The sequence below is a fragment of the Cottoperca gobio genome, chromosome 5 (assembly GCF_900634415.1).
Source record: "Cottoperca gobio chromosome 5, fCotGob3.1, whole genome shotgun sequence".
Taxonomy (NCBI): Eukaryota; Metazoa; Chordata; class Actinopteri; order Perciformes; family Bovichtidae; genus Cottoperca; species Cottoperca gobio.
In genome coordinates this window covers 2,218,110-2,506,467 of record NC_041359.1, presented here as the reverse complement: position 1 = coordinate 2,506,467, position 288,358 = coordinate 2,218,110, and the positions used below count along the sequence as shown (strand labels likewise).

At 39.6% G+C, this 288,358-nt stretch overlaps 6 protein-coding genes across 11 annotated transcripts in view; 2 read left to right on the top strand and 4 right to left on the bottom strand.

Annotated features, from left to right (window-relative positions):
- Window positions 1–16,729: 16,729 nt before the first annotated feature.
- Window positions 16,730–30,788, bottom strand: apobec2a (apolipoprotein B mRNA editing enzyme, catalytic polypeptide-like 2a). Its single transcript, XM_029432674.1, has 4 exons — window positions 30,388–30,788; window positions 22,553–22,777; window positions 20,530–20,838; window positions 16,730–19,016 (listed from the first exon to the last, which is right to left on the bottom strand). Exons 1-3 carry the CDS (start codon window positions 30,615–30,617, stop codon window positions 20,535–20,537), a joined length of 759 nt encoding a protein of 252 aa, XP_029288534.1. The 5' UTR covers window positions 30,618–30,788; the 3' UTR covers window positions 16,730–19,016; window positions 20,530–20,534.
- An 11,500-nt stretch (window positions 30,789–42,288) lies between these two features.
- LOC115007829 (dihydropyridine-sensitive L-type skeletal muscle calcium channel subunit alpha-1-like) lies at window positions 42,289–90,080 on the top strand. Its single transcript, XM_029430828.1, has 40 exons — window positions 42,289–42,476; window positions 42,754–42,859; window positions 44,560–44,699; window positions 45,803–45,942; window positions 46,257–46,409; window positions 47,653–47,858; window positions 48,543–48,646; window positions 48,798–48,943; window positions 50,884–50,965; window positions 53,673–53,833; window positions 54,537–54,762; window positions 55,070–55,277; window positions 55,376–55,496; window positions 55,639–55,753; window positions 57,694–57,796; window positions 57,896–57,965; window positions 58,075–58,207; window positions 61,368–61,497; window positions 61,638–61,697; window positions 62,529–62,635; window positions 63,131–63,218; window positions 63,306–63,413; window positions 63,520–63,572; window positions 65,486–65,632; window positions 65,869–66,070; window positions 66,330–66,488; window positions 67,328–67,438; window positions 67,568–67,651; window positions 69,065–69,112; window positions 70,619–70,645; window positions 70,745–70,870; window positions 70,950–71,015; window positions 71,739–71,830; window positions 72,850–73,009; window positions 75,482–75,609; window positions 80,472–80,568; window positions 81,573–81,675; window positions 87,001–87,102; window positions 88,557–88,687; window positions 89,774–90,080. Exons 1-40 carry the CDS (start codon window positions 42,289–42,291, stop codon window positions 89,930–89,932), a joined length of 4,890 nt encoding a protein of 1,629 aa, XP_029286688.1. The 3' UTR covers window positions 89,933–90,080.
- A 10,208-nt stretch (window positions 90,081–100,288) lies between these two features.
- On the bottom strand, window positions 100,289–109,720 carry optc (opticin). Of its 2 annotated transcripts, none has more exons than XM_029432096.1 (7): window positions 109,584–109,720; window positions 104,151–104,381; window positions 103,320–103,467; window positions 103,005–103,163; window positions 102,714–102,916; window positions 102,052–102,147; window positions 100,289–101,197 (listed from the first exon to the last, which is right to left on the bottom strand). In XM_029432096.1, exons 1-7 carry the CDS (start codon window positions 109,659–109,661, stop codon window positions 101,030–101,032), a joined length of 1,083 nt encoding a protein of 360 aa, XP_029287956.1. In that variant the 5' UTR covers window positions 109,662–109,720; the 3' UTR covers window positions 100,289–101,029. The 2 variants fall into 2 exon arrangements, with proteins under 2 accessions (XP_029287956.1, XP_029287957.1); XM_029432097.1 differs by having other exon boundaries at window positions 104,151–104,378.
- Window positions 109,721–153,428: 43,708 nt separating this feature from the next.
- On the bottom strand, window positions 153,429–169,776 carry golt1a (golgi transport 1A). The gene is made up of 7 exons (XM_029432685.1): window positions 169,771–169,776; window positions 168,903–169,056; window positions 168,757–168,786; window positions 157,688–157,779; window positions 154,232–154,410; window positions 153,764–153,827; window positions 153,429–153,675 (listed from the first exon to the last, which is right to left on the bottom strand). Exons 1-7 carry the CDS (start codon window positions 169,774–169,776, stop codon window positions 153,646–153,648), a joined length of 555 nt encoding a protein of 184 aa, XP_029288545.1. The 3' UTR covers window positions 153,429–153,645.
- Window positions 165,184–277,448, bottom strand: plekha6 (pleckstrin homology domain containing, family A member 6). Its single transcript, XM_029430690.1, is given in 26 exon segments — window positions 165,184–169,056; window positions 170,264–170,371; window positions 171,538–171,686; window positions 172,455–172,588; window positions 173,376–173,528; window positions 174,352–174,510; window positions 174,990–175,084; window positions 175,434–175,509; window positions 178,379–178,518; window positions 178,638–178,647; window positions 178,649–178,750; window positions 181,460–181,555; window positions 181,804–181,953; window positions 182,344–182,424; window positions 183,978–184,049; window positions 189,906–189,992; window positions 190,413–190,899; window positions 191,993–192,517; window positions 193,610–193,791; window positions 208,498–208,598; window positions 216,723–216,795; window positions 218,294–218,410; window positions 219,242–219,356; window positions 221,502–221,585; window positions 250,314–250,460; window positions 277,154–277,448. Coding segments are annotated over 22 exon segments (3,186 nt in total). The 5' UTR covers window positions 219,341–219,356; window positions 221,502–221,585; window positions 250,314–250,460; window positions 277,154–277,448; the 3' UTR covers window positions 165,184–169,056; window positions 170,264–170,273.
- A 3,578-nt stretch (window positions 277,449–281,026) lies between these two features.
- Window positions 281,027–288,358, top strand: part of LOC115008703 (zinc finger protein 239-like) — a 9,565-nt gene continuing 2,233 nt past the window's right edge. The window contains exons 1-4 of one of the 5 annotated variants that reach the window (XM_029432448.1): window positions 281,027–281,070; window positions 282,087–282,118; window positions 282,939–283,330; window positions 284,334–288,358. The exon at window positions 284,334–288,358 is cut by the window's right edge and continues 2,233 nt beyond it. In XM_029432448.1, the coding sequence (XP_029288308.1) occupies window positions 283,030–283,330; window positions 284,334–285,376 (1,344 nt within the window). In that variant the 5' untranslated portion in view covers window positions 281,027–281,070; window positions 282,087–282,118; window positions 282,939–283,029 and the 3' untranslated portion in view covers window positions 285,377–288,358. Of the gene's footprint in view, window positions 281,071–281,968; window positions 282,119–282,651; window positions 282,854–282,938; window positions 283,331–284,333 lie in introns of those variants that run through there. The other 4 variants (XM_029432446.1, XM_029432447.1, XM_029432450.1 and 1 more) reach the window with 4 other exon arrangements.

Here is a 288,358-nt window from a genome sequence, read left to right as displayed (position 1 = left end):
GTAACAAGTTGCGTGACTTGCTGTCAGTCACTGGAATTTGATTTCTCACTTGGGTCCCGATGATTCAGGCTGAAAGCCAAAACTGTTCAATCCATACGTTGTTGTCATTCCATGTAGTTCCAGTTTACACCTCTTTGTTTAATGGTAACAACACAGTTTGGCCTTTATTTCACGGCACTGAGAACAACAACAGCTGTGGGCAGTGAAGGGTTAGTGAATCATTTTGTGTCTCTTTGTTGCATTAGATTGATGATCCAAACATTCATTCATCTTTCACTCATTTCTAATCCAACTTAATTGACAGCCCTCTCAACAACAACACATCTAATGTATCCTCTCTCACTGACATTATAAAACCAGTTAATTAACTATCTGCGCAAAGCACTCCCAAAACAAATACACTCAGGACTCATGCACACACACACACACACACACACACACACACACACACACACACACACACACACACACACACACACACACACACACACACACACACACACACAAACACACACACAACTCTCCTCCTACTAGGTCAACATACCTGCCTGGCAGGTAAATTTGGCCACAATCCAGAATGTGTGTGTAGCACGTAGCTTACTGGAAATGCCATGATCGGTGCCAAAAAAATACAAGAGGGGGAGGGAGAGGTGGATTTTTTACTGCTATGATCTCAGTGCATTGTCATTGGATAAACACAGAGAGTCATTATGCCTTTCTCGAGAGTTACTTATTAAACTAACCTCTTACACTTTGATTATGTGCACCACACACGCACATACACACACACCCACACATAGGTTCCACCACATGATTTAAAAATCCACCCTGAAATAGATTCAATACTTTTACAGTATTTAGGTCATTCACTGTTCATTCTACTCAGAGCTATCACCATAATGCTTACTAAATACATAATATAACTGCCAGTTATATTATGACTGCAGGTAGCAAACCTACTAATACTAATACTACCCTGCGTTACATATTTATTATTGTAATAATTAACTTCTGGGATGGATTTCTTGCATTCTGAGGGAAATTCCTGTAGTCTTGCTGCCAATCACTAAGCAGGGGTAAACATTACTGTGAAGGTGCTCTCTGACAGCATGTGGTTGCTGCCGCAGAGGGAAATAGGTTTTTCTGATTTACCTAGCAGGGATTAGTAAATCCACAATGTTGCTGTAACTTCTACAGTAATTTACCTGAGGCACATTTGCTAGTATAATGTTTTATTTTGTACAGTAACTGTACTGTGTAATATACAGAATATCAGGCCTGGATTCTTATCAAGCCAAGTTTTTCAAGCAGATCAGACAATGTACAGTGAACTTCCTGTTTCATGGAGAGGAACGGCATGCCATTGCAAAGGGGTTTATCGAAAACTAGAAAGCTTCGCAAAGTATTATCACACATGTGGTTAGGTCAAGCTGTCCAAATTTCTACAGGTTGTCGAAATCTGTTGGAGATGTTTCGAAACTTTGAACTCTGGCATGGACTATTCCTTTTGAATACCACAAGGTCACTAAGCACCTGTGGAGCTTGGTTAAGTAGTCATTTAGAGAAGAGTTAAAGATTAGCTAATTGAATAAAATGATCAAAACATAACATTGTTCATTTCTTAGAAACATGGCAATGGTGTGATCTTATCGGCTTACTGTCAAAATATGTAATTGCTTGATCGCATATTCTCTTAAGAAGCTTGTTTATTGTAGATGCTGCTTGTGACCAAGAGATAACACAATACATTAAATGTGAAAAGATTACAGAGTGCATGAAACTATTTGCAGCATGAAATGGTAGGCAGTCTCTAATAAGTGTACATTTATGTAATATTGCTTTTGCAACCTTGCTCACCATCTTAACATGCTTCTAAAGTTTAGGAATCTAATATACGGCCAATATATTTTATGTCTGAGACCTGTACAATATGTCACCCCTTTATTTTAACATTTAAGTCATTAGCTTCTATTGAAGACCCAGCTCCGGAAGGAAAGCAAACTGATACAGTTTTCTTAATATGAGTTTTTTTAAACATGCTGCTATGGCATGATATGAGAGCTGGGTGGAAACTGACAAAGTAGTTTTACCAGATACATATATAACTGTATCATCTGCATACATCTGAATACCAACCCTAAGACATGAATGTGGTAAGTCATATAGAAGGTAAAATGCAGGACCCACTTGATACTGAGCCTCTGAGTTGACATTATGTTTTATGGGTTTTCCCTTTTCCTAGTTTTCAATCAATCAGACTGCAACCTGCAAACCTGGGCCGCCATTGCACATGTGATAATACGGATATGTCAAAGTCAGCTCTAACTATTGCGTGAAGGTAATCTCTAACAGCTTCCAGTTTACATGGATGATCAAGGACTCATAAAGCCAGCAGCAATGTTTACTGTTGGCAGTAAGGGTTATAAAAACCAAGCCATAAACAGTTCCAGGCAGGAGCCTGAGATAGTAGGGTCATAGCTAAGGAGTAGTGTCTGTCATAACACACATGAAACTGTAGGCTAGTATCAGTTGTTATCAGTACAGCAATGACTTTCTGTCTGGAAACAACAGACCACCCTTTAAGGAGAGATGGATGATCACACAGTTGGTTGACCTAAAGGTGCGATTAAACCTAAAATTTGTATTAATTGTTGCTGTGGCGATGCATCATTCACCATGAAACAGAAAGTTGTTTTTTAGGGTCTAGAGATGCCTGAAAACAAAAAAAAATTGGCACACGCATTAACAGTCATATTATGTGTTAATTGATCAGGGTATTGGGCTTGGGTGTGGCAAGGGGACTCATTAGCGCTCCCTACAAAGTAGCCCTCACAGTATGTTTCATCTAGATGTACATGCATACATGTCTGCAGTCTGTAAAGCACACTGAGACAAATGTATAATTTGTGATATTGGGCTATACAAATACATTTGATTTGATTTGATTTGATGTGATCTTTTATGTTGTTGTTCTGAAACTTACCATTATTGCTTATGGCCAGAACACTCTTGAAACCAAATTTTTAATCTCATTGAGGCTTTCCTTGTCAAATAAAGGTGAGAAACGCAAAACAATATCCATAAAAATTTTTGAGTCCGCTGTGAAATATCAATCAAGAGGTAGAAGGAGAAAATACAGATGTCTTAGTTATGTACTGTAATCCAGATATTTCAGGTGATCCACGCTTATTATTTCTAATTCTACAAAAAATGATGAAACATAAATGACTGCTGTTATTTTGGTAGTTTTAAATGTGCATGTACATTTTGGCATACTTGTACTTAATATTTAGTGCATGTAACATGACAGATGTATCGTCTCAAAAACACAAAACTGAGAGGGAATGAGCTGACTTTAAACTTGAATCATATGAACAAAGGCATTTTTAATTGAATGCCACTAGTACTCAAATTGTCACTGGCACTCAGGTTAAATCTGTCTTTGTCTCTGTCTGTATTTACGTCATGTTGTGACGTAAATAGTTATTTTTTTATGTTTGGTCTACCCAAACAACCCAACCCAGTTATATAAAGAGTGACAAAGTCCATGTAGGGAGGAGGTCGGTTTGAATGGACAGGTAAGAAAACACACACAATTAACCATTGAGACAGCTGTTGGAATCCTGTGTGAAACCAAACTTCAATGTTGACTTATTTTAACCTGGGGAGACAGTGCCTTCTAGAACTGCTTTATTGTGTGATTAATGTTGTGTGAGTGTGTATGTATGTATGTGTATATATATATATATATATATATATATGTGTGTATATGTGTGTATGTGATGTGTGTATGTGGGTGTCTGTGTGTGTGTGTATATATCTATGTATATATTATACATATATATGTATATATGTATATGTGTATATATATATATATATATATATATATGTATACAAATATATATATATATACATATACATATATATATATATACATACATACACATATTAATACATACATATACATAAATACATATATCCATATATCCCTGAACGGAAGTATTGTGGACCCTGGACTGTTACCTGGAGAGATGCCAGTTCACCCCATCCGCACTGCCAAGATGCCCCTTGAGCAAGGTGTCGGACCGCCTCACTTCTCCCCAGACTCTGTTTAATAGCTGCCTACTCGTCTGCTCAATGAAGCTCAGTGCAGATTATGTGCTGTGCTGTGCATGCAAAAAATGTCTGAAATATTGATACCACTGGCACCAATTGAAACTCAGTGAAAAGTATTGATGTCAGATTTATTGAAATCTTCATCAAAGATGCATAAAAGTGTCAACATGATACAACATGCCAATACCTTTTTAGATAAGATAGGCATATACCAGTGCTCTGCAAGACAAAATGTTTATTTTATAGAAATGAAAACGCCTTATCATTAAATCATTATGTTGTTAACAAACTTCTAAATATCTACTGAACCAGTCACCTAAACACAATGGAAGCTATTATGAGAAGATAAAAGTAATTGAAGTCTGAGTTTACTGGAAGTGAACAATAGTGGGACGTGCCCAGTTCACCACTGATTGACATCTCAACAGACGTCACTTTCATTTATGACCTGCTCACACAACTCAGTAAAGGACTTGCAAAGCCACCTGATAATATATTTAAGGATGCACTATATTAGCATGCAGGTGTAACTAAACAAATATTTGATTAATTATGTTGTAGAAAAACTGAAAATACTGTCTAAGGAATGTAACCCCTCAGGCAAGAGCTGGCACACAAACACACACACACACACACACACACACACACACACACACACACACACACACACACACACACACACACACACACACACACACACACACACACACACTATTCCTTACTTGGTTTCCTCATAGCTGAGTGTATTATATAACAAATTCCCAGAACTGGAAACCATGTCTGCCTTCTCGTTTGTGGAAAGCACCAGACAATTGGTGGTGCAACACTATTGTATTTGGTTTGCTTTCAGTGGCAGCAGGTTTACATTTTGGCCCAGCATTTTGGAAAAAGGTCTCGTCTTTTCTCTCCTTAGTTCCCACTAGTCTTTCCGATGGAGGTAAGATTACGAAAATTACAGTGTTTGGGAGGAGAATGATCTTAATGCCTGAGAAAACTAAAAAGGAACCGCTGTCCCCACAGACCCAGGTGTGAAAACTGAGAGTATACTCTTGGCATGCATGGTTTCATGTTAGAGAGTATCTATTAATAAAAGGCACTCTTCTAAGCTTTATTAGGTCTTTTCTAAAGTTAATGATCCTATTTTACAGGCAGCTGTGTCTCAGGAGGTAGAGTGGTCGTCTGGAGCAGGGTTGGGGAACCTTTTTCCTATTAAGGGCTCATAACCTCTGCAAACATTTTCATGCAGCCCATTCATTTCACCTTTCTTTTATGCTGTACAAAAAAGCTACTTTTTTATCCATGTATCTTTCGGTTTTATTAGAAATCAACAATCCTTTATTAGTCCCACAACGGGGAAATGTATCTTGTCACAGCAACAAAGAAAATATGAAGTAAAAAGGCAGTAAACAATAATTAAATAGAATAATCTAAAAATAAATATAAGTACCAAGTGGTTGATAGAAAATAAAGTGAGTGTTGCACATGGCAGTGATAATTGCACAGCAGTGGTGGAACAGTCTGTTCTTGGTGTGGTGGTCTACCTGTCTATCTTTCTATGTTTGTATGTTACGCTCTGCAGAGAGCTGCTTGTTGGGCCAAACTCCGCCGAAGAGCGTTGACTTCATCCAAACGCACTCGTCCTTTCAGCTCGTGCAGTTTGGCATGTCTCGTGGTGTAATGACGCTCAAGATTATTTTTCATCACCTCAAGCGCGTCCACACAAACTAGACACACTGGCCTTTTACTTCCACAAAGAAATAATCGTTCGTCCATTTATCCTGGAAAGTGAAACATTCCGCATCCACCTTTTTCTTTTTTACACTCGCCATGCTGCGTTCACTGATGTCACTGACCGTCTTGTTTAATATTGAAGTTTTTTGACATGACGTGACCACGTGATGACACGTTCCGCTCGTGTTGTGTTCAAGGACCCTGACCATGGCCAGGAAAAACTGCCGCCCGTTATATTCTATTGCTGACTAGATAATTTTTTCTTGTTTGTGTGTGTTTATGAATTACCTCAAGGGTCGGATCAAATGGTCTAGCGGGCCGTATACAGCCCAGAGGCCGGAGGTTCCCTGCCTAGAGAGTCGGAGGTTCGATACCCAGCCCCTGCACTTAGCATGTCGAAGTGGCAAGATACTGAACCCCAAATTGCTTCTGATGTGTGAATGCTTATCTATTGACGAGCTGATGTACACCTTGTATGGAGCCTCTGACTCTGTATGAATGTGTGTGAATGGGTGAATGACATGTGTTGTAAAGCGCTTTACATACTTTGAGTGATTGCAAAGATTGGAAAAAGAGTTATATAAATGCAGTTCATTTATTTTAGTGGAGACAGGAACCTTGAGCTGCTGCTCACTAAAGCTGACAAGTGGTGCACATGCATGAAAAAAGAATAAATAAGATGTGGTTCTGATTTACACTTATGTATGTTCTTTCACCCTCACTAGGCTGGGTGTGAGCGCTGGTAGCGCTCAGTTTGTTACGTTCAGAGGTACAGCTCTTGTTCTTTTAGAGGCTGGATTGTTCCTGTACTTAAATTGGCATATTGACCAAAGCTTCACAATCTTACTTATTTTGTTAACTAAGCATATTATTATATTGTACAATTTTGTATTATGTTGTCAGTTCCTTTGTTCCATTATGTTCCATTATTCTCTGTGCAATACAGTATACTAGTTCATATAAACACCCTCCACTGTCCTGGATTATTATACAACCTGGTTGTGGGTCACATATCTCGCCTCTTCATCCATAGATCCACACTGCCTCTTCCTCTCCTTGCAGTTCACACGCATTAGTTCTTGTTGACTGTGTAGTGGCTGTGGCTGCGTTGACATACAGTAGGCTTGGTTGGTGTTCAAGCGGAAGGAGGGAAATTATTTTAATCATGCTAAAACTTAATGCATTATTGATCATTACAACAGGCAGGAACTAACATCGCCACCTTGGATGCAGTCAAAGCATTTAAACTAGAAATTTCACTTTACATTCATCTAGCTATTGATTTCATCCAAAGCGACATACAATAAGTGCATTCAACCATGTGGATACAACCCAAAGACTCATGCAAGTACATCAACTTCAGCATACTGAACTACCCCGCCTTGACAATCTAACAGAAACCGAGCCTGTGCAGCAAGTTTTGGTTACTGCACTAAATGGGCTCAAAGCCACAGCTGTGTCCTAATTCCTCGCAGCTGCCAAGTGTTACAGTACAACCATTTGTATTGTTTTCAACAAGAATACATTCTTTAGAAAAGGAATGTTGAAACAGTGCTCTCTGTTGTGTTAGGTTCATACAGATGGCTTATAATGTCTTATTGGCTCAGACAGCATTTTCACCTGTGGAAATAAACAATAGCTAGTTTGTATTGTCTTTGTGTGCTTCTGTCTTATACTCACAATAAGCCATGGGAAGAAAAAAAACACTTAACATTTTAAAGAATGTCGAGTGTTTTGTTCTCTTTTCTGCCACCAGGAGTGACAGCGTGGCACCCTCACTACTCTACAGCCAGAATCTGTTCTTCACAGGGTTGCAGATATGTATTAAAATATCAATTAGAACATAGTTAACACCGTGCCATGAGTCACAGAAATATTCATCACTATGTAAAGTTAAAAAGACAAGTTAATAAGACGACATTTAATTGATCACTCATTTTAAATGTCGATATATACAACACAGCTGCTGTCATGAACCTATATTTATGTTGACTTTGTCAGACAAAGTCATGGTTAAAAAATCTAGATTGTAATCAGCAGCTTGCAAAGAGTGTTGGTTAATAGGTAGTATTTATGATCCATGACCAAATCTACTTCTTACTGACTCTATTGAGTGACCGATACAATTAAAATAGGTGACCACAAATAGCTGCAAGGCAAAGCTGATGCTTGTTAGAGTACTTTACAATCTCTGCAGCTTCTCCATATTTTCTTTGTGAGTTTTAAGTTGCAATCACTGAGAATTTAGTCCTGGTTGATTTGGCAACACCCTATTTACTGGTGGTAACAGGAGATGTGGTTTAATACTAAACGTTCCAGAATACTAGTGCAGCAAAACAAACTTTATGTGTTGTATTTTGCACTGTAATGTGTAATTTCAAGTTCAGCTCGCTACTCAGTGTTGTCATTGGGCTCCCACACAAAGTGGTGTCTTATTTAAAGGGTTCAGCGTGTAATCTGCACTTGTTCTGCGCTGTGGCTCAGCACACTCATTCTTTGACAGACTGATCTCACAAGATACTTTCGTCTAATGTGAGTGCGTGTTACCATTAAATCTTGACACTAAAATAATTAAACATATTTATGTCCATAAGAAGTTAGTTAGTAATTATATTTGGTCTCTTTTTAGTACTTAAATGTGAAAGATATGCCAGAATTTAAATGTAAAATATTAAAACAATGAACTAACATTATCAACAGAGGGTGAAGAGGTAACAGTGTTGATGTTGTGTTAAACACGTCTGAAGCTAGCATGCTAACAGATAGCTGTGCTCCGCCTGATCTGTAATAGCACTTGTTCCTCTTGAGGTGATAGTGAGTCACTGTAGCGGCTGGGAGAGGGGCGGATCTTCCGTTAGTAGATGCAGTGCAAATTTAGCAGAATCCCCATCGGATCGGCAAACTTTCTGTTGCTGCTGTTACACAGGTTAGACCAGAGCCGCTGCACGCTCGCCTCCCTGAGAAGCAGTCATGGGTTGTTACTTCGTCTCTGCCACCCTGGACCCCAAGCCAATATACAAACTATCAAATTACACATTACACAGTGCCACACCCTCCACTTCCAACTAGCCTGCATTCTCTCTCGCTCTCTCTCTTGGGTGTCTGTGATTGTGTCTTATTGCGGGAGTGGAGTCAGGTGTGCAGGAGTCCGGCAACAAGCTGCCATCCATCATGATATCATAAAGACCCGGTTCACACTGCCAGATCGTAGAGTCTGTTCTAGCAGTAACAGAAACAGTAGTCATGTTTCCCGCCATTTAATTCTACTGTTCTGTCAGTATCTGTACCAAATACCTCTTTCCTGTGCCTGTGTAACATAGTTAAAGAGGTTCAGGTTAAATCTCATTAAATGGGACAACTACCCCGCCTGCTGTTGGAAATGTGTACCTGCATTGAGTAGTATTAGTAAAGGATTATGGCTAATCCTTAAAGCAACAGAGGATTTTGTAATAGACAGAGCATGAGCTGTTTGTAGCAGATGTGGAATAAACCTCCAGCCTGACCAGCTCTGTGTGATTCTTTTAGACAGCAGACATCTTACAGAGGTCACATTTTTGCCAAGACTCGTCTTTGACCAGGTAGATGTTTTCACACCACTGCATCGTTTTGGAGGTTCAATTCTTTCTTCAGCGTATTTGACTGCTAATTTAGTTAATAGCGGCCATATTCCCTTGAGATTGTCCTTTTATCTGAATGTGGATTTAACTATCAAGTATGAGTTTCAGCAAATGTAGTCCCTCTGATATGACTCCTGTCAATTTTGGCAGGGGTAGAGGGTTCTGCAGCCCTGTGCTAGGTGTGTTCTGTTGATGTTCTGTTCTTTCTAAATAAGCAAGTAATAAATAGCTGGTCAATTCTTTAATACATTGATAGAAAAATAATGCAAAGTTAATTGATAGGCATGATTACAAAATCTTGTACAAAGTACAAAGATGACCTCAAAATGTATTGAAAATTACCCAAACATTATTTAAGAATGATATTTCCTCTTAAGTAGTTACGATACAGTTTTTCACAATCCCTTACATACTGAAACTGTATGATTGAACCAAACACCCCAAACTATTACATTAGCTACCAACACATAGTGGACTAAAGAACACATGCATATTACACCAAAGGACTATGCAGATTACATTAAACACATTTATTTTTGTTTAGGCACAATGGGAAGATCATTTAAATAATTGCATTTTTTAAGCAACATGTAGAATACATTTTTTAGTACATTAGTAGTAATACACTACTAGCAAAAGATTGCTACAAAACCCAGAAGTAACAAGTCAAAGAAGGCATCCAATGATGCGAAAAACAGTAAAGTTAGGGAAGAGGGACAAACAGTAAGAAGGCAGGGACAGACGGACGAGAGTCTTAATGAGGAAGAGTGGTTGTCGGACAGCAGTGATATCCCTGGTTTTAATTTAAGTAACAGTCAGAAGAAAAAAATGTATACCGCTGAAAATAAAAAAGAATTCCGCCAACAAACTAAAATCCAACATGGTGTAAAGGTGGAGGAATACTTTCCAGATTTGGTAGTCAAAGAGAGGAGTCTGGCCTCACTGACCAAGAGTATTTTAGATTATAGAAACTTGCGGTAAAAGTAAAAAAAGTAATAAACTTTGATGTTGCGTGTTTTAATTAATATATTTGTTTGTTTTTTTTGCTTTTAACATCTCAGTAGTGATGGATACTTTCAGTGTTTTAAATGTGAATGGAGCCAGAGTTTTTAAAAGAAGAGTACAAATGAAACTTCTAAAATGAAACGTGTTGATGTACTTTTTTTTTTTACAAGAAATGCAACAGTTTTAATGAGATGGAGGAGAGAGTGGGAAGGGAAAGTCATTTTAAGCCACAACACTTCTCTTAGTGGAGGTGTGGGCTTTCTCTTCTCCAAGTCTTTTACTCCAGTCTCACTGGAGGTTGAGCATTTTATCGAGGGGAGGTTGTTTTTAGTTAAAGCAAGGTTTTACCTTTTTACAGCTGTTTTTATAAATGTGTACGCTCCAGCAATCGGTGCAGAGAGGAAGCTGTTTATACAAATAGTTAATGATGTTTTAAATGGCTGTGCCTCAGAGGATTTTGTATTCTTGGGAGGGATATTTTAGATCGCAACCACGCAGAGCGTCCCAGAATGCTCTGAGGCAGTTGGTCCACTCCCATGGTCTGGTGGATTTGTGGAGGAGGATGCACGCAGATGCTAGAGACTACACATGGTCCCACATGGGAGGAAATATTATTTTCTCAGCCAGGTTATGTAACAGTCTGCTTGTTCTTTGGTGTCCTGTTTTATGTTGAAGTGTTCACTCCCCCTTATTATATGTCTGGTGGTACTTCCTGTCTGTGTCTTTACCCTCCCCTTCTGATTGTTAATGTGTTCCTCCTGTGTCCATTTACTCTGCCCTTGTGTTTCTGCCTTTCTCCCCAGCTGTGTCTTGTTCCCTCGTTTAGTGCCTGTGTATTTATCCCTGTCTGCCCCAGTGTGTTTTGTGGGATTGTCATTCATGTTACGTCGTGTCCTGCTCGTGTCCTGCTCGGTTTGTTATTTTATATTTTTGTACTTTGTCAGCGTCGGCTTTGTTTTCAACAAAGCTCAATTTATTTATTTTATTTTTTTTGTTAACATTGTCGTCCAGTGAACTGCATTTGGGTCCTCACCTTCACCACACCGTGAAAGGTTAGTCATTTTAATATATTTTTTAAATGTATAGCATTATCCCGGCTGGTTTTACAGATCATTCTTTGCTATTATGTAATGTTTTTGTTAGAAATGTTAAGCCAAAAAGTGCATAGTCAACAGTACACCCTCAATATCACAAAAGCCATCACCAGATCTATGAAAGACCTGGAGGGTGATATAGTGGAACTAGAAGAAATCAGTGCATCCACAAGAGATCGAGGATATATTGAAATCCTCAAAGTCAAGAAAATGGCTTTAGCCAACCTACTAGATGTTAAAGTACAGGGTGCACTGGTCCGGTCCTGGTTTCAAAACGCCACCGAGATGGATGCTCCCTCCAGTTTCTTCTTAGGTCTGGAGAAAAAGAACAGACAGAGGGGGGTAAGCCACTCACTTCTCTCAGACACTGGGCAGGAAATAAAGTAACCAAGCCAGATCAGAAGGCGAGCTGTGAGTTTTTACTCATCCCTATACTCCAGTGAGTATGAGGGAGAGGAAACACTCCTCGGCGGGTTCTGTGGCGGATTACCTCAGGTCTCCGAGGAGACCAACTCGCAGCTCGAGGGGCTGTTGGATGCAGGTAGCTTTACAGGCCATGCCCGGACATCGAGCTCACGGCATTGACGGCTTCACAGTCAAGTTTTTTTTTTTTTTTTTTTTTTTTTTAAAGCCTTTTGGGACATTTTTGCAAATGATCTTTAAGATGTTTTTAATGAAAGCCTGGCGTCTGGTTCCATGCTGAAGTCCTGCCGCAGAACGGTGATAACACTTCTGCCTAAGAAGGGAAACCTTCAGGACATTGGTAACTGGCGCCCTGTGTCTTTGCTGTGTGTGGATTTCAAGCTTCTGTCCAAGGCCCTGGCCACCAGGTGTGCCTGGCAGGTCCATGGTAGACAATGTCTACCTAATTTGGGATGTTTTGGAGGTCGCCAGCTCATTGGGCATTAATATTGGTCTGTGTGGCAGTGGGATGTGGTTAGGGCGCCAGCTGCTGGGGAGAGACGGGAGTGTCCCAGCTGGAGGTCACAGAACTGTACAGGATCAGGTAATCAGTCACATAATAAATGCATGGTGATGGCCTGGTTCTGTTCTCTTGCAGTAGGCTGGGTTCCAGAGGATACGGAGACCCTCCTTCAGCCAGAACACGGAGCAGCAGAGCAGCAGAGCCGCGGACAGGGGAGCTACCTGTCAGCTGTGACCTTAAAGAACATTACCAGTGGTGAATAAAGCTGTCTGTGACCCTGTACCTCCTCTCTGTCTGTGCTTTGTTAACTGACTATGGATAGGAATCATCCACAGTCTAATTTCTCTATATTTAGAAGTTGGGGTACAGCCCTGGATTCATAAATAAGATCAAGGTGTTGTACAGTGAAGTTGAGAGTGTGCTGAAGTTCAATAATGGTCTGTGTGCTCCTTTTAGAGTGTGTAGAGGCGTCCGGCGGGGTTGTGCTCTGTCAGGGATGCTCTATGCGCTCTCCCTTGAACCTCTCCTCACAAAAATATGCTCCAACCTACAAGGTCTGCTTTTACCTGGTTCTGTAGCAGCATTGTTTTATCAGCTTATGCGGACGATTACAATGTTGTCATTGGAAGCAGATATTTTAACCAATATTGTAAAAGATTTTAGAAAAGATTGAGGGAAGGATTTCCAAATGGAAATGGCTGCTCCCTCAGATGTCTTTTAAAGGCAGGGTTTTGGTTTTAAACAACCTTTTGGAATCCCAACTGTGGCACCGCCTGACCTGTGTAGACCATAAGGCCTTTTTGCTAAAATACAGAAACAAATGGTAGATTTATTTTGGGATGCTCTACACTGGGTGCCACAAGGGGTGCTGTTTTTATCCAGAGAGGAGGGGGGACAGGGCCTAGTCCACCGAACAGAAACTTTTAGACTCCAGTTTTTACAGAAATATCTTACCGGTCTGGCTGATTTGGTGTGGAGAGACGTGGCCAGCTGTATCCTCAGATGCGTGAGTAACCTGGGGCTGGATACTGCTCTGTTTTTAAGTGATTCAAAATGTTTAAAGGTAAGTGAGTTGCCTGTTAAGTGTTGGGCCCTTTTTAACCATAAAAGGTGTCCAAATTATGACTCTCTGCACTGGTTGTTAATGGACCCTCTAATTCTGCTGTGCAGGTCCAGGACCCTATGCTTACAACAAATGGTGGATGCAGTGGGGCCGGCGCTGAATGATGCCGGGGGCCCTGGGCTCTCTGCTGGATCTAACCTCTAGCCGGGTTGTTCAGAGAATCCTCCAGCTCTGAAGCCAGAGACTCACTGGAGAGGAGAGGAGCTTCCTCATCAAATACAGCCAGGGAAAGACTGATCCAGACTCAGCGGACCCGTTTCCAGAAGTTTACCTGAGCCCAGGGCTGGGAGAACTGACCTGCCCCCTGGTCAAGGTCACTAACCTGGCATGACTGTCGCTGCACAGAGCAGACAAAACAACTTTCTATGCGAACTGTGTAAAAATAATTAACAGAAAAGGCCTGTTCAGCAGACCCTCCAATGTGTGGAGCAACAGACTGGGTGGAGGAAGCGGACCATGTCCACAGTGGAGGATTTAATACAAACCTCAAAAAGCGGACTGCCGACCTTCAGTGGAGGATTTTACATGGTGCTGTCGCTTCCAACGCTTTTATCTCTGTTATCAATCCTGCTGTTTTTAACCAGTGTCCATTTTGTAATCTACGTGAGACTGTTTTCCACATTTGTACTGAGTGTAAGAGACTCACAAGTTGCTTCTCTCTTTTAACATTGGTCTTTAGTCTGTTTAATGTCGTTTTTACTGAGAGTGTCTTATCATGGGAGCGGCCTACAAAAGAAGATAACAAAGAAAAGTGCAGCTCCTAAACTTCCTCTCAGGAGAAGCCGAAATGGCGATTGTTCATTGAATGTCTTGTTTTTGGTTGCTGTGGGTCGTTGTTTTTCCTTTTCTTGATTTATGAACTGTGATGTTTTTTTTGTGTTGCCAATGTTGATTTCCCTTTTAAACAAAGAAGTTTAACATCATAGTTACATCATTTATTGTTTACACAACTCAAATGTCCTCCTGTCATATATGAGCCAAGAGGGCTCAAACAAAGTGATAAGATAAAAATCTCAGATGGAATCAAGTGTTCACATCTAGTTCTGGAATCCAGGCTGGTCAGCAAGTGAGTGTTTGTTCAAGGATGAACTGGAGACTGAAAGTGTCTGTCAACATGATGTGAGGATAAACACAGCCGGTGGGGGGCGGGGGGCTCAGTGCATTTGGTTGACAAGGAAATCTGGTTTTACTAGGAGTCAAAAATAGCTTGGGTATACAGAGATAACGCTGTTTGTAGATTTCATTGCTCTGATACCGTCATGGAAGAACATGATCCCTTACACAATCCTCTGCATAAAAAGAAACACGTGGGTGGGCCAAACAATGAGAGAAACCTGCCTGATGGTATAATGAAAGTTTTCTCAGTATTATATACTGCACTAATTTTTTTTTTTTCCAATGTAAAAAATCCAAGCAAAAGTTCCATTATATTTTATTATCAGAATTAACTCAAAGTATTGGGGCCTGAAATTGTTGAAGACTCTTCTGGTACTAATTAAGTTTGTATTAACATTTGTTTGGCTGTCGTCCCTTCATGTTTATTAGTGTTCGTCTGACTTATCTTGTTAAAGATCCATTCCAATGTTAGTATGTATAATACATCCCTAGTATACAACTTATTGATTAGTATTGTTTGTGCTTCTTTGCAAGTTTTAAATCAAACTTTTTATTTAACCCGTGTTTACCCAGGGCTTGTTCACTGAGGACAAATGCACTTTTATAAGAACAAACTTCACAAATAGAAGCTGCCCAGGACAACCACAGATTTGCTGGTCACTGGACATCTCTCCAGGAACAGTTAGGGATCAAGTACAGGGGATTATTATTAATTCAATTTAAAATTAAATGAATTTTAAACAAGATTTTTGCTGAAGGCCCTGTCACACCTCTCCGTATGATAGAAACATATGAAAATTTGTCAGAGTCCAAATAGATAAGTAAATACCTACGTGACTACGTTAGAGGTATGTTAGATATAGGCTACGTCGGCTGACGGTGAACCCTACAGCCAATTTATTGATAACGAGTGGATAACCTATTCATAACCTATGTCAAGATTATGCCTGACGACGGAATAACTTATTAAACGTGTTTCTACAGTACAGCTAGCGTTCAGCATTCTAGCCGTTCTCCAGTATCAGCATGACGTGAACCAAATGGCACTTTTCCAGCTCTGTTGGCCAGACGCTCTGATACTTTTTAAATAGGTAAGTGATACGCTATCAATGTTTGACATATGTATAATAATTAGTTATGTATACGTCTGCTACAACACCGTTGTGAAAAGGTTGGACGTATTTGGGCTCTGACAAATTTTGAGTTACTTTTCATATACGCCGGCATACGTTTCTGCCATACGGAACTGTGTGACAGGGCCATATGTCTGGCGTGTTCGGCGTATCGTCTCCGTCCTTCGAACGATCACAATTTACCCTTAATTTATATCAACGTATTGCCGATATTTCGTATGTGACGGCATACGTTTCTGTCATACGGATATGTGTGACAGGGCCTTAAGGACATAAAGTCATATACCTCTCCTAAAACATTGTTGGGGTTGTTGTTCTGGCATTAGCTTAGTTAGCTCTTGGACAACATTTTAGACGAGTTTATACCTCTGCTGTCAGGAACAAAATCATGTCTAAAAACTTATAACAGCATTTGATGGCCAGACCTGAAGGCCTGGATGCAGAATAATGAGTGTAAAGATTACAAATGATAACAGACATTGAGACTTTGAAAGAAACAAAGTTAATTGGAAAGTATGGGTGAGACACAATATGCTTCAGTTACCATCAATGTTCTGAAGAGGTTCATAATCTTCCTGTAACTGTGTGTGGCTATAAGAGCCGATCTTTATGAATTGAGGCTCATTTAGAGAAATGGAACAGATGACGGCCAAACTAAAATATTTCAGCATATTGATGTCTGCAACTGGGAACAGGAGACAGGATAAAATGCACATCACAATATGTCTGTGTTATTATTATTTTATATCTAAAAAGGATTGCGTGAATCAACTAAAAAAAGTTTAGTTTGCAAAATGATGCCTTTAGGTCCACATATAGAAAAATATCTGCTGCTATGTTGTGTAATGTGAACAGAAGAAACAATGATAGACTATTGAAATCTGTTTATTACTGAAAGAACAGAGCAGATAGGAGGAAGAAGGCAAATACAGATATATTATTTGGCTCTGAACAAAAAAGGCTGGCTCAGCCTCAAAACCTAAGAGCCCTGAGTTGACTGTGTCTTAGTTGGTTTCTGATCCAAATTATATGTGAAGCAATACTACAATCAATTAAAATTAACAGCTTTTTGTTGTTGATCAGCTTTTAGTCAAGTCTTCCCAAAAAGATCAATATGGCCATGTAAACAGATATGTGTCAGTTTTATAATTAACTGTCACAATGTACAGAGAGTAGTGAGCGGAAGACGAAAGGTATAATGCAGCTGTTTTAATGCCATCACTTTCTTACAGCGCTAATGTCAACATATTGTACATCAAACCCAGTTGTCTCTCCCACACACAGAAGATACATCTAGCAGAGTGCTGTCAATCAAACATGACAGGCAGCCACAAACTAAAGTGGGTGTATTTTCAACTGTCAGAGGTGACAGAAACTCAGATGCTGAATGTGGAGGAATCATACAATCATGTATAGAGGAGCTATCTTCTACATAAATGATATATCCTGAATATGAACACATTCCGTCTTTCCCTTTTTGTCATTTACTTCTTAAAGCTGTAAACAAAAAAAACTGTGTGCAAAAAATGTGCAAAAAAAAACATACCTAACGAGTTGTGTAAAGCACTCATGTCTGAGATCAGAAACCTGTACTACGAAGCAGGATTTGGGATAAGCAAAGCAATTTCAGGTTTAAACCTGGGTTTCCAGGGTTACAGTGGAGGTTCACTGACTACCGGGGTACATCGCCATGGTAATTTATGCTGTACCCCAAACCTGTTTTGGAGCAGGTAATCTTAAAAGTGTTTCTTAAAATGGCAGGAGTGTTAGGGACTGACTTGTCTGTGTTAGCTTCTTGAGCAGTATGCTTGAGCGCTTAGAGTCCCGCAGACTGCATTGCCTTGCATTACTTTTCTACAAGTATAAGATATGAAAGTAAGCCTGCTTACCACTTTGAATTATGTTATTTGTTTTTCTTCTAAGTTGTTTTACCATGGTTGCAGCTAGTAACTAAGTATTTTTACTAGTATTGTACGATTTAGAGGTAATTCCACTTGCTACTTTTTACTCCACTGCATTTATCTGATAACTTTGAAGATTCAGATTCAGATTAATGATACAAATAATATATATATATTCAACAAATTATTTGTCATGTATTATTATATTTTAGATAAAACTTTATTGATATCTTGATGAATCAGAGTGTGAGCAGGTAGACAGGCAGAGTGCGAGCAGGAAGACAGGCAGAGTGCGAGCAGGAATACAGGCAGAGTGTGAGCAGGTAGACAGGCAGAGTGCGAGCAGGAAGACAGGTGGAGTGCGAGCAGGATGACAGGCAGAGTGTGAGCAGGTAGACAGGTGGAGTGCGAGCAGGACGACAGGTGGAGTGCGAGCAGGACGACAGGTGGAGTGCGAGCAGGACGACAGGCAGAGTGTGAGCAGGTAGACAGGTGGAGTGCGACCCTAACCCTAACCCACCCTAGCTTTAATCCATCAATAATTATAATTCAATAATATAATAAATATTATTCTGAACTGGGCCGTTGTACAAAATGAATATTAATCTCTGTACTTAGTAGCAGCTGCAAGAACAAGAAGAATATATTAAATACACAAATGAGATTATAGTCAGATCTACGATCGTGCCCCTAGATTTGGCAGTGATATTAAAAGTCTGCATTCACTCAGAAACAGCTGCAACTGTGGTGCTTTGAGCATGGATTATGTATTTAACTTATTTTTATGGACAGTGGACTTGTACATGTTTGGGATTGGATCAATGTTTGGGATTGGTCGGATGCGGCAAACCCTTTTATATGAACGCAATCATGGCTTGATTGGTAAACCCTTGACGGATTTACCGAGTTGATAACCACAGCTATGTGATCGCTTAACTTGATGGGATTGTTCGGCTTAGTGAAGCCAGAAAAGGAAAAATTATAATTGGTATGTTGAACTTGCTTTGTAATACAGGCCTCAGGACAATCCCAGAGTTGAAGCCAGATGTTGGGATTACTGTCATATGTTGTGGAGAATAAACATACTAAAGCAAAGGCAACGCACTCGTGCACATACAGCTACTCTTCTCTCACATATTCATATGCACTATGAATATGTATCACTATCAATCAACAGCAATAATAATATCAACATGATTCAGCTGTAAAGAAGTAATGACAATGATCGAGGGTGCGCAATTTCCCGACTGGAGGCCTGTGGAGCGGTATGAGAGAGAGAGAGAGAGAGAGAGAGAGAGAGAGAGAGAGAGAGAGAGTTGTTAAAAACACTTCACAAATTCTTCATCTTTAATGTAGGCTCTATTGGTTAAATGCTTCATTAATCATGTTATTTTATCCAAAATACAAAATACATTGTTATCATAAAATAAATATAGCTCCTTCAATAAACCAAATGTGACCATGCCTTTCATTTGTTAACCATACTTACACTTAGTTCTTGAATATGAATAAATAATCCCTTACATCGTTTCATTCCTATTTTTCTGCCAAGTGATTGCCAAATGAAGACTTACAGTATAAACCACTTTCTATATTTTTTGAGCCCACTAAATAGCGCTCTATGTTCAAAAAAAGGGTTGAAAGCTCACTGACTTGTTATTCCTTGAGCCTTTTTCTTTAAACCAAGAGCTTCATCTAGTGGAGATCACTAATGGCCAGTTTTGCCTATCCAGAAAGGAAGTTAATTTAACTCATAGAGATAGCAAGAAGGTAAGTACAGCCCTCCCACAGCTTAGATGTAAAACTCCTCTTTTTACACTGTTATTAAGAACGTCAACTACATCTGGCCCCGATGTGGACCCAGAGCTTAATATAAGTCCACCGTGGGAAACATCAATGCCAGGAGTTTTTTCATTCTTCATACTTAGCGCCACCTAGAATTGTTGGACAACATTTATTAAGACTGACACGTACATTTTTCAGGAATTCTTGTGATACAGCAGAGTGGTCTTTGCGCTCACAATTGTAGAGCTCTGAGAAAATCCAGGTGTCCGAATACTGTGTATGAAGAGAGTCTGATCAGTCTTCTATAAATTAAAGAAGAATTTGGAAGGTGCTAACCCTTTACTCTAATCTCAAGGAGATCTGCCTCTACATCTAGTTCCACAATCTCAGGCTCTAGGGTATCTATTCTAATCACATGAGAACAACAACCAGCGTAAAGTGCTAGGTCTTAGACACACAGTCTGTGGGGGCGTCTCCGAGCGTCTCCAAGCTCAACGGTTATTTTGGTTCATGTTTGTGCCACAGCACAAAGTGCAAATGGTCTGGGGTGAGGTGGAATATAAATCAGAGGGTGTGGCAATTAATAAATACACTCTCAGCCGATCACATCACTGGTCCTATCTCTCTGAAACAGCTGTTTATATGAACGCATCAATCGGTTTTTATTTCAAATGTATTTCACGTCGCTCATGGCTATATCTATTTTTATATTTTAATAATAGAAACATGAACCCGGGGGAAAGTGGGGGGAGGCAGTGAAACAAGAGGAATGAATTCTGGTATTACACTTTTTATTACAAACATTAAGCCTGGTGGTAAAAAATGGTAGTAATTCTTTATTTTAAACAACCTGGTTCCTAAATATTTATGCACCACAATGACATTCAATCAGAAACTAAAGTACATGACATACAATATCAAATTCACTCATGCCTCACTAAACTAGGAATGTAAATAAAATAAGATGTTTTTTGAACACTTACTGTGGTCACTGTAGAATGTCAGCCAGCTTCTCCTGGTAATACTCATAGTTTTCTGTGCAGTCCTCCCACAAGTTCAGAGGTTGTTCCTCGTTCTCCACAAATGTTTCCCAGGTGTAGGAGAAGTCCAGAGGCTTCATCACCCGCAGTTTACATCCAGCAGCGTGCATGGCCTTCAGTCCGTCCTGGATATCTGTTTCCTCCCACTCAAACAGCCGAGCAGCGAAGAGGCTCAGCTTGATGTTTTTCCTGACCCTCAACACTTCAGCTATCTTTGCTGCACAATCTGAGCATGGACTGGAAGACACATACCTGAAAGAAAAGTAGCAGAATGAAGAGGAATGCTTGGAATTTGCCAAAATAATTTCACATATCTCTGACATTGTATCAGTGCATTTTAAGGATAAACAGATTAAGATGCATTTAATGTAAGTACATATAACTTTTACATTTTTGTGTATAGGTGTGTTGCTAAATTACTCATCATGAAGAGTACTACACAGCCTGTGAAAATGTTTTCTGTGGCTCTACAGGAGAATGGCATAAGTGAAATCACATAAATCAGCTCAGTTTGGGCATAGAGACAATAGATTTTCAAACAAAAGAGAGGGTTTTAACACAAGCATCTCTCATAAGTCCCCCAACTTTATGGAAGCACTATACTAAATCACTAGAGTACCTTTGATATTTAGTTAAAGATCAGAGATTGGGTTGTTACGATTAAATAAGATATTCTGTGGGGCCCTAGAAGCTCACCTGGTAGGGTAAGATGGTAGTAATTAAGTAATATCATTTAATTATGTAATTAAGTAATAACCAGGTAATAGCTTGGTATTAACAATGAGTATATCCAAAAACAAAGGGAAATAATGCATTAAAACACATTTTTAAAATGCAGCTGTGATTCATGGTTATTACACAGAAACTACCAAAAGTATTTCCAGGTAACAAGTCATAGCATTAAACATTTAATTCTTACCCTATTGGTGAATTTCAGCATTAAAATACGGTAATTACCCATTTTAACTTCCAAGAATTTTCATGTGATTTTGAAGGTATTACCCTGATAGTAGCCTATAAGATTGTGAAAACACAAACCCATTATTATCAGGTTATTACACTATTAATGTCCCCATAGTAAAACATTTGAATCCAAACAATGCACTGATATAACCATTGTATTACCACCAGGATTCCATATTGTTACCAAAGTATTTCTATACTATTGCTAAAAGGTTTTGCCTCATTACAACTGTGTCTTTAAATGTTTCCCCTCATTATTACCCTTTGTTTTTGGCCCCTTATTACCTTGTTACATGATTTTTAGTCTTGAATATTACTGACATATACCCATTAGCAGACTAATACCTGGTTATTGCTTTGGTGATTACACAGCATTACTAAATGGCCAGCAGAGGGCCTCAGCAATATCCAATAGTTTGAACCCAAAACTGATCAATGTTTAAACTAAAATATTTAGCTTGCAGCCCATCACATCAAATCAGAATAATAAGACAATATTCCCTTGCTTTGGCATTTGATTGATTACTGAGTTTCTAGCATGCCAACATAAAACCATTAATCATTTTAAATAGCTTTTTCACATGTAGTTTCCACAGTTTGTTTCTTAATTGGAAATGATCGTACAACAACAGACCCATAATATATTATGGATATATTATACGTATGTATATGTATGTATATATGTATGTATGTATGTATGTATGTATGTATGTATGTATGTATGTATGTATGTATGTATGTATGCAACTATAAATAGATACATTTACAGTTTAAATGAGGATTTGACACAGGAGGTCTGTTGTTGTTACTGACCAGAGCTCCAAAATGCATTCTTGGTTTATTTGTGCATTTAAGAGAATAAGAGCATCTATTCGAAAACAAGTCACAAAAACAGTCATGGAAACAACACGAAAAATATTGCCCAGACTGAAAAAACGTTATATTTTAATTTGGCACATTCTTAATGCCACATACCATCTGACAGTTAAAGACAGGTATGTACCAGGTGACTGTGTATTTGAGTGCAGGGTCATAGTCCTTCAGGCACTGTAAGAAGAAAGCCTCTTCAGCATGAGACCCAGTATGCTCATCCTCCAGATAGCCCTTCAGTAGCCCATCATCAGCGCTCCCTTTATCCACCAGGTAACATAGGAAGGTCTTGTTGCGGCCCGAGGAGTATTCCACGTTCTTGAACTGGAACTTAAAGGCAAAAGGATCAATCCGGTCCCTGTGTATAACAGAATAAATGAAAGAAACATTGGTATATATTAGTTTTCATATTCTGACAAGATTCAAAACCAATATGGGACTGTTTCATTTATATCTGATATTATCAATGAGTTTTTACTATCTCTGTGCATCTTCAGTCGGGCCAGTGCCCCTGTGACAACCAGCCCCAAAAACAATGGTGTGAAACACCAAGTAAAGACAGATAGCTTTCTATTGCTCCAACTAGCTATAATTGTCATTTAAAAATCTATGTCACTGCAGTCATAGTGTATTATCGTGGTATCTCTTTCCTAGTTTTTACTGAATATCTCCAAATGAGTAAAACAGTGCCCCTCTACATTTAGCTGAGAAAGAGCTAAATCAGTCACTTGGTGTGATGAAAGAGGAAATTGTGCTTTGACCGAGGAAGACATCCTTTTAATGGACCTTGTTCTGGCATATGGTGTTGAAATTAAACGTCTGTCCACATAATCCTTTACTTTTGAAGTCCTGTTGGATACTGGATTAAAAGCCAGTAGGCAAAATATTCTGCGCTCGATGTCTATCTGTTAGTGCTGTAGCTAAATTTAAGGAAGTGATTCCATCGGCACTTAATTCAATACCAGGACTCAATATCAATATAACGGAGGACTCTTATGCTAACTTTAGTCCCTCCCAAGCCTCACTGCAGCAAACACTCAACTATGTCTCTGTTTTATTAAAAAATATAATAAACAGAGATAACAAGCTCCGTTGCTTAACATCGTGACAAATGACGAGAAAACCTGAAAAGAAATGGCGTTCCACCAAACTGGAAGAATCTTGTTTAGTCTGGCTAGATAATCTTAAAACGTATAAGAAGGCTCTCCGTAATGCCAGAGCAGCTTATTACTCTTCATGAACTAAATAATATAATTATTAGAGACAAAATTAATCACATCCTGCCCCTCAATTAGTAATGACTCAACTTTACCTACTGAAATCTTAAAAACAGCTGTAACACCTGAAATAAATCCAGACTGCTTTACTCTAATCAACCGTAACCAACAATATTACAAGGTCATTGTTATGCGGATGATACCCAAATATATCTAGCAATCAAGATGAAACTAATCAATTAGCTAAACTTCAAGCATGCCTTAAGGACATTAAAACTTGGATGTCCAGCAACATTTTGATATAAAACACAGACACAACTGAAGTTATTATACTCTGGATGCCATTGATTTGGCCTCCAGAATCAATCTGGAATCTCGGCGTTATCTTTGATGAGGATATGTCCTTCAACTCCCACATAAAACAAATGTTAAGGACTGCCTTCTTTCATCTACGTAACTCAGGCACAAAAATCAGGCACATCCTGTCTCAAAAAAATGCAGAAAAACTAGTCCATGCATCTGTTACTTTAAGGCTGGATTACTGCAACTCCTTGTTATCAGGTTGTCCCAAAAAATCCATTAAGACTCCATCAGGATCATATTACTCCTCTATAAACTGCTCTGCACTGGCTCCTGGTAAAATACAGAATATCATTTAAAATCCTTCTCCTGACCTACAAAGCAATGAATGGTCAGGCACCAGCTTATTTTAAAGATCTCATAGTACCTTATAAACCACTTAGAGTATTGCACTCCCAGAATAATAATAATAATAATAATAATAAGCTTTATTTGTATAGCACCTTTCATACAAGAATTGCAGCCCAAAGTGCTTCACAGCAAAAACATAACAAGATTAGACAGAATAAGAGCATTTACAGTACAATAATCCCAGTGTTGATGTAAATGAGTCTGAAGTACCATTATAGAAATAGCAGAATTAAAATAGTATAATAGAATGCAGGGTTAATTGTAGTTCCTAAAGTCTCTAAAATTACAATGGGAGCCAGAGCCTTCAGCTATCAAGCTCCTCTCCTGTAGAATCAGCTGCCAGTTTGTGTTCGGGAGGCAGACACCCTCTCCACATTTAAGAGCAGGTTAAAGACTTTCCTCTTTGATAAAGCTTATAGTTAGGGCTGGCTCAGGCTTTCCTTGAGCCAACCCCTTAGTTATGCTGCTATAGGCTTAGACTGCCGGGGGACTTACACCTCTCTGCTCCTCTCTATATGTTTCTCTCCTCATCTCCCTCTCAATCTGTATGCATTCATGTCCCTTAAATGCATGTTACTAACTCAGCATCGAGGGCAAAATCCCCACAGTATCTGTGTCTCTCATCTGGCAGGTTGCCACTATTAAAGGTTACATCTGGCTCATGAATGGTGGATGCGCCTCTTGCCCTGATCCTGCCTGACACCCACGTTATTATATATTGCACGTCTGTCCGTCCTGGGAGAGGGATCCCTCCTCAGTTGCTCTTCCTGAGGTTTCTTCCATTTTCTTCCCCCTTTAATTGTGGGGTTTCTTTTAGGGAGTTTTTCCTTGTGCGGTGCGAGGGTCTAAGGACAGAGGGTGTTGTATGCTGTACAGTCTATAAAGCACACTGAGACAAATGGGCAATTTGTGCAATTGGGCTATATAAATACATTTGATTTGATTTTTTTGAACACTTTCATTGAATAGGCTATTATTTTTCAAAATATATTTAATTTAGACCCGGAGTTGATGTAGTTTTATGTTTTAGATTTTATGTTCAGGCGCTACGGTTGACTGCTATACAAGGAAAAATACAGAAGAGGATGACAGCAGACTGAAACGGACTTTAGTCATAATTAAATACAAACTGGCCTATTTTATATATTTACTCTTTTGAAGTCATTAGGCTGCAGCTATGTTATATTTATTTAAAAGTGGGCTACTTTTTATTTGATTAATTTTCCACAAATATGGGGAGGACTCAAACAGGTCTGCATAGTTCAGTGTGTAATTTATTTCAAAGTAGGCCTACACATGTCAGTGTATTTTTTTCTCCTCTTTATACGAGTTTGGTGTTTTCATTTGTTATAACAGGTATAACTGACCCCTGATCTAGTGGGAGTCAGGGAGTCAGAGACAGGGGGAGAAACTCTATTCTCTGCTCTGGAGCTCCCTTTCCTAATTTTGTCTTTGTTTTTGTAGTTCTATAAAATAAATGTATCATTATTGCTTTAAGTTGTTGTGTCACCTCCTTTTATTTGTTATGGTTTTGACCATATACCCTGGTAAGAAGTGAACCACGGTCGAACGACTGAAAACCCAGGGTTAAACCTGAAATGTTCTCACTAACCACAAATCCTGCTTCGTAGGACAGGCCTCCTTTAAATAGACAGCAGGATAAGATCTAACCACAGCACCTGTTTTTGTTGTGCAAGTCAAGCGAATTTGAAGGATGGTAAGATGGGTGTCAGGTTGAAACTGTCGGGGCAGCTTGACAGCAGCAGGATGAGCTAATTTTACACCATCTCCATGGCTGGTAATTCCACTGCATTATTATTAGGCTGGTTTTTACTGTGACCCGGTTCTTATTAACCAGTACAGGCTTCATCTCTATTACTCTCAGGAAATACATTTTCAAATATTATTATATGAATGAGCGTCAGCTAAGTGAACTGTAATGTAATGTAATGAATGGAATGCTGTGACGGGATGTGGCACTTTAAAGCAGAAGCCTACAGCTGTCTTTTGGCTCCCACCCAGCACCAATTATCCAGAACCAGGTGCATCCTTTGGGGCAGGTCTGCTGCTGGTCTTGCTCTCCTGCTGCTCCCTACTGTAAAACCAGCTTGCTTGCTTCAACGAAAAAATAAGAACGTGCTGGGGTATCAGAAAGAGATGCATGATCATTTGCATGCAATCAAAGCGCAATGATGTCCAAGTTTTTATTTTCCCATTTTAACTGCCGAAGTAAACGGTCCAAAATCAAAATGTTTTTTCTCTACTTTATCATCTATGAAGGTTAGCTATAGTACCATGTTAAAAACATATAAATAAATAAATCATAAAATGCTCAAGGAAATAAATAATCATATTAAATGTTGAGGAATTAAATAATTATTAGGATTTATTTTAATCCAGATTACATCTACTTTTAGTTCATGTAAACCACTTTTTAATCAAGAGGCACAAAAGGTTAAGTAATAGCTGGCTAAGTTTTCTACTCAAAAGGAAATAAAAAGTGCGTTTGTTGGAGACTCATTTCAGCGGTTGATTTGGTAAACCAGTGAGTTTATGACAGCAGGAAGGTGTGTGGGATTGACTCAAAATTGTTTTGGTCTATACATTTGATTTGTAGATAAAGAGAAAAATATAGGATTAAAGTATCATTTAATTAGACAGAGTTCAATATTGTGACATTTGTCCCCTCACTCTAACCTCGTTTCCCCTCGTTTGCCATCAAATCAAGGGCAGAATCCCAGGTGTTAGCACACTTCTCTTCTATTCTATTTTAAAAACCGTATTAAGATTTATTTCATGATTTACAGAAATTTCAAAATGATTCTAAAAAAGAGAGATCACTAGTTGCACTAGATGAAGTATGTGTCTGGTGGAAATCACGACAAGGAAGGAAATACTATGAACTTTGATAGTAGTGGCTAAATCATTAAAAAGTCAACAAGTTTCAAACAAACTGTAGATCAGGCTTTTTTTAGCCCTGCTGAAGACCGACTGGGTTCGAAACATAACTGCATGAAGAACATTGGAGTGCCTGGATCACCTTCCCGTTTATCTTTTTTGCAAAATGAAACGGTTGACTGTTATTCAGTAAACTTGCATTAAAACCGGATAGTGCTAGTCAGGCAGAAAAACAGATCACACTTGCCCTTGGTACAGATACCTTCAGATTCATGCCTGGATTTTATGAACATAAACTTGCTTTCCTCTGAGAGGGGACTGCACCTACTTCATTAAATATCAGAAGCCTTCTTCCTGAAATCAACAAGATAAGACTCATCTACAAATCTGGCTTTGGAAAATGTCATTACTCTTTGTATGCTGATGACTTTTCTGTACTGGTTTCCGATAATGAATGAGTGCTGAACTTCTTAAAGTCAGCAGGTGGGTGACTGATAACAAGCTGTCACTCCAATTAGGAAAACTGAATCCATACTGTTTGGGTCAAAAATGTAATTGAAAAGGTCCCCTGGTTTTTGGTTTTGGCTTGCAGCTAAGGTGTCAGTCAATGATCTTGGCTGTGTGCTGCATGACCATATATCAGGAGTAAGTCAGGCTGAAAAGGTGCTATCTGTTATGATGATGTTATTAATTACTTTGCCACCAGAAAGACAAGCGGGAAAAGGTTGTAAGAAGAAAAAGCCCGGGCTCCTAACTAACTAACTAACTAACTAACTAAGTTGTCGGTTCCTTTTAAAATGTTTGCAATGTACTTGTTACTAGAAAATGTTCCCTATTCTTTGCACAATATTATTAATTATTTATAATACATCTATTTACTTTACTATATGGTTACCTTGTGCATCATATCGTTTTTGGTATGTCATATTCGTTCTACAATCAGAAATCTTACACCTGAAAACCAATGCCCATTGTTCCAAAGTCACATTGCTCTGAAAATACACACTCTCCCTGCAACAAACAGAAGAACATATGGCAAATTATTATGCAGAAGTAGAAGAGCACTTGGAGAGCTCAGACGCCACCATGCCCCAGAGCCCAGCAAGGGATTGTTTTCTTAATCTCCCACCTGCAGTGTGTTTGTCTGCTCCCATACGCACCCGTCTGACACGCCCGGCCCGCAAACAGAGTCCATCATTAAGATATGACTTTTATATTTTCTCCTCATTGATTTAACTAATATTTGTGTTTTGGTAAAACAGCGCCCCCGCCAACACCAGTAACAGTTCAGACGGAGAGTGGTACTGCTGCACGGGAGACAGCGAGAGACTTTCAAAACAAAAAACAACAAAATGATAATTTGATTAGATGAAGTTCTCCAAAAGTTGAGAGAAAAGCTGCAAAAATCAGAAAGACACCACAGTAAAGTTAGAAAGCGCTTTGTTGTGTCGAAGAGGTGTTTGTGAATAATGTCACTCTCTCTTTTCCTTTATGTCCATTTTATGTTAATAAGAAACATGATGGTGTCTGGTAAGAAGAGGGATGAAAACCTGGACAGAATAACAATAGCAGTTTGTCAAATGACAGGCTATGCTTTGTGAATCTAAATGTATCGGTACATTTGGTTAATAAGTAGAGCTGCGGTTATTTTCCATGTGTTTTTTAATGGGGTTTCACTCCTGTTATGAGAGCCAATTGGCACTAACTATGATAATTTGCGTTAAACAACTTCTCAGTCCGTAGGGACTTGGCTTGGTAACCGGAGGGTCAGGACTGAGACAAGGAGAGAGACAAGGACTTTGCGTGCATGTGCCCTCTCCAATGGAGCATAGCATCAATTTCTCTCTCTCTCTCTCACACACACACATACCCCTCCCGCCCCCCAAAAATAATGGATTAAGAAACGACCAATGAGAATTGGGTTGGAAAAAGAGCAATTTGACCAAAGAATCGACCAACTGACCAGAAGGTGTTGGCCCTACGGGGCCCCCAAAACGAATCCTGTATAAACTCACTACAGGGACATCATATCATTTAACTGTATTATTATTTTATTGTAAATATACAAAGACAATAGTTTACTATTTTCGTATACTAATAACCAGACATGTGAATCAAGTCTTTCAAATTCAAGTGGACATAGAAATAGAATAGGAGTAGAAAGGACATTTAACTGTTTTCTGTGGTCATTTGATTAGTACAACAGAAAAGGGCTATTGTGGTTAAGTGTTATGGTGACAACACATGTCAGTGGTTGTAGCTTTCCAGGAGGAGTGTCGACGCAGCTCCAGAGATGGTAGCTATGTAGCTTGTCCTTCTCCGCGCAATGTAACAAAAGCATCAACATAAAATGAACAAATAAAAATCATTCGAGTCATGCCTCAAGTCAATTCCCGCTTCATTAACGTTGAGTCTCAACTCATTTATTTCTTTATCTTTAGCTTAAGTCAAGTTGCAAGTCATCAAAACAGTCATCAGTCGTCACAATTACTCAATTCCACATCGTTGCCAGTATAATTCTGTGTGTCGATCTCAACATGCCACAACTCTGCCTCAAAATTCACAATAACAAAATATACATTTTACGAGAATTTACATTTTTTGAAGTGATATAGATTTGTTCCCAGATTACTTAAAACTGCAAAAATAACACACACAAATGATGCTTGTTAATACAATCACTGCTGAACCAGAAGTACCTTTTCCAGATGATGAGTGATAGTCAATAGCAGTAGTTATCTGGAGGTTAGTTATGTTATTTATCTAATTCTAATAAAAGTCTAAATCTGCATTTGGAAATTCATAGTAACCGCAATAAAACAAACTACACAATGCACTAACCAAATAGGTTAAGTTACAGGTTATTGTTATAGATATTACATTGGGTAAGTTAATCACATTATCAGTATCTGCAAGGTATTTTACATCATGTTCAGTATGTCACACATCTCAAGTGTTTCCACTTTTGCCATGAAAAGTTTAAAATTCAGACAGTTCACTCAAGTAAAGTTCCTCTTGTGATCAAAGAATAAGAATCAGACAGAGTAAAGGCATCCTCAGCAAAAGAGAAACGTAGTAAATAAAGCATGTTAATATTATTATTAAACAGTTTCATAAATCACACTTTGGGATGTGTACCTACCCTTCGATGATTTCAAATGGAGGTAGCTCCAGTGCCTCAACCTGAAATTCTCCATTCTGATCGTCACCTACTGCACCATTGGCGGCTGCTGCTTCAGCTGACGGGACCTCTCCGTTATCCACTGCCTGCTCTCCTTCATTCTTCACATCCTTTACATCCTTGGACATTTCAGTGGACTCTTTTTCTTTTCTCTCTTTTTTTCTCATTGGCGTGCGGCTTTTGTCTGCCATTGTGAAAGAATTTGTGGATTCAGATAGTCTGCATGGAAAGAATTAACGTGAAAAATACAGGACGTATATAAAGACAGAAGGTACGGACAGAAGACCTGAAACAAAAAAATACTGAGCAGCAGACAAGCAGAAAGGAAGGGATACCAAGAGAGGGGGAGGAGTGGAATGATAGAGAGGGCAGGGGAGAGCAGAGGAAGAAAGTAGTGCGAGGAGCTAACCAGAGAGAGAGAGAGAGATGCCAGGATTAGACCATACAGTTCATAGGTTTGTCCATGAACCAGACAGAATTGAAGCGCAATTTACACTTAGTCATTTATCTATTAGATGTCCCACGGGGTAAAATTATCCTACTGTGGTGAGAGAAAACTTTATCTGATCAAAGGTTAGTTTTAGCTTCAAGTGATAGTCCAAATAGGGGATTCGAGAGGCTTTCGGAAGGGAACACTGAGTACTTGATATTGTTTTTTGCCACAAGAAATTTAAGATTTAAGGATACTGTATTAAAACTCAGCATGTAATATTCAATGTGCAATATTCATATGCAGCTTCAATCTAAAAATATCTGTATTGGCACTGGCCTTTAAAGGCTCATATGGGTCAAACCATGGTAGATACACACAGGCAGCTGCAGCTCAAAGACCAAGCAAGTCTATTTAAAGACCCTGAGGGTGGGGAGGCAGGGCCCGAGCTCTTTAGAGTGGATAGTTGTGTCTGTGCTTATCTGTATTTTGACAGACTAAGATTGCAGCTAATGTTGTCTACTGATACATAGGACACATGCAATATTTGTATTTGAAAATGTTGAATATGGTTTATTAGGAATTGTCTGATAGCTTGCATGATGGCAGAATAGTTCTTAGTCAGTATGTTAGTATCCTATACATTTGTAACAGGGCACAAACTGATTGTAAATTATAATAATAATGTGGTCAACATCCGGTATTCTCATTAGAAGGCTCTTTATTAGATAGCACTAGATGATTATCTATTTCCAAACAACATTCTGTTATCAGTTTTAGATGTAGAGACAGCCGATTAGCCAGCAGTATTTAGCTCAGTCTGCATGTCTGTCAGAGAAATCTGGTTATAAGGGAATGTTGGAAGGAAGAAAGAAAGCAAGCAAGTATGTTCATTGTTTAACAATAGGGAACAACATTTTGTAACAGACCAAAATAAAACTTGCTTAAGAATGTTATCTTTCCAGACCCCTCAAGTTGTGGAAGAATTTATTTTCAATTGTTGTAGCCTATCCTTGTAATAATAAAAATAATTACCATTAAAAATGCAAAAAATAAACCTATGGTTCTCTGATATATATATAATGCCAATCCCATTGTGATTGTTTTGTTTTTAAAGTTTCCGGCTTGTTTTTGGTCACTATTTGTAATCTTCTTGTCTTTGTTTCTACAGACACTAAATAAATATTTGTAACTGCTTTTAAACAACATATTGTTTTGTTTTTGTAATCTTCACTTAATTTGTAAGGCATGGTTGACAAAGACTTGTCTTGGAGGTAGTATTGCCCTTTAGGACTATTTTAAGAATCAAGCCTGTAGACATGAACCAAAAGTTACGGATGTAACTATGATTATATGAATCTTGGATAACCCCAAGAGGCAGGGCTTAAGACTGAATATCTTGCGCATGCAAGTATTTATATCTGTGACCTTGGATGAACCCGGTCATGTATAGGTTTTGGTGTCATCAACGAGATCGGTCCTATAGAATCTTCATGCAGGATCACAATATTCCGAGTGAATAAGAACTCTGGCTGTCATCCAGGATTTATAGAACTTTCGTTCTATTTTATCCTTACTGACCGCCAGAGGCAGTGCTTAACACTGGAGAACTTATAACAACAGAGTTGCGAGTACCCACATCATTAAGGTGGAGCAGTGGGACTCTGCAGAAGAACCATGTCTAATGGATAAGGGGTGGTAATAATAATAATAATAATAATAATAATAATAATAATAATAATAATAATAATAATAATTAATTTAATTTGTAAAGCGCCTTTCAAAGCTAAAAGCAACCTCAAGGCGCTAAAATGCAGGACAACAACAACAACAAAAAAAACAGACATAAGAGGTTTGCGGAAAGGTTTTTTTGAAAAGAAAGGTTTTTAGTTCCTTCTTGAAGGAGTCGGTGGCCTGTGGAGCACACAGGTGTTCTGGGTGGGAATTCCACAGGTAAGGAGTGGCTGAGCAGAAGGCCCGATCGCCCATGGTGCGGAGCTTGGTCCTTGGGGGGTGGAGAATGGTGACATTCACCCTGTAAAACCTGGGTGTATATATGGGAATATATATATATATTAATTTTTTTTAACGGTGCACGATCTACCCGCACTACCCTCTTGGGCACCCCTGGACTAGAGTGTAGCATAGATGTAGCGTAGCTATGTAGGTTCTTTTTATGATCTTACGTCATAAATTATCTGCACGGTCAATTTGAGCCGCGGTCAACTGGTAAGATGGATCGATGGCTCAAGACGGGGTCAGTTAAAAGAAAATTTAAAAAAAAATCTGACGTGAAGGTGCATCGTCCTGATGCAGGTGATTCAGCAGCGACAACAAGTGGTTTTGTTTGCGTTACTGAGTCCCAGGAGAGCAATTCACCATCCAACCACCACCTGGCTGAAAGCTGTGAAACTTGGCTTGAACACGAAAAGTCCAGCGCTAAAGTGAAGAGAAAATATCACAACGCGACGACATCAAATTTGGATAGACACCGTGTTTTGTGCTACGAGTCGTTGGCGAACGAGGCTATGAAACTCGCCAAGCTCAAGCGACATTTTGAGAAGTGAACACAAAGATTACATTGGGAAACCTTTAGGATTTTTTGAGAGAAGACTGAATTAAATGAATTTAAGAAACACATGACGAAGGTGCCATCACAGTTTGCATTTTGTGTATCTCTCAGTAGCAAACGATCTTGCTGTGGGTAAGTTGCGGCTCTGTTCGCTCAGACCTGAACTCAGTAATAAATGTAGTCTACGTTTTATATGATGTGTAAAATCTATCAGTATTCACTGTTTTTGGATATTTGGGGAGTTAGGTGGTCCGTCAGTGTTTTTTTATTGGTTAAGTGGTCCTTGGTCGGAAAAGGTTTGAGAAACACTGCTCTAAGGGCTTGCACCAGGCACAAGAGTTTTGACCTTTCCTCCCCATCTCCCAAGGGGCGGTCAAACTGTGCCAAATGGATAGGCCGATTCAAATGTGAGCGTGCCAGCACCTTTGGGAGAAACGCTGTATTCAGCCACAAAGTGACACCTGAGCCATCCGAGTTCCACCTCAAACACAAATTGTTCACAGACAATGATCAAGGTCAAAGGGAAGCAACCAGAGGACCAACACCAGGGGCAGGTCCCATGTAGGAGCCTTTGCGGCGCTCAGGGGCGCAACCTCAGAGCTCTCTTTAAGAAGAGGGATACCAGGCTGTGGCAACCCTAGTATGTTGCGATGAAATAGCAGCTACGTACACCCTGATGGTAAAAGGAGACCGGCCACCTTCTAGGAGGGACTGCCAAAACTCAAGGATAGTAGGCATAGAGCAATGTACTAGGTCCTTGTCGATCTGTGCACCAGCCAGAAAACAACAGACAGACTTTTGCTTTCCTGGTAGATATATTGCCCATAGGCTGGTCAGGCAAGCGGCTGCCCATGTCAGAAGGGCCTGGGACACTTCTAGCAACCGTACAGATTTGGTGCCCCCCTGATGGTTTATATAAAAAACAGCTTGTCCGACCGGACAAGCTGGAAGTGCTTTAGTGGTATGTGCACAACCCGTAGCTATAGTACATTGATGTGGTGTGTACGGTCCTGAGCAGACCACTGCCCCCGAATACCTTCCTGCCACACCGCACCCCATGCAGAGAAGCTGGCATTCCATGGTAACAATCTCTCGGCTCAAAGGAACAGAGCCCATGGGCACGCTTCTTGAAAGATACGTCCTCTCCCTCCATGGGGATAGACCAAAGAGGCACTGATATGACACCCTGTGGCACTTGATGTCTAAGTGGAAAATTGAGGCAGCTGTCAATTTGCCCAAGAGGCGGAGAAACAGAATGTAGGGCAAAGATCTGCCTCCTCGAAAGAGGGGAAGACATTGCCCAAGAATGTTGCCCATGCGTTGAGCTGACGGACAGGCTCTCATAGTGACTGTGTCCAGAGGTACACCAATGAAGGTTAGACTCTGAGATGAGGTCAGAAAACTCCAAGTTCACTGAGCGAAGACCCGAGAACTGCTGTCTGGTCTGACCAGCTTGGACAGTCCGCTCTATTACCTGTAGGGCCGTACAGCTCACCTTGTTCCACAGGGACAGTATGGAGGGTCTCTGACAAGGGTGACCGCGCCTGCTAAACCTGGCAAAGAGTCTTTACCAAAGTGGACATCACACGCCCAAGTTCCCTTGGCATCAGGGTGAATGTCTGTAATGAAGCATCACTGACGATGGTGGAGAAAGCCATCGGCCATCAGATGTAAGATGTGAGAGAATCCAGCATGCATGCTTAAATATTCATCAAAGGGAGGAACAGAAAAGGTGGTGAGTGCTGGACTGCCGTTCATCTAGCTGCAAGCAAGCCAGGGTCATGCAAATAACAGCCCCCATGGAGCTGTCTTCTGCCCCCTCTGAGGAGCAACGAGCTCAGGGACAGGAACCAGGCCCCGTTGTACTCATTAAATTGAGTGCCTGAAGCTGCCATCGAGACAATATCTTCCTCTGTAACCAAATCGGCCATGGGTGGATTGGGTGTAGCAGCATTCTCTGAACCACCCCCTGAATGGAGAGCCAGAAGGAGTGATTTCTTCTAGGCCAGCTCAGCAGTTAGCAGGTCCATCCTAAAAGACGGCTTATCAGACTTAGTGTTCTTCTTGGGCAGAGCAGTCTCTGTGACACGAAACGGGACGCATCCGAGAAGCCCTCCCCAATTGACTCTCATAACAGGAGTGAAACCCCATTAAAAAATACATGGAAAATAATAGAGAGAGAGAGAGAGAGAGATTTAGATTTTTCAAAAAACACTTTATTTACAAAAATAAATGTAAACTCACAAACAGTTTATACAGAAAGTGCAAAGAAAATCCATTTCTGTTTTAAAATACATATATATACACACATAAACACACACACATAATATTATTTTTTATCCAACAAAAAACTGTGCAAAGTGCAATTCATCTTTATCAATAAAACAAACAATATTCTTGAAACACCAACGCTGTTTAAAAGTCTCTAAATCGTCACTATGTTTAAAAAATCTGAATTCGAGCCAGAGTGCCCTGATGTTAGAGAACCACACTGCTTTGGCCTCCTGCCCTTCTGTTTTCTACTGTGTTCCTCCTGCTTATGTATATCGCCATTTTTGCTTCTCCTAAGAGGAACTTTAGGAGCTGCCACTTTTCTTTGTTTGCCTTTTTGTAGGCAGCTCCCATGATAAAAACACTCTCAGTAAAAACTACATCAAAGAGACTAAAAAACAATGTTAAAAGAGATAGGAAACTTGTGAGTCTCTTACACTCGCTAAAAACATGGAAAACAGTCTCACGAAGATTACAAAATGGACACTTGTTAAAAACAACAGGATTAATAACGGAAATAAAAGCATTTGAGGCACCATGTAAAATCCTCCACTGAAGGTCGGCAGTCCGCTTTTAGAGGGGAGGTTTATATAAAATCCTCCACTGTGGGCCTGGTCCGCTTTCTCCACCAAGTCTGTTGCTCCATACAGTGGAGTGTCTGCTGCACAGGCCTTTTATGTTGATGCTTTTGACACAGTTAGTATAGAATTTTTTTTGTCGGCTCTGTGCAGCGACAGTTTTTCTGGATTAAAGACTTTGAGCAGGGGGCCGGTTCTTCCAGCCCTGGGCTCAGGTAGACTTGGGAAAGGGGTCCGTTGGGTCTGAATTAGCCTCTCCCTGGCTGTATTTGGTGAGGAGGCTCCTCTCTTCTCCAGTGAGCCGCTGACTCCAGAGCTGCAGGAACCTCTGAGCCACCCGGACAGAGTTTAGACCCAGCCGAGCGCTCCGGGCGCGGGCATCATTCAGTGCCGGCCCCACTGCATCCACCAGCTGCTGATATTTTTGTAAAAACTGGAGTCTAAAAGTGGATGTTCGGCTGGCCAGGTGGACTAGGCCCTGTCCCCCCTCCTCTCTGGACAAAAACAGCACCCCTTGTGGCACCCAGTGTAGACCATCCCAAAATAAATACACCATTGGTCTCTGTATTTTGGCTAACAAGCCTGAGGGAGGGTCTACACATGTCAGACGGTGCCACAATTGGGATGCCACAAGGTTGTTTAAAACCAAAACCCTACCTTTAAAAGACTTTTCACCACGATACCTGTCTCGATGGCGCGGTTCACCTTCTCCAGCTAGTCCAGGAAAATGACAATACCGCTGTTTATCCTCGCCAGTGATTTTATACTGCCATGTCCAACCTTTTCCCCCACAGCTAAACCTACATCTTCTACACTACACGGGAAGCCGGCTGAGATCTTTATATCGTGCTTCCTCGTCAGCTCGGAGAATTCCATATTTAACATGGCGTCAGACGCTGACCGGCGAGACACCGGCAAGAGAAAACCCCACAAACACCCCAAACACCACACCAAAACTTACCAAAAGTAAAACTAAATTAAAATATCACCAGTAAATTGCATTAAATTAAATCCCATTACAACACAAAAATAACCAAAAAAGAATGAAATCGAAAACCCACGCTCAGCTTCTCACTCACACACAAACTCCCAGCATGCACTTTCAGAGAGAGAGAGAGAGAGAGAGAGAACCTCAGGTCACTGTGTCTCCTCTGTCCCTCTCACAACCTGAGGTGGATGTGTTGTAAAGTCTTATAGCAACAGAGAGAAAGGACTTCCTGTGGTGTTCTGTAGTGCATTTTGGTAGTATAAGTCTGTTGCTGAAGGTGCTCCTGTATGAGGACAGCACATGGTGGAGAGGGCGATAGTCATTGTCCATGATGCTCCGCAGCTTGCACAGCATCATCCTCTCTGACACCACCACCAACGAATCAAGCTCCACCCCCAGGACAGAGCCTGCCTACCTGATGATCTTATTGATTCTGTTGGTGTCGACTGTCCTCAAACTGTTGCCCCAGCACACAACCGCAAAGAAAATGACACTTGCTACTGCAGACATTGAAAGACCGGAGCCTCCGCAGGAAGTACAGTCGGCTCTGGCCCATCTTGTACACAGCCTTGGTGTTCTTGGCCCAGTCCAGTTTATTATCTAGGTGAACTCCAAGGTATTTGTAGTCCTGCACAATGTCCACAGCCATCCCCTGGAAATCGGTGTGGGGGGGTGTTTTCCGCCTGCTGAAGTCCACCACCAGCTCCTTCATCTTGCTGGTGTTAAGCTGCAGGTGGTTAAGCTCACACCGCTCAACGAAGGAGTCCACGATGCACCTGTACTCACAGTCCCTTCCTACGCTGATGCAGCCAACAATTTAATTGAAGTCTGAGGTGTACAGATATGGCAACAGAACTATTCCCTGTGGGGCCCCTGTGTTGCTCACCACAGTGTCAGACACACAGCCGTGCAGTCTAACGTACTGTGGCCTACCAGTCAAATAATCCACAATACAGGACACCAGGGGAGCGTTCACCTCTATCGCCGTCAACTTACTCCCAGCAGGGCAGGCCGGATGGTGTTGAATGCACTGGAGAAGTCAAATAACATGACTCTCACAGTACTCCCCGGTCTGACCAAGTGAGCGTAGGCACGGTGAAGCAGGAAGGAAGATGATGGCATCTTCTAACCCTAGATTTGGCTGGTAGGCAAACTGAAGGGGGTCCAGTGATGTTTTGACTAGGGGCCGAACGTGACAGTACTAGTCTTCCACTGCACAGGGACCCTCTCCAGACTCAGGCTTAGGTTAAAGATGTAAAGGGGGACTCAGCTGGGCAGCAAATGTTTTGAGCACCCTAGGGCAGACGCCATCGGGACCTGTTGCTTTGCCAGGGCGTAGTCTGCACAGTTCATCTTTCACCTGCTCCACTGTGAAGTTCGGAGCGACATGTCCTGAAGTGTATGGAGCGCTGATGTAGTGTTGTTGTTGCTATTGTTGTTGTTGCAGGGGTGAGCTGGTGGAGGGGGAGGGAGAGCAGGTATGGTGTTGCTGGAGAGGGTCGGTGGGGGAGGGGTGACAGCAGGCCTGGAAGGTTGAAGGGGGAAGATGGTAGAAGAGCTGGGAGAGGGGTAGACTGGAGCCCTCTCATCAAATCTGTTGAAGAACAGATTCAACTTGTTGGCCTGGTGACGGTAAACCTACCATTGTCTGTCTAACTGTAGCCAGTTATGCTCGGCATTCCACTCCACACTTCCTTCAAGTTGTTCTTCTCGAGTTTATGTTCCAGCTTCCTCCTGTAGCTGTCTTTACCCTGCTATATAAATACTCGACCTGCGCATGTGTGTGGCGGGAGATATTCAGTGTTAAGCACGGCCTCTGGCGGTCAGTAAGTATGAAATAAAAAATTTGAATCAATGTGCAATCGTGACTAAAAAAGCTATTAATTCTGTGGAAGAAGACAAAGATGGAGCTCTGCTAGCTAACATGTATGTTACGCAGATGCAAAATAGCTTAGACTTAGATGGTTAGATAATGATAATTTAAATTGACATTTTTCATTATGAGGGAAAAGTGTGTGCATCACCTTGAGAGAAATTATGACCACAATTGGCCGCTTTGGGTCTCCTACACCAAAAGGTTAACATACACTTTTGGAAGGCTGTAAATCTTATACAGTCAATCCAATTCACACAACGTTTGATCGGCCTATCCAGATCTCATTCATTTACAAATATGCCTCTCTCATATCACCCAAGAAGGAATCATTGGTATCACTTTTCTTACCTTGTAAACACTAGTTTATTTTCCATACTTGTTGTGCAATTGATCTACACATCATTGAAATGGCTATCAGAAGGAATTTTCAATGTTCAAATATAGTTATTAGTTATATTAATAAGTATGATTTAATTTACTTTAAATCACCTCAAGTGGGCACCACCTTTGTGACAAAAAAGAAAATGATAGCCAATTATTGTAGCCTTATCAAATAGTCTCATAAAATATACTAGATTATTAGTTAGGAACTCAGATTAATAATTAAATTAATAACTATAAATCAAATTCCAATATCAATAGCTAGTAAAGGTTGAAGGATTTCAAAACGTTCTCTTGTGCAACATTAAACAAACCAACATGTAGGCTATATTCCAAAAAGCATAATTTAACGAGATAATACATGTAAAATATTGTAATTCAACTAAATGTATAGATATATAAGCCAAATAAAGAGTGTTCGTGTGTATGTAAAAGAAATAGCGTGTAAGCGCATGTGAGAGACAAAGATAAAATGGCTACTTAGGCTGCATGGCCTACAGAACAATATGGAGGACAAAGGAACACTATAATACCAGTAGGTCTACCTTTGCCACATGCTGGGGCCTTGTTCAGCCTGAACACGTATTGAGATCAGAACAAAATAACTATGTTTAAAGCTAATATCTGTGCAGGATATATATATATATATATATATATATATATATATATATATATATATATATATATATATATATATATATATATATATATATATATATATATATATATATATATATATATATATATATATATATATATATATATATATATATATACACACATATATATATATATATATATTATATACACACATGTATATATATATATATATTATATACACACATGTATATATATTATATACACACATGTATATATATATTATATACACACATGTATATATATATTATATACACACATGTATATATATATATATATTATATACACACATGTATATATATATATATTATATACACACATGTATATATATATATTATATACACACATGTATATATATATATATTATATACACACACATGTATATATATATATATTATATACACACACATGTATATATATATATATTATATACACACACATGTATATATATATATATTATATACACACACATGTATATATATATATTATATACACACATGTATATATATATATTATATACACACATGTATATATTATATACACACATGTATATATTATATGCACACACATGTATATATTATATGCACACATGTATATATTATATGCACACATGTATATATTATATGCACACATGTATATATTATATGCACACATGTATATATTATATGCACACATTAATATATTATATGCACACATGTATATATTATATGCACACATGTATATATTATATGCACACATGTATATATTATATGCACACATGTATATATTATATGCACACATGTATATATTATATGCACACATACACACACACACACACACACACACACACACACACCTCAGTGGAGGGATTATATCTCCTCACTGGCCTGGGAACGCCTCAGGATCCCCCAGTCGGAGCTGGAGAATGTGGCCCGGAGAAGAGAAGATTGGGGTTCCTTACTGGAGCTGCTGCCCCCCGTGACCCGATCCCGGATAAGCGGTAGACGATGGATAGATGGATGGATGGATTTTTCAAAAAGGTTATGAAATTGTGTCATTACAATGGATCAAAATAATAAAATCGGAAAGATAAACACTGTAGTGGAAATGTTTGTTTTTGAGCCATAGTGGATTTATTTGTTGTAGTACCGTGTTATCTTGTTTATATTTCTCTCTTTTTTCATGCCCTGTATTTTTACCCCTCTCTATTCTATAGCTATGCATGTGATGTCACAAATTGCTGCAATTCCCAGAAACAACTGGAATCCAGGCAGTGGAACGTGGATTTTGTGGTTGCCATTTTGCGTCAGGTATGTTAGATTTGTTTTAAAAGAAAACAAGAGCATTTAATTCATATACAAAGAAAAAGCTCCCCAACCAATACACAAAGGGAAAACTGAAAACAACTTTCCTAACGGAAAGCGACACACCAGATATGGTAAAACAAAGTATCTCCACAAATTCACAATTAGGCTACACAGCACCTTAACAACTCCAACACAGTCGCAGACCACACCAAGCTCAGCAACCTAGCAGGAAGAGAAGAGAGAGAGATTGGCCCTTTCTCAGCCTTTTGTGCAGGCACTGATTTCGGATTGCCGGCACCTGAGGGAGCGGCACCTGGGGAGAGTGTAAGCAGAGGGAGAGAGAGAGACACACCCACACACCACAGCACGCAAAACACACAACAGCACGTAACAATCTTTAATTCATATGCTGTGTAACTGTAATGTTTTTGTCAGCAGTTATTGAAAAATAACCTGTGGGACAGTGACGTCTTCCATACCCAGACTATATCTGTGCAAATGTTCTCTTTTGTCACCCCATGCTACAACAGCCATGCTCATTGTCTATATTTATTCTCTTGACCAAACAGCTGCTCAGTAAACCAATCCCTTACAAGTAGAGGGGACAGCTGCCATTCCACAGAGAGAGACAGTGAAATAGAGAGAGCTCAGGCGAGCCATCAGAGAGCGACAGTGTGACAGAGATGATTGAGACAAGTTGATAACAGTTACAGATGAGTGAACAGACTTAGCCAGCAGGACTACTGCCTTTTGAACAAATATTCGACAGACCTTTTGGAATATCAGCTCCAATTCAAGTAAACTCGGTTCTCTTGAAGCTACAATGACAGACAACAACAGTACCCCTCTGTCATCCTACATCATGGATGAGGAAACTCTGAAGAGAAAACAAAAAGAAAAGCTAAAGAAGCTGATGGCTACAGGAGGCAACCCGAGGCCTGCCCGTTCTCTCCTCTTCTTGACACTGAAGAATCCCATCCGCAAGGCATGCATCAGCATTGTGGAGTGGAAGTATCCTCCTGTAGTAAAGGGTCCCAAGGCATAGGGACAGCTGGATTAAAAACACTCTATAAGATAACCTTTTATGTGATTGTTGCTACTACAGACCATAGTTACTTCCAGTAATATGTAATATCCAGTAATATCACAAGTTATATGTTTTGTGTTCTATTTGTAGCATAGCTTTAGGTGTATGTATGTGTGTCAAGATGTTTGCTATTTAATTTGTGTGATGTCTATACATGAACTATTATGGTTGGCATGGAAGTTTCCTATAAAACACTTTCAGACCTTTTGAAATCATAATCCTTCTGGCCATCTTTGCTAACTGTGTGGCCCTGGCTGTGTACCTGCCCATGCCTGAGGAAGACAGCAACAACACCAACAGCAACTTGGTACGTCAGCATGCTTCTTTTTGTTATTGTAATATACTGATAGTGGTTTAGGTAACATGAAGTTCAACCCTTTGTTCCCTTATGAACTTTTTGTGCATCCCCAGGGTAGTCCCTCTTCTCCCCTCAGCATCAACCTTGGCCCATGTTAAAATCAGTCAATAATCTTTGGCACATGGCTAATTATTATGCAGAATGACATCGGACACTTTCCTACTATGGTGAAGGCATGACCCACCCTGCTCTGCCTCTCATTGGCTAGTACTTGATGCCTCTGTTGGCTGGGTTGGTTAGGCATGAGGAGTACGATGGTTAAGATAGGGGTAAGCCAACCAGAGCCGGACTAAGTCGGGTCATGCCTTTACCATAGTAGGGGGGGAAGCCAGGGGCTTCTATTCCTTGCATGCAGTGTGTATTTTAAGAGCAACGGGTTTTTGGAAAAATTGGCGTTTTGTTTTAGGATAACGGGCTGGGACTATTGGGCTTTCGGAAAATGGCCTGTCGCAACAATGACATGGCACCAGCGGAGGTACTGATCTGAGGGAACATAGGGCTGAAGGAACATAGGACTAAGGGAACATAGACAAACTTCCATTATCTTTATCTACATTTTATGTTGCGCTTTCAAACATACTATCAAACCACAAGAAATAGCATCAAGATACAAGAAGGAAAGAGCAATAAATATAAAAATGGTCGTATTAATAACTGTTTAATATGCAGTTATGCCGCAGCTAATGAAATGACAAATCACGGTTGTTGGTTGTCATAGAAACACAACACACTTTCCAGCAGGAGTTTTTCAGGAGCTCAGCAGTCAGAAAAATACTGACGATCAGAGCAACAGTGGAAAGATTTGGCACGTCAAACAGAGCTCAAAGAAATGCTTAAAAATCTCAGTGCTCAACACTTTTCCCAATTCTGAGCCCACCAACAAAACTAAAATCAGACTCAACACCACTGGGCCAACAGCTTATTGGACAGGTTATGTCTGCTTGTGATAGATGGATATCCATGTAGTTTGGTACTGCGTGTTGCCAACATCTTATAGTGTGGGTTGTGCTCTTTCTCCACAAACAAAAACACCTTAAAAACAAGCTACAAGCAGGACAGTGATTCTCATAGAATTTGGTTTTCAGTCGGGGGACAAAAGCATGCGAGTAAGACCTATGTTTTGCAATGTAGTGACTAATTTGTTAAATTTTATTAATTGAATTACTTCTTTTGATTATATCCAAGGACAAGGATGCAAGGACAATATTAGGCTCATATATCATTTTAACACTGTCTGTGTGTTGTGCACTGTAAATAGACCTTCACTGCATGCGTGTGCTGAAATGGGAGAGGCTTTAAAACATTCCAGTTGTGTGTGAGTTTGTAAGTGACATGAATAGAAAAAGTAGATTAGTGTGACGTGCAACATTAAACTATCATGATGATAGTGATTTCCCTTCTCCAACAGCAGCGTAAGCCTCCCAGTTAAAAACAAAAAGACTAATTTTGATACATACATTTGTGTAAAACACAGATACAACAATGGAAATAACCTGAGAGCTGTATTGCTCTATCCCTGACAAAGTCTGATACGTTGTATTTTTATAAATATATCAACAAATTATCACTAAAGCCTATGCATGAAATAACACAATCCTAAGTTTTTTGAAGGAACACAGATTCAATCAACAGCCATTGTTGTTTTGCAGGAAAGCCTCGAGTACATCTTCCTCATCATCTTCTCTATAGAGTGTTTCCTGAAGATTGTTGCCTATGGATTTCTTTTTCATGCAGATGCATACTTAAGAAACTGCTGGAACATTTTGGACTTTGTTTGTGTATCAGTTGGGTAAGTTGATACGTGTGTGTTGAACCCACTTAGTTAGTTATTGAATGTTCTAAATGGCCATATTACTATACATGCTGTTTATTAAGTTGTCTCATTACTTTGTGTAGCAGGAGCGGGGGTTAGCTTGTAGTAGTGTGGACAACAGCACCTCGAGGAATTTCACCCAGAGGAAATTCTTGGAGGCAAGGAGCAGGGCTGTGGGATTAAAGTGGCAAAAAAAGACTAGCTGAGGGGGGAGGGTCCTGATGTTACACATCACACATGACACCCTGAGTGTTCACCGGAGGATCAGTCTGGGCCAGGCCCAACAGCTCCTTAGAAAATTCAAGCAGTTTGGGGCACACAACGGATAAACTGATGCTTAATTATTACAGAAGCCAGTGATATGTTCCGGCCGCGATCCCATCTATAGAGATGGGCTACATCCAAATCTGAGTGGGATCATGAAGGATGTTCCAATGCTTTCATTTCTGCTCTGAGGAGTGCGCAGCGATCTCTGTGGAGACATTAGCGAGTATACATGAGACCAGCCTTCATGAATGTCCCACACACTACTTTATTTTAAAACTGTTTGTAATTGGATGCTACAATGAAAACACTGCAGTTTAATGTGGGAACAATTTGCAGAACCAACTCAGTGTAATATTACTCCCAAGCTTCAGATTCTATTTGGTTATAGTTATTGAATCTGTGTTGACTGTCGGATTAACAAAGGATTTCTTCATTTATCATAACAATATTTTCTTTCATGATTCATCAGTTCCTATTTGAAGCTGTATCATGAACAATAAAGTAATATAGTTAGGAAGAGGAGGAGAGTCAGATGTGTTTCACCAATGAACACATTTTAATTATCCCTCTGAATCATTTCCATATGAGACGCTAAAAATTCCTGTCAAACAGAAACTATTTTGATGATATATTTACATAATTTCCTTTTTTCTAAGAGAAAACATTAAGCTTCTAAATTATGTTGTACACATTGAACATAGTCAGGAAATATTCTCATTGTTTCTCACGGTGTATTCTGGGACCTCTGAATGTTGTAAACAACCATGTTAGCAATCATCTGATTTTCATCATTTCTGTTTGTAACTCTCTAGCTTGTTTACTGTGGTTGTGGATGCCATTAACCACCTCAGTGGAGTGGAGGCTCCGGTAGGAGAAAAAGGTGGCTTTGACATGAAAGCTCTGCGGGCCTTCAGAGTTCTCCGACCTCTGAGATTGGTCTCTGGAGTCCCGAGTGAGTAAATACTGTTGAATCATATACTTTGTACAATGAAATTATATAATTTCATCATGCTGTAACAAATAAAGACATTTTTTCCATCCTTGTTATTATATTCTAACTGGTAATATTAATTACATACTATAGTAATATTGGTTTATGTCAGTGTTCTACAGTGATGTGGCAGCCAGAGGAAATAGCATATTTCACAAACAGTTATTAATCATAGGGCAATGATTGTTTGCTTGGAGTGAAAACACATTATGGCACATGGAATATACATGGAGTATTAGGAATACTGATTTGATTTATTTCTGTTATCCTCTCAGGCCTCCAAGTGGTGATGAATTCCATCCTGAAGTCAATGTTGCCTCTTTTTCACATAACCCTACTGGTCCTTTTCATGGTCACCATTTACTCCATTATGGGATTGGAGCTCTTCAAGTGCAAAATGCACAAGACCTGCTACTACACAGGCACAAGTAAAGTATACAGTACAACTATGACGGTGATCCCAGAGATGCACCAACCTAATTGGTGGATTGTGGCAAATTCTGACTTTATTTATCAGGTATTGGCACAAAATAATATTTATAATTCTAAAATTTACGCGCACGGCTGCAGTTCACACCATCTGTTTGAGCATTACAGAGAGCAGTCTCAGGGGTTAACTCTATCGGCACAACCCCTGTCACACTGTATGTGTGAGGCTGTTTTACAGACATATCTCTCTTTTGATGTGGACAATTTCATCCTCCACGGCTTAGCACAGAAGAATGACAGTGAGAGAACTTTGCACTGCAGTGTCTTGGTCTTCCCCCTTGCATTCGCTTCTATCTGCTGGATATCTCCCATTTCTACATGACTCGCTGTACTTAGTGTTTTGTCAGAGTGAGTGGCAGAGAATGATTTGATTGTGCGCTCTCAATCCATTTTTCATTTTTTTGTTGATTCATTTTTAGCACAGCACAAGGACTGTGGAGCTCATCCCCCATCACTTACATTAAAATATATTTTAAAGGGATTCCTTTAGTAAGGGCAGGAGGAACAATCAAAGCCACCAAAAGTACCTTGACTTAACTTAATACATTTCATTACATGTCTGACACAACACGGAAAATTATTATCTTTATTTGATCTAAAATTACTTAATCTTATTTACGATGGATGGAAAAAAAAACACAATGGCGAGTTATGTACTGTCCTTTAGAAAGTCCGTTTCAGTTTGTGAGAAAAAAGATACCACACAGGTGACTTGGTTAAATGAAGAGATGCAAAAGCTTTTTAGTCACCATAAATTAAACTGATGGTGTGTCTGCCCTCAGGTCAGGATATGGTCAAATAAAGGTTGATGGATTGTATGAATGCAATTTCATTAATATAATAGAACATGTGCACAAGTCTAAAAAGGATGTTTATGAACATGGTCAATAAGTAAGATTCATGTTATCTTACACAGAAAAGTTATCCCGTTCAGTTCAGTTTATAAAATAAGGTAATCCTGTATTAGTCCCACAAAGGGGACATTTGCAACACATTTGAATTTGAGAACTAAAGAGCACAGGTATGGGATTTGTACTCCGTATTGACAAATACTGAATTTGGGGGGAGTTAGCATTGGGAGGGAAAAAGTCAGATGGGTGCTACCATGTGTACAATAGATGCACATGCGCATACAGATCAACCTAATCATTACCATTACCATTACCCTCTTCTGGCCTATAGATATCATTGCTACAGTGGAGAATGAGAAGCCGGCTCCATGTGCCCAAGCAGGAAATGGCCGGCGTTGTACCATCAATGGCACAGAGTGTCGAGCTGGATGGCCAGGCCCAAACAATGGAATCACCCACTTTGACAACCTTGGCTTTTCCATGCTGACTGTCTACCAGTGTATCACCACACAAGGATGGACTGATGTCCTCTACTGGGTAAGGTATTAGTGTAGTCTAAAGGCAAACTGTCTTTTTAAGTTCTTATTTCAAGGATTCAAGGATAATACAATATAATATAAATAAACAATATAAAATGCAGTTGTAGTCCATCAATGCTACACAAGCTGGCAATACAAAACCAAATAAAAAGAGTAGGCCATGTGCATTCCTGTAGAGCATTTTTTTTATTTGCATCAGGAGGAATGTAAACTGCAGATACAGAAACATCAGTAAATTCTCCGGGCAGCTTAACATTAAAAATCAGGGAAACATTGTCCATCAACTTTGACTATGTTTTAAGAAAAATAAGAATCAAAATGAATTCAGCAGATGCAGAGATATCCTGACTTTTAGTCGCTAGTAGTGTCAAGCTTCAAAAACGTTGGCTTCTACTACACAAAATGCCCTTGTTTTACCAAATCTTACTCAAATCCAAACTGAGAATACCCTGATGACATCATAATGACAAGCAGTTTTGGGTATGCTTAGCAAACATGTCCCACACCTACTTGCATATTCTTGCATAAGAGGGCAACAAATCAGTATTTAAGAACACTTTTTGTGGGATTTCTTACATGGCAAATATGACACTGTTCTTTTAATCGTTGAATATTACAACATTTAGGTTACACTTACCTATTTGTTTGATACGGACAAAAAAAAGATTACTTTGTCATACAGGTAAATGATGCTATAGGAATGGAATGGCCATGGATCTTTTTCACCACACTCATCCTGGTTGGCTCCTTCTTCGTGCTCAACCTGGTTCTTGGCGTGCTCAGTGGGTAGGAATATCCTAAACCTAACTACTACCCTTCCATTAATTTATTTTTCATGCTATTTGCTCTGTCCATTTTATGTTTTTGCGTTTGCTCTTCACATTACTTATCAGTGTGTTCTTTTTCAGTTAAGAATTGTATTTTCGTTTCTTACTAGTGAGTTCACAAAAGAGCGAGAGAAGGCCAAGTCCCGAGGAGAGTTTCAGAAGCTGAGGGAAACCCAGCAGCTGGATGAGGACCTCAAGGGCTATATGGAATGGATAACTCAGGCTGAGGTCATGGACAATGACCAGGAGGGACAGGGTAAGACATAAGACACAGAGTATAATACCTGTTGAATAGAACACAATACAATAGAATAGAGTGCCTTGGAAATGCCTGAAATGTTTTTTGCAGCTGTCAGAAACGTATAATTACTTGGATTCAAGATATGCATGGACTCAGTAAATTGATATAAATGTCAATATATTTTTTTGTAGTGCTGCAATGGTTCACTACACTTAAAATGTCCCTTTTCATTTCCATTTGCAATAATATTATTCAGTGTAGTTCTGATCTCCAAATATATTTTTGTACTAACTGAAAATACTACCTGTCACTTTTTTCCAAAGTATCTGGATGTGCCCTGCCAGTAAAGCATAGTACTCAAGCATCTTAATCACAATCAGATTCAGGTTTATTGCCAAGTAGGTTTTCATATAGATGGAATTTGCCTTGGTGTTGTGGTGCACAACAGTCAAACTTTACAAAGTAGGAAAAAATACTGCAGAAAATACAATTTGAAAAGAAGGGGCGGGTGGGGCTGGGCTCTTTCTGAAATCCACAACCATCTCCACTGTCTTCAGAGTGCTGAGCTCCAAACTGTTGTTTTCCACACCAAGTCACCAGATAGTCAATCTCCTACCTGGACTCATCACCAGCGATTAGCCGAATGAAGTGGGTGTCATCCGCAAACTTCAGAAAGTCGATTGACTGGAGATGCAACTGTTCGTGTACAGAAAGAAAAGTAGAGGGGAAAGGATGCAGCCTTGGGGTGATAATGGTCGAATACACCATTCAAATTACTTAATAACCGCAGATGTAACTGGTATTAAGTCTCGTGGACCTTCTTTTTCGGGAAGCAGGCTGACACATGGCATTTTTCCATTGAAGTCTTAAATATGTCCAATGTACCAGGGACAGCTGGTCAGCACTGTGCTGCAGGGTGGAAGGACAGACATATGATGACATATGTTGCTTGAAGAGCTTGTTAACTTCCCTCTCCATAATGGAAGGAGTCATCATTGTGGTAGGAGAGGAAGTGGCCTCTGAAGTTAACAGTTGAGCAGAGGCTAAGGGGGGCTATGTCAGGGCTAGTTTCAAGGTGCTAATGACCCACCAAATGCCCATGCAATTTACTTTTAGGCTACACTAATACCTTACCCATTAGAGGACATCAGTCCATGCTTGTGTGGTGATACACTGGTAGACAGTCAGCATGGAAAAGCCAAGGTTGTCAAAGTGGATGATTCCATGGTTTGGGCCTGGCCATCGAGCTCGGTAATCTGGTACAACGCCAGCCATTCCCTACTTGGGCACATGGATCCACTGCAGCTATGATATCTATAGGCTCTGTTAAATTTAGTTTTCTCTCCAACAGTATCAAACAGTTTAAGACTTTGTTTGCCTCATCAGTCATTTAAAATGTAAACTAACAGACTTTTCACAATTCACTCAGTTCTTCTGATAAATTTGCTATATGTATACTTTGGTAATAATTCATGGTATGAGGGCCGCTAAACGTGTGTAGTTGACACACACAGTGAGCCCCCGGCTGCAATGATGCATATGTGGAAGACTGGAAACACTGACCAATCAGAGCAGATTGGGCTTTTTCGAGAGGGGGGCTTGAAGAATCGGGCGCTAAAACTGAGTTTTTCAGACAGACGGTAATTACTCAGGAATATAAATAAAGTGTTTTAAAACATTAAAGCATTTCAACATGTTTTACTAGAAACCCAAAATACAACTATAAAACCTGAACATTTACATAATATGTCTGTTATAATATTAACTGATCTAAATCTCATCCAGATCTGATTTGCTTAGCTGTTGACACATCTCATGACAGAGAATAACACAGCATATGTACAGTGACATCCAACATCAAATATAGCATTATACCGATTGTGTGTGTGTGTGTGTGTGTGTGTGTGTGTGTGTGTGTGTGTGTGTGTGTGTGTGTGTGTGTTACTTTTCATCAGGCCTGCTCACAAACGAAAATGGAGGATCAGACACCGGAAGTCTTAGCAAAATGGACACAATGCAGCTGATTATCTATTACTAGTAAGTAGTGTGCCTGTCTTCTTCACAGTATGGCTTTCTCTTTTTGAAGATTGAAGTTTAGATGTAATGTATTTATTCACATTTAAAAAGGGTGTTCAAACTAAATATGTATAGCATTGTGTAATTAAGGCTCAGTTGTGTCAGTGGCAATATTTAAAATGTCTTCTTTGAGCTTATAATTAAAGTTGTAGTTTCTTTTTTAAATAACATAAAAAAATGTCATTAACATAAACATTTTCTCAATTCTGCTTTTGTATACAGTAAAAACTGGAGACAGTTTTAAATGTATTTTTTTAATAAAGTTAAGGAGTTCAGAAAACATGATAGTGATGCATCAGTTGCTACCGCAGTATTAGGAACAATTGCAAGTGAAGTAAAATCTCGGGGTGAACCCCCCCCACCTTATAAATGTGCTTCAGTTACTACCAACTGTGAATACATTAATAATTTCACTGTAACTGCTGCTATAACACTGATCTTTGTGAATTTGACAGTTTTTTCAGTAAGGCTCATTTACAAAGAAAGGGGCCAATTTTGCATCAAATACATTCATATTAATCAATTTTAATATATGCAAATAGCACAGGAGCATCAAGACGCTATTTGCTTGGCAGCGCTGTTCGGGGTGCATTTCATCCTTTGCGGGTTCTTTGAGAATTACATTGTTTCTTATAGTGTAATTTTTGCAGGTTTAGCAGCTACAAAAGCCTTGTAATCCTTTTGTGAATTTTTGTGTATACATGGAAATGAGTAGCCTGCTTAGATCATATCCCATTCCTGTGTTTGAGCCTGTATACAACATCAAATCAAATCAAATCAAATTGTATTTCTTTAAATATATCAAATTACAAATTTAGCTCAAGGGGCTTTACAATCAGTACAGCATACAACACCCTCTGTCCTTAGACCCTTGCAATAGATGTTGCGTGCACAAAATAAACAACAATTACAACATAGACAATCCATATGTGTATGATAATGTGAATATATATGAAATGGGTGGATCTAGGAGGATGTCAAACAGCTTCCAGGTGTTGCCAAAAATAACAATATTAATAATACTAAACAAAAAAAATATGACTATTAAAGGAACAATACAAATTTAAAAATGATGATATATTAATAATTGTATTAACATTAAAAACAATTCTAACAATATGACTTATAATAATAGTAGTAGCAGTACACATCAAGCATAACCACGGCAAAAGGCCCAGCCACGATCCACGATCCAGACGCAACCATTAAATGTTGCAAGACGAGAGAGCACAAAAACTGTGGGGATGATGGCGAGTTCGTAACATGCATTTATGGGACAGATAGAGAGGGAGAGGAGGAGAAAATTAGTCTGGTGTAAGTTCCCCTGCAGTTAAAGCGTATAGCAGCATAAATAGGGGCTTGGTCCAAGGCAACCCTGAGCCAGCCCTAACTTTAAGCTTTATCAAAGAGGAAAGTCGTAAGCCTACTCTTAAATTTGGAGGGAGTATCTGCCTCCCGAACACAAACCGGTTCCACAGAAGAGGAACTTGATAGCTGAAGGCTCTGGCTCTGGTTCTACTTTTGGAGACTCTATGAACCACAATGAACCCTGCATTCTGGGAGTGCAGTGTTCTAGTGGGATAATAGGGTAACATTAGCTCTTTAAAGATAAGTAGTAAGCTTTGTAAGTGAGGAGAAGGTGTTTGAATGATATTCTGGATACAGGGAGCCAGTGCAGAACAGCTAATATGGGTGAAATATGATCTTGTTTCCTAGTTATTTTAACATTACAGCATCTAAAAGTGTTGTAGTATATCCCAAAATACAAAATAATAATCTGAAAAGTTGCATAATATCTGACCTTATGTCACTGCTCCCTTGTCCTATGCGGTTGCAGTGATGAGGCTGACAAAAGTGTACAACAGTGTTATAAGAATAGTGTGGCTCCGAGAGAATAGCTCAGTTCATAGTGTGCGCTTAGTGGGTGTGAAGTCCAGACAGAGGCTGACGGTGGATGTGCTGACTGACAGATGTTGGCAATCAGAGTAGAGAAGAAATAAGCAGTAAAGTTGTCAAGGGGTAGTAAATGTAAAGTGTAGGTTAAAGTGGGTCCATGAATAAACACGGCTAATGCTTATGCAGCTCATCAAGACCCACGTAAAGTCCCCATGTCTCCCAAACTGCTTGGTAAATTGATGTAGGTTGGCCCCAAAGTGAGCATAAACTTCAGCACTGGAGGCAAAACATAGAGTCCCCTGTGTCATATTTTGCATCCTGCTGCCTCATAACCGGAATACTCATTTCCATGTAAACACTCACTAATGCAGAATGAAAGGTTTATCCTTTCAGATATATCACATGACAGACTGTGTTGAAAGTTCACTAGTAAATGTGAGTTTACATAATTATTCCTGCACTATCCTTCTTGCTGTGATCTTCTGGACCCCTTTTGTCCTTGAATCTTTTGTTTTTTCAGGTGACTGGAATAACCAACACCATTTGATGTCAAGAGATGTATTCTATACAGTAAAACTCATACTTAAAAGTTATCTGTAGTAGTGTTAGGAATATAGTATGATTCATATTTCAGAGCTTCTGACAAGAAGCTTTGGGTGAAAAAGAGGTCATTGAAAGCAAAGTCATTGAAAAGTCATGATATCTTACTTTAGGGCCCTTTGAGTACTCACAATTTCTCTTAACTAAACTTGTTTTTCCCCCTTTTGTGCAGTAAACTGGCTCGTAAGTGGAATCGTTGGTTACGCCGTAAATGCAGAGTATATGTGAAGTCCAAACTGTTCTACTGGTGGGTGATCATGCTCGTCTTCTTTAATACGCTGGCCATCGCAACAGAACACCACAAACAGTCTCAGAGACTCACAAACTGGCAAGGTCAGAGCACACACCTCAACACACTCAACTTGCTTTGCATTATGACAGGATGCCAAGGGAATTAACATTCTAGGCTTATCCCCGACATCTGTTGGGGGGTCAAGGGGATCCTCCTCTTGCACTTTTTTTAATAAACAAGGTAACACGAAAACTCTTTAAGACACCACGTGAGGAGACGGTGCTGCCCAATCTGTGACAACATTCTGCAAGACTGACCCATGGAAAGCAAGGAAAGGCTGTGTTGCATGTTGCATTACCGTTATTTTACATTTCAAAACATAAAATAACATTAGATAACGGCACTTTTACTGTTTCTCCACAATCCCTTTCACATTGTCCAGACGTATGGGCGGAGTAAGTAATGTCGACTTTCAGAGATCCCTCAGAGCAGAAATAAGAGCTTTGAGATGGCCTCCAAGATGGTGGACCAGAACCACTTCCAGTTCAAGCGAAGAAATATCAAATAAGAGATGCACCCACAGACACAGACAGCATGAAACACACAAGGAGTATCGGAGGGGGGAAACACAAGGAGAATTGCAAAGTCACAGCCATGACCAAAACAAATTACAAATGATTATTTATGCATTATGCTCCAAACTCTTTCCATGCTGTTGACTATTGATACAATCTGTGAATAACTGTTTCTCTTTCTATTTCTCCCTCTGTCCCTCTTCATACTGTTGGCCTCAACAATCAACAGACACTACCAATAAGCTACTGCTGTCTATGTTTGCCCTTGAGATGTTCATGAAGATGTATGCTCTGGGATTGCCCTCTTACTTCATGTCTCTCTTCAATCGCTTTGACTGCTTTGTGGTGTCCACTGGCATTATGGAGCTCATCCTTGTCCATATGGACATCATGTCAGTCATGGGCATTTCTGTGCTGCGCTGCATACGCCTGCTCCGCCTTCTCAAAGTCACCAAGTGAGATAGCTTTTATCATTATTTCCAATGGGTATGTTGTTGCATATGAAGTCTTGTTTAAAAAGTCCTCATCTTATTAGTTTTTACTGTTTGATTGTTAATCCATCAGTCCTCTTGAAGCACAGAGCACACACCATATGAATTAGGCTATTAAATGATTGAAATGATTGAGACCAAGATATGTTTGTTAGAGTCCAAAAACTTTAAACTGTTATTTCCAAACAAAAGTAGATTCAAATATAAGCCCAATTTTATGATTGGTGGTGGAATAACTGATGCCTTATTCATTTGATGTTGTGTGCCCTAGATACTGGACATCTATCAGTAATCTGGTGGCTTCCCTCTTGAACTCGGTTCGTTCCATTGCCTGCTTGCTGCTGCTCCTCTTCCTCTTCATTGTCATCTTCTCCCTGCTGGGTATGCAGGTGTTTGGAGGGAAGTTTAACTTTCCCAGCCAACCCAAACCCCGCAGCACTTTTGACAGCTTCCCTCAGGCCCTCATCACTGTGTTCCAGGTACAATCAGAACCACAAAATGAGGATTTCTGCAATATTTCTCACTTATTTGCAGTCACATAACTGTTTACTATTGTTCAATGACATGTGTGTTTTAGATCCTGACAGGAGAGGACTGGAATACTGTCATGTACGACGGCATCATGGCTCATGGAGGACCCAGCATGCCCGGGATCCTCGTCAGCATCTACTTCATCATCCTCTTTGTCTGTGGAAATTGTATCCTTATAGAGTGTGTGTGTGTGTGCGTGTGTGTGTGTGTGTGTGTGTGTGTGTGTGTGTGTGTGTGTGTGTGTGTGACCATGACCACCTCAGTTCAATTCAAATCACTGTCAAAATCTTTGACTCCCCTGTCATTCAGTCATTCTTCTAAATGTCTTCTTGGCCATTGCTGTTGATAATTTGGCAGAGGCTGAGTCTCTGACATTGGCACAGAAAGAGAAAGCAGAGGAGAAAGAACGCAAGAAAGCACTCAGGTAAATCTTCCTGAATGTTAAAAATTACACATATTTATCAAAGCCCATCTTTTCATGTTTTATTCTGACTTGCAATCTCGCTCACATGACTGACCTATAACCTTTGAATAGTAACACATGTTCATCAGGCAGGTAGTGTACTCCTAGCATCTGCCTTAAAGTAAAGCCTGATTATTCGACCCAGACACCATATTTCCACTGTGGTGCACTTGCTTTACAACCCCTCCAGCTTCTCTTTCTTCTTTTTCTTCTTTTTAAAAGATTTGTTTTTGGCATTTTAGGACAGAGTAGAAATTGGGGAGAAAGATAGCACCATCTGACACACAATAAAGGCCCAACATGCGCTGTAACGACTCGGCTATTAAGGCACTTCCAGCTTTTCATTGGAGAACATATGATTTTGCTTTTATTGGATAGTGACAGTAAAGATAAAAACAGCAAACATAGAGAATGACAGTGGGATGATATTCAAAATCTCTTCATTTTGTATTATTAAAAAATTGTGACCAAGATATGTTGTGTAACATTTTACATTTGGAAAATGTTCCACTTAAATGTAATCTCCGTTCTAGTGCAATTGTCAGATTTGGACACACAGTTTATCCCAGTTCCCCTCAATTATAGTCCCTTCCCATGAAGACATGAGTAAGAGATGCAGGAAAAATGCAGGGAGAGACAAAACATGTTTTTAGAGAAACTACAACTCCTTACCTGTCAGGCATCAACTGAAATAAATTTGTTTCTGGTGACGGTGGAACAGATACATCAACAGGCTTCAACAGTTCTGTAGCAACTTATGATGGTTTAGAGTTCGTACTTTGCACATATATGTACTCTCCTAATACTAATAATGGCATGCGGTTAGCACCGCTTCTTTAGCTGGAGTTTTTTAAGTCTCACTCTATATTTCCTCTCAAATACTGATTGACAAACTCTTTATTAAAAACCTGCATCCTGTATTTATACTCTGTATTTATACTCTGTATAGATCAGTCCAAACAGTTGCCCAACTTCAATGCTTAGAAACTAAAGGACATGGACATTTCTACTGGCAGCAATGTTTTTTTCTTTTATTTATTAATGATCTACGTCAGCAACAATAATTTGTTTATAAATCAACTATTTATGAATATATAATAATTTGTATTAATTATTTATTAGCCTTAGAATTTAGCAATATTGTACAGTAATAACAAGGAATGGAGATAATATTGTTTACTATGATATTTAGTTTCGACACTCTTGTCCACATGAACTCTCACTATATCTGACTTCCACTCCACGGGGAGTATAGTACATTTAAAAAATATTAATTTAATACTCTGCCAAACTTCCTTAATTTGGAGCAAGCTCTGGTTGCCAGATCTGTTTTATAATCAAAAGCTATAACCAAATCACACATCCTATTCTACAAATTGCCCACATGTACTATATATCTGATTGGATTCAACTATCTCCAGTGGTCTGTGTGACCATTAAATGCTTGAGGTTGAACAAGGTAGAATTAGTACATTAATAAAAAAGTATTTTATGTCTACCTTCTACTAAAAATCTTTTGACTCACAGTATGATCACAGTTTAGGATCATTCATAAGACCAAATCTAAGTTGTACTCATATAAGACTAACTAAAACTAAATTGACTGAATTTGAGAGAAAATGTATCCTTTGTGTGCAATAGTATAGTTTGAGGAGCCAGTTCCTGTCCCTAGGGGAGGAAAGTTGATATGACTCATGGTACACCAAACCCTGCTGTAAAACCATTAAGCACGCTTGTCTCCATACTTCCTACAATAGTAGTGCACAGTATGATGATAATTACAATATGTTACATACAGTTGTTTTAATGACAAAATGATGATTGAAGTTGTAAAATACTGAAATTGTATTTTACGCCACAAGCCAACAACCAGTTGAATCAACCACTCTGTTACTTTATAGGGCCAATATGCCTGACAAGGCATCAGAGGAGAAAGCAAATCTGGCAAAGAAGTTGGCAGAGCAAAGGGCCAAGGGTGTAGAGGGCATCCCTACTACTGCAAAGGTGAATCATCCAAGAGCGTTCATCAACGATGAAAATGAACCAATATGATATTTTTTTTCTCTTTCTTACCTTTCTACTATTTCATTTTCAAATCTGTAGCTCAGAATCGACGAGTTTGAGTCTAATGTCAATGAGATTAAAGACCCTTTCCCTCCAGCAGACTTTCCTGGTAAATCACAACGCCTCCATACTGTGTTGTTAATCATTCTATTCCAAACTCAGAGGTAGAAAAGGCCTCGCTTCGTCTATTCTAATCCCTCGCTTTGTCTATTCGCTAGGTGATGATGAGGAGGAGGACCCTAATATCCCAGAAAGCCCTAGACCTCGTCCAATGGCAGATCTGCAGCTGAAAGAAGAAGCCGTGCCAATGCCAGAAGCCAGCTCATTTTTTATCTTCGGACCTCGGAACAAGTATGTCACTGGTGATTGTTAGGGTTGAATGTAGTGATAATATATACAATGAAAGTGGTGTGGCTCTCATGTGAGGCCTAATTCCTGTAACATCAGCACTTAAAATTAAAAGGGTGTAACGATTATTGTTCAGATGGAGCCTGGTGTTGCAGCTGTATATAATGGGGGAGACTTATTTCCTTAAAGAAAACTAGTAGGTGATACCATAACTAGGGACTGAGAGAACTCCAGGTTAATGTTGATGAAAAAGACTGTTGAACTGATTAAGTGGGAACTGGAACACTGCAGGGTGTCTGGTAAAAACTTAACCAGAGATGTTTAATTTCAAGGAGGATTATTTGATTATTTATTATTTAATGTTCTATCAAAGTTCAAATGTATCCATGAGAGAGAGAGAGTTATAATTTGTAGTGCACATTTAGATATATCGAGGGAAGAACACTGTAGTCCATAGTGAAAAGTGAGACTTAGCCTAGGTCGGACTAATAAAGATTATGGGTGCTGATTGGTCAGTCCTTAAATCCTATGAAAAAGCTTTCCCACAGCAACCCTTTTTTTTAGTAACCCTAATTGTGAAGATGTCTTTGTGTGACTTTCATGACAGAATAGGAATAGTGTTTTTTAGATTTTATGTTTAAGAAAAGGTAAAGAAAAATAAATAGTCTGTCCAGTGTTTTTGGTTTGATTTTTTGTTCATGAGGGAGGTGGGTCTAGATATCAATGCATGAGAGTGACATATCGTAATTTCCGGAATATTAAGCGCATCTGAATATAAGCCGCATCCACTAAATAAAAAATAAAAAAAGTATTTTGTACATCAATAAGCCGCAAATGTCTATAAGCCGCAGGTGCCTACCGGTACATTGAAACAAATGAACTTTACACAGGCTTTAACGAAACACGGCTTGTAACAAAAATAAATAGGCTTTAACGAAACACGGCTTGTAACAAAAATAAAAAGAATAGCAGTAAACAGTAGCCTACCAAGAAAGTCATTGGTCACTATCTTCCTCCTCCTGTGCACTGAAACCACTGAAGTCATCTCCTTCGGTGTTGGAGTTGAATAGCCTCAGAATTGCTTCATCCGATGTTGGATCGTTTTCATTGTTGCTCTTGTCACTTTCATCCGGAGGCAAATTCCCTGCTGAGCTCATGCTGCCCTCTTCAACACGCAGCAGTCCAGCCTTTCGAAACCCGTTGATGATAGTGGCTTTTTTGACAATGCTCCACGCTGTCAGGACCCACTGGCAGACTTGACCATAAGTTGCTCTTCACATGCGGCCCGGTTTAGTGTAGGATTTCTCCCCACTTGTCATCCAAGCCTCTGAACACAGAGCGCCACCTTAAATGCATGATTTATACTGATGTCGAATGGCTGCAAATACTTTGTTATGCCCCCAGGAATCACAGCTGGAATTGCGTTTGTCCTCTTGATGGCTTCTTTCACAGAATCTGTTATGTGGGCTGTCATCGGGAAAAATCCATAAATTAGCCGCGTCATAGTGTGTGTTCCCCAATCAATCAATTGTGTTTTCCAGTTATAGGTTGGATAGGCAAGCCAAATATTGGCATCTGTCATTGTGTCCATGTGAATGGAAGTGTCCAATATTAAGATTGCCTTGCTTTTTAAAATGTTTGTTCAAATGATACAAATATTCCCAATCATCAGGTGTACTAATTGAATGTTAAAGGAAAACAATGGCGTTCTTATACATGCTGTGGATATGCTACAGTCAGTTAAAGCATTAATCTTAAAACTGAGTTTGGGACAGTCAGTATTATCTAATTAACCAGAACAGATTAAATCAAATAATTAATATCGTCAACTGAGGGTGAACAAGGTCTATCTGACAAATTGGACACATTTGAGGTCTATGTCTCAAACGGCTTTAAAGTTAACAGGGTCTATCTGCATCACTAATTTATGCAGATTTTGTATATATTTGCTGAGTCAGTGAGATCTACAAAGGTCTATCTCCACATGTTCAAGCATAGTTTTAGTATCACAAAGGTCTATCTGCTGACCAATAGCAGGGCGGGAAATGAATCACGTGATCATTTTAAGCACAGGAATAACTTATTCAAAACGTTTTGCTGCCAACTGTTTTATATGTAATCTAGTAGATAGTAGTTCAAGTTAAGATTATTAGTAGTTTAATAAAAAGTCTTAAAAATTATAATTTAAATATAAATTTCAAATATAATTTTCACTTTTAAGTTTCCTGCCACGTGGAACTTGTGTAAACATTTTTGGAGCTTAAAATGAAGCTAAGTTGCATAAAATACAGTTGAGTGTTACATTTTCAATTTTCGGGTGGGGAAATGTTAGATAGACTTGGGACTCACAAAGGTCTATCTGCAAAATTAGTTTAGTTTCTACCCATAATACATTGAATTGGCCCAAATAGTCTTCATTTCACTACCTAGTGTGTAGCATGTGATATGCCAAAATTGGTTGGAATTGGTTTTATAGTGTCCACGTGATGAACTGTTGAATTGTCAAATGCGTTTTTCTCAAAACTCGTCAAAGTGCAGATAGACCTTGTTCACCCTCAGTTGACGATATGTTGAAGGTTAAAATGGATTGCTTTTCTTAAGCGCTTTTCTAGTCTTTGCAACCACTATTAGCACTTTGCAACACTTGCCAGCATTCACCCCTTCATACACTGGTGGCATAGGCTACTGTACAAGGTGCCACATACTCATTAGGAGCGATAAACGTTCACACACACACTAACACGCAGATAGGGGCTCAGTATTTTGCCAATGCACACTGTAGTCTGCCGGGGCGAGGGATCAAGTGGAGACTTGTCATCTCTCCACTCGCAAGTGTGTTGTGTGTGTGTATATGCAGTCTCTTCCAATTGTGGTTTGATTTATTGATTTTTATTTTGGGTGTTGGAAAAACATCCTTGGACGCTTAGTCTTACCCAGAGTTTGGCACATGAAAGACTAATGGACATGGAGAATACAAATCAAATAAACTTTTAACCGGCACACATGTAGTAAGCATCGCAGGCCATCGGAAAGCAGAGCAGAGTCACAATTTACTACGGTCACCTAAACTATGGTTCAAGATTCACTTTTTGAAATGTATCCATGCCTGAGATTTCACAAGTTCTTTCAAAATTGTCATGAACATGTCTTTTTACCATTTCAGGTTCCGGAAGCTCTGCCACCGTATTATCAATGCAACTACTTTCACCAACATCATCCTCCTCTTCATCCTACTCTCATCTATTTCTTTAGCTGCTGAGGATCCTATTGACCCCATGTCCTTCAGGAACCAGGTGACAAGTGCACGCCTGTCCCATTGTAATTGAAATGTTTACGTTACATTGACATTGAAAGATTACAGATTTTATTCTCACTGTCAAGATTAAGTACAGATATTCTATTATTGATCTTACAACTAATGTGTCATTTTTAGGTGTTGGCCTATGCTGATATAGTCTTCACTTCGGTGTTCACAGCGGAAATTGTGCTCAAGGTAATAACAGGTACCACAGGTAATATTGTTGATTCAGGTCATGAAGGCTCACTGAATTGTTTGAAACCAAAAAGACCAAAAAAAACCCACTGACTTCAAGATGACGGAACCGGAAGTGCACACATGCTAAATCTTTTCCGGGTTTTGGGACTAATTCCAGCACTCTATAATGAGGGTAATTGTATTTAAAATACTTTAACTCCTGGCCCTGTGGTTGATGCTGGAGGAGGGATCACGAGGCATAGCTCTTGATGAACAGGTGTAGAGCTGTCCAATAAACAAAGACATGAAAACAAAATGAAGGCTTTTCTTATCTGCAAAAAAAGCAGAATTGTCACCATGTCAGCTACCAGAGTAATTCGAGACCATCTTGCAATGGTTTCATACCAGCCACGGCGCCAAATCGGGCCCTTCCCCACTTCCTCTACCCCAACTTCCAGCGCCCTTCGCTCTGGCCACACCCATCTTGAGTTTCTATAATAACATAATATAGCAGTCTAATGATAAGAAAAATAATATAAGAATTTAAATACAAAATTAATATGATAAATATGTAATATAAATAATAAATACAAAAAATAATAATCCTAATAATACAAACAGAATAATAATCAACATTAAAATTCAGGGGAGACAATTAGGTTGTGAACCACTGACGTAGACAAACCCCAGCAACATTTAGAATGTTTAAAACTTTATTTCATACTTTAGTCAAGACATAATATATTTGTACAATTATTTGTGTTTGTAAACTTTATGTTACACTTACAACAAGAACTTTATCTTTGTACAGTTGTGGTGTTCATAATGGATAACGAGTATTCTTTTCAGATGACAACATATGGTGCCATTCTTCACGAAGGGTCTTTCTGTCGGAACTCTTTCAACATCTTGGATCTTCTGGTGGTCAGTGTATCTCTCCTCTCAATGGGCATGGAGTAAGTGGAGTCTAGAAATGTACCTCATTACTTCTTAATCCCCTTTCCCACTCGACACAAAACCCATTTACAGCCACCAACATTTGGCTTTTGCCTTCAGTGAGAAAGTTTACAAATGGCATTCATTCCCTAAATCAAAGATGGCTGGTAACCAGTGCTACTACCGTGGCTTGTAAAAAAAAGCAACAGAGATTTGGACAATTATTATAATTTATGAATGTACAAAATACAAATAATATGCTCTACTCCAGTCTCGCTGATCATCGTAAAAAAACACACTTCATTCAAACGGAAAATAATAAAATATGACTCAGCAAAATTTTGTTAGTCTTTCCACTTTTCCAACAATGGCCAACTCTGGTTTGAGATTCTGAAAGAGAGACTAAATAGGTAACAGATATGTTTACTAACCTGTTCGTTCGTGAAAATTGAATGTGAAACACCAGAAAAAAAACAGAAAGGCATAATGGTCTGCTGGTTGTTTGTATCATCTAGATCCAGTGCCATCTCAGTGGTGAAGATTCTCAGGGTGCTAAGGGTACTCCGGCCCCTGAGGGCCATCAACAGAGCCAAGGGACTTAAGGTATGAGATGTGGATTAATAGACTTGCAGTTTTAAATGGCCCTGATAGTGACCTGATTTATAATCTGTAATATCTCTGTCTTTGTAGCATGTTGTCCAGTCTGTGTTCGTTGCTATCAAGACCATTGGAAATATTGTACTGGTCACCATGCTACTGGACTTCATGTTTGCCTGCATTGGAGTCCAACTTTTCAAAGTGAGAAGACACAGACATAAAATGGCAAACTGTTGCTTACACTGTATTTGGTAATGTACACTTTTGTCTGTTTGTTCTCATAAAGACACTGTTGTTGTCTTCCCAGGGCAAGTTCTATGACTGCACAGATCCTGACAAAATGACTGAGGAAACATGCAAGTAAGGACTTTGTTGTGTTTATTAGAGCAGTGATGTTTCATTATGACGCTCTAGGCCTCTGTTTTTTATATCGGGAAAGCTCTGGACAAAATTATTCTACTGAAAAGGTAATAATAGTACTGGTCTATATCTGCCTATGGAGTTTTCACAGTTGACATCACATGACTTGAGAGCCCCTTTCACAATTCCCATCTTTAAATTCAGTCTTCATTTTGGTCTTAACTACATACCAGTAAAGTTTCATACACCGTTGTAATGATATCACAGTGGCAAAACCTGACCACAGACATATAAACCCCCAGCAAAGTAATCAAAAATGCTTCTGGTCGTTTGCAATACAGAAGGTGTCTCCAGGACCACATTTTGCCTTGATGACACACACACACACACACACACACACACACACACACACACACACACACAGACTCACAAAGGTAAAAACAATACCAGTATCGCTGTCACGGCTGGTAATTACGTAGTATTTCAAGTAAATTGTTTGATAAAATTATTTATTTCCCATGCCTAATACAGTATGTTGCTCCCATTTAGATAATTAGACCACCTTGCTAACTGTATTAAAAGTGGAAAAAAATTGTCTAGTCTGTCATCTGGTGGTCAAATTCAAGTATGTGTATTTTTAAATGAACAGTACAGTGCGTGTGAAACCAAATTATTAATATCACATTTCCTAATTCCCAGGATGGGAAAAAGGTTAATTAAAAAAACTAATACTTTATTAGGTTTATGATATCCAACCTAGCATTATACTGTCAAGGGTATTCCTAGCCTTTGAATTAACGTTTAGAACCTCTTCTTTCCTAAATCCTTACAGCATAAAAAGTACACTTAAGCCAATTACTTTTAGCTATGCATCATGAGTCCTGTGGGCTGGCAGTTACAAAGCGTTAGCTAACATTGTAAAGCTAATATTAATGTGTTTAAGCTTAACATTTGCTTAGCAAGATATTTTCATTGAAAGTGGATACAGCACAATAACTAATTTCATCTTTAGGTATCTATTCTATACAACTAAATCGTATTCTAAACATTACAGGAATAGTGCAGATAGTTTGAAGTGTGGTTGTATGAGGTACTTATCTTTAGTCAGTGTATCATCTACAGTAAATAGCGGTCAGCACACCCCCAGTTTGGAGAAACAGACACCACCCCACAATCTGAACTATCTCTTTAATCCACCTTCCCATGGAAGACTGAATTGGTTGTAGCCTGCTTCTGCTGCACACATGATGCTACCACACATTGATTGGTTTGTAGAGCAACGTTATGTCCAATCAGGTTTCTTGTGGGTGGAACGTTTAGTGCTAAACTAGGCGTGCTGAATACAGGAATTTGATATATATTCATCATATATGATATGACTTGATAGGAATGAGTATACCTTGTCCAACAGTCCAATATTGTATAAGGCAAAGTCAAAGCCTGAAGCTGGAACTGCGAAAGTATTGTCATTTTTGCTTAAAAATTTATTCTGTCAATTCATTGACGTATGAACAACTGTATTAACACCATTCAATATAGCCAAAATTCACATTTATATTAATAGTATACTGTATTATACTGCAAACATACTTATGGATGTTGCTGCATGTGGTACCAGACACCCATGACTACATAAGTGGCCTGTACCACTGTACCATGGAAACTGCTGCATTGCTGTACCATGGTATAATTGTGTACCTTTTTTTAATTGGCTCAGTTCAGTTCAGATCATAGTCATTTATGTCATTATAAAATATGTTGGCTAGAATGACTATGAAACTGCTATTACATTACATTACATGCTATGTGGTATTAAAATGTCCTAACAATCCAAAATGTAACTTTGAGAACTCTGCAGAAAAGCTGACTATAGCACTGCCTGTCTTTTCTTTCCCTTCCACTTTGTGTCTCAGAGGATCGTATATAAAGTTCCAGGAAGGAGCACTTCATCCAGTGGAGGTTCATAAGAGGCAATGGACCAACTCAGAACTAAACTTTGACAGCATCTTCAGTGGAATGCTAGTTCTCTTCACCATTTCTACCTTTGAAGGATGGCCAAAGTGAGTCATGAAATGTTCTGTGCCAATACTTTGATAGTTTCTATTAATTTCTATTAAGTATTGACAGCTTAAAATGCTGTACTCTGCTGTGAGCAGCATCTACCCACTGTATATAAAGTCTAGTCAACAGCACATCCGCTATTCACGTTCATTGATTTGGGGTATATTCTATGTTCTGTCTGTGAAATAAATGCATGTGTGGATTTGTGACTGACTTGTTTTTGTTATTTACTTAGGATACTATATAAAGCCATTGATTCAAACTTAGAAGATAAAGGCCCAGTGTACAACAACAGAGTGGCCATCTCCATCTTCTTCATCTTCTACCTCATCCTTATCGCCTTCTTTATGATGAATATATTTGTGGGCTTCGTCATCGTCACCTTCCAGGAGCAAGGGGAGCAGGAGTATAAGGACTGTGAGCTGGACAAAAACCAGGTATGTTATAAAATACTGGAAATGATATTGCCATTGCACGAGGTCTGGATTGAGCTAATGATGACGAACGCTCGGGGATTGCATCATTTAAAACTCAAGCAGAATATTGCTATAATAATATATGGTTGTCACACCGTTATGGAACCACTTTTCTAATATATACTGTCTGTTGCCATCGCCTCAAAATCATCGTGATTCATGACATGTTAACTTTGTCTAAACCCTGCATCTCCCTCCACCTTCTTTTGAATCCCTCCAGCGCCAGTGTGTGCAGTATGCTCTTAAGGCCCGACCACTGCGATGTTATATTCCCAAGAACCCCTACCAGTATCAGGTGTGGTACATCGTCACCTCCTGCTACTTTGAGTACCTGATGTTCCTCCTTATTATGCTCAACACCATGTGTCTGGGAATGCAGGTATGAATGCAACACACATCACATACATATGACACATTATCTGTCAGTCTGTCTGATGGTGATAAAGTCACACAAATTATATAAATAAATATGTTGCTAATAGTCTGAGAGAAAAAAGAGAAGTTTAGTACAAGGTTCGTGCTATCTTGTCTTTTTTTTCATTAGTTATAACATGTCATTTCTTAGGGCACAGTCTGAGACCAGGGTCTGGTTTAAGCCCAGGTGTGCAGACTTCTTATATCATTAGCAACTTTAGCATTATAGCATCTTTAAAATGATTATGCTTGGATGAGTTTTTGTGTGTAGAAAACTGAAGAAGTCAAAACTGGTGCGCTATATCTCTGCTTTCAGCCCTTGATTTCTACAGCAGTTTTTACACTAAACGGGCAAGAGCATTTACGCGAATGAAACCAAATGAACCAAGCCGGTGATACATATATTGTACTGACCTGTATATGTTCATGTCAGTATGGGCATGTTGTACTTTGTATATGATAGAACTAAACAACAACTTAAATGAGAAAATAAACAATAAAATGTTTTAAAGGATAAAAAAAATGTGTCGTAAAAAAATTAAAATACCTTCAACAATTAAAAGAGAAGATATAAAAGTGAGGGTAGTAATACTGCTACAGACTCCAACAATAGAGGCTGACACAGTGAATAGAACCTCTAAATAGCAGCCTGAGAACTCCCTCCATGTTAGTCAGTCGTATGGTGCTGCTGAACCTTTTGCCAGAGGTGAGGTTAGCACTTGTTATTGTTATAATGACGAGTACAATCACTCTGTCTCACTTTATATTCAAGCAGCTGTTTATCTCTTCCTCTTTAACCCACAGCACTGTAACCAGTCGACCCATGTTACTGACCTGTCTGACATGTTGAACGTGATTTTCACTGTGCTCTTCACAGTGGAGATGATCCTTAAACTCATGGCCTTCAAAGCCAAGGTTAGTCAAAGTCAACGTAATATTCTCCAGATAAATCACGCACAAGAGCCGACTCTATGATTCCATTATGGTAAATTTACCGAGTGATATTGGAAGATACACATTCACAGTCATCTTGTTTTCTCAAAGGGTTATTTTGGAGACCCCTGGAACGTCTTTGACTTTGTCATCGTCATCGGAAGTGTTGTGGACGTCACGCTGAGCGAAGTTGATGTGAGTACTATCGCCTTGTTCTTTCTCTTTCCTTCTTTTGTGTCTCACAAGTATAACAAAATATAACAAAAATTATTAAATGTTATGCCAATAAAATGTGTCAAAATTAGTAAATAACGTCCCTTTAGTTCGTATAATCGGTGATCTCCCCCTCATTCTAAACTGTATGGATGCTACTTACTTGGAAACACATATTTCTCTGTGTACGCAGGTGAACAAAACAAAGTACAATTACATTTACAGAAGATGTTTGTGCCTCTAAAAGTCACATATGCTATTGTGTAATGGTTCAGGGACTTCCTGTGACATATGTTTTCTATCAACTGATTTACACGTTCCTAAAGTTTTACTGGCTAAGACTTTTCTTAGGTTTTATTAGTGTAACCCGATTTAGTAAATCACCAATTTAACAACAGCTAGTAGTTACCGAGAATTTAGGAAAAAGATTACGTTCAAACTTAATGGGTGGTAGGGGTTGTATTGGTGTGTGTGTGCGAGTGTGTGTGTTCTGGGGGGAGTGCTCAGTATACTTCTTTGTCTTACTTCATATCATCCATGTATCAAATATTGAAAAGGGCATTTGATTATTTATCATTTGGCTTGTTTGAACATATGTGCACAATTCTAAATGATAAAATTACACTTACCCCGTGGAATGTTAGGGGACTTGGAAATAACATTAAATGCAGGAAGGTATTTTCTCATTTGAGTTCATTAAAGGTCGATATTTTATTTCAACAAGAGACTCACACGATTGAAGTTACTGAATGCAAACTAAAACCACACAGGATCTCACAGGTGTACCAAACACCTTTAAATTTCCAGCAAGGGGCGAAGCAATCCTGTTCTGTAATACTATTCCTTTTCTACTTAAGTCCATGTTTACAGATCCACATGGCAGATTTATTTTAATATTTGGTTATAGTAAAACATTCCCCATCATTTTGTTGAATAAATATGATCTGAATTCCGATGATCTTCAGTGGTGGCACATTTAAATGCTAATTGGACTCATCCTTAGACTCCGGATATCAATCATATCCTTGACATATTAAGAAATTCTGAGTAATAATAATAATAATGAATTGAATTTATATTGCGCTTTTCAAGACCTCAAAGCCGCTTAATGCAATGTTTGTGTTTACGTAGTGTATCCTGAACAATTCAGTTAAATGAAATTGACGTGAAATGAAAATGTAATAATGTGATTTTAGAATGCATCCAGTAAATGTTCAGATTACATGCTGTATATGGTGCATACGTGTCCATCTTTAGTTTTATTAATGGCGACATTAATTTTTTTGATCTACTTTCCATGTTCATGCCTTCCTCTCTCATTGTCACCTTTACAGCTGGAAACTCTCCTTCTTTCCCCTCTGACATCACTTCCTGAATTTGTTCCCCCTCCCACAGGCAGCTCTGGCCTCCTCTGGAGGACTTTACTGTCTCCATGGCTGTGCTGTAACTATTCACTTGCTTCAGTTTTGTATGAAATTGACATGTTGCATGAAATTTGTCTGAACAATGATAAAACTGAAAAAAGTGTCTCAAAGCCAGGGGCCCTTTTTCCAAAAGCACAATAAGCCTAAGATGATTGCAAAACCCATCTTACAAACCTTGGAATATGGTGTGTGTGTGTGTGTGTGTGTGTGTGTGTGTGTGTGTGTGTGTGTGTGTGTGTGTGTGTGTGTGTGTGTGTGTGTGTGTGTGTGTGTGTTTGTGTGTGTATCCTTTGTCCTCCAACAAGGTTTGTAAAAAACCAACAGAAAAGCATACTTTGTGATCTTTAGGCTCATCAGATATTGGGGGTCAGCACCTCCAGGGCAAAATTCTAACGGGATTCCAATCTCTTCAATATTCAGACAGCTTCTTAATTTGGATAAAACTGGGGCAGGATGGAATAACCTTTACAAGGGAAGCTGAGCAGTGAGATCCCCGATGGTAGCGATGCTGTGTTAGCAACTTGTCAACTATTTTACTCAAAATGGGACAAGCTTTCTTGAGAAACCGTACGTTTTATACCAGGGGTAAGCACGCCTAGCTGCTGCTAACCTTTACTTGTTGCCCAGCTCGCCATGCACCCTACTTCAGTCTTTGACTACAAAAATATTCTCGATTTAAATAGGGTCAGTGTCTCGCTCTTGTTCCCTATCCTGGCACCACTTTGCCTTGGGAGACCCTATCAGGAGCTATTGCCGAGAACACAGCTCCCAGGCTCACGCAGATGTTAAGGTGGAGATTCTCGGAGGGTCGTTGCTAGTTAAGAACTTTGCCAAACTATAAAAAATGTAACATTGACCGGAGGTTAGTACAAAAGCTCCATTTGTCATTCTTTGTTCTTCCATATTACTTTGAGTTCTGATATTAATCTAAAAGTATGGGTTAAAAGGCACATTTCTACAAGGAAAAAAGTAAAAATTGTAATGTTCATCTTGCTTTTGATACATTTCCCAGGATTCTAAAGTGTCAACAATAAAAAAAATAATTAAAAAAGGTTGACCTTTGGCTTTTCTTGTAGAAGATAATTAATTTTGACTTCATTCTGAGATGACCTCAGAAACGAGGCACTAAATCTTCCTTTGGAGAGACCTTGATATAATTGTGAATGATGTTGAGCATGTGTTGATTATGGTAACAGTAAATATTAGCCCCATATATTTGGAAATTGCTACAAGCTAGCCATTGTTATCATTCAATTGATTAGACCTAAGATTTTTGTATCTACTGATAACATCTGCATTATGAAAAATCTTCTTTTTGTTTGAAAAAGCTAACATGAAAGTATTGTTCTGCTTCTCAGGCAACAGTTTCCTTGAACAGAAATGACCAGATGTGGTTGTGTTCACACTAACAAAGTTTGCGACGTGAGCATTATAACACTTTAAAACTACGTACCACAAAGTGTGTTTGTTAACCCCTATTCGTCATAAGAGAAGCAGTAGAAAAAACATATTTTTGTTTCTGCAGGCAGTGGATCCCATGCAGGCAATTGCGGTGAGTTGCTATTGCTTTTTATTTAATAAAGGCTTTTTTAAGAATTTGGAAGTTGGCACTAATTATGTAATGTACAATATGTCGTCTCTCCCTGAAAAGTCTTCCGAGAACATGAGCGTATCAGTCACATTCTTCAGACTGTTTCGTGTCATGCGTCTAGTGAAACTTTTGAATCGCTCTGAGGGGATACGGAATCTTCTGTGGACCTTCATCAAATCCCTTCAGGTCAGTAACAACTCTGATAATAATTCAGCCTGTAGTTTAGAATCACTATGTGTCTGACAATGTGATCGTTGTGTTGCAGGCTCTTCCCTATGTGGGCCTGCTTATCCTCATGCTGTTCTTTATATATGCTGTGGTTGGAATGCAGGTACACACACACACACACACACACACACACACACACACACACACACACACACACACACACACACACACACACACACACACACACACACACACCACCCATTATTCATATTTATATAATGGCCATTTTCAGTATTTTCAATTTGGATAGGCTGGAAGTTGTGGATCAGTAAAGGGACAATACTAAACAATTGGTAAAAACAGCAACAGTGAGGCTGAGCTAAATACCACCATGCCAAGGATAAATAGCTCTTCATTGAAAACAATTCAAATGTAAGGAACTATATTTATATATTATATCTTTTTTTATTATTTATTCAAACTAATTTAAAAAAATGTTTTAATTAGTTTGAATATTATATGTAGTTGCCAAAAGTCCATGGTATAAGCAAGATAATACAAATAAATGTTTACAAAAGCACGCACATCCAGAAAATAAATACTAGGCACTGAACGGAAGAAAGCAAAAAACAGAAGAACTTGAGTCGGCTCTCTAACTAACCATAAACATATATTTAATTACCACCTGTGACGCTCTGAATGTCACTGTGTGCGGACATATTTATTTTTGTCATAAGTAAGATAATACCCTCCAAGTTGATACAATCTTTGATTGTAATGGATCACCCGAGGGCTAAGAACAATCCGCAGGAGCTAACCGAGTTACCCGATGTGTATTATTGCTAACATCATTTTTTCCTTTATTTTAATATTCTATTTTCTGCAGATATTTGGTAAAATTGCATTGGTTGACGGCACATACATCAACAGGAACAACAACTTTCAGACATTCCCACAGGCTGTGCTGCTGTTATTCAGGTTGGTGGTCCATCTTCTTCTGTTAAGCCTACTCACAAATCCATGAAAAAACTCTGTAACACCACAGCTGCTACTTCTCCATTCAGAGAACATCTGCTGACATGTTGGGGCTATTGTTGTTGGGTTATTATTATGAAAAGTCATAACTCCCCTGCCGTCTGATTTACACGAAAATTGGTCTTGGTCATTGTTTTTTTCCTTGTAAAATATGTGAGTGAACAAATCTTCTTGAAGGTCGAGCTTTGTTGGTACAGCAACAACCAGAAGTGTTGAGGAATTGGATCAAATTATTGCATATGTTGTCTTTAAAAGTCAGACATGTTTTCATTTTCCCATTCATTTTGAAACTCCAACTAGACCAACCAATGGTGTAACTTCATCCCTCAGTTACAGACCTTCACGTTCATGCCGCTGATCCCCGCTTTGCTGTAGTCCAGCCAAAAAAGCAGAAAAGGAGAACGTTATGGGTCGGGCCCACCTGGAGAAAATGCCCCAAATTGAAGAGAAGAAAGTTATATTTCTTCTTGTGGTTTTCTACAAAGCATCGCTGACTTTCAATCAAAACCAAAAAAAAACGTAATATTTAAACAAACTAAAGTAGCAACACCACAAGTGATGTGGTCAATGTCCACAACTGTCATTGTGCTGAAATATGTCCTTGTTGAATCATTATTACAATACAATGTTAAAAATATACAATTTAATATATGTTTATTACATGCAATGTGTCATGATTAGTGAATAACAACAGGGATTTACACAAGTAAAACAATACTTGCAGGAAAAAACTCACTTGAAATCTTGAAATCATGCCAGATATCTCTCTGTAGCTGTGATAATGCTGGCTCAGTTTTACTGAAAATAAAATATCAGTTGATAAGCGTTGGGTAGCTTGAAATAAAATCCATTACCTAAAGCAAACAGTTCACAAGAAAACAATGTCAGACTGTGTGATGAAGTGATACATTGGTTTCAGACTAGAGGTGTGATTGAGACGTGTTGATACCTCTGTTGTGTAGATGTGCTACAGGGGAGGCGTGGCATGAAGTGATGTTAGCGTGTATGTACGAGAAGAGGTGTGACCCCAAGTCAGACTACCTGCCCGGAGAAGAGTACACCTGCGGATCCAACTTTGCCATCATCTACTTCATGAGTTTCTACATGCTCTGTGCTTTTCTGGTAAAACAACACACACATTCACACTCTCTACACACAGTAAAGAGCCTCTTAACACTCCGCCTTTACATGTTCAAAAATACGGCTCGTATTTCAGTCATGTGTTAGTGTTACCCAAAGTGCTATTTTTGCCTGACATGGAAGCCATTACCGTCACTGTAGTGACCGAACATTATAAAGAAGGTCCTCTGAAGTGGAAGAATACCATTTCTTATTGGAAAAAGGAAAAATACTGCCATTACAATGAACACTATATCCGTTGTTACTATAATAAAGTGACTGTAGGCCGACTGTATGTGTAATGTACAAACTGATAAAAGTGTTAATTTACTTTTTAATAACAAACACTTGAGTCAGTTAGCTACAACTCTCCTTCAGAAGAACCAGCAGTGAATGAGCAGCTCAGGAATTGCTATCAAATATTAACCAAGCTGTTAGTACCCAACATCAGATCCAAGTTTGAAATGCTCATTACAATAGCACAATGGCATAAACTAAACCAAATACACATTTGGAAATGGAAATGGTGCATTAACAAATCTTGGTGTTATCATAGACTCAGATCTAAGCTTTAAATCCCACATAAACAAGGTGACAAAAACATCATTATTCCACCTTAGAAATATAGCTAAAATCAGACAATTTATAAATCAAAAGGATGCTGAAAAACTAATCTATGCTTTCATCTCAAGCCGACTCGATTACTGTAATGCACTCTTTACCGGCCTTCCAAAAAAACAACGGAGAGACTTCAGCTCCAAGAGGAGAGGCCACATCAGTCCAGTGTTAGCCACTCTACACTGGCTTCCAGTAACTTTTAGAATGGACTTTAAGGTCCTCCTTCTTATATACAAAGCCCTAAACGGAACCACACCAAGTTACACTGCCAACTCTCTAATAAACTATGTGCCCCCAAGAACATTACGATCATCCACTACTGGTTTATTAAATGTTCCTGGAAACATCCAAAAGAAAATTGGGGATGCAGCCTTTATCAATTATGCACCAAAGCTATGGAACACTTTACCTGCAGACATTAGGGAGGCAAGCTCGCTCAAAATCTTCAAAATTAAGCTAAAAACATATCTCTTTACTTTAGCCTTTTAATAGTGATATTTTATATCTCTTTACTTTAGCCTTTTAATGGTGATATGTTATATCTCCTTACTTTAGCCTTTTAATAGTGATATTTTATATCTCTTTACTTTAGCCTTTTAATGGTGATATTTTATATCTCCTTACTTTAGCCTTTTAACAGTGATATTTTATATCTCTTTATCTTAGCCTTTTAATAGTGCCACTTTAAACTAATTTAAATGATTTCATACATTTTTAAACTTGGTTTTCCTGAAGGAGGATCATTTAGTGTTGAGGAAGTAAGAAAGTTAAAAGTAAGGTTGAGAGAGCAAGAGGAAAAAGTAATGTCAAAGAGAAAGATTAAATCTGAAGCGTTGAAAACAATGGAAGAACATAAAAGACAGTTTATGTTATGGGAGAAGGAAGCAGAGAACAGGGATAGGAAGAAAGTATGTGGATTATTTGCAAAGAGAAATATAGATGAAAGTACAGACAAAGGGATTATGAAAATGTCAAAGAATGTGTAAAGGCTGCTATTTTATCTGCTATTTTAATTCAGCTATTTTTATACAATTTTAATTCTGCTATATTATATTATTTTAATTCTACAATTGTATCTGCTATTTTATACTATTTTAATTGGGCTATTTTTATAATGGTACTTCAGACTCATTTACATCTACACTGTGATTATTGTACTGTAAATGCTCTTATTCTGTCCTTGTACTAATTGTTATGTTTTTGATGTGAAGCACTTTGGGCTGCAATTCTTGTATGAAAGGTGCTATACAAATAAATCTTATTATTATTATTATTATTATTATTATTATTATTATTATTATTATTATTATTATTATTATTATTATTATTAAACATCCACTTGAAAAGGGTTTAAATGTGAGTTAACTGGTGAGTCTGGAACATTGCAGTGTTTCTATACTGTATTCTATACTGTAGGTTATCTTTTTCATTTGAAGAGAGATAAAAGGAATCATTTACACAGGACATTCATGTTGTCTTGTCGTCCGGCAGTGGCTCAGTCAGTAGGGGCTTGGACTGTGAGCCGTAGGGTTGCTGGTTCAAGTCACTGACCAGACCTAAAATATTGAGTGTGACTGCTACTTGGAGAGGTCCCACTTCATCTCCTGCCTTGCTGCCCTTGAGCAAGGCACTGCACATCCCCCCTCACTCCCAGTGCTGCCCACTGCTTCTAGTTGTAGACTCCTGCTACTAGGATGGGTTAAAAGCAGAGAATACATTTCACTGTGTGTGCTCTTCATGTGTGACCATTAAAAAGAGGGTTTCATCCCTCTGATTCTATCTTGAACCACTTTGGTGTTGTGTCACAACCCTACACGAACGTACAATACAAACATTTATTGCCCCTTTCCTTCACAGATCATCAACCTGTTCGTGGCTGTCATCATGGATAACTTTGACTACTTGACACGTGATTGGTCCATCCTCGGCCCCCAGCACTTGGATGAGTTCAAGAAAATATGGGCAGAATACGATCCTGAGGCCACGTAAGTGTTTGTGTGTATGTACCCTGTTCTACCTGGAGTGTTAACCTCTGAGACCTGTGGCTGGAACCATCACTGTGCTTCATACAAGTTTCTGAATGGGCACCTGCCAATGCGTATGTAGATGGCCAAGGCTATTATTTCATTACATGGCATGTTGTACCAAGCAGTCGCAGCTTTTGTAAGACAGGGGATGGAGTTCAAGGCAGGACCAAACTCTCTGTAGAGACAAATATAGAGAGGGAGTATAATGTTCATGTAGCCAGTGTGAGCAATACGATATCAGTGTGAGTACAAGTATCACAAGAACCGGACATCGGAGGTGAGATTCAACGTGGTACATTCTAGGACTAAAACAAAATGTCAGATAATCTAACACCTACACTTACATCTATTACTATAGGCGAAACAGAATGGATTTAAACACTTTCATTTAACCACAATTATTACCTGCAATGAAATAACAAGTGGTGTAATCGAACTGATGATAAATAATAACAAAATAAGAGCACATCAATTCAAATGATTGAACATATGTTCCATAAAAAACATTGGCTTCACTTTAAATACTACTACTCGTAACATATCTCAAAACACACACTCTCTTTATTCTAATACCTAACTGGATTACTAACTCTAATAGTAACTGACACAATAACACAGTCCTGCTCACATCATACACAAAACCACAAAAAAGAGGATCCACGATAGCACTTTGCTCCGACCTCCCTGATGGATCCACAGCAGCACCAGAGCGCCATCTACTGATTTTAAAGTGCATTACCTTGATATAAATAGTTTTAGAATAATTTAATTCAAAAGGTCTGTTTAAATAAAAACCAAACATATAGCACTACATATAGTCACCTTCTTAAACTAATGGCCTTTGTCACATTTAAAAAATGTTCAGGAAACAGAAAAAACTGAACCAAATATAGACTATATGATATTTATTAATCATTTTACACAAACAGGTTATGACAATATATGACTATTGACATACAAATAACACTGTCTGTCAATCATGTAACAAAAGAGGATTAAATTACTTAGGCCAATTTAAGAACATGGCAGTTGTGATTTAGGCAATATTAAACCGTCGGATTACTTGTGGAGAAAGTGACTTAGGCAAAACAGTGCTCTCCTTTTATTCCCACTACTGTGACAGACCATGGGGAAGGGTCCGCCACAGACAGTTTAAAATGCTAGCGGAGCACACAGAGACCGTAGATGGCCCTTTAATTCAACAAATCAAACTAAAAAGTTACAACTTAAATCACTCTTAGCTAAATCCAACAAAGGGCAGGTAAGTCAAACACTGAGGAGGTTTGTGCCTCTCCTCACGTCTCCCTCCAGCTCTTCTTTGCTGGGTTTTTAAATTGTAACTAACCTATTCTCATTTTTAAATTCTCAGTCATCTTGATTGATGCCTAATTAAGTTGCAAATTGGCGAAGAACTGATGACACTCGACGGGCCTGACATGTTTCATGGACTGAAGGTCCTGGAACCTCCTCTCCTTAATTGACAGAGCGTGTGGAAACATTCTGATCCATGCCAGCAGCTTATTTGGCACCTGTAACCTCTGTGGCAGTGCTTCTCACGCAGAGTTCTCCGAGAAGGATACAACTGAAGATCTTACAAATTATGTCAATCAATCAATCAAATCAATCAAAAAACTTTATTGTCATTACGAGATTTATACATTGTACAATTCAAATGAAATTTCGTTGTCCTGGCTTACTGTAAAAGTGACTGAGTAATTGGTCATAAATATTTAAAAGTGTCATGGTGCTGGTGCGTTAATATAAAATAAAATGTGTACTTTATATAAATAACATATATACACACTAAAAAATATATACATTTAAGAGTTCTTAGACTGGAGTTCACATCACATTGCTCAGGAGAAAAATTGGTTATTTCTGGTTCAACAGTCTGACTGTTTGGGGAAAGAAACTGTTGCAGAATCTGGTTGTTCTGCTCCTTATGCTGAGGAACCTCTTGCCAGAGGGCAGCAGGGAGAACAGGCCGTGGTGGGGGTGAGTGGGGTCTTTTATAATGTTCTGAGCTCTGGTGACGCAGCGTTTATTAGCAGTGTCTCTGATGGAAGGAAGAGACGTCCCGATGATCCTCTCCGCTGTCCTCACCACTCTCTGCAGAGACTATCAGTCTGAGATGTTGCAGTTTCCAGACCAGGTAGAGATGCAACTGGTCAGTATGCTCTCTATTGTGCCTCTGTAGAATGTGGTGAGGATGGGAGGGGGGAGATGTGCTCTTTTCAACCTGCGCAGAAAGTGCAGGCGCTGCTGTGAGGAGGTGTGAAGGGACCAGGTCAGACTATTTGTGAGTTGCACCCCCAAGAACTTTGTGCTGTCTGTAGTCTTCACTGCTGAGCCGTTGAGGAGGAGTGTGTGACAGTGCAGCTTTTTCCTGAAGTCAACAATGATCTCTTTACAGTACAGTCAGATCTCCAGCTTTTTTGCCTGGTCTGATGCTCAAGAAGTAAGAGCCATTCCACTTCAGGAATTCATCATGCTTGACCACCTTGGTAGTGTGATGGTCTGATTCTTGCAGTCTGGATTATGATCATGTCTCGGGCTGATGATATCCGTTATCATTGTTGCATTCAATGGTACTTTGCATGCTGTCACCCTCAATTTGTGTGTGACCTGCAACAAGATACTTCTGTGTTATTAGTACCCCATATTTCTTCGCAAGCTCAGAAAATGAATTTGCCACATTTGCATTGCGGTTCTGATAACTGCAACCATCGCTCCACAATACTACCTCCTTGATTTCTGGATGGTCTTTGATCACACCTTCAAAATGGTGATATTGAAGGTGTGCTAATACCTCGCTACTGAGGTCGCCCTCCGACCAAATATAGCACTACCCTTCCTTTGATTTCAAGTCAAAGAGGGTTAAGTTATGGACCTGCAGTTTGTAATACAGGCAGCTGGCTTTGGTTTTTGGACACATCAGCACGGCTTGCAAGTCCTTTGTCCAAACGGACTTCTCATTGTTTGCAGAATCCTTGTTGCTGGATTTCTCTTGCTTTGCTTCATCTTTCTGGATCACATGTGCATCATATTCGCCCTTACTGATATTCCCATGCTTGAATGAAACACAAACGTCACACTGATCTTTTCGTGGAATGAATACAGAATAATTTCCTTCATGGAACATGTGTGTGAAACGTTGTATCCCAACGGCCCTCACTCCAGCAGTTGCAGCTGCCTGTTGATATTCCCAATGTCGAAGAAAGATGACAATAAGTGTCGATGAAATATTGTTTGAAGAGACAAAATATTAAGAATTGAAGCCGACAAACGCAAAAATTACTTTTCCTAGTAGCTAATTACTTTTTATAATTATGCAGTAATTGTAAAGTATTGTTACTTTTTGAAAGATTAGATTAGTTTGTATTGTCCCAGATGGAAATGTGTTCGTGCTTCATGGAGCTACAGCAGCTGTTTAGTAGTCTGTAACCCACTGGGAGGCTTCATAATTAAACTATGACTTGTGAAAGTAAAACACTAAATAACTACACAACATTTATAGCCTATATTACAGTAAACATCATCACTTACCAATAGGGGACGAGCCCTGAACCATGGAAATAACTTCATTTATCTCGTTTAGTTTTTCTTTCTTCTTGAAGCAGCTGCCATCTTGTAAAGCTGGTAACATGGCCTAAGTCACAGAAAATGTGACGTAGGCCATTTTTTTATGGCCTAAGTCACACTCTTGAGATAGGCCGTTATACTAACAGGGTAGGAACAGCATTATCTTTTCAGTTAGGATCTAGGCAATTTTACCAGAGGTGGCCACATCATGAAGAGATGATTTAGGCAAAAAAAACATTTTCCTCAAAATATGACTTAGGTCATTAGTTTAAGAAGGTGACAATATATAAAAGTGAAGATGTGGTGATGCCATGCTATCAACCTAACATTTGAACAGATTTGAACTCGATAAGGTAGAGCTGCTTCCCACAATAAGCTCACGCAGACATGAAAACTTGAGGAAAAATATGAAAAGAAGAAAGTCTCCATGTCTGGCTAATTATGCTAATGCTTCTATCTAAACAGAGGATTCTGAAGTATTATACAATTCTGTATTAATCTGGACCAAGCGTCTTCCAAGTCTGCATGGAACCTATTGTGTTAATACTTCATGTGTTATAAGGACATTAAGAATAGTTTGGTCTTCTGTGTTCATCTTTGCTAATTCTAGGTCGTCTAGGAATGTTAGGACTTCAGCAGCATTTGTGATTTCTCAACACATTATGTTAATAATTGTAAACAGGAATACAGATACAGATAAATCTTTTCTGAGTCAGATGAGGCCATCTCTACCGAAGATGTTGGGTCAGAAGGACCCTGTCCCACATGCGAATAGTAGATGAAGAAAACCACATGTGCTTCTTCCAGCTCAGTTGTTTATAGTAAATTGTTCATTCAATATTTACTCAAAGTATTCTGAGGGCCGAATGAGATCACAGAGGAGGCGGGCCTTCGTCTTTCAAATCAGAGGAGATTATGCTTCATGTTAACAAAGGCAATGTCTAGTAGACTTTTCTTTTTCAAATATAATTCTTTAAAGACTTTATAACTTTTCTTTTTTAAATTGTTTTACTTTAATGAAATAAAAGAGTGACATGTATACATAGAAGAGACATTGCAATCAATTCATATTTAGATAAGTTTCTCAATTTGTGAAACACGCTATGTCTGTGTGTGTGTGTGTGTGTGTGTGTGTGTGTGTGTGTGTGTGTGTGTGTGTGTGTGTGTGTGTGTGTGTGTGTGTGTGTGTGTGTGTGTGTGTGTTAGTATAAAATAATCGTATTCGTATTGTTTTCCAGTGGGCGTATTAAGCACCTTGATGTGGTGACACTCCTACGAAGAATACCTCCTCCTCTGGGTTTTGGCAAGTTTTGTCCTCATCGTATCGCCTGCAAGGTGAGAAAGATGGCTGCATGGAAATTGTGAAACGACTGTTACAGCAGCATGTTGTCAAGGCATTGCAAAAGACTTAAAAATAAGCAGTAAATCTATACATAAACACTATAAAAATATATATCTATAGAATACTGTATATATAGAATAAAAAATATTAAAATATAAATAATACATTAGAATACACTATAATATACCTGATTGTGGGATTTATCAATTTCCATTGGTCTCTGCTTCTTGATATCGGCACACATGTGCTCAGGGAGAGCTTCTACCCTCAGGCCACTTGGATCTATATGAGGTCGCTGTGTAAAACAGCTTTGGATGGGAAGTATCCAAATTAAAAGATGGACGAAATGGTTCATAATTGTTTAAATGCGTCTTTAAACAATAGTCAGGTGCCAATATGAACATTGGAACATGTTTTCTTTGCTGTATTCCTTCTTCCTGTTCATACTGGCACAATGAAGAGAATCTTTAGCAGCTTAAGGACAAAGATCCTTGTACTGTACAGAAACAAACTGCAAAGTTAACCTGACTAAATACAAGGCTTCAACAGTCTGAGGGAGACACATCAAGTGGGGTTTCCAAGTTCAAGGTTTGTACTTCCCTCTGTCTGTAAATATCCCTCCACTGCAGTTCAGCATGGAAACACTGTCTGGGGAAAGACGATGAAGTAATTTGGTACTAAAAAGATTTGAACTCTTTTTAGATACTGAAGACTGAAACCTTCAAGTACATTTTGAAATGTATTTTTGAACCAGATGAGGACTGTGTGTGACAGAATGAATGAATGAAAAAGTGTGAACCTATCTTTTACCGATTTTATCGAATATGGATATAAAACATTTAATAAAAACTAAAAAGGGATAATGACTTAAAACTGAATAAAACTGAAAATGCATATATCAAAATAGTCGTTTTTAGCTCTTTTTTTGTCTGTAAGTGTTTTGTTGAACCAGATTTGATGAACATTTCTACATTGAGTTGCATGTGTTTGTTTTCAGAGGCTGGTCTCCATGAACATGCCTCTCAACAGTGATGGAACAGTCACCTTCAACGCCACACTGTTTGCTCTGGTTAGAACTGCACTGAAAATAAAGACAGAAGGTTGGTGTTATCAACAATGTATGTTATAGTATATTTATGTTATTCTAGTGAATACAGGTTTGAAATGGAGCACACAAGGCCTATAGTTTCAAACCTGGTTAACCTGCACAGTGGCCATCTTGGGGCCTCAATATGAATAATAATAAAGGCAGGACCCATCACCCATCACCCATCACAAATTATACATTTGTCTCAGTGTGCTTTACAGACTGTACAGGTTACGACATCCTCTGTCCTTAGACCCTTGCATCGCACAAGGAAAAACTTCCTAAAAGAAACCCCATAATTAAAGGGGGAAAAATGGAAGAAACCTCAGGGAGAGCAACTGAGGAGGGATCCCTCTCCCAGGACGGACAGACGTGCAATAGATGTCGTGTGTACAGGATAAACAACATAGCACTTTGCATGTTCACATTCCCTCTTCCCCTCTGTTTCGCTCCCTCACGTGCAGAGCGGAGGAAAGGAGAGGACTACGCACCAGAACAATAAGAACAATATAAATTCCATGTTGAGTAGCTATATAAAAAAAGTACAGAGAATGAAAAAGACAAGACGAAGTTAAAATAAAAATGTAATCAGGATGTATTAATACAATACTGATAAAAAGGACATATCATTTTACTGAAGAGGATATTTTAAATAACTTTGACAAATGAAATATTAAGTTCACCCTAAAGTTACAGCAAAGTCACTCAACCCTATGAGATATTATCTATGTTTTTATATGAATATTATAAAAAGGGTTGAAAATGATAAACTAAGACACGCAGACTTTTAGCCAATGTTGGTCCAGCAGTCGGTAAACACTTGGGTGATGCAATGTTTTGGTACAGAGTGAAACATCTCAAAAACACTGGATTCATTTGCAAACGACACACAGGAGGAATTGTAATACTTTAGTGTTACTCTTCACTTTTCATCTCGTGCGGGCTTATCAGAGTCTGACACTGATGGTCCCCTGATTAATTGTCTTACAACATTGTGTAACACTAGTACAGAGTACTGAGCACAGAATTATATCAACAAATCAGTGGAGACATTTCAACTATGGGCCAGTGCATGAGAAGATCTGGGTCGCTCAGGAGAAAATGAATATTGTGCAGAAATGATGAACACAGCAGGTATGTTTAAATGTACACACAAATATGTATTCTCTTTAGAAAACAATTAGAAAATCACAGAATTATGCTATTTATTTGATTAATGGGACCATTTTGGTCTGGAACTTTTTAGAAAAAATGAAATGTATTTAGAGAAATGTTTCAATGTTTATATTTCTACATCCTGTGTATTCACACTGCCTGACAGTGGCTATGCTGAATTTTTTAAAATAATATACAATTTTTGTGATTTTATTAAAACAGTCAGAGGAAATCATCATTTCCATCACACCACAAAAAGATGTTTTAAAAGAAAAATATTTAATATACCTTGTTTTCAAAAAAAATTAATTAATAGTACTTATAACTGCACAATTTTCCAAACTACAAAACATTTTTAAAGTGATTATGTCAATTTGTATGCATTTCTAGTTTAAATATGTGTTGAGATGGGGATGACATTGTGTGACGGAAATGACAGGTCACAATAACGTTTTTAAACAATGTTCAGTTTTATTGTCCCAGACACAAAAAAACACAGATTTTTAAGGGAAGCACTTCATCATCTAAACTTTAACCTTTTAAGCGGATAAAAATATATAGGAGAAAATTGCTGGAAACTACTGAAACTTACAAGCAAGTTGCAAATGTTGCACTTACTATTTAGCGCAAAAACAAAAAAGTCCCTGATTCATTCTCTTTGGTGGTTCCTTGTCGGTGAATAGTAATTGCAGATATATTTTTGAACAGATACCCCACTGACATTTAATTTAACATACATTATTTTCAATGATATAAGCCATAACACTCAAAATGTTGTCATTTGACATTGACATTTTGTCACATTTTAAAGAAATTCTCGATATGTTAGCAGGTTAACATCTTCTTTAGAGCTAGCATTAAATAAACACAAAACAGACAATACCAATTGTTGTTTTTCTTATAATTTCTAAATGTAAAGGATATATGAGCTATTTGGAAATGACAGCCAATAAACATATTTTCGATTTACCAAATATTGACTTTGATTTTATCTTATATCACTTCCCTTCATGTATCTGTCTTTGTGCTGCAGCCATGTGCTCTCCTGTCACATGACTATGACTGTGATCACCAAGTTTAAAAACTTTATAAAAAAACTCACCAAATTCACATTTTGCATGGTGTGACGGAAATGACAGGGAACCCAAGGGACAGGTGTTCTTCTTATAAAACAAGACATGAAATACTAATATATCTTACAACACATGATACATTTCATTAAAATGGCCATTTATGTATAATTTGCACATACAATTAATATTAGGTCAACATTAAATTCAAAACTTAGCAGGTTTGAATATCCAAAATCAGGCCCAGGGACAAGAGATATACAACAAGAACACATAAAAGGCCACTGTTATGTAATAAAAATAATGACTGGTCTATGATTTATGTCTATGTATATCCTTTTGGTGTTAAGTGAGTGTCACAAAAATAAGAATAGGAAATGTGTTTTAGTTTCTTATTTCTGCCAGGGACACAAAATTGACTATATTTTAGTGTTATTATTTATGTCTAATAGTCCCTAATAATGTTAACATAGTTGGGGTCTAATTTTAGAAACCAGGACTCGTTTCTTCTCTATGTCTTATTTCAGAAAATTGCATAAAAATACTTCTATAACAATTAGAACTCTTCAACATCAAACTCAGTATAAATACAATCAAATAATCTCTGTCATTTAGAACTAATGGTATTCAGTCAAATCTGTTCAATCAGTTCAGTCCTTGGTGTTCTCCAGAAGCCCACTCAGTTTGTGAAGAACACAAACTCAACGGTCCTACCACGTCGTAGATAGGTGTAATAAAAGTCTCTCTTTCTCTCGCTCTCTCTCTCTTCTGGTCACTCAAATGGTGGCTCGCCAGACCAGCACCACAGCAAGGACGAGCAGCCGCGTTGCAGACAATCCAGAATCTTTCAAAAACTCAACAAAAAGACCCGACTTTGACAATAAAGCCAAGGGTCGTATTAAGTTATATATTAATTAGTGATGGCGAGATGAAGCTTCATGAAGCATTGAAGCTTTCCATCCAATTGGTTCGCTCATGGGCCGAAGCTTCATGGTGCTTCATTTGCTCTACTGCGCCATCAAGTGGACAATAAATGTAAAACTGGCGAAGTGCAAGGCTGTAGTGGATTTAAAGTATCTTTGCCCTGAAGATTCTTTGACGCACACATAAGACTGAATATAATGTTCTATTTCAAAATAAAGATTGATGTTATTATGTGTTATTGAGAAGAGAGTGCCTTAAATGATAGTGCAGTTTAAGATTGGACAGAGAGAAGGGGAATGACATGCAGCAAATAGTAGCAGGTCTGTTTCGAACCCCGGGCCGCTGAAGCAAACATTTGAATGTGGGTCACCTGCTCCACGAGCTGCACCACCAGGGCTGTGTAATGTACACGTTGGATGTACATTATCTTTTCAACAGATTTAGATTTGGTATCTTTACTTGCTCACAAGGAAGATGATGCTGCCGTGCATAACAATTGTTTCGCTAGTTGGCTGGCTCCATAATGATCCAATACAAACGCAATACCAACAACTCAACAGCAACAACTCAACAGCAACAATGCATACTACGACAACAACAACCCACACATTCGCGGTTATATAAAGTGTTGATTATGAGGAGGCTCAATTGCGGTTCGCACCCCCTTATATTTCGAATAGCACGCCAAACCCGCACGTCGAACGTCATCACATACCTCATCAACACAAGCCTCGATATGCGCTTCACAAAAATCTTCTGCGATTACTCGACACACTGCTTCGAAGCCTCGACACGGAAGGACACATCACTAATATTAATGCAATTAAATTAAATGCCAACTAATACATTTCTTCATCTTATTTCACAAATGTCCAGCTACAGTTGGCTGGCTTTACTTTTATATTTATAAAACAATAAATGAAACAACAAAATTAGCTGTGGGCACTTCAATATGCCCCAACAGGCTACAAACAAAGTGAAAACCACACACAAAACTATGCTAACACGTTAGCAACGGTTAGCCGCGGCTAATATAGCATCAATCTTTTTATTAAAACAAATACTTAAATCTAATTTTCTGACAAAACTCACCAAGGGTGTCTTTTAAGAGGTGATGTTCTTGGAAACTTGTGGCAAAGGAAATCACATCAATTATTATTTTTCCCAAATAATTCACATGAAGCTACCTCTTCTAATGTCTCTTGTCCAAAAGAAAGAACTGAACTGTCACTTCCCACTAGACGCAGATTAAATAATTACTGTCTTATCACATTTCCTTGTTGGGATCAGGTGATCACCTACTTCCATGGTGCATGGTGAAGGGAAATACCAGGAAGAGGTCAAAACTACAAAGTGTGTTGGAATTTTGACTTTGACCTCTAAATGAACCACAAGACCACAAGACATACTCTCCTACATGCATGACATATTACCTACATTCTACTTAATATCTATATAAAGTGTCAATGGACAACACTGTTGGTTTCACTATCATTATGAAGTATATGATGATTGCATAATGGCATGGATGTAGAATATTGACACCATTGGTCTCACCTCTTTACAATGCAATTCATCCTGTGGGTGTGTTGGGTTTCCCTTTCACAATAAAAGCCCTTTATATATACACTGCATCATTGCCTACCAGATAGCATTTTGTGAAGAGGCAACTCAGCAAAATAGTTACAGTTGCTATCCTTAGGTAACGGAACAACCGGAGTAACATTAACTGTGGAAACTCTACCCAGCATAAGAACCCTGTTGACAGAGGAGGCAAAGAGGGATAATGATAAAAATATTATTTCTGCTAAACTAGATTAGTAAGTAACAACACCTGTCTATTTATTAATACTTCCAGGTGTTTTACTCTGGTTTAATCATAGCTGTGAGGTCGGGGTTCTTCCCTCAGGGGGAACCCCCTTTGTATCAAAGGAAAACGATAGCCAGTTAATGTAGTCTATATACTAGACAATGAATTAGGAACTGTGATTAATAATTTAATGAATAAGTATAAACAAAATGACCATATCAAAAGCTAGTGAAATTTGAAGGATTTCGGATTTCTTTGATAGTATTAATTATCATTCATTTGTGTTAATATCCAGACCTGCTCATACAAAAATCCCAACATTTTGATTGTCTTGAATTTTAATTTCCTTTGTCTCATTATTTTTCTTTTTCCTTGACAGGTAACTTTGAACATGCAAACGAGGAACTGAGGGCAATTATCAAGAAGATCTGGAAGCGCACCAGTATGAAACTTCTGGATCAAGTCATCCCACCTATAGGAGGTCAGTTTTTATGAGGACTAATAAAAAAAAAAAAGTCAGTCATCTTGTTGCAGCTAAAAAAAAACCCACCTTAGATCTTGTCTCAAGGTGGCAGGTTCAGTAAGTTACAGTCTTACATACTGTACATGTAAATAGCGTTTGTATCAAGTATTGCTAGTTAATATCATTGTTTCCCCTAGGTTTACTGCTTTGGAAGGGAGCTCACCGTGCGACGGGGGGGGGGGGGGGGAGATTGCGTGCGCGTGCGTGGCGCTGGGAGATTGCATGCGCGTGCGTGGTGCGGTTTCTATTTAGTTCTCCCCTCTCTTTTCTTCCGCTCTGTAGGTTTGTGCGCACTTGTAGATATGTGCGCACGTGTGTGTGTCAGCTGCGAAGCCCCGCCCTTCGCAAAACGGAGCGAAGGGCGTACAAACAGTACAAAGACAAGACAGTACAAACTGAAACGTGCACATAAATTAGTTCAATAGCATAAGCGTCTAGTTTATTTGATAAAAGAGCACCTGTCAATTTGAAAAGTGAGTTGTAGTTGTAGTTTTTTTTTTTTTTTCGAGAAAAACAAACCTTGCATTTCAGACAGGGCGCGGGGCTCCGTTGACGGCGCGCAGCGCCCCTCCAAGACAATGGTAAAGTCTGCTGGGACGACAGATTCCTTTCCAACATTTCTGGCAAAAGTGCTGAATGATATGATCTGATCTCCACTAACATAAACACAGTTGTGATGAAGACTGGAGGTGAATGTGATGGAGGAGGAACACATATCGATCGGACACTGACATGTCAGCTGACAATAGCAGGGAGAGGAACAGTTTTTCAGTTTGGCATCAGCAAGATATTTAGCTCACAGAGGTTGTGGCAAAAAGGGTTGATTAGACTGAAAGAGTGAAAGCCATCAGTCAGCGAAGTGAGTTAGAAGCAGGGACAAACAGATAGAGAGGGAGACAATAAATAAACAGAGTAACCATGAAGGTCAGTCTTCCTGATGGAATTTTAAGCTTCTTGGGTTATTGCACAACTCCAACCAGTCAGTGTGTATTTAACCCACACAGCTGTGTTCCTGTATGGAAACTAAATTCTAAATGTATTTGTTATTCATTTCAGGTATTTCTTTTTTTTCCACTTCATATTGAACTATCTTATGTACTCAGTTTCAGATCCTATTTTTCTTTAACTGGTATTCATGTAGTACATTTATAACATGTTGAGATAAGTGCAAATCTTTCAGTCAAGTTGAAATATTTCATGTAGAAATATTTTCATGTAGAAATATTTTCATGTAGAAATATTTTCATGTAGAAATATTTTCATGTAGAAATATTTTCAACGCCTCATTGAATTTGCAAATTTCTATTTTCTTCTTACCATTGATGAGTCTGGGCTGTTCTAAAATAGTCACTGTTCTGGGGATAAACACATTGAAATTATTACCTTTGATGGCTTTCTCTGTGTTTGAACAGATGATGAGGTGACAGTGGGAAAGTTCTACGCCACCTTCCTAATCCAGGATTATTTCAGGAAAATGAAGAAGAGACAGGAAGAGTACTATGGCTGCCAGTCCACCAAGAAAAGTGCTACCCCTGGGATACAGGTGAGTAGTTAATGCTATGTGATGTGTGCTGAAGTTTTTGATTATTCTTTCATCAATTCATCCCACTATTAACTTCATGTGGATGAAATTAAAAATAGTGAGTAAGGATAATAGTACCAGCATGTGTCTTTTTTCTCTTAGTGTGTAAAACATGATAGCACTGTAGAATACTCAATTCACTCTTCTTTAAATGTGCATACAAGTAATTTTTTAGTGTAAAAGTTTAACTAAACTAAAAGTTCCTTAAAATTAAGTAAACATGATTTTTATGAACTTTATTTACTCTCAGCAGTCACACTATAGAAAGTTCACATCCTAGTAGTATGCACATTTCCTGATACACTGAATATATTTGTAAAATTTCAAGTTCGTCTAGAATTTACAATAACTTTGTGATGTTCTGAACAAACTGAGTCGTGCAACACTTTTTTGTCATGGTTTTAAAAATAATGTATTGTAATGAAAAGGCTTCAGGATTCCTCTTTTATCACTTACCTCCTCATACTCAACTGATACTCGATAAACACTCTGGGCCTCTGCACCAGAGTGCAAGCTCAGCGGAAGAGCATTCTGCACAAGCTAGAGTGCACACAGTGTGTCAAGCTGCGCACCTTCTTACTATGTTGCCATTTGCTCACTGCACTGCTTATGGTTTTACTGCAAAAGTAAAAAAAACATCAGGCAGGCCTTCTGCGCATCTTCCTGAAACTATGTCACCTACACTGGAAGGTGAGGGCCATCTTTACATGGTAAACAATGGTAGAGAGCGAAAATAGTAAAATTATTAGTAAAAGTAAAATCCACATGATGCCAAACAACTAAACTACAGATACAAGTCCTTCACTTGTATTCCTTTTTCCTCCCTTTTCCTTGTAAACTTCTGACAAACATCTCAAGTCCAACAACTCCTTTAATAAACACAAAATATTTTATACACATATTTCTATATACATGTTTCTATTCCATACCCCACTCCAATATGTCATGATTGACCTGCAGATGATGGTCTCACACATGCACACAAGGGCCTGAATGAGTTTGGTTCTTGTGTTCTTCACTAACCATATCTCTCTTTACGTCCATCAGGCAGGGTTGAGGAACATCGAGGAGGAAGCAGCTCCTGAGCTTCATCGGGCGATCTCTGGAGACCTCGTGACTGAAGAAGAGATGGAGCGAGCTAATGACGAAGCTGCTGTGGAGGGTATCTTCACGGTAACAGGACTTGATGGAAAGATGATAGGATAAGTGGAGGGAGTGAGGGAAGCAAGTATGTAAGGAATTATACAGTATGTGGTTTTACAAACCTTCCCTGTCTTCACTCAAACAGTAATGTAGGAGAGCCTACAACAATAAAGTGCTCTTGGACTTTGAAAGTATGCTCCCTCACAGAATTAAACATCTCTAACAAAATAATGGAGTGTATTTTTCTTGTCCTGATGTGGAAAGATGGATTCAAACACCATGGTAGGAGTTAAGGTAACCCCTTTTCACAGGCTGTACTTGTTAAACTTCAGGCCAACCACTCAAGTTAGACCGATCTTTTCAACAACTACTTTACAATCATTGCCTGTTTGTCCTGAATACGCAGAATTATTGTTGTCGACTATTATTCAGTCACATTTTTGCAGCTTTAGTTGAGTGAACAAAAGCAAATAAACACCCAGGAGCATGAAGAAAGAAATAAGCGTGATGCAGATATATATATGACTGATGTGTAATGTTTTTGTATCAACTTGTATTGACATTTTGTGACATGGTTGTCTACTATGAATATAGCCCACAATAACTGTGCTATCTTCTCTAAAACAGAGACAAGGTAATCTATTTGGAAACCACTCGGACCCATTTTCTGTGGACAGTGATGTAGCCAATGCCAACCAGGCCACTAGCCAGCGCCCTCTGCAGATGGCAGAAGGGATCACCAACAGCAATATAAATAACACCAACAGCAACACAAGTCACAGGTCTGTGTGCTCATGCTCATGTTTGGGTATATTAACAGTCTGTATGGTGCATCATTACCACATTGTTTTTACTGTTTGTTCCGTAGAGGCATGAACTATATTGTTAAATAAATGTGATAATACAGTACACTGAGTACAGTATAGGTCAGGGGTGGCCAACCCACGGCTCTCGAGCCGCATGCGGCTCTTTTCCCAGTTTCATGCGGCTCTTCAGTTCATATCGAATTTTATTTGTGAGTGTGTGTATGTGTGCTGTCAGTATGAGAGCATGACAGTGCGTCTAATTTTGATGTGGCCCAAGAGCCAATCACAAAAATGCCTGCGATATAGTGAACCAATCACCTTCGAGGGGGCAAAAACCTATCGTAGAGTAAACACTATCTGACCATCTGAGTTCGATCCTAAAATGGCAGGGAAAAATGCACAGCTAAGCGAAAATATGAAGACCAACATAGGACGTTTTTAGTAGAGTGGGTGAGTTCATATTCAAAATGCTGCCTGACCTAGTGCAAAGTGTATTTGCGTGTGTTAACAAACTGAAACAGTTTAAAACACTTCTTCAAAAGGGAGAATTAGCACATTTTCCCTCTCTGCTAAAAGCAAGCGGACAAGCCAAAATGCAACATTGGTTGAAACCCTGCACGAAAACTTTGCGACCCGGTTCCATGATCTACAACTGAAAAGGTCACAGATTACGTTCCTCGTCGACCCTTTTAATGCTGAGACGGACTGTTTAAAAGCCCCGCTAGTCCATACCTGTCAACATTGGAATTTCAAAATAAGGGAATTTCTTTTGCCGGACTCCGCCCATATCTTAACAGCTCTCAGCCACCAATGTAAACGTAAACATATAAGGGATATTCAGGAAATGCATGTTTATTTAATGTATGTATTACTTGTACAGACATGTTTATAAGATTTATGTATTTTATTTGATGAGTTATTATCATCAATTTATTTGATGAGTGATGAGTTGTGTGGCTTTTGTTTCCCCCGACGAGGACTTCCTTGCGATGTCAGAATCAGGAAACATGTCCGCTATATTGCGACAGGTATGCGCTAGTCACGGACGAGGCGGTGGCCCAGTTGGAGATGATTGAACTTTCTGAGGAAGACCGACTGAAACCTGTTCTGAGGGAAGGGACCCTTGAGTTCTGGAAAACTGTGCCAATGGAAAAATATCCCAATGTCAAACGGGCTGCGCTCAAGCTACTATCAATGTTTGGGTCAACATACGTCTAAGTCGGTGTTATCTACCCTGAAACACGTGAAATCAAAGTATCCATCTGTTCTGACTGACCCACATGTGAAATAATTGCTTTGAGTGACCACAACGGAATACAAGTCAGATTTGAGGAGGATTGTTCGTGGCAAGGAATGTTAGAAGTCCCACTAATTTAAAGAAGCAACATGCAGAGGAAGATAAAAAAACGTTTTAACATTTTTTTTACTGAGAGTTTGTGTGTGAGAGTGCACACAATGTTCATTGTTGATAATAACTGGCCTCTGAATACTGGTAGGAGAGGTTTAATTCAATTTCTCTCAATATGTGTGTGACATTTACAATAAATATGTCTGAGCAGAGCTGTGTGTGTGTGTCTGTGTGAGGGTGTGTGTGTCTTTGGCAGGGAGGGTCTTTGAGTGTGTGTGTGTAAAGTTTTAGATTTTAATTTAGTCTTTGTGAGAGAGAGAGGGGAGGAAGAGAGCGAGGGAGCACAGAGAAAGGCTGAGAACAAAAGAGAGAAGGGTGGGGTTGTGCATCTGTCAGTATGATGTGGCTCTTTTTCTCAGTAACATAGTAACATTTTTGGCTCTTAACCTCTGACTGGTAGGTCATACCTGTCAATCCTCCCGTTTTTCCCGGGATTATCCCGTATTTTTACTTCTATCCCGTATTTCTCCCATTTAAATATTTTCCCGTGATTATCCCGTATTTTAACCTTTAAAAAAAAAAATAGGCCTAATTAAAATAAAGTGTAAAGTGGCCTCCGATAGAGCAGGTGGCAGTATTATGTTTAACTTTAGCTGAAAAACGTTATCCGCCAGTAAACACACAGAAGAAGAAAACAGGAACAATAACACAGAAGAAGAAAACAGGAACAATAACACAGAAGAAGAAAACAGGAACAATAACACAGAAGAAGAAAACAGGAACAATAACACAGAAGGAGACGAAAACATATGGATGAGAGTTACAGTGAACGGGAGATAGATGGAGACACAGTTGTACCTGTCAAACAAGTTAAAACTTTATGTAAGTACCAATGAGAGGAGACCTTACCTTATTTAATTTAAAGCAGAGTCGGGCAAACTCGTGCTTTTTGTAAAGTGTGCCATTCAGATGTTAGCATCGCACACGATGGAATAAGCGATGTTCGCCAGCATGAACAATCGTCCAAGCACAAGCACGCCAAGAGGCACAAACACATACACTGTCAATGACTTCATGTGTGAAAAGAACTCTTTCTCTTTTTTTTATTTGTACTATGTTGTTTATCCTGTACACATGACATCTATTGCACGTCTGTCCGTCCTGGGAGAGGGATCCCTCCTCAGTCTCTCCCTGAGGTTTCTTCCATTTTTCCCCCTTTAATTATGGGGTTTCTTTTAGGAAGTTTTTCCTTGTGCGATGCGAGGGTCTAAGGACAGAGGGTGTCGTAACCTGTACAGTCTGTAAAGCACACTGAGACAAATGTATAATTTGTGATATTGAGCTATACAAATACATTTGAATTTGAATTTGAACTGTTTCAGAGGCAGACCAAGTGACCAAAGCTGAGGGAAAGATGTCGATGCTTTGCGCAAAAAATAATGTAGCCTTCAGCTTCTGCGTTGATTTCAGTCGCAGTGTAGCGGACATGTTTCCCAACTCTGCCATCGCAAGGAAGTACTCGTCGGGGGGGGGGAAAGCCACACAACTCATTCATCATCAAATAAAATACATAAAACTTATAAACATGTCTGTACATGTAATACATACTTTAAATACACATGTATTTCCTGAATGTATATACCCGTCCCTTATGTGTTTACGTTTACATTGGTGGCTGATATGAAATATGGGCGGAGTCCGGCAAAATATAAACAAACCCTCTTCTTGCTGTAACAAGACCGACGGGATATTTACTTACTCTGTTCTAATTGACCGTCAGGGGCTCAACACTTTCATAATGAAGCGAACATACTTTTACACTTCTCACCGGGCGGGTGGACGGCCCTCGTGTGTGCATTTACTCCACGGCAGTGCTGCGATTATTAATGGTTTGATGAGCTTCTGTTAACAAACCATCACATGATCTAATCTGTGAGATAACGTGAGATGCTGCTTTTTGTCGATTTGCTAATAATTTGTAAGGTAAGGAACCCATCCTCGATACTTCTACGATAAATCTTTCCTAATGTATGCTTTGCGAGTGAAAACCTGTCCTCTGGCTTTAAGTGTTTACCAAAGAGTTGAGGCTGAGATAACATCCGTCATATTTATATCTAAAAACAATATCTGTTTGTCCTGAATAAACTGCACAAAGTCAGAGTGAGCGGGCAAGAATGGATCACGCCGCCATGTCTGTTTTGTCCTTTGAGTTAGGGGTGTTATATTGATATCTACAGGTCTACCTCTACATGCTCAGAGGTCACAATTAAATTTTATTTACAGTCTGTGATTGCACTTGAATAAATAAGAGTCCAGCTGATGAACTCACTTTCTATTCTATCCAAAAAATGACTTCCTTTCCAAAGGATGATCTCACGTTCCAAAAATATCTTAATTTTCCCAAAACAAATACATTTTCCAAATATGACCTAATTCCCCAATTTGTTTTTTCATTGTCAAAGATGTCTACACATTCCAAAAATGACATCTTTTTTTAAAGGTGACCTCACGCTTCAAATTTTTATTTTATTTTTTTTAAACATTTTCTAAAAGTGGATTCCCTTTCCAGAATGTACTTTACTCTCCAAAAATGACTTCACTTTTGAAAAAAGATGAAGCTAGCGTTTCCAAGTTTGACTTAATTTCCTAAAGATGACCTCACCTTCCAAAAATGTCTTAATTTCCCAAAAACATTTCCATTTTTTTTAAAAGGCTTCAATTTCCAAAGATTTCTCTTTCCTAAAACAGACCTGATGACTTCACGTTTGCAAAGTTCCTTTATAAAAAAAAATGACTTCACTCTCCAAAGATTACTGCATTTTCCTAAAATGACTTCACTTTCAAAAATGTACTTTACTTTACAAAAATGACTGAAATAAAAACACAAATTTATTTATATTGCACATCTCAACAAAAAGGCAATTCAAAGTGCTTTACAAAAACATTAACAGCATTAACCCTTTGACACACAAGCTATGCAAACCCCTTCTAATGCGCAACATGGGTCCAAACGGACCCGTATTGGTTTCCTATGTGATTTCATGCATGGCTGAGTGTTTCTTTACTATATTTTTGGAAATCAATTTATTTAATCATTTAATATTCCAATTATTAATTAAATATCTTGTTTTTGATTACCACAAATCATTATTTTCATTTTTTCTTTCTTCACTTATGAACTAAAACAGTTTTTGTATCACTACACACATAGTTTTACACACATGGGTCTGAAATGACCTGTGTGTGTAAAGTGTGATAACAATGAAAAAAAGACATACTATAATAATAATGTTGTTAAAAATAATTATTATAGCAGTGATTTGGACCAAACAACACATTTTATATTTGAAATCTTTAGTTGTCTCTTTATCACAGTCTGTATCTGTAGTGTAACTGTGGTGTATGTATAACATGAATGAAGAAAATAAAAGAAAACTGATTAAATAAAAACATATGGGAACAGCACAAACTGCCATCTCAGTGCATACATGCCTCACAGATGACAGTCACATGTTTGTGCTCCTTCACGGGGCTATTGCACCTTTTCGGTCTTTGGCAGCTGAGCAGATCTTCCTCTTCACTTGGCCCTCCGGTCAGGTGTCCTCCTGTCAGGTGTCCTCCTGTAGCTGGGTGGTGGTTGCGTTTGTTCTTTTTAGCCCACATCTTTCCTTTGCCCGTGTAATGTGCTTTTGGAGGTAGGGTGTGCCCTCTATGCCCTCTCTTTGCCCAGCTCCTTTATGAATTGCCGCCGTGCAATGGTCACACCACCCATGTGATCAGGGTGTTGTGCAGTGAAGTTGGTGTAGGCATTGAGGGTGGCAACATCCAGCACAATTTGCCAGAGCACCTCCTTGTTCTCCATTACATTACAGTTAAGTTAGCTGACGCTTTTGTCCAAAGCGACGTACAAAAAGTGCAAACACTCCACTTACATGTGTAGGTGCAAACCATCTGATCAATTGTGTCCACTCCTGATTTTGTTTTGTTATGGTACTGGATCACTTCTGGTTTCTTCTTCACAATGTTGTTATCCACTGCTGTGTCATCATGCATGGTGCTCAGGAGGACAACAGCCTTCCCTTTCTTCGGCACATAGCTCACCATGGTCATGTTGCCACTGAATCCAAATGCTGATCTATACTTCTCCCTCACTTTGTATGGATTCGTGGTGGTGATGGCCTAGTGGTCTAGGGTTACGCCTTCCAAACAGGCTGAGAAGGCTGAGAGTTGAATACCAGAGCTGCCACCATTGTGCCCCTGAGCAAGGTACTTCACCCTGAGCTGCTCCAGGGAAACTGTCCCTGTAGTTAGTTCACTGTAAGTCACTCTGGATAAGAGCGTCTGCTAAATTACCTGTAATAATAATAATAATAATAATAATAATAATGTAATAATAACGACAGACTGTATGTCAGGCTTGTTCTGGCGAAGAGTCCCCACAATGATCAGGTTCTTCTCCAGGAGCTTCTCAGCCAGAGGGATACTGGTGAAGAAGTTCTCCATTGTGTCATGTATGTGCATGGAGGGCACGCCCCACCTCCAAAAGCACATTAAAGGGACAAAGGAAAGATGTGGGTTAAAAATTACAAACACAGCCACCACCCAGCTACAGGAGGACACCTGACAGGAGGACACCTGACTGGAGGGCCAAGTGAAGAGGAAGATCTGCTCAGCTGCCAAAGACTGAAAAGGTGCAACAGCCCCGTGAAGGAGCACAAACATGTGACAGTTTTCTTTTATTTTCTTCATTCATGTTATACATTCACCACAGTTACACTACAGTTACACTACAGTTACACTACAGATACAGACTGTGACAAAGTGACTAAAGATTTCAAATATTAAATGTGTTGTTTGGTCCAAATCACTGCTATAATAATTATTTTTAACAACATTATTATTATAGTATGTCTATTTTTCATTGTTATGCACACAATACTCTTCATTTCATAGATTAAAAGTCCAGATCTAAGGTAATTTAACAGAAAGCGTCATCATGTGTCTTTATATTTATTAATGAGAAAACAAATGCAAGAACAACCAGAACAATACAACAACAAAATGTGCAGATACAGTTCATATAGACATACATGAAATACAGATTACCTTTACTCTCTTCATGCAGTGAATATGTCACTCAGACAGCTGAGCCAATTACTAAACCCGAGGTAATCACATGATTGATGAATTACATGACCGTTTCATTCTTTTCCCTTTGTTTTCTCAGCCTTTATTAACAGTAGATTGGAAGAATTGGCCTTTGACCATTGATGTCAGAGTACTTCAAAGTCCTGGCCTTTGACTTTGTCAGAATGAAGATGGCTGGAGCTTCTCAAAACATGCAAAGAAGTACTGTGATGGGGCCACCAACTCCATTTGCAACCAGTGTAGAGCAAAAGGCTTAGAACCAGAAAGAATTCTGTGACACCACAAAACCCCACCTTACAGAAACACTTTCCTAAACTTCAGAAATTATTAAACACCAGTCTGGTGTGAACTTTTTGCACTGGCTCAAACACAATGTTGTAATATTATCACCCTATATATATATATATATATATATATATATATATATATATATATATATATATATATATATATATAGAGCAACATTAGCATTGATTTGGAGCTGTGCTTATGTCCAATATTCACTCTCCTTTTAGCTTTGTTTTGGCTCCCAGCAACACCAGCAGGAAATATCTGGATATTAAGCTGCTAATAGTAACTTCTTTGTGTGCAAATTAGCAATAAACATCAAACAATACATAACCTTATACATTATTTCACTGTCTGTTCTTCGGTGTGGAGTAGAGTGTTCTACTTGTTATTAACATTATTCATCACTAGGCTCACTTTTGGCTGTTTAAGTTTGAATATTTTTGATTATTTTGGTCGTGTTAATGCATAAAGCACTTGTTCAGGCACGCTGCGAGTCCAGACGAGTTTGAAGTCTATTAAATCGTAAGGTTTTAGCATTTGTTTGGGAAGTAGTGAGCATACGACTGGATCAATGAGACTTGGATTATACTGAACACAAACTGTGTGAGAGTTTGTAATGTAATGTTTTGATATAGTTTAGCTGTTGTTAAACACAGCCATCATATCATTTTCTGTTTTTTTTATTCCTCAATCATGTGGGCATGCGAGAAAAAGCTTTTTTTCAATAATCCATGTTAGATAAGGGAGAGTAATTGATATACAAATGGTAATTTTGACGGTATGGTATTCCTTTAACAGAATCACACGCACTGCCTCTAAAATCATCTGCCTTCCCACATGCAGTCTATCAGACATGATCCTGAGATCTATCACACACCTGGCACTCACACTATCAAAGGACTCTGATCACCCCCTAAACCAACACATTACTTCCACGTGATAGGAGATACAGGACATGGAGGAAGCTCTTCAGCAGGAGTTTAGTTTGAACAATCTGTCTCACTGACACTGCTGTGAGTTGGGAAAATTGATTGAATGTGTATATGAAGATTTTGTGAACTGTCTATATCTGTAAGTTACTATCTGAATATTGCTGTGTTTATCTGTATGTTGCTGTGTTTATCTGTATGTTTCTGTGTTTATCTGTATGTTGCTGTGTCTATCTGTATGTTTCTGTGTTTATCTGTATGTTGCTGTGTTTATCTGTATGTTTCTGTGTTTATCTGTGTGTTGCTGTGTTTATCTGTATGTTTCTGTGTTTATCTGTATGTTTCTGTGTTTATCTGTATGTTACTGTGTTTATCTGTATGTTGCTGTGTTTATCTGTATGTTTCTGTGTTTATCTGTATGTTGCTGTGTCTATCTGTATGTTTCAGGTGTTTATCTGTATGTTGCTGTGTTTACCTGTATGTTGCTGTGTTTATCTGTATGTTTCTGTATTTATCTGTATGTTTCTGTGTATATCTGTATGTTGCTGTATTTATCTGTATGTTCGCTGTATGTTGCTGTGTTTATCTGTATGTTGCTGTGTTTATCTGTATGTTGCTGTGTTTATCTGTATGTTTCTGTGTATATCTGTATGTTGCTGTATTTATCTGTATGTTCGCTGTATGTTGCTGTGTTTATCTGTATGTTGCTGTGTTTATCTGTATGTTGCTGTGTTTATCTGTATGTTTCTGTGTTTATCTGTACGTTGCTGTGTTTATCTGTATGTGTCTGTGTTTATCTGTATGTTGCTGTGTTTATCTGTATGTTTCTGTGTATATCTGTATGTTGCTGTATTTATCTGTATGTTCGCTGTATGTTGCTGTGTTTATCTGTATGTTGCTGTGTTTATCTGTATGTTGCTGTGTTTATCTGTATGTTTCTGTGTTTATCTGTACGTTGCTGTGTTTATCTGTATGTGTCTATGTTTATCTGTATGTTTCTGTGTTTATCTGTATGTTGCTGTGTTTATCTGCTTGGACATGTATTTGTTGCATGTCCAAGCAGGACAGGCAGACAAACAAATTACTTCAAAGTAAAAAAAAAAAGAAGCAATGATATAGAAAAGTTTTTAACATCTTTTCCAAAAACAAATTCATATTCTGTCCAGAGTCCTGAACTTTTCCAGTTTTGCAATGCTGCACCAGAACTGACCCATTACAAGCTATTATCTGTAAATCAATTGCAGACCCAACCCAGTTACCTAACATGTTAATATAAGAATCTCCAAACCCTGTTGTTTTATATATTGTTTAGAGATATCAGAAACATTTAAGTATACATTTATTATTATTATTATTATTATTATTATTATTATTATTATTATTATTATTATTATTATTATTATTATTATTATTATTATTATTCTAAGGTAAATAAGGAGAAGCGGAAATGTAGAGTTGAGATTATTTCGCATATATTAACTGTAAAGTTTACAGAATAGCGACGACTGTATTGAATCCAGCAGGTGCGCCAACATATATACGTTACGTCAGCCGTTTGTTTATTGTCAGTTGTGCTGTCAGTGTTGCTCCTCACCTTTCAACATTCAAACAATGAAATACATTTTACAATATAGATAAATACTAAATAATTTTGATTTTAATGTCTTCAGGGATCCTAGGTGTTAATTAGCGGTATGAAACTAGACGTATTTTGCACAGTGCCTTTCAGTGTACATCCTATAAATACCTGTTGAATGAGGATTCCATTTGATTGATTGATTTATCAGATGTTAAACAGTTAACTGAACCTGCTATGGTAAGCCAGTTTCATGAAAACTGAAACCCGTAGTTAAGCCCAAGGAAATGTTCAAATACTTTGTTTTTATGTATTGTTATTTTATGTTGAAGGGTTTTACATTTTAACCAGAACCACAAAAGACAGTTGTTCAGTGAAATTAAACCAACATGTAATGGATATGGTGTTATAATGTCAATGCAGAGTATTCTAATCCCTACATAGCCAACTAATCATACAACCCTCTAAAAATGTTCACAAGTCATGAGCATTAGAATCTTTTCTCATCTCTAACATCCATACCATGTGGAAAGCTCAAATCAGAGTGCATGCAGGCAGCTCTGAGCCCGTGTGGAATAAACAGGAATAAACATAGAAGTGTTTGACGGTGCCACATTACAACTGGGCCAAACACTCTAAGACTATACAGCACTTTCTGTTTGCATCACCCAAAACATATCCATCCCAAATGGAAATAAAAAGGGAAACACAAGAGTAAATAAATCCATCAAAATCGGCTTTATGTAATTTTACACTATCAAATCATTTTGACAGAAGCACAGTGTCCCATTAACATGGGTCTTATATTCCTGGAACACTAACACTCATATCTATCCATTTAAAAACAGATGTTAGTTATTGTGTGTACATCCAGAAAACAATATGTCATAAACCATTTATTTACCAATGACATGCCAATTAATGGTATTTCTGACAGAACATATTCCAACTCTGAAAAAATAACTATGACATAAGCTCCCCTCAGTTCTAAAGAGCCTTTTGGCCTCTTGCAGCTGTTTGTTTTGGTTTTCAGGCCCACAAAATCATGGTGTCTGGCAGCTATCAGTGACTCCCTACAGGCAGACGTGGCAGGCAGACGTAGGCCTGGGCAAACAGGTCGATGTTCAGGGGGTTTCCATCCAGACGGATATCCTCCAGTTTGCGGCGGATGAAGTTACGATCATGGCGGTTACAAAAGGTGTCCTTATGAAGAGACTGGATGTTGTTGTTCTGGGGTAGAAGAAAGTTTCTGTTGGTGTTTTAGCACTGAACGTGTTAGCATCAACATGTGTGAAGGGGCAGTGTTGACTCTACAAAGCATTCCCTCACAACAAAAAGAAATTACAGTTTGAGTCAACGGAATTAAAGGATGAAGTGATAACAGCCTCCTCAATCAGAGGCAAAATCAAGGAATTCTATAGTATCTTGTTTAATTGTTGTACTTTTTTGCCTCTTTCTTTTTAAGAAGGAGGCAAACAAATCCAACAATAGCATGAAAATACATGGTCATGTATATGCAACAAAACACATTCTGATTTAATTGCAGCAAAATCAGAAACGCTTGGTAAATGTGTTCATGCATTTGATCTTACTCCATTGAGGATGTATAAGATCTCGAAAGGTAATTCAAAACAAAAGAAAAGACATTTAAAAAATAAGACATTTTGGACATCTGTTCGTGCTTTCAACAAATCAATGTTAGATGTCACAACTTCAGCCAGCTCCTAGTATTCACTCTGCTGCCTGCTCTGTTTACTCTGCCATATTCTAACTCTCTTGTCATTTCCACCTGACCATCCCTGCTCACATATTCTCCTTCTTGCCATGTTCCTAATCAGCCTTGCAGTATACTGTATATACCGGCCCCTCTCCACTCATTCCCAGCCAGATTGTGTAGTTTTTATCTGCACCTTTCCATCCTTTGATGCCTGCCACTGTCTGGATAAGTTAGTCTGCTTTGTCTTCTGCTTTTGCTGATAAATTATTATTAGTTGTCTTGTGACTAATCTGGTTACCTGGCAGCAAACTAAATGTCCCTTTCAAGGCACCAAAGAAGAAGAGGCATTGAATGAATGTGCTTCTACCTGCAGGTGTAACACTCTCAGGCTCAGTGGTAGAGGTGTAGGAATGTAATCCAGGTTATTATTGGACAGATAGAGGAATTCCAGCTGGCTCATATCCTGCATGGATGAAAAAGAAACACATAACAGAGTAATAAATGCAACTATCTACAAGGGGGAGCCCCAATACCACATAATATGAACTATCTAGTAAGATCTATCTATATTGTAAGATATTTACATTTTCCATTTTTCCCATCATGTAATCATTGTTTTATGAAACTGCATGGCTGCAGGCCTATGGGGAAAGCAACTGGATCTCACCATAATTCATCTGGAGGCTGCTTCAACACAGCTACCTAGATGTATTATGCTCTCTGATACTGCAGCAGCACAGTTATTGCCTGCTTCAGATATACTGTAGGTGTAAATGTTACCACACACACACAGCTGTGGCTCAAGAGGTAGAGTGGTCGTCCACCAGTTGGAGGGTCTGGGGTTTGATCCCCAGCTCCTGCAGTCAGGTGAAGGTGTATTAGGTCATTTAGTCTCACTTGTAGAAACTACTGTTACTGGACATTGTGAGCATTGCCTTAAAGAGATTATTTTGATCCTAAGAACTTGCTTTTGCATAAATGTAGAATTAAAAATAAATGCTGTACTGTTGAAATGTGCAGGATATTTACCTTGAATCCCTCAGAATGTACACCACGACTGGTCAGCCTGTTGTCACGTAGATCAATGTGTTTCATGGTGATTGGCAGCTCAGGCATGACCTGCAGGTTGTTATCAGCCAACAGTAAATCCTGAAGCTGTGGCAGAGTGCGAAACACATCCTCATCCATCCCTGAAATATGGTTCCCTGTTAGGTCAATGGACAGGAGTTTATCTGAAACAAACAACAAATAAATACTTTTGTAAATTGTATGTAATTCATCTAAGAGTGTATTATCGGTGTGTCCAAAGTGATTCCTCACTGAGATAGATAAAGTCTGTGTTCTTGACATGTCGAATCTTGTTGAAGCGGCCATAAAAACGGGTGGTGTCTTTGGGCAGGAGTGGGATCTGATCCAGGCCCATGTCATCGCAGTACACACTCCCACCAATGCACACACATAGTAGGCAGGAAGGCATACCTGCACACAGAGAGGGCAAAGTTTTAATACCTATGCACACATATGCAGACACACAATTAGGCGCCCAAATTTATACAATTACTGATATATTTGTTTTACTTTTTTGACAGTAGATGCATTATACTATAGTCCTGTATAGTGGATGCTTTGACCTACCCATGCCAGTGTCGGGGCCAAAGAGACCTGGTCCCTTGAAGTCCAGGGTGATGGGTGCTGGAGGCAGGGTCAACTCCTCCTCATAGTGTTCAGCTGTGGGCTGGCTGTCTGCAGAGGGGTTGTGTGGTGCTACGGTGCCCACCTCAATCTGTTCGCCCAGGGCAGCCACAAAGAGAGTGACAGCTCAAATCAGAGTTTTTTCATTTGAATGGTATACATGTTTTTTTTTTATCACATTGTAGATTTAAAAGGACCAGTGACAGATCTTTTTATCGGGGTTTCATATTTGCAGTGAGGGAATGAGAAGACAGTGAAAGAGAAGAACATGTTGTATTATTTATTTTTTGAGGCTAATATTTGTGGAATAGCTCAAATATGGCATTGACCCGCCCTCCTTTGCTGCTGATTACTTGTTGCCTCGTTGTTTGGGTTGATTAGGTTTAAGCATGAGGAGTGTGATTGGTTAGATATGTCTATAGTCTACTAATCTATGTTGAGTACCCCAAATATTTATTTTAGAAATTATCCTTAGCATTTAGAAACTGCCAGATGATCACCTACATATGTTGGGCAATGTGTATAATTAGCTCACTGTCACTACCTTCCGTTTTGTCCAAAAAGAAAGACTACATCAGGTAGCAAGGGGTGGTAGGAGGTGTTGTGTGTCAGGGTTTGAATACATTAGTTTTAATTTGTGAAGTTTCTTTCTTTAACTGTAAATAAATAAAGAGATATAAATCTAATTGTGGCATTACTTTCTTTCAGCCCTGAGTACTGTCTTTAGATCTTCCGCTCTGGCTGCATAGTGTTCCATCCCTTCCATCACCTCACCTTTTGATCCAAGTCATCATAATCATAACTGTCTCCATAAATGTTGGCGTCCAGGTTTTCCCAATCCATCTCACTGTTCAGGTTGTAGGTCTCAAGGTCAAAAGCTTCATCATCTGGCACACCCGGGGGGAAGCCCATGTTAGGATAGGGGCCCATGAAGACCAGGACCAAGGCAAGTGCCATCCTCAGTGACTGCAGAGACATCCTCAGCTCAAACAAGGGAGCTACCTGCTTAAGTCAGGAGAGAAGCGTGAAGGGTTTACCAATGTCAATGTGTTCAGTTACGGTTTCTCAACAATAGCAATACCTATCGTTGAGAACACTAACAATATGTTCTTGGTATTTTACCAGTCTTTTGAGGATTGAAAATTTGGCTTACACCAATGACAGAAAATATTAACTAACTAGTTGATTAAATAACATATGGAAAAACAAAATCATTTAAAAGTCTTTCCTTTTGATGTCTGGTCAGAATTGTCTAAGAGGGATTGTTACGGCCACGGCCTTATTTATCTGCGAGGATTACTTTGTGGATGCATGCACCTTGTTTTCCCTATTTAAGTATGCAGATTTGGATGTGTGACCGCCGCCCCTTGATTGGCTGCGGCGACACCTCCTCCTCCCACCTTGATGACGACCGAGTTGTGATTGGCGTGTACCTGTTCCGGTCCACCAATCCAAGGGACGCTGGAGAGACCAGAAGTTACAATTGCCCAGCCAGCTCTACAGTCGGGGCTGCTGGTGTTGACAGCCATATTTATTTCTGTTTGGGTCTGTGATTGTCGTGGTATCACAGGTATCAATATAGGGTATTGAACGTAATATTTTGTACATGCCATTTCGTGTTCGGTGCAAACTGTCCGTTTTGTTTAGTTGGGACAGTTTGATCGTCAGCCTGTTGAACAAGCTGTTTGTAGAGCTTTGTTAAGCACACTAGGTGCTCCGGTGCTATTTATGCTTTGTTTGTATGAATAAAGTTTTCACCCCGAGTTTGTTTTGTTAGTTTGGCTTTGATGCCTTATTTGCTCTTGTGTTAAGAGCCCTCCTTTTGTTCTTTGTGGTGTCGTTAAAAGCAATTGTTTGTCAAATTGTCCACCATATTTAATAAATATATCTTATTTTACCATCAACATCTGGTTATATGTTACTCCCTTTTCCCTCGCCGAGCCGGGTCGTAACAGGGCTCATGGGGCAAACAATAAAATGCTCCATACTCAGCCTAGAATATTGCAAATGTTGAGTTACAGTACCTTTTTCAAATAAAAATAACTTCTTCTTTTTGTTCAAAACTAATGAACATTTTATGGCTGCTCCTCAAATTGCTCTTGCACTTTCACTTTCTGATAGAGTTGACTATATAAGTGCAATTGATCAGGAATTATGATTTAAATTCAGATTCAAGTTTGAGTTTTAGGTTTCGGCATCACACAGAGACGGCTTTGCTTAGCAGGTCAAATGACCTCCACTTAGCAACAGTTGTTGTTGGTCTTAACTCCATGTTAGTCCTACTTGACCTTACGGCTGCATTCAACACTGTTTATTATGATATCTTATTCAATGGACTCCCTTATCACATTGGAATGAGAAGTTAACTCTGCTCTTTGCTCTAACATTTCTAACATTTCCTCATGTATGAAACTTTCTTGTGGTGTATCTCAATGGTCTATTCTGGGTGCTACTCTTTTTACATTTTACATGCTTCCCCTTGATCACAATATATCCTTTAATTTCTATGCAGATGAAACGCAATTCTATCCTATTATCAACCGTTTTTTGTAGTTTGGATGCCCTAAAAGACTGCTTTGATGATAGTATGTGTTGGATGTCTTGTAACTTTCTCCAGCCTCCAGATTGATCACATTAAGACTAAATTCATGATATGTTCCCTGCCTGAGAGTCAACATTAATAATAATAATATAATAATAAGCTTTATTTGTATAGCACCTTTCATACAAGAATTGCAGCCCAAAGTGCTTCACAGCAAAAAAATAACAATTAGTACAAGATTAGACAGAATAAGAGCATTTACAGTACAATAATCACAGTGTTGATGTAAATGAGTCTGAAGTACCATTATAAAAATAGCAGAATTAAAATAGTATAAAATAGCAGATAAAATAGCAGAATTAAAATAGTATAAAATAACATTGGAAACATGCCTAGTTTCCCTAGCTGTGCCGTACTTAACGACCCTACTGCCGGGAAATCACATTCATTACACCATTCTTGTAAATGGAAAAGTTGACTTCATGCCAACCCAGTCTTGTTTTTATCAGTAGAGAATCATCTCTAAAATCAAATCATTTCTGTCTAGTGTAGTGACCGGGAGAAAGTTATTCATGCCTTTTTTTTTTATCTCATCTGGATTACTAATCCTCTATATTCTGCACCAAAATGGTATTTAATATTCTGCAATTATTCCAAAATGCAGCTGCTCAACTTTTAACTGGATCCACAAGAGGAGTGTACATTAACCCAATTTTAGCCCTTCAATGGCTTCCATTGCTTCCCGTATAAAGTTCAAAAATAATATAAATGACTTACAATGGATTTAAATTGATTAACTCCAAGCTATATCGCAGACCTGCTCAACCTATACATACAACAGTCCACTGTAGAGCAACAGAAACAAGTCTTCTCACTGTTCAGCTTCAACTTTACATTCTGACCTGAACTCTGATCTCTGAGTCAGAATACGGCCCTATGTCGGCTCAAGGAGAACACTAATGGTAAAGTGAGCAAGGACCTGAGAACTACCCCACCCCCATATTCCAGAATGTTCAGCCACACACACAATGGGAACAACGTACAAAAGGAACTGATTGTTCAAAGGAAAACTGAAATACTTATAGTCAAAGTATTCTTCAGGAACTTTTGCGAAATTGATTTTATGTTGGCAAACTGTAAGAAAGTGTGTGTTCAAGCTATAACTCCTTAAAAGATAACAGCTCCCAATTCTCTTTGATTTGTCAAATTTCATATTGCTTCCATACATACTGTAGTTTGACGGCAGACTCTGTGCAGCAAAGACTTTATTGTGCCTTATTGGACGGGATGCTAAAGCAGTTCTTGTGATGTCCATTTTCTCATCTCCAGCACTTAAGCTCTGCCCCGAAAGGACAAAGGCAGGGGAGACCACCTTCTAAGGTTGTCCTTTTACAGAATGTGATAAAGATGTTTATTCAAATCAAATATTTTAATAACAGGTATCCTAATCATTACACCCCCTGGGGGGCTCCGATGTTTAACCCTAGAAAGTGTGGTACAAATGCCAAGGCTGTTAAGTTTGCCAATCAGTTTCATTGGGGAGATTGTGTTGAATGCGGAACTGAAATCAACAAACAGTGAGGGTTGAGTGGAGGTTAGTGGAGACGGCATCCTCTGTGGATCTGTTGGCTCTGTATGCAAACTGGTGAGGGTCCAGTCTAGCTGCAATGTTGTTTCTGTTGTGCTGGAGAACCAGTTTCTCAAAGCACTTCATCAGAATGGGGGTGAGTTCCACAGGTAGTTGTTTGGACTAGATACTGCAGACTCTTTAGGTACAGGGACGATGGTGGCTGTCTTGCAAACATTCAGGTGGTAGACTCATGTGACAGTGATATGTTGGAAATGTCAGTTAGCTGTTGGCACATTTCCAGGGATGTATTCGGGCCCAGTAGCTTTACTTATATTCACTTACAGAAGGGTTCTTCTCACATCCACTGTGGATGCTGGGCAGACTTGACAGCTTGCTCTTTATTAAGGAGATCAAATCGAGCATAAAAGGTGTTAAGTTCATCTGGCAAATACATAAAAAGCACTTCTGCTTTTGCAGTATGTAATATTCTGGATCGCCCGCCAAACATCTTTAGTGTTGTTGGTGTTGAGGTCTCTCTTCAGTCCCTCCTGATGCCTCAACTTTGCCTCCTTGATGCCAGCTTTCACTCTTGTCATCCAGGCTTTCTGGTTGGGGAATTATTTGATTTTATCATCAATACACTTGCTGATGTCACTGATGATGTATTCCTCAGGATTGATGTGGTTCTCCTGGGTGACGGCATCTCTGAACCAGTCTGTGCATTCAAAACCGTCCTGAAGAGCTTCTGTAGCTGCACTACATATTGTTAGTTAGGTATGCCATATATTAATATTTACAGAATAAGTTGGGCTACTCAGAAATGCCATTATTGTGCATGCCAGTGGTACTACAGATGTTTTCGGAGGTTTTTTAAGGAAAACATTTTATTTTTGCCTATATTTCCACATCTTCAACACACTTTAAATATCTGTTTAACAATGGATAAAAGGCTTGTCAGTGTTCCTGTGATGTGAGAAGTAGATGGAACATTCTGAGCATTAGTATGCTCAAAATATACTGATTTAAAGCAAAAATAAAAAATTTTAATTGATGTTTTTTACTTATTTCCATTTGGAATGAAAACATTTGGAGTTTTTGCCATTAGGTGAATCTGCACCACGGACAGTCCTTTAAAAATGTCACTGTAACCATGAATACAGACAACCATCACCTCCTGAGATTCAGAGTATATATTTTACCTCAGAAACAGAAGTTAAGGAACAACAAATCTTTCTTTTGCAGCATGATCTTAAGTTAGGTGGAGCATCTTTTCACATTGGTGACATCATGAGATCATGAACTCTTGCATTGGGAGGTCCTCAACTCATTTTGTTAGTGTTGACAATGTTATGTGTTATCCGTTCAGGGCTTTTGCCATGCCTGTTAACCTTCTAAAATTGTTTAACAGTTTGAATAACAGTCCGGCCCGGGTCCCTTCCCTGATTAGTGAGCCAAAAGAAGCATTGTTGGCCATTTGGTCAGAATGCCAAAGGAATGTTTGCTTTGAAAGCTGACAGGACTGTGTGAATGTTGGCCTGTTGGGACAGTTCTACAGTTAGTCCTGGGTTTTAAAAGACAGTCGTGGCTATATTGTTGCTTATATCCTGGCATAAATTGCAAAATGTTTACACACTGGTTTATGTCAGGCTGCTGATTAGAGCGCACAGTTCCACAACAACTGTAGTACAGTATATCTGAATGCAAGCAATCAGGACCATTGACTTTCACCCTGCAGACTAGAACAACAGATAACATGTTACATATAACAAAGTTATATTACTGAACTAGAGCCTGCAATACATAGTTCTACTGTGGAATTAGAGCAATTCTTAATCTTACACTGTTTTCACTGTATTGTAAGCAGTCTGTACACAGAAATAATTAAGCATTCCAACAGTGATTATACCAGCCACTGCAACAGAGACAAATGTCTGAAATAAAGCAGAATAAATCTCTTCTTGTTTTCATCCAGTCACAATGTATTAAACATCAGAGCAAATTATCATCTCTTGACTCAGCACTTAAATGAAACATGAACATTACCTGCCTGAATAACATGAATAAACAGGATATGCAATAGTTGCAGATAACTTACTGCTCTGTTTCCGCTGTATGTTGAAGACTCCACAATATTCAGTTCTTCTAATCCGGTTTCTATTCTTTGCTGTTTCATCCCCTGGGTGCTCTCAGACTGGTCCCAGAGTTTCCTGCGGCCCCTGTTGTTCACTTGGCTTCAGAGTGGCCTGTGGACAATGCATCATTATACGGTTAGAGAAGGGGGATGACGTGGCAGAAAAACAGGGGGGGGCTATGCAGGTCATTTCAGTCAATGTATACTCAGCTGTCACTAGTGCCCCCTTCAAGATACACACACCACACACACGCACACGACAGTCGGTAGAATTTCTGCTGGAATCACAGTTGTTGTCACTGTCACAGCAGCAGGCAAAAACCTCCAAGAACAATGTTCCAAAAAAGAAACAAATACACCCTCAAATACCAACGTGTCCTCCAGGCTCATTGTATACCTTTTTATCCCTTTCTTTTAAGGTTATGGTTTGTACCATAGATTATAATGGACGTAATGTCCGTGACGTCACCCATTGCTTACTGGAGAGCTGCTGTAAATTTGACGTTAACGTACCATATTGCTTCAATAATAAAAATAAAATATTACAATATTTAGGTTAACGTTATTTCTGGAACCATACTGTAATGTATAAACACACTTTATTGTAACACATCGTTAACGTTACCTGGTCTAGCATGGTAAGTTAAACGTTACTATTGCACAACGTTACTTAACTGACCTTTATTTTCCAACCTTTATGACATGTTGTTGCCCTCAGGCAACAAACTACCTTGTTAGACCCCACAACACCCCTTTAATTAAAATAAATAAATATAATATCAGCAAACATGTCTGTGTCCAATGAAATGAGGGGCTGAAGTGGGTGTAACCTTTTGTCTGGGAGTGTAGCGGTCCTTTCTGGAAGCAAAGCTGCATGGGACACAGTGCTACCAATTGATAAGATAAATCTCACTTTTTAACATGTTTAAATTGAAATAACTTCACATGGAAAAATATATGCATGAGTATATAAAAAACATATTTGATTGTGTAAAGACTTATTTTGTTTTTATTTATATGCTGAAACTGTGTATCATGCGTGTGGAAATGTGCTCAGATGCAAAATTATGACCCTAGTCAAAATTGTTACATTACTATTAACTGATATTTACAGGAAATGGACACCAGAACCTTTTATGGGCAGAATGAATATTATCAGGCAGTGAAGTTGAAGAGAGTAAGCAAGAGTGGATCCCAAAACAGGTAACATGTGTGTGTGTGTGTGTGTTTATTTTGCATGCATATCAGTGGATTAAGAAAGGTATAGGAACCATCTGCCTGCGTTCTTTTAAGAGAATACTATATATACTATAATGACACTGGCACTGACAGCTTTAAGCTCTCTCTTAAGAGAGAGCTTAAAGCTCTAGTGGTGAGTGAGTTGGTTGAACGGGGGATGATTGTGTTGCCAGTACGGCCAGAGCTTGCTGTGCTTGAGGGCACACCGAGTCAAAAGCTTGAGGGGGAACCCCAAGGTGCTGACGCAGTGGCAGAAGTTGATGGCGAGGTAGACGGGCGGATGAAAACTCTGTTCACGTTGCCTCGCTATGAGCCCCTGTCTTCTATCATTTCTGGGTCCAGAGACGGGGCGCGACTTAAAGGTCGCCTTGCCCGTCTCCAAATGGAAACTCATGAAAAAGCACAAGACAGACAGCATGAGATCAGGAAACTAGAAATAGAAGCTGACAAAGCTGTTCGGCTGCGTCAGCTGGATCTCGAGGCATAGATGCACGCGTCGAGGGCGTTTATGGGTACCACAGGTACGTCCCCTACCTCCACCTCCTCACTACCCCGCAGTGCCTTCGATATTAATAAAAACATTGTTTTGGTGCCTGTATTTCGTGAAACTGAAGTAGATTCATATTTTGGTGCGTTTGAGCGCATTGCCTCAGCTTTACAGTGGCCGCCTGAGGTATGGCCTCTTTTAGTACAGTGCAAGATTTATGGCAAAGCTCAAGAAGCTATTGCTGCACTTTCGTTAGAGAATAGCCTGAAATATGATATGGTTAAAGCTGCTATCCTACGTGCTTATGAATTGGTCCCTGAGGCGTATAGACAGAAATTTCGCAATCACCGAAAAGCTCCATCCCAGACCTATGCTGAGTTCGCCAGGGAAAAGGGAACTTTATTTGATAAATGGAGCACCTCTTGTAAAGTGGACAACTATAGTTCTCTGCGAGAACTGTTGTTAATGGAGGAATTCAAGAAATGTGTGTCTGACCGAGTTGTTGTGTATTTAAATGAACAGAAAGTAACGTCTCTTTCCTCTGCTGCAGTACTAGCCGATGAGTATGTGTTAACTCACAAGGTTGTTTTCCCGTCAGCCTCTGCTGAGAAACCTCGTTATGGTCCGGCTCTGCAGCCTAATCTGTCTAGATCAGTGCAGAGTAGAAGAGAGGAAAGGTAGTGTTACTACTGCTATAAACAGGACTCAGAGAATGTGTTGGCAGATGCTTTGTCCAGGTTGTAGGTAACCTTTGAAGTGATGTATGTGGTATGTTTCATTAGGAATTAATAGGTTGTGTTTTAAGGGGGGGAGTGTTACGGCCACGGCCTTATTTATCTGCGGGGGATTACTTTGTGGATGCATGCACCGTTGTGTCCCAATTTATGTATGCAGATTTGGATGTGTAACCGCCGCCCGCTTGATTGGGTGCGGTGACACCTCCTCCTCCCACCTTGATGAAGACCGGCTGTGATTGGTGTGCACCTGTTCCGGCTCGCCAATCCGAGGCGCACTGGAGAGACCGGTGACTACAAATGCCAAGCCAGCTCGACAGTCGGGGCTGCTGGTGTTGTCAGCCACATGCCTCGTACTTGGGTGTGTGTGGATACTAGAGTATTGTGTATATTGTTGGTTGAAATTGTGTGTTCTGTATCCTAGGTGTTGGAACTAGATTTACCTTTGGCGTCAATTGATTAGAAGTTTGCAGCACTTTCTGTTAGGCACGTTAGGATGTCCCGGCGTTGTTTTATGTGTTCTTTTGTTGTCAAGTTTTCTCCGAGTTTGTTGCGTTAGTTTGGCTTTTATGCCTTATTTGCGCTTATGTTAAGAGCCCTCCTTTTGTTCTTTGTGGTGTCATTAAAAGCAATTGTTCATCAAATTGCCCACCATATTTAATAAATATATCTTATTTTGCCATCAACATCTGGTGTATGTTACTCCCTTTTCCCTCGCCATGCCGGGGTCGTAACATAACCCGAGGAAGATGATGTCACAGAGGTTGATGTTTTACGCCTACCCCGGTGGAGAACACTCCACAAGGCAACCTACAATGCTTATCCAGAATAGCAGGGCCTTTCCAGATCTGATATCAGGTCCCCCTTCCAGTATTTTAAGCAGTTTTTAAGTGGTGTACATGTCATTGTTTGGTTTACCAGGCACCCGCATGTTTTGGAACAAAGTCTGCCGAGTGTCCCAGGTAGCTGACACCATGACACTGAATAGATGGGAGGGCATCAAAAAAGCAACAATAAAGATAGACAGGAGAAAAGTGATGATCCACTCTACAAGATCTGACCACTCATCTAATCTCAAAATTGACATCAATCCCAATGGGTGAGAAGCTGGCTATTAATGAGCAGTTGGTGTCATTCAAGGGAAGAAATTGCCTGAAGCTGTAAGGGTTCCTTCTGTTCGTTAAATGTTTGTTGTTTGTATTTCCTGTTTTATTTTGTGTTACTTATCCCTCCTCTCGTTTCACTGTCTCCACTTCCTGCCCCATGTGTTTTCCATTAGTTCGTTAGTGTCACAGCCACGCCTCCTGTCATTCCTTGTGTTTTCCCTGGGTCGCCTGCTTGTGTCTCTCTCTCTGTGTATGTGTCTGTGTTGTGGGCGTGTCGCCCCCATCACTCTCCCTTGATTGCAGTTCAGTCAACTCACCTGCTCCAAGCCTCACTCCTGCCATCCATTAACTCATCAACCCAGCAGTATATCAACCCCAGTCTTCAGCCACTAGTCGCTAGATCGTCTACTACAGTGGTAGTTTGCGGCTCTGGCTGTGTAAATTGTGGATTCAAGTACATTTGCTTGTGTTTTTTCGTATTAACTCTTACTGGTTTTTGTGCTACAGGATCCCTGGCTTCCTGTCCACCCGCCTGCTTGCTACCCACTTCACCTTCTGCCTCCACGAGCCGGATGTTCTCCGTCCTCTGTCCCCTTTCCCTGGAAACCCCTTCAATAAACCTCCTACCTATTGCTCCATGTTTGGGTCCTTCAAATCAAATCAAATCAAATTTATTTGTATAGCCCAATATCACAAATTATACATTTGTCTCAGTGTGCTTTACAGACTGTACAGGTTACGACACCCTCTGTCCTTAGACCCTCGCATCGCACAAGGAAAAACTTCCTAAAAGAAACCCCATAATTAAAGGGGGAAAAATGGAAGAAACCTCAGGGAGAGCAACTGAGGAGGGATCCCTCTCCCAGGACGGACAGACGTGCAATAGATGTCGTGTGTACAGGATAAACAACATAGTACAAATACAACATTTGACAGAAATTATGTTGTGTTGAAAAAAAAAAGAAATAGAAAGTATGGATGAATCCAGGAAAATGTCAAAAAGGCTTCCCTGTGTCCAGCAGGACCAGGGCAGCAGGCGCTGTCACGATTCATGATCCTGATGTAAACTTTATCAGTGGCAACTTGCCACATGAGAGACAGACACTCCGGGGATGATACCCCGGATGGTGAGTTAGTAACATACATTTACATAAATGCATACAGATAGAGAGGGAGAAGAAGAGAGGGGAGGGGAGGAGAGAGGAAGAGAAGGAAGAGAGCAGGGAGGTGTCCCCCGGCAGTCTAAGCCTATAGCAGCATAACTAGGGGCTGATCCAGGGAAAACCTGAGCCAGCCCTAACTATAAGCTTTATCAAAAAGGAAAGTCTTTAGCCTACTCTTAAATGTGGAGAGTGTGTCTGCCTCCCGAACATAAACTGGAAGCTGGTTCCACTGGAGAGGAGCTTGATAGCTGAAGGCTCTGGCTCCCATTGTACTCTTAGAGACTCTAGGAACCACAAGTAACCCTGCAGTCTGGGAGCGTAATGCTCTAGTTGGTTTATAAGGTACTATGAGAGCTTTAAGATATGCTGGAGCCTGACCATTAATTGATTTGTAAGTCAGGAGAAGGATTTTGAATTCTATTCTGTATTTTACCGGGAGCCAGTGCAGTGCAGCTAATACAGGAGTAATATGATCCCGTTTCCTTGTTCTAGTCAATACACGTGCCGCTGCATTTTGGATCAACTGAAGAGTCTTAAGCGACTTTTTGGGACAACCTGATAACAATGAGTTGCAGTAATCCAGCCTTGAAGTAACAAATGCATGGACTAGTTTTTCTGCATCATTTTGAGACAGGATGTGTCTTATTTTTGCAATGTTACGTAGATGAAAGAAGGCAGTCCTTGAGATTTGTTTTATGTGGGAGTTAAACGACAGATCTTGATCAAAGATGACGCCAAGATTCCTTACAGTGGTGCTGGAGGCCAAATTAATGCCATCCAGAGCTTCTATGTCATTAGAAAATGCGTTTCAGAGGCGTTTAGGACCAAGTATAATAACTTCAGTTTTGTCTGTGTTTAACATCAAAAAGTTGCTAGACATCCAAGTTTTTATGTCCTTAAGGCATGCTTGAAGTTTAGCCAATTGATTGGTTTTGTCTGGTTTAATTGATAGATATAATTGGGTATCATCCGCATAACAATGAAAGTTTATAGAGTGGTTCCTTATAATATTGCCCAAAGGAAGCATATATAAGGTGAATAGAATCGGTCCAAGTACAGAACCCTGCGGAACACCAAGACTGACTTTGGCTGTCATGGAGGATTTATCGTTAACAAGTACAAATTGAGATCGCTCAGATAAATAGGACTTGAACCAGCTTAGTGCGGTTCCTTTTATGCCAACACAATGTTCCAGTCTCTGTAGTAGAATGTCATGATCAACAGTGTCGAAAGCAGCACTGAGGTCTAACAAGACAAGAACAGAGACAAGTCCTTTGTCTGATGCCAATAGAAGGTCATTGGTAACTTTCACCAGTGCCGTCTCTGTGCCATGATGAACTCTAAATCCAGATTGAAAAACCTCAAATAAACTATTTTTATGTAAAAAGTCACACAACTGTTTTGCGACTGCTTTCTCAAGGATCTTAGCAATAAAGGGAAGGTTAGATATTGGCCTATAGTTAGCTAAAACCTCTGGATCAAGACTAGGCTTTTTAAGAAGTGGTTTTATTACAGCTACTTTAAAGGATTTTGGTATGTAGCCAGATAATAGAGACAGGTTGATCATATTTAATAACGAAGTGTTAATTAAGGGTAAAACTTCTTTAAACAGTTTAGTTGGAATCGGGTCTAAAAGACAGGTTGATGGTTTAGACGATGAGATTGTTGAAGTTAGTTGGTTAAGGTTGATTGGAGTAAAACAGTCTAGATATATTTCAGGAGTTACAGATGTTTTTAAAATTCCAACAGTTGAAGTTAAGTCATTACCAATTGAGGTCAGGAGGAGATTAATTTTGTCTCTAATAATTATAATTTTATCGTTAAAGAAACTCATAAAGTCGTCACTACTGAGAGATGTAGGAACAGAAGGCTCTGTAGAGCTGTGGCTCTCTGTCAGCCTGGCTACAGTGCTGAAAAGAAACCTGGGGTTGTTCTTATTTTCTTCTATTAAGGAAGAGTAATAAGCTGCTCTGGCATTACGGAGAGCCTTCTTATACGTTTTAAGATGATCTAACCAGACTAAACGAGATTCTTCCAATTTAGTGGAACGCCATTTACTTTCAAGATTTCTCGACTTTTGTTTTAGTTTGCGGATTTGTAAATTAAGCCATGGAGCTTTCTTTTTCTGTTTTATGATCTTCTTCTTTAGAGGAGCGACAGAGTCGAGTGTTATTCGCAGTGAGGCTGCAGCGCTATCAACAAGATGATTAATTTGGGAGGGACTAAAGTTAGCATTGGAGTCCTCTGTTATATTGATATTGAGTCCTGGTATTGAATTAAGTGCTGATGGAATCACTTCCTTAAATTTAGTCACAGCACTTTCAGATAAACATCGAGCGTAGGATATTTTGCCTACTGGCTTGTAGTCCAGTAACAGGACTTCAAAAGTTATTAAAAAATGGTCTGATAAAAGAGGATTATGTGGACACACTAATAAACTTTCAATTTCAACACCATATCCCAGAACAAGGTCCAGAGTGTGGTTTAAACAGTGAGTTGGTTCATGTACATTTTGACTGAACCCAATTGAATCTAATATTGAGATAAATGCATTATTAAGGGTGTCACTATCAACATCCACATGAATATTAAAGTCACCTACAATAATTACTTTATCTGTTTTAAGGACTAAATTTGATAAAAATTCTGAGAATTCAGATAGAAATTCAGAATACGGAGCAGGAGGGCGGTACACAGTAACAAATAAAACTGGCTTTATTGTTTTCCATGTTGGGTTTGAGAGCGTAAGAACAAGGCTTTCAAAAGAGTTATAGTTTAGTTTAGGCTTAGGATTGATCAAGAGGTTTGAGTCAAATATGGCCGCAACTCCACCTCCTCGGCCAGTACCTCGAGGAATGTGAGTATTAATATGACCAGGTGGAGTAGATTCATTTAGACTGACATATTCTTCATGTCTCAGCCAGGTTTCAGTGAGACAAAATAAATCAATCTTAATATCTGATATTAAATCATTTACCAATCCAGCTTTCGTTGATAAAGATCTGATGTTTAAGAGCCCACATTTAATTTTTCGATTTAGTTGTACTTTTGCAGCGGTGGTGTTTATTTTAATTAGGTTTTCATGTATAACTCCTCTTCTGTTAACCATAGACTTGATTCGTTTCAGTGGTCGTGGGGCAGACACAGTCACTATGGGGATTTGAGTGGGTGACTGCCCGGAAAGAAGCACAGAGAAGTGTGTAAGACTGCAACTCTTTGTCCTGGTCTCAACTCTGGGTTGTCATGGATTAGGTCCACTAATAGACTGTGTAATATTATTGGATATGAGATCTGCTCCAGCCAAAGTAGGATGGATGCCGTCACTCCTAATCAGACCAGGTCTTCCCCAGAAAGTCCGCCAATTGTCTACGAAGCCCACATCATTATCTGGACACCACCGTGAGAGCCAGCGACGGAATGATGACATGCGGCTAAACATGTCATCATTCAAAAGATTTGGCAGAGGACCAGAGAAAACTACGGAGTCCGACATTGTTTTGGCAAATGTACACACCGACTCCACATTAACTTTAGTACACTCCGATTGACGCAATCGCGTGTCATTACCGCCGACGTGAATAACAATCTTACTGTATTTACGTTTAGCCTTAGCCAGCAGTTTCAAATGTGCTTCTATGTCGCCCGCTCTGGCACCAGGAATGCACGTGACTGTCGTCGCTGGTGTCTCAAAATGAACGTATCTCAAAATTGAGCTACCAATAACCAGAGTTGGCTTCTCAGCTGGTGTGTCACTGAGTGGGGAGAATCTGTTAGAAACAGCAAGCGGTTGGTGGTGAACCGTGGGCTTCTGCTAACACTTCTTTCGGACAGTCACCCAGTCTACCGGCTGCTCGGGTCCCGCCGGGGGACGGCTAACAGGAGATACCACTGGTCGACCCGCACCGACTATAGGGGGCTTGCTAACAGCTACACTTGCTAACCGCTGACTAGCCATGGTGCGGAGCCGCTCATCTATCCCTCTAAAACTCGCCTCCAACCCTGCGTATAAACTACATTTAATACACGTACCATTATCACTAAAGGAGGCCCAGCAATAGCTAAACATGAAACACACCGAGCAGGAGAGAGCAGAAGAGGGAGATGCCATCGCTAGCTGCCGAGCTGCAGCAGCTAACGTTAGCAGAGCCGAACGGAGCGTAAAGAATTGAGAATTTAGCAAGAGTCGCTAAGAGAAGGAGGATAAGGACAGAGTTGTAAGTGCTTAGGAAGTACAAGTATAAGTTTAGATAGATGACAGATAATTAGCCGATGTGATCAAGAATATAACAACATTAACTGGGTCAAGCTGGAGCTGCCGAAGTATGCTACCAGCAACACAGAAACATTAACAACCGGAAATGACGCGCTTACCGTAACCACGTAACCAATACGTCTATACTACTGTCTTTCCCTTGTTGCACACGTGACAGTTAGTGCTTTCACCTGTGCCTCTTTACCTCGCCCACTTCCTGGTGTGTGTGTATATAGTCTGTGTGTTTTTGTTCCCTTTGTTGCCAGTTCGTCTTTGTACCTCCGTGTTATAGAATTCCAGCGTTGTTCCTTTGTCCTTCTTGATCCTGTTTCCTGTCGTCGACTTCCCGGTAATACCTGACCCTGCTGTGACCTGTTTCTCCCTTTGCCTATGCCCTGTCGCATTTGTTTGCCACACTGACTGTCGACTCGTGTACCGAACCTGCTTTTGCTTCAAGTAAAGACTTTCAGAATCAGAATTTGGTTTATTGCCAAGCAGGTTTTCACAGACAAGGAATTTGCTTTCGTATTTAATGGTGCATACATAAACAAAATGTAAGAACAAATACAGAAGAATATAAAAAATAATGTACAGAATGTAATGAAAAATATGTACAGTATGTCGTAATTAAAAGTGGAGGAGTTGTAGTGCAAAATAATTTGCAAAGGTTCCCACATACAGAGTATGAGGTAGAGTTTGTAGGGTAGAGTTAGTCCAGTTTGTTACACAGTGAACGCACGTTGGAGAGAAATATGCCTGGTAGTAGGGTACAGTGCCTGCGGAGACGCACAAGCACTCCAGCGCGTTTTCCCCTCCTCCGGCGTGAGTTTTGCATGAGCAAAGGTGAACGAACCTTTGACCAGAATGTCCAATAATTCCAGTGAACAGAGAAATGTGGGAAATCCACTGGAGTTGTTCCTTTGATCTTCATGAGCTCTTCTTGAGTGAACAAGCTCAGGGCACCACAAAAAACGGATTTTACGAACAAAACAAGACAAAACAATGTGCACCAACACACCAAGGCAGCCGTCCATGGCGCCATGTTATATTTGTTTCACCCACAGTGTGAGCTGCCTCTGTATTGTGCATTTGTGTCCTACTTCTCGTTTTCAGATTATAGTGTTACAGAAGCAATGCCTGCCATTGAAACCAAAGAAATGGGGCTACAAGATACTTCTCTTGGCAACCCTCTGAGCTAGCAGCTGTGGGAGCAAGTGGCAACGTTGTCCTCCACCTGACCCAGCCTATACCCAAGCAGGAGAACTAAAAGCTCTTCTTCGACTACTGGTTTACAAGTGTCCCTCTTGTGCTCACACTGGCTCAGCAGGGAATTCACTGTACTGGTACTATTCGTTGCAACAGACTACCAGGTGTCAAATTAATGTGCGATGCTGAGCTGAAGATGGCCATTGTTGGAGAAACCACCTTGCATGTGGTGAAGTTGTATGATAACCACTCGGTTATCCTTCTGAGTGATTACACTGGAGCCCACCCTGTCACTGAGGTTGACAGATGGGATCGCGAGCAAAGGTTTATTACCAAAGTTCCATGCCCTGCTGTGGTGGAAGCATCCAACAATAATATGGGTGGGGTGGATCTGCTTAACTCACTGATTGCACTGTACCCGAACAAGATCAGATCAAAGAAGTGGTACCACCGGCTGGTGTTCCAGGTGAAAGATGAAAGGGCGTCCCAGTTTAACAATTGCTGGTGAGTTTGAGGAGAAGAGACGCAAAGGACCCGCTGCTTCAATTCCAGTCCCTGATGTTCGCCTAGATGCCACGGCCCACTGGCTAAAAAGAAGGGGATATGCAAGGTACCAGGGTGCACAGGTACAACAAAAGCCAAGTGCCGAAAAATATAGTGTCCACCTGCAATTGCTTCTTGAGGTTCCACACAGAATAAGAAATGTATGCTTTGTCAAAATGAGCAACACTGGTTTCAACAATCCACACAAACAAACATTTGGAAACACTCGCACACATACCCGCACACACAGAGATTAGCCACCATTAAAACTGCTCTATTTAGATTGATATGTATGTGCAGTTCTTTCTAAATGTATCCGTATATACTTTTTAACAGGACGAGTTGGATGACACTGCACTAGTTTGGAATCAAAACACCATCAGGCTAACGAAAAACATGAGCGTACATAGCGGTCCGCCCAATGTGATGTAAGCATTACATGAAGTCTACTGTGCAACAATGATTGTGTTTTTGGCCTGACCCTGATGCAATATCTTTATGGCCATGTCCCATCCGACTCCACCAACAGACACATATCAGACTGTGAACTGAATAAGCAACTACAGATGTTTCTCGATTTGAACAGATTACTGCGGTGATACAGATAATCGTCTACCTGCTAATCGCAGCATCCCCCGATTTGGTGTGAATGCAGCCAGAAATCAGAAGTATTTAGTTGTGTCCTGTAGGAGCCAATGATTTGAGCTGCAGGGTGGGAGGTGCTGATGGTTCCACAAGTATTTTTTCTAGCTGTCATTTTCATTTTTTAAGTTTTCTTTTAATGATATTCTCAGTGTCAACACAGAAACACAGGGGTGTCCTGTAAAATGTAACCATGCTATATGTTTATGTTCTATTAGTTTAAATAATTGTTTTACTTTTTTTTTAAGAAACATATCAGTTTAGCTTGGTGTATGGATCAATATACAAAACCAATGATCCTCAGCTGGTGTTGCTTTAGAGATAAAGCCTATCAAAAGTGGAATCAAACCTGTGTAAAATTCAGAAATGGAAGATCTGAATCAAATCTATTTTTATTTTTTTTATCGTCACACATCACAGCACAGCACACAGTGAAATGTAGACTCTGCATTAAACCTGTCCTAGTATTAGGGGCAGTGGGGAGCAGTGTGGGGCCTCTCCCAAGTCATATCCAAGTCCCTACGGACTGAGCTACCAAAAGTGACCATAAAAGCCGAAAACGCCATCGCTCTTTGGATTTATTTGAAAACGGCTGATGGCATCTTGATGGGACTAGGTTGGCTGTGTTCAGAGCTTCTCTGAGCACAGGATAGAGGTGTCTTTCTTTCTTAAACAACGTTCCCCAGAAAAAGTCCTAAAAATGGATAAATATAGGTCAAAATAGTTTTAATAGATGAGGAACAAGGGCTTGGAGCTGCACAAGAAAGTTGATTAAAATCGATCACTGCGTCAGGGAGTTATTCAATTCAATATTTCAATATTCAATGTACGTTCAGCACCACATCATCATCATGTACAATGGCAATATGTTACCTTGTGAAAAGAAAAAGATGACACATGAAACCATGGGAAATATGCCCACAATGAGGCACAACCCAATGGATCTGTTGAGGCCCAGTCAGAGAACCAGGACATCGGATACAATTACTGTCAAACAGCACCTCTGATGACACATCATCATCATCATGTACAATGGCAATACTCCATCGTAATAGTGCTGATGAGAAAAACAGTCAGTCACTGTTGTGTGTGGTTCCTATCCTTTTCTATACTGGGTTGACCTTTGTGAGTTCAATTCCGGAAGCAGTGATGAGGGCTCAGAGAACAGTGTGACACGAAGCAGGGTTCAGTCAAAATGTTCCAAAGTTTTAATGAGAAACAGTATCTATATATAACAAACTGGTTACATGAAGCTCAAGTGGGTGTATGACGTCAACGATGAGAGAAGGGGCACCGGAGAAAGGAGTAGTTCAGCTTTCATTCATTAAGATAAGTGGCGCCAGGGAGTGAAACCGGTGCTACAAATCATGAGACATTGTCAGATGAAGAAGGTTTTGTTCAGAGTTTCTTAGAGTAGGAATAAAACAGATGCACAAGTACTAAAACAAATTCAAGCAATAAGAGAGGCCATGATTTACAGTTATTTGAACAGTTAAGGGGTGTTGTTAGGCACAGCACGATTACTACATACCTGTCAAAGTTTCATAGCATAATTTTTCAAATATTTTTTATAACAAATATCATTCTTCCTCTACGTCAGCGGTTCTCAACCTTTTTTGGGCCAGCGCCCCCCTATTCATTATCCAGGTCCCTTACCGCCCCCCATCAAATACAATGTAGGCTAATTGTCTATGCTGAATTTTAATGTTGTTTATTATTCTGTTTGTATTATTATGATGATTCTTCTTAGTATTTATATTACATATTGATTATATTAATTTACTTATAACTTATAATATTATAAAAACTAAAATTGTCTGAGATTGAAGTTACATAATAAAATTTCTAAATAATAATAAGTGTTATTTTATTAAACTATTCTGCTTGTTGTTGTTTTTACCTTCAATTGCCCTCATACAGCATGTAGCCCAGGGAGCAAACAAAGACATTTTATTCAGGAGTGTTAAACAAATGCAACGGTAAGAAGTTTGAGATTCAGGTGTCATAGACTGCAGCCAATCAGGGTCAGACATTCAAACTGTAACCGCCTCAGAACTGTGAAACAATTTGCACTCTTAAGTGTTCCAACGGAAAATGAGCAGCCAACAAAGGATCAAGTCTGAGGCGCTGACCCCCCCAACGGAACCCCCTAAAATACAGGGTGTTTTTTAATTTATTTTTTATAAATATATGGTGCTAAATCACAACTCACTTTTCACATTGAACAGGTGCTCTTTTATTAAATAAACTAAACGCTTATGCTATTGATCTAATTTATGTGCACGTTTCCGTGTTTACTATGTTGCTGCTTTGCACATTCAATCACATTCAGTGTTTCGCGAACACCTCCAGTCAGAGACAGAGCGGAGTAAAGGAGAGGAGAGAACTACAAAGTGCAAAAAAATAAAAAGCCTCAGTTAGTGCTGTATTATAACACTGGACATGTATTACTCCAGTGTTCAGTTTGGTTGCTCAGATGTAACTCACAGTATTTACAGCAGAGACATGTTGTGCTCATGGAGGCACATCTTATTCACCACTATCCACATACTTATTTATATAGCCTATCTATATATAAGTAAAACTAATGAAAGCACTTGTTATTGCATCATTAGTGGTACAGACCTGTTGTTGTCGTCACACATATGGCTGATCATTCCATTAGAGTTTCGTGAAACATATATCTAACTTCTTTAAAAAAGAAAAGTAGACTATCATCTACCACTGACTGCATATTTGGGTTTTTATTAAGATTTTTTAAGATCGCTTTGGAGTTGGACGGTCCGCCCGCGGGCCCACCAGGAGTTTTATTTTGCCGTGTGTTGTGTACAGTCCACCATGCTGGATGTGGTACATACATACATTACATACATACATACATACATACATACATACATACATACATACATACATACATACATACATACATACATACATACATATTCATCGTTAGAAAGCTTAGAATCTCGTCTATTTAGATTTTGAGATCACAATCACAACAGCAGGTACAATCAGCTCCTCAAACTCAGTGACGTGCGATGAGGTTCATGGCTGGGGAGGCACTAACTCTTTCAGTCAGATTTACAAATATATGAACTCAACTGAGTAGCTTTTTCACCATTTTCTTGGCACCATTGACTACTGGTTATTTTTCATATTTCATACCAGCCTTCTTTATACACACACAGGTAAGGTACATATTTGGCCAAAAAAGAACGTTACATTTATAGCGGCTATGTATTGGGCTTACGTGCAGTGTTGCCAACTTGCCGACTTTCTCGCTAAATCTAGCAACTTTCCAAACCCTCTTGGCGACTTTTTTTTTCAAAAGCTACTAGTGACAAATCTAGCGACTTTTTCTGGTGTTATTGAAGACTCTGACGTGAAGCACGTATCGTCCTGCAGTGACTGTCCTCAACGAGCAGTGGGTGCTGCCGTGAACCCTTCGCCGTCCCAAAGCTCTCACAGGCGGTCAGTGTCACAGTAGCCTCGCGCAGCAGCTGTAGTCAGAGCAGAGAGGAGACCCTCACTCTCATGACTGCAAATTAATTGCGCAAAGCCGCCACTGATTCAGCCCTTACAGAACGGGATGTAAATGTAAATGTTTCTTTACTGTCTTACTAAAATAAATAACTGCATTTGACTCACTCAGCCTCAGTCACTTACTCACCTCGTCCACTGTGTGTGTGTGCCTCTCTGTGACATAAGCTAAACATCTAGCTAGCTCACCATGTCTAAACAGTATACCCAAAAATACATAAAGAAGTGGGTATTACACCCTCAATTCAAAGGCTGGTTGAAGCCGTTTATTGGAGATGATACACGGGCATACTGCCTGTATTGTAAGGTTGATTTCTACTGCAAACTCTGTGATATAAAAAAACACAGGACAAGTCAAAAACATACTCAAAAGGCAAAACCTTATAACAGTTCCACCCAAAGCAAGCTGCCATTAATGAGTAAAACAATTGACTCGAGAGGCAAAATAAAAAAACATTTAGGGTGCTTTTTAGTCACTTTTTGTCTCTCCCATGACGTTATTCCTCTCTCCTACAGCGTCCATTACGATTACATGCAAATGGTAGATTATGCAAATTAGGTGATGACGTCATTTAGCGACTTCTAGCGACTTTTTAGACAACCAATAGCGACTTTCCTTATCAAGGAGTTGGCAACACTGCTCACGTGCGCCCTCTTCAGTGGTGTCGTTTCACTGTGGTTTTATGTCACATCAGCAAGACTAAATATGTTACACACATACATTACATACATTAACTGGACTATGGAAAGTCAGGACGCATAAAAGTGTCTGTAAACATTATATTGGCGACATACAGAGAGATAGCAACAGGCATGCGCCAAATGCATGCGCTCAACCTAGTTTGCAATATACTTGATAAAAACTTAATTTCTCGTGCCTGCAGTGCTGATACCATGCTTCCAAAATGGAGACCAGACTCTAAGCTATCGATTGACACCTCATTTGAGCCAATCGGAGCTTCCATGCTTTATCAACAGCCTTCAATATCCAATGAGTGTCAACTTGATAAGGAAGTGCCAGCCCCTCTACTTTTGTTTACAGACCAAGCCAATAGCAACCAAGTCTCCCGATGACTGGCATATTGTGTAGCCAATGACATTCTGAACAAGGCAATATGCTACTTCAATCTTTTCTTTTTTACAAATGCTTTTCTTTTTTCAAAATTATATTTATTATATTCACGTTCAGAAAAAAACAAAAAAACACAAAAATAACATTACAAAAAATGTGTTTATACTTCACTTACTCTGTGTCATTACTACTGACAGGTAATATGGGTATATAATAGTAGTAATAGTATAATTTATGAGCAATACAAATAATATTTTATCAAAAAATAATATCTCCAAATTGCTCAGCTTGGAAACGCCTGGCTAACCTGTCTAATATGTTAAGTTTTGGTGTTTTTGTTCTGAAATTTGAACCTGAACTTGGTAATACTTGGTGCTATGTTCCTATTGTGTTTTCCAGCTCTTACCTACCAGCTATAAACATCTTCTGGCATCTTTTTCAACAAAACAATTCATTTCGTTTATTTTCTTCAAATTCAGCAAATTCAGACCACTATTACTCAGTGCCAGAAGCACTTGGAGTAATTCTGTTTGCGAGAACAATAAGAGAGTTATCTTTTGAATGAGACCAAAACCATGCATATGGTGCAAATGGTTGAAGAGCAGCTTTTAATTTACTTTGGGTGTCGTTTGTAGGTATTTTATTTATTATTTTCAGGTAAATTCCCCCACACTGTGAGAGGTTAAAATCTTCTTCCTCTCTTATAAGAGCCTGTACCAATGAAATTTGTATCAGCGGTAAATTACATAATAAGATTTTCATCTTTATTCCTTAATAAAATATTTTGAAAAATCTAGATAAAGATAACTGTGCCGATTTTTTTATGGGAACTTGGGGGCTGCAGGTTTATCAACATGCACAGAGGGTGGCACGTGTGTGTGATCAATATGGGCCCAGCATAAAACTTTTTCTCTGGGTCCCTCAACAGGTTAATGTGATCATGACTGCATGTGCTTTACACAGATCTTATGGAAAAGATCAAACATGTATCTCCCGGAAAAAAAAGATAAAGAAAAAAAAAAGACCTCTGGCATTTCACCTTTCTTTCATGCTGTGCAGAAAAAGCAATTTTTTCATCCATGTATCTTTCCGTTTTATCTTTCCATGTTTGTATGTTACGCTCTGGCGAGAGCTGCTTGTTGGTCCAAACTCCACCGAAGAGTGTTAACTTTATCCAAATGCACTCGTACTGTCAGCTCCTGCAGTTTGGCATATTTCGTGTTGTAATGACGCTCGAGAGTCTTTTTCATCACCGCAAGCGCGTCCGCACAAATTGGCACACAGGCCTTTTACTTCCACAAAGAAATAATCGCGACGTGACCACGTGATGACACGTTCCGCTCGTGGACCCTGACCTTGGCCAGGAAAAACAGTCGCCCGTTTTATTCTATTGCTGACTAGATTCATTTTTTTGGAGTTGATTTTTTGCGTGTGTTTATGAATTACCTCGAGGGCCAGATCAAATGGTCCGGAGGTTCCCCACCCCTGCTATAAAACAAATGCCCCCCAAAAACACTTGAACGCCCCCCTTTCTAAAATATTGCTTCCAGCCCCGTTGAGAACCCCTGCTCTAATGTGTCTTTGTGTCTCAGGTCATCAGTGAGGAGCTGTCACTACACCACATCGCCTTTGACATGTTTTTCCATCACCGTTGTAATCACTTGGCAAAAAGTGGTACTTGGTTGTATACTCTCTTTGCACTTATAGATAGCCAAACTGTACATTATTAATTGAATACATCAAAGTAAAAGTGTTTATGTCACTATCTTGTAAATTTAATTAAAAAAACTTTTTTTCCAACCCTAATGTGTTAAATTCTGAAATTAAAAAGATGTGACTTGTGGGATTCAGGGGGAATAATTCTTTCAATAAGACTTTTTTTAGGGTCAAATTCACTTTGTCCACTTATTGAATTTGTTCCTAAATATCTCTTGAGGAATTCCTAAATATTTTTTTTTTTTTAGTGCAGCATGAAAGGGAAAGATATAGGAGATGACCTACCCCCTAAATATTATTTCAATTACCAATGTCCGAAGCTAAAAGACTATTACCCATCGTGATTTAAAATAAGTAAATATTAAACATTTCATAGAATTTCTATTTAGGATTATTATTATTATTTAGGATTAATGAGGAAATTCATAAAATATAGCGTACTAGAACATGATGTGAATTTATTTGTGGTTGGTGATGACGTTCCCAATGATAAGTGTACTTGCTCATGGTGACTATAATACTGTCTGATTCTGAAATGACAAATTGTATCTGAGGCCGAAGAAGATCCCTTATTATTTCTTCATGTTTATACTGTATTTCATGAGGCTGTTTTACATATACAATTTATGAATATGCTAAATATCTCAGTGCTTTCTCAAGTCACAATAAATTGAGGATACTCAGTAAAAGACAAAACAATATTTTTCTTCAGTTACAGGAAATGCACATGTCCCTACAATATATTTTTAGTTTCTATTATACAACCCACTTCACTTTCACATTGTGCTTATTGTCATGACCTCCAGGCATTTTTTCTTGACCACAAACCTCATTTCCGGTCTATTATGGAAAGACTAAAGTAGTAACCAAACAATAGCTGTAAGACCAAATCTCAAAAGAAAAGGTCGATGACAAGGAAGTAAATGACCAGTAATGGTATAGTGTTGGTGCATGGCCCCACTCACACAACCAACCAGTGATCAGATCATGACGCAGGAGGTGTCACCCTATAAAAGAGACCTCTGGCCCAGGAGGGCAGGGGGTCTCAGTCAGTGCTCGCCTTCATCACACAGGTAAGTTCTTAGCATCATATTTGATTTCCACTCATGTTCTGATTGTATCTCCAGGAAGTCTTCGTTTGATTATATGAGGATGTGGTCACTGTAGTTTAGGTTCTCACACCAACATCAGTGTGTGAAAAATGTATATTAGTATTCTCATGCATGTGAAGTCAACAGTAAGAGTTAGTGGTTAAACCAGACCATAGTCAAGGTTTGGTGGGTTTGGAAGGATCAACGATCATAATGGAAAGTGTTTCATTTGCAAGCTGCTGGAACCTTTTTCAACAGCATAACATGTGTCGAGCATGAGGAAGTGGCTGTAGGAACATTCTAGGAGGAGATTCTAGGGGAACAAGGCAGTGAAGGACACAAAGATAACAGGGAAATATGACTAAAAGTCTACAGATGAAACTCTTTGTAGCTGAAATGTAAAGGAAACAAAATAGTTGAGTTGGGAAAACAAAAACGAAAAGTTCCCTTGGCAATGGTGTTGAAGTAAATGCAATAATTGTCCAGAGGATTGAGTCAGAATAAAGGTATTTTGCAACCTATGTCAGACAGCTTTTACATGTAAGGATGGCGTAAACAGAAAGGTCAACATGTCATATTTATGATATTATATTGGGTTGTGTGAGATGGGTGTGGAAAGATGTTAAACGATCTTGAAAGGTGTAAGACGTACAGGCTTTATGTTTTCTGAACAATTAAGTATTTATTGTATGTAGAGTACTGGGTCTTGATTCAAAGCATGAGTATGTGAATGTGAAGCGGCAGAAGAGGAACCCCAAACAACATGATTTATTTGAGGTTCCATTATTTCTACATTTCTATCATGAAAACTGATGTTTTTTCACAAGTGACATTTGATATAAAATGAGAAATAGTGTTTAAAAAAAATAAATATAAAATTTAGCTAACACACGCACAAATTAATTCAACAACTGATGATGCAATTTATCTTCCAGTTTGTGCTGTCATTGTCCTCTCTCCCTGCTCTCGCCTAACGTGTTCATCTCTCCTGGCTGAAACCTTTGGTGTTCATGTTGTTTGCCACATGCTCAAATACAACAGGTCTAATACAGAAATGACAGAATGACATTTACAATATATAAGCTGCATATTCATTTTAGGTTTCATGTGAGTTCAAGAGTATGATGTGTACATGGCAAACCATCAAATAGTTGTTAACACTTTTCAGTGTGGATCAAAGTGGCAAATGTGGTGTGGCTAAAAATAGACAAAAGGTTACAGGTTATCAAACAGTGTTGGGGAAGCTACATGAAACTGTAGCTGTGGTGAAGTTACAACTATTCTTAATTGAAAGTACCTAAGCTACAGCAACATATGCTTTTGGTGAAAGCAGCGATCGACACTACCATCAGGACACTGAGATCACATTCTCTGTATTTCTGCTTTTCTTATTTTTTTTCATCAACCTGGGAATCACCTACTGGAACAGTATGACTATACAGTACACTAGTTGGTATTAGTCACCCAAAAGTACTTTTCAGATTACATAAAATAGGATTTGTGGTAAGCATTTCCACACAAGTATAATAAAGACATAAAAACATGGAATACAACTGGGAAAAAAACTACATGACCTTGGTTTGATATGTAATAATAAAAAAAGAAATTGCAACAAACTCTTAATAATAAAACTAACAATAATTAACAAGCCTCATAGGTACACACAGGCACAGACACACACATTCCAAACATGACCATAGACGTAAACAAAAGACACTGATGAATTATTGATCAAAAAATGTAATGTTTTTCATCTCTGCGGGTTGTGTTGGTGCTGAGGTCAGAATGACGTGTTTGCCAGCAGCCCTTGGTCAGCCTGTGTGTGAGCTCTCTGCTGCTCCATGTTACAGAAAAGGGTGCACGGATACATATCAGTGCACAGATACTCATGTCAATGAGCTCCATTTACTTCCTTATTAGTTGATTGTGACAAATAAAGGTCTGCTAAGTATTTGTAATTGCAATAGTCATCAACAGAAAGAAGAACGTTGTTTGTTTAAATTATTTAAAACAAACTTATGTTTGCATGTTGTGGTTGTGCTACGAGCTGCAAGGCGAGGACCATGTGAGCAAAGGAGATAGCCAAATGCATCTGCAGGCTAACTTTAGGTAGCCTTGCTAGGTTGTCTACTGGTACTGTTAATCTATTGTACTGTAGAAGAAGGCGACAACTGAAGAAACGCATTATTACACGTTATACTGACGTTTTTCATCAAACATCATACAACACTATGTGATAACACCGCTTGATGGCATACATAGTGTCTGATGTCTGACAGCAGCAGGTGTTCTCATGTGACCTGTCATCATGATGTCAATGTGTCATATGACCAAGAAGTAGTCAGCAGGGTGAATTCATATCATATGATGTCATCCAAAGTCATCTTTTTTTGGTTTTAAGTTTTAAATTCTTTATTCTTTATTCAAGCAAGCAACAGCAACATAAAACATCGGAAAATGCGCTTTTTACAATTGGCTTCCTCTTTACCCACTTACACACCAAGGCACTGGCCTGTCCATCTGGAGCGATTTGGGGTTCGGTATCTTGTCCAAAGACACTTTGACATGTGAACAGGAGGAGCGAGGGAACCACCTGTGATTAGTGGAGCTGCTGTACCATCTGAGCCTCAGCCGCCCAATATCATGTCATCTTGTCATGTCCAACAACGCTGGAATTAACTGGCATCATGTGTGCCGCTGCTCACGTCCTTACAGATACCCTCATACATTTAATTAAAGCACTTGCCAAAATGTACGTTACTTTCTTGCCACCCGTCTTTTTCTTTTATTGAAACAAACAAATTGTAGCTACCATGTCATCTTTAGAAAGTGTTTGTCGGTTTTGGTCTCTGTAGCTAATTTCCCTGTTCATGACAAATGTACAGGAGGTGTTATACAACTCACCAGTTTTGATTACATTAAGGCTTAAAGTTATGCATAATTAAGGGAGTGGCTGCTTTGAGTGACAGGTGGTTACGGTCACAGCACAGGTCGCTAACAGCTAGCTGTCTGCTCTGCTGCCCACCTCAGCTCCACTGACCATCCACCTCTTTGCCCATTTTTGGATTAGCCGGGAATTAGGTGCCGTCCACATTAAGTTTCACAACCACTCTTCAGAAACCCTTGTGTGATGTCACGAAGACTACGTCCATATTTTATACAGTTTATGGTTTGTCTACACTGCAGTTACAGTCTGTTGCATGCACCATTTACAGCTCTCTGTGGATGTTTCTCTTATCATTAATTGCTGCAAAATTAAAACTGATCTGCTCCCCTAATCTTTATTAAGGCCTATTTTTACACACGAGGAGTTTGCAATTGCTGACATCCCCGACTAAGCTCACAGAAAGCTTTAGCTGCTCTAGAATAAAAGCTTACAATGCTTGGCTTGTGAAAGCTCTATTGTGAAAGAGTGTTACGAAGAATTATGGGTATTTTGGTTTAGGAACATAAGGTTAAACCATTTTTGTCTGTTTATGGCAAAATCATTCCATATAAAGGTGATATTTGTTTTTTTTTAATGTATATTGGTTTATTTTCTGATTCAAATAACCTGCCAAGAATTGACACAATCGAAATCAGTACAATTTAAAATGAACATCTAACTCTGTACTCGTGAAAGTTGTAGGAAAGCATTACAGCTGATGTTTTTTTGACAATTAATAAATAATAAATTTAGGTAAATACATAACAGACTGTTATACTTTCCACTTTCAATCTTCAGCAAATGCTTATAGGACCCAAAATGTTAAAATGTTTGCTGCACCCTACAACCTAACCTCCACTGGGATTAATTACGTTTGAATCCTTTCTTTCTGCTTGCAGAGGAATTTCAGCAGCTCCAACGTACTGACTGTCATGATGTCACCACTCATTGTTGCTCTGATGATGGCTGCTTTATCAACAGAGGTCTGCACCAACAGCAGTTTGAAATCCACCTACTACAATGAAGGTACAGTCAGAGTTCAGGAGGCTCTAAACAACATTCTGCAAATACTGATCAATGCATAAAATTGGATGACACATCTTCTACCTGTCAGCACAACAACAGCAGTCGTCAGTGTCTACACTGAACGTGTTTAGCTACAACTAGTGCCAGAGAAAGGGTCAAATAAAAGTGCAAGGGGTCAGGTTCTGCTTGATCAGAACTAGTTTGTAGGACGGGTTATATCTTTACAATAAAGACTTGACGTTATGGTTGTTGAGCCATTCGGTTACCAAGCAGCTTATCAATATTTGATTTGAAGTAAATAAGCATTTTTTTTTGTCTTCTTTATTTTTGTGTGATACATTTTTGTGTGTGGACTTTACATTTGAAAACATCAAAAGTGATCTGGATGGAATTTTGGTGATTTGTGTATTGCATTTGGTAGGGATAACACAATTGAAAATACTTTTAATGTTATGCTAAATTATTTAAGTTTAAGATGTTGCTCCACAAAATGGGAACCTGTTTTAGGGAATTACCCACTGGATGAAGGCATTCAATGGTAGTTGGGACTTTACTTTATTGATTACCTCACAGGATCGCTGAAGCACTGTTAACATGTTGTAGATATGTGTGTGCGAGTGCCATAGAGGAGTGTAGGACTATGGCTGTGGAAATTGCTCCTGTGAAATGTTGTATTGTGAATGCATCAGCTGCCAGGGACACTGGGTAAAGGGGAATTGTGTTAAAAAATAAAAACGGAGGGTAATGTATTGCATTATAGAACCTTTATTGCACACTTCCTTCGACAAACAAAATATATAAGATGTGGCTACACACAGTTGTCAACGTTTTGGACAAAAATTACATTAATTTTAGTGTGAAAAAGGGATCATTTTAAATGAGGTCAAGTTGCAAAGCTACATACAAATCTAGAAAATGTTCAGGTACTTATTATTTGCTTAATTTTCACATTTCATGCGTACATTCAGTTGTTTTGTTTGTTGTTATTTATTTATAATTCCACTATTTTTTAAGTAATTCTTACCTAAAGGCAATACTGATCTAGTCATTTGTCTGTTTAAGTCAGGAGTGGTTCTCCAAAAACACTGGCTCCTTCACTTGCTATGAAGCAACTTGATACAGTTTTTCATGAAACTCTGCTGCTGCTGCTGCTTCGTAAATACCTCATTCAAACTTCACACTTCCAGTTCATCCCAGTCCAAGGTGTGAAAATTCTGACAAGATCACGATGTTATCATCGGGGTTATTTTGACTTGGAAAAAAGCTCCAGAGCCACAGAAGACATTGTACATGTATGTGTACATGATGAGTAGTACTCTACTGTAGTACCTGGGAGTTTGGTGCCCAGGTAGATCACCTGGTACAAAGGCTGAATCCCCCTTTCCTGTCCTGTCTCTCCTATCTCTATAACAAAGGCCAGAAAAAAGGAAACGAAAAAAAGTAGCAAGTTTGAAGAGTTCAACCCAAAAAGAAAACCAAGAGGTTTAATTTACATTATATTTCAAATTAAATGTAAAAAAAAGTTTTAACAATTTATTTTGATTATTTATTTTGTTGTATTATTTCTTAATATTTGCTCAACTGTTTTACAATCCCATAAGCATTTATGAATAATTTGACTGGGTGGAAGTCATAGATCTTTGTCTTGTTTGTTCTTCAGATCAGGCAATACTCAAAGCTCTGAGAGATTTAAGCCATGCATCAATACCACCATCATCAAAGACTTCTGGGAATTTTCCTGCTGATAAGCTCCATTCGGCTGATGGAAGTCTCCGGACAGGATGGTGGATCTCAAAGGTGGTGCTCCCTGTAAAGAAACGTCAAGATGCGTCCTCCTACAACTTCAACTCCTTTGGTCTACGTTATGGAAAAAGACAGGAAACCTGATGTCTGTTGTAGTCCTGTGTAAGATCATATGTTTTCACTGATAATGTTTTAATTGAATTTGTATATGCAGAGTCGGAAAGGAAAATAACAATGTAGCTGTTAAAGGCTCAATAAAAAAATAAAAACTGGTAAAGATTATTGAAGGATCTGTTTCTTTTGTGTGACCCTATATAGAAGGAACTAAAGTGTACACTCCAGAACTAGATTCAGGGTTTACACCTAAAGGTCTGGTTCCTGAATCGTACCAATGCGAGGATGATCGCTGTTTCAATTTTCCAACTGGTCCGGTTGGTAGCCAACCCGCAAATTCAATGTTCACTCCATAAGTGCACCGCTACAGAGTTCACCTGACAGCACTCTGAGACCACTTCTTCAAAACGGTTGTTTGGTCCACACCAGAATTTGAGTTTGGCATTCACACCTACACTAACTTACCGCACCAGGGTGGTGTTAACGCACCCTTCAGAACATATTACCAACCAAGACTTTCCAAGGTTGAGAGCGAGAGACATACGGTTCACAAAAGTACTATTTTATTTGAATAATAAAAATGTATAGAAATAGAAATTAATATGTGAGAAAAACAATACATCTAAAAATGTATCTTTATTAAAATATAATAATTAATTTCTTTGAACTAACACCAGATCATGGCAAAGGGCAACATTTTAAATGAGAAACCTCACCCAAGGCAGGCGCTTGATACACAATGCTTAATCCCAGTGAGGGTTTAAGACACCGCAAGGAGGGATCACAGAATATTTGTTTTTTAAACAATAATATATTTAGCTATCAATAACATAATTGAATTGTTAGTTTGTTCATCAATTGTAACATGTAGGCTTTGTTTAATAAGTATACAGAGCACATGGACAGCAAAACATCAAGAGACCCTACAAATAAATATCAGGCTTACATGCAAATATATTTTTTTAAATATCAAAGGCTGAACCTGGCAATATGCTTACTATGCAGTACATTATGACATGAGTTTTTCAATGACATAAAAAACAATAGCAGTACAGCAAAGTCTCACTAGATCCTACATAAATAAAAGAGTTTAGGCAAACTTTAAAGGTGAGCCACCTGCTCCACAGAAATAGGGGGCAGTATTTCACCTCTAAACCATGCAATCCCTAATGTATACATTTTAATTGTAGTAGTTTAGCTGTCGTAGTTTGATATATTTATTGTATTTTAACTATTCTTTATATTGTGTATTGCATTTACTCCTGTGTAATGCCTGTCAGTCAGTCAGCAGGGAAACAAAACCAAGATTTGAGTCTTTCAGAAAACTGCTGTCTGATAATCTTCAGGTGGAGTTGATCATCTGTGTTTACTGGACACTGATGTTCAAATCAAATCAAATCAAATCAAATTTATTTGTATAGCCCAATATCACAAATTATACATTTGTCTCAGTGTGCTTTACAGACTGTACAGGTTACGACATCCTCTGTCCTTAGACCCTCACATCGCACAAGGAAAAACTTCCTAAAAGAAACCCCAAAATTAAAGGGGAAAAAATGGAAGAAACCTCAGGGAGAGCAACTGAGGAGGGATCCCTCTCCCAGGACGGACAGACGTGCAATAGATGTCGTGTGTACAGGATAAACAACATAGTACAAATACAACATTTGACAGAAATTATGTTGTGTTGGAAAAAAAAAGCAACAGAAAGTTTGGATGAATCCAAGAAAGTTTGGATGAATCCAGGAAAATGTCAATAAGGCTTCCCGGTGTCCAGCAGGACCAGGTCAGCAGGCGCTGTCACGATTCATGATCCTGACTTAAACTTTATCAGTGGCAACCTGCCACATGAGAGACAGACACTCCGGGGATGATACCCCGGATGGTGAGTTAGTAACATACATTTACATAAATGCATACAGATAGAGAGGGAGAAGAAGAGAGAGGGAGAGAAGGAAGAGAGCAGGGAGGTGTCCCCCGGCAGTCTAAGCCTATAGCAGCATAACTAGGGGCTGATCCAGGGCAAACCTGAGCAAGCCCTAGCTATAAGCTTTATCAAAAAGGAAAGTCTTTAGCCTACTCTTAAATGTGGAGAGTGTCTGCCTCCTGAACACAAACTGGAAGCTGGTTCCACTGGAGAGGAGCTTGATAGCTGAAGGCTCTAGCTCCCATTGTACTCTTAGAGACTCTAGGAACCACAAGTAACCCTGCAGTCTGGGAGCGTAATGCTCTAGTTGGTTTATAAGGTACTATGAGATCTTTAAGATATGCTGGAGCCTGACCTTTAATTGATTTGTAAGTCAGGAGAAGGATTTTGAATTCTATTCTGTATTTTACCGGGAGCCAGTGCAGAGCAGCTAATACAGGAGTAATATGATCCCGTTTCCTTGTTCTAGTCAATACACGTGCTGCTGCATTTTGGATCAACTGAAGAGTCTTAAGCGACTTTTTGGGACAACCTGATAACAATGAGTTGCAGTAATCCAGCCTTGAAGTAACAAATGCATGGACTAGTTTTTCTGCATCATTTTGAGACAGGATGCGTCTTATTTTTGCAATGTTACGTAGATGAAAGAAGGCAGTCCTTGAGATTTGTTTTATGTGGGAGTTAAACGACAGATCTTGATTAAAGATGACGCCAAGATTCCTTACAGTGGTGCTGGAGGCCAAGTTAATGCCATCCAGAGCTTCTATGTCATTAGAAAATGCGTTTCGGAGGCGTTTAGTTTTGTCTGTGTTTAACATCAAAAAGTTGCTAGACATCCAAGTTTTTATGTCCTTAAGGCATGCTTGAAGTTTAGCCAATTGATTGGTTTCATCTGGTTTAATTGATAGATATAATTGGGTATCATCCGCATAACAATGAAAGTTTATAGAGTGGTTCCTTATAATATTGCCCAAAGGAAGCATATATAAGGTGAATAGAATCGGTCCAAGTACAGAACCCTGCGGAACTCCAAGACTGACTTTGGCTGTCATGGAGGATTTATCGTTAACAAGTACAAATTGAGATCGCTCAGATAAATAGGACTTGAACCAGCTTAGTGCGGTTCCTTTTATGCCAACACAATGTTCCAGTCTCTGTAGTAGAATGTCATGATCAACAGTGTCGAAAGCAGCACTGAGGTCTAACAAGACAAGAACAGAGACAAGTCCTTTGTCTGATGCCAATAGAAGGTCATTGGTAACTTTCACCAGTGCCGTCTCTGTGCTATGATGAACTCTAAATCCAGATTGAAAAACCTCAAATAAACTATTATTATGTAAAAAGTCACACAACTGTTTTGCGACTGCTTTCTCAAGGATTTTAGCGAGAAAGGGTAGGTTAGATATCGGCCTATAGTTAGCTAAAACCTCTGGATCAAGACTAGGCTTTTTAAGAAGTGGTTTTATTACAGCTACTTTAAAGGATTTTGGTACGTAGCCAGATAATAGAGACAGGTTGATCATATTTAATAACGAAGTGTTAATTAAGGGTAAAACTTCTTTAAACAGTTTAGTTGGAATCGGGTCCAAAAGACAGGTTGATGGTTTAGACGATGAGATTGTTGAAGTTAGTTGGTTAAGGTTGATTGGAGTAAAACAGTCTAGATATATTTCAGGAGTTACAGATGTTTTTAAAATTCCAACAGTAGAAGTTAAGTCATTACCAATTGAGGTCAGGAGGAGATTAATTTTGTCTCTAATAATTATAATTTTATCGTTAAAGAAACTCATAAAGTCGTCACTACTGAGAGACATAGGAATAGAAGGCTCTGTAGAGCTGTGGCTCTCTGTCAGCCTGGCTACAGTGCTGAAAAGAAACCTGGGGTTGTTCTTATTTTCTTCTATTAAGGAAGAGTAATAAGCTGCTCTGGCATTACGGAGAGCCTTCTTATACGTTTTAAGATGATCTAACCAGACTAAACGAGATTCTTCCAATTTAGTGGAACGCTATTTACTTTCAAGATTTCTCGACTTTTGTTTTAGTTTGCGGATTTGTAAATTAAGCCATGGAGCTTTCTTTTTCTGTTTTATGATCTTCTTCTTTAGAGGAGCGACAGAGTCGAGTGTTATTCGCAGTGAGGCTGCAGCGCTATCAACAAGATGATTAATTTGGGAGGGACTAAAGTTAGCATTGGAGTCCTCCATTATATTGATATTGAGTTCTGGTATTGTATTAAGTGCTGATGGAATCACTTCCTTAAATTTAGTCACAGCACTTTCAGATAAACATCGAGCGTAGGATATTTTGCCTACTGGCTTGTAGTCCAGTAACAGGACTTCAAAAGTTATTAAAAAATGGTCTGATAAAAGAGGATTATGTGGACACACTAATAAACTTTCAATTTCAACACCATATCCCAGAACAAGGTCCAGAGTGTGGTTTAAACAGTGAGTTGGTTCATGTACATTTTGACTGAACCCAATTGAATCTAATATTGAGATAAATGCATTATTAAGGCTGTCACTATCAACATCCACATGAATATTAAAGTCACCTACAATAATTACTTTATCTGTTTTAAGGACTAAATTTGATAAAAATTCTGAGAATTCAGATAGAAATTCAGAATACGGACCAGGAGGGCGGTACACAGTAACAAATAAAACTGGCTTTATTGTTTTCCATGTTGGGTTTGAGAGCGTAAGAACAAGGCTTTCAAAAGAGTTATATTTTAGTTTAGGCTTAGGATTGATCAAGAGGTTTGAGTCAAATATGGCCGCAACTCCACCTCCTCGGCCAGTACCTCGAGGAATGTGAGTATTAATATGACCAGGTGGAGTAAATTCATTTAGACTGACATATTCTTCATGTCTCAGCCAGGTTTCAGTGAGACAAAATAAATCAATCTTATTATCTGATATTAAATCATTTACCAATCCAGCTTTCGTTGATAAAGATCTGATGTTTAAGAGCCCACATTTAATTTTTTGATTTAGTTGCACTTTTGCAGCGGTGGTGTTTATTTTAATTAGGTTTTCATGTATAACTCCTCTTCTGTTAACCATAGACTTGATTAGTTTCAGTGGTCGTGGGGCAGACACAGTCACTATGGGGATTTGAGTGGGTGACTGCCCGGAAAGAAGCACAGAGAAGTGTGTAAGACTACAACTCTTTGTCCTGGTCTCAACTCTGGGTTGTCATGGTTAACGGTGCTGCAGTCCGTGTGATGTTACGTTAGTTTGTTTATTGGACTAAATCCAAAGTGGCAGAAACTAGATGGTGCCAGGAGTGCCGGGGAGGAGAGAGGTCTGCAGAGCCGGCACTCTGCAGCCTCCGTCAGACGGAGATCCAGTCAGCAGCCGGAGAGACTTGAGCTCATTCAGAACCAGCTCCAGCCCTGCAGTCACAGTGGGCTGCTGGACCTGTGTAACGGCAGCAACAGGGAGTCAACAACAGTTCTGCAGCTAACAGTTCTGCAGCTAACAGTTCTGCAGCTAACAGTTCTGCAGCTAACAGTTCTGCAGCTAACAGTTCTGCAGCTAACAGTTCTGCAGCTAACAGTTCTGCAGCTAGCTGCTAACTGTTAGCTGCTAACTGTTAGCTGCTAACTGTTAGCTGCTAACTGTTAGCTGCTAACTGTTAGCTGCTAACTGTTAGCTGCTAACTGTTAGCTGCAGAACTGTTAGCTGCAGAACTGTTAGCTGCTAACTGTTAGCTGCTAACTGTTAGCTGCTAACTGTTAGCTGCAGAACTGTTAGCTGCAGAACTGTTAGCTGCTAACTGTTAGCTGCTAACTGTTAGCTGCTAACTGTTAGCTGCAGAACTGTTAGCTGCAGAACTGTTAGCTGCAGAACTGTTAGCTGCAGAACTGTTAGCTGCAGAACTGTTAGCTGCAGAACTGTTGTTGACTCCCTGTTGCTGCCGTTACACAGGTCCAGCAGCCATTAAAGGAACAGTATGTATCATGTTTTTTTTTTTAAATCCCATTCATCCACCCAAACCTACTTCCTCTGCAGAATTGGTTGCTCCGTAATAAAATCATTTTCTCCTGAGAGTCATAATTACTGTGACATTCGGGGCTTTGTCACTTGGCTGAAATTATTGACACACTATTTGTTTTTGGGTAGGACAGTCTTCAGTTTGGAGGACTTGAACTAGTGAGACATATTTAGACCTGGTGAAATTTCATCTCTTCATGAATTTTTTACTTTCAATTTTAATCCATGTAATCTCTCATCCTGTGTGGTAAACCACAACTTTCCACTTAGGCAACGCGTTTGACAGTTTCCTCTTGTGTTCTCATTGCTCAGCATTTACTTTTGAGTTGATGTAGATAATACTGAGACCCAGAAGCAAAATAATCAGAAATACTTTACTTAATACACTTAAACAAATATTTTAATTTATATTTCTATCATCACGAGTCTGGACCTGGAGATAAGACAATGAAATACTGTCTTATGAAACTAATTTTTCTGTTCATTACAGTAGAGGGTAAGTGATTCGGATTGTACTTGACTTTTTCAAATAATAGGAGATGCAAATAATTAAATTATTATTATTATTGTTATTTTTATGACGCTTTCTGTGTATTTGAAAGAAACATCTAATGTTATGCAGCACTGTACAAAAACGGTTGAACGCCTTTAGATCTGGGACAGGGCAAAAAAGGTTAAAGGTTGAAAACAGAAATTCACTGAAATGTTTACATTTACAAAATACATTCATATCCTCCAAAATTGTGATGTATAATCAATAGATAGATGGACTCCATATACAATATTTTTAATATTTTTAAAGAATACATACAAATTAGATGACTTGCACACCACGTCCATTATTTTCATCTGGAAATGTCAAAAGGCATTATAAATTAATTGCATTATGTATAAACAGCTTAGGGAGAGTTTTCAGCATTTATATGATTCTGATCTTGAGCCTTTTTTTAACCAACTTCAGACCCATCTGATGAGGAGATCATTTCTCTTCATGCTCTCAGAACCAGGTGCACCCTACTAGTCCATTTGTTAACTGCCCATAAGACTTCAAGAGACACTGGCTCTCAGAAAGCAAGCTTGTACACATTGAGAGGAGATGCAAACTACTCTAGACCCATGAATTCATAAGTTACTTACCAAATCTTCCTCAATTTCTTATTCCTAAAAAGTATCCACCTTGCCATGATCGCTCTGATTCTTGCAACGTTTCTTCCTTTTAAATATGTGATTTTGGGTCATATTACGTTGAGCATCCTGCAGGAACGGCTCAAGGTCATGATTCAAATTTACTGTGGTTTATCCTTTCTACGCCACTATGTTGTACAGCTAAACTAAAATGTCTCATACAATAAACTGAGCTGAAGTGCTAGTGAACGGATGTACTATGTTGTTTATCCTGTAAACACGTCATCTATTGCACGTCTGTCCGTCCTGGGAGAGGGATCCCTCCTCAGTCTCTCTCTGAGGTTTCTAAAAAAGATTTTCCTTGTGTGGTGCAAGGGTCTAAGGACAGAGGGTGTCATATCCTTTATAGTCATTTGTGATATTCGGCTATATAAATACATTTGATTTGATGTATAGGGAGGCACTTGTAAACTGAGCCGTTTCACTTTTGACTTGTTAACAGCTACAGCTACTTTTGACTTGTTAACAAACAGCTTTGTTATTTTTGTTGGATAACTCAAACATAATGGCTTCATTAAAAAACATTGCCTGTGATGATTTTCTATTCTCTAATTACTTCCCACCTCTTGTGTTTACCCTTTGATTTCATTATCATTTTTCAAAGTATATTCTGACAGTGTTTCTTCTCCTTTCTTGCACAGCTGACATAGCCAGGACTCGTCTTTGACTGTCTTTCTCTGCTCTTCCTTACTCTTACTTACTCTTGCTGACCTTGGTTTGTAACTTATCTCCTCTGTACTACTACTACTCAGTACTACTCATCAGTTTTAACTGATCAATCTTGAATGCGTCATTGCTGATGCCTTGGGATTTGAGTGAACACCATTTGACCAACTCTCTGCTCTCCATACGTCTGTGGATGTCCCATGTACAGTACGTCACTCAGGTTCAGCGTAGCAATTTTGTGTCTGAGCCTGTTTTCTCTCCTTGAACACATTCACATAACTACCACACTTGTGAGGGTGCAATTACTTTTTAAGAAATCACTTTCACTTTCAGCTGACTGAATATGAGGGTGATTTGGTTAACCTGCTAAGAGCAGTACGCCAAAGTATAGCAACTGTAACTTCCTGTTGCCATTAGGTGGCGCAATGACTATGATTCAATATTGTCCTGTACATGTCTTCAGGATGGGACCCTCATCAAGTGTGTGGATTTTTTAAAGGTTTGACCATGTGAAGTCAACCTCAGTTCCTTAGTTCATGGCGAATTTGCCGCACCGCCACAGCCAAGCCGTTCGACAAAAACGTACAACTTTCAGTATGAGGCATCATCCACCTCTTAAGGCTTTTCTCACCAAATTTCAGATGGATCTGCTTAAGCAGCGAGGAGTATGTCATAAAAGTTCACAACCTGTAACTTTCTGTTGCCAGTAGGTGGCGCTATGACTATGAGTCAAAATGGGCATGTAGATGTTTTCAGTCCGCAAATTTTATCAAAAAAAAGAAATTTGGATGAGATAGGAGTATGTTTGCTCGAGTTACAACAACTTCCTGTCTTATGGCAAATTGCTCAAAATGGTTGCAACGCCACGACAAGGCCGTTCAGTGACAAGTCCCAATTTTGAAAGCTTTTCATCATTAAGGTCTTGAGAGGAATTTCAAGTCGATCAAATTAAATCTGTAGGAGGAGTTTGTTAAACTCAAATTTTACAAAAACTCTGTAAATATCAAAATGACCAACTTCCTGTTGGGTTTACGATATACCTCAAACTGACTTTTTGTACGGCTCCATCTGTTGCACATACCAACCAAACGTCGGAAGGTGAAAAGCACTGCAAGGGCTGCGTTCTAGGTGGCACTGTTGAGACATTTTGACACGCTCAACAATTTGTATTATTGTTTTGCCTCTCAAGGCTTCCGTTGTTTGTTTTCAATTAAAAAAAAAAGTATTCTAAATTCAAAGTCATTTCAATGAGATAAGATCATCCTCTCTGGAGAAACAAAAACATTAGTATGGTTACTGGATATCAGAAGGACAAATGTTATTAAAAGTCTGTGACAGGACCAGCTCTCGTCTCCTACATGAAAGTCACATGCTCACCCTTCCAACAACCTTACCTCACAGCTCAACTTTCTACTTCGATGCATTACGCCTGATTTCTGGTTTTGTTTTGAGTCTGTAATTGCGTAAAGTTTACAGAGTACGCCCCCTAGTGTTCAATGCAAGGAAATGCATCTCTTTACGAATGAATAGAAACGTCACCACAGATATGAGATAATTATTTATTTTGTCTGCTTTTTGCCGTGCAGTATTATAGACAGAATCGGAGTTACGGGCTTCTGGTGAAATCGCAATACATGCTCGTGTGGCAAGCCTAGAAAAGTGAGCATCAACTCTACAAGGGCCGCCATATTGGATTTCTTCTCTACGTATTTACATTGTATTTAGCTTATTCTTCAATCGTGTTGTAAACAAACCTACTACTCTACAATGAGTTCTGAACTCCTTTCTTATGATGAGGTTCAGATGTGGAAAGTCGAAGCTTTGAAAGTATTTTGCCGCAATTTAAATGTTTCAGGAACAAAACTGGAGCTTATTGCCAGGGAGTTTGCTGCATCAGAGATGGGCATTGAGGAGCAACCAACAGCTAACGAAAGACTTTCAATCACAGAAAAAGAATAGACTAAGCTTTTGGTTATGCCGAGTGGCGTTTCAGTGCCTGATCCCTTGACATTGCAGGATGGCTGGGTCAATGAAAACAACAGCATGACTTCTTGGCCGCCGATATACCTCAGCGATATAATATTATTTTTAAAGTCTGACCACCCAGGAAACCATGTCGAGTTTCATAAACAAACTTTGAACGAATACAAAGAAGGCAAAGCATTTAGACTGTTTGACTCTGGCTGGTTGAAACAAATATCTTTCAATCCTCTCGCAGATTCTGAGTATTGCTTTTTGAAAGCAAGATGTACTCATTCAATGAAAATTTCCCAAACGCCACATTCGGCATGGCAGTCAAGAAAACTGGCGATATCATAAGTGCTTATTGCAGTTGTGTTGCAGGGTAAGCTATGTTGAAACAAAGACAAGCAAAGCAAATTCATAACAGAATAAAAACCCGGAAGGAGTTTCACAAACACATCGGAGATCACGGAGGCTTCCATAGGAATGAATGATGCACTTGCTGAAAGCTTACCCACTGCTTCATCTTTACTTCCTACCCCACAAAAAAAGATGCAGGCAATGTACAGTGACACATTTTACTCTCTGTTTTACAGCACCTCCTCCTCAACTGGTCACTGCAGCAGCTGTATGGAGGACAACTCCAGGGAATCACATGCAAAGCCTGTATTACTTGTTATTTAATTATTTCATACATTTTATATTTATAGAAACATATAAACATATCATTAAAAAAAAGTATACTAGTATGTATTGCAGTCAGTGTAACTTTGAAGCTTTCTGATTATTATTATTATTCCTGTCCTCTAGGTTTGACAGTGGCATAGGACCCAATGAAGGCATCATAATAGTAATGACCAGCATAACCCTTCTTATCATCATTTTGTGTGTTACTGTCATCAAATGCAAGAGTAAGTACCAGCCAATACATGTATGGCAATTTGTATTTATAGTAAATAATAAGAATTGAGATTCTTACTATATGATGATTCCCAAAATACATCATCTATCATTTAAATAATAGTAAGACAATTTGATCTATAAAGGCATGGGATGGTGGTTCCTTGTGTTGAGTTTGGCTTTAAAAAGGACCAGGGAGTGCTAAGGTTGATGTGTAATGGATCTGTGGACAGCAAACTGGCTACATTAAGAACATGTTAAGAGATGTCTGCTACAAGATCTGCAAAAAAGTCCACTTTGTGGACAGATTTCACAGATCCCACATCAGTATTAAAAGGGTTAATCCACCTAAAAATAAACTTGTCTTACTTAATTTCTTTCTCACCATGCCAGTTTTAGTTTTACTTTTGAGGTTTTGAGATATCTGTCTCTGAGATGTCTGCCTCCAACCCAATGACATTCAGGTGAATTACATTTCTGACTGTAGTTTTGGAACATGCAACGCTTCTTTCCAGAAACTTTCTACTGAAAAGAATCCCTATGACAGCATCTTGTATATATCTTAGTGTATTCATATCATACTTTTCATACAGTTCATACTGTGAAAATTTTATATATTTTAGCATTTTCATATCTACTCCTTACTGTTCCATGTATTGTATTTATTCTAAATATGTTATTACTCCGCTGAGAGTACTGAGACAACAAATTTAGTTTAGCATCCAACCACGTGCACAAAAAGCAACAAACTGTATTTTGTTGTCTCAGTACTCACTACTCATTACTGTTTCCGTAAAGAGGTGCTGCTATTGAATATTTTAAATGTAATTTAAATAAGCTCTCCACCTTTGAATTCATAGCAAAGATTTCATTTTATTGCTGTATTGTATTTTAACTATGTCTTTACCATGTATTTGTCATTTTTTGCTGCAAGTGAATAAGAACTAACTACAGTTCCATGTTTCAGGTCAACATCTCTGGGAAAGGTTGTTTGCGAGGAGAACACCATTGTCAACCGTTGACATCCATGCAAATATGTACGCTAACTCAGTTGCCCACTATTACAATCATCACCCCCCACCCGACAACAAACAGGGTGAAGGTAAGAATATTTTTTTCTCATCTGACCACAATGAAACTAATGTTATTTCATATTGAAGCCACACTAATATATATTTTGTATACTAAAAGTTGATCAGATGACTATGGGGCGAATTCACAAAATGATTGTGCGGCTTTTGCGTCCACTAAACCTGCACAAATAACAGAAAAAGAAACCGTGTAATTCTCAAAGCACCCTCAAAGGGTGAAATGCAACTTACTGCGCTGCAAAGCAAATAGTGTCTTGTTGCTCCTGTACTAATTCGCACATATTTAAATCAGTTTATATGCATACATTTGGCCTCTCAAATATCACAGTTACAGTGAAACTATAAGCGTCTTCAGAGAGCTGGTGGTATCCTTGGTTTCCAATCTTCTTTAGATAAATAAATAACCTCTTGCAATTGTTACTTATGTTTTTGAATTTATTTTTGCCTTCATGGCACAAAAGCAACATTTATACTTTTCCACATAGATAATTGCAAACATCACAAAGCTGGAAAACTCTATGGGTGTGTTTGTGCTGTAACATCATTAGTGTGATATCTTTTGTCACTTGGACCTTGACACGGGGCAGATAGTAGTTGCAAGTGATAAACATAGAGCTATCAGCGGCCACAATTCATGTGTATTGTAAAACTCTACTGTTCCCTATGGCTCTATGGGGCAGCAGGACATCTGATGAACCTACTGAACTCTACCTGGCCAGCACAGCAGAAAGACAGATGAAGGTTAGAGACCCTGGTGAACATAATGGAGCTTTTAGCAGCTAAAAATCAAGATATCTTAGGAGTTAGTGGAGACCAAACCCGAGCTTAAAGGAGAGTTAATGTTAGACATTCATCATGTGGATACAAACTGCACAGGGATGATAATGTTTCTGTGTCTGCTGAATGTGAAATTAAGTAACTGTTTTACGATCAGTTCCATGATGTGGCTGATGTGAGGCGTGTTGTCAATGTCAATTTAAAGAAGGCAACACAAAAAAGAAGCAATCTGAGCTTGTAGGACCGAGGCAACACAAGTTACAGTTGTCCTAAGACTAAATTTGAAATTACGGACAGACAGTGTGTTTTGGCAATGTGGATGTCACACATTTGAACAATAACTCAGTTTGGCAAGAGATGGAAAATGTTGCTGTGTATCTTTATAGGGGACGACAAGGAGACCTCAAGTAGCTCGGATGATGAGGTGAGTCACACAACAGGAAGTACTGCATGAAAAACAGAATGCATTATTTTTAGTTACTTTGCCTTTTTCTTTCTGTTACCAATACATAAAATGCAACATAAATGTAAACAGGTAACTCTTGTTTTTTCCTTTCATGTCTTTCCTATTCATGTCCAGTCTTACAATTCATTGTGCCACAGTTGTACTGTTTGTTTAGGTGTTAATAAAAACATCTGTGCACAGAAGTGTTCAGACAGAGAAAAAAGGGAAACTTTTTGGTTTTAAGGAAACTATGATTTATTACAATGCAGGTTTTGTTTTCGTAGTTATGGCCAAAAAACGCAGCTTTGACTGCACAGCTCAGATTTCGGTATGGGGCAACATTGTTGCAAAGAAGTCCGACATGGAAAGAAACACGAGCAGTCAGATGATCAGACAAGTTGTTATAAAGACAGCAGTTTATTATGATTATCTAAACCACTTGTGGTAAAACTGAAAGTGAGTGCATCTGTTATTATCCCTCAGGATAACTGTTTAATGAGGGATAGTTACAGCGACATGTACAGTAGGAGAGACTGCTTAGGTAATCATTTAACGGTTTGACTTTGTTTTCATTATTTCTCTGTTTACAACCTGTCAGATCGTGTGAATGATCATGTTTCTAGACTAATTGGACCTGTAATGTCGCTCTATTCCAATATCCCAGCAATTACTTTGATGACTACAATTATACCATAACAGATTAAACTAAATTGCATTGTGCATCTGTCAAACCAACTGTCATCATCAGTTGGTTTGGTTGAAGCTGTGTAACAACAAAAGAAAAATGACTAGAGGCTGAGGGAAAACATTGTGCAAGGATAACAATGGAGGCCAATTCTTGGAACCCAGGAGGCATGCTGCCCCAAAGTGTGAGCTGTTGAAAAGGGTGAATCTTGGCTGCAGTCACAAAGCCACGGTTAGCTGTAATATAGGATATACATGATCTACAGTCTGTTTGTAGATCTGAGATCAAGCTCTTCGTCACGTTTTTACTCGTTTGTGTATGCTTTATATTTAGCTTGGATTGTCCTGCAGTGTAAAGGTTGTTCATTATCGGCTCTTTGAATGATATGTTATAATAACTTGGCAGTTGTATTAATTGTGTGTTCCTACTGCTCATTGATTCCTTGTTATTGTTGTTTTATACCTTGTTCCCCAGTTTGAGGAGCTGCCTGTTCGCCGAAAGACGTCCTCCAGCGTCAGGCAAAAGAAAACAGATTACATCAATGTAAATCCTGAAGGAGCAGCTAGCTATCAGAATGTCCATGCTTTGCTAAGGGACAGTGAACAGTTTGGCCAAGACGGGCTTCCACTGCGTAACTATGAAAATGTGTCAAGTTTGGGTATAAATGTGGTGAACAAACAGTGTGAGGACGCTGCTCAGAGTAGCTCAGGGCGCAGCAGCAACAAAGAGGATGAAGATGAAGTCAACTACACTCAGATTACCATCACACCTAAACACAGATTTAAGTAGCTACATCTGAAAATTAACTTTGGGGTGCTTAGCTTGCTTATTTGAAGCTAATAGTTGAGTTTGTATTCTGTTGTTTTTTGTATGCTGCACTTTCTACACACATTGGTTTGGCTTATTTGAAGATGATGTACTTGTTATATTCTTGCAGTTCTGAGTTGTATCCTCATGATTGTTTGCACTTAAGTCGCTTTGGACAAAAGCGTCAGCTAAATGTAATGTAATGCAACATGATGATGATAATGTTGATAATGATGATGACAAAAGTGAATTCAGTCTCTGACATACAGCAGTACTGTATTTGTTAGACAGCTAAGTAATCTTAGTAGCTAGAATTAGCTGCATGAAGCTAATGTTTTTATTCATGCAACATTGCAAACTTCAGCTTGATGGAAAAGCTTGAACATTGCAAGCAAAATCTCAAAACATAAATAAAAACACTGGGGATTGTGGAGGAAGTCTCAAGCTTACAGATCGTGTAGTTTCCTACAAGTACTGATTGGTGTTACTAAAGAGGTATATTTTTCACGTGTCAGTATAGTTAAAGAATTAGAGACGCAGAGGAGAGGTCTCACAATGCTCTGATACAACTCTGAAATTCCCGAATTCCTCTTGTTTCATGACAGAGGGCTCTAATCTGAATATGTTCTTTACATAGAAACATTGTTGTACTCTTTATTGACATTATTGGGGAATTAACCTCATAATAATGGGTCTATGTTTCACAATGTTATAGACTACCATCAGCATAATACCTTCAAAATCACATGGAAATTCTTGGAAGTCAAAATTGGTAAATACCATATTTTAATGCTGAAATTCACACTCCCTTGTTCCAAGGTAATAGTGTACAAATTATGTGTTTAATGCTGTGCCTTGTTACCTGGAAATACTTTTGGTAGTTGTTGTGTATAGCCAGGACTCAGAGCTGCAAAATGCTCTAACATCCTGTTTCTATTTAATAGCCTGTAATATTGTGAAATAATCAACCTATATAACTTCAATATTATCAGCTTATTACCTATTAATGTTACCATATTACCATTTTTTTTCTATCCATAGCACTGATGTAACCATTGTATTATTTGCAGGTTATTATATTGTCATCACTGTACTATTACTGAATAGTTTTGCCTCGTAGCTATCTTTACTCATTATTACCCTTTATTGTTGGCCCCTTGTTACGCAGTTACATAAATTTCGGGCCTAATATTACCCACATATTCCCATTATTAATAAAAAAAAGTTACTACCTGGTTATTACTTGGGTAATTACATGGTATTACTTAATTATTACATTTATATTTTCAAACTCGTGAATTAAATGTGTTCCACAAATAAACGTACCATGGGTTGTCACTTCACAAACATTGAGCTGTAGTTTTTTGTGAATCCTACTTGAGTGTAAATAAACTTTGTAAAAATGTGTGGATACAATTGTTAGAAATATTACTTACAATTGTATAGCATTACTTATTAAACTACATGAGTATTGCGGTGGGCTGAACTTTATGTATTCATTTATTCTTTAAGAATAAAACCATGCACCCACGGGCCGCAGGAAGTGGAGGCGGTGCGATAGGAAACATAAGCGCGGTAGTCGGGGAGGGCTATCAGCTAAGCTAAAGGCTAACCCCTACAGAACGCCACTACCTTCCATCCTACCTGCCAATGTACGCTCCCTGGAGAACAAATTGGACTACCTGAAGCTGGATCTAGCGGCAAATCGGGAGAAGAAGGAATACTGCGCCATAATTCTGACGGAAACATGGCTAAATTCATCAGTCCCCGATGTCGCCGTTAGCATGGAAGGGCTAACAACTTTCCGGTCTCCGATCTCAGCGGAAAATCCCGCGGGGGTGGCGTGTGTATCTACGTGAGTAACAAGTGGAGTACAAATGTCACAATGTTCTCTGCTCTCCTGACATTGAATTTTTAACAATAAAATGCAGACCGTTTTATCTGCCGAGGGAATTCACCAGTCATTATCACTGAAGTGAATGTTCCCCTTAGTGCAAACGTTAAAGAGGCAATAACTTTTCTCTATTAGAACATCAGTGAGTTGCAATCTGCACATTCGGAGGGCGTTTTTATTGTAGCAGGGGACTTTAACCAGGCAAACATGAAGACCGTTCTCCTTCAGTTCCATCAGCATGTGGATTTTGCAACCAGAGGCTTAAACACACTGGATCTGGCCTACACAAATAAGAAGGCATTCAAGGCAGCCCCCCGGCCCCACCTTGGCTCCTCAGACCATCTCTCTGTTATGCTAATTCCTGCATACAGGCCCCTGCTCATCAGAGAAAAGCCCACGGTGAAGCAGGTGAGGATCTGGCCTGAAGGAGCCATGTCAGCGTTGCAGGATTGCTTTGAATGCACAGACTGGGACATGTTTAAAGAGGCCGCAACTGAAAACCATCAAATTAATGTGGAGGAGTATGCTGTGACTGTATCTGCACACATCCAGAAGTGCATGGAAGATGTCTCTGTCACCAAGTACATCACTACACGTGCCAATGAGAAACCCTGGATGACTACGGAGGTGCGTGACTTGCTGAAGTCACGGAACGACGCTTACAGATCTGGTGACGTGGTGGCTCTGATATCAGCAAGAGCCAACCTGGACCATGCCATGAGAGAAGCTAAGCACACCCATGGTCAAAAAAATAAAGAATGAATACCAGGCGCATGTGGCAGGGAATTCAGACCATCACTGGATACAAGGCTGCTCCACTACCCTGTGAGGGCAACACAATCTTTCTCAACAACCTCAATAATCACTTTGGACGCTTTGAGGCACTAAACAACACAACTGCAATGGAAGCTGTCCCCAAGCATGATGAACAATCACTGATCCTCGACACAGCTGATGTCCGGAGGACGCTGAAGAAAGTTAACCCCCGGAAGGCTGCGGGCCCGGACAGTATTACAGGCCGGCTGCTCAGGGACTGTGCCAACCAGCTGGCCCATGTGCTCACGGACATCTTCAACACCTCGCTAGACCAGGCTATTGTTCCATTATGTTTCAAGTCAGCAGCCATTGTTCCAGTGCCTAAAAAATCCCCAATCACTTGTCTGAATGATTACCGGCCGGTAGCACTCACCCCCATCATGATGAAGTGCTTTGAGAGGCTGGTCAAGGACCATATCATCTCCATACTTCCCCCCCAATCTCGACCAGTTCCAGTTTGCTTACCACCCAAACCGCTCCACAGAGGACGTCATCTCCTCTGCACTCCACCTGAGCCTGGCCCACCTGGAGGAGAAGAACACCCATGTGCGAATGCTGTTCCTGGATTTCAGCTCTGCATTCAACACAATCATCCCCCAGCATCTGGTAAGCAAACCGGGACCCCTCGGCCTCAACACCCCCCTGTGTAACTGGCTGCTGGATTTCCTCACGAACAGACCCCAGCATGTGCGGGTTGGAAACAGCACCTCCAGCACCATTTCTCTGAGCACTGGCTCCCCACAGGGCTGCGTTCTGAGTCCACTGCTATTCACCCTGATGACCCACAACTGTTGTGCCAGGTTCAGTACGAACCACATCCTGAAGTACGCGGACGACACAACTGTGGTGGGACTCATCAGGGACAACGACGAACTGGCCTACAGGGAGGAGGTGAAACATCTGACAGAGTGGTGTCACACCAACAACCTGATCCTGAATGTTGACAAAAGAGATCATTGTTGACTTCAGGAAAAAACAGCACTGTCACCCATCACTCCTCCTCAACGGCTCAGCAGTGAAGACTACAGACAGCACAAAGTTCTTGGGAGTGCAACTCACAAACAGTCTGACCTGGTCCCTTCACACCTCCTCACTGGTGAAAAAGGCACAGCAGCGCCTGCACTTTCTGCGCAGGTTGAAAAGAGCACAGCTCCCCCCTCCCATCCTCACCACGTTCTACAGCGGCACTATAGAGAGCATACTGACCAGTTGCATCTCTACCTGGTCTGGAAACTGCAACATCTCAGACTGATAGTCTCTGCAGAGAGTGGTGAGGACAGCGGAGAGGATCATCGGGACGTCTCTTCCTTCCATCAGAGACACTGCAAATAAACGCTGCGTCACCAGAGCTCAGAACATTATAAAAGACCCCACTCACCCCCACCACGGCCTGTTCTCCCTGCTGCCCTCTGGCAAGAGGTTCCGCAGCACAAAGAGCTGAACAACCAGATTCTGCAACAGTTTCTTTCCCCAAACCGTCAGACTGTTGAACCAAAAATAACTTTTTCTCCTGAGCAATGTGATGTGAACTCCAGTCTAAGAACTCTTAAATGTATATATATTTTTAGAGTGTATATATGTTATTTATATAAAGTACATTTATATTTTAAGTACATATTTTATTTTATATTTATGCATCAGCACCACGACACTTTTAAATATTTATGATCAATTAATAATCTCTAAATGACAATAAAGTTTTTTGACGTTGTTTTCCATTTTCTTTCCTTATTTACATGTATTGCCTCATTTGTTTATTTCATGATCCATTTTATATTATATTTCATAGCCATATTTTTTTCATATTGAATGAAATGGCTTTCCATTAGCAGCATATTTTTTACTGGTTATCACTAAATCATCTGCTTATTTTTTGGAACATGGAGAATGATGGTCCCTGTATAATATACTCGGTATTGTACAGTATGCAATTCAATGCAACAAAACAACAAGCTTTTAACAAGGTTAAATGATGGAGATGGAATACAAAGAACTGCAAGTTTTTTTATTCTGTTAGTTTTTAAGTTAGTGTAGTTTTGTATGCAGCTTATTATTTGACTTCTTGGTTTTCAATTGTAACCTTATATGGTAAAAAATACAGTACATTTTAAAAATAAATTATTTTTACTGGTCATCTGCAAAATAAATGACGCCAACATTTCAGAAATAGAGCAATCACTCATCAGTTATCCCCCTCTGCCCACCCAGTATCTGATTTACAGTCAGTCAAAGGACATCCGGCATGCCTCCCCCGCTGCAACATGTTCTTCTGATCAGACCATGGAGGAGCTGCTGGGTAAAAGCTAACAGAAAAACAGAGGGTATCAACAATCTGAAAAACATGTAAAATCCCATTAAAATCTAATATACTGAGCCAAGAGCAAAACATACCGTGTTGAGGAAAGGTATGTTCACAGCTGACAGCAGAAATCCCAATACCATGGGAAAGAAGGATCTACAGAAGGAAACAAAAAAGGGATGTTTTTTTTCTGATTACCAAATCAAATTTACAACATTGGTGGGATTACATAATTAGATTTAGTATCTCCACAAACATAAAGTTGACTGTAAAAGCTACCATCTATGTATTCACCTCTTACCACTGTGCATCATTCAACATGCATTTCCTAAAAAATATATCAATATATTGAAATCTGGTAGACTAAGCATAAACTGGAGAGACCAAAAAAATACAATTATTATACTAATAATTATTATTAAACTTTTGACTGGTACTGTATATTATTTGGTTATTGCTATGTTATTATTATGATTATTATTATTATCATTTTTTGAGGGGGACAAAAATGAATTTGAAGCCTTGTTTTTCTGTTTCAGAAACACCCTCACTGGACTTACCTGAATAAAAGCACAAAGCCATAACTCTCCACCAGCATTCCAATGATTGGCCAACGGCACAGCACCAGGGACACGCCTCCAAGGAAGAAGAGAGAACCCCGAAACTTTTGTCTTTGGAAGAAGAAGTGGGCTGTCCTCCTGAAGCCGATGATGAACGTCAAACCAGCCATAAATAGAATCTAAAAGGAGGGTATAACACACGAAAAAAGGGGAGGAAATATTTTTTAACATTCTCACGCAATGATTAATGTTTTATGTTTCTATTTGTCTTCTTTCTATGATGGAGCCACACAGTCCTGTTGTTGGATTAGCTTTGAGTCTTTCTTTGCTGCGATCGAAAATAGACCAGGGGCAGGCTGGTAGTGGAATAGCCCCAGATACCAGCCGGGCCACCTCAGCTCCCCTCTTGGGTCTCCTCCTGTGCGGCCGCCCTCGTTGGTGTCCGGCCGGTCCTGCCCACTGGCTGGTTGGAAGACGCTGTGGACGGTGATCGCCCCAAAGTCCGTTGCTCTTAATCCAATCACCGCGCCTCCCTCTCCGATGCCAACAAGTGCACATCTGTCATGTGCCATACATGCTCCAGCAAAAAAGTAGACAAAAAGAGCCAAAACAAAAAAAGAATCATGGAAGCTACTGCCTGCTGCATCTACATGTGTTGTCTACTGCTGTTCTGGCCCTTCTTTGCATTCAGGGGCAGAGGAGATTAAAACATTGTCTGGAAGGAGGAGTCTTAAAGTCATTCTGTCAAGTTCTTGCTTCAGCTTGTGTCGTAGCGGCGAAATTTCTTTTAGTTCACCCCTCTCCTTTCCTCCACTCTGTCTCTGACTGTAGGTGTGTGTCGCCGCCCTACGCGAAGTACAGCGGAGGAGGGAATGTGAATGGCAAAGCAAAAGAAAAAATTGTTTTATCTACAAACAATTTTGCGACCCACCTGCAGTACCTCGGCGGACCCCCTGTTGAAGACCTATGCTCTACGCTGTTCTGTGCATTTGCATTTCTAGTGCCACATTTTTACAAGTCTCTCTGCCTTTTAGTCTGCCATGGTATCAGTTTTTGGGTCCAAACCCAACATTATGGCACTTTTCTTTCACTGTCCCTTGTGTCAGCTCCGAACGTCCAAACATGCTGCAGGGCTAATTCACTGGCTTGGCATCTTCACGGCTCCAGACAAAGGTAAGTTCCATCTCTTTTAGTAACCTCTATCACTTTTTTTCCAGTTGTTACAAACACATTACAGATTATAGAATATTGCAGCACTTCAAAAATGGCATGTTCTATCTTTCAACTTTAAATCAGTCATAAAAACAGCAGAGCTCTTCCCAGGCTGCTGTGTGTGAACAAAAGACATGCTGCTCAAACTTCTAATTTTGATGGACAGTGTTCAAACTTTTCCTTGCAGAGTGTCACGTCTTTGCACATGGAGCTCTGCCCTACTGTAGCCGTTGACAGACCACCAGTTCCTTCTCTGATGCAGCTGCATTTGGTTCTTGTCTCACACTGTTTATCTTGTACCTTTTGTTTTTCTCTGTAACGAATCGACTTGAAATGTTGCGAAATACAGTACTTCAGATAAAAAATACTTAGGTACAAGTACAATTGTTTTTAACTACACAATAATATGACTTTGTTACAGTAACAAGAGCAAATGTGAGTCTTTACTTCGACCTGGTTTTGCATCATCCTCCGACAAATAGGTGACAAAAACACCACTCATTAGGTATATGAAGCCATTCATCTTCATGAGAAAAATCATCATCCTTTTCTTGTTCTCTATGGACATACATGTATACATTTGTCTGATTACCAGCCACAACAGCAATGGTGGTATCGTTTTCACCTTGTGAGTATGTCACCGTGGCAAAATATCTGTCTGTATGTGGACATATTTTATCACTGCGGTACCGTTACAACCATGCAAGATGCAGTCAAGAAACTTAACAGATGTGCAGTTCAACTCATTGTTATCAGGTTGTCCCAAAAAGTCGCTTAAGACTCTTCAGTTGATCCAAAATGCAGCGGCACGTGTATTGACTAGAACAAGGAAACTGGGATCATATTACTCCTGTATTAGCTGCTACTGCACTGGCTCCCAGTAAAATACAGAATAGAATTCAAAATCCTTCTCCTGACTTACAAAGCAATTAATGGTCAGGCTCCAGCATATCTTAAAGATCTCATAGTACCTTATAAACCAACTAGAGCATTACGCTCCCAGACTGCAGGGTTACTTGTGGTTCCTAGAGTCTCTAAGAGTACAATGGGAGCCAGAGCCTTCAGCTATCAAGCTCCTCTCCAGTGGAACCAGCTTCCACTTTGTGTTCGGGAGGCAGACACACTCTCCACATTTAAGAGTAGGCTAAAGACTTTCATTTTTGATAAAGCTTATAGTTAGGGCTGGCTCAGGTTTGCCCTGGATCAGCCCCTAGTTATGCTGCTATAGGCTTAGACTGCCGGGGGACACCTCCCTGCTCTCGTCCTTCTCTTCCTCTCTCCTCCCCTCCCTCTCTTCTTCTCCCTCTCTATCTGTATGCATTTATGTAAATGTATGTTACTAACTCACCATCCGGGGTATCATCCCCGGAGTGTCTGTCTCTCATGTGGCAGGTTGCCACTGATAAAGTTTACGTCAGGATCATGAATCGTGACAGCGCCTGCTGACCTGGTCCTGCTGGACACCGGGAAGCCTTATTGACATTTTCCTGGATTCATCCAAACTTTCTATTTCTTTTTTTTCCAACACAACATAATTTCTGTCAAATGTTGTATTTGTACTATGTTGTTTATCCTGTACACACGACATCTATTGCACGTCTGTCCGTCCTGGGAGAGGGATCCCTCCTCAGTCTCTCCCTGAGGTTTCTTCCATTTTTCCCCCTTTAATTTTGGGGTTTCTTTTAGGAAGTTTTTCCTTGTGCGATGCGAGGGTCTAAGGACAGAGGGTGTCGTAACCTATACAGTCTGTAAAGCACACTGAGACAAATGTATAATTTGTGATATTGGGCTATACAAATAAATTTGATTTGATTTGATTGAGATCAAAATGAAGGTCGAGTTTGAAGCAGGCTGTGCTTCAAACAAGGGGGGCTAATGGACCAAGTTAATAAACACAAAAGCCACTAATTGGAGTTTTGGTGTCTAATTGTCAGTTAAATCCATTTGTGGAATGCATTTACTGAAATACTGTACTTAGGAAGAGTTTTGAGGAACTTTAGTACAGTATTTGATTCACTATATTATTATGCTAATTAACATTTATTTTCATTGCACTACTTACTTACAGATCAAAGCTGCACTAATCAATTCTTTATATAAACAATTGATATGTGTGATAAATTGTCCCCTAAGGTTGTAAACTGGTGGTCTTGTCTTTGAATGTTGATATGATATGAATCAGTGATGGTGTGATGGTGTGATATTGACACTGAGCAGATGTGTGTGACATGAAAGATTACTCACATTCCCAAAGGCCAGCAAGACAGAGTCAAAATACAGCAGCACACCAAAGAGCAGGAAAAATAAACCGAATCCCATCAGACCAATACCAATCTCTGGAAGACAAACATACACAAGTAAGAATGTTAAAGCAAGACTGTGGTCAGCTCATTTGGTCAATACAAAAACGTTAAAATAAAATGCCTATATAAGAGGCATACATCTACACAACGCTCACGTGGGCAACTATGGAAAAACCTGGAGGGGGTTGATTAGGAGGAATGGCCTGCCTGATCCAACCCTGAGTGGTGCTTTGATATTGAACTTCTGTTCTAATCATGGATTGGCCAACCAACACATCATCTGTGGAGGAGGCAGAGTTTGAAGTTGAGTTAGTCAAGAAGCTCCTCATCGGGCAGGCGTTAATAAGATTTGCCCTGAAATGCTGAAGGCTCTGGAAATTGTTGGACTCATTTGGCGGAAACGTCTTTTCAGTGTTGTGTGAAGGTCAAGTAAAGTACCTGTTTCTAGACGGACCACAGTGGCACTTTCCATTTTCAAAAGAGAGGACCAGAGGATGTGCTCCAATTATCGGGGTATCACACTGCTCACGCTCCCCGGGAAAGTTTATTCCAGATTGTTGGAATGAAGGGTCTATCAGATTGTGTAGCTCAGATCTAGGAGGAGCAATGCACATTTTGACCTGGCCTTTGGGGGGAGGGGGGGGGGGGGGCAGAATTGCCTATCTGATCTTTGCAGATGATGTGGTTATATTGGCTTTTTTTTTGGCTTTTTTGGAGTGTAAAGCGGTCAGGATGAGAGTTAGCACTTCCATGTTTGAGGCCATGGTTCTTCAAGTGGATTGGTGTGATGTCAGCAGGCATTTTACCTGACCGCTGAGGTGAAGAGGGAGCTGTTCTTCAAGACAAAGCTTTCAATTTACCAGTCGATCTATGCTACAACTTATGGTCATAAGCTTTGGGTAGTGACCAAAAGAAAGAGATTGATAAAAGTGGCCAAAATGAGTCCTTAGGGTGGATGGGCTCACCCTTAGAGAATCCTTAACAGTAAGGCGGATATGAATATACTACGATAAATACAATATGAACAGTATTGGCAGTATCATATTAAGTTGAGCTATTTGTTAATCTATGGTTATGCCTACCTTTATCTGCGTGTGACCGGCCGCTACCTGGCTGAACTAAATGCTGCTGCTGCACTGCTACTGCCAACCCTCAACAGATAATTTTCACTGTCTGTTTTTGCTGAGAACCGCAAACATCACGGGGGAAAATACAACACGCCGCGCTGCTCACGGTCAACATGTGTTTTTATTCTACAGCAGCCTACTGGTCCAACCAACAGTGTCTACGCTGCGAGCCACAGCTGAGGCCAGCCTTCCTGAGCAGATCTGCTCATGTTCAATGTTCAACAGCGTCTGTTGTGCAAAGTGTTTAAACTTTTACATTTATTCATGGGGGTTAAGTTTATAGACTGTGTATAATCTATGGTTAAGATGTAAAAGTATTTTGTTTCTTCAAAGATGTAAATGTAATGTAAAGTAACTTTAGGTCATATCGCCCACCCCTAAATACACTATAGGTCAGATATACCGTATATACAGTAGTATATGTATGTGTATGTGAAGCATAAGTAGTGCATGTAAATGTATGTGCAGTAATGTGTCAGTAGTAAGTATGCCAGCAGCCAGTGAAACAGTTATAGTTCAAATGTTCAGAAGGAAGGTGTGTGAGGGTGTCAGACTGTGGGTGGGTCTATCACCGTGGTGCAGATTTCAGCAAAGCTGCTGACAGCTGAGGGGAAGAAGCTGTTCCAGAACCCGCTGATCCTGGAACGGAGAGTCCTGTAGTGCCTCCCAGAGGGGAGGAGGGCAAATAGTCTCTGGCCAGGTTGAGAGGTGTCTCTGACTATGCTACGCGCCCTCCATAATCACCAATTGTGCTGGACAGCCTCTATTCGGAGTTTTCATCATCCTCTGCTGTGCTTTCTAGTCTAAGACAGAGCAATTGGCATAACATACTATTATGCAATTGGTATGGATGCTCTTGATGGTGCAGTGGTAGAAGTTTACAGAATCTGAGGCGACAGACTTTCTTCATTCTCCTCAAGAACAAGAGATACTGGTGAGCAACCCTGCTCTGGGTAGCACACACGTCGATGTCGGAGAGTATACAGCCTCCGTGGTTATAAATGGTAAATGGACTGCATTTATATAGCGCTTATCTAGTCTACTGACCACTCCAAGCACTTTACAACACATGCAAGCATTCACCCAGTCACATACACATTCATACATGGCAGAGGTTGCCATGCAAGGTGCCAATCTACTCATCAGGAGCAGTTAGGGGTTCAGTATATTGCTCAAGGACACTTCAACACTCTCTCTGAAAGGGGGCAGGGTATTGAAACTAACCAGATCAGAGTACTAGACAAACGCTGAGCCAAGCCACCCACAGCAGACTTTCAGCTGTAGGTAGACCATGTTTCTGATTTGGGAACAATGCATTTGAGGGCGGTGACACTATTGATGTTAGTGTTGATGTAGTCTAGAATGGCGGAGGCATAGGAATCTATATTTTTGTGGGAGTCCAGAGTGGCCTGAGTGGCAAACTCACATCAGTCTCTGGGAAAACATTAAGATCTTATCATTCAATATATTATATGTTTTAAAATGACAATGTTATTCAATCAGGATTTGATTTATTCTGAGGTAAGGCAAGCAAACTCTTATGTTTTGAACATTCCATCTCTCAGAGAAATATTTAATGAACACCAGTGTCCTTGCTACAGCCTGGATATGTATATAAGCCATTCAGAGTGAAGTTTTGCACTTACAATAAGTCCATCACAATTCTAAGCATACCTGTCAACATTGGAATTTCAAAATAAGGGAAATCTTTTGACGGACTCCGCCCATATCTTAACAGCCACCAATGTAAACGTAAACACATAAGGGACGGGTATATACATTCAGGAAATACATGTTTATTTAAAGTATGTATTACTTGTACAGACATGTTTATAAGATTTATGTATTTTATTTGATGATTGATGAGTTGTGTGGCTTTTGTTTCCCCCGACGAGGACTTCCTTGTGATGGCAGAGTCGGGAAACATGTCCGCTACACTGCGACTGAAATCATCGCTGAAGTCATTGACAGTGTATGTTTTTGTGCCTCTTGGCGTGCTTGTGCTTGGATGCTTATTCCGTCGTGTGCAAAGCTAACATCTGAATGGCACACTTAACAAAAAGCACGAGTTTGCCCGACTCTTTTATTAAATAAGGGAAGGTCTCCTCTCATTTGGTACTTACATAAAGTTTTAACTTGTTTGGCAGGTACAACTGCGTCTCCATCTATCTCCCGTTCACTGTGACTCTCATCATATGCTTTCGTCTTCTTCTTCTGTGTTATTGTTCCTGTTTTCTTCTTCTGTGTGTTTACTGGCGGATAACGTTTTTCAGCTAAAGTTAAACATAATACTGCCACCTGCTCTATCGGAGGCTACTTTACACTTTTTTTAATTAGGCTATTTCTTTTTTGAAAGGTTAAAAATAGGGATAATTACGGGAAAATATTTAAACGGGAGAAAAACGGGATGGAAGTAAAAATACGGGATAATCCCGGGAAAAACGGGAGGGTTGACAGGTATGATTCTAAGAATGAATGAATTTTGTTCTTTAGATTAAAAACTTGGTGGTAACTCACAAAAGATTTAAGGAAGCTACAGAGGCCTCCTAACCAAATGAAGGGTCACCCGAAGATCGAATTGATGATATGATGAATTCAGCATATATATGATCTGATTATTACTTATAGTCAAATAAACCATAAAAAATATACATTCAAGGCCTCTTATTGGCAGAGTCAGTGCTTGACGGAGGGCATTGCTTCTTGATACGAAGTTCCTCAGTCACACCTTTTACAACGATTTGTTTGATGCGTTAGGCAAAGATCAGGACCATTCTTGGGTCATTCCGTAGTTTTAAACATACCAGCACATTCATTTAACACAGTACCTTGAAGTGATAATGTGACACTCATAAATAAGGGCATGGACTCATACAACTGAAAGGTAATTTAACTCAGTGATCAACTTTTCATATGCCATACGCTCTTATTATTCTGTAGTCTTTTACCGTGAGATGCAATGCTTCAACAAGCACAATTTTGTATTCTGAAGTCAGACCAATGGTCTGTGTGCCATGATTCACTCAGAGGCTTACAGCTTCACTCATACACTTAAGAAGAGAGTAACTGTGGAAACACTTACTCTGGAACTCTGTGATGGCCACCATGGTAATCACTTATGTCTTCCCTCTTCTTCGCGCAAGTGGCTTTGTTTCTCTGTGACTGTCAGGAACAACTGAGTCCTTTCCTTTCCTCAACGGTGACCTTTGTGCGTTGATGTTGTCAGCGTGTAAGGTGAACATTAACTAGAGCAGGCACACACTGAGTCTATGTCATGAACACTGGGGATTCTCAGGTGAAGGGTCAACTTTCTGAGTGATGTCATCAGCCATTCTAGGATATTTAATGGCTTTATCCCTTATCTTGTGTTTGGGCTCCTAAAAACCCCTTAAAAAAATATAAAGGTTTAGATGGTTTATATAGTTTAGTCTATTATTATCTACACTTTGCATATATAAATGTCCATACCAAGTCAACCAGTTCATTAATATAATATCAGCAACTTCAGAAGTAAGATAACGTTTCCTAACAACCCACTTAGAGCTAGAGCTAGATGATGACTATAACCAAGGCAGAGAAAAAGAAACAGTAGTGGTCTGAGATTGCCAAATCAATTACAGAGGATACTTTAATCTTTAAACCACGAGAGATTATAAAATCCAACGTGTGTGATCTCAGTTGTGGGTCAGCCCATTTACATGTTGAGTACAATCCATGGAGCTCAACACATTTAGCAATTTAGCGGCTTTAGAGTCAGTTTCATTTTTCACATGTAGATTTAAATCACCTATGACCATAATGTGGACATAACTAGTCTTCTAAAAAGATAGGACACTGTTTGGGGGGTCTATATATTGTTATAACATGCACAGGGGTTTGGGATTCTAACTGAATAGCAAAGGAGCAGATATCACCAATCGGAATATTTCTACAGAACCTTACAGTGTCTCAACAGGAATAACAGCACATTGTTGATTTAGGAGTTAAGGGAACAAACAGCTTCTGGGTAAGTTCTGTTGCAGCACCTGGATGTCCTATTTCTAATATTATTCAGTCTTTTAAAAGTATAAAGAAGGTTTGTTACGACCCGGCTCAGGAAGGGAAAAGGGAGTAACATAAAACCAGTTGGTTATGGTAAATCAAATATATTTATTAATATAATTGGAACAATGGCAATTTTAATTGCGTCCGAGAAAACAAATGGAACAAAAGGAGGACTCTTAACATGGCGTCAAAGCCGAACTACCAAAAATAAACCCCAACCTAAACAATTCTAAAATAACATCAGGAAGCTGATGAACAAATTAAGGATTTAGAATAACTAGCACGAAATACGAAATACAATATGCCATATTCAATATACAACATACAACATACACTATACAAGAGCGAGAGTCTCAGAACCAAACAGAAGTACGTAGGGCTGACAACAACAGTAGCCTCGACTGTTGAGCTGGCCAGGCAGTTGTATTCTCTGGTTTCTCCAGGTGCACTCCAATTATATCTCCCCCCTCGTCAGTTGGGAGGAGAGGTGTCGCTGCAGCCAATCAGGGGCCGGGGACCACACATCCCAATTACCATACAAATAGACATAGGCATACACACAGAATACCCCCGAAGACTAATCAGGCAGATGGAATTGGCAGTGGCAGTTCATCAAATGTCCACTTCAGTCTAGCTCCAAAAGGTTGTCATTGCCTATAGACCCCATTTTAAATTGCCCAACTTTACAGCAAAAATTATTATGTTTACAGCCTGGTACAAAAAACGGTTTTGGTCTCCATAGCTAATTTCCTTATTCATGACAACTGTACGGGCGGTACATTTTTTATATAACTCACCCGTTTTAAGCATATTAAGGCTTAAAGTTACACATTATTAGGGCTGTGGTCACTAGCTGCTTGCTGCTTCACCCAGGCTCACCTCAATTTCACCTATGACGCCCAATTTTTTAATTAGCTGGAAGTTAGACGGACTGCAAAAATGTAGACGGCCTGCAAAAATGTAGACGGCTGGGACGACTCTTCAGAAATCTATGGGGGATGTCACAGAGACGGCATCCATATTTTATACCCTGAAGCTGAATGGGTGTGGTGCCCTTGCCATGCTTCAGAATCAGAATCAGAAATCCTTTATTAGTCCCACAACGGGGAAATGTACATTGTTACAGCAGTGTTAAACCATGACCACTATCTGGCCTAAATCTAACCCAACCTTAACCAGGGAGGTGCACTTTTTGTAACAATCGGATGGACCTGTTTTAGATCAAACTGTCAAACGATGTTAACCTGCTAATACACACTAAGAAATTCTGGGTTATTTTATCTACCCAAATGCTGGTTTGAGCCAGCTGGGTCATTTTATGGGGTTATTTCCATGGTACTAGGTAGTTGTTTGTGCTGGTCATTCTCAATGACAGTTAGAACAATGCAGATAAAACCTTCCTACTCCTCTCTTCCACTACCATGACACCTTGAGTCCATTTATCCCAGCTGCTGGGTTTTCTGGGGGCGGCAAAAAACATTGTTTTGTTAACGAGTGGTCTTTTCATACAGCAGTTCTCCAGCACAATTAAAGAAAGGTTTGTATTCCCTTTTGTACCTACCAAGTCTTACTATAGAGACAGAATAAATACTAGTCTGTAGCCTAATAATAACTCCATGATGAGACTCTTAGGTCCAGCCTAGCTTGTAGCTGTTGCCTCACCTAGCTAGCTATAACTAACCTTTGTTTCAGCCTGCTAAATTAGTCAGCTAGAAAAACTTCACTAGATACAGATTATATATATATAATAAATCCATTTATGAGGTAACATTAACCCAGCAATAGTCTGTATGAACCAATATTTAGTTAAAATTATCAACCCAATTTGCTGGGTAAGATCCAGTAATTACCCAGCAGTGTAGTTTAAAACTACAAATTGTGTTGTTTTATACTATTAAAATACTATTTTAGATTTACCTCTTTGTAGTGACGTTTTCAGAAGTTTACAGTTGTACACTCTGCCATGCCTTGTACCCAGAGATAATTTTTGTTCACAACGTGTTTTTGTACATTATGGCAACAAAAATGATTAGAAAAGCGCCTAAACTACTGATGCATATCATGTTCTTATTCATGTAACTTGTATTGTCATAGCAATCTTTGAACGTTCAGATAGCAGTAAATGCTAGTAGGTCATTTGTTTAATACATATTGATTATAATTATGTCGGATAATATGTCAATTATGGTGGTACAACCTGTCTTCAATAAATAACTGACCGTTCATTTCCTCCTCTAAGCTTTGATGTGAAAGAATCCAGTCTGTCTTTGTTTTTGCACTTTATTCATTCAGACATACAGTTTGATATAACAAAGACTGTAGAATATCATCAGGGAGCCTATTGGTAACAAGCGGGCTGGACAATTAACCTCAGTAGTCTTTTTGGCAGTGAACTTCATCATCAACAAGTGGATTAAAATTGGAGCAGTAAATACATCATCATTCCAGGCAGCGAGACATTTTTTATCATACAAAATACTGTGATAAATTCAGAAGCATCTAGAGAAACACATTATTTGTATACATTCACTTTATTGCAATGTTTTCTGAAAGCAAGCGTATTATTAGTCTATTTTTTTTAAATCATTTGCATAGTTCAAGCAGTGTGTCTATTTTCCCTCAAAATAGCAATGGTTACATGTGATAGTAGGATATACTGTAACTGAAATCAAAAATATTATATACATTGAACAATGTATATTATCATGTATATTCTTTATTTTCATCATCCACAAATGCTACATCTTGTATCAAATATTGGACACCATCTTTTGGCTGTCATTTCTTAACACAAACTCAAATTCCAATTAATCCAAAAATATCTATGTTCTGTTTCTTCAAACAATCCTCCAGAGCAATAAAATAAAAAAGTATTTTTTTGTGAAAAATGTAAAACGTAATTGAGTGTAAAAATTTAACCTGTCAACTTGTCATTGAATATCCATGCATCTAAAAAAATATGAACTGCCTCTTTTCAACGTATTCCCTTTCTAAAAAAAACATAAAACAAGAAAAAATAGAAGTATTCTCTTAAATCCTTGTTTTGTTTTTGCGTAGTAATTTTAATGCTTTCAGCGTAAAACTCCATTTTCTTTGCCATATTGTCTCTGACTCTGAGTACAATAACAATAGCAATAGCTTTCTACAAAGGCAGGTTACTTGAACCTTGAAGTGTGTAAGGGCAAACAAAGCATAAATAACATACACATAAAAAGGGGAGGTGTGTGTGTGTGTTTGTGTGTGAGTGTGCGTGGTCAAGGCCTTCAAATCTGGAGGAAGTTGCAATGAAGAGGCATGGCCGAATCTAGGGAGTTGTATCATTTGAAGATAGAAGTTTTCAGAAAATGTTTGGACCTTTGAGCGCGACAGTCAGTCTGTTCTAAACTACCAGCAGACATATTAGTCACCACTCCCCACCCAGTCAATCAATTAATCAGTTTAATCAGTGGCTTAAAACACACAAATGTCATGGAATAAATATGTAATTAGTGAATGCAATGATTGACTAAAAAATAACTTTTGTCAAATTGTCTTTTAAAATAAAATGTACCATAATTAAATAGAAATAAACTCTAAAAACAATGTTTTTATAAAAAATATATATGATTATAATGATTACATAACATATTATAATAATGAGTTGAATTGTTGTACTTATTTCAGTTATTTCACAATATTTGGTTAATTTAAGCATTTTTGTGAATTCAAAACAAAATTCTAAAAATCAATATATTTAATTTATAGTTAAATAAAACAAATTAAAAATGTACTATTGAATTATTTATTATTGGACATTTTTATTGGAGTTCCACTTAAAGCCACTGTGTAGAAATTTCTAAGCATTATATTTCCTCCAGATTTAAACGCGTTGGTCGTGTCATATGTCCGTTCATCACAATATATAAAACAGCAACAGGTTTCAGATTTATGGCACTGCATGACTGGATTAAATGTTGTTGTGATATGCTACATGACATTGTTTGTCAGCATATAATTCCTCTCAGAGGACTGCATCATTAGCTAACTCATCTTCACACACACAAGTGCTTTTCTAACAGAGTTACTCCTCTAAGGTCACTTCTATTTTCACGTTCCACATACGTTGTACCATTTCTATCCAACATACTTTACCTATATATCTGTAGACAGTCAATGGGGAATTTCTTGAGAACTATGATAAGGTCCACTGAAATTGATGCTAAACACAAAGGAATTTGACAACATGTGGAAGCTGCGCACAGTGGTTGATGGTTGGATGATTGTGCCCCTTTAGGATGACTTACATCCATATGCATCTGCTCCGGTTTAGAGATATCTGCTGGATGCCAACACTCTGTGCCAAAACAGTTCAGAAGCGTGAGGTACAAATAGAACAGTGATGGTGTGGAGGTCAGTGTGGTGGATGGCTGTGTAAGTCTTTGCCTTGTCCCTGGTACTCATCACATTTCCTACTAGTAATCTGTTTTCCTTGTCTAACCACCAGATGACAGAATTAAAAAATGTTCTATAAGGAAAAAGCTTCTGGACTCATATTAAACCTTGTCTTTGAGCAAGTTCTCTCTCTCCTTTCAGGCTCTGTTGCTGCCTCAGGCAGATACTTCTTTACATCTATGACAAACGATTGTGTCAGAGCCAGCTGTGACTTTGAAACAGTTATTGTAAAAGTTGAAATACACATGGTATACATAAGTATATAATCCAATGCTGGTGTTATGCTCTTTATTATAAAGCATACACAGTAAATGTGTCTGTCTTATTGTCTAACAAACTCCACCATGCAGATGAGACAAAACAACCATAATTCAACTAAAATAAGTTAAGGATATTATCTTTATAATGTGACTGGCTTCCACACAAGAAAGTAAAGTCAATACAGAACAGAGCAAGGTCATTATTTCTAATGAAGAGCAGCTGAGCGAGGCCGAGCTGTGGGTTCAGCCTGAATTAAACTTTCTGTGTAAGGTCTGTGTGATATACATTTCATCAACTGCACGTCTGGCACGATCCACACAGACCGTCGTCCAAAATGTATGACCACGCAGACTATATGTGCCTACAAGCATGCCGACTGGACCACATCTGCGTACACCCAATGCAGTATATTGGGGACTTTACACTCCTACAAGTACAGGAGTCAAGAGGGTGAGGATATCAGGTTAGAAAATTGTATTGTGTTTCACGTATGCCATACTCTGAATCTAATGTAAGACGATGTGTCGTCATAAGCAGCTTTGTAAGATGGGTCATGCTTTTTGTGATGCTGTTCATCTTCGGCTCTGCCTCGCAACAAACTGTGTGCTCTTGCATGTTTGGTGTGAAAGACGGCAATGCTAATGGTTGCACATGAGTGTAATTGCCAGCAGACATGGTTTATATGATGGGTGTAGTGTAGGGGGTCGAGGTCTTGGTAAAACAGGCATCACAGTGAGTTTGTCAGCTTTTTACAAAGGATAAGAGGCTTCACTTTTATTTCAGTTGTCTAAGTGTCAGAATATGTCTGTCACTGAGTACCACTCCTCACTGGGTCACAAGTTATGGTGTTTGTATGACATTGATATGGACATTAGATGATGAAGAACATCCTTCTGGTTTTTAGTGTCCAGAAGCGTGTTCAAAGCCTCTCTGTAGGTTTATGCGAGACTTTTGTCTACTAGTCAAGCTCAATGACATTCATCTGGCCTCATCCCAGTGTTCCCTTGTCAACTGATCAACACTGAACCTCAGTTTACTGACATTTTGTCATTTTGAGTGTAAAATATCTCATCATCAACATAGTTCATCAGTAATCTCTACTTTGTAGAATATGTCCTGAGCAAAGTGATATAGAAATATTTCACACCTTGAAGCTGGCAAGAGATCTGGAGCCTTCCTTAGTCCCAGAGGGCAAGCAGTAGGAGACCGTCGTGAGTTGATGAACTGGAGTCTGTGGGGGGTGAGCTTACAAGTCTTTATAGCTTCCTTCCTTGGTTTTAAATTTGCTCTTGCCTTCAAGGAACCTCCTTAGATAGCTTTCCGTGCTTTTGTTGTAGGTGCTAACAAAAATAAAAGTAATTTCTCCGGGGCCATCTTCATTGTTCAGTTTGTCCAGTGAATCCTCAGAAAGATGCTCCATCAAACTTGACAGCAGCCAGGGCTTGAGCTACAGACATAACAAACACAAAGAAAGACAGTAAATACAAAGATAATTACAGAAAACCTCTCTCATTGGGTACTGACTAATGTTTAATACAGTATCATGGGAAAGAATTGAATTCTAACTTCGGGAGCTATTTGAGGTATCACTACTGTAGCAGGACACAATGTTTTTTATACAGGAAGGGCCTGTGTAACACAACACATTCCAAGCTATAGGTGATGGTTTCTACTTGAATGTGATAAAACAGTTCTTAGCACAATGTCCAACTTACTTGTTATCTGAAGCTTTCAACTACATCTCTTTGCTATCTTTAATGGATAAAGTTGCGATGTGAGAAGCTGGACTTTGTGTTGAGAATGTTGATGGTCCTTGAATTTTGATGGTAAAAAGGATTCCTAAGACTCTTTCACACTTTGTTGCTGGTAAATTACTGAGATAACCTTTCAGGTGTCGCCAGTGATTTTCACTATTCACACATGCACTACATTCAGGAACATTTCTGCTTTTTACACGACATAGCAATACTGGAATAAATGGGTAAGGGACAGTCCAGCAGATGGCGGTGATGCAACACTTGGATGCCAACCACCATAAAACTAGCGGAGTCTTGTGATTGTGTTACTCTCTGCATGTAAAAGTGTCTTTCATTAGACGGACATAACCCTTTACATGTCTGACCCTGCAATGTTCCTGCTTTCATTCACAACAAAGCCATACAGGCATTTTCTCTGAAATGTTACTAAGTCTTGAGGTGGGAAATTAAAGGTACAGATTTAACTGAATATCGATCCCTGCTCCTATTCACACACAACCCCATGCAGGAAAGGTTCCTGAACAATTCAGGGATGGACTGCATGTGTGAAAGCAGCTTTAGACAGACTAACACTCAAGTTCAAATCGATGTGCAAGATATTCGCACAAAACCAAGCAAGTAATTAAATGATGATGTTTCTATTGCATCTTGCAAACCGAAAACAAAATACACTGGAACATTTTTTTTTTTTAAATATGGCTGTCAACAAGCAACATTTTTTAATGAAATCTATGTCCATTTAATTACATTACAAGTTTGAGGAGAATATGGAGGGAGCAATTTGACAAAAAATGGATAAACATGAGCACTGCTATTTAAAATAAGTCCCAGAGAGTGAAGCAAGCACAGGATGGCAGCAGGGGACTGTTGGACGTCGTGTGGTAAAAGGAGACTCACCTTCTATGACTCATGCCTTCATGATGTGGGCGGAGTTGGGGAAGTCAGCAGAGGAAGGGGGAGGGGCCAGGCTGGTCGGGGAGATGGGGGTACTGGGGGCGCACTGTGCTGGAATGAAATGGTGGGAGGTGGGAATAGAGGACACAGGAGAGGAGTGGAAATAAAAATAAGGAGTGAATAAATCGAAGGGAGAAGTACAGTGAGGAAAGTAGGTGAAGAGAACGGAACGTGTAACAAAACAGACACCTCTGGACTTTTCCAGATTTCCAGAATGACCAGATTAGGCTCAGTTTGACTCCACTAAAGTATTCAGCACTACTGAATTATGAGTTGACATAAGACACTGCATCAAGTCACGTAAAAATACCTCAAGGATAAGAAGCACACATATGCTTAAACCTGCGTGTCATAAAATAAAGTCATATTGACTTAAACTGATAATGCACAATAAGTAAAGGTGTAACAGTTCTAAAAGTGAGAACCAATCTATGATGCAAACATTCACAGTCTAGAATGGGTGAATCCTCTGGGGACCATGAATGTAGATGTTGAGATATTTTACTGGATAAGTGCACGTTTTGACCTGTTGGTGGTGCTACATGAAAAGTCAGAAGATCACCAAAAGATTCATCCTCTGGGGAACATGACTTTACAAAATGTATTTGTTTCAATATTTCTCAAGCTAGACTTGTGTCAGACTTTGTATTTTATTTTTGTGTGAACCTTTGGCTATCTGCCTCACCAGTGCTGAAGTCTTGGAATGGAGACTTTCAGTGGTGGTTTCGATTTTTTGTTTGAGTCCACACATTTGACACTTTTCATATGACCCTGGTCACATTGTCTGCCTCTCTTTATCTCTTACCAACTATAATTGATTCAAAATTACAGTTATATTGTTCTAAAAAACACAGTAATGGGAGAGCAAAAAAATCAAAAGCACACCAAAAAACTAACTGCTTCTCTTAATGCAAATACAGTTGTTTAGCTGAATATAGCCTCATACATTAATGTGTGATGCCTGACGACATCATGACTAGAAGTTGTATGTAATGAAATACTTTTTTTTTCATTACATACAACTATCATTCATTACTGAGAATATCTGTAACTTCTTCTGGAGATATTACGGAGGTATGTGCAGAAATGTGAATGAGGTAGTGTTGGGGTTAAGTACTGTGGCTTGCCCTGGGCTGTGTGACCGGTGAGCAGTTAGTGGGAGAGGGTCAGTGACGTAATGATGGCGTCTGGGGCAGCTACGTGGAGAGGGTCCTCACCAGAGAGAAGGCGGCTGCGACGAGAGGCCTCAGCAGCCAGAGCACAGGAGATCTCAATACGCTTCTCCTGCTCCTGCAACTGCTGCTGGGAGCTGACTGGAGCTCCACCCTCCACTGGGCCATCCAGGAGAGGAACCATGTTCTGCAAACTGACAGTGAAAGAGACGCAAAGACAAAAAAAGAAAAAGGGTCGATGAAGGTGTTTTTGTTAGTCATAGAGCATCATAATGCTACATCTGACATTTATAATACAATATCATCTGCATATAAGGAACTTTAGTTTTCTATGTTGTTAATATTTATACCGTAAAAGTTGTATCTGATCTTATTTTGCAAGCAAGCATTCTATTGCTAAAATTATTTGCAATGAAGAAAGTGGACAACCCTTCTTGGTTCCTCTGCAATTTAAAAGTAATGGAACCATTACTGAGAAGGAAGCTTTTTGACTGTCATTTGAAATCATTTGCAGAATAAAGATCCTGCTATCTTTGCACTTTGTGAAGGTAAATGCTATACTACTGCACTTAGGCCTGTTGAATGATTAAAGCCTATATACAGTACAGTATGTATGTATAGTGGTGGTCTAGTGGTCAGGCTTCCAAATAGAACACCGGAAAGTTGTCACTTCAATACGGTTGCCACCATTGTGCCCCTGAGCAAGGTACTTAACCCCGAGTTGCTCCAGGAAGACCGTCTCTGTAGTTAGTTCACTGTAAGTTGCTCTGGATAAGAGCGTCTGGTCTGGTTTTGGTGACATGTTCTTTCATCAACATCGACACACAAGGTATAGTTTTCAGAAATATCGTACATTTTTGTTGAAAAAGGAAGAGCAGGAAAGGCATGCTTTATTAGACCAATAGTCATAATGTTTTGAAACATGCGAGGAGCATAGAAAGGGACTTTGAGTCAAAACCCACTTTGATTTGGCAATGAGGGTCTTGATCCGCTCCAGTTTCTTCTGCTTCTCCTTCTGTTCCTCTGGGCTAAGAGGAGTGTTATCCTCCACATCCAGGTAGCGCTCCGGGATGAAAACCTTGTCAGGAGTTAACAGCTAGAACAAATGAATCTAATTAAATATGGATCCACACACATATAAAGCCTACATGCACACAAATACCCTGACATACCAATATACAGATGCAGCCACCTAGAAACTCTTAGACAAATGCCAGCCTACCAGTCCCTCTCTCTTCCTGTTTCCTGACAGGTTAGTTGTTAAACCTGTAGTTACGTGACACAATGTTTAAGTCAAATGAGCCGGTAAAGAGAGAACACAGTCATTTAAACTGAAATCATTTTAATTTGAACAGTAAATGGACACTAACTACTGTCATTGCTGTACCATAGTGGCAACACTGTAAATACATTTCATGCAATAATAGTTGAACAGATATTTGATCTGCATTTTTGAAACCAGAAGCAGTGCCTTTTACTTCAGAAAAGCCTTTGATATGTTTGTTTTTTGCATAATTAAATGTCATCCTCTGGACAACTCATATATATGTATATTTTAATGCTAATACCTTTGCATTAGCTCAGTAAATACAATACTATTGAGAGTGAAATTCCGCAGTAATGATAATAATCTATCTAACTCCAATCCAAGCTGATCACCTGAAGAGAAGTGTAAATGTGTAGATACCCAATTGAAAAAAGAGGCACGCTGGACATCTCAACTGATTTATTCATTACACAACATTCTGAAAAAAACTATTTTATTGACGGTAAACACGGAATTGACAGCCTAAATGCATGATGCATGATGTGAGAAATGTTCTCAGAGCCATGAACAGAATGAGAGAAAGAGTGAACACGACGCATCAGCTGATTGATCTCACCTCTTTGCTGATGTACAGTTTGTAGGGTTCTGGTTGTACCTTTAACCGTCTCAGGCGAGCTATTTCATCCCGAGGTGACTCCTGCCCCTGGCCACGAACTGCTGCCTCCAAGTCATTAATGTCAATCTCGTGTGCTGTCAGACGCCTACGAATCTGTCACACGCACACACACACACACACACACACACACACACACACACACACACACACACACACACACACACACACACATACACACACACACACACACACACACACAATCAACAAATGAAGAAGTAATGAAGCAAGTTTTTACCTCATGATCCAATGTGGAGCATCCTGTCATCCTGCCTTGCACAAACAATCTGCTGAACAGTGTTGGCATTATTAAAAAATTATGCCAAATGTCTGAATATTAACCATAAAGCTGCCTACACCTCAGTGGTTTGTGTTTGCACTGCATGGATGTACTGTACAATCACCTGTATTACTTTGATACTTTGAAGAACAAGTCTTGATCTCATGATTATGAGACATGCGGATATAAGGAGTGCCTTTTTTAATTACTTCTAAGCGGATTTATGGACATTGAATACTGACAGAAATGGAAAGAGTAAGTAACACTAATTAAATCTGTGTGTATATATTGCCTATATTGTGTGTGTATATTGCCTATATTGTCTGAGACAAACGCGTGCAAGTTTCAAGGCACACTTTGGTAATCTGATGACAGGTCAAACTACTTGGAAAAAAATCTAATATTACTGCAGACATTTGGATGCTTTACAAATCTATTCAGAATGTAATATCTTCATGTCACATAGCCTAGTTTGCACCTAGTTTCCAACAACTAATGCCCTGACTAGATGCAAGTCCAAACACTGACAATTGTATATGTAGGACTACAATAACCACCTGGACGCACTGGTTAGGTTTTTACCCTACTGGCACTCTGTGTTATAATGTTTGACAAGGATCATCACATGGTTGGTCATACCACTTTGTAGTTGGCTGGAGACTGGCCACCTGACAGGTTCAGACTCCTCCTCTTGTCCCTTACAGAGCTGCTCTGGTTGCGTCGGATTCGCTCATTCTGCTCCTCCACACTCATTTTCGATTTCAGCTCTGCATTAAACACAGCGCTCTTTGGACGCTCCTGTGACAAAGATGTGGCATAGAAACACATTTAAATTCAGGCAAGATTTTAGTCCAAGTCCTAATGGAATTTAGTGGAGAAAGAGGTTCAAGTCCTATCTGTACAATGCTGTACAATGTGAATGGCATTTATTACAATTTAGTTTAGAACTATCTTCAGCTCTAATGTATTTTTAAGACCATAAAAGGAAAATCTAATTATTATCTTGAGATATCAAAAAACTGACAAATTATAAGAGTTAGAAGCACGGTTTATACTTGTGAGGCCATGAACACTGGAAATAAAGCATTACACAGGCATAACGACAGACAGACAGACAGACAGACAGACAGACAGACAGACAGACAGACAGACAGACAGAAAAGGTATGTAGAGAGTTCAATTTCCAGTGTTTTGTTTGAACATTTGAGGCTGTACATCTGTGCTGTAGATTAGATAGACATTTATGTATCATTTACTTGTAGTTTAGGTTGACATACCCTGGAGATTCCATTATGCACTCTCCAGCACACTCCAGCAGAGCTGCTGTGTGATTCGGCGGTGGGGGACTTGGTTCTAGGAGGAACAATGCCAACTGGCAAGGGAAACAACAGATACATTTAAAACCATAGGAAATAAGAGGGTGCTGAATTCTCAAAGGTAACACTGTAAGTATGAAGATTCTGACAGTCTCACTTGATTTAATGATACAATCACACAACAGACTGAATTCTAAACTAGATTATGGGTTTTCTTTCATCTGTAATTTACAAATGTCAGTAGAAGTAATGTCATTAGTGTAATCCGATGCTCCAAGAGGTTCTCTGCACCACTCCAAGAGTTAATAGCTAGATTATGATCATCAGGTGAGAAAGGATGATGTGGCAGTGGGGTGTGGTTAGGGCTCCGGCTGCTGGGGAGAGACAGGGTTTAGGATGTTGTACCTTTATTCATGGTGGATTGTCTGTCCTGGACCTGGTCATGCATGTCACTGATATTGTTCTGTCCTCCAAACTTGGCCTGCAAGGCAGAGCACTGATATTATTTGTTATATATCAATGTTAAACTTCAAGATGGTGAAAACTTCCAGCACACATTCAAGCTACTGATTAAACAGAATGCATTACATAATGCATTACTGTGTATAGCGATGAGGGCATTATGTTACCCCTGGTATACCAGTCATGGCAGAACCAATACATCACTTGCAGACACAGTAATGTCCTGATCACACCAGCATGTATGACAGTGTAATCTCACACCAAAACCATCTGTTGACCAGTGTCAACAGATGCTTTTGGTGTGAAATTACACTTGACTGTGCTGACCTTGAGGGAACAAAGACAACCTGAGAGTCCAAAATAGACTCTTCTTTCCACTGGAGTATAAACTTCTCCACAAAAAAGAGAAGCAACATGGTTTGTAGTCATTTATAGGACAGGACTGGATGCTACAGATGAATGTGTTCACTCATTGTCCACCAAGGGTGAAAGTGGTCACTATAATGTTTCAGCAAGATCTGTTATAGTGACAATGCGTGAGAGACTTTCACTGTGCTACTTTCTGGTGTGACCATGTACTAACTACAATTACTACATAACTACGAGATACTACACAAATAGGCATATGGAGAGTTTGGCAGATGATCTGTGGCTGTACAGAGCTCCACGCCAGGATTAATATTGAGTGGTAAGTGCTGCTCGTCCTTGGCAAGAGAGGGCCTCCCTATTAAAGCACCTGCAGTGCATTTTAAACTGAAATGTAAGTTAAAAAAGTACCGCGTGCAGCGGACATTGCTTTTAGTGGCAGAGGCATTAAAAAGAGCGAAGGTAGAGCAACCACTTAAGGAACAAGTCCTTTGGGAGGTCAAATACAGGCTGATAGAAAGACAGATATATAATCAGAGACAATGGGTGGAGTGCTTGAACAAATGGAGGTTTGGAAAGAGGAAGAACATTTGGAATTTGAAGAGATGATGGTGGTTGACAAGGTTAAGAATGATTTTTTTAAGATGACATTGGACAACAGTTAGGACTGGGTGAAGCGAGGGCAGGACCGGGGCAGAAACACCCAAATACCTTTCTGATGTGAGAATCTTCACCATCAAGGTAACCATCATCGATGCCCAAGCTGCGTAGCCAGGCGGTGCTGTCAAAGGGCAGGGGAGGGACGGAGGGAGGGAAGGTGGGGGAGGGCTCCAAAGGGTAATAGGACTTGGGGAGGGGAGGCCTTGGGGGAACACTTTCCTAAATCACCATTAGGGCAGGAGGGAGGAAGGAAGGAAGGAGAGAAAGGATAGGTGGAAGAGAGAGTGCTGCACATCAGAAGGAGTGATAATAAGCCAGGCAAAGTGAAGAGCAGAGAAGACTCATGGGATGCAATGATTCTGTGCAAAGAGGTCTTTATCCCATGTTAAGGAGTTAGACGTGGAAATCCCCAGGTGGCCAATGAAATACCTAGCCTGACATCTTATGTGAATTCTTATATCATTAATAGTCCATGAAAGATGCTGTGGAACAGCCATAACATTTCCACCATCTCTGTGTAAGTCATATATCCCCGAGAGTAGACTTATGAAGAGGGCTGATGTAGTAATGTATAATGTTAACAGCATTGCATTGCTAAGAAACAGATAAGGCCTATCTTTGAAATTGGAATTGAAAGGATAAAGCTATTTGAGAAATAACTTGATCTGCAGCAAGAACGAAACAATTCAACCTGTATCATGCTCAAGTACCTCCTTAAGGAAACCAAACAAATAACTAGTTTAAATGTTCAACTAATATATTTTCCTATATTTTATGGGGCTGACAGGAAACTGACTTTACTTAAGGGAGATGTCATGATGATCTTTAGAAATGGCAACATAAAATGTTAATAAATGATATGGGGGAAAATATTGTCCCTGTATTTACAGTATTACAAATCTGAACAGATTGAATGTGGGATTGTCAGTGTCAACATGACACGGTGGATATTCTTTTCTTTAAAGATGAGTCTGCATGAACACTTTACCTGAGTGATTTCTGGGAGAATCAGACTGTGGTATAGTACAGACTACTGGAGCAACGCAAAGTCCCCCCTTATTGTTGGGGTAAGTAAGTGGCCTAGTACCTGCACCAGCATGACATGATGACCGAGAAGCTAGCTGACTATGGAGTTGGGTTTCATGGCCAGCACTTTTCAAACAAGGGACTGAAGTATTAAGATCTGGGTTATAGCGCAATGATAAATCATCAGTCCGATAGGAGTCCTGGAGAAACAGGATTTCGGATTCAGGCATAGAAAAGCGTTTGTTGGAGGACAGGTTTCTCAAGCCACCATGGTGTCCTGCTGAGAAGTGATATGGATGGGACTCTGGATAGACGTCCTTTCTGAGGCCAATCTTGACATCTTGGCTGCAAACATTTGAAGTTAACCAACTAACTTCCTGAAGGAGCGAGTAGGTTTGAACTGTGTCTGAATGCTGATTGAAGTCCTGGCATTTTACTTGTATATTCTCTCCTGCTCTGACTTTGGTTGGATTTAAAGGTTGGTCAATGTTTGAGTTGGTTCTGCAATTTTGGTCTGTTTCCTCTATCACAGGGTCTAATCTACCCAAAGAGTCCCCAAGGTTTTGGAAAACTAGGGAGAGCTGAGGAAAGGTGTGTTCATGGGTTTCACAACCACAATAATTTATATTTTCTGGATAAAGGCATGTGTCTGGTTCCCTGTAACTTGTGGGTCTACATCTAATCTTAGGGTCAGATTTGAAATGAGGCACTATACATGACTTGGGACGGGGTTTAGGGCTTGATTTTGTACGCACTTCAGGGTTTGTTCTAGAGTCGGAGTATGGGCCTAAACCAGGATTAGGATTGGGGTTGGTCCCTGGCTGGGTGTGGCTTACCTCCGGGCCAATGTGTTTGGTGGGGGAGGCCTGGGAGCCGGGCACTGGGGAGAAGGGGCTGAGTGGGCTGGTGATGCTTACTGAGCTCAGGGGACTGGCTGGACTATTGGTGCTAAAGGAGCCTGATATACCGCCGGCCACTGTGCAAAAGAAAGAGAGGGAGGTGGGGATGGCAGGGATAGAGTCGTTAGAATATTTATGATAGAGAAACTGGTATTTCCACTAAACATGTGATTAATTTCCAGCAACTGTGTGTTACCTCTGTGCTTAGGCTGTGTCAGTGCCTCTGGATGAGTTATTCTTGTGCAGTCCCTCTAACACATCCTGGACTCTCCAAAACTCTTTTTGGATGTGCCTACGAACCAGTTCACTCTGCAAAAAGCAAAGTATAATGAGAGAGGGAAGGTAAACTACTTTATTTTATAGAAACTACCCAATGGAAAACTGTTAAAAGTGAGGTCTATGGATCCAGTCATTTCTTTTTAAACATGCATTAGAAATAAATGTTTTTTTACAAACCTCATGACAATATCGCTTATACTGTACTTACACTTCAATAAAACTAAACTATCTATTGAAGTATGTATTCAAATAGGAAGTATATACCCTAACAACAAATAATATTTTAGATATGTTGTGTTTTTTATACTGGGGTGTAACAGCACTATCTATTTGTCCTTAACCATTTGGTATAGGAGGGTCGGATTGGTACACAACTTTCTTCAGTTCACTATGGCCTTAGAACAAATACTTGCCGTACAATTATTAGTCTTAGTATACTCATAGCCAACATTTGTGTTCCCTGGTGTCCCTAAAATGTACCGAACAATGACTACCGATACATTTTACACTGTATTCTTTCAAAATTCACCCTGACTTCTTTGTCTTAACTGAAAGTCTTTCGTTCTTTACTACAATTTAAGATGAAGTCGTGTAATGGTGGACAGTCAAAGAGTACTTTTGACCTTGCTTTGCCGTACCATGTTCACTTCAAAGAATGATACCAGGGATGCCATGGGTATTTATATACAATATGTCCTAACTCTGTTAGAAACACATACAGGGCCACACTCTTTGGAGAGAAAACAGCACCTTTTTTGGGAGGAAGAGATCATAAACATACAGTATATCTCAAAAGTGAGTACACCCTTTAGATTTTTGCAAATATTCTGTTATATCCTTTCAGGGGATAACATTATCCTACTGAAACTTTGATATAACTTAAAGTAGTCAGTGTGCTGCTTGAATAACAGTATAGATTTATTGTCCTTTGAAAATTACTCAGTACACAGCTGTTAATGTCTAAACAGCTGGCAACAAAAGTGAGTACACCCCATAGTGAACATGTCCTAATTGTGCCCAATGATGTTGTTTTCCCGCCCTGGTGTCATGTGACTCGTTAGTGTTACAAGGATTCAGGTGTAAATGATAAGCAGGGCTGTTAAATTTGGTGTTTTGGGCACAATTCTCTCTGAATGCTGGACAACATGGCACCTCATGGCAAGGAACTCTCTGAGCGGCTGAAAAAAAGGATTATTGCGCTTCACAAAGATGGCCTTGGCTATAAGAAGATTGCCAACACCATGAAAATGAGTTGCAGCACAGTGGCTAAGATCATACAGCGGTTTTCCAGGACAGGTTCCACTCGGAACAGGCCTCGCCAGGGTCGACCAAAGAAGTTGAGTCCACGTGCTCAGCGTCATATCCAGAGGTTGGTTTCCAAAAATAGACGTGCGAGTGCTTCCAGCATTGCTGCAGAGGTTGCAGAAGTGGGATGTCAGCCTGTCAGTGCCCAGACCATACGCCGCACACTGCATCAAATCGGTTTGTATGGCCGTCGCCCCAGACAGAAGCCCCTTCTGAAACCGATGCATAAGAAAGCCCGCAAACAGTTTGCTGAAGACAATGAATCCAAGAACATGAGTTACTGGAACCATGTCCTGTGGTCTGATGAGACCAAAATAAACCTGTTTGGGTCAGATGGTGTCCGGCGTGTGTGGCGGCACCCTGGTGAGGAGTACCAAGACAAATGTGTTTTGCCTACAGTCAAGCATGGTGGTGGCAGCATCATGGTCTGGGGCTGCATGAGTGCTGCCGGCACTGGGGAGCTGCATTTCATTGAGGGACACATGAATTCCAATATATACTGTGACATCCTGCAGCAGAGCATGATCCCCTCTCTTCGGAAACTGGGCCGTAGGGCAGTTTTCCAACATGATAATGACCCTAAACACACCTCCAAGATGACAACGGCCTTGCTGAAGAAGCTGAAGGTTAAGGTGATGGACTGGCCAAGTATGTCTCCAGACCTAAACCCAATTGAGCACATGTGGGGCATCCTCAAGAGGAAGGTGGAGGAGTGCAAGGTGTCCAACATCCGTGCGCTCCGTGATGTCGTCGTGGAGGAGTGGAAGAAGATTCCAGAAGCAACCTGTGCAGCTCTGGTGAATTCCATGCCCAGGAGGGTTAAAGCAGTGCTAGATAACAATGGTGGTCACACAAAATATTGACACTTTGGGCACAATTTAGACATGTTCACTATGGGGTGTACTCACTTTTGTTGCCAGCTGTTTAGACATTAACAGCTGTGTACTGAGTAATTTTCAAAGGACAATAAATCTATACTGTTATTCAAGCAGCACACTGACTACTTTAAGTTATATCAAAGTTTCAGTAGGATAATGTTATCCCTTGAAAGGATATAACAGAATATTTGCAAAAATCTAAAGGGTGTACTCACTTTTGAGATATACTGTATACACTATACAACTACTTATAGTTGCTATTATGCATAGAAAAGGGATTCAAATTGTCATTGGTTACTTATAAGGTTGATTATATATCAGCCTAGGTGTTTTTGTTTATATCATGAAAGTTTGAAAGCAAATGATGATGAAAAACTATGTCTTCATTGTGGTTCTTATATAAATGACATGGTGATAAATGTCTGACTTTTTTTGTTTCTCACTATTTACAGTAGTATTCTCCAAATTCAAAATATCCATTTGGAAACAAGCATATTAATTACAGTACAGCTGGACTTAAAAGTTAAACACAGCTAATGACAGTAGGACCCTTTACCTGCCCTCCTGCGTTAAGCTGCTCCCAAAGATCTCCGTGAATGGCATTGGCCTCATCCTCTAATGCTTCAAACTCCATACGAGTGGTGGTTAAAGCCTGAGTGAGGTACAAATATATGCAGTCATACTCTGAGAATGTTTGTAATATCTGGAGCTAAAATACATCATGCCTGATTAAAATATAAAACATTCCTTTCTGATATTAATAACTTGTACTCTCAGAAATAGAGTATGAATGAAAAACTAAAATTATAATCCAAATTAAAATGTTTAAATAAATGTCAGGTTTTTTTGTTTACAATACGGCTCTTGTTTTTGAGCCATCTATGGTTAACAGAGTCTTACACTGGAGGCCTGGGAGAGTTCTCCTCTGATGTTGATGAGTTGGTTCTGCAGGGTTTCCTTTTTGAACCGCAGCTTTTCTATGGCCAAAGGCTGGTTATGGTACAGCTCCATCTCCTGATGAGTTGCCACCAGCGCTTCCTCTAGGCTGTCCTGGGAACAGCAAGCAAGAAAGCAAAAGTTTATTGAAAATTAGCTTTCCTGCCCTTTTTCCTAAGCTTCAATAACAGGTGAAGTATTTTAGCTTCCCACTTTAAGTGTCAAAGATATATTCTAGTTCATTAAACAACTCACGATTGGAAATGTTTTTATTAGAACGCCACAAATTTGGTTATCTTTACAATTACTACTAATAATAATAATAATAGTGATACATTTTATTTGTAAAGCGCCTTTCATGGCTAAAAACAATTTCAAGGTGCTACAGAATACAAGGCAACAACACAAGGTTTTAAGGTTAAAGGTTTTTTTAAAAGAAAGGTTTTTAGGCCCTTCAAAACATTTCTTTAAAGACGTGGTATATTACTGTGAAAAATGATGTACCTTATCCATTCTCAGTCTGTGGACAACAGCCTCGTGGTCTTTCAAAATTCGGTTCTGCTCACACAGTCGACCCAAGAGTTTCTATGTCAGACAGGACAACGGGTTAAACACGTATATGTTGTAGAAACCCGGTAGAAAATATACAACAACGATAAAGAGTGCAAGAATGTGTCTGTATGAGTACATGCTTAAAGTATAAGGCCAAAAGTATATGGACAACAGGACATTAAAGTCATATGCAATAGTATTCAAATTATTTACTTAAGTATCAACACAGCAATGTAAAAATACTCCATTAAGTAAAAGTCCTGCATGAATAATCCTATGTACATAAAAGTACACAAGCTGTAGTACATTTATATAAGTAAAGTACTGGTTATGCCCTATGACTGACATAGTATTATACATGACATAATTTAATTTAATCAATATGTAATAGGCATGTTAATGTTTTAGTTGGTGAAGGTGGAGTTTGTACTTATCTTTTATCTTCATCTATTTAACTAATGGATTAACTCGCCACTTTACTTCAGTTATTTTGCTATAACAAGGTAAATGTCCCCGTTGTGGAACTAATAAAGGATTTCTGATTCTGGAGCTAGTTAAAAAAACATTGTATACAGTTTTGTATACAGGGAGATATTTATTAGATATTTATTTCTGATACATAAATATGTTTTAAGTTTTTTGTCTAATCTGTGATTTTTTATGAGATATTGGCTCATTTGAGCATTTAGTGACATGACTATGTGAGATGGTTTGAGGGAAAAAATCATATTTTGTGGAGCTGTTGACAATTTACAGACTGCGGAAGCGTGACATCTGCCAAAAATCTTGGAAACAACTAGCAAAAGCTTGTTATATTATCCATTGTGTCTTCATCTTAAAAGTAACTAGTAAATCTAAATCTGTCAAATAAAGTAGCAGTAATAGATTATAAAGTACACGGACGATTTGAAAGTCAATGTTGACAATCTAAGTCTGTTTTATTAGGTTACGACCCTCTTAGGGGCCAATGACCTTTGGAGACCTGTTGGTCTGAGACACACTACATTTTGAACCTCATGGTGACAGAACAAGAGTACTAATTCTTCAAGTAAAATGTATATCAAAATACGATTGATATCAAGTTCTGCAGCAAGTCTAGATTAACCCTAACCCTAACCCTAACCCTAACCAATCCAGAAAGTTTACTGAAGGGAGTGGCCAGCGATTTGTGCCAGTGACACCTCATCTCACAGGAAGATAATAACCATGAAGAAGTTAGAAGAAAGGCTCTGCTGCTCTGGACTTTGAAGCTGAACGTTGGCCTCTACCACTCTTTTCTGCAGACCCTTCCTCCCTAATCCTTAATCGCCAAATGGCGGTATCTACTTTAGCGTGTCATGTTCGAAAAGGAAATAACTAAACACAAACCTTTGTCATAAGATTGGAAGACCACTATTATTATTATAATATTAATATTCAGATTCAGATTCAGGGATCTAGGCCGCAGATCAAAATATGTAGACAGTGGCATTCACATACTTTTGGCCATGTAGTTTATTTTTTTAAAGTGTGAATCATCTGTGAGAGTGTGAGAGTGTGTTATAGTGGCTGTATTGTGTGTAGTGTGTGCACATAGTGTCTCTTACACTGGTTTCAATCTCATTGAGCTTCAGTGTAGGATGTAACTCTCTGCTGTACACGTCATGGAAAGGAGGCACCTTTGAAAACATTTAACAAGTCAACTAAATGATCAACATCAATCAAACAGTCGAGATACTAAGTACCCCAAAGAGAGTGAAGCAAAAGTTCAATGTTTACATTCTGTTCTTTATTCTGAGGAATGTAAAGCTTAATTTAATCACAAAGTCATCAAGATAAACATTTCTTTGCTTGGCAGAGAATTAATCATTTAGCTGTCAACAAAGAAATGGTTATTCTGCAACAAGCTATTAGTGATTATTTTCATGGCTGGGTTTAATGTTTTCTAAAGCAGATGGCAGGTTTCTCAAAAAATACAGTATTTAACATCTGCACTCAGTTAGATGGAGGAAGAAGAACTCCATTCTTCAATCTGATATAAACAATATGTTACTTAAGTATACTGATAATGAATACCTGCACGTTGCCTCATTTGCAAATGCCAAAGCTCTTTTGTTTAATGTCTCAGAATGAAGAACTAAGTTGAACTATGTAATGATACATCTTGGGAGTGTGGCGATAAATAACTGAGAGGATATAAGTGGATGTTGTTTGCTCCGCAGCCACCCCAGAACCCCTCTAACACAACTTGAACACAATTGTTACATCCACATTTACAATGTTTCCTCATAAGAACAGTGGTTGAATGGGAATGTGATGAAGGCAACATAATGTTGTGTAAGAGATGAAAGGGAAACTGATTGTACACACGTTTATGGACGTGTCAAATTCATTCATTCTTAGAGGTCAACAAGACTGTACACAAAAAGGAGACACACAAATGACAATGGGATGCAGGCTATTCACCCTCCCTTCGGAAAACACCTTGTATGACCTATTGTAGAGAGGCTATTAAATCAAAGTACAAGTATGGTTTTACCAACCACCAATGATGTACCAACCGCCAATGATAATACATTGTCAATAAAAAAATAAAATAGTAATTACTTTTTAATTATTTATCTTTTATTTATTGTCAAGGCAGGTGTATGGCTCAGGAATCAGGGAAGCATAATGTTGAATGTGAAGTTCTAAACAAGCAGCAATGACGGAGGCCAAGCAATCCGGCCGTTCTGATTAAGCATATTTTGAACGGGCACTGCACTAGTAGTGGAAATAGGCTGAAGCTCATATTGTAATTTGCATAGCCATGAGTGTCCGGGAGGGATCCTGTCACGCAAACTTCTTCATCATCCGAGGTCTACAAGGTTCCATAAGTGTCACATGGATGTCTGTTAAGTCTTCCACATTCCACCCCAAAATATGACTGCACAGATGATATGCATGGATAGGACTTTAAAGGGCCCTGAAATATTCCACATTGGATAATGGACACGAGTGAACAGCAGGTCAGACGTGCAAACGGTTCTGTTAATACGACATTGAGTGTCTGCGTTGATGGACACACATGCAATCTGCAACTCGTTTCTGCACATACTGTCCAGATGGTCATAAGATTTTGGCTGAACATGGACAAACATGTGCATATGGACCCTCGCAGACATAAGTAGAAGAGGAAAAATATGTGACACAGATCATGACAGACCCTTGCAGCCAAGCGGAAGCAGAAAGTATGATGTGAGCTTACACAGGAACGATGGAGAAGAACATAAGGATGAATCTGTTTGACTGTATGGACCACATGTAGACGAGACAAGAACTGAAGAAAAGAGAGGCAGGCTTGGGTAGGTATGGAAGATCTGGTCTGTTAGAGGTCTATATCCGCCTTTGTTTAGGCGGAATAAGGACTAGACTGGACGAGAAACACTGCCTTAGAAGTTCCCTAATTATTTCCAAAGTCAAAAATGCAATTCTGATGACAGTCCAGCTGAAAAATGAAATTACTAGTTGACCCATAAGAGAAGCAGCTCTGATATAGGGCTGCTAACTGAAGCCTGCCTCCCTGTGATGCTCTCTCCTGTCTTACTTGTACACAGAGCTTTGCTGTTGAGGATGAGCGCTCCACCATTCGGGTAACCGTGCCAATTAGGTGGTTTCCCTCGAGCACCTGAAGATTCAGCTCAGATTACAGAGACCTGACAACAAGCTAACAGGATGATTGAACAATTATGGAACTGTGTTAGGGTAAACTGATAATATATTTTTAAAGCTACTTTACAGGCAAGCATCCTTTGGAGGGAGAGTAAAAACATAGGAAAGGAGACTGTAATATGGAATAAAGAAGGGAAGGAACATCAGGCACTGACAATGACAACATTGACTATGACATACAGTGTGCGAAATATGTAATGGAAAACAATACTGTGTGTTTCACCTCTTACCTGTTGGTCTAAGTATTCCAGGTTGCGCTGGAGCTGAAGGTCTAATATGTCCTCCTGAGCCAAGCAGCAGTAACAGCGACACACATGGAAATCACACAGACACATACTGTACAGATACAAGGCTTTCAGATAAAACAGCAGCAAAGCAAAGCACAACAACCATCTGCCAATCACACTGAAGGTCTGCAGCTCCTGGGCAGCGATCAACTGTAATGCTTCAAACACAATTCCATAGATGTTAATATCGGGTAAGTTTTTGACTAAAAGCTGCTGATTTCACTGCTCTCAGGTCTTGTTCACAAGAACAATCTTAAATGTTATCTCAACACTGTGTTGCTATCTTGTTCTCGAGCTTCATCAGTCTTACTAAGGGTGCGTTCGTAAATATAGACCGCTCTTAAATGTATAAATCCGGAGCACTGTTGTAATATGCTGTTTGCTTATTCAGAGCACCACACTCTCGGGGCGGCAGAACGGACTCTGGGCTCGCTGTCTGAGGAGACGCAGTGAGTGTGTGACAGCCGAAATGCCAGGAACCGTCATAGCAACAATCAAAAACTATGGACTTATGGGTCAATTAAGTGAAATAATTCAACACTCAGCAATTACTCATTTTGTATTATACTTATCGAAAGGAACGTTTTTCTTTCATCTACATTAACTTAGCCGTATATTCACATAGAAATAAAACGTTCTTTTACTTCGAACACCAGGCTCTCATTTTATAGTAAAGCGTCAGATAGGAATTACAAAAGTCTTCCTCAGCAGATGGAGTTCGATCAGTTGTAATGGGAATGGTTTAGTTGTTATTTTGTGACCTAAGTATGAAACCTCCGTCGATTATGGAAATAAATGGCAATGTCTCTGTTCTGATTGTGCTCCATGATTATTCTCCAGCCATCCACTGACTCCTGGTTCATGAACTTTGACCTCCCCCAATGATGAGAAGATTTGGTCTGGTGTTAACAGACAGCTGATGTTGTATTTTTATGCGGTTCAAGGTAACAGGTAAACAAGCATAATTGTCATTGTTCTCCTGCCTAAGAAAAGCTAAACAAAAAGCAAAAACAATTTGTGGTGTTTGGAAGAATAAATGAGTTCAGGAGTCTCACAGCCTGAGGAAAGAGACTGATGTGAAGTCTGGTGGTACGAGAGCAGACACTTCTGTATCGCTTGCTAGAAGGCAGCAAGGGGAACAGGCTGTTTCCGGGGGGTTTGGGCTCTTTGCATGAATCTCTTCTCACCAATATCACTGATGCTCAGTTGATAGAATGCAGTTTTAATCCCACTCTGCGGAGCCCTCCTGTCCTGGGCCGTGCACATCTCATGCCATCCTTGGTTTTGCTCTAAGTTTTTCTCTAAGCACCACTCTGTAAGATTGTTGATTTCCTCTCATCTCATGGTTGTTTGAAATCTAGCCATTGATAGTAGGGTCATCCGCAAACTTGACAACAGAGTTTTCTTCATGTCCAGGGGGCTGAGCACACAGCCCTGGAGGGCTGCACTGTTCAGCACTAGAGTGGAGGAGGTGAGACCTCCAATCTGGACTGCCTGAGGTCTATTTGCGAGGAAGTCCAATATCCAGTTGCAGAGTGTGGTAGTGAAGCCCAGGGTGCTAACATGTAATATATCCATTGTATCAAATGCTGAGTTGAAATCAACAAACAGCTTTCGGATGTAGGTGTGGTTATGTTATAGATGTGTGGAGTGGGCTGAGTGGAGGTTAGTGGAGACGGCATCCTCTGTGGATCTGTTGGCTCTGTATGCAAACTGGTGAGGGTCCAGTCTAGCTGGGATGTTGTTTCTGATGTGATTGTGATTGTGTCTTTGTGATGACCACGTCATGACCACAATGTGTTGATGTATGATGTCACTGATAATGTATATTCATCCAAAGATGTGATTCTCCTGGGTGGCAGCATCTGTGCACTCAAAACAGTCATGAAGAGCTTCTGTAGCTTCATCTGTCCACACTGTAATCGTTCTGATGGTGTTTCTGATTGCTGGGAGTAAGTAGGCAGGATAAGCAGGGAAATGTGATCTTATTGTAAGAGGGGACGGGGGGGGAGATTTGTAGCTGTCAGGGATATGTGTCTAAACACGGTCCAGAGTATTGTTTCACCTAGTGGGGTTGTAGACATGCTGCAATAAAGCTCCAGCTACAATTAAAATACCATCCAGTTTTTTTTGTCATGTGACTGCTGATGACCTCATATAATTCTTATTGTGCATTTTTTTTAATTTTCATCAGGAGGAATGCAATCAGCAGCTACACAACAAATGGTGAATTTCCTTGGAAAATAATCTGGTTGTAATATAAAAAATTGTAAATCAGGGAAAGATCGTCCATCAACTTTAACAACGTTGAATCAAGCCATGCATCATTGATGTAAACACAGAGGCCACCTCCCCTCTTCTTATTGGAGTCTTGTGATTTGATGGCACATGAAGTGCAACAGCTTGATCTGGGATGTTATGATGCAGCCAGGTCTCTGTGAAGATACAGGCACAGCTGGCTCTGATCTACCGTTGCTGTTGTTTCACTTATGTATAAATCCCCAAGGCTGTCACATGTGCTGTCATGATGAAGTCATACATCACTCCAGTCTTTCTCTCAGGGTGCTCCTATTGGTGTCGAATGGTACCCCCCTCTCTTACTGATAAGATGTACCACTAATTCTTTATGTTGCAGCCTTCATATGATTTGTTGGATGAAGGTTGAGACTTAGGTCATGTAATGATAAGCAAGCAAACTCCATCCACTGATGAAGACCATAAGATGTGGTTGAAAATGCCTTGAGTTAAGAATATTTTTAGGATCAATAAATAGCATGTTCATGCTCAAATACAGCTGCTTACGCACCACAATGCATAATGTTTATCCTTGACGCTTAACAGAAGTGGCGAAATAATTTCCTTTCTCATTAAACTCTGGCAAAGCCACATTTTTTGTTAGTTTCTGCTCGTTAGCAGCTTTCTTTTTCACTGCTTTTCATTTCTGCAATCAGCTGGAGAAAATGCCAGGACATGTTTTTGTTCTTTTGCTGTCACATTTCCTCTTTAGTCAACTGGCTTGATGCTTTCTGAACTTAATATAACCGCTTGTAAGCCTTATATTCCATTGATCACGAGTGACATTGGAATCTCTTATGTTTAAACACACACACACACACACACACACACACACACACACACACACACACACACACACACACACAGACTCATTCATATATGCACACAAGAGCAGTCCCAGTACCGTGTTATGGACAGGACAGCAGCAGAGAGAAGTAGAAGAAAGAGAAGTCGGGAGAAGAGGTCCAGACAGAGAGTGATGTGTACTGGTTAGTACAGATGAACAGAGGAGTGATGTGCGGAAGAAACCCCAAAGCAAAGCTTCACATACCACTGCATCAAAGCAACATAAGATTTGGCGATTTAGCGCCCCTACAGTCTGAGAGTGCAATTTTAAAAAGGCCGCTGTCATAATATGGACACAATGTTACTTCAAGTGTCGTAACTACTGTAGACTACGCCTACCACCACAGGACTGTGTGTATTACTATTTACGTTTTAAAGCACATTAGTGGGACATACCATTTTATTGTGGATGGAAGGGGATACAGGATAGTTGTAGTGGAAAAATCCTTGGCTTAAGGACCTCCTGTCTCCAGGGTAGTCATACTGAAGGGAAGGTAATAAGGAAAGAAGGAGGGGAAGAATGGAGGCAAGAATGAATGTAAGTTGTTAGAGTGGAGTAAGATGAATACACCATCTTAAAACAAAACATTAATTTCTCATTCTTTCTTTCATCCCCATTGACCTTTTGAGCTAAAGGTCATTTACAGTCGTTTTAATTTCAAGCCTTAATTCTAAGCAGCGATTCTAATTTTTTTAAATCAACTTTCCTAAAATGAAATCCTACATTGAGTATAATTATCAGGGAAAACAGATATCTGAGTGTCACAGATTTTAGAACAAAAATCTAAATAAGTGATATTGAGCCTTGTCACAAATAAATTGTTAAGTTGAGATGGCAGCTACCTTTTATATCTACTGTATGATTCTACAAACATACACACAAACATACACACATTGTTTTACCTTGGGTGAGCTCAGGGATCTCCTCAGGCTGTAGACGGATGGATCAGCGTAGATCACGTCGTCCCTCATCCTCCCTGGAAACCGGTCAAAGCGTGCGGACGGCGATCGAGCCGGCGAGGCAAAGTTGTGTTGCACCGGTGAGTAGGGCCCCCCGGACGACGAGGACGGTGACCTGGGCACAGACCTGGAGCGCGGCTGGATGGACAGACGTCTCATGGATTTTTCCATTCCACCAAAGTACGGTGGCCCCCATTGGTCCCTGGGCATTGGGGGTCCATACAGCTGATGGGGTCCGTCCCTCAGCGAGTGCCGCTTCTCCTCGACAGTCCAGCGTCGGTCGTATCCCCCCACAGCAGAGACAGAGCAGATACTATCAGGTCGGAGGCCTGGCGGGTACAGAGGGCACTCCTCCACATACTGGGGGCTACTAGGGTAGCCATAGCAGTCACCCGGGATCCCCTGGTTAACTGGGTAGTAACGAGATGGGCTGGAAGGACAGGAAGATTGAGATAATTGCCTTCAAATTAAATGTTAAAACTCATGAAAAGACTTCCAGTTTTAAGGTTGTTAAAACCAGCAGCTGCAGAAAGTCTTTGTATAAAGTGTTGCTAAGTGTGTTAAATAAAGTCAAGGGTAAAATAAAAAATGGAATGTCATCTCTTTTAGGTAGGCTAACTGTATTATTACACACATCTAGTGCTACCCTGATAATACCTTTTAATTATAGTCAACTTTATTAATTATGCACATGGAAATGACAGCCACTTTACTTACCAAATACTGTACATGAGGTATTTTGAAAGCGTAGGAAATAAGTTAGACCCAATGTTTTCCCTCAAATTACTGCCCTGACTTGTGCTGACCTGTATGCTCAGGTAAATAATGTTAGTTTTGCCAGGAGGCTCTGGATCTCAATGGAACTAAAGTTTAATTTGGCCATAAACTTAACATTACCATAAGTCTTGTTAACATGTCATCCCGTTTCATTTCATCAGTAAATTTGATGAACAGAAGCTTTCAGCTCATGATTTTTAAGTAGCCCCGACTTACCAGTCCAATAGCACCAGATGGACTGTGTCTGTCCTTGTGTATCAAAGTTACGAACTAATAAACTGTATTGGAGATTAAGATTAAAGTTTAAACTTTGTGTAGAAATGTTATGCGATTACAGCGCCTTTAATTTAGCATGCATTTTTCTGTCTCGAGAAAAATGTGACAATTCCAGTGAAAACTGGTGCCATGATGTTTTTCCTTTTAATACTACCACTACGAGTCACTAAAATCAGATGTGTTCCAACAAATGGGGCTTAAAAGATTAACAAGGTCAAAGCAGAGGCTGAGTCGGAGGCAGTGGAGGTGCAATGCTTTGATGATAATATTGAACAATAATGACATATACAGTACGTAGGGGGCGGGGGGACACCTGCACGCACCTAGCTAAATGATCACTCTGCCAGTGTAAGGTCATACAGTACAGTACAGCAGCATGTGGTAACAGTATCCCCCATGAACACCATGGCATCCTCTGAAGCTAAGCGCAAAAACTGAAGTAGACCTGAAGAGAGAGACGGCTGATCTACCTGTTGATGTCCTCCTGGGAGGCCATGCCCCGACGCTGGTTGACCCACTGCTGCAGCTGGGCCATGGAGCTCTTCCTCTGGGCCACCCTCTCTGGAACCGTCCTGGGCACAAAGCCCCTCTTCAGCATCGCGTTATCCTGCAGTTCCCTGGGGTCATGTGATTGGCTGACACTCCCCTCTGGGTGTCCTTGAGGGACACAATGTCCACTGTGACTCCTAGATGAAGGGGGTTTGCTGGTGGTGCGAGGGCCGTGGTTGCCCCAACCATTTGGATGGGGACCTCCCCCTTCATCTTCACCTTCTCCTCCACCTTCTCCTCGTCCTCCGTCATTCTTTGTCCCCTCCTGATCGGAGCAGGGGGTGGAGAGTGGAGGTGTCTCAAGGCTGTTGACCCCGTTGGTCTTAGTTTGGGGCTGAAGGTCACTGTCAGTTTCATTGTGTGTTTGTGTGTTTGAATGCTGTTGCGTTTGTGGGTTTGGTGCCCTGGTCACCATCATGTGGTTGAGATCCGCTGTGTTGTTTATTCTGTGGAAATTGAAGGAAAAAGAAAGCATGAGAATAGATCGGAAGCTTTGTTTTGTTTCAGAAAGATCACAGAGGCAGAAATATAATTTAAAACCAGAACATCCAACAATAAGAAACTGAGTCAACGATCATTTCCAATGGTCATTTTATGTTATTAGGAATGAAGAGTTTTGTACATTTCTCCTTTTAACATAATTTTCATTGCAATAACTATCTGTTCGGGACGTTTATCTTTGGTCTGGTTGGTGTTCACAATGACTTAATAGGAGGAAAATCCACTTCCACTGACTGTCAGCAGGTTATGATGTACTAATGCACATCTTATGCTGTGCTTGAAATGGGCCAGTACTCAGAGTTAGTGTTGCACAGAATACTCATACTAGAAAAGGTAACATGATATCCTGCTGTTAAAAATAGTACAATACCCCATTTTATTCATATAGGTACTTTAAGAATGAAAGGGTTTTAATAACAACCGTACAGTGGAGCAATGTGTGTGTGTACAGTACTGCAGCCAAGGAGTTGCGCCCGCCTGAAATACAATAATAATAATAATAATAATAACACAGAGGCTCCGTCATCTTTATGGCTCCCACATTGTAAACGGCAGCAGTGGCGTATTGCAGCCTCTCTCAGCCTCAGACAGAAATATAAAAACCAAATTCCTACATTTATTCTGAGGTTTGTGACATGCTTTCACCCAGTTACAATTTCTTATTTTTCTTATTTTATCAACAAATGTAGACCAAATCAGTTAGTTGCTGAACATAGTCTTACAGTAGGTGTGGATGTATGATGAATGGATGAAAAATATGCAGATGTAAATACCCTAAAACATCTTGTCTCATAGTGCGTGCATTGCTGCAGATTATACTCCCCTGACAGTATCAGCAGAAGACACCACAGTAACAACATTAAAACATTCTAAGACTGTGCTTACTACTGTTAAGATGTCAATGACACATACTAACATGCACCGTATCACCTGGATATAATGGACAGGACCGTTCAAATAGACTGAAGGGAATATACATTGCCTATGTGTGTGTACTGTGTGTCCAGTATGACTCTGTGCATGTGTGTGAGCGGCACCTCTGTGGTGGCTGATTGTGGACCTCTGCAGCCTCGCTCATGGCTCTAATCCACTCTTCCTGTTCCTCATGGCTGTCTGCGCTGAAGTAGTATGTCCTGGTCCCAGCGTGCTCTGCCTGCATGCAAAACACAACAGGACCCTTCAACTCTCCTTCCTCACCCTCCTCCTTCTCCAACCTCACCTGCAGAGGGAGACAAAGCACGGAAAGGCAGCACATAAGTAACAATCACTATTATTATTATTATTATTATTATTATTATTATTATTATTATTATTATTATTATTATTATTATTATCATGTTCAACATCCCCATCATATTTATCAGCAGTAACTTCATCTTCTCATGCATGATATCAACGATGTTCAGATAAAAGGTGATTCCAGTTGAAAGTTATGACTGATCCACTTTATTTGGATTTCAAACTGAAAGTGAGTACAATCTCCACTGCACGGGAAAACTGTGAGCACACAACTACTGTAAAGTAAGTACATAAGGTCCTCCTCCTTATATACAAAGCCCTAAACGGAACCGCAACAAGTTACACTGCCAACTCTCTAATCAACTATGTGCCCCCAAGAACATTACGATCATCCACTACTGGTTTATTAAATGTTCCCAGAAACATCCAAAAGAAAATCGGGGATGCAGCCTTTTGCAATTATGCACCAAAGCTATGGAACACTTTACCTGCAGACATTAGGGAGGCAAGTTCGCTCAATATCTTCAAAAGTAAGCTAAATACATATCTCTTTACTTTAGCCTTTAATAGTGATATTTTATATCTCTTTACTTTAGCCTTTTAATGGTGATATTTTATATCTCTTCACTTTAGCCTTTTAATAGTGAATTTTGTAATGCTGCTACTCTATGCCACTTTAAACTAATTTAAATGATTGCATTCTGTACGGTTCGTTTTTGCTATAACTGGTTTAACATTGAATGTGTAAAGGTAACTTCGATACATTTCAGAGTGTGTATTTTTAAAAAACCTGAGATCAAATAGACTGTGTTACCATGGGACAAAGAGGAAGTTTCCCTGATAAATAAGTTTGCATGTTCTTTACACAATTAGTTGAACATTGAAAGATTAAAGAATATTATTGGAGAAAACTGGGCTTTAACCGATAGATTTCATGAAACTTAACAAACTGGGGTTTGTTTATGAAACAGGCTTTAAACCTAGATTTTGCCAAAAGAATCTGGACTCACAGAGACGTCTGTGTTTTAAACGTTAATAGGTCAATAAAGAGATTGATGCTGTAAACGTAAAAAGTACAAAGACTACCAAGAATGGGTAGCAAAGGGAGTAAAGCAGTTGAAGGGTTACAGGGGCCCATTGTTGATCTCATGCTTTCAAAATATGGCTCTGATAGTTTAAAACATTTACAAGAATGGTGTCAAGAATAAACTTTGTACTACTTTTTAGGTTTTTGATGTGAAGCACTTTGCGCTGCAATTCTTGTATGAAAGGTGCTATACAAATAAAGCTTATTATTATTATTATTAGTATTACATCGACTCAAAGTTCAAACAGGAAGTGCTTCTCTAAAGTTTGATGGAAGTCTGAGGACAGGGTGTCATATGCTGTAGCTTACTTATTGTAAAGGCCATTGACACACATTTGTGATTTATGATATTGGCCTGTATGAATAAAATTTACTTGACTAAACTTGTGTTTGGATAATAATTTTAAAGTTTGCTCTCTTCCAAATAAGTGTGCTTGTTTCCTCATCTTGTTCTGAATTATTATTTTTTGATGCCATTGTGTTCCCAGATCTGAACAATTATCTTGGTGAGCACAATGTTTCTGTTACCATACAAATGAAAGGACATGACTACGAAAATAAGATCCAAGTTTTGATAAAATGGGATTATCCATATCCATGCGCAATCCTCTGGTCAGCTGTTCTCGCATTAAAGCTGCACTCAATGATTCTGTTACACTTCCAAACAGCACCCTTAATCCTTAAATATCCCCCAGCTCACTTCTTGAGTTTTGAAACTCAAACAGTTCAGTTGAGTTTTGAAACATTATAGGGTTTGCAGAGGTGGTATTGGTTGCAATAACAACATCACAGAGGGTACTTTTGAAAAGCAGATTTGACAAGCAGTCTAAGAGTGGTGCAGGGATGATGTATTTGTGTAGACCAAGTCGGAATTTAGCGTCACACTAGATTTTGGATAATTGCAGAAAATAAACTCTGTGGCAAACAAACTTCTATGACACTTATATGTTTTGTTAAGAAGGATTGTCCCCACATATTAACACAACTTTTAGGATTCTTGAAGCGTAAATGTAATCACTCGATAAAACTAACGTTAGGCCATAAACAAACAACAGCACGGTCACATGACTTCACGTCACCGCCACTAAGCTAAAGGCTAATGTTTGGCGTGATGACCTTTAGCAGTCCTATTTAGCCACTTGTTAGCAACTGCTGTTTTTAAGACACATAGAAGCTTCAAAATACAGGAGCGAGGTGTTTAGTGATGTAATTTATGTCGTAGTACAAACCGTTAAAATCTCTTAAACTTACTTCTAACCAAAAACCCTTTCAAAAAAGCCATTGACTTCGAGACGAGGGAGCCGGAAGTGCTAAAATGCTAACTCGTTTCCAGGTTTTAGGACTCATTCCTGCAGCACTCTATAACTAAACAATCCAAACAGAAGAAGACATTTCATGCATAATCCTTAGGTATCCAGCTGTTATGCAGACATGCAGTACAGGAGACTTAGGCATGCAGTTCATGAGATGAAGGGTGGTAAAATATGAACACAGTACCTACTGTACTTTCTACCACAACGGGAGACAGCGAGGGCCAGCAGACCTCACAGGGGGGGGACAAATGTGGAGGGAGAGGACACAATGAAGATGGGAATGTTAAGGGTTGTAGTGGCAAAGGTCACAGGTGTCAGGGCTGCAATATGTATTCTGTAAGGCTGTGGCTATCTCTTGTTAGAAGAGATGGCTGAGAACATCTGGAGCTTCTAAAAACCTCACATTACAAAGTAAACACATACATACTGTATGATGAACTCTTATATCACTTGAGTCACTTTGGATACTTATTTATGAGTCACTATGGAGGGGAAACCCTTGTACGGTAGAACAAAGCCACTGTGACATCAGAGACATCTTCCTTATTGCTCAAACACCAAATGAAGCATACTAATTAAAATGACAGTTGAACAGGAATAAATGCAGCTGATGACATAATTATGTAAAGTGTAAAACAAATATATCTCTAAAATACACCACAAGAGGTCAGCACAAGCAAAGAAGTTGGACAAAGATATCATTCTCTCCAACAACATATTTAATGACAGACTTGTTCTGGGCTTAATGTACGTGTTGTACACAAAATCTAATTCTCCAACTCCAGGTCAGATACATGTAGTGGAGGAACAGAAGAAAGTCTCCATATGTGAACATACAGTTCTGAAGCAAATATACATACAATGACCTTCTCTGCATAATATCAAATATCTAAATACTCAATGTTGAGAATGGCATCAATCATGACCACATGTGTTACTCATTTGTTATACAATTGTTATACAGGCAAGGTGTCTGTTACACTGTCGAAATACAATTTTTTTGATATCAGATATCCTAGAAATTAGGTTTCAAGTAGTGGAAACTACACCCTTGTAACAACCTCATTTTTATGTATTTCTGCTCTTACAGTTTTTTTCTAAGTGTCCTTATGACCTGATTTCCACACGTCCATCATTAATATGTTTTCTCTTCCAAATACATTGCGTGCAAATATGTATAAAATATATTTAAACATGTCATTTTAATCCGATATTCAACGATAAACCCTTATTTCTATTAAAACAAGATAGTGATGATTGTTTAATAAAATTAAAGAATGATATATTTTGGTGTATGTGTGTCTGTGCGTCAGTGGTAAAGTGAAGGACTCTCTCAGTGGTGGCTTTTATATTTGACCTTGGCTTCTGTTTCCAACAGTAATGACTGAAGGCAACTGGGTGCGTGTGTGTGCGTGTGCGTGTGTGTGTGTGTGTGTGTGTGTGTGTGTGTGTGTGTGTGTGTGTGCATGTGTGTGTGTGTGTGTGTGTGTGTGTGTGTGTGTGTGTGTGTGTGTGTGTAAAGGAGGAGGAGGACAGCCATAAGACAGCAGGAGGAAATGATGTCACTGATAAACACTAGTCTCTTCCTTCCACGGTGGAGCACTCTGAGGCTCCGCCTCCAGCAGTGACACAAGGTGATGCAATTGGCTGAAATGGCTGTATAGTACGAGGCAACAGTAACCTAGCAACAGAGGTGGGGCTATGGGTGTGTGCGTGTGTGTGTGTGTGTGTGTGTATGTGTGTGTGTGTGTGTGTGAGTGTGTGTGTGTGAGTGTGTGTGTGTGTGTGTGTGTGTGTGTGTGTGTGTGTGTGTGTGTGTGTGTGTGTGTGTGTGTGTGACCCTCTCTTTCATTGTCCTTCCTTTGTTCATTCATTCAGGTAGTAAAAGGGAGAAGAATGGACGAATGAGAGAGGAAACGTGACATATATCAACATTATCTTCCAAACTTCTCTTCTAAAATTACTCGGATTATTTACTATTATTTGATATCCTTTGGAACAAAAAGGAAGGACGCAGAAAGAAGGAAGGAAGGAAAGAAGTAAGGAAAGTATTTTCCTTCCGTCATTCTTTCCTTCCTTTATAAAAACAACAGACAACAAAAAAGAAAGTGATAGAAAGAGTTGATGATATGATAGGACATATATCGATAGAAGAAAAACAAAAAAAGAGGAACAGAGCAAGGGAGGGAAGGTAGAAACGAACGTAAAGATGAACAACAGGAGGAATTGAAGGAAGAACAGATAGAAGGAAGGAAAAACAATAGGAAAGAGCAGATGAATAAATACAGTGAGAAAAGGAAGAATGAAAAGGAAGGAGGAAGAGAGAAGATGAAGACGAAGAGGACAGAAGGAAGAATTAGATTAGATAAAAGTAAAGGGAAAATGAAGGACGGTAAAAAGTAGGTATTGATTATACTTAAAATGTTAAACTGCTACTAAAAGTGAGTTGAGAACACACTTTTAAATGAATGTGTTGTATATTCCTCCGTCTGCTCGGCTGTGTGCTGCATGTGATCATGATGCCTTCAAATGTCAAACTATTCAATGTGAAGTGAATGGTAAAAACGTTCTCCAGCAGACCTCTGCAGGTTGCACTGTCTGATGTCCAGTCCTAATAGTTTGTACAGGAAAGACATTACATTACGGAAGTTATAATACCATTTTAGCGGATGTTGTGTTCAGACGAAGTGGCAAAATCTGCAATTCCTCATATGGCCACTTGAGGCAGGCTCCAAAAACGAGTCAGTCCCCATAGACCCCATGTTTACATGGTCAACTTTAAAGAAGAAATAAACATCTTTACAGCCTGGTACAAACAACGTTTTTGGTCTCTATGGTTAGAGACTGTTTAATTTATAATAAGGCTTAAAGCTATGCATAATTAATGCCATGAGCTTGGCTCAGCTCCACAGACGATCTACTTATTTTCCAAAATGGCGCCCGCTGGAGCCAGCCTCAAACTCCAAACCTAAAAGATTTGGAGCTTTTAAGGAAAATATTCCCATGTCCCAGAAACCCCACTAAACATGTCATGAACCATACTCTCCATACTATATATAGGTGTACCCTGTCCAGCAGTCGTTGAGACACATTTCCATCGACAAGTCCCACCTTTAGGAGGCAAACATCGAAAGATCTAGTGAAATCTTTTGCTAAATTAAAGAGAACGATCCACCTTGTTATTCACAAAAGACACAAGTGGATACAGTACATCACTAACTGTACCTCAGGACAAACATGTAAAAACATGTATGAATTTAAATATGGCAGCAAATCAAGAATCTGTGTGAGATATGTCTTTGTCCCATGAATCCTGTATATGTAAAGCAGTTGCTGATAATACAATAATAAAGCAGCCTATAACATAGCATAGATGCAAAGCAAGTAGGCTGTCTCTCCCTCTCACAGACATACCAGCCCGGCAAAAGAAAACTAACAGAGCTGTGAGAACCTTTCACTAACAACTCGGTGATAACCCGAGACAGAGATAGAAGCAAAGCTCACCTGCACAACAGATATGAGGCAAGTCATATTTACAGTAACTTAGGTACTTACTTTAAAATAATGTACACTTAGAGTGGTACCATCTTAAAGTCAATATAACTGTTTTTTAAAAGGTATAATATGTAACTTTTCCACACATACATTTCAAAAACCATCTTGATGTTATATTTTTATATTTTTCTTGCATTATCCCAAATATTTCCAACAATTCAAACCTGGAGAAATTAAAACATAATTTTAATCAATGTAACAGTAACATATCCACTTTTTGCATGTGTCACTGTTTTGGTTGTCATTTTTACGATACGCTTTGTAGATTATGTCTGTATGTTGAACCTGATTAAACATGTGGGGAATGTCTTTTCTCCCTAGTCATCTGAAGAAATCAATTAAAAAAAGAATCCATACTGACTTGCTGTGGTCAGAATATCAATAATGACCCACAATGAGAAGACCCCATCGTGTTCTTGCCCCTGTACTGCCTGGGACAAAGGATGGTGTAATGGTCATCACACGTCTTTGCTCCAGAGTAAAGTCAATGATACTGGACAAATGGCTACTTGTGGCTTCCAGAGCATGATTCTTTTCCAAGTTTTTCAAATGTACAAGACATATCAAACTTTAATCCAGTTAGTCATGACACTTCCATTAACGTCAAACAAAAGGCATTTCAGAATCAAATGAGCAGACAACCAGGAAATTGGCTAAGCACACTCAATCCTTGAAGATATTTATGACCACATGGTGGTTCAGTGGTTTACTCGCATCAAGCAGATTCTGCTTTCTCAACCCACTAGAGCTGAGTGAATGTTCTCCAAGTGTCTATGTGTGTAACTTCTGTGATAGGCTGGTGATCTGTCTTTGCTGTGTCCTGCTTCTCACACAACAGGAAAAGTGGACAACCTCATGACTGTAACTCTAGCATCATACTTAGGAGAGACTTCTAGTTTCACTTCTACAAAGACTCTATTAGTGGAGGTACTAAATATCACAGCCTCCTAGGACAACTAGTTTTTCTACCTGGTTCAATGTAATGCTAAACTCTCTTTGCACCTGGAGTATTTCCCAGTGCAGTGTTTGGGACATGATCAGCGAGCAGTGGACACCGATGAATGTCGCCTCAGTCAGTGACATGAACACCAGAACGGAGAGAGAGCAGCACAAAAGCCCCAAAGGAATGAGCGCTCAACTTTTTACAGCTACCTGATAGTTTTGTTGAACTGTTTGCTGTCAGGAAGGGTGAGGCTTAGCGCCACAGCACACACAACTCACATATACACAGAGAGGTGTAACCCTATGACTCTGGCTGTTGAGTCACACACACCCACACCTAAAGCTAATGTTTAATAATTGACCCTATGAGGGGGTGGTGAAAACAACGCATTTAAGGCTTTTACGAGTTTTAAAATAATGTTTAAAGTTCTTGCTTCTACACACACGCTCCGTAGGCACTATTCTCACACTGTGGCATTTCTCTTCTAAAACACCCACAGGGCACAAAGTAAGATTTACAGATTGGTGACAAGCTTTGGTTACAACTACAGACCAGTGTTTTGGCTATATTTGAAGACTGTGACATAACAAGACTATCGGTTGGAGAGAAATTCCTGTCCTGACTACAGCCACACCTCCACAGTCAGGTCGTAAAGTTGCAGGTACAACAGGTTTGGACAGCTCTCTGACTGAGCTGCTGATTGAAAGCAACGCTCATAAAGAGGACAGATCTCTGCTGTAGGTGAATAATTCACTTCACTGCCGGGGACTGTTTACAATTTGACAAAAGAACAGGATTGTCTGCTTCATAAAACAAGATTAAAAGGATGTCTAGATTCTTGTCAGACCCAGTCTGACTGGGTGAAAGTTAAAAGATCTAAATACTTTAAACTTTTTATGCATTGTAAACTAAATATATAACAGACGTGCAAAATATGTCTTATTTATTGATATTTCATGATGATGGACTTTTGTTGTGGTCTCTGTTCTGTGTTTTGATTGTGTCTATATTATCATTATTATTTACTGTGCTGTACCACAAATAGCCACTTTTAGGACATTAAAGTTGTCTAAGTCTAAAGCCACGTTTCCACTGTACGGTATCGCTCAACTCAACGCGGGTGATTTTACTGGAGGTAGTACCCTCTCAGTGTGGGCAGGATGATCAGCTGTTTGCTCTAGCGACACGGCTTGAAACTGCCAGGTAAACGGGACACTTCCTTTCATCAGCAACCAAACAGAGGAATGTCTGCACGTAGATTTGTCCTTTGCCATTTAAAATAAAATCTGTGTTGAATGAAATAAAAATACAATTACTATTGACGGTAGTTTGCTACTTAAATATAGCTAGTTTGTGAAGAATATCCTTATACGGGCTTGTGACGATTCTCTCTGACCAATCAGTGCTCTGCAGGTTTTTACAACAACATTTAGTGTCCGCTCAGCTCGCTTGAAACTTCGGCTGAGGTGGTACTAATAAAAGCACCAGGTACTATCCCTAGTGGAAAACCAAAAAGACCATATATTAGGCCGTAACATGCAGTGGAAATGCAGCATAGGTCAACTTCAGATCTGACTGCAGCTTTCTGTGACGAAAATAATCGGGGTTCTTTGCATCTTATCCATGTCGGCGACCTGGATCTATGAAATCAGTCGGATGGTCCACTACTTGGCATAAACTGAAATGTCTCAACAACTACTGGATAGATTGGAATTTCCATGGTTCCCAGAGGATGATCCTACTGACACTGGAGATCCCTTAAGTTTTCGTGTTGCGCCACCAGCAGGTCAAAGTTTCAACATCCACTCGATGGGTTGGCACCAAATTGTTTACACACATCATTTATTCCCGAGCGAAAACACTATTAACGTTTGGGATCTGCTGACTTTACCTCTCGTGCTAACATGCAATTCTGTGTGAATAGATCGTGATGGGATCTGGTACACACATCCATTTCTCCATAAGGGTAAACTGTAATAAAGTGTGAGTAATACATTCAGTATGAATGAGGTTTTTCCTGCATATCTGTCACATAGACAAAATTAAGACACATATCAAGCTACATTTTTTTATTGATTTAATCAACTTATTTTTATGTTACGTGACTTTGAATTAGTTGCCATATTTAAAAAATATCCATATACATTGAATCCGGGTAACAAACACATTTATGCACACTTGCTGTCACATCTGAGAGAAGGATCTTTAAATGAAGTGGTCGATGAATGTGTAGCCTTTGGTCTGCTGAAGGCCAAACCTGCACCTCCTCCATCAATGCAACCGTCACAATAGATGCACTGTGTCCTCCCAACTCTAGCTTCACACACACAAACATATTAAGTGGCTGACATTCAATAGACAGCCTTAACAAGCTGTAATTATCTATTTACCTGTCTTACATGACTTTGCATCGAAGATACGATGCAGACTATATTATAATATATATATTATATTATATAACTTGTGCATTTAATACCTTTGTCTTTCATTTATATTCATTAATTTATGTTTCCTTTTAAAGCTTTTTGCCGTGTGCTCAAGCTGCTATGTGTTTCAATTAATTCGATATGAAGGATGATTTAATTGTCTCTTGAATTCTAATACTCGAGAGCAACAGTCTGTGGGGAAACGGAGGAGGCTCAGTGTCTGGCTAGAAGGATCATTTTGGTGTCTTACAACTTGACGGGATGCAAACGTGCCAAGAGTTTAACCAGATTATTTAAACCCCTGTAGTTTATAAATGTCAGCACTGACAAACTATGCAGTGGGTCTGCGTTAAAGAGTTTGGGTAATCATTTTACCGTGCACCTTTTTGACCTGTCATATCATCCGACTTCTTATATTATAATATTAATATTGTTAGCATTATTGTTTACAATTTACAGAAACAGCCTGACTTATAGAAATGCATGTTGCATTGTGTATAAATACATATATATATATATATATTGAGCTCCTTCACTGTGTAATGTACACCAATATCAGAAGTCATATTCCTCATATGTGTACTTATACCTGGCCAATAAGCTGGTTCTGATTCCGTGCACTGATATGAAAGATAGCCAAGACAGGGAAAATAACATAACATAACATAAGTAATACACTACAATTATCCATTAAGTACATACATGTCTGTGTCTGGAAACTTCCAATTAGAAGGCAAATATTCTAACGGTGCATTGGGATTAGAAAACTAAAAAAAATCATATGTTGACTGAAAAAAATGAAGCTTGAATCAAATATCACTTGTTTTCTATTTGGCTGTATGTTGCCCCAATATGTTGTATGTTATCCAAGCTGTAACAACAAGAAGCTGTTAATTAAATATTAAATTAAGTTACACCCCCCTTTAATTTGTTTTCAGTTTGGACAGAAATGTATTTCCAAAGAAGCGATCTGATAAACCCGCAGGACTTACTGTCCAGCTAGACAGATACCAGCGGGATCACAGGCTGTGGCCTGCTTTGTCTATGTGTCATTCGTGGGTCATTTTGAACTGACACTTGTCGTCAACAGAAGTAGTTAGACTTGAATCACCGGACTGCTTTGTCAGAGGCACGCTGGGGCAGGACCACAGAGAGTCTGAGCCCCACCTCTAAGACGCCTTGAAACACCTCCTCCAATAAGAACATCTTTAGAAAAGACACGCTCTGTCATAAACCTGCACTATCTGTATTGTATATACCAACGGTATGAACTCTCACCAAAACAACCCTCATGGTTCATTCATGTGTTACCTCCACTCCCTGTTAAGCTGACTCTGCCTGTCTCTGATGGTAGCCTTGTCCTAACTAACATCTGCAAAGCGGCTCCCTACTGCAGCACAAACAGCTGACGTGTTGACACATAGTGGAGAGTTAAGCCACACAGATCGAACAGTTTGCTACCGCTGCAGTAGATCGTATTAAGGGGCATAGTGATGGCATACTCAACTTTTGCCACAATGCAACGCAACATCCGACAACGCATTGCATTGGCCAATCATATACATCCACCCTAACGTGCTATTTATACGCTAAAACTGTGAGTGAGATTTTATTTACGTGCAAAACATTAGTATGAAACCAATAGTACGTGAATTGTATGTGCATAGTCATTCCGGTGAAATATTACAGAATGCAAACACTGGACACAAATAAATATCCCACAATACAATGCGTTATAAATCTGTGATTTTGTCAACTGTAACTGTTGGTCTAGTTGCAGCCTAATTTAAGCATTTTCTGGTGACGAAGATGCCGATAATGACGATACATACATGACTGAATTTGTTTGCTTTAACATGCTGATGCAACATGTGTGACAAAAGCAGAGAAATTATCTGCCACTTTTTCAAAAAAAGAAACAAAACAATGCTTGAGGTTGTTCGTTTTTCCTTTTAAGCCTTTTAGTGTATAGAAGGCTGCAGAGTTTGATGTATTACTGTATTACTTTGTGCCAAACAGACAAAGTATCACATTGTTGCACCAGATTGACTTGATCGTTAGCTGGAGCTGCCTGTCACCTGCATTGTCGGCTGACATTACAAGTTACATTACAAGAAACAAAATATGATGCCCGTGTAGTGCCATCATGGGTTTAGGTGGTTTCACTTTAATACTATATTCTTACATGTTCATGCTATGAAATGTCATCATCATATGAGGATATTGGGAATTAGAAAGTTATATTTGATTCAAATTGATTTGAAATACTTTTGCTTTTGTTCAGTGGACGCAGAGCTGTAGAAGGTTCCACGTTAGAACATTCTGTGACCTGCTGCCTTCTACAAAAACAAGCTGTGGACTTTGGGCTCCTCCAGCTTTAGGAGGGAACATCACAGACAAGGTGTTCAAAGTCATCTTTAGTCATTTTAGGGATCGTAGTGATTACTTCCCATGTTTTATTGTTATCCACATTTCCCCTGGTATCTTTTAAATTTAATTAGTTTTTAATTAAATTAAAAATAGTTCCAAATTAATTGTGGTAAAATACAGTATTTCAATCTATGCATTGCTCTATTAAACACATCCATACATTTTTCAAATAGAAAAATATAATCTTTAAAGGGACCTGAGCTAAATTAGCCCAGATCCAAACAGGGAGAGAGCCCTGGTGGCAGCATCATACTCCACCAGCAGCAAGAAGAAGCCAGAAGAAAGAATAAAACATCATACCACTGCGGCTATACCACTACCAAACAATGTAAACTTAACTGTTTAAATTTGTGTCTATAGATCCGCACGTTACCACAGCCTGGCAAACTGATGGTGCCGTCAGCCTCACTGACAAAGTCAAGACCTGAACAAACAGCTCTGTTGCACTGCACCCACACCAGCATGATCCCAAGAGAGGGCCAAGTTCAACATCAACTGAAAACAAATATTGCAACTTTTAGGAGATGGCAGATACTGCATTTGATGTGTACAGCCAGGCTGTATGATAAACATCTCAATGTTAACCAGTAATTCACAATAGATTCATTGAATGGTGACAAGACCAAAACAAGTTGGAATGATCTCTTTACATAAAAAGCTATGTTGTATAAAGAACACATATCTAAAGACACACGTTATTTGATGTTGTTATAGTGTAATTAGTGCCACCAAATAAACACTATTTAAAATGATGTTTTGTGAAGCTGGAGAGCTTAGCTTAGCAAAACAACTGGAAAAGATGAGCCAGGCTCTGTCAAAAGTCCAAAAATAAACCTTCCCAGCCCAGTAGCCCTAATAATGACATCCACTTATTTTGTGGTGACGGGAGATGACTTTCACTGTGCCACTTTGTGTGAGCAGGCTGTATCTATCACTCAGCCTGGCAGAATCAGTGTTGACTTTAAAATCACTTACGATCAATAACTTTGATTCAAAGGCTTTGTCATAGTCTTTTATGTTTACCTTCCTTTATGATATTTTAGGTCTTTAGGTCTATTTTTATTTTTTAATATATTTATAGCTTCACTCTTCCTGATGAATCTAGTCTTGTAACTCTGCTGTGTTTGCAACACGACAGAAAACATTACTGAGTCCAGTCCGAACATGAGCTAACAAGCAGCACCCTAACCCTGGGCATGCTGTCAAAACCACCCTGAGTATATTTACTTAGTCTGTCTCCACTGCAGGTGTGTGTGTAGAACATATATGTGTGTGTGTGTGTGTGTGTGTGTGTGTGTGTGTGTGTGTGTGTGTGTGTGTGTGTGTGTGTGTCTGTGTGTGTGTGTGTGTGTGTGTGTGTGTGTGTGTGTGTGTGTGTGTGTGTGTGTTTGTGTATAGGTACATGAACTGGACTTTGCACCAGAGCTTGCACTGGACATGCAAAGAAAGAGATCAACAGAAAGGACTGAATGTTCTAAAAAGTGAAAAAAGATGATAATAACAAACAGTGACTGCAGTAAGAGAGGGGCACATGAAAGAGGAACAGATAAAAGAGAGAGAGATATACAGAGAGAGAGAGAGAGAGAGAGCGAGAGAGAGCTGTCACTGTGTGTGTGTTTCATGCTAATGCTGAAGAGGAAACAAGGCTAACTTTCCAACTTATATAAAGCTTTACTCAGCAGATTCAGACTCAGCTAACCTACATTACATTCTCATCGTCTCATCTTTATTCAGCTCTGACAAACAGCCCTGTCAGGTGGTGTGCTGCTGCTTCAACTGGAGCTCTGTTTATCCCCAACTGTCAGTGCTGCTGATGTGATTCATCAGGATCTGAGGAAACACAGCCTGTTGAACTGTTTTTCATGAGCAGCAATTATGCAATTAATATATTGTTGGTCTTTGATTGTCATTACCTCCCACCAATAGTGTATACACCTTGCAGAGAAGTCTCACCTACATGTCTTTAAACTGGGACGTGGTCCTGTTACTGCTGTCCATGTTGGACATTGCAGATGTGATGCTACTACATTAGTTGTCTGTAGAACGCCTTTTCGAGCCATGTGAAGATAAACATTTTAGTCGTTATCTATCACCCTGGATAATTGTTTACTAAAGAAGCTGCTTGTCAGCCTCTTCTAAAACAACTTTGTGAGAGTTCAAAAATAGCAAAGAATGTCCATGATGGGAGTGAATGTTCAATATATTTAATACTATTTGGTTTCCAAATAATTGCAATGGGACAGTCCGGTGTACAGTTAATGAGAAATTAACAAAATAATGACACAAATCAATGTCAGCAAAATAATATACACAACCTCAAAATAAAGCAATATCTGATGAGAAAATATGAAACAGGACTATGAATCTGATCAGACATTACAAGCCATACTCGTGGAAGTCCTAGTTCAAGGTTGCTTCCCCAAGTGAAAAAAAAACATAAATCCTCCAATCTGATGAGACTGAGGGACTTCTGTCCCCAAGAGGCTCTTTAACAGTCATAAATAACATCATGTGACGGAGCCATGAAGCCCGTCAGCTTCTATCAATCAACCAAAACCAAACCAACACCCTTCACAAAGCCATAGCGATGCAACCAAGGAACAAGTTCAAACATCAGTAGATCCTTCTTTTGCAAAAGGCAGTCACATTGCACAAGGATGAGTTTTCAAAGGTTATATGGGACTGTAAGGAATTGATATCGCTCAGCAAACCTACAGCCAGCAGCCTTACAATACCCCTGCTTTACAACATTTCTTACATCGATATGTTCCTACATAGAACCCATTTCTTTGGCACTAAGACACTAAGTCTTGCACAATAAAAGTCATATGCACTCATTATGTTAACGGGTACCCATTGCATCCCATGCATGAAATGCAATTACACATAAACCTCCCAGCACCCTCTGTCCCTCCACTAGGATGTTACCGACCTTAAAGGCAAACTTGCGGGTGATGTTATCCGAAGGCTCCACTCCTCTGATTCGGAAACTAAGCAGCGGCAAACTCCCTAACACCGTGTCCTCGTTTTCATCTGTGAAGAGAAAAATGAAAGCGTGAAAACATCCCAGAGAAGCAGAATGATGATCTGGAGCATGGCTACAACTACTGTGTGAGGAAAATTACAATTACAGCCCAAGCTAGTTCATTCAACCTGCAGGATAAAAGACAGCAAAACAGAGGAGGGGTGTTCAGAGTCCAAACATGAGAGTGGAATCCAAGCTGCTCTCCTCCCAGCACTCTCTCTGCTCCCACGGTGACAGCTTCCTAGAATAGATATCCATTATGGTCCGAGGGTCCCTCTGATAAGCAGCAGTAATGGCTCACACACACACACACGAGGATCCAGCAGTAATAAATAGTAGCACTGTAGAAGGGGAGCACCGGTTCTGACTAAATAATGGAAGGAGGAATGAAAATTTCAGCAGTTTGAAAAGGGATACACTCCTCTCTATGTGACCTCTTACCTCTTATTTCCCGAACATAGCTCTGCACCGACACTCTCTGCTGAGTGTGTTTATGTGTGGGTGTGTGACAGAGAGAGAGAGAGAGAGAGAGAGAGAGAGAGAGAGAGAGAGAGAGAGAGAGAGATAGAGAGAGAGAATGAGGGCAAGGGAGCAGGGAGAGAGAGAGAGGGACGAGATCTCGCGGAGGGGGAAGGGCTTGTGCAATCATACAATACCCTGATCCCTGCTCTGTGTGTGTGAGCGTGTCTGTGTGTGTGTGTGTTTGCGCAAGATAATGATCAGCCCATGTGACTCAGTGTTGCAGGAATCTTGGCCCCGAGCCAACTGTACCTGACGCTCGTCTACACCAATGACACACACACATGCATGCATAAAGGGACGGCAGGTAAATAGAAACACTTCTACCTCATTTCCGTTTGTGTCTCCCACTCACACTTGAATGATTTATTGATGTCTGTATTTATAGACTGAAACCATGAACATGCATTCTCTTTGAACAGAAAACACACTATGCAACAAACAGGAAGGTACTCAAAGTGACATATAGATTATTATAGATAACAAAATGCAAGATAATAAAAGGTATTTATTATAGGATAGTAGTGATCTGGCAGAGCCCGAACAACTTGCCCGTACCAGGATCACCAACGCAGAATGGCAGCGCAGTGTTTGGGAGAACTTCTGCCTGTACAGTGGCCAGAGCAGCAAAGCTGTCCCGTAAAAGGAGAGGCATCCAGAGGACGCCGGAGAGCCGAGCAAGCCGCTCTTGACTCTTGCTCCATGCTGACCTTGGAACCACTGAACATTCCCACATCGTCTATCGATTCTGACACTAACTTCTTGGATGGCTTGATTATACCTAAGCCACCCAACTTCCCCAGCCAATTCGGATGTTTCCTATTCTTCTGGGCATTTTAGGTGATCGCGAGGCTCTAACCAGATGAATCCACCCAATCAACCAATGATTCTGAGATTCACCTGGCTCCGGAGGCATAATCCATACGTTGACTATTTGTCTGAAGTCTGCTCTGTCTCCTGTTTCCAGCGACAGTAGCGACATACGGATTTCCCTGACCTCGCAGGGATTCCCCCTTGTCTTTAAAGGACGTTTTTAATAAGGCACAGGCCACGTCTCTAACACCACACCAAAGAGGAAGAAGAGGGTCGATGTTTGCAAGGGGGGTGATTTCCGGAGTACCTCTCTGTACCTCTCTTAATATAAAGAAACTAGTCATAAATTAATAAATCTAATTATTAGGGAGCGTGATGCATTTTGACTCTGGAGGGATCTTAATGCTAGTGAGACTGATGGAGAGTGGCCTGCACAGCTGTAGCCACACAATTAATCAAGTCCGAAAAAACTTGCTGTGAATGGATCAGTCCCTTCCTACATCCAGGCCATGGTCGAAACATACACCCCAGAGCATTCACTTCACTCTTCATCAACCAATCGGCTTGCTACTCCATCACTGCGAGCGGGACCCAGATTACCCTCAAACAAAACCCGCCTGTTTGCTATCCTGGCTCCAAAATGGTGGAATGACCTCCCCATTGATGCCAGGTCAGCAGACAGTCTTCAAACCTTCTATCACAGACTGAAAACTCACCCGTTTTTAAAGTATTTTACAAATATTTTCTGTTTCTGTATGTAGCACTTACATTGGTTTGGTTTGGCTTATTTGAAGCTATTGTACTTGCAAGATTCTTGCTGTCCTGTTTATATCTTCTTGATTGTTTGCACTTATTGTAAGTTGGTTTGGACAAAAGTGTCACCTAAATGAACTGTAATGTGAGAATATATATAAACTCAAAACTGTCATTAGTAAAGGTGATATTTTAGATATCACATTTATACTAAAGCTTCTATATATAGAATAGAATTATATATATATATATATATATATATATATATATATATATATATATATATATATATACATATATATATATATATATATATATATATATATGTGTGTTTGTTTTGACTGACACACACATATAAGCACAATGACTGGGAGGTCTCAGAGACAGCCCTGTAAAACCACCCAGACAACAAAACTTCTGTGCTTTTTATCCTCCCCTTGTGCCCATTGTTTGGCTCTTGGTCCTTGCTGGCATAGCAATAGCAGTGGTAAATTGCACTGTCACAAATTCTTCCCTCCATCACTCCCTCTCTCTAAGCCTTCTTTTCCAAAACACAGCTGGGCCAGGCAGAGACGGAGGCAGGAACAAAACAGACGTGTTCAGAATAAAGAGAGAAGCCCACCACAGAAGGAATTAACTTCAGAATAAGAGAGAAAAGAAAAGCATGGTTTGTAATTAAAGGTTTGTAAAATGATCACAATCTTAACCTTTATTATGTATTGTGTGTTAATACTGTATATTACATCAGCAACCAAGAAACATAACTAGTACAGCAGTTAATCCAAAAGAGAGTGTACTGTTGGCTGTTCTCCTCTCATCATACTGTGTTGTCTGTGTACATCTTCTGGGACTATCCTGGCTTTATTGCTGGAATCCTGCACAAGGTTATTCAAGGTTGCAAATTAGCTCTGATGTCGAGGACAAGCAGAAGTGACAACAGATCACTGAGACTAGAGCCCCGTCAGTATTGGACAGTTACTGTAGGACAAGAAGAGACAAATCCCCACGGGTCATTATGATACTCCAATACAACATTGTTTTCATAGGCAGGGAAATACACAGCACATGGATTTGAAGTTGATGAAAGTTGGTGTAAATTTGACTAGCAAACAACAATTGTTTTGTATGTGAACCCTGTGAGTTAGAAGGCATACCACTTTTTGTTAAATGTTGTTGCTGTTAAGTAGGGGGTGTCACGATTCTACAAACGCTTCAATTTGACTTTCTTTTGGGTTACAATTCAATTTGATATTCGATTCCATCTTTTTAAATTGTTCTGTATTACATTGACAGGCTATATGGTATCAAGTGTGATATAGGCCTAACCATCATATTGTTTTGGTATAAATAAATACTGGTAGAATCGCCAGTCCTGCTTTTGAGTTCGATGATCGAAATTGGAAGCTTCTTTCGACCGATTTTAATTTTAGAATCAATACAGTGACACCCCTACCCAAACCATGTTTTATGTGTAACTCCAAATTCTTGTATAATCTATTTGTACAGTCAAACAGCTCTTTCCCATTTTAGACATGATTTTTGTATTATGCGAAAATCAAGTTGCCACTCAGTAGGCGTAACCAAAGGGACTTAGAACTAAGAAAAAGCATTCAAGGGGAAATCAAAGCTTTGAAAGAAAAGATCAAGAAGTTAAAGTAGCAATAGATAATGTTTTTGATGTTATGAAGTAAATGTTGATTGTACAATGTAATGGCTATAGAATAATGACAACATCGGCATTACTGCATACCAGAGAAGGCAACTCAACAAACTACGACTAAGGCTGAACAATTAATAGGATTTTATCCAAATTACAAAAAAATATGGACTAGTGCAATATCCAAATTGCAGGAGGTGCAATATTTGTTAAAGGCGAAATATGTGTCAAAATACCATTCTGAATGGTAATAAGTATTGTGGTGATGCAGAGATGTCCTGGCTTATAAAATCGTATTCTACAGACTTAAGAAACAATCTTTATTCTTATTCAAATTCAAAATAAAATGGACTCTCCAAAGACAAAAGCTGAGAAGATGGTATTAGGACGCCAACTGAGAAATCCTGAAATCAAGAATGTCCTTTGCTGAGACCTGAAGATAAAGAACCTTTATCACAGAGACGAGCAACTGTCAAGTCACCTGGTCTATCACTGATTTTATGAGACAATATTCTAAAGAAGTATCGCCTCCTTCACCGGATCCGCCAGTTTCATTTCACATGAGTTCATGAGTGAGAAGAACACTAAAAAAAGCCTACATTTCTCCAGAGTAGTATCAGCCAGACTGTTCAGGAGTTCTTTGTGAACTTTTCGCGCAAGATAATGGCTAACATGATAATGGATAACAAGATAATGGCTAAAACCGACACCATAACCAAGAACAAGATCAAGCACCAGCCAATGATCCTGGCTGTCTCCATTAATAGCCTCCATAGGGAATTCCTCAATATGAACCCAACTCTGAAGATCAGTTACTCCTCTGTTTGCGCTCTAAGGTCCTTCTATGCCAAGGCATCTTACAAGAAAACATGTCTACATGTCACTCATTCATTAAAATTCATGTGTAATGCTTCAGGTTCTATAGTCATCTGGTTTTGTAAAGTTGACCCAATTAGAGTACAGCTTTACATTTATTTGTTACTCTCCAGCAAGTGTGGGCTGCCGTCTTAGCACCTGCTTACGGTGCTTAAACATGTGCATGATTGTGACCCCAGCGCAGGGTTGAATTCATGTTGAATGGAAGCAGTGGGACTGAGTTAAAGAAGAAATGGCAAATGGAATCCACAACACAAAACTTTGCATGCACAGCAGGAGTGTTTCAGAGCTGCTCCATTTACATGAGGAGAAACTGAGAAGTGAGACCACAACACATGTGTGCTTGGTTCACAATCAATAAAAAGCATACAGAAATGCAATTGAAGCCTGCAGTGAGGACACGGTCATCGTCAATGTAGACTTTTCTGAATCCTGGAAGTGGTATGCTTTAAAAATTCAAGCTTGTCATTTTGGCCAAAATGTGCAACAGTTGAATATGCATACTGGAATATATTACACTGAGGGTGACAAGGCAGCATTTTGCACAGTTTCAGATTCCAAGAGGCAAGATGCCGCAGCAATCTGGACACACATGGAATTAATCTTTCCATCAGTTACCCCGCTGAACTTTTGGTCAGATGGTCCCAGTAAGCAGTTTAAGAATAACAACATCTTCTTCCTCCTTTCTGAGGTACCACCCACACTGGGCTTCAACAGAGCAACATGGAACTTTCCCAAAATACCATTGCATGGGTGCCCCAGATTCCATTTTGGGAACAGTATAAAGAACAGCAGACAGATTAGTTCTGCGTAGGAATGACCTGAACATGGAAAATAGTTATTTAAAAAGATCTCAAATGGTGCTCAGATGTTCATGCTCATGAAAAAATAAAGAAATACTGTGTGACACAATCGTCATTCAACCACTCAAACATGTGCCATCAACGAGGACAATACACAAGTTCACCTTACATGAAAGTAGAGCCCTCCTCAGGCAGCTATCATGGTTTTGCAGTGAGCCATTGCATTGTGAACGTTGAACAATGTTTGGTTTGGTTGGAGGAACAGAGCATCATTTGGCTGATGCAAGGGCCAGGAAGACAAGTCCATTTTGCCATGTTGATAGAGCAGATGGAAGAGGAGCCTGTGAAAGGTCCTTAGGTGCACCATTATAGAAATAACCCTTATGAGCATTGAGTATAATGATTAACAGTGGTGTACGATGATCATTTGGTGTCTAGCAAAGGCCATGGACGTGGACGTTGAGCACTAAGATGTTAGAGTGGAGTTTTTGCACACTGTCTATTAAAACTAACAAGGACAGCATCTTCACTGCAATCAAGCCGGACAAGAGATCTTCAGCATTGCCCATGATGTAATGGAATTCATTAAGAAGGAGCATGTCCGACGCCTCTTGCCCAATAGTTAAGCCATGCAGGTCAGACAAAAAATAAATCTCAAGTTCTGTTCAGATCTCTTTTATTCCCATGGAATTGAGAACATTTCCAATATTAAAACATTCCGCTTGTATTTGTTCTCGTATTTTTACATGAAATGTATTAAATGATTCTGATTGTACCCAGCAATCATGTTGATCTATCTTTTAAATTATTTTGATATCTATCATCCAAACGTAACATACTATAAATACGGTTAAGAATGCTCAGTATGTCAAAGCATACCATGAATTATTGATTGAAATGATCCGTCTGTGTGCAGATCCTGTTTCACCAGAGGATCCTATGTCTCCTGCTCACCTGACTGAATGGTCTTAGAGTTAAGATTTTGTCACCTAAATAATAGTAAAAACAGAATTATAATTAAATATACTCAAACACTGTGTTAGTTAGTCATCAGTTGTTTGGGGAAAATATGCGAGTACAGTTAATCGGTCAATGTATTCTTCTCATGGGTTACAATATGTGATTTATATTCCTAATATTAAAAATAAATATAGAACATTAAGAAATGTAAAAAAGGGATATTTTAAAAGAGTGAAAATTCAGAACAAAAATGTATATAATGCATTTTACTACTTGTACTGCAAACACCACATGTTCATTTTGAACGTACTCTATGCACAAACATTCACTGTGAATGTTTTAATTTGTTTTCATTATTCAATCATTAACTGAATTCAATGTGAATCAAAGGAATCAGTAAGGGTAACAATGAAAAAGAAAAAAATATTAATAGCTTTAAAGGGATTAAAATAGATTTTATCACATGCAGGCAGACAACTCTGAAGTTTAGAGGTTCTGACAGCCATGAAATGTATTTTGGAGAAAAGCCATTAACAGTTTTATATGTCATAAGTACTTGTAGAATCTGTTTAGGCTAAAATAGGGTTATTAAGGTGTCTTCTCCTGGCGCCTATTAAAAACCGGGCTGCTGCATTTTGGACAGGTTATAATCGGGAGAAATGCCAAGTGCCGAAGTCGAGAGTTACAATCTAAATGATGTGAAGGCATGAATTATCTTCTCTGTCTCTTTTTCTGAAGATACCATACACATCTGGACAAATCACTATACATGACATTTAAAAACATCCAACACAATGTCCAACAGCCAGCATCTATGTTTGCTGTCTGTTAATGCATCACTTTCTCTCTGTGTTGCTTTGTTAGTGCTTGTCTTATCTTTGGTTAAGGAAATGGAATTTTGAAAGAAAAGATTATTAATTAAAATTCTGTTGAAGTGTTTTATTTTCAGACGCAACATTACTACAGTGATGCACTCTGCTGAGAAGAGAGCTGCTGTCACGAGAGCAGAGCCAAGCTGCAGCCCAAGTTAGCTCAGTGACCCATTAATGTGCATGTGAGAAATGTCTCTGATGAGTGTATGCACATTCACACGTCTTCACACACTAACACACACTGAAGAACTAGACTCTATACAAATACTGAATATGGAAATATTAACTTTAACCAATATTAGCTCTGGTCCTTTATATAAGAGATTGCAGCATAATACAGTATCTCAGTAACATCCTGTAATATATATATAACACTATAAATACAGCAGGACTACTAACTTTCAGACTTCACAGGGAGAATGACTGAACTTCTCAGGCTCAGTGTGGGACCGACAGCTGAGATGCACTCAGGGAACATAACTTTGGATATCAATAATAATGAAAAAGGCACATCAAAGTAGAAGGGGATGTTGCCAAGTAGTTGGTGCTGAGCTGTGTGTGGTGAACATGGTAGTTGGCCTGGCACACTACCACTGCTTTAAATATGTCAGAAATGTGTAGCAGCTGAGTTGTCACCTTACTGTAATGTGAGCAATATGGTCACAGTGACTGATGAGACATTTAAAAATGATTTAACACATCATCAGTATGCTGCATGTTTTTGTTTTTACAGTGACGTGCTAAATGAAACAGATTAACAAGTTAGTAACCGTCATGTTGACAACCCATCATCTAAAATACCAGACAGCTTCTCATTACATTTAAACTTAAAACCACAGAAGCAGATATGTGAGCTGGAGAACAGAGTGAAGAACAAACCTTTGTAGTAGAAGAGACATCTGTCAGTGAGGACAAACCACCTCTTGTTCCACTGCTTCACTCCACTGCTGGCCTGTAGGTACACACGTCACACACGTCACACACTCTTTAATCAACATCATCATCTTTGTCTTTATCATGGTTGTTGTTATCAAGCCAAAAAGCAACAATGAATTCATGTGAACAAATCTGTAGCCTGATACAGGTTCTGCCTCCAAATAATACATTATCATCTAAAAACTCTTATTATATTGTAACAGGGTACATTCATTGTTGGTGCTGGTCTCTTCAGGGGATTTATTATTTAACCTTTACATAATAAAAGGGCAGAACTGCTGGAAAGACACCTGATGCTAATCTTAGCGGAAAGTGCAACGCATTTTTACCAGCATTCACACTTTTGTTTTTTTGTGTTAGATTTACAAATGTTACGATGATCTGATGTCGGCACACTGTCGGACACAATCCCACAGCCAGAGAACACAGGGCCCGAACAAACACTTGAATGTTTTTGAAGAAAGCCCTCAATATGTTTATTATATGGAGGGCTGTATTATTACTGCTCCAGTCTGATTATACAAATATAGTTAAGCCAAATTAAATAGCTGAAATGCAAATCCAATCTAATGTATTGTATTTATCTATCCTATTTAGCAGGAGAGGTTCCATTGAGATACACAATCTCATCTTCCAGGGAGTCATGACAGCAGCATGAGCAGTTTCACATAACAACATGCTACATGTTAGAACACATGCAACACATTAAGAAAGGCCAACAGTACACGTAGAGAGGCAGACAGACCACAACAGTGATATCCATTACACATTTCACCTGAGTCAAGGATTATGTAAAACAGCAAATGTTTTTTGTAAAAGACCTTAAAGGTATTTAAAGAGGGGAGTAATTCTAAGGTATTGAGATGTTGCAGCTCAGTCTGTGCTCAGGGTGCATGCAAAGAGAAGGCAGATTTTTGTAATTGTTATTTTACTTTAATTTGTCGTTTTCTTGCTTTATTTGCTTACAAAGCTCCAAATTGAATACTAACACACCAATCAGCTTGATCTGTTCATTGAATGTGACACTGCCTATAACCTCTAACCACTGCCTGTTCATTTGCTCCAATGAGTCGTCTGTCTCATGAGTCCTTCGAGTTTCTATCATGCAACTCTGGATGGTACAGTGTTCTTGCTAATTATCAGAACGTGCTTCAAATCATTGTCACTAAAAGTAATCTCAACTTCTCAGTCGTGGCCTCTGTATTCTCATTGTCAAGGAATTTAGCATTGCACTTCTCGAAAGTCGGGGGACTAAATTACGTTCCCATATATTCTTAATTACGTTTCCCACAGATTATGGTCACAGTTCAAAATGTTTAGTTAACGTTGTAAATTGAAACAAAACAACAAGAAAAACTTTCGTTTGACATCACTGTGATATCAGGGTTATTTCCTTAGATCTGACAAAGCTCCTCGAGCTACAGAAGGCATTATAAGACTACAGGCTGAGCTGTACTAAACATGACAAGTGCAGTTCTTCTCCAATGTGAGAGTAGAGATAAAAAGGGTTTTACCTGCTTGCACAGCCATCCCTGTTTGCTGATCTCTGCTTTGGGATTCCTGCGCATAGAGTTTGAGCGCTTCCCAAACGAAGCTCCCGTTCTAGGAGTACTTCTGGGAGTACGAGACGTCTGCAAGTCAGAAGACATAGATAGATAGAAGAGGAGGAAGAAGGTTTATATATGGGTTATGTATGTATTCAGTAACATTGGTCAAATACCAAGCAATTTACACTTTGATAGTGAGGTTTATAGAATCGTCAGACAGTCGAGTAGTTGTTAACGTTCATAAAGTGCATATATAGATATATTTACATGTGAACTTCCACATTGGTGGAAAGGAAATTTGCTCAATAGTGTGTGTCCATCAATTGTGAACAGATAAATCATGACATCGCTATAGATATAGCAGATACCATCCCATCAGTGAATTCATTGACTTCAAGCTAGGGTTTGATCTGAGGAGTTAAAAAAAGAATGATGATAATGGAGGATGATAAAAATGATGTAATGAATTACTTTCACAACCTAGACATAGAGTATATGAGAGACATGAGGTCCAAAACTATGTGACTGAGAACTTGTTTACTAAACAAAGACCTTTAAGCAGCAATGGCGAGTGATCACACTACTGATGAAATGAAAGGCTCTGATACCGCCAGGACACAGTATATGTATTGACCATGCTGCAGTCACACTGATGTCGACGAAACCTTTTTTAAATCTTTCAAAATTCTGCAATTAAGGATTGATATAGCAATTTTAAATTTTGCAACAAGAATCTCTTCAAATTAAATTAGTCTCCTTCCTGGAACACTACATCTGCCATGGATGTGTGTGTGTGTGTGTGTGTGTGTGTGTGTGTGTGTGTGTGTGTGTTTGTGTGTGTGTGTGTGTATGTGTGTGTGTGTGTGTGTGTGTGTGTGTGTGTGTGTGTGTGTGTGTGTGTGTGTGTGTGCTCACCCTGGTGTAAGGCTGGGCTTCTGGGGACAGGTCTGACACCATATTGGCACTTTTGGAGTCTGTGATCTTCTCAGCAGTAGCATTCACTTTCCCATTCATATCCAAATCACAGTGCCTGGACAGAAGAGCAAAGGCATGAGCTCCTATTAGTGCATCAGTGCATGTGTACTTCTACCACTTATTGTCTTGTAGCCTGCCAAGAGCAGTGTGTGACTGCCAGAATAATTACTGTGCACAAGGAAAAATTGTAAAAATCTGATGTAAAGTGATGTGTTGAGGTGTAATCTGCACTGCACACTGCAGATCTGTCGACGGAGACTTGGTTCACCAGAGAAAAGATCAATGTTTACCTGACAAGGACCTCTAGTGGTCTTGTGAATCATGACTCTTGGCTGTCAGATGCAAACGTGGAAGGAGTGTGATGTTGTAACAATGTGTGACTTAAACACACGTGACTGCTGTTCATCCCGCCCACAACAGTCTGCGTTGGTTTAACCATGACCAATGACAATGACAACAACAATGACAATGAAAAAATGCCCTGTTTGCGGTTTAGTTTAGAGGATTTGTTGCGTCTTTCTTGCGGTGGCCTAACCCAGAACAGTCTAATTATGGAATGCCCAGTCCTGTCTATGCATAATCTACTGCATTCCTAGTAAAGTTCACACTCAGTATATCAAACATAAATGAGCTCCACCTTTAGCAGTTGCAACATTAGCGAGTGCTTACTCAATGCCTCCCTAATTATAATCCAGTGATATAATATTTCAATTAGCCATTTTGAATAATGAGTACTTTTACTTTTGGGTACTTTGAGTACATTTTGGTGATAATGTTTGCTGTACTTTTACTTCAGCAAGAGTTTGAATTGAAGAATCTTGCTTGTAATAGAGTATTTTTAGACTGTGGTATTGCTATTTATACATAAATAAAAGATCGTAATCCTTCTTCCCACCACTGGGACAGTATTATAGTACAATAACAGTTGTTATAAGGAAACATACATATGGCAGATGTTAGGACAGAACCACTAATGTCACCCTTCTTATGAAGTAGAATCTGAGATCACTCTTAAACCGCCTTTCACGTATAGTTAGCTAATGATATGCTCCTTAGCAAATAGTAAGCATTACTAATGCAGGTGGTAATCTACTTAGCCAGGCATGCAAACTTTAACTAAATTAGAACAGACAACGCACGCTTTGGCTCATGTGTTTTTGGTTTTGAAAAGACGATAAAAAACACAGCTCTGTAAACTCATTGACACCTTTTTGTAATTCACACCAAATCAATTGTATTGAGGGTTAGATTACATGAAATAAAGTAAATAAATTAGTCCGGCAATATGTACATCCATATGCAGGATCGGAGACTAAAATATCGAACCAAAAGCTGGTAAGGTTGCCATGTCCATGTGGGTCAAACATGGGTTAGTAATGGATGATTGGAGTTTGCCACCAATCAACCACAACCTCAGGGAGCCCCATATCGATCTACTGGCCAGTGGGGGGATTAATGCACGTGCTGCATGTCATTTCCATTCTCCCTATTCACACTTCCGCAAATAAAACTCTGCCCTTTGCTCAACCCAGTTTCCTCAGTGCGCTCTCCTATCACAGTCTGTGTGTAACAATTACACCACTTGTCCCACAGTAAGTCATGTCTCTGATGCCTAATCATTCATTGAAAGCAAACCAGCAAACACAATACAAAATACTCTGTTTGAACATTTCTTTCATATTTCTAAAACTGCTGAGAGGTGAATGCAGCGGTTAAAGGGCATTACCTATCAATAGCACAAACAATCAAACTTGTTTTGTATATTAATACAAAAGAATTATACTAAAGAAAAGACAGTGTGGACAAAATGTTATTGTCTTGGGTTTGTTGCTTAATTAATGCTGTGTCAGAAGTGTAATCTGCTTGTTAATCCGGACTAATGATAATAGAACAGAGACGGATACTAATCCTTCTGACAAGACTGAAACAGATAAAAGCAGTCCTGTATATACATGCAGTACCATCAACATCACCCATAAGGCAGCACTGTATCCTACTGCTTACCAGAGACCTGTTACATTAGTGTTTACCATCTTTCTTTCTTGTTGTGCTAACAAACCCATTTATCTAGATTACCTAATATTGCATGTTTGTGGAATAATAAGTATATCATTTGTAGATTGTTGTGTGGGAATGTAGGTGTTAATAAATGTAGCAGAAGATAGATACTGCTGGTGAATTCTGTTTATCTGTCACTTACTGCAGATAGGAGTGTATAGTTGAAGGCTCTTCCAGCTGGATGGGGCTCACTGCTGGTCCAGCTGGTCCACTGGGGTCATGTTGACTGGAAACAGACAGATGAAGGACACAGAGGAGATAGATTAACATATGTGTGTTAAAGATGACATACACGGATGTCAAATAAATATTTTAACTGTGGGATAATCAACAAGGACAAGGGTAATTATAGTTGATCATTTCTATCAGTAACGATAAAGTAAGAATAATGTTTTCCGCCTCAGATGTCAGCAATTAACTTGATGTATACAATGTTCCTACTACTGATAAGATGAGAACAACTGCAAAAATAAACCAGAACTATCTCTTGATAGTGTGCAATAAAAAAGTGAATTTTTAAACTATTTGAATTCCGCATCTGACAGTAACTCCTTTCAGATTTCACTGTATGGATTACTGTGAGAGTGTGTGTTGGGTACATGGCCACATTATTGATTTGAGAACCTGAAGCAGAAAGAAAGATGAGATTGTCAGTGTCAAGTTCTTCTATTTGTAGGGATAAGATTACAAAAAATACAGAACTCAAATTTGATCATCCAAACAGTCCACATTGCCATCGTCAAATGGTGAGACTCCACAACGTATTCTGGGGTTGTCCTGCCTTTTCTTTTTTGCAATTGTTGAGGTGCAGGTGACAAGTAGAACGTGGCATATTCAGGTAGCAGCAGCGGAAATCAGCACAGGGTTTGATAGCTGACCATACCACATGGTTTAAACTGAAAGGTCACAGTGTGTGAAGGTCAATTACGTTTTATCAGATGTTCTTTTGTTCCTCCACTGGATCGCCCCAGGGGAGCGTCCTCCCGGCCCTTTGTATATGTCTCCTCCACTAACGTGTGCCAAAGCCAACATGTGAGGAATCATATCATCAAGTTTGCAGATGATTCTGTCATTTCTGTCTTACAGTATCTTGGCACTGAAATTGACAAGCTGACCTCGAACTGTATGTGGATGCAGAAAAGCCCACCAGTGCATGTATTTTTATCTTGAGCAAAGTTTTAATGTTAATAATACTTTTATGAAAATGTTTTATTCCTGTTTCATTGAATCCGTTCTCACATAGTCCTGTATCAGCTGGGATTGCTTAGCCTAAATAACAGAAACAGACTGCAGGGTACCGTCAAAATGTGTAGCAAGATTGCTGCATGGCCCCAAATGTCCAAACGTACAAGGTCGGGTCTTTTGAGAAGTTGCCGCAAATACAAGCAGCCAAAATGCAGGACTAAAATTAAGAAATAATTTGTCCCTCCTGCCATTGGCTTTTTAAACAACTTGTGTGATCGTTGTATTGCATTTATTGTATTATTTTTTTATTTGTTTGTCTAATGCTTACTGTAAATTTGCCCCTCAGGGATATTAAAGATATCCTTGATCCTTGACATACATACATCCTCACATATATGGCTAGCTTTGTGTTTGTGTGTGTGTGTGTGTGTGTGTGTGTGTGTGTGTGTGTGTGTGTGTGTGTGTGTGTGTGTGTGTGTGTGTGTGTGTGTGTGCGTGTGTGTGACTCAGAGCTAGCAAACAAAACCAGTATTGGGTTTGTGTTGAAGGCTTGAATGTGTGAAGTGTGAAATATGGTTTCTAATTCACAGTCATAACAATAAGGTCACTGATTTGAACTGAATCACTGAAACATAATCACAACAGAATAAACACCATAAGTATTTTTATGGTTGAGTTTAGATACCTAAAATGACTAAAGGTTGATGTTATGGAAGGATGTTAGCCTTAGTTAAATATTGAAAAACTCGATGCTGCTGACTACTTGAGAAAGAATGCGAGTAGTAAATAAAGGCCTTTTTCAGAAACTGAGTTGGCTACTGCATGCTTATGTTACAGTCTTAGGAGCTTGCCTAGCCTGATTAATTGCGGATGTGTGTGTTGCCTGTCTGTGTGTGTAAGACAGTCTGGCAGGATGGTGCTTGCCTGCTCAGGGATAACCTACAAACCTACATAGAAGAAGCTACTTGATAAACAGTACACATCAGGCAGGATCCACACACTGTATCTGCTGGAGGACAAACGGGACAGCTGCAGAGCTCTGGATTGTCAGAAATAGTCTCCACATCTCGGTCAGCACATGTAGCTAACCACAACTCTGCCAGATGTGTAAAGATAAACAAGGCCATTCCAGTTACATCCCTGCTTGAAATCAGCTTCACCTTTTTAGGCTGTGCTATGCAGCAAAATAAACTTCCAACAAAGGTATACTTGGTTAGGTTTAGATTGTGGTTACGGCAACAACAAAATAAATAGTTTGGGTTGGGATGGACACTTGGTTGGACTTACCAAAAACCCCATGAGAAAGTTATGCAAAAGATTACAATTAAAACTAAATGAAACAGAATAAATAAAATTACTATTAAAGAGACAAATACATATTTTAACATACATATTACGGCGCATAGAGTTACATTTAAATTGCATTTTCAAAGATTGCATATTTTAAAAACTCAAAAGCCATGATGTATATTATGACTAACATAATTAGCAGTGTCCTACCAAGATGTAGGCGATATACTTTTAAATCTGTGACCTTTCCCTATACTTAATGGTAATTCCAGCATTAAATTAACATCAGTAATCAACTATTTACTGTTGTCTGTTCTATATTCCAGATAGCAAAAGATGTTCATTCAACTATGTGTTATGGTCATAAAGTTTGCTATATGGTTGTGGTTGAAAAAAATCTACTTCAAATCAACTTTTCCGTAGCCATCGCAATGTATATGTTGAAAAAATGCCATTGAATCAACATAGTATAATGTCTCCTCACCACCACCTTGAGTAAGGATCCTAACTCCAGATCACACTGTGATTGTAAATACAGGTTAAGATATAAATACATAAAATTAAAAAATTAAATATTAAAGATTACACAAACCGATACATCTACCAGTCTGCTCAATCAATTGAACCAAATGGATCCCTGTCACCAAACAATTCTATCTCTGGCTAGATATTGAACAACAATGCAAATAACTAGATTCCTCATCCCTGCCATTCATCCGCACCTCCATGAATGATGTAACTGCTTCAAACATATTAATATAACGGCAGCTCTCACAACTTGGTGAAAAAGACCACACAAACAAGCACTTAACACAAGCGCCGTTACACCACTATAGAATAATCTGGAATTTCTTCAGGACAATGAAAAACTAACTGTCGCCACTTGTTAATGCAAACATATCACACAGCTTCAACATCCAGTACAACACTCAGCTTTCATTCCTTTCAGAGAACTGGTTCACAGCTACAGGCCAGAATTCTTCTTTCCAATACCTTCAACTCAAAACTGTCACCACACATAAAATCAGTTTAAAACATAACAACCTTCAACTATCCACACTGGCTCAACCTTAAAGCTTCAATTGTACAAACTTATCAACACTGATTTGACGATATTTCTCACGCATACACTGTCATTCATATTAAACTAGAGGATCCCACTCTCCCCATCACTCTGCTTATTAGGCGACAAATCATCAGTGAAACTCCACCACAGTATAAAAGTAGAAGTCATCGCTTTCAATGTCGCTTACTATCAGAATCTCTCCCCGTGTATCCATTAGCCCCATGACCCTTTACATTACTGCCACTACTTTTGTTTTTGCTGTTTAACTGAACCGGTTTCCTCTCATCCAACTCGTGTTGGACATAGTACGCTGCCAAAAAATTGTAAAAGGGTATGACCTTGAACAGCCAGGAAGAGAAAACTCTGCCCCTTCAAGCATAGGCTAAATTAAAATATCAGTAAAGATTGAAAGGGAAAGAGAAATTGAAATAAATTAGGGCTGACAAGCAATTAAAACTAATTATTTAATTAATTACAAGCTTTGTGATAAATTAATCGCATATATCAATATTTGCTGTGAGAAGCATTTCAAAATATTCAAATGGATTTTGCAAGATGAGTGAATCAATGAGTAGCATTATAAACTGGTCAACATGTCTTTTATTTCAATACTATTTTTTCAATATCTTGTATGCCACAATTACATTATCATTTTTCAACTTTCATTGCACAATAAACAATATATTAAAAGTTGTGTCTTTGACTTCATGTGTAAAGCTTCCGTTATCCCCCTGTCCTCTACCACCTGCAGTCCATTGCAATACATTTCCTGATGGAGTTGTTAATGTGTCTCAGGTAGACAGACTCATTCTGCTCAGCTGCTAAGTGCTTTGCGTCAAGGTGATATTTCAGGCTTGAAGTTCTCCGATGGTTCGAACATTCTTTGCTGCAGGAATCACACAGAACGGAGCATCAACAGTTACATCCGGGGGGGGGGGGAGGCATTTAAGAGTGCGATTAATCTGCATATTTTTTTTGTTGCGTTCTTTTTTCTGTGATTAATTAATCGAAATGTACGCACTAATTTGACAGCTCTAAAACAAATACATAAATGGGCCTGGACCCAGCACATAACTGGCCACCTCTATCAGAAAAGCCCAATTTCATTTTATTGGAGCAGTTATTTTTTTCGTCATCTTTTTTTGTTTCTTTCTTTCTTTCAAATATTCTTCTTTTAAACACTACTGCTCCTCTACACTTGCATACACACTCAAACCTACGCACAAACACTTTGCATTCTACACAACAGACTGCCCTGCACCCTTTACTTACATCCCACATCTTAAGAATCACTTTCAGTTCGTATTAAATCCTAACCATTTTGGCTGTTCGTATGTAATGCTTGTTTTGCCCCTTTGTGTCAAGCTTGTCGAGTCTTCTAATTTAAAATGTTCCGTCTATTCTCACCTGTACTAAATGCATGTTCTGCCCCTCCATGTCAACCTTGTCATAACACTAAATGTATCATGTACAAAACAACAGATAATAAAGATAATAAAAAACTAATAATAAATACAACACCACATTTGAATGATCATATCATATCATATCCTGTGTGATATATCCTATGTGTATCATAACATATCCTCAGCACATGGAGTTGAGTATGGAACAGTCAATACACAGCAAAGTTTTTTTTGGACTGTTTCTAAGGTAAATAATGAACTTTCATACTCGATTACAATGTATTTGCAATATTGGTCAAACAAATCTCAATCAGATTATTCCTCAAATTGTTTAGCGATAAATGTGACTGTTGTAGTTAAGATGGACTCCACCAGGGGCGGCCGGTAATATAGGCTAGAGAAACTAAGCCTTCCCTAAATGATTGTTTCTTATATTATTGTGCACCACATATATAGAATGTCGGTAGATGCTACAATTTACAGATGTTCCCTACACATGTCATTTGCAGGCTTCTGCTACTTGTTGCCATTTTGTATTATATCCAGCAACTTCAAATATCAGCCTGTAACAACATAAGGCTACTGTTTCATTATCAAAGAATACATTTATTAATCAGAGCACTCAAAAGAATGTGGCACTATCAGACCGCTAAATATATGTGTACGTATATATGGATGTATGGTGAACAATTATCTTTCAAAATCATCAGAGGGATAGGCTACTGGTAGAAACAGCTGTTGCAGCATGTCTGTAGCGCATGCACCTACACAGAACAGTTATGTCCATGGTTCAGAACCGTTCACTGTTTGAAAGAGCTGCGTTAATATAGTAAGTTAGAATCGCAAGCTAAAGGTATGCTACGACTGAAGTTCTGTCATGTGCTATGTGCCTCGGGTTAGCTGCAGCATGCAGTCAGCTGAGCTAGCAGAAGTTGTGTAGTCCTGTTTCCACAGTAACGTAAGATGGCTCAGCATTACCATTGCTTTAGCTCACAAATACAGCATTTTGTAAATCTGCAGATGTGGTGACTATGCTTGTTTATTCTCGCTGTGAAAACCCTTGGGTATGAATTTCATTAGTTTATTCTAAACTCACGTAATTAATTGTTCTTGCTTTGTTGTATAACGCTAAAAATGTAGTAACACACATTTTAATTATGTAACATTAGCTTTTAAGCCAAGGATCATTTAATTTTCAAAACTTATGAGCACCTGCTATTATCAATGCAGCGTTCCGTAGCTCCCGTTGCTTTGTGTTATTGTTGGTCGGTCCGTGTATATACATGCTGTTATGAACATAATAACATTGTCCTCCGTGGTCGTTAAAACAAGTATGTTGGTCAAATATTAGCCTTCCCTGTCCTAAGCCTCACTCGCCGCCTATGGATTCAACCTTGGCTGAGCAGATGAAAGTGCTAACTACAGAAACTAACACTGCATCACCATAACATGACATACTAGTCCCACACAACTGGTGTGTAGTTAAGTCAAAAAGAAGAAATCACCACAGCAAGGAATGTTTATCACCAACAACATACAAGCAAAACCATCTTTAAATTCAGGCTCCTGATTTAGCACTGCAGCACTGTAGAGCATCCCAGCCGGACACAAACCACCACACTGTGTCACATGGTTCACACACACACGCACCACACTAACACACTAACACACTGTACTCTATACATCACTGTACACGCAAAGCATTAACTGCACATAAACAGCAGGGCTTATGGTTTCCCTGTGTTTCCCGCTGGCACTGCATTGCAGTCATCTCTGACCTCAAAGCTCCTGGCTGTCCACTCCTCCATCAACCTCCCCTCCTCCTCTCCTCTTCTACCTCTTGTTGTCCAGCCCTGTGTGTCACTTCCTCCTTTCTCCCTCTACCTACCTGACTCTCCTGTCCACGCGGAACTTCAACATCCTCCCCTGGATCAGTCATGTACCAACAGTGCAGGAGACGGGACAAACGGACGGAAAGATGGAGAAGAGATGGAGAGATGAACAGAGAGGTGGAGAGCAGCTGGACAGATGGAGAAGAGAAGGGAGACAGAAACCGCTGTCCTCTTCTCTCTCCTTCAGACTGCATGCCTCTCTCTCTGCTTGTTTCCCCACCTGTCTCACCCTCCCTCTCCTCTCTCTCTCTTTACCCCCTCCTCTCTCACACACACACATGCTGCCTTCTGGCTGAGAATTGCAACACTCAGCTTATTCAGCCCCCTCAGTCTGGTTGATATACACTCTATCTTTATCATGGTCTTTATCTCTCTTTATCTCATTTGCTGTCCACCTCTCTCTCTCTCTCTCTCTCTCTCTCTCTCTCTCTCTCTCTCTCTCTCTCTCTCTCTCTCTCTCTCTCTCTCTCTCTCTCAATCTAATCCAATAGACTTTGTTGGCATGAATGGTACAACAAAGCAGAGCAGTCACCAAAAATAGAATTAAAAAAAGAGGATATACATTTACTAGTTACATCAAATTAATTACTATAGAGAGTGTTACATACTCTGCGGCTGAATGTTTGAATTGTTGTTCTTCTGCTGAACACAGTTTCATCAGTTCATCACATGTTGTCTCTGCTGTGATCATAATAAATAAGGGTATGAATGCAGAAACTGTTGGCAACGGGACAACAATTTGGTATCCGAAGCGTTCTAGTTCCAGTTTGTACTCCGAGTAGTATTGACCAATCACGTTAGAGCTGGCTTTGGTTCCGAGACTGCTGCTGCTGTAACCTGGTGAGAAGCTCTTTCTGACAGCTTCATACTGCGAGAAGAACAGGATAAAGTGGACATCCATCTCTATTTGTGCTAATGTACAGTGTTTTCAGATTCTCTTTTCTCTGGTTTCCAATCCTTATACAACAACCTGTTTCGATCTCTAGTTTAGGCCTAATTGTTAATATCTATTAGGGTTTTTTAACGCTGACAACGCATTGTGCTTAAGAGTATTCTCTTTCCAACAAACTATAACATTACAGTTTGGTGATGGATTTTGTTTCACTTGTCAATTATTTTGTAAAAACCACAATATATAATTGTGTTTTACAAAAAAAGCTTCAGCATAATATTGTCATGACCTAGTCATTATGATGTGATCTTAATATGATAACATAGATTAAAAGTATGCTCTGTGTTGGAAGCACATTTCCTCACGTCAAATATGATAAAAACAGATTATTTTGGCTGCAGTAAACTGCGTCAGCTTCCATTACTGCTCCACCTGGTGGATAGATAAACCATTAAAACTGATTTCTACATATAATTCCATAAGGGCCACGCGTTCACTGTGTCATCCACAGAGGATTTATTTTCTGCCAAGGACCTGCCAAGGACCCAGTAGGGATCCCTCACAGACCCCCAAGGCACCATCAAGGAGGGAGAGGACATTCTATGTGTATCTGTAGGTAGGAGTCCACTGTTGTGTGATATGTAATTATTAATGTATTGTGTATTACCAAACAAAAAACCCATGTAGTCCTGGCTACTGTCAGAGCTCAAAATAACTGCCTTTTTACCTCGGTGTGTGTGTATTGGTTTGTTGGTGCGTGCATCAGTCCAGAGTCATGGGATAACTCCTGCCCAGTGCTCCACAAACACCCACTCCTTTTGCTGATGGATGAATTAATTTGTGATCATCTGGTGCCATAGAGTTTGGAGTAAAGGATGTTAGAAGGGACAGTGCAGTTGTGTCATTTTTTTTTATCTATCATGAAGGTCATTAGGAATAAATGACAATCCTTGACTTGCAAACTTGCAGATGAAGAGAGGAAGTAAATAATAAAATAAATAAAGATGTCATGGTTTCTTTTAACCATGTTCACAATATTTCTCTAAACCTTAACCAAGTAGTTGTAGTTACCTTCACATTTGCTCAACCCTAATTACTGATGTGCCAAATCAGAAAACTCTAATATCAATCATTTTTTATAACTGTGATTTGTATCAGTTTTGGAAGGCAGTGACAGCTGACATACAGTATATCAGCTTCTGAGTTGGAGGTCTTGTTGGGGTCAACACTAAAACATGAAGACAGTCCACATGTACACCACCTCAAGGTAGGAGTAGTAAAATAGTAAAGGAGAGAAGGAAAGATATTCTTCTAAGTATTAACATATCTTTGGTCCTGCAATCTACCTTCTTCCCATCTTATCAACCAAAAAAAATGCTCTCCTCAACACACATTATACTGAATAGCTCACATATGATGCCTCATGGGTCCGCAGTCACATGCATTTGTTGAGGTCAGCATTAAAAGCTGCTTTAGTAGGAGCCCCTGGGCCCGGAGCTCAGCAGGACTCACATATTAACATGCCATCCTGTCAACATTAACCCATAGAGACTGCGCCTAATCACATAAAGCTGGATACTGTCTCTGCTATATATGGCTCTTCACAAAGACAGTTTTAATAAGATGTACTGTACTTACATTTTTTTTTTTTAATATCACCATAATATTTAATAATGGATTTGAAAGGCTTATTCATTAATATCAATTAATGACTGCTGTTTGTTTCCAACATTTCTTCCTTTTTTTCTTTTTTCATCGCTCTCTGTCTTCCCTCATTCCTTATAGATTATCTGAAGTACTTATGGGGAATGCAAATAGTGATACAAACAGAATATTTCCTGCTGCTGCTGCTGCTTTACATCGAAAATATCGAAAAAGCTGTTGTTGTGAAGAAGTTATAAGAAATGCAATGTGTTTGTCACAAAGTCAACGGACCTTCATTAGCAATGGTATTCTTCAATTAGCACAGGTCAAATCAACCATGCATGGACACATTCTGTGCTATTTGTTTAGTGGATCTGTTTTAAGAAATAGAGGGAGGAATACAAACAACACAAATCCAAGGCAATGGGACTCACAGCTTGGCAAGAGCGCACTTGTCTGGTGGATGGTGAGTTCTGTATCCTTGAATCGCAGCAGCACTTCTTTCAGATGAGTTAGGTTGTCCTCCTAGCTTGAACTGTAAGCACCTAATTAATGTAAGACGCAGAAAGACTCTGTGCCCACCAGCAGCTTGTCCATCCTCTTCTAGAATATTGCTGGGGCCCCATACAACTCAGGGCTGTCTGAACATGGAGGATTATAAAAGAGTGTCCTATGATCTGCCGGGAACGTGGAAGGATGCCACAACAGCTTCTTCTGGACAACCGGAAGGGGAACTATGTCAGAATGGTGTTAATTTATTTCAGCTCAGTATTCAACACAATAGTACTCATCAGGCTCATTACCAAACTCAAATGGGTCCTTGACTTCCTCACTGGTAGACCCCAAGCATTGAGGGTGGGCAGCTACACCTCACCTACGATCACCCACACCACGAGAGTCTGTGTTGAGTCCTGCCCTGTAATCTCTGTAACACATGATTGTTTGGACACTTCAAACTCCAACCCATCATAAAGTTTGTGATGACACAGCTGTGGTAGGCTTGATCGTCAATCTCAATGAGAAGGCCTACCGGGAGTAGGTTGAGAGTCTGAGCTGTCAGGACAACTGCTTCTCACTAAATGTCAGAAAATCCAAGGCACAGATAGTGGATTTTGGGAAGCAGCAGAAGTGGAACGACACTCCCCTCAAGTTTAACAGGATCAGAATAAAAGCCTTTTGTTAACAAATGAAGAGATTCTGTCTACAGAAAAACGATTTTTGCTGCAAACCACACTATCAAGGCAGAAAAGATAGGCGGCACTCTATATGTGACACATCTGAGCTGTGCCTTTACAAGAGGTTTTGCCACCAAAATCACCCAGTTTTCTTGGCTGGTAAGTGTAGAGATAACAGGAAATGAGGGGAGAGATAGATGTGGAAGGACATCCAACAAAGGTCCCCAGCTAGACACACGTCATAGTCACCAAACCTACATTACGCATCATAAAATAAAACATTTCTTATTGTTGTCACTTGCAAAGCAAAGCGTTGAGGTTAGAGGTTGGAAGTGAAATCTGCAACATGCTGAGCATCTGTTTGAGGTATCATTGTCTAAAAGGCATGCTCAGTATGGCACAGAGCCAGCAGGGAGCTGGCTACAATCCAGAGCTGAGAGCTGGCAGTGTTTGCATGGCTTTAGGACCGAGGGAGGTAGCCAACAGCAGACTGACCATACAGTAAATTGATCTATGCCAGATATTGAAAAGCTCTTCAATTATCTTCAAACAGTCTTCATCACAGCCAACAGAGCATTAATTATGTTTTTTTAACTAAATGTGTGTGATGGGTTAGGTTAGGTTTTTTTAAGATAAGGGTAAATTATTGGAAGCTTTTGTTTTGGTCTTTGTTTCACATTGGTACAAAACCTGTCTGTCTTCATTTGTTGTCATATGGGTGTATTTAAATGTGTATTAATAATCATAACATTTTACAGTTAATAAAGTCTGCTTTCTGTATTGCTTGTTACAAATGTGCAATGTTAATTTTACATTATTCAGTTAAATGAAAGCTTTTAAACCAACTAGAGCATTACGCTCCCAGACTGCAGGGTTACTTGTGGTTCCTAGAGTCTCTAAGAGTACAATGGGAGCCAGAGCCTTCAGCTATCAAGCTCCTCTCCAGTGGAACCAGCTTCCAGTTTGTGTTCGGGAGGCAGACACACTCTCCACATTTAAGAGTAGGCTAAAGACTTTCCTTTTTGATAAAGCTTATAGTTAGGGCTGGCTCAGGTTTGCCCTGGATCAGCCCCTAGTTATGCTGCTATAGGCTTAGACTGCCGGGGGACACCTCCCTGCTCTCTTCCTTCTCTCCCTCTCTCTTCTTCTCCCTCTCTATTTGTATGCATTTATATAAATGTATGTTACTAACTCACCATCCGGGGTATCATCCCCGGAGTGTCTGTCTCTCATGTGGCAGGTTGCCTCTGATAAAGTTTACGTCAGGATCATGAATCGTGACAGCGCCTGCTGACCTGGTCCTGCTGGACACCGGGAAGCCTTATTGACATTTTCCTGGATTCATCCAAACTTTCTATTTTTTTTTTTTTCCAACACAACATAATTTCTGTCAAATGTTGTATTTGTACTATGTTGTTTATCCTGTACACACGACATCTATTGCACGTCTGTCCGTCCTGGGAGAGGGATCCCTCCTCAGTTGCTCTCCCTGAGGTTTCTTCCATTTTTTCCCCTTTAATTTTGGGGTTTCTTTTAGGAAGTTTTTCCTTGTGCGATGCGAGGGTCTAAGGACAAAGGATGTCGTAACCTGTACAGTCTGTAAAGCACACTGAGACAAATGTATAATTTGTGATATTGGGCTATACAAATAAATTTGATTTGATTTGATTTGATTTTGTATTGGCTGCTCTCTATTTTTTTCCTATATTAATTATTTAATTAGGACTTTTTTCTTGACTATGGTAAAATGCAATACAAATCAACATAACATGGCATTCTAAAACCGAAAGCAGTTACTTTTAAGTTAAGACATGTCCTTTATTGGTCAATAATTATATCAGCAAGTATGAAACAGTGCAATTTAAATGCCTAAAGACTCTGAACATTAGCACCAAATGTTCTCTATGTATTATTGGATTTGAACAAAACTACCAATATTTATTTCAGAGCTTTTAGACAAACCAAACAAGACCATAGGTATGACTAAGAGTAAGAGTTTGACTGATATTTATGAACATTGATCCAGCCAGTGAGCCTATTGATCCTATTGATACACCACTGAACTCCATGTGATAAGACTCAACCAGCCTGATGAATAGATCAATATGACAACCAGCCAATCAATTACAGTACAACATATACAGTCCAGTACAGATATGAAACACGGCAAGAGATCTTGGGAAATGTGGGGAATGTGGTATGTCACAGACCACCATGTGAGACCTTGTACTCAAATGTAGATATTTCAGTTTTACTACTAAAACGCAACACATTTAACAACATCCAAATTATGTGCACAAAACACAATTTTTATCATTGTATTATCTTTAGCGGGGAGAATTTCCGGGCACCCTATGTTGAAGACCAACCCTTAGTGAAAGGACTCTAAGTCCATTAGATGGAATACCTGTGAAGGTCTATAGAACCTTCTCCTGCTGAAATGAGGGGATTTATTAGCCCTTATTCATTTCTCTTTTGAAGTTGGTCAGCAATTTTACTCCCAAAAAGAGTGGTTGAGTTCTCGATTGTTAAAACATGATGCAGATGGCCAGGCAAAAGATCCTGTGAAATTAAACAATTGGAAACCCCTGACACGTTTGTGCTGTGATGCCCATATACAGAATGCAATACATTTGGCCCGTAGCCACTTAGATTAAGGCAAGCCATAACAACTAATACATTTTGATCAATCAGGTTTTTTAGAAGTTCGTTTTGTAGGAGATAAGATCAGGTGTTGGCTTGAAATCATTGAATATCATGATGAGGATCATTGGCCTGGGTTGATATTTATAGCTGACTTTGAGAAACCACATGGTTAAATGGAGGTTTTGTATCAATGTTTGCAATACTATCATTTTGGTAGTTGTTTCATCAAATTAGTTAATTCATGTCTTTTATCAAAATAAGAAATAATGTTAACATTAAAGCTTTACTGATTAATGGTTTGGAATTAAAAGCTTCCTTTTATGCGGATGATGCTTCATTCCATTTAAAGATGTCCTTTCAATTGTTCAAGAATTAGATTTGTTACCTCTTAATCGTTTGAAGTCAAACAACATTGATGCTACTGCCATTAAAGTGTATTGTTCAGGTCAAGAAATCCATCCCGCTGGAATGTACAGAAAGAAGGACACAGATGGGCTGGCGGTGAAGGACGTCAGTATGACACCACACGTAAGAGCTTTGTGAAACACTAAATCAGTGAGGGCAAGGACCCTGATAAACTAAGTGAACTTTTTGATCACCATGGTGATCACTGGACAGAAAAGATGAGAGGAAGAATTAAAATTGGCTATTAAAATCTAAATAAAATCTATAGCCCAATTTGTTTGTAAAAGACCGCAGATGCAATAAGTGTAACATCACTTAAAATATAAGACTGATCTTACAGGACTGATAATAATAACATGCATCAGTGCATAGTCAGGTTGTTATTATAGTTCAGGACTGTAGCTTTACATTTTTCCTGAATGAATCAAGATGCATAGTGGAAAATAATTTGGCTTATTAATATGACATAAACAAAGTAGTAGTCGAACCTCTGATTGAAGAGGAACAATGCGGATTCCGTCCTGGTCGTGGAACAACGGACCAACTCTTTACTCTCGCAAGGATCCTGGAGGGGGCCTGGGAGTACTCCCATCCGGTCTAAATGTGTTTTGTGGATCTGGAGAAGGCGTATGACCGGGTCCCCCGGGTGATACTGTGGGAGTTGCTGCGGGAGTATGGGGTGAGGGGGTCACTTTTGAGGGCCATCCAATCCCTGTACGCCAAAAGCGAGAGTTGTGTCCGGATACTCGGCAGTAAGTTGGACTCGTTTCCAGTGAATGTTGGCCTCCGCCAGGGCTGCGCTTTATCACCAATCCTGTTCGTGATTTTCATGGATAGGCGTAGTCGTGGAGGAGAGGAGTTGCAGTTCGGTGACCTGAGGATCTCATCGCTGCTCTTTGCAGATGATGTGGTCCTTATGGCATCATCGGTCTGTGACCTTCAACAGTCACTGGATCGGTTCACAGCCGAGTGTGCAGCGGTTGGGATGAGGAACAGCACCTCAAAATCTGAGGCCATGGCTCTCAGCAGGAAACCGGTGGATTGCCTACTCCGGGTAGGGAATGAGCCCTTACCCCAAGTGAAGGAGTTCAAGTACCTCGGGGTCTTGTTCGCGAGTGAGGGGACGATGGAGCGAGAGATTGGCGGGAGAATCGGAGCAGCGGGGGCGGTATTACAGTCACTTTACCGCACCGTTGTGACGAAAAGAGAGCTGAGCCAGAAGGCAAAGCTCTCAATATACCGATCCCGGATAAGCAGTGGACAAACAAAGTTGCAAAGAATGCTTTCATGAGTCATTCATGATTTAGATTCTACACATGCCATTTTTATTTAATTTTATAAATAAACATGACTGTTAAGAGGCGCCATTCCTGTTTCCACGGGTATTTTGCCTTTAGTATTACAAATTATTCAATATCATTATCAGTAAAGCTGTTTCCACAACTTTCAGTTTATTTTACTATCCCATTGATCAGCTGACCGATCAGTAAATATTACGATCAAAAGGATTTTGCACTCTGGTGAAAGCTTTGAGTACATACAGTAGTACATCTTGTTTCTTTGCTCCTCTCTCCTCACTATTCGTCTCCTGCAAAATGCATTAAAGTGATTGGACCACTGGCACACTTCTATCAATTTCCGGGTCACGAGCCGGAGGAGCGAGGAAGAGAGGAGGCAAATTGGCAGAATTGAAACCCCCCCAGAATGAGCAGCAGAAACAGACACCATCAGCTGTCTGTGAACACCACACCCAGCAAGTTCTATTTGCTGATGAAGACTGTGAGATATGGCTGAAAGCACCGAGAAAGCTGGTAAGAGGACCTTGAGTGGAGATTATTTTGTGTTTAGATAACATGTTTCTTTTAGTTATTGTAGACTTTAGTTATTATTGCCCCTTTTATTAATCATTAATTTGAGTGGGTTTCAGTGGTGGGAAATCTTTTGAACAGTTATAGAAATGTGAGAGGTTTAAAGGAGAAATTTCTCTTTGATGAAACTGCTTATCAGGGTGGGGTTAGGGGAGGACCCAAACACAGTACACAGGCTGAGAGTGATAACAAAAGGCAAGCTTTATTTAATAAAGCTGAAATACAAAACGGTAAGCAAAAACTGAGGGAGCAGACTACGATAAAAACAAAGAACAAACCAGGATTCATAGCATGTCCGACCACACCAGGAAACATAGAAGACAAAACAAAAAGGAACAATGAGACACACAGGTATATATATACACTATATATACACACAGACACTAATCCATGAACAGGACAGAGCTGGAGGAGGCATGCAACACAGGGGCAGCACGGTGATTACACACAGGAGGATCAAATCAGGGAGTGGCAAACAAATTACAGAAGGCGGGAAAAAACAAAGACAGGAAGACAAACTAAACATGACACAGTGTACTTTACAAAATAAATCAGGAAACAGGAAAAACAGAAAGCCAGGATCATGATAGTGCTAAAAAGACAAAGACAGCAAATATGACAAGGAGGCCCAACATTTTTTTTAAATGTCAAATGCCAACAATATTGGAAACCACCTTTTTTATTTTTTGTGTTGTATTTTATCAGGTTATCCTAAGTAAATATTTTAAATAAAAGTAAAAAGTATTTATAGCTTTCAAATATATATAGTGCAGTAGAATTATAAAGTAGCAGACAATTGAAATACTTACATAAAGTACAAATACTTCAAAGCTGTACTTAAGTACAGTATTTGAGTAAAGGTACTTAGTAACCTTTGCCTACTGGTGGGCTTCAGTAATTCAATTTAATATGATTTCATATTTATTCAATTTGTTATACAAAAATGTTCAAGAAGTCACCTGTTCTATAAACCAAGTAATCTTATTTCCGTTATAGACTGTACTTTTGTTTTAATCTGAAATGTATATTATTAAATGTCATGGTATTTTTATGTAATTCCTCAAGTATCCATAATATATACTTCAGATTAATATCCCAAGTGAGCCTCAGCTGGGAGAGCTCTCACTTTAAAGCAGTATTGACATTATTACCGGGACATTTATTGGAAGCTGTCTTTTACTTAAACCATCATTGCTCTCTTTTGCATTGTGGACATTTTTCCCATGTTACTGAACACATCTGTAATGTGTATCTTCCCCCAGACCTTCTTTTATCAACATAGATTAGCAGCATTTATGGAAACAAGCTTCTCTGCTCTAATGAGACAGATACTGAAGGTCAGGCCATCTTCTGCATGGATGAAGCGTAAAGCAGCATCTCTGACGGACTTCAGCTCACTGTTGTTCTGGTATGAAGACTGATAACATGCAGGAGATTGAACTCTGTTCTAGCAAACAACTGAGATCGACCCTATTAGGGATGCACAATGTTTAAAATGTTCCTCATATGTGTTTTCACAAAATGTTCATTATTAACATATCTGAAAATTGTTTACTGACAAACATTTATGTAATTCCTTTTGCTACAATAACAATGCACCTAAAGTATGGATGCCATGTTTTAAGTTATTAAGGGAAAATCATGGTTTTAGTTAAATATATAAAAAGTGAAAAGTGACTTGAAACATGAGACAGGACATGTTTACTTATCATATTTGAGTTATGTTTCCCTCAAAATGTGTTTGGCAAAACTAATTAGATTATTTCTAGTGGACTGGGTTGAGAGGAGACTCTGAGAGATAAATACAAACTTCAGAGACGGGTGAACAGAATACACTGTAATATAGTTTGTTTTGGTTGTATTTACATGTACACAACTAAATAATAATCATAATTAATGATAACAATAATTATAATAATATTCAATAAATCCCTTTCGAAAGAGTGCCATGTTGTTCTGCCATAGCAGCGTCCAGCCATAGACACAACTACTGTGCAGCCAGGACCTCTGCAGGAGCTACAGCTAATGTGTGTGTCATACACACCTTCCAGTCACATGTTAAACGAGGCTGCAGTTTAGATGGTTTCAGCGTTGAATATTCTCCAGCGCTTGCAGCTACAACAGAAGCCTTTCATAAATCACCTGCTGGCCTGATTTCATAACTTCACAGCAGCAGAACACCAAACACAGGCAGCAGACGTCTGGCACAGTTGGCAACTACAACCATTTGTTCTATTTTCACAAGGTGTCAGGAAGCCTGAGGCATACTGTCCCCTGGTGGACAGAACAGGCACACACAACAGCACTTACTTACAAAAAGACTTTTAATAACTCCATCCCTGTCCTCAGCATAGTAAACCTCAATGTCAGGGTTTTCCTTGTAAGTGTTGTCATGCCAAACTTGATCTAAAACACACACACACACACACACACACACACACACACACACTCACATACACACACATACACACACACACACACACACATAGACCCAGAAGATGACTCCTGAATTGAAGTTTATTTTGAAATTGACTGTGCCAACATTGGAGACTGAGGTGAGATCATTCTGCCACCACCTGTCCCCCAAGTGTTGCTTTATAGTGTTAAGCACTAGTGGCAAAGGGAAGAACCTTTTTTGTGTATTTGTGCTTTTCTCTGTTGTCATGTGGCCACATGTTTGTTTTTGGTTTATCTGCTACTGAATGACTGGAGCTCAGACTGCATCATTTCAGAACTAGATATAACCCAGGGATCACTGATTTCATTGTTCATGTTGTTCATGGTGCCTCACAGTTGGAGACGTCCTGAAACTGTAGTGGACCTTTAAAAACCATCAATCACCGTCCAGGCCAGCCAAAGCACAATGCTCCTGTTGGACACTGTTTATATTTTAACCGAAAAGACTGTTTTAAATAGTTTTTCATACTATAAAATGTTGTGTAATTCAGTTTTGAACCTATATTTTAATGATCATGCTGGCCAAAACACCTTCCAGCAGTGTGTGTGTGTTGTGTGTGTGTGTGTGTGTGTGTGTGTGTGTGTGTGTGTGTGTGTGTGTGTATGTGTGTCCTTTGAGGTTTGTGTAGACTGAATGCCACAGATACTGAAACTGATTATTCTTTTTTCGAAATGCACTTTGTCTTAAATAAAAACTTTTGAAAAATGGTCGTAACTCGGATGTAGAATTATATTCTTCTTTTGTCATTTATTATTCTATTTCTTATTAAAATATTGGTTTCAATTCTTTTTAGAGGGTTTATTTCTTCCGTTTTCTATGTTGAACTTTACTTCGGGTCTTTATTTTCAAGTTGACAGTTGTGAGCGATGTGCTACACCCGTTCCTCTTTCAAAGATAAGAAAAGACATCACCCATGTACCTCCGTCTGGCCATCTTTCACACACAAACACACACGCAAAAGAAGTGTAGGCGTCACATACTGTAAGAAGCCGAAGCTCCACCTAATGAGTTTTTGTAAGAGAACACAAAGAGGATCAAAGCTGTCCTCACATCGTCAAAATCACTTCTCTTCATCTGTACATCACCACACTGGATCACTTCTGACCTGCTCACTATCAACTTAAAACATTTCAGTGTTGTCAAGTTTATTTATATAGATGGAAATCACAAGGTTGTCTCAGAGACCTAATAGTCTTTGTGCATTCTCTAACCTTAGACGGTCGATTTAACCCTAACCCTCGACAGGGCATCAGCGAATACATGATAAAGAAAACCCATCAACTGCATCTGCTGTGCACTACCACCGTACACTCAGTGAGAGCAGAAAAGAAGGGACCTGTGCTCAGTTCCAAATGGGTCTTTCTCTCGTCCTGATTACAGCTGACACACACAGTCAATGATACTGATGATGGTCCATGTGATTGATGTCAGGAGACTTTAGTTTGTATGGCCCTCGGAAGTATCCGGCTTAATGTTCTCATGGTGTGTAAACAGGGAATACTCCACTGAAAATCTCCAGTACCTTTTTGACTATCAAATATTCAATCCCCTCTGTCAGCTTGTAAATTGTCTCTGAAATGTTTGTAATTCATTGTGGATGATGGATGCTGTACAACTCTTAGATTCACAGCAGTTACAGTGGATTCCAATGGTCCATCCATAGAAGGTACTCAAACCACTTCTGTAGTGTGACCCCCTCTGTTCACCCTCCCCTCTCCCCTTTTCCCTCCACATGTCTTCTCTCCCTGCAGCTCCTACAATTACTCCCCCTCCGTCACTATCTGAAATCACCCTGGCCTCCATCACTGTCAGATTTCACTCTTGTCTTCCTACTGCTCTCCCAATGCACCCCATTCACTTCCTCTCCTGCAGACAGTGGACTAGTGGCCAGGGTCCGAGAGGCCACAATGAGAGGAATTTAAACAGCGGAAAGAGGAAGAAACAATCGTGTCTTTGCGGAAAGGATCTGCTGTTTTTCCTCCGAGGCAGCGCTTACTGACCACACAAGGATTACAATCCCCACAGAGCAGCTGCCGGCATTCAAACTCTCCCTCTTTCTTTCTTTCTTTTTTTTTTCTTTCTTTCTTTCACTCTTTCTTTCTTTCACTCTTTCTCTCTTTCTTTTTTTTTTTTCTTTCTTTCTTTCTTTCTTTCACTCTTTCTTTCACTCTTTCTTTCTGTCACTTTCTTTCTTTCTTTCTTTCTTTCACTCTTTCACTCTTTCTTTCTTTCTTTCTTTCACTCTTTCCTTCTTTTACTCTTTCTTTCGTTCTTTCTTTCTTTCACTCTTTCTTTCTTTCTTTCTTTCACTCTTTCCTTCTTTCACTCTTTCTTTTGTTCTTTCTTTCTTTCACTCTTTCTTTCTTTCTTTCTTTGACTCTTTCTTTCTTTCTTTCTTTCAGTCTTTTTTTCTTTCAGTCTTTCTTTCTTTCAGTCTTTCTTTCAGTCTTTCTTTCTATCTTTCAGTCTTTCTTTCTTTCTTTCTTTCTTTCTTTCTTTCTTTCAGTCTTTCTTTCTTTCTTTCTTTCAGTCTTTCTTTCTTTCAGTCTTTCTTTCTTTCTTTCTCTCTGTAGCTAGAGATGACATATGACACACACACACACACACACACACACACACACACACACACACACACACACACACACACACACACACTCCTATACACACACAATCTAAACATAGTGCATATGTGATCAGTTTGGCTGTTATATGTTGCTTAACATTATGGAGGGGCCCACATGTGTAAGACGTTATGGCCATAATCTTAAACTAAGGTGCATCCTGAAGTTTTCGTTTAACATAATTTCACTCTTAAAGGTAATTTTCCTTTTTCAAGTTGTCTTTCTATTAGTCCTGTACTGACTATAATACTGTACCGTGTATGTTTTGTGCACATAAAAACAATGTTTGGTGATTAATAGCTTGTTTCAGATGGAGAAGCATTAGCTTTCCTGGATGTGTTTTGCCTGGACATTTCCCCAACATCTGCTCTCTTTATCATATGCACTAAAACAAAGACACCTTCTCAAAACCTCATTCATTAAATATTTATATTTTTTATTTAGCCTGGAAGGTCCCATTGAGATACAATATCTCTTCTTCCAGGGAGTCCAGGTGTTTTATGTCAATACATATTGCAGCAATATAACTGGAACAACTATTTAGCTGCAGTGATTTCTTCCAAACATGTTTAATGTTAAAAGACACTTGAAAGTCTAGTTGTGTTGCAAATATTTTATTCAGAGTGAATGAAGCAGAACATTATTTAACATTTTGGAAGAGCTTCTACACTGTGTATACGGTAGCTATGATCTGTAAATATGTTTTCTGTATATGGCTGACACTTTACTTCACACTGCTGACACATCCTGAACCTGTCCCATTAACACAATGTATATACAATGTGCACTTCACAGCTCTTTATATTGCATCTATCTGTTTCTCCATTCATCCGTTTCCTCAATCTGCATCTATCTCCCATATCCCTTAGACTTCAGAAAACAATAAACAGGACTATAACTGCTGCCACCTTTATTGCTAACACCTTATTGTAATCAGTGCACTATTCCTCTTGGGAGTTTGGGAATCTAGCAGCAATATTACTTTTTAAGAACTGTAGAGAAAGTACAACATGTACAATTTTCCAAAATACAAAGAGGGGTCTTAGCGTGTGTTGGCATTTAAACTTCCAATACTGTACTGCATTTGTATATTCAGTATTATTAATTTTCTTGCTGCAAAGATTCCAATATTCTATTCGTTTTGTGTTTTCCTCAAGATTCTATTATTTTTATTATTTAATTTATTAAATGATTAACATCATGGGACACTAAAGCTGTCATTTAAAATAAGACTAAATTCTATTATAGTTACTGTAGCATCTCAAGGCACCGGCTATGGATGTCATTATATTATATAGATTTGAGGTAATATGGCCCCACTCTACCTCCCAGTAGGCCATTATGTTCTATTGGTAGGCTGGATTACTGCGGAGAGGTTCAAAATTGTATGGTATGTTTTGGAAAATAACAACACCTACATCAGAAAGCTGTTTGCTGATTTCAGCTCAGCATTCAATACAATGGATATATTACATGTTAGCACCCTGGGCTTCAATACTGCACTCTGCAACTGGATATTGGACTTCCTCACAAATAGACCTCAGGCAGTCCAGATTGGCGGCCACACTTCCTCCACTCTGCTGCTGAACAGCGCAGCCCCCCAGGGCTGTGTGCTCAGCCCCCTCCTGTTCACTCACAACTGCAGCCCTGAACCTGAATAAAACTCTGTTGTAAATGGACTGCATTTATATAACGCAATCACTCAAAGCACTTTACAACACATGTCAGCATTCACAAGAGTCAGAGGCTTCATACAATGTGCAACATGCAAATCAGTCATGATAACATTCACACACACACTCACACGGCCAACGAGAGCAATTTGGGGTTCAGTATCTTGCCCCAGGACACTTTGAGATGTTGACTGTAGGGGCCAGGGACGACTACCTCCTGAGCCACAATCGCCCACTACTGATATAATTACTGTAGTTGTATTTTATTGGATATAAATATATGTATATGCATGTATTTCTTTCCCATGACTTATGTTTTGTTTTGCTGTCTATCCAGAAGTTTGAATGTATAACTTACTTGAAATTGCTTTAATTCAGACTTGATACTTTTTGAAGGATTTTGACTTTAATAGAAAGCTTCAGGGCATGACTTTTAAAGCTTGTAAAGTTTGGGGCTGACTCTTCTATTATCGGCAGGATTTCAAACAACCATGAGACTTCATATAGAGAGGAAATCCACAATCTTAGAGAAAAACTCTATTGGAAAAAGAAGAATTGATCGTTGTTTTTATGAAAAGGGAATAGAAGACACACACTCCTGTCTACAGCAATGGAGCTGTGGTAGAGCAGTTGAACAGTGCACAGTTTAGATTCACAACCTGGCATGGTCATCACATATCTCCATCTTGTGAGCTTTTAAAGAGGAGCAATACAAAGCATCCTGACTGGAGACAATACAAACTGGCATGGGATGTGCATGGCCCAGGACAGGAGGGCTCTACATCTCTACAGCATTGGTACCAATCTGCTGAGCATCTGTGATATTGGTGAGTAAGGTTGCCTGCCAGACTCCTACCGCCCCAATGTAGAATTCGCTGTCTGTACCACCAGCCTACAGAGCAGCTTCAATTTACAAAGAAATGTGTTTTGTACAGACAGGTTGAACCTACATTTACACATATGACACACATACATACATACAGTATGTACAAATCACATTCAAGCAGTCATGACAGCTAAACATATAACATTATATCTTCTGGATTCAGAATTCAGTGAGCAGCACACTGATTTTGGTTTAGCAACATGATAGACTGATATAAATATGTTGTGTTTAAATAGAGGGACTCTAAATTTCCTGCTGGAGGGCAAACGTTGGCATTCTCCATTCAAAACATGCGAGGAGTCAGAGGAGAAACTTTTAGCAAGTCTGAGCATGCTCTTGTTGTGAGTTGCTTGAAAGCAGTATGCAACAGTTGGCCAATAATTTTAGTACACCTTTGGGTTTGATTAAAAAGTTTAGTTTTATGTTTCTCAGATGGGCTGCAGAGCCAGGTCGTACATCATGACACTGAGTCGCGGATTTACTGAAACATTATAGATTTGAGTGTATGAAGAAAATAAATGCGCTGCTGTATCTTCTTACAAATAAATTCTATATGAGGAGTCCATTATAACATGACACCCAGGTATTTGTATGAAGTTTAATTTAACAAAAAATATTATTATTAGTATTGATGATGAGAGCATTTTTGTCACATTGTTCAATTATGGGTCACTTGTGTGTGGTTTATGTTGGACAAGTGTTAAAAATGTATAAGAAATATTTTTTCAACTTTAAAAATGTTATTTATACTATATATATATATATATATATATATATATATATATATATATATATATATATATATATATATATATATATATAATAATGTATTATTATTATTATTATTATTGAGGCTTTTTGTGGGTGGTTCAGTGAAGAAACTGACGCCCACCTCCCCAGAAGCCGAATGTTCAGTCCCTGGCAGCAGTGCCAGGGAAACACAGCTCAGTGCCAGTCCCACCAGGGAGGCTGAGGATCAGACATTATACTGCTCAAAACTGTCGTCTGAAGCCTTACTCCTATACCTACACTGTCAACTCATAAGAGACCCAACAAGGGAAGTGTAAGATCACTTCAAGGTGCCTTAAAGGGCCAGCATTACCCATTGGAACTTGTGGGGAGGTCAATCTCTTGGAAGAATTTAAAGATTTTCAACACAATTAAGTTAAAAACGCATTGAAGATACAATACTGAGCAACACATGAAGGAAAATACAGATACACGGCTGAGTGTCTATATAGCCTTTTTTGCCAGCATATATTTTCAATTGTTCCCAATGGGAGAGAGTTTATCAATCAAATTGTATTTCTATAGCCCCATATCCCATATAAACAAGGTGACAAAAACCTAATTCTTCCACCTTAGAAATATAGCTAAAATCTGACAATTTATAAATCAAAAGGATGCCGGCCTCCCAAAAAAAACAACGGAGAGACTTCAGCTCATCCAGCGAGGCTGCTGACTACAACCAAGAGGAGACACCACATCAGTCCAGTGTTAGCCGCTCTACACTGGCTTCCAGTAACTTTTAGAATTGACTTTAAGGTCTTCCTGTCAGGGTTTTTGGACTGCAGTTCCTCTTTGGACCATGTGGGGTCACCACCATTCATTTCTGTGTGTCATGTGCTTGTCTTTATTGTTTCATTGGTTGCACCTGTTCCTTGTTTTCTAGCCTTTATAAGCTGCCTGTTTTCTTCTGTTCATTGCTGAGTCTTGAATTGTTGCCGGAGCCCAAGTTTGTGAGCAGTCTCTTGAAGTGTCTGGTTTTGTGCCCTTGAGTTCCTAAGTTGACTGCCTTTTTGCTCTTTAGCTCTCAAGATCCTTTTACTGCCTGCTTTTCGTATATCCTCTGTTGATACTGTTTTTGCCCAGACTTTACCTGTTAGCTGCCTGTTTTCTTCTGTTCATGGCTGAGTCTTGCTGACAGGGTCTGTTGGGAAACAAACCCGGGTCTCCTGCGTGGTAGGCAGACTCTCTACCACTGTGCTACCCAGGGGTGATAGGCTCAGATGCAGAGACAGACACAGGCTCGGAGTGGGTTAGAAAAGGAGTCTTTACTTTTAGACAAACAGGTGGCAGGACAAAACTCAAAATACCTCCAGACAACTAACAGGTAAAGTCTGCGGAAAAAACAGGATCAACAGAGGATATACGAAAAGCAGGCAGTAAAAGGATCTTGAGAGCTAAAGAGCAAAAAGGCAGTCAACTTAGGAACTCAAGGGCACAAAAACGGACACTTCAAGAGACTGCTCAAAAACTCACAAACTTGGGCTCCGGCAACAATTCAAGACTCAGCAATGAACAGAAGAAAACGGGCAGCTTATAATGGCTAGCAAACAAGGAACAGGTGCAACCAATGAAACAATAAAGACAAGCACATGACACACAGAAATGAATGGTGGCGACCCCACATGGTCCAAAGAGGAACTGCAGTCCAAAAACCCTGACACTTCCTCCTTGTATACAAAGCCCTAAACAGAACCGGACCAACTTACACTGCCAACTCTCTAATAAACTATGTGCCCTCGAGAACATTACGATCATCCACTACTGGTTTATTAAATGTTCCCAGAAACATACAAAAGAAAATCGGGGATGCAGCCTTTTGCAATTATCAGAGTGTGTATTTTTGAAAAGCCTGAGATCAAATAGACTGTTTTACTACGGGAAAAGGAGGAAGTTTCTCTGATAAATGTGTATTGGAGAAAAACTGGCTTTAACCGAAGGGGGTAAACCAGTTGAAGGGCCACAGGGGCCCATTGTTGATCTCATGCTTTCAAAATATGGCTCTGATAGTTTAAAACATTTACAAGAATGGTGTGATGAATGTGGTTTCCCGGCAGGAGGGTCGTTAAGTACGGCACAGATAGGGAAACTAGGCATGATTTTTAATGTTATTTCATACTATTTTGATTCTGCTATTTTATCTGCTATTTTATACTATTTTAATTCTGCTATTTTTATAATGGTACTTCAGACTCATTTACATCAACACTGTGTCTTGTACTATGTTTTTTCTGTGAAGCACTTTGGGCTGCAATTCTTGTATGAAAGGTGCTATACAAATAAAGCTTATTATTATTATTATTATTATTATTATTACTATTATTATATCACAAATTACAATTTCTCAGAGTTTACAGACTGTACAGCATACGACCCTTCATCCTTAGACCCCTTTCAGGAAAAACTCCCCAAAAGAAACCCCACAATTAAAGGGGGAAAAAATTAAAGAAACTTCAGGGAAAGCAACTGGACGAACAGCGTGCAACAGATGTCGTGTCTACAGGGAAAAAAAATACATAATAAAATTATTATGTAAACATCAATCTAGGAGGCTTCCAGATGCCGCCAACAATTATAACGTGCGCCTCAAGAAGGACCAAAGCAACAGGTGTAGCCACGATTCATGATCCAGACGCAACCATTAAACGTGGCAACCAGCAAGATGAGAGACACAAAACGTTCGGGGATGATACCTCGGATGCTGAGTTGGTAACATGCATTTATGGGACATTGCATACAAAGAGAGAGGGAGAGGTGCTTGGTGTAAGTCCCCCGGCAGTCTAAGCCTAAAGCAGCATAACTAGTGGCTTGGTTCCAGGCAAGCCTGAGCCAGCCCTAACTATAAGCTTTATCAAAGAGGAAAGTCTTAGGCTTGCTCTTAAATGTGGAAAGGGTGTCTGCTTCCCGAACACAAACTGGGAGAATAAAGCGCTACAACATTTTTCAAATGTTCCAAACCCTTTCCCGCACATCAATACTTCCAATGCTTTTTCTGCCAGAGTAAAATGTTATATGGACACACGCCCTAAAAGAACACAAAAGTAGAGGAGTCTCGAGAACGACGCAGCAGCTTCATATAGCCTTTGATGTTTTCTATCTAAGTAAAAACATCAGACATTCCAAGTCTAAATATGCCTTACACACACACACCTACGCACACACACACGCACACACACACACACACACACACACACACACACACACACACACACACACACACACACACACACACACACACACAAACAATGAGCTAAATTGGTGACAGGATTTTGGACTGAAGAAGACTGTTCTCCGGACTTGTCATTTTAAAGGTTTTGGTCTTACATCAACAAGCTGTGGGCTGGCATTTGATTTCCGAGTGCAGGCCCAAGGTAAACATAACAAGTGGCGCCAGCACGTGAGTGTATTGATCCAGCTGATTATGCAATTATAAGCACATCCTCGCTATCTTTATGTGGCATATCTGCATCTGAAATTTCACTGATCTGAAAACAAAATAGTTGTAGACAGTTTTTGGTAGTTGGAATTGAAACACAGCCATTTTCTGGGGCAGTGCCCAGATGTGGACGCGGTTTCGGACCAGCAGAGCGAGAGAGTCAACTATATACACATTGGAGCTTACCTTGACCTCTGCAGGGACTTCTGCAAGGGTTATCATCGTTTCATAAACAAGCTCTATTTTGATGTTTTTTATGAACTCTGGCCCCTTCTTTACATGCAAAGTATAGTACATGTCTTAATCTTTTATGTAAAATGTAAATGTGTAACGTTACCTCAAACACGTACACTCTGCCATTCCTCCTCTACTGTGTTTGTCAAACAGGGTGGACCACCAGACTCACTCACACACGCACACACACACGCACACGCACACACGCACGCACACGCACACCCACACACACACACACACACACACACACACACACACACACAGAGTTAGTTTAGATTTACCTAACAAAGAAACTTTAAAAAAATGTTTATATATAATCACAAATTAGGCTGGAAATTGAGAAGAAGAAGCAGAAGAAGAGTGGATGAAAGTACAGAGCTACCAAAGATCTAAAAGTATGGTCAATTTATTAGTATGTGCATAAAAATGTATATCTTGCACATACACATTAATAACTTGTGCAAACAAGAAACATCTTGTGTCACCAAGCCATTGTACTAAAATCTGGTTGTAAAGCAAGTGGCAACCTCCGGATCTGAAAAGTGAAGCCAAAACTTGAACCTGAACTCTTTCTAATGGTAAGCAGGGGGCGACTCCTCTGGTTGCAAAAAGAAGTCTGATTGTGTCTATGAGAAAATGTTCCTACTTGTCACTTGGTCTCGATTGCTTGTCTTCAATACCACAGCGTAGTTTAGCGACACAGTCTAAGGAGTTGGCTGTTCATTTTACATTTAGTTTTAAGCATGTTTCTCAGTAGCCAAAATAAACATCACTAATATCACAGTTGTCATGAATTATGGATGATCGTTAGCTGGTAACTTAGCCGGCCTTGCTCTTCCCCAGCTCCTCTAAATATGCTCACTTCTGGTTCCAAAAAGCAAAAGTGGGGATGGCCAAAATGCAAAACTAGAAGCTTCAAAACGGTTGTCCACAAACCAATGAGTGAAGTCACAGTGACTACGTCCATTTCTTATATACAGTCTATGTATAATCACTGTAACCTCATACAACATCAAAAGGTAGTACATAATATGTCCTCTCTGCATAACTGCGTCGAAACAAATGTCTTGTTTACATGGCATCAGAGTGCTTCCTGAATGAGATACGCACACACACACACACACACACACTTCTCTATCCTGTGGTCACACCCCACAGACATAGCTTTATTTAGTCCATCACATCAGCAGCAAGTCTGGCTTCAGCTGCAGGTTTCACACAGACACACACACACACACGCAAATGCATCAGCATATATACACACACTGTATATACTCCCTCGTCAGTAGCCGAACACAAAGAGAGCAGAGACTGAAGCTCCCTCCATATTTTTGCCCCCTCCTTCTCTGCCTTCAAAGTTTCAAATAAAGAACACGTGCAGCAGTGCTTACCCTTTTTCACCATCCCTTCCCTCACTTTCTTCTCTTCTCTTCTCTTCTTTGTTGCTTTCTCCACTCCAGTCTTCTTGTCGGGAGCAGCCGCCTACAACATGCTGGGGCTTGGCTGGAATGGGCCGATTTGCAGAAAGCCCGACTGGTCTGGAGAAAATAAGAGGGAGAGGAAACGAAAGGAAGAGATTCAATGTGCATGTGAGCAGAGAATTGAAAGAAAAGAGAAATTTGAAACCTCCAAGGCTCCAGTAACAATCACCCCCTCCCTTCCTCCTCCACACTGCTGTCTACCTCCATCTCCCTCTCTGCTTCCCTCCTTTTCCCCTCCTCTGCCTCATCTCCCACTCATTCATTTAGTATGCAAGTCAAAGCACTCACCCCTTCACCCTGTCCATTTTAATTACTTTTCCCAAACCTTTCTCCATTTTTTTGGACACTTTTTTTATCTGGCTCTCTTTGCTTTGTTTTCTTCTGTTGTAATGCAGTACAAGTTTCAATAGGTTGAAGTGGAGAAAGAGGAAAGAAAGTCTTCTTTCACATATTTTCACCATAATCAATTTAGAGACTGTTACTGAGTTTGCATGGCAGACATCCTCGGGTGTAAGCCTTCAGAAAAAGCAACCTCAGGCTGCAAAATACAAATCGCTCAAACATGTTCCATGTTCTTCTCTGCAGGTTAGGGAAGACGTCCTACTGAAGATGCAAATCTTCAACAAGAATCGCTCCCTTTACTTACAGAAGGCACAATCGGGCTTTGCTCTAATTGTTAAATGCTGAATGCAGGGATCACCAGAGTCATTGGGATTAGGCTACACATTCTTGGAACCATGAATGTCTGTACCAAATTAAATGTCAATCCATCTTTTAGTTGTAGACAGTGGAGGACTCGGGCTGTGTGAGAGGCAAGGGCAGGGAAAAAAAGGCACCAGCTGAATGAGGCCAGACACTAGCATGTAGAAAGTCTTCTAGCATGTAGGGAAGCTTATATTGCACTTCATCCCGTCTTTGCCACTAGTAGTGCAGCCTAGAGGGCACTTCATCACGTTCTTTTGCACATTGGGCATGCTAGATGGCACATTATCATGTTTAATTTACCAAAGGGGCATCCAAGAGGGCACTTTTGTATTGTGTGCTTTTTTTCCGAACCTGAGTCCACCAGTGGTCATAGATACATTTCCTTCTGGACCAACCAACTAACTGCAAATGCCTTCCCCACGGCCATGTTGCTAGCATGGCTGAAAACGTCTAACCAAGTGTTTATTGTCTCTGTATTTTCCTATAACAGCTTGTCACTGTAATGTTTAGCAAACGTTGCTCGATCAGAGTGATATAGTGCCTTTGGCGGATTGATCCACATTTGGTGCTCTAGTGAGTATTTGGGGCAGCAGAGCAGTCAATGTGGGATTGGGTCAATATAAACTGCAGTGTGTGTGTGTTCGTGGTAAGGAAGGAACATGTCCCCCAGTGCAACAGTGAGGCTCACTGATGTGTCTTTTTTAGTTTTTGGACAACAACGAAGCTGTATGGCACAGAGGAAGAAGATTTATCAGGTTTTGATACACACATAAATACTTGTTAGTACGATACATTCATTGTTTGTTTGGCTCTGCACTTGGGATTTAGGAAAATATACAATATGGACAGCTGTATCCTTCAGACCAGACTTACTTATGACTTAAAAACACACAGCTGAGAAATCGAGCACAGATCACGATCAGTTTACAATGAAGAATTCAAAGAACCTACAGAGGGAAATGTTTATAGTCACAGGACACCTCATATTCATAGATATTGAAGCAACAACTCACAAAACTAGTTATAAACAAAGGTAAAGCAACTCAACTCCACACAGCTAAACTGCTGTTTGCTATGCTTGCTGTGGTGCAGACCTCCTGATGATGTTGTATTGGATTCATATCCATTCTAAAACGTTTGAAGTGAGTATAAAAGGGGAACATTCTGTTTTTAAGATGAGGCTTTAGTCAAAATCATTTATTAGCTTTTTCTAATTTAAACATTGAAGTAGACTGAAGAAAAATGACTGGTAAGTTTTTTTCCATTTCATTTGGAAGCACTTATGTGACTGGAATACCTTACAGATACTTAAGATTTATAAAGATCTGAGTTTAAAAGTTTTATAAGGTAATAACTGCAGCTCATGTTGAACTGAACTGTGATGTGTGTCACAATACATCAGTGTCGAGGGTCTCCTGGGGAAGAACTTCTGAGAAAACTCTGTGTTAGATTGTAACACTGGTTGAACCTGAGATGAAGCTAAGCGAGGAGACGGACAGGCTAGTCTGGAGGGAGATGTTTTTATTATGATCAAACTTCTATTTGATCTATTGATCTATTTCTATTGTATTTATGACACAGCAGCTGCTCAAGGAGGGTTTGCTGTTGTATTAAATCCTACGTGTTGTTACAACCAAGTGTTGCCAAATCCAGCAGGACTGGACTCTTAGCACAAACAACTTTAAATGTGATTTATGAATACAGAACATCCCCCAATTAATGACCTACTTAATGTTGCTTTATGAAACACCCCTCTTGTTTTGCCTTAATCCAACACAACATTACAACAACACAAGTTGTTTTTTACATTTTAAAGATACACATTTTATTTTCAGTTAAAAGTATTTTAGGACCATAACCAGTGAATAATACTCCAAATGTTCATTATCAGAAGTAATTCCAAAAACCTAACAGATGAATACACTATCTACAATTTATAGCATCACCAAATAAATATGACAAAATAAAAAGATAAAAAGAGTTCACAGTTTGGCCCTCTGTTGGCTGAAGGGTGCGGAACAGCTGTTTAGCCACGCGCAGGCTGCAGATCAAACAAACATCTGCAGTCTCCTTTGTGTCTGAGTGTGTGTGTGCCAGTCACTATAATTATAGGTGTTATTGTTGCTCAGCATTAGTCACAGGGGGGATCTTAGCAAGTACAGGTGTGTAGGGAGGGGCCTTTGATGAAGAGACAGAGAAGGAGGTTTAGAGGCTGCAACTCATCCTGCACTGTACTCACACGTTGTCTCACTCATGTCCAAACAAGCCTGTGCCACACACACACACACACACACACACACACACACACACACACACACACACACACACACACACACACACACACATACATACAGACACATACCATTGGAGTCTAATCACTTGATCCAAAAAATCTATTCTACTCCCTAACAACGTCTTCCAGCTTCTCCTGGGAGATCCCGAGGCCTCTTCAGGCCGGACATATAATCCCTTCAGCATGTTCTGGGACAGATCTCCTACCAGTTGGACATGTCTGCAAATCCTCCACAGAGAGACATTCAGGGGCATCTTCTTCTGATGTTTAAACCACCTAACCTGGAGCTGCTGCCCCAAGCGAAGGACTTCTAGTATCTTTGGGTCTTGTTAATATAAGGATGAATCCTGCCAAATCGCAACATATCATCTAAATTGTTTAAGAGTTATGGTAGGTTCAAGTTAGGCCTCTAAAGGCCCTGTGACACATATCTGTATGGCGGAAACGTATACAGAAAATAGCTCACAATTTGTCAGAGTCCAAATACGTCCAACTTTTCATCGGATCGGATCGGAAAAGTGACATATACAGATACGCTTGTCTAACCTATTGATAGAGTATCACTTACTAATACAAAATGTATCAGACAAATGCATAACGTATGCAAAAATATGGCGTATACAGAATATCGTCAATGCGCTGGTGTACATTGATATAAGGCAAGGTATAAGTAGTATTCGTAGTTTTAGTGCAAAAAAGTACAAGTGCATTCTGAAAATGTTCAACTTTTATCTTTTTACAAAACATTATGAACAACCTGAAATTTCTTTTAAAAAAAAGGTGCAATTTCAACAATAGTATGCCTCAGTTTATCATTTACAAAGGCACAAAACATTTTGTCACAGGTATCTGGAACAGTATTTTACTTTATGATCAAAACAAAACAAAACAAAGTCCTCCCGTGGGCCGGATTGGACCCTCTGGCGGGACGCATGTTTGACAGCCCTGCATTAGAGGTACATTAGATATAGGCTACGTCGGCTGACGGTGAACCCTACAGCCTATTTATTGATAATGAGTGGATAACTTATCCGTAACCTATGTTAAGATTATGCCTGACGACGGAGTAATTTATTAAGCGTGTTTCTACAGTACAGCTAGCATTCAGCTAGCGTTTTTGGAGCTTATTGGGGTTTGAATATTGTATATAGGGTCCCTGTGAGGAGCTCATCATCACTTCCTCACAGCACGTCTTGATGAATATATCAACCCATCATCAACCTAGCATCAGAGAGGATGGAGGATGCTGAGAGGCTGCGATGTTGCGACACATTCTAGCCGTTCTCCAGCATCAGCATAACGTGAACCAAATGGTACTTTTCCAGCTCCTGCTCGTTATTCTTATGAAACTCTTGACCTCAAGATGGCGCTCTAAAAATCAAGTTTATATTTTTGCTATTAACGGCCGACGGGCCCAGCATGAGTTTTGTTTTTCCATGTGTTGGTACAGTCCACCATGCTGGATGTGGTACCATGCCATACATCATTAGAAATCTTGTCTATTTAGATTTTGAGATCACAATCACAACAGCATTTACAATCCGCTCCTCCAACTAGCAAGCAAACTCAAAATCTAAATCATAATTTTGAGCCAACTCACCTATGAAGCCTCATAATAATCCTGTAATCAGTAATAATCCAACAAAAACACTCCTGTGTCATTGCCAAAGGTCCAATAGATCGATTCCAGTAAAAATATATTGATCGTCAACATCGTCACATCGATAAATGCCCATGAACAGCTGTTGCAATCTTTGAAAGCAGCTGATCGATGTGTGTGATTTTCCGTTTATACTGGGTAGAAAGTTTATTTCCTTTGCCTGCAGCGCTGATACTATGATTCCAAAATGGAGACCAGACTCTAAGCTATCGATTGCCACCTCATACCCCGATGACTGGCGTATTGTGTAGCCAATGAAATTTTGAACAAGGCGATATGCTACTTCAATGTTTTCTTTTTTACAAATGTTTTCTTTTCTTTCAAATTTGTATTTATTCTATTCAAGTTCAGAAAAACAAACAAAAAAAGCACAAACATATTACAAAAAATATGTTTATACTTCACTTATTCTGTGTCATTACTACTGACAGGGGATATGGGTATATAATAGTTATTTGTGAGCAATACAAATAATATTTTATCAATAAATATTATAATATCTCCAAATTGCACAGTTTGGTGTTACTCTGGCTAATATGTTGTGTTTAGGGGTTTTTGTTCTGAAATGTGAACCTGAACTTGGTAATACTTGGTTACTTTGGGTGTCGTTTGTAGGTATTTTCAGGTAAATTCACCGACACTGTAAGAGGTTGATTTAAAAATAGTTTTGCTGAGCGTCAACATTCTTTCACTTTTTTAATCTCTCAATTAATTTGCATCTTTGCACCAATGGATGGAAATCTTACATTTATTGACTTTTTGTCACGTTTATCAATATGCTATTCTTCGTGTGCCAATCGTCCCAAAACTCTGTCAGGATCATCTTCAGACTTACTAATCTATAGTTGTTAAGAACATCAATTCGTTTTGATATTACACATTTTTAAAGATATGTCTTTAAGTTCAAGGGTTCAAGATATTTAAACACATTTCACCAAAATCTTTCACAATACCCCTGTGACAAGCAGGTTGATGTCTGACCTTTCATACACAAATGTCCAGGATTCAAATCACGAGGTGGGCAAGTCCTACTTTTTTATTGATTTATAGAACACTACAAGTAAAACATACTCACACACACATACTTTTGCACACACCTTTACACATTTAACATGGGAACATATTGTAATAAGTAACATTAGTATGCATGTATTTGCTAGAGATGCAAATAATGATAGTAATCATCTTATATCTGTGTGTGTGTGTGTGTGTGTGTGTGTGTGTGTCTGTGTGTGTGTGTGTGTGTGTGTGAGAGAGAGAGAGAGTGTGTTGATGGCAGTGCAGTCCCAGAAATAGCTCCTGCATGTACATCCACTCTATAATCAATGTGTTCCCATCATAATTTGCTGTGAGACTGGCTGCTCCCTCCTCTCTCTCCACAACCACTCGTACAGTAGAGTAGAATAAAGATGTAATGTTTTAACATGCTAGAAATCGTTGTACTGTGACACTCGGGGGTATGACACTACATGGTTAGGATTCTAAAGAGGATGTAGGAATATGATGTATGTCAAGAGATTTATTTTGTTTTTTTTGCTTATTGCTATTGCTTTTAAACTTATATTAAAGCAGAGCCGTTGTATTCCAATTACAACCCACCTATAGCATCTCTAACAACAGAACAAATGTCAGTTTGTTCTGCAGTCTGAGTACTGAATTTATTTAATTCTGAAAACCATGAAAAACTTGTCAGTAAATCGCACTTATTCTTTCATCAGATATTACTATTAATGATTTAATGTTCTTAAAGTATACCTTATATTACGAACACAAAGTACTTGGTTATGGCTCTTTATGTTAGGCAACACTAAACAATTGATCACTTGAATCTTGTAAATTATGTTTGTACGTTTTGTTGGAAAACCGTTTAAACTTAGCATAATCATGATTTAAAAAGTTCTTATTTTGGTATCTGTATTGAAACTGTATAGGTATATTAATGCCACAGATTCTGCCATAGCTTCAGCTAAGACTGTTCTCCCAAGAAGTTTCAACAAGTGTCCCAAAATATGCTCCTTTCATCTGTTGGTGATAGGTTATTTACTCAACAACAGAAAGGGACCAGAGCCACAGAGTTGGGTTAGCTCTATTACGTTTGCATTACTAAACCGTACTAAACAACCATCCATCCATCGTCTACCGCTTATCCGGGATCGGGTCGTGGGGGCAGCAGCTCCAGTAAGGAACCCCAATCTTCCCTTCTCCGGGCCACATCCTCCAGCTCCGACTGGGGGATCCTGAGGCGTTCCCAGGCCAGTGAGGAGATATAATCTCTCCACCGAGTCCTGGGTCTTCCCCGGGGTCTCCTCCCAGCTGGACGTGCCTGGAACACCTCCCTAGGGAGGTGCCCAGGTGACATCTTTACTAGATGCCCGAACCACCTCAACTGGCTCCTTTCAACGTAAAGGACCAGCGGCTCTACTCCGAGTTTCTCACGGATGGCTGAGCTTCTCACCCTATCTCTAAGGGAGACGCCAGCCACCCGTCTGAGAAAACCCATTTCGGCCGCTTGTACCCGTGATCTCGTTCTTTTGGTCATGACCCAGCCTTCATGACCATAGGTGAGGGTAGGAACGAAGATCGACCGGTATATTGAGAGCTTTGCCTTCTGGCTCAGCTCTCTTTTCGTCACAACGGTGCGGTAAAGTGACTGTAATACCGCCCCCACTGCTCCGATTCTCCGGCCAATCTCTCGCTCCATTGTCCCCTCACTCGCGAACAAGACCCCGAGGTACTTGAACTCCTTCACTTGGGGTAATGGCTCATTCCCTACCCGGAGTAGGCAATACACCAGTTTCCTGCTGAGAGCCATGGCCTCAGATTTGGAGGTGCTGATCCTCATCCCAACCGCTGCACACTCGGCTGCGAACCGATCCAGTGACTGTTGAAGGTCACAGACCAATAATGCCATAAGGACCACATCATCTGCAAAGAGCAGCGATGAGATCCTCAGGTCACCGAACTGCAACCCCTCTCCTCCACGACTACGCCTCGATATCCTATCCATGAAAATCACGAACAGGATTGGTGATAAAGCGCAGCCCTGGTGGAGGCCAACATTCACGGGAAACGAGTCCGACTTACTGCCGAGTATCCGGTCATAACTCTCGCTTTGGGCGTACAGGGATTGGATGGCCCTCAAAAGTGACCCCCTCACCCCATACTCCCGCAGCACCTCCCACAGTATTACCCGGGGGACCCGGTCATACGCCTTCTCCAGATCCACAAAACACATGTAGACCGGATGGGCGTACTCCCAGGCCCCCTCCAGGATCATTGCAAGAGTAAAGAGTTGGTCTGTTGTTCCACGACCAGGACGGAATCCGCATTGTTCCTCTTCAATCAGAGGTTCGACTACCGGCCGAACCCTCCTTTCTAGTACCTTGGAGTAGACTTTACCAGGGAGGCTGAGAAGTGTGATACCCCTGTAGTTGGCACACACTCTCTGGTCCCCCTTTTTAAATAGGGGAACCACCACCCCGGTCTGCCAACCCCTAGGCACTGTCCCAGACTTCCACACAATGTTGACGAGGCGTGTCAACCAAGACAGCCCCTCAACACCCAAAGCCTTCAGCATTTCTGGACGGATCTCATCAACCCCTGCGGCTTTGCCACTGTGGAGTTGTTTGACTACCTCAGTGACTTCCATCAGGGAAATTGACGATGATCCCCCATCAGCTTCCAGCTCTGCCTCAACCATAGAGGGCATGTTAGTCGGATTCAGGAGTTCCTCAAAGTGCTCCTTCCAGCGGCCGATAACCTTCTCAGTTGAAGTCAGCAGGGTCCCACCCTTGCTGTACACAGCTTGGATGGTTCCTCGCTTCCCCCTCCTGAGGTGCCGGATGGTTTTCCAGAAGCACCTTGGTGCCGACCAAAAGTCCTTCTCCATAGCTTCTCCGAACTTCTCCCACACCCGCTACTTTGCCTCTAACACGGCAGAAGCTGCCGCCCTTCTAGTCCTTCGATACCCTGCAACTGTTTCCGGATAACATAACCCGGAAGGACTCCTTCTTCAGTCGGACGGCTTCCCTGACCACCGGGGTCCACCACGGTGTTCGAGGGTTACCGCCCCTTGAGGCACCTAAGAACTTCAGACCACAGCTCATCACCGCAGCTTCAGCAATAGAGGTTTTGAACATCGCCCACTCAGGTTCAATGCCCCCAACCTCCACAGGGATGGCTGAAAAGCTCCGCCGGAGGTGTGAGTTAAAGATCCCCAGGACAGGGGCTTCCTCCAGACGTTTCCAGTTCACCCGCACTACCCGTTTGGGTTTACCAGGTCTGTCCAGAGTCTTCCCCCACCCCTTGATCCAACTCACCACCAGATGGTGATCAGTCGACAGCTCCGCCCCTCTCTTCACCCGAATGTCCAAAACATGCGGCCTCAGATCAGATGATACGATTACGAAATCGATCATTGACCTTTGGCCTAGGGTGCTCTGGTACCACGTGCACTTATGAGCATCCTTATGTTCGAACATGGTGTTTGTTATGGCCATTCCATGACTAGCACAGAAGTCCAACAACAAACGACCATTCGGGTTTAGATCAGGGAGGCCCTTCCTCCCAATCACGCCTCTCCAGGTGTCTCCATCGTCTCCCACGTTTGCGTTGAAGTCTCCCAGCAAGACTACGGAGTCCCCTACTGGAGCCCCCTGCAGGGCTCCATTCAGGGTTTCCAAGAAGGCCGACACCTCACACCTTGGGCAACTCCGGAGAAGAATAGAGTCCAACCCCTATCCAGGAGTACGGTTCCAGAGCCAAGACTGTGCGTGGAGGTAAGCCCCACCAGATCCAACTGGTAGTGATCCACCTCCCGCACTAGTTCCGGCTCCTTCCCCCACAGAGAGGTGACGTTCCATGTCCCCAGAGCCAGCCTCTGCTGCCCGGGTCTGGTCCGTCGAGGTCCCTGACCATCACTGCCACCCGTGTGACAGCGCACCCGACCCCAGCGGTTTTTCCCATGAGTGGTGGGCCCACAGGATGGATGGATGGGAGGCACCACATAGCTTCTTCGGGCTGTGCCCGACCGGGCTCCGTGGCAAACCCGGCCACCAGGCGCTCGCTGTCGGGCCCTCCCTCTGGGCCTTGCTCCAGACGGGGGCCCCGGGCTTCCTCCGGGCAGGGTCTCTCCTTTCCTTTCCCTTTCTTTCATGAAGTCGTTTTTGAACCATTCTTAGTCTGGCCCCTCACCTGAGACCAATTTGCCTTGGGAGACCCTACCAGGAGCACTAGGCTCCAGACAACACAGCTCTCAGGTTCATAGGGACACACAAACCTCTCCACCACGATAAGGTGATGGTTCCCAGAGAGGACTAAACAACCAGTTTCAGTTTATTGGTAACTTTCCGTGTTGGCAGAAGTTACAATGTTACTTTTTTGTTATTATTTTATGCTTAGATTTTCTTCTCCTCCATCTATTATTTGCATGGTTGAAGTTGCTGAAAGCAGCAATGAAATGCTATTGTGAAATTATCTTTGATATTATCTTTTATACTTTAATGTGAAATGATTTGTTTTGTGATTAACTATTTGCCCAGTTCAATTCATGTGAACAAGCTCATGCTGTAGCTGGATTACTGATGAAACCTCGAGCAAGAAAGAAAATATATGGTCTCTCAGCAACCCTCAGTCAGAGCTGGAGGAGGCAGTTTTCTGGAAGAGGTGAGCGTGAGAGCCAGTTGTTCTGGGGCCACTGAAAAGTTGAGGATAGATTAGAGAATCCACTGGGTATCAGCACCAGGGACATTGACCATGTCCCCAAAAGAGACAGCTGGACAATCCCCATGGAACCGCAAAGAATTTTCGAAGAATATTTTGAATGAGACAATAATCTGATGAAGAAATCAGGATGTTTAAAAAGAGACTACAGTCGCCTCATATGAGAACAGTTTAAATGTGTATTCCTACAATAGACATACCAATCTCTAAGTAAGTAAGTTTGTGCAGATTGTTGTCTCACGATGTCAGCTCAGCACTCACTGGATTCTATTCACTGTCATTAAATCTCCAGCAAATAAAGCACGTGGCCGTTGAGTACATGCTCTGCGATTTAAAATTAGATGACCTTTGACCTTGCCTTGTAGAACAGTTGAGAGGACTGTGTGACTGCGATGCAGAGTGATGTGGACATCTGAAGGAGGAGCATGAGTCAGTTTAGTCAGCAAATAAGTCTGCAGCTCCTCTCCCTGCAGTGTCTTCCTGCAATGGTGACATGACAACTAAATACATATAGATACAATCAATTATTGCTATTTTGAAAATATTGAGAAAATATATTTGTTTTAAACCAGTCTGCAAAATATAATTCTGGTGGGAATTTGTTGCATATGTTTCCATTGTTAGCTATAACTGTGGCTACTTGTCATATATTGAAAAAATGCTGGAACAATGAATTCCAATAACTTTTAATTTGTCTTTTTTGTTGCTGGTATTATATATACGGTATATACAGTATATATATACATTTTTCCTTTGGCTCAGTGTCACTAGAACTCAACATTTCCTGCCCATATTTCACAACAAAAGTCTGATATGAAAAGACACTGGATGGCTTTTTTGATACATCCAGGCAGAACATGTTTACTTTCATTAACTATAGCTTAACAAGAATAAAAGTAGCAAACGAAACACTTATCAAAACTGACCCTATCATGGTATACTGGGACTGAACTTGTGATTGTGAGGCCTTCAAAGTGAGCGGACATAGGTCGCGAGCTGTAAAGATCTTAACACTAATTCAGTTGTCGTGGTGTAAAGAGACTCTAATGATGCTCAACCCCTTCAATACACGTCAGGATGTGTTGCTGACACCTCAGTTTGTATAAACACGTCACCACTGCACTTAACCAAAACAAGACCCGCCAGGCAAGCCTCGCTGAACACTAAGTCACAGTACACGGCCAACTACTGCTAACTTCTGTACCAAAAGTGCAATAGAGTGCTAAAATAGTTACACATGCTCACAGACATGCACTCTCACAATATTTTTCAACGTACAATCAAAAACTACAATGCAGTCACAACGCAAACAACTGTGCTAATCAGATATTTAAAGAGTCACTGAAAGTGTAATCGCAAAAAGATGGTTAATGTTAAAGTATTAGATTGGCCCAGGCAGCGTTCCACAGTGTGTCACCAAATTACTAATGACTCACCACTTCTTTTTGACCTGGCAGCCCAGCCACTGATCTTTTTTACTACACGTACCCAAACCCCCCCCAACAGTGGGACCTGTAGATCGACCCATGCATGACTTCTAGCTACATTAAAAATACAAGTAACGAGCATTTCAGTAATTGCAATTTCATCACTTGATTCTTAAAAATCATGCATTAGAGAACTAGTTACTGCCAGTTACTGAGTTTAAGGTTAGTCCCAACACTGGAGATAAGGGTTGGGGCCTTGCAGAACGACCCAGGCCATTATTTCAGGCTTATATTAGAGACAATATACTACTGTTAGCGTGAACCTGAAAATTTACAGTTCAACATAAACAAAATCTTTGGACAAATTCAAGACTTGTAATAATTATAAGTGCATCAGCAGCCTTTTCTATCAAACTCCAGGGTTTAAAGAGTCAAGATTAAGCACCATAATCGCTGTGAGGCCTGTTTCTGGCAGATTTCCTGGTGTACGACAGAAATGGACTAATAGCTGTTGCAGTGGATTAGACCTCTCCCAGCTGATAAAAGAGGAACATCTGCATTCTGAAGCAGACTGAAGTATGAAACAGCATCAAGGGTTATATAACCATGGTGGTGGGAGGCTGACGGCTGAGGGCGCTCAGTAGACCTAATGACACTGCAGATTTGTTGAGCAGCTGCAAAGAGGCACATAAGCAAATCTGCTCCAACACTGTCTTCACTGTGCTGTTGCTGACACACACACACACACACACACACACACACACACACACACACACACACACACACACACACACACACACACACACACACACACACATAGGGTAGACTTCCTTGTTTGCCCTAGTTGCTGCTTGTCTGATTGTTTCCCTACACAGCTTGGATGGTTCCTCGCTTCCCCCTCCTGAGGTGCCGGATGGTTTTCCAGAAGCACCTTGGTGCCGACCGAAAGTCCTTCTCCATAGCTTCTCCGAACTTCTCCCACACCCGCTGCTTTGCCTCTGACACGGCAGAAGCTGCAGCCCTTCTAGTCCTTCGATACCCTGCAACTGTTTCCGGAGTCCTCCCGGATAACATAACCCGGAAGGACTCCTTCTTCAGTCGGACGGCTTCCCTGACCACCGGGGTCCACCACGGTGTTCGAGGGTTACCGCCCCTTGAGGCACCTAAGACCTTGAGACCACAGCTCATCACCGCAGCTTCAGCAATAGAGGTTTTGAACATCGCCCACTCAGGTTCAATGCCCCCAACCTCCACAGGGATGGCTGATTATATTGCTGCTCTGCTATATTATATTATTTTAATTCTGCAATTGTATCTGCTATTTTATCTGCTGTTTTATCTGCTATTTTAATTTGGTTATTTTTATAACGGTACTTCAAACTCATTTACATCTACACTGTGATTATTGTACCGTAAATGCTCTTACTCTGTCCTTGTACTAATTGTTATGTTTTTTGCTGTGAAGCACTTTGGGCTGCAATTCTTGTATGAAAGGTGCTATACAAATAAAGCTTATTATTATTATTATTATTATTATTATTATTATTATTATTATTATTATTATTTTTATATTACATGTCCCAGAGTTCCATTGGAAATTATCAAAATGTATCAACCGAGCTACCTTTTCCCATCATGCTGTGAGCAGGACTCATGGAGTCTTCTATCAATGATATATTATTGTAATGTTGAAGAACAAGCATTTTTTGTTTTCTGTTCATTCACTGTGGTGTGAAGGTCATTTAGATAGCATGCAGGAAAGGTGGACTCCACTACTGACAATTACAGGCGATTACAGAGTGTAAATACATCATCATTCATTCAGGAGGTCGTGCGTCTTTATGGAGTGAATTGAAAGGCGGTGGTGGACGGATTTCATTCTTGAGAGTTTGCATCCGGACACAGACATGAAAACATTTTGGGTCTTTTTAACAATGCCAGGATCTTTCACCAACTTTAACCAGACATAAGCAGTTGTTATGTGTGAATACTGAAGGGATAATTATGGAGACAACATGGAGGCGTTGTCTCCCTTCCTCCTGCGGCTCCCTCTCTCTCCTCTCCTCAGGGACTTGTTAATGGTCTTCGTCTCTTTGTGTGATTCTTCCCAGTGTCAGTAATGGCCGTCTGTCACAGCTGAACGCCTCCTGCACTCACATCTGCTCAACACACACACACACACACCGTCTTTCATAATCCAGTAGGAAAATTAATGAATACTATTTGTATGTATTGCCTATTCTGTATATATGAATTCAAAGTATACAGTATTTTAATTCTCACTCTGTTTTATTCTTTGATTTGATGGATTCATAAATGTATATATACTGTCATTGCTTTACGAATTTAAATAGCACTAGAACAGGGGAAGATAAAATAAAATTAACAAATTGATACAGTGAACAGTGAAACACACAGCTCTAATAGCATTTCTTCCAGTGTTGATACTTTTATCCTGCATACACACAAGCCCTCCTCATCCAGACTATGGGTATAAAGAATCTCATCTGATGCATTATGCATATATTATATTATTATTATTATAAAACATAACAATGCATTCTAGATATTGGCTTCCAGGGAGAATGTTAGCATTATATTTGTACCTATGCATGTAGGTATGAGAGGGAGAGGGGATTAATCACAGAGACACCAACTGTACAATTTAATATGCTACTTTTATTTGTGTTCACATTCAAACCAGCGACCATCATAACTGTGTGTGTAATCATGTTTCCAATGCCAAAGCTCCAACACATCTGGAAATAGTAGCTCTGTCTCTAAATGTATTGATTGACAGTATGTGCAGACTCAGAGCAGGACCTCAAAGCTCAAAGGATCAAAGCTGATAGACAGCCTGCATCATAACATGAAGGAACAGCTTTTCTGTAGTCAACCAACTTGATTTCCAAAGCAAGGACCTGCCTTCTGTTGTCATCCACAAGCACCGGCTTTAAGGTTTGAGAACACATCACTGCTCTGGTGGAGATGGACGTGGATATTTTTGACATGTTGATATTGAGGGCAACGTCAAGCAAGCAAGAACAGTCCTGTAATGTTCTCCTTCACAGAGACAGCTATCAAAGCCATTCCCCGCTGCAAACGTTCAGCTCACTGTGTTCTTCGCTCTGTCGCAGTGAATAAAAGAATCCAAACACAGCAGCTGCATGGGCACAGCCTCCCATTCATTAAGGACACAATGTGTGAACATTCCTCGTTGCTAATTATCACAAAGTGAATGAAATAATGATGAAGAACTCATTTACTGTCGGGAATATGAAGAGTAATATGTACAACACAATCATCTAGTGTTGCAATGCCACTTTCGTCGGTCCATTCCTCCACCTGAGGCCTCTCTGGTGGGTCCAAGCATACACTGTGATGCACCATACAGTTCCAGCTGAAAGCCTGGCAGTGTACTATTGTATCGTGATGATCAGAACTCCATGCCCCTCCGCAGAACATTTGATTAAGTGACCTTAAACTTTCTGTTGACATGACCCCTGTGTCGAGAAACAGGCCTGCGTGAGGACGCCAAAGGAATGTTAAGTGTCAGGACGGACCTTTGCACTACATGGCACAGACCGAGCAATGTCCCACGTTCCAGGGTGCAGTCATCTGGGGTCAATTCAGAGAACATCAAGATGTTCACTGATAAATATGTGATGTTTAACAATACAGGAAGTATTAGAAGTTTTGATTCAACGTGCTGATTTTGATGCAGGAAAAATAACCTGAACCAACAATCCGGAAAGATAAAGATGGACTGTAGGTTCTCGTTTAACAATGATAACAGGATGAATGTGAACATATATGTGAAGGAAATTGATGATAACTTGCTTAAAGACCAATGTAAGGCAGAAGGCCAAGTCTCTCACACAGGGTGCAAATGTGTGAGAGTGTGTGTCTGTTTGTCCCCACAACACCTGGGTGACCTGTATTCATTCATATATAGTGGTGGACTAACCAATCACATCTTTGACTTAAGTAAAAGTAGTAATACCACAGTGTGGAAATAATCTGTTACAAGTAAAGTCCTGCATTCAAAATGTTACTCAAGTAAAAGTACAAAAGTATTTGCGTCAAAATGTACTTAAAGGTAAAGTAATAATATACATTATAATATTATATTATATGTCATAAATGACATATAATATAATATTATATGTCATAAATGATATCATATTATATTAATATACATTATTTATACTGTTGCAGCTGGTAAAGGATGAGCTTTATTTTATTAAATATACATCTGGCTAGCTTCCGAATTTCACCAAGGGATCAATAAAGGTATGTATTTTATGTATTATTAATCAGTATCTGAATTATCAAATTAACTAAAGTTAAATATTTGTAGATATTGAATAATTGCCTCTAGAAGTCTAAAGTAGCAGGAAATGGAAATTACAAATACCCCAAAATTGTACAAGTTAAAGTTAAAGTTAAAGCCTTTTATTGTCATTATACAAAAAGTACAATGAGATTCAGAGTGCCACTCTGTCTCAGTGTGCAAAAAATACAAAGACATACATAACATTAAAAACACGGCAGTAGGACAGACAACATAAGCAATCATACGGGGAATACATAGTTAAAAATATTGATTAAAAATATTGATATAAAAATTGTTATACTTTTTAAAAGTGCATTCAGAGTGTGTATATGTGTGAAGATGGTTATGGTTATTGCATTAGGTGTGGTGGTTAAGCAGCCTGACGGCCCAGGGGTAGAAGCTGTTTTTTAGTCTGTTTGTCCGTGATTTGAAGCTCCAGTATCTTCTCCCAGAAGGCAGGAGAGAGAACAGTCTGTGACCTGGGTGAGAGATGTCCTTTATTATTGTGTTTGCTCTGCTGAGGCAGCGGGAGGTGGAGATGTGTTCCAGAGAGAGCAGGGGGCAGCCAACGGTTTTCTCTGCCATCCTAATCACTCTTTGCAGGGCTTTCTTGTCAGCTGAACATCCAGCATACCACACAGAGATGGAGTATGACAGCACGCTCTCGATGGTCGCCCGGTAGAAGGACACCAGCAGCTTCTTGTTCAGTCTGTTCCTCCGTAGCACCCTCAGGAAGTGTAGTCGCTGCTGGGCCTTCTTGTCTGCTGCAGTGGTGTGTGCTGTCCAGCTGAGGCTCTCCGAAATTTGAACCCCCAGGAACTTAAAGGTGGGCACCCTCTCCACTCTCTCTCCATTGAGGTGAAGGGGGGCGGGTTCTGGATGGTGTTTTCTGAAGTCAATGATGATTTCTTTTGTTTTGCTTGTGTTCAGATATAGGTTGTTAGCTGAACACCACGCAGACAGCTTCAGGATCTCGTCTCTGTATGCCGACTCGTCATCTCCCTTATATATTTGGCCGACCACAGTGGTGTCATCTGCAAACTTTATAATGGAGTTGGAGGGGTGAATGGGAGAGCAGTCGTGTGTGTAGAGTGTGTAGAGTAGAGGGCTCAGCACGCAGCCCTGTGGGGAGCCAGTGCTGAGGGTGCGGGTGGAGGAGCAATAAGGGCCTATTCTCACTGTCTGAGGACGGTCTGTTAGAAAACTGTTTATCCAGGCGCATATGATGGGGGGGGGGAAACCTAGGCTTGACAGTTTTTCCACTAGTATGTCAGGTATGATGGTGTTAAAAGCTGAGCTAAAATCGACAAACAGCATCCTGATGTAGTTCCTTGGGACTTCTAACCTCAGACCATGGCAGGACTCTACAAATGTAACTGTTCCTTTTGTATTCATAAGTTGTAGTTATTTAGGATGATCAACTGCTCTTGTATAGTGATGTTCTAACTACATTTCACCTGGATATTACATACATTTTTAATTCAACTGCTATAAGGATGTTTACATGTGCAAACAGCTGCTAACGTCTGTGCATGAAGCAAAACTGAGGCAGCTGTGTGTACCATATATATATATATATCACTCATTCATATACAACATGTCAGTCTTTAATTGTGTAGCAGGCTTCTTTTCATCAAACTGTTGTAGTGCTTCATACAATAAAATATATAAAGACTAAATTATATACGTGCGTGTCTGTGTGTGTGTGTGTGTGTGCATGTGTGATATCTGTAGCCTACATTCTTGTCACATTACGCCACCTTTTAAATAGAATTAAAAGTAAATATAGGTCAATAAATTGATCTGCAGAGATCATAGAATCCAGCGCTATAATAATAAAGCACTGTAATTAAACAGAGGACAGCTGATGCAGCTGTGTCACGCGGCATATTTAATTTTGAATTTAATTTTAAACGACAGCTCCGAGGAAAGAATGTCTGATTTTGTTAAATGCCTCTCTCCTCATGTCTCTTCCTCGCACCTCGTGGGCAGGACTTAGAGGCAAGGAGAGGACGCGAGGGAAGGAATTAAGGATGTACAAATGGGAAAGGACTTCTGTCTAGCTCAGTGACACTGGATAAAAGAAAATGTATCAAATAAAGACCAAAGCAGGAGGATTTAGTTAGAGTACAGTTTGCGCAACTGACATTGAACAATGTGGCTCCATTGACAGAGAAGAACATTTTAAATAAAGCTGAAAGACTTGTTTTGTGTTTTTTACCCTTTGACCCCTTTCATTAGGCCAAATTATATGATAGCATAATTATGCACATTATGTTACGCCTCAGACACAGGGAAGGAAGACTCCCTGTGTCTCAAACGCACGACTCCGGACACAAATGTAAAGTGTAAAAAAACCAATACTTTACTTCAGTAAAACAGAATCTTAACTCAAAGCGCTCACTAGGAGGATATACAAACTTCACTGAAAAAAAGCACTTCTTGGAACACTGGTAGTTTCACATGATATGACAAGGATATGACCAGACGAACTGACACACGACAAGGGGAGACAGGACAATTTATACAAGAGGTGAGTGGGAACAGGTGGAAACAATCAGGGGCGGGGCAGACTATGGCGGGAAACCACACAAAGACAGGAAGTAAACACAAGACATGACACAAGGGAGGTGAACTCTACAAAATTAAACAAGAACACAAATCCAGAGTCATGACACATTATTATACTTTCTATCATTTGTTTTACGTATCAATTGTGTATTAATGTCTTATGCTTTCTTTTTTGTCTTCAGGTATTTTCTCTTGTGCTTCCCAATCTGCTGCTGAACGATGAATGGAATTAACTTCCCTTGTTTAATGTTAAAGTCTTCGTCTCCTGTCTTTTCCACGAGGTAATCCATTTTACCAACTCATCATGCAACGCTTTATCTGGTATATATGGTAGAGGGTGACACATGATGGGATTATTCTCTCCTGTAGCACACAAAGAAATCCCCGTCCCAATCCCATGACCGGTCCTGTTCCTGAGTTTATTCATTTTAGAACTAAAACTAGAGACTCGCTGATTGCAATTTTTTTGGCCTGTTTTTCTTTCTTTCTAAGAACTATAATTGACAACATACACAAACAATTATATTGCCTTTTTCATGGAAAATGCAATTCTAAATTCATAAATTATGAACATGATATGTAACATATCAGGATTTACATATCAGAGAAGAATCTGAGAAAACATTATTCTATACTGCGTATTACAGAATCTACTATTTATTAGTATCTATATATTAATCTTTTTCATTATACACAACTATTTATGAATCAGGATGTATTTACAAGAATTTAAAGGTGTGTGTATTATATAAACTCCCGCCCGCATATCCTAATTAATAAAGCAATTGTTTACTTGGTTTGTGTGTATAAAGTCGGCTATTAAGGCTCCCTGTTCATAAACCCCATCCAGACTGAATTAATTATATTGGATATCATTTTCTCTTTTCGAAGGGTGGGGCCCTAAGGTGAATTTAATGTAATTTAAATTATGTTATTTAGTTTAAATACTGATTATTTCTGATATCCTGAGGTTGAGTGCACTAACTGTACTTATTAAATAATGTTACATATGTTGGCACCCTTTAAGTCCTTCATGCTGCACTACATAGAGTGTTCTAACCCCAAGTTCTGCCGTCACACTCTTTATTGATTCCATTACACTACACCACACTGGAGATCAGACTATATATCTCCTGTGTGTTCACTCTCTTCCTCCATCCCCTCCTCCACACTGTCTTTTGTCTCTGCTTTTCTTTCTCTCCAGCGGGGCTGCCCCATTATTATGGCTGTTGCCATGGTTGCAAAGGGGTATGTGTGTGTGTGTGTGTGTGTGTGTGTGTGTGTGTGTGTGTGTGTGTGTGTGTGTGTGTGTGTGTGTGTGTGTGTGTGTGTGTGTGTGGTGATCAGGTACTTAACCTTTTAATCCTCATCACATGGCAGCCATTAGCAATTTAAGGAACACGATATATCTGAGTATCTGTCACATGCAGAACAGTATTTTAACTTTGTACATTTACGTCATTTTTCCACAATTACACAAAATGCTCCACATAAATGCTTCATTCTCCAACTGTGTGGATCGTACTGAAAGTGTTTTTGTTCATAAAATAAATGACTGGAGAGAGATGCCACAAAGTTCCCTAGAATTAATTATAAAACATTTTATTTTTAAAATGTTTTTTATTTACTTTGTTGAAGTCACTCTCTGTGAAACAAACCTAAAGTTTGTGCAGTACTTTAACAATGTCACGCTAAATAGGAGGACAGTCATTGTGTCACATAACTTCAAGTACGTGTCAGATAAATGTAACCATAGGTTGAGTATTATGGTTTTTCTGATGAGAATAGTCTCGTAATATTCTAATGTCATATTTGAACTGTGCTTTACAGCTGACCTGTGACCAGAGCTGTCTGTCAAACGTTCCATACTCAGCTGTGGGGTACCAGCAGCCTGGCAGGACACATCTTTGTCACATAGAGGTTATGACATATTTCAACAAATAATATATAATCCACTGTCCCATGACAGCAGCCATTTATTCCAGCTGTGATTTCCTGCTCTTCCTCTTCCTCTCTTTCCCTCCAGAAACAGACTGACACTAACCAGCAGCAGGGCCAAGTTCCCCCAAATCCACTGCACTCAAACTTTACATTTGTAATTCATGGAATGAAGAGAAATACAAGGAGACAGAAAGCACTGAGCTTTACAGGAAATGTGATGCTTTAAGATTTATGAGCACTGACTGTATGCTGCATGTTAAACCTTAATCCAATGTATCCACCTTTTATTCTTAATCATCAAGATAAAATCAAACTTAATCTACAAAGCTTGTGTGAGTCAATACAATGTAAATGCAAAGTGATAGAAATTGGAAGGTATAGAACAATGTAACAACCTGATTGTGTTCGAGCTTAGTGTTATTATGTCACTTATTATCCCCAAATATCCCCCATCTCATTTAAATACTGTTGATTGTAACTAGGTTAAGAAAATATTATTTTAAATGTTATTTTTGTAGCTGTATATTTATATTTTGAATCTGGAAAAGATTCACATCAAATACACTGTGACCGTTTTTACCCATCACAAATTTAAATTTTATGATTTATGGCAGAGATAATTTGACTTTATTATCAGAAAAAGAAGAATTCAAAGGATCAAATCACAGCTCTCAAGAACAAAGTTCAAGATGATCACTTAATCCTAATGGTACGCTTGTTGTGTCACATGTGTCAAAGTATTATTGATAATATTTTTTGAAAATGATAATACACCCACGGAACTTTTAAAAAGGTACAGAATAAAAGTAATGATTTTCCTAAAAAAAATATTTGGATTTTGATTGAATTATTGTTTTTTAAACTTCCGGTTGAAAATTAATGTTTTATCTCTGCGTAAGGTATCTGACATGTGGTTGCTGCTCGTGCTGTTGTTAATAAGGCAAGTACAATGACATCACCTGTTTCTCTTTCGACAGCGATCAAGAGTCTTAGTAGTTGTTAGTGTAGAACAAACTAAAAAATGCTGGAGTTTGACAGTAAGTGTCAGTTGAAGGTATTTCAAGGGCTAAACAATCACGAGGTGGCCATGTTTCTAGCTAAGGTTTGCTAACTAGCTAAGGTTGGCTAACTGGCTAAGGTTTGCTAACTAGCTAAGGTTTGCTAACCAGCTAAGGTTTGCTAACTAGCTAGGGTTTGCTAACTAGCTAAGGTTTGCTAACTAGCTAAGGTTTGCTAACTGGCTAAGGTTTGTAAGCTAACTATCTACACTCACACTTTCTATTGAATATGCAGGTTGTGCATCAAACTGGCAACCCCGGTGTTTTGATGTGAAACAATGAGGAGGGGGAGGGAGAGTTATCAATGTTATCAATATCAAAACCTTTAAGTCTTATCCTTCATAGATAACTTTATGAACCCCATCAACTTGCAACAGAATGATGTTAGATATCGTTTAGTGTTTCGGCTGGATTGATTTTCAAATTCGAATACATTTTACTGCGTATTAATATTATATTATTCGATTATAATTATTATCAAATGCATTCATTTGATTATTGATATGATTAGTTCCTTTGAATTTATTTATAAATATTTAGCATACTGCTTTGTAGCTTGACTTTTCCCCTGAGGACCAATAAAGCCTTATTGATATAATAATGTCATGATTTATTTATTAATTGTATTTTGTATTGTTAATTTAACCCTGCAAAGTAACTAGTAACTAAAACCATATAAATGTAGTGCAGCAAAAATAACAATGTTTGCCTCTGAGATGTAGTGGAGTACAAGTCTAAAGTAACAGAAATAGAAATACTCAAGTAAAGTAACAGTACCTCAATATTTGTTCTTAAGTACACAACTTGAGTGAATGTACTTAGTTACTTTCCACCACTGGTAACTGAGTTAGGAAACACCATGACGTTAGCTAATGCTCGCTAGTTTAGCTAATATTACTATCAGGAATGTGGCTTTAAACAGTCTGCAGTGTTATTAACGTTGTGTTGTTGTGTAAGGCAGCTGTGTCGTTATCGCCTCTTCACTTCCTCCGGCTGCAGGTAATCCAACCTGACTCACTGCAAACTCTCACAAGCCATTGACGATCATTCTCTCATAATTCTCTCATAGCCTGCTGCACAGTGTCCTCTGAACATGACACGTTCAAACACGACAAGAGTAACATGCTTGTTAATGTTCATTATGAAAATATAAGTTTTGATGGACATTCACACTAACCTCAGCACATAAGGTATTGAAAGAGGTTTACATTTGTATTGCCTTGCATTTCCAATGAAAACTGCTTTTTACAACTCTGTGTTCAATGATGTTGGTCTGACATTTTGTATTCATGATACTTTTGTCAGTCTAAAGTTGTTACTTACAACAACACTGGACTTAAGTCAAAGGACAGCGTAGCCCTTTTCTATTATGAGAGGATTGTATTGCTTCTATTTCTATTCATTTTTAGTTTTTATATACAATTTGACCACAAAATGTATTTAAAAATGTTATTATTTAATTGTTCTATATTTAAAACAAGCTCAGGCATCCTGGAGAAAGGGACCTGTGACTAAATAAAACCTTATGACTACTCATAAATTGAATATAACTGTGTTGTACAATTATTTAACAGAATCTGCTAAACTTGTGCGTATGAATATCACGCTGCATCGTAGTTCCACTTCCACAGCACTCACCTTGACAATCAAAGGTGTTACAATAAATGCTACTCTGGAAGAAATAAAAAACAGAATGTGTGAATATACCGACCTTACGTATAACTAAATACCTGGCAAGTGTTTAGGAAGATGTTCCTAATCTGACCAGGGATTGATAATTTGATGTGACATCTCTGGTTCACTCCAGGATACTGCCTGGTTCTATTTTTAGTGCTGTACAACCTTCAGAAAAGGTGGATCACAGAATAATGCATGTACTGTTGTGGTGTTCTTACAATGCCACCAAGACCAGCGTGTGTGTGTCAGTGGGATGTTCCTTTACATTGGTTGAACTTCAGGCCTAATATGTAATACAAACAATTAAAAAGACATTTAGTCTTTCATTCATCATTTAGGATTTTAGGACAGATGAGGAGACTGAGTCAGATATGTTTTGCAGTTTAGCATCAGTTGGCATCAGGCTAGATAATGTCTGTTGGTCGATTCACACTAACAGCATGATGTGGCCTTGTAAACAATCCCTGATGCTTTCTGGAATAAGACACAAATTAAAGTTATTTTCTCTTTATGAATTCACTATGGGTTTGTGTGTGTGTGTGTGTGTGTGTGAGTGTGTGTGTGTGTGTGTGTGTGTGTGTGTGTGTGTGTGTGTGTGTGTGTGTGTGAGTGTGTGGGGGGGTTGTATCTTATCAATACAGGAATGGTAAATCCATTTTAGCACCTTGATCAAGCATGTTGGGCATATACAGCAAACAACACACACACACACACACACACACACACACACACACACACACACACATATATACACACATATACAAACATATATACTGTACACACACACATGCATACATCAAAGTACATACTAAGACTCTCCATCAGGATGCGTCTTCAGGCTTTCTCTCCTCCTATTTACACACACATACACACACATTCTGCATGTATGTCCACATACACACACACTGATGACAGAGTGGGGCTGAAGGCATCAAAGCCTTCTCATCCTACTTTGCTGCTGATCAGCTCTGCCGGGAGGATTGGAGTGGAATTGGCTGGGATTAGCTTAACGCTGCCATGTGGCATTCAGCACAGCACTCTGCCAAATGACACGACAGACACACCCACAGGAGAATCTCTCAGTCTGTTTTCATCTGTGTCTGCTTCTGCACTCATATTTATGGTTATTCTGTGGTTGCAAAATAATTAGAGAGAATAAAGAAGTGTAACTCAAGAAAGAAACAGCCACATGCATGCAAAGGAGCTCCAGCTGGCAACATGACTGCGGGTGTTGGATAAAGGGTTAATAGAAGTGGAGAATCCCTTCAAGTCTGTTTAACGAGCAGTGTGTAACTGAAGCTGCCAACCTCTCCCCGTCTGCTCGCCTTTGATTGGTCAAGGCTGTTTCTTTGTCCAAAGGAGAAATACTGTATATTTCCCGTATTCATCATTCCATTTGATATGTTTATATGACAAGAATTCCAAAGCTAATTCAGTCAGCCTTTAATTTTAAAGTTTACAATGTACAGGAGCTGATTATCTGATAAAATGATTTAATCTGATTCTAAAGTGATGTAAATAAATGTTTTCATTATCTAATTTACTGTAATTTAAAACTTTTTCCACATGATTCAGATCACAGTTTGAAAGTATTTATGTTTACCTGCATATTGTTTAAAACATTTTGACTGGCAGTAGATTCTCCCGGAATGTCTTCTGTCAAACCAACAATATTTAGCAATGCATAGTAATTTCATCTTCTTCCATAATTACCAGTTTCTGATTTGTCAATGTGGTTCACATTAACATCCAAACTCTCTATGAAAGTATCGATAGATGCAATTTGCTGCTAGATATTACAGAAGTGCCTGAAATATTACAAACATGAACGGCTCACATCATCGTTCGATGTAATTATTAGTAGTTATTAATGCACAATATTTGGCACAATCAACTCTGCAATCATACAACCCACTAGAGTCTATAATGTGAACATTTCAACTTCGTGCAAGTTGGAAACATTTTAACTTTAAATGCCACGTGCCTTGAACGCAGCACTATAGACAGGATGCACTGCGCATTGTGTAACTTCAGGTTTAGGGCTGCTATGATCCATGTAAATCTAGCATTGTTGTCAATATTTATAATTGGATGGATAAAGGGATATCAAAAGCTAAATATTGTGAGGCCAACTTTATCCCCTCTGTGTTAATCTTCCTGAAGTCAGGCTCCACCTCACTCCCCCCTCCCATCATGCACCTTTTAGCACTGCAGTCTAAATACTTGGTAGAAAGCTGTTTGTGTGCCGTCAGTGATGCATCGCAGTCACAGCAGAATGCTCTTTTCAGGTCGCCACGGCTACTGAACAGTCACACTGACATGTGCAACACTAGCTTACGCGATGCTTTGATAATGTGATGAAGATATTAGACACACACTACTTAAATTATATGAATATACTCTTTTTACAAGTTTGAAAAAAGAAATCTAATCTAAACCAAATGTAAACTATAAATGTTTTGGATGTGCACTCTTTAAGGTCTGCATCTATTTGTTAACCCAAATGAAGTGAAACATTGAGCCCAGTGCATTGTTGTGGACACACAAAGAGGACGCTGTGCCAGCCCACCCATGCAGCCAATGAGGTTCAGGTTAGGCCTTCATCCTGTTCTTGTGGACAACAAAGCCGTGTACCTCTTCTACCTGCACCTTCACGTGACATACACACTGTTCATAGGCCCATATTGATTAGTCCACCTTTGAGGCACATGCTGTTCATGTCTATGTTTTAGCAAAACTAAGGGCCCGTCTGAATGGATGGCAAAATCAGTTTGTCCGTCAGTCCATAACTTTGGTCCAGACTGTGGTTGCCATAGTAACACTAGGCGACGAGCTGCCAGGGACCAGCTCAGGTGGCAGCCGCTGTTGGTCTGTCGTCTCTGCTGTTGTTGTGTTTATGATGGAAGAGCACCTTAAACAGATGATATGAGTCTGATCCTGCTGCTCACTGTATTCTGCCCAATGAAGCAGAAATACACAAAATACAAATAACTATGTCAAATGCTGAATATAGAGTAAATACAGACAGAACGCATTTACCTCACATGATCAAATGCAAAAAAAATGCATGCAAAAAAAACCCCACAGGGGCACAGGTGCAAATCCACAATCAATACATCAACACATTATTAATCATTTAATCAATAACTGATAAAGTGTTTGCAAAATCAATGTCAAAGCAGACTGAAGGGGAGGATGTTCAAGTGCAGCAGAAGTGAAACAGTGAATACACTGTGTTGTTATAATAACACATTGAGACACAGTACAGCACCCTTTACTGCTGATTATAAATTGTAAATGACTTAAGCTCGACAGCAACCCAAACACACACACACACACACACACACACCAAGCCACTTACCAGCCACATGTACAAATGCTGCCACGTCCGTGCTGCCGTCTCTTCCAACCGCACATATATTCCAACGTGTGTGTGTATTGATGAGTGTGTGACTAACACTCCATCCAGCCCAAAGTCAGAGCCATGTCACCATCAGCTAACAGTAGATCCTCCAGGAAGCAGAGCTGAGCAAGCTCCAGGATACAGGACAATAACAGGCAACCTCTCCTCAGACCTCAGATAGGAATGGATGGAGGGAGGAAGGGAGCATACAGAGCATGCCTGGCAGAAAATCCCTGGGTATTATAACATCACATGACCACCCATCCACCGTCAGTCACAGAGCAGAGGAGGAGATGAAAGTAAGGAGAGAAAGAGGTAGAGAGAGGACAAGAGTGAATGGGTGGAGGGGGGCGACGTCACAGTGCTGCTCAATTCCCCCTTTTCATTACAGTGACAGAGACACAGAGAGGAGGCAAGAGCCAATAAGACGTGAGGACTGTCTGCTGGTTGAAACCCCTCCCTGAGCAGAACAAGCAAACACATTTAGAGGCAAACATGGAGAGGGAGAGACAAAAGAAAAGCCCCGAGAGAGAAGCAAGAGATTCAGCCTACAGACAGGAAGAAAAAAGGAAGCAATTAATATTTAACCTGCTCTGATTTACATAAACACTGTGAAATGAATGATGGAAATTATGTAAAAAGGAGGAAAATCTCATGAAGATACCCGTTTATATTTAAATTTGTAATATTTGCATACCCTTCACTAAGATACAAAGCACACTTGTCAAGTTGAGCAAAGATAAGAGTCAAATCTATGGCAACATGGTGAAAAATAAATCTTAAAATGTAGCTGCAGAGAGGAAGTTGTAAGCCTTCCATTCTGTTTAGGACAGATGAGGCGTCAAATTAATTTCATGGATTAACCCATTAAGATCATTATATTATATTCTTACTGTTTTCTTACTTTTATGATTGCGTATATTACTAATGGATGCTGTCGCCTTGCCTCAAATTATTTTTTTAATCTTCTGTTAATCTGAATCCTATAATAATGGATCAGATTAACTAATTTACAGTTTCTGCTTCATCACCCTCTTTATTAATACATTTCAAATTCATTTCAAATATCCATATCGACAGTGGGGTGGATAGGTATCGGCCTTTATCTAACAATTATAATTAAACACTTTCATTAGTGAAGTTCTTTCTCTTTGAGCCATCTGGTGCTGACTTCTCTTCTGCCCCGCTAACAAAACAAGTTCAAATCAAACAGTCCTCGAAGCAATAACAATCAAGATGTTTCTGAAACTTTAAGCTTATATTATATTTTAAGAGCGAACATTTTATTGTTAATTGTAGGTATAGGTTTCCTCTCACCAACAACAATGGACAATATTATGGGTAATAAAACAATATTGTGTTTTAAAAAGATAAAACAATTAAAGAAGTAAACAATATAAAATAAAATTAGTTGTTAAAAAACAACATTTTTAATACATAACTCTAATCATTGACATGTTGAAAGTGGTCTAAACTTGATTTGTTCAGTTAATCTTGTGTTTAACAATTGTTACTGCTTATTACATTAGCAAGAAGTAAGCAATACAATAGCACTTCTGTTTATGAAACATTGTGAGAACCTTGTTCAGAGAAGCTGTGTTCACTTCTGGTGGAGCATGTGTGCGCCCTCTAGTGGCTCCACACTTTACAACTAGATTTTGATCTCACTATTGTTTTTATTTATTATTATGTTTAAACACAAAACAAATTGCAAATGTAATTTGCATCACAAACATAAATATATTCCACTTAAAACAGACATAACACATACATAGAAAATGATATACAAATATACACATATACTGTACATATATACATATATAGACATACATATCAAGTACTATGTGTAATTGTAATACAACAACATATCAATTCTACATTAGTTTAAAAGGCATATATAATTTAGTTATGATATCATAAAAATAATCATAAGTTTGAATCCCAATTTCTTTGAAATTGTCAGGATCTCCCATTTATTTATACTTTCGTTTTTTGCTCTACTTTTGTTAATGATCTTTTTTTCTGTAAAAAACAATGCTTGAGAAACAAAATAAAGGGGCTCAAAACCGTGAAAAATATTTTCACGAGTATTGAATATATAAAGTTGGTCAAGCAACACAAAAATGTTTAATAAGGTATTTTCATCATCTTGAAAATCCCAAATATTCTTGAGGGGACAAAGGTAAAACGATTGCTTGTTCAGATAACCGATCTGCCACCAGCTACCAAAATGATTCTACAACTGGACAATAGCTAAATAAATACATAATGTCCTCCTCGGCTCAAAATCTACAGATATTATCCACAGTCATCATTTTTAACTGGAAACCCATAAATAAGTAGAACTAGATAACCAATAAAAATGTATGTACACCCGACATCTACTGCACGTCTGTCTGTTCTGGAAGAGGGATTCCTCCACCCATCCTCTTCCATTGTCCGTTGGGTACAACTTGAACAAATAATTAGATTTTAGCGCTTTTCCTTGTCCCCTGCAAGAGTCTAAGGACAGAAGGTGTCCTATGCTGGATTGATTGTAGACCAGCTGTTGGTGTTGGGCTTCATAAACACAATTTGATTGATTGAAAGATGCTAAAACATCTGTAAACGGAAGGTTTTTTCAGCACTCTTGTCTCACTCACAACAGTGGGTGGTTGGGGATCTTAGTGACGGTGGTGAAGGTGGAACTTGCAGCCCACATTCAAGTGCATGCAGGCAGCAGATTTCATGCTTTTTTCAAGGTAGCACTTCTCTTTAGATTTCTGAACATTGGGATTGTGGCAAACAACAGCTTCTCCGCTGTACAACATGAGTACAGTGTGGACACAGTCAAAGAATTCTGGAATGAAAAGAGGGTTGATATCATTGACAAGCTACGCAGGGCCTATTCAATAGGTAACCTGCGGGCCACACGTCCTACATGAATCTGTTATTTGACAAAAAATATGTTAATTACATAGCTTATATAGTAGGCCTAGTGGCACGAGGGTCAAAGTGAAGTTAAAGAAACATTGTGTGCAATATTCCACCTTCCACCTTCTAATTTCTTCTCTCTGTCTCTGTCTCTCTCAAACACACTGAAGGACCGCGCTGTGGTGCTCAATCCTTGTGTCCTCAGTCATGACAACTGTGCTACTAAGGCAGGGGTCGGGAACCTTTTTGGCTGGGAGAGCCATAAAAGCCAAATATTTTTAAATGTATTTCCTTGAGAGCCATATATTTAATAAAATTGAGTTTTAAGTATATCACGTCTCCCAGTAATAAAAGCGCTATCAATGTTTCCCCTACCATTGTCTTAGCTTTCGAAGCCAAGCTGCCTGTGGGAGACTCTGATGCAGCAGGAAACTTTGGTCACTACGTGTTTCCAAACGCTGACAAACCATCTCCACCGCTGTGTTCCCGACTGCGCATGAACTGCTCAGCAATCCGTTTGCAGTTGACGTGGAAACAGCACATGTGAACATCCAAATGGAGCTGATTGAGCTCCAGTGTAACGACACACTCATTTTGGCCCTCTCTGTGATTGAGTTTGACACCCCTGGTCTACTGCTTGCTTTGCGCAGTTTCTCCTCAGCTGTTTCGCGAAGGGCAGGGCTCCGCCCCCCCCCACACACACACACGTGCGCACACAGTTACAGTCAGAGACTCAGTGGAGGAAAGGAGAGGGGAGAACTAAAAGAAAATCCGCTGCTAAATGTTTTACTTTAAAATGACACAGTATACGTATTTATTACTTGTTAAACATGTTAAAAATGTCAGCTCAAAATTGTCTGCATAACACATCGAGAGAGCCATATATGGCTCGTGAGCCATATGTTCCCGACCCCTGTACTAGGGGGTTGATTCAAGATGGCAACCTATGCGGTTGGTGTGCGGTGAGCTCAAAACTTTAAGTTATACCACAGCAAAAAAGAAACAGCTTAATCGAATTATCTCTGCTGTCATGGTTGACCCACAATTGAGGTGGGTTGCAGTGTAGCTATTATTGTAAAATAAAAAGTAAAAGTAAGTCATTTTATTTCAAAGGGTGTAAGAAAGCAAGGGAACACTCTAAAACTCTGTCAGGGACACTCTAAAACTAAAGCAAACGCGGCCTTAACGAGACAGGGATCATTTAATGTTGTTCAGAAAAGAGAGTCTGTTGCAGTGGGCTAGCTCCACAGGCCACACGGTGGTCAGAGCTAAGCAGGCCTTGCTGCTGAGGAGAACAGATAAGGGGTGAAGAGAAGAGAGTGAGCGCACACAGTGGTAACACCAAATCCTCTTGTTGTCACCTCAGGCTGGGGTTTCTAGATGTTTTCGACTCTTGTCTCATCCATGTTCCACAGCTTGGTTGGACATATTATGTTGTTTAGCTTCTGAAGGTTTTTATAAACCTCAAATAATTGACCCACTTTTACTTCATTAAAGCCTAGTCTGGTGGTTTGTGGGGGTGCAGACAGAGAGGCATGGATTCCTCTTCATGAACGCTGGGAACCAGTCTTCCTCAGCAACTCACTAAAAACGAAGCAATGGCTAGCGGCAAGTAGCACCGTTGCGACCTACTTTAGCTGGGGGGCTGGCGCTGGTGACAGCAATCTGAAACGGGCAGCGCAGGAGGGAAAGTTATTTTTATAGCCTGTAGTTATTTATAGGCCACAAAGAGATTTGTATCTTGTTTTGCTGTACTGCCAGCCCTTTCTTTTTACATTGAGTTTGCCTTTCATAATGCTGCTACTTTTTTCCACAACACTGTCCTGCAAATATTTCTGAATTAAAGCCTGGTGTTACCAGGAGTGTTTGTAGGTCTGAACTCAGAGTCCTTATAGGACTTGTGTGCCACGGCCTCATGGGCGTCACCGAGCACATTCTCCAGATACTGCAGAGTGAATGTTGCCTCCTTCATCCACAGGCTGCCGAGTTCCTCTGCTTCATCTTTATGAGGTGGGTATGCAGGATTCCTCTTGTCTTTCAAATAAAAACAAAATAAGCCTTAGTTCAATTTCAAGTTATACATGCACATAACACACGGAGGCCTACATACACAACAATATTTTATTTTAAATGTCTATATTTCAAAATACATTACATAAATATTATCACATCAACAAACATTTTTATAATTTTTGATTGGATTTACATCGTACCACAGAGATGCACCTAACTCCATTTCACGGTTTTATACCTTTTTAATATTTTGCCATCAACTGTCACATTTAGATTAACCCAATAATCGAAGTAGCAAAAACTTTATGTAACAGGCAATAACAGTTGTGACAATGCTGGGAATTTTCCCGAGACATCATTCTCAATGCATTTGAGACAGAGACAGGGACAAGTACAGATACTCCATTTTCATAGTTCCTGTTGAACAGTTGCTCTTGAACGTGCACAGACCACATGGTCCAGAGAGGGGGTGTGGTTAACAGGTCTCAGGTCTTGCAAATCAATAAATGACTGCTTGCTCCAGATGCTCAGGTGTGTGCATGCTGGTCAAACCAAACCGATAGCTGTGGTGATTATTTCTCCAAATATTTAAGTCGGCGTTCCAGCCCCGCTTCATTATGGCAGCTTCAACAGTTCCAATAGAGCTACAGAGATGTCTTGCTGGTGTACATGGGAGTGAAGATGCATTAACAAACACTGTCATTGTCATTATTGACAGTGCACAATATGCATGTAAAGATGTATTCATTGTTAAACACTTACATGCACAGAATACTCCTCTTTTTTTCTTTATCCAATGTATTTTAAATATCTACAGTGTAGCTGCTGATCTACTCTCCGGAGCAGAAGGTGGCGGTAATAGGCTGGATGCCAGCCGCCGTTAAGCAAGAAGAAGTGGTAGAAGAAGAATGGAAGCTGCTGTTAAAACCCAAAGAAGAAGAATAAGCCTACGGATAGGAGCCTCAATAGCCTCTTCTACGGAGTTCTTCAATTTCTTTACTGTTCCCCGGTTAGCTGTCACCTCCAAAATGTCTACCACCCAGTTACTGAGAGTGTACGTCAACCAGCGCCTGACTGTGGCTGTTGAGGAAATACTCGAGATGTTTGGAAGAACAATAAACGAGTACGAGGAGGAAATCCATCGCCAACGCAGGCTGCTGGGAGCTGAACAGTTGCCCGCCACCAAAATAATGTTAAACAACGAATCAGGTTGGTCCATTTCATTTGATAAGGTCTTGCATTTGAACCATCTTACTGGTCAGTAGGGTAATATGATATGCAGTGTGTCAGTCGCTGTATTAAACTGTTACTGTACTTGTTGGCTGCCAGAGTCACACACTTCATCCTCCATCACTGTTGACGTCAGCTTGCTAAACAAGCTGCATACACGGCACAGAAGGTAACATGCGAAGATAACGTGTCAATCATCAGCTAATGATAATGTTTAGGAACTTTATGCCGAGTAACTGACACGCAATATGTATCCAATGTACTTTAATTTAATGCAGCTGCTCTGAATAAAAGTAGACCAGCCAGCTAGTAATATTCAATACTGTGATACAATACAATGATTAATAACACAACAGGGATGTGTCCATTACGCTTCCTAGTTGCAGCTGCTGGCAACAGAATTAAATGTCAAACAAAGGGTGGTGTTGGTCTAGTGGTCTAGTGGGACTGCTTCCAAACAGAACACCAGATGGTTGTGAGTTCAACACCAGGGCTGCCACCATTGTGCCTCTGAGCAAGGTGCTTAACCCCGAGCTGCTCCAGGGAGACTGTCCCTGCAGTTAGTTCACTGTAAGTCTCTCTGGATAAGAGCGTCTGCTAAATGATCTGTAATGTAAAAAAATGAAGTAGACTTCAACATTCATTAACCTTTTATCATAAATGAGTAACTCCGTTAACCCTCATATCCAACATATCCCAAATGATTCTGACACACTAAAAATGTATGTTTTAGTTAGTGCATCAGTCTTTCCATGCAGGCAACCTATCAGCAGTCAGAATGTTAAACACTTAACTATTGTTTGAAGTTCAAGTTCCAGCAATATTAACTGTACAACAACCATACAAGGACAATCTGATGTCAGCACACCCTTGCTCGTTGTATTTCCTAGACGTACAGCATTTATAAAGAAATACTCCTTAATTTAACTTTTTCCATATGTCTTTTATTTGTTCCATGATGTCCTGTTTGTTTGTATCTCAGGTGTCTCTCGGGAAATCCAGCCGCTGATTGTCAATACAAAGCTTCCCCCTGAACAGCAGGAGTTGAGCCCTAGTCTGCATACGGAGCCCCCGCAGCCCCCATGCATTAAAGAGGAGCCAGAGGAGGTGTGGATCAGACAGGGGATTCAAGGGCTAGAGGGGGATATCCCTCCTGTCTCTGTGAAGAGTGAAGATGATGAAGAGAAACCTCAGTTCTCACTGCTTCATCAAAGACAAAGTGAGGAGCACAGAGAGGCAGCTCAGCAGACAGAAGCCGGAGCGTGTGGAGAGAACTGTGGAGGATCAGAACCAGCCTTTGACTTGGACGTAGACGGTTTTTTAAAAGCAACCAGGGATGGTCAGTTTTTCCTTTCACAGTGTTTTAAAACAGAGACTGAAGACTTAGACGGTGACTGGAACCAAATGACTGAATCTCAGCCGTTTTCAGACTCACTGAAAGACAATGAAGCTTATAAAAGATCTGACAATCAGAAAACACTCCATAAATGCCCAGCGTGTGGCAAAACATTTAAGCACAACACCGCTCTGCAGAGACACATCACATGCCACACAGGAGAGAGGCCATTCGACTGTGCTGAGTGTGGAAAGACATTTAGACAAAAGGGAAGTTTGCACATACACATGAGAAAACACACCGGAGAGAAGCCTTTTTGTTGCTTGGTGTGTGGTAAAAACTTCACCCAGAGCGGAACATTAGCTGCACACATGAGAATTCATACTGGAGAGAAGCCTTTCAGCTGCTCCGTGTGTAAGAAAAGGTACAATGAAAGAGGGACACTAGTCAGACACATGAGAGTCCACACGGGAGAGAAACCCTTTACTTGCTCACTTTGCGGTAAAAGATTTAGTGAAAAAGGAAATCTGAATAAGCACAAGAGAGTCCACACAGGGGAGAAACCATTCAGTTGTAGTGTATGTGATAAAAAATTTAGTTTGCTGTCACATCTCAAAATCCACAAGTGTCCTGGTGAAACTTTAGAGAAGGCGCTTCAGTTAGAATGTCCAACAGTTAGCACACGATGAAGTGCACAGGAAAGTTGTCTCTTCACTTTTCTCTGGTGTTAAATAGTCCAAGGAAACAATCAGCAGACTAATTTATAATAACAATAACCATCTGCTGAGGCTTAAGTGTGATTCAGAATTATTTAACTTAACTGCGTATTGTAAAAATACTTTAAGATCCAGCCAACTGGGAACAGGAGTCAGAAGGGAACATGCTATTGAAACCACACTCGGATTTCCATGTTTGGCCCCAGAGTCAAGTTCGAAGGTTGACATCCATTGTGTGTCCAGTACACAGATGGGTCTGGGATGTTGTCGGCACACTTGTGCACAAAGACTGGCGGCACGGGGAAATTGCCAGCCAAGCATAATCAGAAGTTAAACAATACTTCACCTTCTACCAGTTCAAAACCTTTCTTAAATATGTGTGTCTTGTTTAGAGAGAACGGTCAACACCAGAACCTGACCAATGCATCCTGGGTTGATGTTTGCTCACTTATTGCAGGTATGTTGTGTATAAATATAAATGTCAATAAGGTACAAGAAAATCTAGCACATGCACTATATGGACAAAAGTATTGGGCCGCTCGTCTTAATCATTGAATTCAGGTGTTTCATTCAGTCCCATTGCCACAGGTGTATAACATCAAGCACCACCATGCAGCCTTCACAAACGTGTGAAAGAATGGTTCACTCTAAAGAGCTCACTGAATTCTAACGTGGTTCTGTAATAGGATGCAGCGTTGCAACAAGTCAGTTGGTGAAAGCTCTTCTCTCCTAGATATTCCACGATTCCACTGTAAGTGGTATTATTGCAAAGTGGAAACATTTAGGAACCACAACAACTCAGCCACAAAGTGGCAGACCACGTAAAGTTAGAGCGGGTCGCCGAAGGCTGAGGCGCAGAGTGCGTACAAGCATTAATATCAGCACCAAAACTGTGCGCCGGGAGCTTCATGCAAGCCTTACATCACTAAGCACAATGCCAAGTGCCACTGGACTCTGGAGCAGTGGAAACATGTTCTGTAGAGTGACGAATCACGCTCCTCTATCTGGCAGTCTGATGGACGAGGCTGGGTTTGGTGAATGCCAGAAGAACATTACCTGCCTGACTGAAGGTTGGTGGAGGAGGGTTAATGCTACGTGGTTGTTTCTCTGGGGTTGGCCGACGCCCTTTAGTTACAGTGAAGGGAATTAACATCTTAAGTCATTTTGGATAACTCTATGCTTCCAACTTTGTGGAAACCAGTTTGGGGAAGAACCTTCTCTGTTGCAGCATGACTGCCCCAGTGCACAAAGCAAGGTCTACAAATGCATGGTGTGATGAGTTTGGTGTGGAAGAACTTGACAGGCCTGCACAGAGCTCTGACATCAACCCCATTGAACCTTTGGGATGAACAGAGATTGCGAGCCGGGCCCTCTCGTCCAACATCAGTGTCTGACCTCACTAATGCTCTTCTGGATGAACGGGACACACTCCAACATGTTGTAGAAAGCCTTCCAGAAGAGTGGAAGATGTTATAGCTGGAGGACCAACTTCATATTAAAGCCTGTGAATTTGGAATGTAATGTCATAAAAGCTCCTGTAGGTGTAATGTGGAGGTGGCCCAATACTTGTCCATATAGTGTATGTGTCAAAGATATGCGGTGTCTGTTGCATAGTTAGGGTTAAAATAAATGTTCTACCTACGGCATTCAGAGCAATTATATAGCAATAAACAACTATTTGCTGTGTAAAGATGCAGTGGATCAAAGATAAAGATAAGGATCAAAGTGTGTGTTGTAATCAGTTTCTCTGCCCTGTTTTTATAGCCGGTCTGGCCACGTGTCGATGTTGGTGCATGTGAGTCCCTTGTGGCTGGCTAATGGCCGCTCTGCACTGCGCTCATACGGTGGTTGCCGCTGATAGCGCTGACCTGACACGCAGTGTTGTCATGGAACCCTCGCGGCCCCCCTCTGGTTCCCCCTCTGGTTCCCCCTCTGGTTCCCCCTCAGGTTAACACTTTGCTCTTGTCAGCATTGCTGCCGTAGTTTGCACTGTTTTTGCTGTAACTGTAGTGCCGTTAGCTGCCGGCTCAGCCATCGCCATGTTGACATCTGTGTTTTAAATTATATATTATTATGAAAAAATAACATTAAAATGTATCGTTGAAGCTATAATGACACAGAATCCAATAATGCATTTGATGTTATTAGAGAGCAATGCTTCCTGGTTTATAATATCCAATAGTGCTCTCTTGTAGCTCACATGCTGTATTTTAAGCTTCTTGCTGGATATTCATCCATAGACTGGCATTAATTAAAAATATAGGGAAATAGTTGGTCAGATTATTACAATTATTTAAACATGTTCGCAGCATTTATGTGCATAGTCTTGATTGACATGTTGGGAAATAGGCTTTTACGTCCGTAAATGAAGCTCCCGCCTGCTTCCGCATAGCATAATGGTAACTTCCTGAAGTCTCTGCTTGTTGCCTGGCAACAGTGATAGGTCTGACTCATACAAGTTATTGCGCTCGGCAAAAAAGTGAAGCATATACTGATCTATAAAGCCTCAGCTTGTCATTTTTAACTTCAGTTTGTGTAGTGATTAGTGAGCTTCAGAGGCGCTGCTGGAAGGATTGTTATCGGTGCACTCGGGCTGCTCAAAGTGTCAATCATCTGTGTCATCAGTCAACAAGCAGCTGAGCTGAACTACCTTTTTTCAGTGAAATTACTTTACGTCAAAATAAACAATGAACACTGAGAAATGCAGGACGACAGCAGAGCAGACTATACACGTTTGTAAGTCATGGTCATATGAGCTGAAACAGAAGATGGACAGCTCTCAGGTGTATTACTCTTTCTACAGGAAGCAACACTTGGTACAGAGTGTACACCTTAGGTGGACGTGTGTTTCGAATGCTATCCACACATCTCACACTCTTCTTATAGATTAAGCAAATATGTCGAAATAGTCTCATGTAAATAATAATAAATGATATTATTCCCTTCATTGTGGAA

Coding starts and splice junctions, on each gene's coding strand:
- apobec2a (XM_029432674.1), bottom strand. CDS start 30,617: ATGGCAGACAAAAGCCGCACGCCAATGAGAAAAAAAGAGAGAAAAGAA. Junction 22,778..30,387: donor CCATTTGAAATCATCGAAGG/GTAGGTACACAT, acceptor TGTTATACACAG/GGACCGGATTGATCCTTTTG. Junction 20,839..22,552: donor CTCAAATACACAGTCACCTG/GTACATACCTGT, acceptor CTTTTCTTTCAG/GTATGTGTCTTCCAGTCCAT.
- LOC115007829 (XM_029430828.1), top strand. CDS start 42,289: ATGACAGACAACAACAGTACCCCTCTGTCATCCTACATCATGGATGAG. Junction 75,610..80,471: donor GAATACGATCCTGAGGCCAC/GTAAGTGTTTGT, acceptor ATTGTTTTCCAG/TGGGCGTATTAAGCACCTTG. Junction 87,103..88,556: donor AGTCATCCCACCTATAGGAG/GTCAGTTTTTAT, acceptor GTGTTTGAACAG/ATGATGAGGTGACAGTGGGA.
- golt1a (XM_029432685.1), bottom strand. Junction 168,787..168,902: donor TCTAAGGAGGTTCCTTGAAG/GCAAGAGCAAAT, acceptor TCTGGGACTAAG/GAAGGCTCCAGATCTCTTGC. Junction 154,411..157,687: donor TCTTGCTGGCCTTTGGGAAT/GTGAGTAATCTT, acceptor CCCTCCTTTTAG/ATTCTATTTATGGCTGGTTT.
- optc (XM_029432096.1), bottom strand. CDS start 109,661: ATGAAACAGCAAAGAATAGAAACCGGATTAGAAGAACTGAATATTGTG. Junction 102,917..103,004: donor CACAGACTTTATCTATCTCA/GTGAGGAATCAC, acceptor TGTTTGTTTCAG/ATAAACTCCTGTCCATTGAC. Junction 102,148..102,713: donor TACATTCTGAGGGATTCAAG/GTAAATATCCTG, acceptor TCATCCATGCAG/GATATGAGCCAGCTGGAATT.